General features: G+C 51.5%; 2 protein-coding genes across 4 annotated transcripts in view; one reads left to right on the top strand and one right to left on the bottom strand.

Moving 5' to 3' along the window:
- MAPK8 (mitogen-activated protein kinase 8) overlaps positions 1-83279 on the top strand; it is a 114073-nt gene extending 30794 nt beyond the window's left edge. Inside the window, exons 2-12 of one of the 3 annotated variants that reach the window (XM_062215063.1) lie at positions 38199-38369; positions 42908-43037; positions 48837-48895; positions 48988-49126; positions 62755-62920; positions 66326-66397; positions 67685-67867; positions 68161-68285; positions 68832-68895; positions 72994-73071; positions 83107-83279. In XM_062215063.1, coding sequence (XP_062071047.1) covers positions 38248-38369; positions 42908-43037; positions 48837-48895; positions 48988-49126; positions 62755-62920; positions 66326-66397; positions 67685-67867; positions 68161-68285; positions 68832-68895; positions 72994-73071; positions 83107-83252 — 1284 coding nt within the window. In that variant the 5' untranslated portion in view covers positions 38199-38247 and the 3' untranslated portion in view covers positions 83253-83279. Of the gene's footprint in view, positions 1-38198; positions 38370-42907; positions 43038-48836; positions 48896-48987; positions 49127-62754; positions 62921-65904; positions 65977-66325; positions 66398-67684; positions 67868-68160; positions 68286-68831; positions 68896-72993; positions 73072-83101 lie in introns of all 3 variants that reach the window. The other 2 variants (XM_062215064.1, XM_062215066.1) reach the window with 2 other exon arrangements.
- An 8894-nt stretch (positions 83280-92173) lies between these two features.
- Positions 92174-276892, bottom strand: ARHGAP22 (Rho GTPase activating protein 22). Its single transcript, XM_062214314.1, has 11 exons — positions 276838-276892; positions 273151-273310; positions 208763-208962; positions 187943-188030; positions 119560-119688; positions 100565-100772; positions 97671-97803; positions 96773-96846; positions 96235-96356; positions 94169-95003; positions 92174-92396 (listed from the first exon to the last, which is right to left on the bottom strand). The coding sequence occupies exons 2-11, from the start codon at positions 273200-273202 to the stop codon at positions 92174-92176; spliced, it is 2064 nt and encodes a 687-aa protein (XP_062070298.1). The 5' UTR covers positions 273203-273310; positions 276838-276892.
- Between the last annotated feature and the right edge of the window lie 8688 nt (positions 276893-285580).

Genomic DNA, 285580 nt, shown 5'->3' with positions numbered 1-285580 from the left:
GCAGACAACAACCTCAATAGAAATCAATTCTGTTTGCTTAGCCAAGGACCAGGAAAGGGGTAGCCTAGAAAGAAAAACCACCCCGCTCAGCCAAACAACACACAAAAAATCCCGATGACAAATGCTAGTTGGGGACCCACCTAGCCCTGAGTTTTCAAGCTGTACCAGGCAGCCCTTGTCACTGTAGTCAGTGGAGGCAGTGAGCCACCGTGACCCACTGTGAATTCTCCCTGTCCCTCCCCATTCCTAGTGAGGAACCTGGACTTCCATCTCTATTAGGCAGCTCTTCCACCAGAGCAGTGTCAGAAAATACCTGCTGTGGTAGAATATTTAAATAAGATCCAGAGATTCCTAAAGTAACACCCCAGATATCCAAGTTTCAACATTAAATATCATACTAAGAAACCAGAAAAGTTTCAATTTGAATGGAAAAGATAGTTAATACATGCTGATGTTCAAATAGCACAGATGTTAGAATTATGACGAAGATTTTAAAGCCGCCATCAAGACAATGTTTCAACAGGTAGTTATGAACGTAATTTGAAACAGATGGAAAAATGGAAATTCTCCAATCTCGGCAAATAAATATAAGATAAAAAAAGAAGAGCCATATGGAAATTTTAGAACTGAAAACACAATAACCAAATAAAAAACCTAGTGGACAAAACTGTAACAAAAATGACAAAGAAGAAATGAGACTACACAGCATCAGAATTGATAGAGACATCAGAAGGAAAATAATAGAATGTTGTAAACTTTTTAAAAAAAATATTTATTTGAAACAGTTAAGGAGAGCAAAGCAAGAGAAAGGTCTTCTATCTGCTGGTTCACTCCCTAGATGGCCACAGTGGCCAGAGCTGAGCTGATCTGAAGCCAGGAACAAGGAACTTCTGGGTCTCCCATGTGGGTGAAGGGGCCCAAGGACTTGGGCCATACTCTGCTGCTTTCCCAGGAGCATTAGCAGGGAGCTGGGTAGGAAGTGGAGCAGCTGGGACTCAAACCAGCGCCCATATGGAATGCCAGCACTGCAAACCAGCTGTGCCACGGCTCCAGCCCCCATAAACAACTTTACACAAATAAATTTGACAGTGTTGATGAAATGAACTAGTTGCTTAGAAAGCACAAGCTATCAGAACTCTCCCAACATGACATAGATAATCTATATATGACTATTTTAAAAAATTCAATCTGTAATTTAAAAATAGGCCAAGGATGGAACATGAAGGGAGAGGGGGTTCACTGGAGAATTCTACCAAATACTTATAAAAGACTTAACAGTATTTCTGCAGTTTCTGTCAGAAAATCTAAGATAATTCTTCCTAATTGGTTTTATGAAACCAACATTGTCCTGCCACCAAAATGAGACACTACAGAAGAAGAAAATTATAGACCAGTATATTTCCTAAGTATGCATGTAAAAAATCCTTAAAGTATTAATGTAGCTCAGCAGTATATAAATAAAACTATACACTGTGACCAAGTAGACCTTTATTCCAGGGATGCAAGGTTGATTGAGAATTTGAAAATTTATCAAAGTAATCTGTCAGTGTAACCAGATTATCATAGAAAGTTAAGGAAAAAAATCACACGAGTGTATCATTTGTTAAAGCATTTGACAAAGTTCTATACCATTTAATATGAAAAGTCTTAGAAAAGGTGGAATAGAAGGGAACTTCCTCAACTGAATGGAGAATAGCTCCAGAAAATCTACAATTAGCATCAGACATGAAGAAACATTAACTGCCATCCCTCTGTGGTTGGAAACAGTGTGGCAAGGGTATCCATTCTCAGTGTTGGAGATTATAGCCAGCATAATAGAAGGGGGAATGAAGGCATGCCAATTGGAAAGGGAGAAATAAAACTGTTCCTTTATCTGTATATGATCATCCATATAGAAAATTCCACATCATCTATGAAGTAAAAGCTTGTGGGATGAGTGAGTTTAATAAGATCACAGGATATAAGACAGGTGTACAAAAATCATTGGTATTTCTTTACAAAGCAAAGAATATATGGAAACAAACAATGAATATATGGGAACAAACTAAAAATATAATTGTATTCAAAATTGCTTTTAAAAAAACCAAAAGGGAATTGTATACAAATATAGTAAAACATATGTAGGACTTATGTACTGAAAACTAAAATGTTAATGATGGAAATCAAAGACCTAAATAAATGGAGAGGCATTTGAAGGGACTTCAAAAAGTTCATGGAAATATTTTATGAAAAAACTGCATGGAGGCCAGTGCTGTGGTGCAGCAGGTTAACACCCTGGCCTGAAGTACCGGCATCCCATATGGCCGCCAGTTTGAGACCCGGCTGATCCACTTCCAATCCAGCTCTCTGCTATGGCCTGGGAAAGCAGTGGAAGATGGCCCAAGTCCTTGGGCCTCTGCACTCGAATGGAAGACCCAGAGGAGGCTCCTGGTTCTGGCTTCAGATCGGCGCAGCTCTGGCCGTTGTGGCCAATTGGAGAGTGAATCATCAGATGGAAGACCTCCCTCTCTCTCTCTCTCTCTCTCTCTCTCTCTCTCTCTCTCTCTCTCCCTGCCTCTCCCTGCCTCTCCCTGCCTCTCCTCTGTCTGTGTAACACTGACTTTCAAATAAATAAATTAATCTTTAAAAAAAAAAAAAAACAGCATGAATCTCAAATTTTTTGCACCAAAAATAGGCAACTTTTCAATTTTCCATGCACTTTTGAAGCATTCTTATACTCTCTGTTCATAGATTATAAGACTCAGTATAGTTGTTTATTTTCCGAAAATGTATATACTACTCAAAGTCCCTACTAGAATTCTAGCAAGTTAGACAAAAATTTATATGAAAAATCAAGGGTGGGCTGGCACTGTGGCGTAGTGGGCTAAGCTTCCACCTATGGTACCAGCATCCAGTATCGACACAGCTTCTTGTCCCAGCTGCTCCTCTTCAATTCAGCTCTCTACTATGGCCTGGGGAAGCAGCAGAAGATAGCCCAAGTTCTTGGGCCTCTGCAGTCATATAGGAGACCTGGAAGAATCTCCTGGCTCCTGACTTTGGATTCGTCCAGCTCTGGCCTTTGCTGCCATTAGGGGAGTGACCCATCAGGTGGAAGACCTCTCTCTCTGGCTCTGCCTCTCTGTAACTCTGCCTTTCAAATTAATAAATAAATCCTGAAAAGAAAAGAAAAGAAGAAAAATCAAGGGAACTAGAGTAGCTAAAATAATTTTGAAAAGCAGGAAAAGAAAGTAGGAATTACTCAAGACAGTGGAGTGGAGTATTGGTGGACAGACCTATTTGTCAGTAGAACAGTCTAGAAACTCTGAAATAGCTCCATCACAAGGAAGGCCAGTCAGTTGATTTTTTTTTTAAGGGTATGTAAATTTTTTTTTTTTTTTTTTGACAGGCAGAGTGGACAGTGAGAGAGAGAGAGAGAGAGAGAGAGAGAGAAAGGTCTTCCTTTGCCGTTGGTTCACCCTCCAATGGCCACCGCGGCCAGCGTGCTGCTGCCGGCACACCGCGCTGATCTGAAGGCAGGAGCCAGGTGCTTTTCCTGGTCTCCCATGGGGTGCAGGGCCCAAGCACTTGGGCCATGCTCCACTGTACTCCTGGGCCATAGCAGAGAGCTGACCTGGAAGAGGGGTAACCGGGACAGAATCCGGCGCCCCGACCGGGACTAGAACCCAGTGTGCTGGCGCTGCAAGGCGGAGGATTAGCCTGTTGAGCCACGGCGCTGGCCGAAGGTATGTAATTTTTTTAATTTACATTTTTTAAAACTTCAAATGTAGACATTATATGTATACACATGTTTTTTTTTCTTGAAAACAAAGATTAATATCTCAAGGATTCATGACACAGAGAAAGAAGAGTGTATTGTCACTTATTATGGTATGACTCAGTGAAGCAATGTTTTAACTAAATATCAGTGAAATAGCATCTACACAATTTTTATACTCTTACATGTCAATTTGATTTCTGACAGAGGTGCATGAAGAGACTTCATGGAGGAAGGATGGCCTTCACAACCAAGGATACCAGCACTGTTGGATATTCATGGGCAATAAAATGCACCCTGACCTAAACCTCATACTTCATACAAAAATTCACCCAACAGGGGTCACAGATGTAAATGTAAATCCTGCAGTCATAAAGCTTAAAAGATAATGCCGGAGAAAATCTCTTTAAGACATCTGTGGTGTACCCGTACCATGCAATCCTACTTAGCAATAAAAAAGAAGTGTGATGTATGCGACAATTAAAATCAAGCTGTTAAGGACAGACTGAGTTGAAAAGAGCCCATCTCAAAAAGTCACATAGTGTACATTCCCATTTAGATAATATTCTTGAAATAGCGAAATTAGAGATGGAGAAAACTGATCAGTTCTTGACAGGGATTAGGGAAGACGATGTGACTCTTTGTTCATGGAATAGTTCTACATCCTGGTGGTGGTGGTGGTAGACACACAGATCTATCTGTACATGTCAGGAAGTGATGTAGAGTCATACACATTATACTAAGGTTAACTTTCCTTGTTTGGATTTTATATTATATTCAGTAACCTGTAACTCTTAGGGAAACTAGGAGTCTTTATAAGATTTTACTTCTTTTGACTCTACTTTTTTCAAGATTTAAAAAAATGTGTAATTTTTAAAGACTTATTTATTTATTTGAAAGAATTACGGAGAAGGAGAGGCAGAGAGAGAGATATCTCCTGCCCTCTGGTTCACTCCCAAGATCTGTAATGTGGGTACTTGAACCACTAGGCTAAATACCTGCCTTCCACCCCAATAGTATAGGTTTTTAAAAGGCAAAAAATTCTGCTAGAGGTAAATTGCATTGTTTCACACTGATTAAAAAAAGAACTTCAATTGGAAAATAAAACATTAATAAGTGGTGCATATCTAATAATGACTCCAAAACATTTAAGACAATAATAAAAGGAGGAGATGACAGATCCGCAATCACAGTTGGACAGTTTTCAGGCATGATTCAGTAACTGATAGAACAAGCACACAAAACATTTTGTTTCACATCTGCAGCGTCTGTAGTCATGTCTCTGTTTTTTTGTGTGTGTTCCTCCTTTATTTGTGTTTAGTCTGGACTGGAAGAGGAGCAACCAGGACAGAACCGGCGCCCCAACTGGAATAGAACCCAGAGTGCCGGCGCTGCAAGTGGAGGATTAGCCTAGTGAGCCACGGCAGCGACCTATCAGTCTTATTTTTAAAATTTTTTATTGATAAAATATGAAAATATTTACCATTTGGTATGTTTATAGCATTTTGCATCTATCACAACATGTATTACAGTTCCAGAACATGTTCTTTTTTTTTTTTTTTTTTTTTTGAGATCTATGTATTTATTTGTAAGGCAGAGAGAGAGAGATATTGATTACTTCCATCTGCTGGTTCACTCCCCAAATGGCTAAAACAGCCAGGGGTGGGCCAGGCCAAAGCTAGGACCCAAGAGCTTCTTCCATGACTCCCATTTGGGTTCAAGGGCCCAAGAACTTGGGCCATCTTCTGCTTTCCCAGGTGCATTAGCAGGGAGCTGGATCAGAAGTGCAGCAGCCATGACTTTAACCAGCGCCCATGGGATGCTAACACTGCAGGCGGAGCCTTAAACTATGCCATAGCACGGTCTCCAGTTCCAGAACATGTTCATCACCTGCAGTGGGAACCCTTTACCCACTGAGTAGTCAGTTCTCATTTTGTCTACCCCAGCCCCTGGAAGTCACTAATCTACCGTTTGTCTTAATGAATTTAACTGTTTGGGCGTGTCATATAAATGTACTCAAGCAGTGTGTGTGACTTCAGTTAGTATAGTGTCCTCACGGTTCATCCATGTCGCATATGTCAGGGCTTCATTCATTTTTATGGCTGACTAACATTCTGTTGTATGTATGATAAACATTTGGTTTATCCATTGTTGTTTTTACCTTTGGGATTTTGTGGATAGTGCTGCCGTGAACATTCCTACAGGTTTTTGTTTGAGAATTTTTGTTTGGGGGAAAGGAGGGTTATATATGCAAGATTAGAATTGCTGGGTTATGTGTTAATTCTGTGTTTAATATATTGAAACACTTGCCAAACTGTTGTCAATAACAGTTATGTCATTTTATGTTCCTGCAGTGACGTACAAGGATTCTACCTTCTTCACATTCTGTCTAATGCTGTTTAGGTCGGTCTTTCTTACTATAACCATTCAAGTGGATAAGAGGTTGTATTGTGATTTTGATTTTGATTTTCCTATGATAATGATGCTGAATATCTTTCATGTACTTTCATGTACATGGCCATTTGTATCTTCTTGGAAAAATGTTTTTGCCCTTTTTTTTTTTTTTTTTGACAGGCAGAGTGGATAGTGAGAGAGAGAGAGACAGAAAGATCTTCCTTTTTGCCGTTGGTTCACCCTCCAATGGCCACTGCGGCCAGCGCATCTCACTGATCCGAAGCCAGGAGCCAGGTGCTTCTCCTGGTCTCCCATGCGGGTGCAGGGCCCAAGGACTTGGGCCATCCTCCACTGCACTCCCGGGCCATAGCAGAGAGCTGGCCTGGAAGAGGGGCAACCGGGATAGAATCCGGCGCCCCAACCGGGACTAGAACCCGGTGTGCCGGCGCCGCAAGGCGGAGGATTAGCCTGTTGAGCCATGGCGCCGGCCTGTTTTTGCCCATTTTAAAATTAGCTTGTCTTTCTGTTGAATTGTAAGAATTTTTATATTGTAGATAAAAGACCTATGTTTGGTACATGTGCAGCAAATACAAGTATTTTCGCCTGTGGATTTTACAGTTTGTTGATAATTTCCTTTGATGTCCAACAGTTTTTAATTTTGGTGAAGTCCAGCTCATCTGTTTTTTCTTCAAGGGATCCTATCTAGAAAACCATTGCCAAATCTGGAGTCAGGATTTTTCAGTTGAGTTGTCTCAGTACCCTTGCCTAAAAATCAGTTGACCATTGCTATACAAGTTTATTTGTGATAACAGGTTTCTTCCATTGATCTCTGTGTCTTTCCTTGAGCCAGTGCCACGTGGATTTGGTTGCTCTATGTAGTAAGTTTTGGAATCAAAGTGTGAGACCTCCAACTTAATCTTTTAAAGACCTCAACTTTTGGTTTTACTGATCCTCTGACCCTTTACTTTGTTTCATTGATTTACTTCAGTTTCCATATTTCCTCTTTTACTGTATTAGTTAATTTTATGGCTCCTTTTCTAACTTTACATTTAGTGCATTAATTTTTCCCTTATTTTAAAAGTATGCATTTTAAGGATGTTTCCTTCATTATACTGCATAACTTGTTAGGAAAATGGCGCAGTTTTATCTATAGAGCGATCTACACCCTGACACCATCCTAGGGTCTAGCCCCCGCTGCCATTGCTGGAAGCCAGGTGGCCACATGGGCCAACCGCCATTGTCAAGCTCCACCCGCATCTAATGGGATTCGCTGCCCCTGCTTCCCTGCCCGCCCTCCAGCAAAGGTTCAAAAGGACCTGTTCCTGAACACGTGGCTCGCTCTCTCTTCTCTGCGCGCTCTGCTCTCTCTTCTCTCCTTGCTAGCTCCTGTCTTATACCTTCCTTCTCTCTCTTTTTCCTTCTTTGCCCCTTTTCTCCAGCCTGCTGGATTTTCCCCAATAAACCTTTTCCCTTATTACGGTGTTTGGTGTGTTCTGTGATGGCCTAACATAACTGGCTCCCACAAGTTTCAGTATTTTTTAAAAATTATTTTAATTCTAGCTGCCATTTTTTTTTAATTATTATTATTTGAAAGAGTTACAGAGAGAGGTAGAGACAGAGAGAAAAGTCTTCCATTCCGCTGGTTCATTCTCCAGATAGCCGCAATGGCCGGGGCTGCGCCGATCTGAAGCCAGGAGTCAGCAGTTTCTTCTGGGTCTCCCACATGGGTGCAGGGGCCCAAGGGCTTTGGGCCATCTTCCACTGCTATCCCAGGCCATAGCAGAGAGCTAGATTGGAAGAGGGGCAGCCGGGACTAGAACTGGCACTGATATGGGATGCCGGTGCTTCAGGCCAGGGCTTTAACCCACTGTGCCACAACACCAGCCCCCCCAGCTGCCACTTTTATAATTTTTATAATTTGCTGTTTCAGTTCAGATAGTTTGTCATTTTTTAAAAAAATATTCCACATGATTTTTTTTTTGGACAGGCAGAGTGGATAGTGAGAGAGACAGAGAGGAAGGTCTTCCTTTTTGCCGTTGGTTCACCCTCCAATGGCCGCTGCGGCCGGTGCATTGCGCTGATCCGAAGCCAGGAGCCAGGTACTTCTCCTGGTCTCCCATGCGGGTGCAGGGCCCAAAGACTTGGGCCATCCTCCACTGTCTTCCCGGGCCATAGCAGAGGGCTGGCCTGGAAGAGGGGCAACCTGGATAAAATCTGGCGCCCCAACCGGGACTAGAACCCGGTGTGCCAGCGCTGCAAGGCGGAGGATTAGCCTGTTAAGCCACGGCGCCAGCCTCCACATGATTTTTGTAAAGTTTGATCATTCCAGTGTGTTTTAGTTCCTTGCAGATATCCATTTCTGTGTCCAGTTGCCTGATAGTCACAGAGCTTGCCCTGTCAGATACAAAGACATGTCATAAAATGGAAATAATTATAACACTGTGGGTGGAAAGGACAAGAGTAGACAGAACCATCCATCCCTTGCATGTATGAGCGCTTGCTACTTGACCCAGCTGCTGCACGCCACTTCACTTCATGGTGCTGGGATAATACAGCACTTAAGCATATATATATATTTTTAATTTTCAACTGACTTTATACACATATGACTAACTCTGTTAAGTAAAAACACGTTTTTTTTTTTCCAACACTAAATTAGATACCTTCACGCTGTACAAAAATCAGTTCCAAATTGAATAAAGACCTTTGTGTAAAAGCAACAAGAAAGCTTTAAAGATACAAGAGCCTAACTGCCATGATTTGGTGAAGATTCTTCATACACAGAAAGCACTTAGAATGATGAGAGAATGGTCAGATCAACTACACTGTTTCTGAAAATGCGCCCGAAAACTTCATAAGGGTGTGAAAAGACAAGCAGTCACCAGAGCCCAAATCTGATGCAGGGAAAGAGGTTTATTCAAGAGGGTATCTTTAATCTCCAAGGTGCGTATCCCACTTGGCCAGTTAGCAAGAGCACATTTTAAAGGAGGAGTTGGGGGGTGGGGGCGGTGCTGTGGCTCACTTGGTTAATCCTGCGCCTGTGGTGCTGGCATCCCATATGGGCGCCGGGTTCTAGTCTCGGTAGTTCCTCTTCCAATCCAGCTCTCTCCTGTTGACTGGGAGGGCAGTGGAGGATGGCCCAAGTGCTTGGGCCCCTGCACCCGCATGGGAGATCAGGAAGAAGCACCTACCTCTTGGCTTTGGATTGGCACAGCGCTGGCCATGGCGACCGTTTGGGGAGTGAACGAATGGAGGGAGGACCTTTCTGTCTGTCTCTCTCACTGTCTATAACTTAAAAAAAAAAAAAATTAAAAATAAAGGAGGAGTGGGGAGTTGGTTTAGGGGGATAGTGGGCTCAGTTGCTTGTTAGGGAGCTGTGCTTCTTTAATCTAAGGCTTAACTGTTCAGTGGGTGGTCATAGTTCCAGTCAAGTGGTGGCTGCTTTGGCGTTTGCTTGGTAGTTCCAAATTCCTTCTTTGTCTGAGGTCTTGTGATCCTAGCCATTTCCTTGCAGTCAGTTCCTGGAATTCTTAAGCAAGCATTATTTGTTGAAATAAACATAGACTTGATTAGTTACAAGATCAGTAATTAGCTTTTCTTAAGCAAAATGTGAAAATGGACAAGAAAATGTGTTCACTCCAGCTATGGTTACCATATTTGCAACATAACTGAGAAAGCCCCTATGTAGGAACTTTGACTTCCAAAAAAAGGAAAACTGAAAGATTCATAAAACAGAAAAGATGTACAGTTTAGTTAGTATTTAGAGAAGTGAAAATTAAAATGAAATATTACTAGTTTGCATTAAAAGTCTGTCAATCCCAAGAGTTGATGCTACTGTAACAAATGCATCTATTCACATGGGGTATATCCTAAGGGAGGTGTGAACCTCCTAGGGGAAGGCACTCTGTTGACTTTCATTACTTGGCTGGCCTGGGAGGAGAGCTGGCCAGGTAAAGGCAGGGGGCATCTCTAACAAGAAATTTACAGTTCTGCCTGCAATGTTGCTGACCCTACTTGACCATACCCTCAGCTGCTGTGGTCACTTTGGAAGTCGGGCTGAGTGAAGGGCTTTTCAGCTTAGAGCCAATAAGATCTGTGGCTCTGACCTGGGCATCCTTCGACTCCAGGGCAGGTCCATTTCCAGTGATCCAACTCTTGGCAGAGCTGCCAGGGCTCTTCGCAAGCTGACTTCTGCTGAAGCCCAGGCTTACCACATTGAAAGCCACTGCAGTGGGCTGGCCTGTTGGGTCTCCTTGAGGGCAGATCACTGTACAGATCAGCCATTCATAGGCCTGCCACCCATTGCTTCTGATGCCGAGCTTTCTTTTCCTCCTGGTTTGTGTTAAAGCAGACCAGAGGATGCAAGTCAAGGGAGTGCCCAAGTCCCATCTCTAATCTTCGGTGGCCTGAAGTACAAGTCTATAGTCACAGGCATGTTCTGTAGTAGTTTTTCTAAGGTAGACAATGCCCATGAGGAAAATTATATTCTCACTTTAAAACTTTCTTTCCCTTTGGTCTGAAAGGGAGGTTTTTTCTACTTACTGTATACTTCGCTGATGGCGAAGTGAATCTAGCTATGAGATTATTATTTAAGTTCTTATTTTGGCTATGCTATTGCAGAAAAATGTTAGCCATCTCTTCTATAAGGTCTAAAGATTAAATTGTGTGTCCTACAGATTCCTTTATAATAGAATTAGTTTCCTACCTTGAAGAGAATAGAGAAATGCCTGAAGCCCACCAGATTATTATCAAGCCCCTTCTATCAGGTTCTATTTGCCTCTCAATCAGAAAAATTACTTGTAGCTTAGACAGCACCTTTCTTAGCTCCTCTAATAATGACTCTGTCCTTTGTTCTAGGCCCTGTCTAGTGCACTTGGGCCTCATTCCTTTGTAATCATAACCTCTACTCTACCAGCAATGGCTCTACTCCCAACCTGTGTGTACTGATGATCCTCTTCCCCACTTAATGCTGTATAATTGTTCAAACCTGGTAAATGCCACTGTTAGGATCATTGGTTACTATCCTCACTCTGTCTTTTATGACCTTGTCTAAATATGATCAGAGTCGGTAAACTTGGAAGGCTTCCATAGCCTTGGCAACTCATGATGACAGCCTAGGATGGTTACTGGCGCCATAAACTAGAGTGTCAATTTGTTGGGTCAACAACAGGAGCCACTGTGCACTTGCTCCTCGTGTGGGATCTCTGTCCTTAATGTGCTGTACATTGTGATTTAATGCTATAACTAGTACTCAAACAGAATGTTTCACTTTGTGTTTCTATGTGGGTGCAAACTGTTGAAATCTTTATACTAAATTGATCTTCTGTATATAAAGAGAATTGAAAATGAATCTTGATGCAAATGGAAGGGGAGAGGGAGCGGGAGAGGGGAGGGTTGCGGGTGGGAGGGAAGTTATGGGAGGGGGAAGCCATTGTAATCCATAAGCTGTACACTGGAAATTTATATTCATTAAATAAAAGTTTAAAAAAAATGGGAAAAAAAACGCATCTATTTTAGAAACTAATTTTGTATTACCTAGTAATACTGAATGTATACTTATTCTATGATCAATTCCTGAATGCCCTAGAAAATGGAGTAAAGAACTTAGAAAAGTATAAGCAGATGTTTATGGGAGACATCTAGCTGAATATTCATTGTAGCATTTTCCATCATAGCCCCGTAAGTGGAAACGACCTCTAGATATGCCTCATCAATAGGTTGTGTGAACAGTGATATAGTCAAACAGTGGGATAGCGGTCCACACAGTTCATGAATTAACAGCTCCACTTAGAAAATCAAGGGAGATAAGCAAACCACAGAAGAACATATGTGCTGAAAGCCAGAGTTATAGGTCTTCCATCTGTTGGTTCCCTCTCCAAATGGCCACAACCACCTGGGCTGTGCCAGGCTGAAGCCAGGAGCTAGGAGCTTCATCCGGGTCTCCCACATGTGTGTCTGGGGCAAGCACTTGGCCTTCTCCTGCTGCTTTTCCCACGCCATCATCAGAAAGCTGGATCAGAAGTGAAGCAGCCAGGAATCGAACTGCTGGCGTCTCAGGAGGTGGCTTACCCTCTGTGCCAGAGCACTGGCCCCATGTGCTGATTTCTTTGATTTAAAGTTCAATGAGAAGCAAAACTGAAAAATAAGACTGGGATAAATGCCTAGATTGTAAGCTACAAAGACAAGCATGGGAATAGTTCTCACAAACTTGAGAATAAGTGGCTTCCTCTGTGGGTGAGGCGGGAACCAAAGTTTTTCCGCGATGAATGTCACAGAATGAATTCTTTTTTTCCTTTCCCTTTAATTTATTTTCATTTACTTGAAAGGCAGAGCTATAGGGAAAGAGACAGACAGAGAGAAAAGGAGATCTGTCCACTGGTTCACTCCCCCAGTGACCACAATAGCTGGGGCTGGGCCAAGGCCAGAACCAGGAACTCCCATGTAGGTCTCTCACGTGGGTGGCAGAGGCCCAAGTACTTGAGCCATCCTCTTTTGCCTTCCTAGGCACATTAGGAAGCTGGACTGGGACCAGAGCAGCTGCACTCTGATACGGGGTGCCAGGAATGCCAGCGTTGCCATCAGCAGCTTAACCTGCTGTGCCACATCATTAGCTTATTTCCAGTTAAACAATCTGTAACCCTCGAGGTGAGGGTGGGGGATTGTTTTGATTTTTAACCAAAAGAAAAAATAACCCAAATCCAAATGGCATCAAAAGGAAAAACCTAGATTGGTCGGTATTATGGAAATGGTGTCAGGACAGCTGCTTTTTTTTTTTTTTTTTTTTTTTAGATTTTATTTTATTTTATTTTATTTTATTTTATTTTATTTTATTTTTTTTTTTATTTTTGACAGGCAGAGTGGACAGTGAGAGAGAGAGAGAGAGAGAGACAGAGAAAGGTCTTCCTTTGCCGTTGGTTCACCCTCTAATGGCCGCCGCGGTAGCGCGCTGCCGCCGGTGCACCGTGCTGTTCCGATTTAAACTTTTATTTAGTAAATATAATTTTCCAAAGTACAGTTTATGGATTACAATGGCTTCCCCCCCCATAACTTCCCCTCCCATCTCCCGCTCCCTCTCCCATTCCATTCGCATCAAGATTCATTTTCAATTATCTTTATATACAGAATATCGATTTAGTATATATTAAGTAAAGATTTCATCAGTTTGCACCCACACGGAACATAAAGTGTAAAATACTGTTTCAGTACTAGTTATACATTTACATTGGACAGCACATTAAGGACAGAGATCCCACATAAGGAGTAAGTGTACAATGACTCCTGTTGTTGACTTAACAATTTGACACTCTTGTTTATGGCATCAGGAATCTCCCTAGGCTCTAGTCATGAGTTTCCAAGGCTGTGGAAGCCTCTTGAGTTTGCTGACTTTGATCTTATTTAGGCAAGGTCACAGTCAAAGTGGAAGTTATCTCCTCCCTTCAGAGAAAGGTACCTCCTCCTTTGATGGCCCATTCTTTCTACTGGGATCTCACTCACAGAGACCTTTCATTTAGGGTTTTTTTTTTTTTTTTTTTCCAGAGTGTCTTGGCTTTCCATGCCTAAAATACTTTCATGGGCTCTTCAGCCAGATCCGAGTGCCTTAAGGGCTGATTCTGAGGCCAGAATGCTGTTTAGGACATCTGCCATTCTATGAGTCTGCTGTGTATCCCACTTCCCATGTTGGATCGTTCTCTCTCTTTTTTCTTCTATCAGTTAGCATTCGCAGACACTAGTCTTGTTTGTGTGATCCCTTTGACTCTTAGACCTATCAGTGTGATCAATTGTGAATTGAAATTGATCACTTGGACTAATGAGATGGCATTGGTACATGCCACCTTGATGGGATTGTATTGGAATCCCCTGGCACGTTTCTAACTCCACCATTTGGGGCAAGTCTGATTGAGCATGTCCAAAATGTACAATTTAGGACAGCTGCTTTTATCAGTAAGTCTGTCTAGGAACCTCCTCACTTTTTAGAGCTGCACTTCTGCATTTCTGTAGCTGTTCACATCACCACCTGATCACGTCACCAAGATCTCAAAATGAACAGTTCTGAAGCAGGGTTTTCATCCCTCTGCTTTTCTTTTGTTGCCTGACAGAGTGTGTTCTTGGTTGGGTTCCCTTAGTTGGTTTGTGACACCACTGCATTTACTTTACGATGTTTTCATTTTCCTAATGTTTCCAGCTCTCTTCCCTTCTCTCTTCCCTCAGTCTCGTGTTGCTCCAAAGGACCTTGTGTCTTTTTGTACAAAAAGAGAAGCCACTGAACATAGACTCCTCCGATTTACTTCTCCCTCCCAGGCTGAAGAATTTCCCTGTTCCTTTATAGAACAGTGCTTATTTAAAAACAGGAGATGTATTTTGAGTATCATCACTCTTACATCTTCCAATTTTCAAGCCAGTATAGTTTTTACCCCACTGCAGTTGCTCTTTCTTGGAGTGTTACACTTCTCTAAGTTTTATTTCTTGCCCTCATGGCATTTCTTTCTGCTTTCCTCTCTATCCCTGGTTCTCCTCTTAAAAACAAGACAAAGCAAAAACACACAGAAAAGCTTACATGTAGCTCTTAGCTAAGATACTCTCCTTAACCTGCCAGCATCTTTCCTCCTAGCACTTTATATGTAAAATGAAATGTATATGACATGATATGTTTCCTGTTTGGGTTAATGATATCACTGTCTTTCACATACTAGAATTTCTTGAATTTTAGTGTCTTCCTCATTGCCTGTATATCCAGTTGGTTAGCAGATCCTGTTGATTTTTTCTAATACTTCTCAAGTCTCTCCTTGATGACTAGGTTCCTTTGCATTGCTTAAGGTCCTCAGATGAGGGCAAAGTGTTTGGCGAGAGGTGAAGATACAGGTTAAGAGGGGACACCGGCATCCCTTATCCGAGTACCTGGGCTTAGGTCCTGGCTTTGCTGTGATTCCAGCTTCTTGCTAATGCAGTTGGATCCCTGCCACTCCAATGTGGGAGACCTGGGTTGAGTTCTGTCCTGCTGATTTCAGCGGCCCCAGCCCTGGTTGGGGCATTTGGGAGTGAACAGCAGATGGAAGATCTCTTTTTCTCTGCCTTTCAAGTTAAATAACAATGTGTAAAAAATAAAAATTGGAAGTTCTCAGATGGTTCTTGATGTTGTGTGTTGCAATAAATAAATCCATCCTACCTTGCTGGTGGATCATTCATGAAAACCATGCCCAGCAGAATGGGCTGCAGCTCTTCTTGGCAGTTGATGTTTTGCCTCTGGTCCTCTCTGCTCACTTTCATTCCCTTCACTCACATTCCCCATCCTCTCTGTGTCCTGGCCCTCTCCTACCAGTGAATCTCACAAAGAAAGATACATAAGTAAGGTATCTTTTATAGTCTGAATTCCTAGCCAAAAATACCTCTGTCTCCTTGCATTTGTATCTTTTTGGACCCTGAGTGAAACTTATTTTAACTTAGTTTTCTTTGTTCCTTGGGATTAGGGATTCCTCTTTATGGCCTCTTTTAGAACACTGAACACAGTCTTTTTATGTGAATTCATGGGGAAGACTACCAAAACCACACTTTGTTTTTATTGGCCTCTCTAGTTTTATTGAGAGGAGTGTGTCTAAAACCATTAAGAGTGATTTTACTACTGATTCATTTTAGGGCCATAGGTTTTTGGATTAGAGAAAAATGTCTATGACGTAGCTTACGTGTTATATGTATGGTTTCTGAACATTGTAAATGTGTCGTTTTCTGACTTTTATAAGTAATGCAGTGGTTCGTACTTGGAAGAGTTTTAGTCCTCTTTAGAGGATTTTATTTAAGAGTTCAAGTGGTCTTCATTCTGTCAGTACTCCAGTTTCCACAGTTTGCCTTCAGCCTTATAGGGGAGAACTGGGGTGGTCCCAGCCCTGACTGGATGACTTTTGAGTCCCCAAGAAGAGAAGCAACCTCCTTTTCAACAGTTACTCTGTTTCCATTCTGTTTTTCTTCTTACCAGAGGCTGCCCTCTTGTTTAACTGACTGCACCCCTACTTCAGATCTCTGTAGCTAGTAGAAAATCTTAGGCAATTTCTATAATGTCTTTTACAAACTTCCATATTATCTGATTGCTATATGATTTTAAGAAAAATACCTTGGGACCAACGTTGTGGCATAATGGGTTAAGCTGCCACCTGCGACACTGGCATCCCATATGGGCACTGGTTCCAGCTCTGGCTGCTCCATTTCCGGTCCAGCTCCCTGCTAATGCACCTGGGACAGCTGCAGAGGATGATCCAAGTAGTTGGGTCCCTGTACCCACATGGGAGACCAGAGGAAGCTCCTGGCTTCAGCCTGGCCACTGAGGCCAGTGGGAGAGTGAACCAGTGGATAGAAGATCTCTGTCTTTCCCTCTAAGTCTGCCTCTCAAATAAACAAATATTAAATCTTTTTTTTTTATTTTTTTTAATTTTTTTTTTTTAATTTTTGACAGGCAGAGTGGACAGTGAGAGAGAGACAGAGAGAAAGGTCTTCCTTTTGCCGTTGGTTCACCCTCCAATGACCGCCGCGGCTGGCGCGCTGCGGCCGGCGCACCGCGCTGTTCCGATGGCAGGAGCCAGGTGCTTCTCCTGGCCTCCCATGGGGTGCAGAGCCCAAACACTTGGGCCATCCTCCACTGCACTCCCGAGCCACAGCAGAGAGCTGGCCTGGAAGAGGGGCAACCGGGACAGAATCCGGCGCCCCGACCGGGACTAGAACCCGGTGTGCTGGCGCCGCAAGGCGGAGGATTAGCCTGTTGAGCCACGGCGCCGGCCATCTTTTTTTTTTATAAGTAATTTTTGGACAAGGTATTTTTTTAAAAGATTTATTTATTTATTTGGAAGTCCAAGTTACACAGAGAGAGGAGCAGAGGCCGGGAGGGGGGGGTAGTGTCTTCCATCTGCTGGTTTACTCCTCAACTGGCCGCAATGACCAGAGCTGAGCCGATCACAAGCCAGGAGCCAGGAGCTTCCTCCAGATCTCCCATGTGGGTGCATGGGCCCAAGGACTTGGGCCATCTTGTACTTCCTTCCCAGGTCACAGCAGAGAGCTGGATTGGAAGTAGAGCAGCCTGGACTAGAACCGCCGCCCATATGGAACACCGCCACTGCAGGCGGTGGCCTTACCTGCTACACCACAGCACCAGGCCCACAAATAATAAATCTTAAAAAAAAAAAAAAAAAAGCTTTGATCTTTAGTTTTCATCTATAGCTTTCCATAACGTCCTAATTCTACTCAGATATGTCACTTTATCCTTGATCTTTCCCCAATGCCTACTGCTAAGTTCTCTACCATCTTTTATGGATTGTAATTTACTACTCCCAGAACATATTTTGTTTTACTGTTCACACAGGAAAATGAATCAGGGTGCTGGAACAATTCTCTTACAGTATTACACTTTGTCCCCTCATCCACTAGATGGCTCCAGGATACCACTTAGGCAGCTTAGATTGACAGTTTGCCTGCTTTGCCTCTGACTTCGGCTTTCCAAGTACTGCTTACTTTTCAGTTGTCTGGATTGGCCTTCTCTGGACCTATTCTTCTACTGTTTTACACTTCTGTGATGGTAGACTTCATCATATTTCTGATTATTTACACACCACCTAAAAGGAACTGAAGTGCTTTTCCTGATCACAAGTAAAGACAGCACAGTACCTCACAGTTTTGTGCGCCCCCCCCCCCCCCCCATTTTCAAGAGCTCTTTGGGATGGTATTGAAAAGTGACTTGAATTCAGTGGTCGATTGTGCAAACTTAAGTTTGCTCATACTAGACATACAGTTAATAACTCATCCTTTTCTTCAGGCTCATAGTCATTTTGAGACATTTTCCAGGATATGGTGATACCTTTGATATGTTTGAGGCTCCAAGAGCTGTTGGCATCAGTTCAGTAGTAATGTGAGTATTGAGTATTGATGTGCCTGACACTGTGCTAGGCTAGGCAGCATACCTGGGTGAATAAATGTGACATGTTTCTCAGTAAGGAAACTGCTCTATTTTTCTTTCCTTGAGTTTGACTCCAAATAATGAGTAGAATGAAATGGTTGATGAAGATTAGTTTTGTAATAAACCTGGAGTTTCATTTCTTTTTGACATTATGCCTGTTGATATTGTCTGTAAATACAAACTTTTAAAAACTATTCTTCAGAAATATGTTTCTGGCTGTTGTTTGAGTTGTTAAATACAAATGAAAGGGAACTAGAATTAGTTGAATGCTTATTGCACGCCAGTTTTAAAAAAACATTTACTTCAAAAGCAAAGTGACAGAGTGAGAGAGATCTTCTGTTCATTGGTTCACTCCCCAGATGGCTGTAAACAGGGAGGGTAAAGGTGGGAGAGAATGACTGTGTCAGGCCTAGGTGAGGAGCCTGGAACTCCATCTGGCTTCCCACATGGGTGTCAGGGGCCCAAGCACTTGGGCCATCCTCCACTGCTTTTCCAGGCACATTAGCAGGGAACCGGATTAGAAGCAGAGCAGCCAGGACTTGAACAGGTGCCCATGTGGGATGTCGGCGCTTCATGTGTCAGCTTAACCCACCATGCCACAGTGCCAGCCCTGTTTTGGCACTTATTGATTCAATAAATAGAAGTCACAGTATGTAGTAGTTTCATAGCAGCATGTTAGACATGACAACTTGTAGGATGTCCTTGGTGAGTAAAGAATTATCCATAAGAAATTGAAGACAAATAAAAAAAAATGTAAAGATGTATTTATTTGAAAAACAGAGTAACAGAGAGAGAGAGAGCGTATGATAGCCTCCATCTACTGGTTCACTTCCCAAATGACCACAATGGCTGGAGCTGGGCCGACCCAAACCCAGGGGCCAGAAGCTTCCTCTGGGCTCCCACATGGGTGCAGGGGCCCAAGAACTTGGGCCATCCTCTGCTGTTTTCCCAGGTGCATTAGCAGGGAACTGGATGGGAAGTGGAGCAGCCAGGACTCGAACTTGTGTCCATGTGGGATGCCAGCATTGCAGGCAGCAGCTTAACCCACTGCACCATAGTACCGGCCACAAAACAAATTAAAATTTTTTAGAATTCAATTTACCTAGCTTTTTTCTTTAAATGTCTCACGTGGTAAGAAGAGAATCATAGGTTTATTAGATACTTAGTCTGTAACTTTTTGCTAATTGGAAATAAGGCAGGTTTTTAGAAAATGCATTTTGTGTGTGTGTGTGTGTGTGTGTATAAATAACTTATTTGCCTGTGTCTTTTAGATACCAGTAGTTTGCTATTTTGGCTTTTACTGTGATCTGTAAGGAAAAAGAACCTTTGTTGTGATGCACTACATAGTTGTGAATGTGTATTAAGTAAACATAAGTTTCATTAGGCCGGCGCCGTGGCTTAACAGGCTAATCCTCCGCCTTGCGGCGCGGGCACACCAGGTTCTAGTCCCGGTTGGGGCGCCGGATTCTATCCCGGTTGCCCCTCTTCCAGGCCAGCTCTCTGCTATGGCCCGGGAAGGCAGGGGAGGATGGCCCAAGTGCTTGGGCTCTGCACCTGCATGGGAGACCAGGAGAAGCCTGGCTCCTGGCTTCGGATCAGTGAGATGCGCTGGCCGCAGCGGCCATTGGAGGGTGAACCAACGGCAAAAAGGAAGACCTTTCTCTCTCTGTCTCTCACTATCCACTCTGCCTGTCAAAAAAAAAAAAAAAAAAGTAAACATAAGTTTCACAAATGTTTATCATTACCACATGAACTGTATTCTGATACTCTCTATTGCCTTTTATTAAAAAAATTCTGATCCACCAAATTGATTTCATGATCTGTCAGTGGGTTGGTACTCATAGGCCATAGTAGTTTGAAAAACACTGGTATATAGGATTGAAAGTAAAATTTTTACCTTATGTTATCAAGTTGACTATTCTGAAGGAGTTCGTGTATTGAAACGCTCTAATGTAGTTTAGTAGCTGGCTAAAAAGAGAAGAAAAAAAAAAAACTAAAACTAAAAAAAATGAAATGCAAACCAAAAAAAGAACCTCCTGCTAGGAGGGTAACCAAATGTTATTTAGCTTTTGTTTTCCAGACTTGAAAATTTAATTGATTAGAAGGTATTGAACCAAGAATGGAGGCTACAAACTTTGACAAATGAAAATTTAATATTGAGATATTGTAGCTCAATTACTTCATTTATGTTAAGTTGCCTTATGCATTTTATTTTTGCATAACCAAGAAACTTGACAGTTCTTGATGGATACAAAATTAGTACACCATAAAATATTACATATCATGAAAATATAGAAAAAAAATAAAAAATCAATGAAAGATACCGTTACCAGGCCTCACATAATGGCTTGTATTTGAACACTTGGAAATACTAGAAAAGGGCATTTCACATCAGAGAAACAGATATAGGAAAGCAGAAAAGTTTGCTGTGTTGAAGAAATAAAAGTAGCCCACTTGGATGCACGTTTTCCAGAGACAGTTTTGGAGTAGAGAACTAACATTTCTTGCAGTCACAGATGATAGTAGTATGTATTTGAATGGGATGAAAATAGGTGAATAAGAAATCATTAAAATAGAGAAGAAATGAGCTTGAAGTATGACGGTATCTATGGAAATAGAAAAGGTGATTTGCCAAGACTTTAGAGTAAAATTGACATTTGGCCCCTGATTAGCATTAATTTATTCAAAAGTATACAGCTTTTTGCCGTGCAGTTCTCAGAACACAACTGTGGATAAAACATGTTCTTTGCCCTCACAGAACTTTTAGTCCAGTGGGGAACTCATACACTTCAATTCAGGGCAGTGCATGTGCTGCCCTGGAGGACAGCCAGGCGTGCTGTGGGAGTCAGCACTGAAATAACTTGAGGCCTCACAGATGAGTACTTGACCAGGCACAGTGAATTGCAGGCAAAACAAGAGAAACGCCTGTGTTGGTTTAGAGGTGAGACTGGTACTTTTCAAGCAGTGCTTGTGGCGAGAACCTGGGGTTAGAGAGGGAAGGATCTAGTAAGAGACCAGGGCCAAATGACCCAGAGCTCTGGGATCCTAATGAAGGAGAGCAGAAGGGAACTGGGTTTTGATTTTAAGCAAGGGACACTCTGGATCTAATTTGCATGTTAGAATGATTCTTTCAGATAAGATGTCTGTGACAAACTTAGCAAAAGACAGTGCTCCAGAGAAGTTAAGCAAGTACAGGGGAGGAAGTGCAAGCTGGAGCACACAAGGGTTGGGAGTCAGTAGTGGTTGTCAGCTAATATCAATTGCGACCACGTTCCCTCACACTGCCTGGTGTCTTGTCTCCACTTTTGCTTCTCTGATTACAAAGCTAATGCTCTGAGTTTCTTTCCCACTTCCGAGTCCCTTGGGCAGAGTTTAATTGGTTCCTTAAGTCTCATGTCTAATTAGCTGTGGCTAGAAGAGCAGGGTCATGTAATACAAAGGTTACTGCTTCAGAGCCCACTCTTCTCACAGTTAAGGTGGTTCTGTGAGTCCTGGGCTGGATAGATTCTCAGAAGGAAGCAACTCTGCAGAGTGAAGAAGGGAATTAGAGGCAGGGAGCCCCTTTAGATACAAAATCCAGGCAGTAGATAATGTTGGCCTGTGTTAGGGTGCTAAGAAGAAAACAGATTTGTGGTAGCTTCAGGGTTGCACCTCCAGAGTTTCGTGGTACATTGGATGTGGGAGGATGAGAGTCAGAAGCGTCTCTGTTTCTGACTTGAATACTGCATGAGTGATGATAGTAATCCCTGAGCCGGAAAGAACACAGGGAAGCAAATTTGGTGGGTTTTGAGAGGGCTGGAGGGTTCTTTTCTGCACAAGCACAGTTTTAGGTAGTGTTGTGACATCTAAGTGGAGATAACTAGTAGATATTCAAATTTATTCATCTACAGCAGAGGAAAAACTCCACAGTTTAGGAATTCTTTATAGTTTATAATTGAAACTATGAGAGGGTATCAGATTGCCCTGGGAACATGTAACAAGAGAAGAGGCCAAGATAGCCTTGAAGAGAATCTCATAGGAGAGCTAGTTTGAGGGGTGAGGGGACCTTACAAGGGAGACTTGGAAGGAATGCAAAAGGTCAAGAAAAATCAGAAGTATGCAGTGTTTCAGAAAAGAGAATGTGGTCAGCAGGATCAGGTGCTGCTGGGCAGAAAGAAAAAGTAAAATTCTGTTGAGTTTCAGAACATTGAGCTTGTGGATGACCTTGTTGAGTGAATTTAATGGGACTGGTGAAAATAGAAACAGAATTGAGGACTCTGGGAGGTGAAGAGATCCAAATATTAGCAATACTTAAGCAATTTGGCCATGAGAAGGAGACAGAGGAGCCTGCAGCTAGAAGTGGTTATGCAGTGAAGTAAGCTTAGTAAGTGTGGGTATGTATTTTTTAAAACTGCAGGGTCTTGACTGTACTTGAGTGCTAGGAGAAAGTGTAATAATCAGTTGAGCAAGATCAGGAGAGTTTCATAGCATTGAAATGGCGAAGAATAAAACAGAAGTATATATGGGGTGGCCGGTTTAATGACTCAAAGTTGAGATATTTCCTGACTTATTTTCTCTAAGAATTGGTTGAAATTATCTATACAGGATGGAGAATGTCCAGGCCATACAAAGCCCATCAAAACCATTTGGTCTGGCCCTTCCAAGGCAGCCTCAGGCAGGGCTCGAAATTCAATAAATCTACAGCAGGCTAATCTTTAAGTTGATAATGTTGTAGGGCCCATGAATGATGCTACAGATATACATATGGCCCTTGGTGGGAAATGGTTCCCTGCCCCTGCTCTACAGATAAGGTGGGGTTCAAGATTTAAGGAGGAGGGGAACAATTTGAAACAGATATTGTTGAAATTGAAAAAATAGATGATGAGGAAGTGTGGTGGAATGAGAAGGCCATGCCAAGATGGCCTCTGGCAACAGAAACTGCCTGACAACAGGCTATGATTGGATGGCTTTGGAAACCACATGACAATGGAGCCTGACTGGCAACAGCCTGTGATTGGATGGTTTCAGAAACCACATGACAACAGAGCCTGCCTGGCAACATGCTGTGATTGGATGGCTTTGGAAACTGCCTGGTAACAGGATGTGATTAGTTAGGGCATAGACCACCCCTTGACCGGATTGGCTGCCTTGGCTATATAAGCAGCTGTAGCAACTGAAATAAACGAGTCTGCAGGCTACTTGCCTCAGGCCTGCTTTCACCTGACTCCTGGGGTCTGTGTGGTGACTCCGTGCCTCTTGTCCCCACCACACTCCTCCTCTCACAACGTATAAACGTCAACATCTGCCGTGCCAACCTGACTGAGAGAGAGCGTGTCAAACTCGGCGATGTCCCCCTTTGATTTCGGCAAGTAGGCCCCTCGGTGTTTTGTGTGCTATTCGGTTCTGTGAGGGTGAGCACAGAACCCCCTCCTACACTCCTTTCCTTGTCTTTGTCCTGACTCCAGGTTAGGCACACACCGCCCAGAAGTTAACACCGCTTCTCGGCTCCTCCTTTTACTTTCGGTTCGCCTGGCGGATTCACACAGGGACTGATCATCCCAGAATTCGGAACCAAGTCATCTTCCCTCACTCGAGAGAGGTGACACTCTGGAGACACCGTGTGGGCGTACGGCCTTGACCTAACGAATCAAGGAAGTCCCCCACTAAGCACAGGACATACATACGATCTGATACACCACTGTCTCTTTGTCTTAATGTAGGGAACCCCTGCAGAATGCCATCAGCCGCTGAGGTGCTAGGAATTTGCTTTGTTATGGCAGCAGTGCTGTGCGTGTCTTTCCTTTGGCTAGAGGTGGCATGGCGCGCCGCTCTTAAACATTCAAACATGGGAAAGATACGCCCCTCTCAGAAGCCCACACAGATTACCAAACATAATGAATCTGTGAGTGATAAGAGCCTGTCACTCCAGGTCTCTGCCTCATAGGCAACAGTTGATGACTGAGAGAGAGAGAGAGAGAGAGAGACAGAGGGAGAGAGAGAGAGAGAGAGAGAGAGATCTTCCATCCGCAGCCGGAGCTGTGCCAATCTGGAGCCAGGAGCTTCTTCTGGGTCTCCCACATGGGTGGCAGGGACCCAAGGCTTTGGCCCATCTTCTGCTTTCCCAGGCCATAGCAGAGAGCTGGATTGGAAGAGGAGCAGCTGGGACTAGAACTGGTGCCCATATGGGATGCCAGCACTTCAGGCCAGGGCTTTAACTTGCTGTGCCATGCCGGCCCCAAAGATTTGTTTATTTACTTGAAAGTCAGAGTTACACAAGGAGAGGCAGAGAGAAAGAGAGAGGTCTTCCATCTGCTGGTTTACTCCCCAATTGGCCACAACAGCTGGAGCTGCGCCGATCCAAAGCCAGGAGCTTGTTCCAGGTCTCCTGTGTGGGTGCAAGGTCCCTAGGACTTGAGCCGTCTTCCACTGCTTTCCCAGGCCACAGCAGAGAGCTGGATCAGAAGTGGAGCAGCTGGGACCTGAACCAGCTCTCAAATGGGATGCCGGCACTGCATGCAACGGCTTTACCTGCTATGCCTCAGCGCTGGCCCCAGGATTCATGTATTTCTAAAAAAATCTTATGTTTTTAGTTTTTGGTCTTTGTTACTTTGTTGGTAGTGGAAAAAAGATTTTTATGACTCAGGTTTTATCCTGAGAAGGACAACTTGAAGAAGACATAGAATATAAAATTGAATCTGAGTGGTTGGTATAGGTTGTAGCTGGATAATTGAACTTTCTATTCATTTTCCAGGTCTTCAGCTTAGATTTGTCATATCTGGTTATCACAATCAAATGGAAATGCTGGTTTTCTCCCCGACTTGCTGAGCATTCAGATTGTGAAACAATGTAATTTATTCTAAAATTTGGTGATTTTTTTTTTCCTCTGCTGGGAACAGACACAGTTAATTACCTAAAGCTGTTTGTCACAAAATCATTTTTTCTAACACCTACCTAGCAGTTTTTAAAAATTATGATCATAATTACATTGCTGGCAAGATAAAGTAGAAGTAATTATATGTGGAGTTAATTAATATGAATAAAATTCTTTGTAAGATACATCTGGGACATTTCTCATTTGCTGTTCCTAATTTGTGGCTTTAGGCGGTGTCTGATGGTGGTTGAATGTGATTCTGAGAAACTTATTGGTAAAAGAATTTACAAAAGTTAAATTGTTAGAACATGTTAAGCATTTGAATTTTGCTTAAGGACTGAATTATTTTGTGTGGTCAGTTTTTGGATAGGTGATGATTTAGTTTAGTGTGTAGTACATTGTACAAAGGTACTTTTATTTATTTACTATTTTTATCTATTTGAAAGAGAACTCTCATCCAGTGGTTCACTCCCCAGATGCCTGCAGCTGCTGGAGCTGGGCCAGGACCCACATGGACGCTGGCAACTCCATTCAGGGCTCCATGTGAGCGGCAGGAACCTAGTTACTCGAGCCATCATGGCTGTGTCCCAGGAAGCTGGAGTTAGGGGCGACAGCCAGGTGTCAAACCCCAGGTATTTCCGTATGAGATGCAGGCATCTTGACTTGAATCTTAACCACTAGGCCCCGAAAGTTGTCTTAAAGTGAGGCAATCTTTGCTGTGGAAAACTTGTAAAAATCTTTGTAGAAATGTGTGAGTGTGAGTTTTTCTTATATTTAAAATGAAAATATCTTGAATATTTGGAAAGTTGAGTAATATTACAAATTAGAATAAAAAGTAGCTGTGAAGTATTGAGATGTTTAATAAATAACATGAATATCTGAATGAGGTCTCAAAATGTGCTCTGAGGCTTAGTAATTTTATATAAATGTTACCAGTTAGTTAAATCTGTTATCTTCAAAATACAGAAATTGTCAAGAATCATTTTGTGGTTGGAATGTAGTAAACCTGTAAACTCAGTTAAGAATTAAATCTGCTTTATGACCAGATTTTATAAAACCCAATTGCAGAAGTACAGTCAGGCTTCCTTCTTCCCCTTTGTGGGTGGGGTCAGATTTTCCTAGAAAGGAGGGCAAACTAGATAAAATTGGTGTGCTTTAGTAAAAGGAACTTGAGGGGGTGGGCGGGTGGGGCATGGGGGCAGGTCATTTCTTGGCTGTAATAATTTCTTTCTGCACTCTGGGGCAACTAATGAAACCTGCTAATTATACTGATGTCTAAAGGACTTAGCCTCTATTTTCTTAAAAGGTCTGTGGGTGTAGGACCCCAACCTCTTTGTAAGAGTGTAGTGTAGAGAAGGGAGAAAGGAGAAAGCAGAATTTCAGGGCCTGAGCTGTGGCGCAGCAGGTTAAAGCCCAAGCCTGCAGTACTGGCATCCCATATGGGCACAGGTTCCAGTCCCAGCTGCTCCACTTCCGATCCAGCTCTCTGCTGTGGCCTGGGAAAGCAGTAGAAGGTGGCCCAAGTCCTTGGGCCCCTCCACCCACGTGGCAGACCTGGAAGAAGCTCCTGGCTTCAGATCAGCTCAACTTTGGCCGTTGTGGTCATCTGGTGAGTGAACCAGTAGATGGAAGACCTCCCTCTCTCTCTGGCTCTACCCCTCTCTGTAGCCTTATCTTTCAAATAAATAAAATAAATCTTTAAAAAAAACCCAAAAACTAGAGTCTCAAATTAACAGGGGAATGGGGCTGGTGCTGTGGTGTAGTAGTAAGCCTCTGCCCGCAGCAGTGGTTTCTGTCCCGGCTGCTCCTCTTCCATTCCAGCTCTCTGCTGATGGCTTGGAGAAACAGTGGAAGGTGGCCCAAGTGCTTGGGTTCCTGCACCCACTTGGAAGACCTGGAAGAAGCTCCTGGCTTCAAATCAGCCCAGCTCTGGCCATTGCAGCCATCTGGAGAGTGAACCAGCAGATGAAAGACCTTTCTTTCTGTCTCTCCCTCTCTCTGTCTATAACTTACCTCTCAAATAAATAAATAAAATCTTAAAAAAACTTTACAAGGCATTGTCAGGAAAGAGCTCAGATGAATTAATTTTTATAAAATCCTAACCTTTTTTTTTTTCTTTTTTTTAAATTTTTATTTGACAAGTAGAGTTATAGACAGATAGAAAGGTCTTCCTTCCGTTGGTTCACTCCTCAAATGGCCGCCACAGCTGGCGCTGCGCCGATCCGAAGCCAGGAGCCAGGTGCTTCCTCCTGGTCTCCCATGCAGGTGCAGGGCCCAAGCACTTGGGCCATCCTCCACTGCCTTCCCGGGCCACAGCAGAGAGCTGGACTGGAAGAGGAGCAACCGGGACTAGAAACCGGCACCCATATGGGATGCCAGCGCCGCAGGCAGAGGATTAACTAAGTGAGCCATTGGCGCCAGCCCCATAAAATCCTAACCTTTATCTAGAAGCCTTATTATTTAAATGCTTACTGTATTAACATCACATACATGAATTTAACTTTTGAATATCTATTCATGTCTTACAGACAATTAATAGTTAAAATAGTACAGCTAATTCTGTCCATCCCAGTGAGTTTATGCCCTTGCAGATAGGAATCTGTTTTCTCTTAATTTCTACATGTTTTCCATATGGTAAATGTCCCATTTAGAGTGTCTCTAGTTTAAATAAAACATGTGCCTAAAAGTTACCATAAATTATTGTATGCCAGAAAATTTTAGGGTTATTTTGGATATGCCAGTTTTTTGGATTGAATGGAAGAGCACGTACCGGGTTAGAAGAGTCACTGTGGGACAGGTGTTCTGTCACTGTGGATTAAGCTGCTATTTCGGTCACCAGTGTCCCACATCAGAGTGCTGGCTCCTCCACATCTGACTTAACTTCCTGCTAATGCACCTGGGAAGGCAGCAGGTGATGGCCCTAGTATTTAGGTTCCTGCTCCCTATCTAGGGAGACCTGGATGGAGTTCCTGGCTCCTGACTTCTGCCTGGCCCAGTGCCAACTGTTCTGAGCATTTGGGGAATGAACCAGGGAATAGATGCTTTCTCTGTCTCTCTCTCTCTCTTCCTCCCTCCCTCCCTCCCTCCTCCCCCTTAAATAAATTAATTTAAAAAAAAAAAATCTTTTGTGGCTGATGCTGTGATGTAGCAGGTAAAGTTGCTGCCTATAGTGCCAGCATCCCATAAGGGCGCTGGTTTAAGTCCCAGCTGCCCCATTTCTGATCCAGCTCTCTGCTGTGGCCTGGGAAAGCAGTGGAATACAGCCCAAGTCTTTGGGCCCCTGCCACCCGCACAAGAGACCTGGAGGTAGCTCCTGGCCCCTGGCTTCAGATCGGCGCATCTCTGGCCATTGCAGTCAGTTGGAAAGTGAACCAGTGGATGGAAGACCTCTCTCTCTCCTCTGCCTCTCCTTCTATCTCTGTGTAACTCTGACTTTCAAATAAATAAATAAATCCTAAAAAAAAAAAAAAAAAACCTTTTTAAGGGCCAGTGATGTGCCATAGCAGGTTAAGCCTCTGCCTGCAGCACTGTCATCCCATATGGGCGCCAGTTGAGTCCTTCATGCTCCACTTCAATCCAGCTCCCTGCTAATGTGCCTGGGAAAGCAGCAGGAGGTGGCTAAAATGCTTGGGCCCCTGTACCCACGTGGGAGACCTGGGAATCTCTGGGCTCTTGGCTTTGACTTGGGCTATCCCCTGCCATTGCAGCCATTTGGGGAATGAACCAGCAGGTGTCTGTCTCTCTGTAATTCTGCCTTTCAAATAAATAAATCTTTTAAAAAATCATTTTTAAAAATGAAAGAAAGTGTGTAATGGCACACTTAGAATGGTTGAAGTTTCCTTACCTCACAAAAGTCAGTATAAAATGTTTTGTTTACAAGACACACATACAAACTTCTGAACACTAATCCTTATGTATATTTAAATTGGATCATCACTAAGGTAGATGAAAAATACAGGGCAGGCATTTAACACAGTAAGTCTAATGCAGTTAAGAAGTTGCTTGGGTCATCTGTATTTCATATCAACAAATTGTTTGAGTTCCAGCTCCAGCTCCATCCCTGATTCCAGCTTCCAGCTCATACAGTCCCTGGGAGGCAGTGGTGATGACTCAAGTGATTGGGTCCCTGCCACCCACATGGAGACCTGGATTGGATTCTGAGTTCTGCGCACCTTCTACCCCTTTTCCCCAACCTACCACACTGTGGCTTTGGCCTGGCCCAATCCCACTGATGCAAGCATTTTGGGAGTGAATCAGAGGATGTGAGCTCTGTGTCTTTCTGTCTGTCTTTGAAGTAATATATGTATATATTCCATATACATATAAATATATACACGCACATGCATACACATATACATATATAATGTACATATGAAAAAAATAAAAGGCCAAAAGACAGTAAATAAATATTTGTACTACGTTCATTCAACTTCAGAGATGGTAGATAAGTATTCTAAAAGGTTTATTCCTGCCTACTGGTTTTATATAATTTTGTTTTCATAAGTTTCTAAAACCTTAGTACTTATTCATAGTTTATTTGTTGTGGGGATTATGGGAGCTTTGTGAAAGAGCGTCTGAAGTCAATTGGTTAAATTCTAAGGTTATCCAACTTGGTTGGATATTGCAACTTGGTCTTTTATTAGTTTTCATTATTGCCTTTGATTTTACTTTGGTATTTATTTTAAGGTTTATTTATGTTTTTAAAAGGCAGGGTGAGAGAGAGAGAGAGGAACAGAGAAATCGTTCATCTGGTTCACTTCCTAAATGACTGCAACAGCTAGGGCTGAGACAGGAGGAAACCAGAAGCCAGGAGCTCTACCCTGGTCTCCCACAGGGTGGCAAGAACGTTAGTCCTTGAGCCTTTATCTGCTGCTTCCTGGGTGCATTACCAGTCAGCCCTCTGATATGGGATGTAGCCATCCCAAGAGGTGGCTTAACTTGTGCCAAAATGCTAGCCCTGTGTTTTGGTGTTTTAATTAAGTCATTTTGAGTAGCCTCTTCTCTATTAAAAGGTGCAAAGGAAGAGATTTCATGTCAGCTTCTTAATTGAACTAGTGAGGGAAGAAATCAAAGCAGTATACCCCTCTGGGTGTCTGAGTACAGTGGGAAACATCACTAAGAGAATAAAAATGGGAGGAAGTAACTGGGACGTTACCAACTAGACATTTTCTTTCTAGAGCTCTTTTCTGTCTTACCGTGTTCCCCTCAGTTTTAAGAAGATAACCCTCACTTCATCATCTGTTCAATTACAAGGTTATTAAATAATTTTCCTTTTAATAATATGCATTGAGTAAGAATGGGAGAACAGTCTTGGTTTCTCAAGGAAGCAGTGAGTGAAACATAAAGGCAGTCTCCCTGTGGGCCCCTAGTGTGCTCAGGCCTGGGCTGGCTGCAGTACACCTCCAGTACTTTGCCACAGAACCACAAAGCCCAAGATTGGGCATCACTTTCACATCCCTGAGAAGTCAGTCTCCCAGGGTAGGGAAGGAAGACTAGCATATGTTATGAGAGACTTAAATGGCTATAACATGTTTTGGAAAGGAGAAAGGGTAAGATTATAAATAACATTGAAAATTAAGCTTTGAAAAATTCATGGAACTGAAATAGATGCATTTAGTGATCTGGAGACCAGTTGAGGACTTACAAGGAATGATGCTAAACTTAAGCACATTATACTGGCAGTGAAACAATAACCTGGTTTATTTGTGAGGCCAGGAAACTCAGTGTTTTCTGTAAGAGTCTGGTCAGACTACATTAGTTGGGTCTACCTTCATGGTATCTGTCCTCGGTATACAGAGCTGTCATTTCAAAGGTTGTTATCTGACTGCTGAGGAAGCAGCAATTCCATACCCTGGATAGGTCCAGCAGCATGTGGTTCTACCTCCTGCCCATAACTGATGAGACTGGGGCAGGCCTCTGACCCAAGACTAATGGCATGAAAAGTGGCCAACATGAACACTACAGAAACAAGTCATGGAGATTAATCATTTTGTTTCTCTTTCCTATAAATTACTCCTGGAAAGGAGGAGAATGGCAGGCAGTTCATAATGGGAACTTAAAGTTAGTTAGTTTGTTCTTTTATTCAGTCCACACCTATTTGAATGCCTGTTGTTTGCCAGCTACTATTTTAGGCTCTAGTGATTCATTCATGAAAACAGCAAAGCTCATGCTTTCATGGAACTTTGAATAGAGCAAGTAATAAGCATGTAATAGGATGTCAGAAATGATAAATGCTATGAAAACAATGAAGTACAGTGAGGGGGGAGAGAGTAATTGCAGGGTACCATTTTAGATAGGGTACTTATGTATACACTGTGTGTGTGTGTGTATATATATATATATATATATGTCAGTGACTGTAGCTCTACAGAGAGATTTGTCATAAAGAATTGGCTCACGTGGTTATGGAGACTGATAGGTTCCAAGATCTGCACTTGGCAAGCTGCAGACCCAGCAGAGTTGATGGTGTAGTTGCAGTCTGAGTCCAGAGACCTGAGAACTGGGAGACCAAATGGTGTAGTACTTGAGCCATCATCTGCTGCTTCTTGGGCTGCACGTTAGAAGGAAACTGGTTTGGAAGCAGGACAGCTGGTACTCAAACCAGGCATTCTGAAATGGGATGCAGGCATTCCAAGTGGTGACTGAACCACTGCACCAGACGCTTGCCCCTCAGTCTTTTTACTCTGTTCCAGCCTTCAACTGAGTGGCTGAGGCCAGCCACATTATGCAGGGCAGTCTGCTTGACTCAGTTTATCAGTTTCATTGGTAAAGTCATCCAAAGGGGCCGGCACTATGGCGTAGTAGGTTAAGCCTCTGCCTGTGGTGTGCTGGCATCCCATATTGGTGCTGGTTCTAGTCCTGGCTGCTCCACTTGCAATCCAGCTTTCTGCTTATGGCCTGGGGAAACAGCAGAGGATGGCCCAAGTGCTTGGCCCCTTCACGTGGGAGACCCGGAAAAACTTCTGGCTTTGGATTGGCCCCACTCTGGCGATTGCGGTGTTTGGCAAGTGAACCAGCCAGTGGATGGAAGACCTCTCTGTCTCTCTGTGTCTCCCTCTCCCTCTCTCTGTAGCTCTGCCTCTCCAATAAGTAAATAAATCTTAAAAAAAAAGTCATCTGTATAAAGGGGGGGGGGGCGCTGTGGTGTTGTGGGTAAAGACGCCGCCTGCAGTGCCGGCATCCCATATTGGGCACCAGTTCGAGTCCCGGCTGCTCTACTTCCGATCCAGCTCTCTACTATGGCCTGGGAAAGCAGTAGAAGATGGCCCAAGTCCTTGGGCCCCTGCATCCACGTGGGAGACCAGGAAGAAGCTCCTGGCTCCTGGCTTTGGATCGGCACAGCTCTGACCATTGTGGGAAATTGGAGTGAACCAGAGTGTGGAAGACTCTGTCTCTGCTTCTCTCCCTGTGTAACTCTAACTTTCAAATTAAATAAACACATCTTTAAAAAAAAAAAAAGTCATCCAAAACACCTTCACAAAAACACCCAAAATAATGTCTGATCAAATATCTGGACACAAAATGTACTAGACAAGTTAACTCACAAAAGTAACCATCACAGATGGCGTTTGTTAGTAGCCACAGGAACAGGATAAACTACATCCTGTATCAGAATATGTGATTCAAATCCTGTCTCCTCCATGCTTCCAATCCAGCTTCTAGGTAATGTTCATGGGAGGCAGAGAATTATAGCCCAAGTACTTGGGTTCATGCCACCTACGTGGGAGGCCTGTATGGAATTGATCTGAATGGAGTTCTGGGCTCTTGGTTTCTGCCTGGCCCAACTCTGGCTGCTGGGGACTTTTGTAAGAGTGAATCAGCTAATAGAAGATTGCTGGCTCTCCCTCTCCCTCTCCTTCCCCCTCTCCCCTTCTCCTTCCCTTCACCTTTTTTTTCTTTGAAGATCTTATTTAATTACAGAGAGATGGAGAGACAGTGTAGTCTTTTTTTTTTTTTTTTAAGATTTTATCTATTTATTTGAGAGGTAGAGTTACAGATGGTGAGAGGGAGAGGCAGAGAGAAAGGTCTTCTCTCTGATGGTTCACACCCCAAATGGCCGCAACAGCCGGAGCTGTGCCGATCCAAAGCCAGGAGCTTCTTTCTGGTCTCCCATACAGGTTCAGGGGTCCAAGGACTTGGGCCATCTGCTGCTGCTTTCCCAGGCCACAGCAGAGAGCTGAATTGGAAGAGCAGCCGGGACTAGAACCGGCACCCATATGGGACGCTGGCACTGCCGGTGGAGGATTAACCTCCTGTGCCACAGCACTGGCCCTGAGAGTAAGGTCTTTCATCTGATGGTTTACTCCCCAAATGGCTGCAACAGCCAGAGCCAGGTCCATCTGAACCAGGAGGCAGGAGCTTCTTCCAGATCTCCCACGCCACTGCAGGGGCCCAAGCCCTTCGGCTGTCTTCCACTGCTTTCTCAGGCCATTAGCAGAAGAGGAGCAGCCAGGACTTGAATTGGCCCCCATATGGGATGCCCGCACTACAGGCAAAGGCTTAACCTACTGTGCCACAGCACCAGCTCCGTTCCATCCTTTCAATTGATGAAAATAAACATTTAAAGCAAGATGAGCTCTAAGTCACCTTGACTTACTGCCATCTTTAATTCTGAACCTTGTAGCATTGCCTGAATTACTTCCGGTGCCTGTAATGTTTATATGACTACACTGAACTCATTCTTTTCTCTTTAAGCCCATTATTATTTAGTTTAACTTGTTTGTAAGCTTACCAGATGCCACAGATCATGTAGACATTAAATTGGACAACTGGGAGGAAATGAGCACTTTCCTTGAAAAACAGACTACCAAAGCTCATTTAAGAAGAAGAGTTCTATATCTATAAAAGAAGTTATGCTTACAGTTAAAAATCTTCCCTCAAAAAAACCCAAAATCCTCATGCTAAAAAGTTTCCCTGAGGTTTTCTATAGAACATTTAAGGATGAAACAGTATCAGCTCCATACAGGGCTTTCAGAAAATCATAAAATGCATTGTTAATACTCTTTTATTAAGTCAGTATTATCGTAGTATGATAGAAAACTGCGGACCAATGTCTTCCATGAAAATGATGAAGAACCTTCATTTAGATTTTAATCTGATGAATCAATGTTGAAAGAGAATTATACTTTTTGATGAAGTGGAATTCATCCTAGGAATGCAAAATTGGTTTAACATTTGAAAATCAATGTAATCATATAAACCAACTAAGAGAGAAAACTATGTAATTATCTCAGTAGGTAGAAAAATTTGACAGAATTTAGTGTCAGTATCTGTTAATGATTTTTGAAACTGTCAGTAAAATAAAATTTGAAGGAAACTTTGTCAGCCTGTTAAAGAATAGCTGATAAAATGCTGTGATACACATCGTACTTAGAATTGAAAGACTGAATGCTTTCTCTGTAAGATCAGGAGCAAGAGAATGATGTTTCATCATTTTTATTCAGCATTGTGTGGAAATTCTATTTAGAGCAGTAGGGCAAGAAAAAGAATTCAAAAGCATCCAAATTGGAAATGGGAGTAGAACAGCTTGTTAGTGTAGAAAATCTCATAAAGATCCACAGAAAAGGCTAAGACATACATGAGCTTAGTATAAAGACAATATATACAATCAGTTTTTTAAAGGTTTATATTTATTTGAAAGGCAGAGTCAGAGAGAGAGAGAAAGAGGAGGTCTTCTATATGCTAGTTTACTTCCCACATGGCTGCAATGGCCAGAGCTGGGCCAGTTTGAAGCCAGGAGCCAGGAGCTTCTTTCTGGTCTCCCATGTGGGTGCAGGGACCCAAGGACTTGGGCCATCCTCTGTTGTTCTCCCAGGCACATTAGCAAGGAGCTGGATTGGAAGCGGAACAGCTGATACTTAAACCGGAACCTATATGGAATGCCAGTGCCACAGACAGCTGCTTTACCTGCTAATCCACAGCACCGGCCCCTATACAAGTCAATTTTAGGGACAGGTGTGTAGCCTACCAGTGAAGGCCCCTGTATCTCACATCAGGTTCACAGAGTAGTACATGGGTTAGATTTCTAACTCCTGATTCTCTGTGAGTTCAAAATTATTTCAAGATAAAATGGTCTTCTAAAAAAGATACTGGTAAGAAGATAGACAAGTCACCGAGTAGCAGAAAATAATTGCAAAATTTCTCATAAAAGATGTGTATCCAGAATATATAAATAAATATTATAAGTCAGTAGCAGGAACCATTTTTATAAGTAAAAGAATCAAATAGTTACTTCACCAGAAAGATACATGAGTGTCAGATAAACCCATGACAAGGTTCTCAGAAGCATTAGTTATTGGGAAATGCAAAACACAGTGAAATACCTCTGTACACCCACTAGTACAGATAAGATTAAGTGACAGTCACTGGAATGTGGAGCATCTGGAACTGTCGTATGTTGGTGTAGATGAAAAATTAAATGGAGAGTTTAGCAATTTTTTCTAAAATAAGAGACTCAACAATCCTAGTCCGAGGTATTTACCCAAGATGAATGGGAAAAATAAGTAACTGTGAATATTTATACTAGCATCATTCATGATAGTAACCGCCAAACTGGAAGCAACACAATGTTCAAGTGATACATACACATTGTAGAATACTACTCCTCGGTAAAAAAAAGTGTAATATGAATGTGTCTCAGAAGCATTAAGGGTAGTGAAAGAAGCCAAACAAAAAAAAAAAAAAATTTAAGGTTGATTTATGTGTTTGCTTTATTTATTTATTTGTTTGCTTCAAAGGCAGAATTACAGATGGTGGCCAGGAGCTTCTTTCGGGTCTCTCACGTGGGTGCTGGGGCCCAAGTACTTGGACTATCTTTCTGCTGCTTTCTCAGGCTAATTAGCAAGGAGCTGGATTGGAAATGGAGCATCTGGCACTCAAATTGGTTCCCATGTGGAATGCTGGCACTGCAGGTGGTGGCTTAATCCTCTGCCCCACTGCACAGGCCTCCAAAGATTGATTTATTTGAAAGGCACAGTTGCAGAGACAGAGACAGAGGAAGAGAGAGGCTGGACTCCATCCATGTCTTCCATGTGGGCCACCTTTCGCTGCTTTCTCAGATGCATTAAGGGAGCTGATTTGGAAGTGGAACAGCCATACTCAAACTAGTGCACATGTGGGGTGCTGTTGCTGCGGGCAGTGACTTAACCCACTGTGCTGAATGACATGCTGTGTGGGTTAATTTATATGCAGATTGAGAAAGCTAAGTATTTGAAGGCTACAGGTTGTGGGGGGAGTGTTCAGAGATGGACTATATTGGAAACATTTTGAAGTGATGGAGATGTTCTTTCTCATGATTTTGGTATTGATTGCAGGATTGTATACATGTATCAGAACTCATCAGGTTGTAAGGTTGTTTCTGCTGCCTAGGAAGCTCCCTTCTCTCCCTGCCTGGTTAACTCATACTCAGGGTTCAGATCTTGGGTAAACACCATGTCAGGGGAATCAGTTTGTGAGCCCAGACTAGCATAAAGCTTCTCTGGCTTCTTGCCCCCTTCCTTCGTCACCCTTGTCACAGTGTTAATTGCAGCTGGGCAAGTATTAATGATCCTAAGGTCGCTTTCTCTGGCCTAACTACAGGCTCTGCAGGAGCTGGGTGCTGATTACTGCTAAGTTCACAGTACCCGGCATAAGCTGAGTCAGGTACTCGAGTAAATGTTGTGCGACTGAGTGTAAGCTGGTCAGGTTCTCTGAGCCCTGTGGTTAGAGCAGCCTGCTTAACCCTGGCATCTCTGTACTGCTCCTGGGGAGTTGTGACTATCCATGCTCAGCTGCTCGCCACAGTTCTGTTCAGACTTTGTGTGGACATCGCTGCTCTGTTTTGAGAGTAAAGAGAACCTTTCTTTGCCGTGGTTCTTTGAGCAGAAAGAGAAGTGTATCCTAAACATGCTCTTGACTTACTCACCCTTTTCTTTGGTTCCCAGCAAGGTAAGAAACTAAAAGATAGTTCAAAAAAGTTCGTAAAAATGCATATTAAGAAAACTATGCGGCCGGCGCCGCAGCTCACTAGGCTAATCCTCCGCCTTGCGGCGCCAGCACACCGGGTTCTAGTCCCGGTCGGGGCACCGATCCTGTCCCACTGACTTCCTGAAGTACCCTACTATTGTTGTCTTTAGCATATATTTTTTAAAGATTTATTTATTTATTGAAAGGCAGAGTTACAGAGAGGCAGAAGCAGATATAGAGAGAGGTCTGGCCGGCACCGCGGCTCACTAGGTTAATCCTCCGCCTTGTGGCGCCGGCACACTGGGTTCTAGTCCCGGTCGGGGCGCTGGATTCTGTCCTGGTTGTCCCTCTTCCAGGCCAGCTCTCTGCTGTGGCCAGGGAGTGCAGTGGAGGATGGCCCAAGTGCTTGGGCCCTGCACCTGCATGGGAGACCAGGAGAAGCACCTGGCTCCTGCCATCGGATCAGCGCGGTGCGCCGGCCGCAGCACGCCAACCGCGGCGGCCATTGGAGGGTGAACCAATGGCAAAAGGAAGACCTTTCTCTCTCTCTCTCTCTCACTGTCCACTCTGCCTGTCAAAAAATAAAAAAGAAAAGAAAAGAAAACTATGCATGAATTTCAATTTTTTGCACCAAAATATATTTATTATTTACTTCAATTTTCCATACTTTTTGAAGTACTGGTGCACTGAGCCCTCCTTTCTCTCTTCTTGATCTTGTATTTTCGATCCTGCTTCTTATCTCTTCAACTGTCACAGCCTCAACATAGGCATTACACCAGGAAGTTGTTTTGGAGGTCAGATTGTCTCACAGTGAAAGCACTTTGGTGTCCCCGTCTGTCAGGCAAGAAGAAGGCATGCTAACCAACCTGGGACCTGGCTGTTTGCTGTTCTTTCCACTGGACACGAAGGAAGAATGTTATTCCTGAGGAATGAAAGTTTGTCCGTTTGTCACAGCTCTCTAGCGAACATACAGAAAGGATGGGTTTTTAATATTAAACTCTGGAGGCGACTTTTACATTTAATTGTAATTATTTGCTTTCTTTTTTAATCTTTAGGTGAGTTAAGAGTATTTTAATAATGCCAATGGACTTCTATGTTGGGGAAACTGTTCATGTTAATTAAAGCTTTAAAAAAAACAGTCATTTAAGTATGGTGTATGCTAAGCAAGGCTCAGTAGTGTTCTTCTTTCTCGCTGTGTTTTTCAGTGAAACAGCTCTTCTAACATCTCAGCAGTCTTTGTTACTATCAGTAAACAGAAAGTAAAGACTTAAATTTTAAGATCAAACATTCTTTTTGTTAATGTCACATTTTCTTCCATTTTGCAGCTTCTTGGTGGATATTTGGATGAAGCCATTAAATTAATTGCTTGCCATCATGAGCAGAAGCAAGCGTGACAACAATTTTTATAGTGTAGAGATCGGAGATTCTACATTCACGGTCCTGAAGCGATATCAGAATTTAAAACCTATAGGTTCTGGAGCTCAAGGAATAGTCTGGTAAGTTTTCACTTGCAAAATTAGGCTTTTCTCCTCCTGTAGATACCTTGGTAGATAATTAACTTGCCTCAGCACATTAAATTAAAACTATAAAAATTAAAGCTATAACATGGTAAGTTGTTTTCTTCAGGGATTAATGTTCTTTTTTATTATTCATAAAATATAACTATAAACTAGCACTGACATCTTTAGGTGTAAACTATGGTAAAATACTTGGTCATACACCATGTAGAGACACATCTATGCACCAAGAAAGAGTAAGTGGCATGCTTGTTAATTCCATAGTACATCTATTCCCATAGCTAACTGGTTAAGAAGTCTCACTTCGTCATCACTGTCCTGCTGTAAGGAAACTGAAATTTCCTCCTCCTGGAGAACGTGCTCAGCTAATATCATCTCTCTGAATGTGTTTCAGAACTCACAAGTATCTTTAAAAATGATTTATAAGCTGATTCCTACAAAAGACCCAAGCTTTATGTATCAGTGTAATTCCTTATAAAGTGAAATGTGGAACACTTCTTGGGAGAGTTCTAATGATTCTGAATCATTAAGTTAGAAAATAAACAAGTGTTTGTGGAGGAATTTAAGCCACACACCCAAGCATAATTACATCTTTAATAACCTCCTCTTGACCATGTTTGTTTCAGGATCTATTTAGAAAGTCATGAGTGTTTATGATCTAGTGCATCTGCCAGGTTCTTAAAAAACTCTTGCACATATGCACCAAGAATCATGCATAGAGCTATTCTTTGCTGCACTATTTGTTTATTATAGCAAAAACTGGAAGCAGTACCAGGTCCATCAACAGAATAAAGTTTTGTGATGTAGTAATACAGTGATATACTATGTACCATTTAAAATGAACTGGAGCTATAGATATCAGCAAGGGCTAATTGCAGAGATGTACAGTCGAGTTTAAAAGCAAGCTGCAGATTTAATGTATACATACACACATAAATATACCATTTATAGGTAGTTTAAAACTTGCCAAGCAATGCCATATATTTCTGGATGCATACATAAGAAAAAAAGATGAAAACAGGCATGCAAACCAACTGAGGGTGTTGCTTACTTCTGCTAGAGAAATGGAAGAAGGCTTTGCCTAATTTTAAAAATTCATAGTAATTATGGTAAAATATTAAGATTAACAAATTTGTGTAACAACTACTGGCGTTGCCTTTTCTGTGTTCTTGAAATAATTTATATTTAAAACTACAAAATGAAAGTGATTTTATAAACTGTTGATTGACTGCTTATCATTCTAACTAAACACACTTAACCCACCACAAGTATAATTTTAAAGAGTCTATTATTGTTGGTCCTAGGATTCTGAAAGCCTCTTGGTTTAGATTTTTACTGTGATTTACTAACTTTGTGACTTCTAAGGCCATTTTCTCACTTAATTTACAACGTTCTAAGGATTATGTTACATTATTTAATAAACAGTGAGTAAAAAATACATTAATGTTTCTGTGTCATCATTTATGTTCCAGTACATGCTCCTTGAAAGTTGTTTTCTTTCTTTCTTTTTTTCCCTATTGGTAAGCAAGGTAGCAAGGTTTATTGGGGATAGGGCATCTGTAAGAATGGATGGGCACCTCTCCTGATAGAACCTGAGAGAGAGTGCCCTACCGTTTTCTTTTTTAAAGATTTATTTGAAAAGCAGAATGCCAGAGTGAGAGAGGGGGAGAGGCAGAAAGAGCCTTCTATCCACTGGTTTACTCCCAGATGGCCACAATAGCTGGGCTGGACCAGATTGAAACCAGAAGCCAAGAACTCCATCCAGGTCTCCCATGTGGTGGCAGGGGCCTGTGCACTTGGGCCATGCTCTACTGCTTTCCCAAGCACATTAGCAGGGAGCTGGGTTAGAAGTAGAGGATCCAGGACTTGAACTCATGCTCCTTTGTAGGATGCTGGTGTTGTGTATACAACACCAGCCCCACTTCGTAAGTTTTGTACAATTTTTTTTTAATTGCTGTAGAAGGCACTTAACTCCTTTTAAGAAGCTCCTGTCAGGGCCAGTGCTGTGGTGTATTAGGTTAAACTTCCACCTGCAGTGCTGGCATCCCATATGGACGCCGGTTCTAGTCCCAGCTGCTCCACTTCCAGTCCAGCTCTCTGCTATGACCTGGGAAAGCAGTGGAAGATGGCTGAAGTACTTGGGCCCTTGCACCCACGTGGGAGACCTAGAAGAAGCTCCTGGCTTCTGATTGTCCCAGCTCTGGATTTTTGACCATTTGGGGAGTGAACCAGCAGATGGAAGAGCGATCTCTCTCTCTAACTCTGCCTCTCAAATAAATAAATAAATCTTAAAAAATAAGAAGCCCCTGTCCTAAAGAGTAAATATATATATATATATTTATTTGACAGGCGGAGTTAGACAGTGAGAGAGAGAAACAGAGAGAAAGGTCTTACTTCGTTTGTTCACTCCCCAAATGGCCGCTAATGCCGGCGCACCGCGCCAGTCTGAAGCCAGGAGCCAGGTGCTTCCTCCCAGTCTCCCATGCAGGTGCAGGGGCCCAATGAATTAGGCAATCCTCCATTGCCCTCCTGGGTCATAGCAGAGAGCTGGACTGGAAGAGGAGCAACCGGGACTAGAACCCAGAGCCCATATGGGATGCCGGCGCCACAGGCGGGGATTAACCAAGTGAGCCACGGCGCCAGCCCCAAATATTTTCAAATTTTCCCTAAAAAGTAGTAATTTCCATAAAAGATTATTAAGTAGACAAGTATTTAATGCAAAAATTTTGAAACTCAGTGTTGTGTTCCTATTGCCATCAACTAAACACACAAAACTGTCTTTGGGGCCTCAACACTGAGGTATTTCTTATTTGTGCATATTTAAGAATTAGAAATCTAATTTCCTTGGACACACCATAGTAGAATCTAGTCAAATACTTTTGAACTTTCTGAGTGAAATATTCCTTGGATTAGGCAGATAATTAATAAGAATGAATTTAATGGCTAAAAACAAAACTTGCTTTATCTGAAGACAGTCAAAACTTCTGATTGTTTTTGCATGACCACTAATATGTTTTCTTTTTTTTAATTTGTTAATGTAGCATTTTAAAATAAGGATTATAATATGCATATTTTATGCATGTGCATTCTTGTATTTATATTGGCAGTAGGTATATGGAATACATAGATATGTCTATTTATGCAGTTTGAGTTTTTTGTTGTACACTATATTTGGTGTGATGAGAAAGCTACAAAACAAGTTCAAGTTTTTAGAAAGATGAGAAAATACTAGTAGTAATGAGCTGGCTTTGCAAATATTACATAAATAGGAACAGTCATTTAGTTGTTCAGTATGAAAAGCATGGTGTCATGTCTTAATCTTCCAGTCTCGGCTTTGCTTTTAATTTTCTGGCTAACTTAGGCAAATTACTCAACCATTGACCATGTATTAGGCAGTGGTGAATCTGAGCGATTATTTTTTGTTCATTTGACTGGTTGGTTTATTTATTTATATGAAAGTCAGAGAGAGGAGAGCCAGAGAGAGAGAGGTCTTCCATTTGCTGGTTCACTCCCCAGTTGACCACAATGGCTGGAGCTGCACCCATCCGAAGCCAGGAGTCAGGAGTTTCTTCTGGGTCTCCCATGTAGGTGCAGGGGCCCAAGGACTTGGGCCATCTTCTACTGCTTTCCCAGGCCACAGCAGAGAGCTGGATCAGAAGTGGAGCAGCTGGGACTAGAACCAGCACCCATATGGGATGCCGGCGCGGCAGGCAGCGGTTTTACCCGCTACGCCACAGCGCCGGCCCCTGAGTGATTGTTAAGCTATTTCAGTCATACAGTTCAGTAATCTAAAGACATGCTACTTTATTTGTGCTTCATTTTCTCTGACCTGTTACATGTGAAGGGCGCCATCTGGTCAGTGTTATAGAGTGGAGGAATATATGAAGACTAGTAAGTGTGGTGTTGTATGTCCCAGTTATGGAGCAGCTTCTGATGTCTTGAAATCTAGCATTCATGTTTGTAATAAATACCTTGGATTTATTAGCCAAAATAGATTTTTAAGGACTTTACTTTTTAGGAATTCTAAAGTCTTTTATTCATACCTGTTATTGTACCTTCCTCTTTCTGTATTTATCTTAAGTCCGAAGGATATAAGCATTTTTGTTCAGGCAGAATCCTTCAGTAAACATTTTGGGTAGAGTTCATGACCATGCTTAGATTGCCTTTCCTTGATGTAGGTGCAGGATAAAGGATTCATTTGTACTATCTAGTAGACTTAAATACTCATTTAGTATTTGTACATTGAATGGTCACCGCATGTCAGGTGGGTCTTGTGGACACATGGTAAACAAGCTGGAGCTCTGTCTTCACATTGCATCATTTTCAGAAATAGTTGCTGTATGTTGTTGGAATATGCTGTAATAGGGTTAGAAGTCACATGGTAAGCATCTGGAAAGCAATCTATTTACATTTGTCTTGGGAGAAAGTGGGGAGTCCACTTGAAATGTATAATTTGGTTTTTGCAGATGTTTGCTCACGTTTTTTTGTTGTTGTTGTTTTTGAATTTCTTATTATAGTGCAGCTTATGATGCCATTCTTGAAAGAAATGTTGCCATCAAGAAGCTAAGCCGGCCGTTTCAGAATCAAACTCATGCTAAGAGGGCCTACAGAGAGCTGGTTCTTATGAAATGTGTTAATCACAAAAATGTAAGTGAGCATTTTACATTAAGTACAGGTGATCTAGGTATCAAGATTTATTCATGACTGTCAAAGACTTTAAATAATAGGGCTTCAAATTTTTTTTCTGGATTGAAGCAGTTTAAAAGGCATATAAATATATCTACGACTGTGCTTTTTTCCTCAACATTATTAAATGGTATTAAAAGAAAAATAGTTTCTGAAATATAGGTTGTGCAATTTCCTGACATTTAATTTACAAGAAAAGTTTTAAAGAGGTAAGTTTTAGAAATTATTTTATTGAGGCTGGATTTCACCTTCTGGTTTGTGTTCATCAGACTGACAGTTCAGAAATACTGTAACCTTAGCATGAAGCCTAACGAAGGCCATTTTACTTTGATATTGGGACTTTGTTTAATCCTATCGAACACGAAATTCAAGTCATTTCTCCTTTCCCACGCCCTCTTTAAATGATGACAGTACTCGTCCAGTGCTTGTTATGCAGTATAGAATAAAGTTTTTGAAAAGATTTTAAGGGAATTGGGAAAATATTTCTAATTACATTTCTTAATGATTATAAAGACCTTACATAGAACTTTTATTCTTTTTGAAGATAGTTTTTTTTTTCAACTTAACATTAAGTATATTGATATTTTCATGGTTACATTAGTGGAGTGATTTCTGCAGGCTGAGAGAAAATAAAACTTAAGAGTGAATTAATTGTGCCAGGGACAGTTATATGAAGTACTAAGCTGAAAGCATCTGGAGGGAGTCTGTGTTATTTGTCCAAAGGAGTTTATAAGTACAGCGAGCTGAGTGCTTTCTGACTGCAGATAATACCGTTTACTGCATGTTGAGAATATGTGTCAGCCTCTGTGTGATAGTTACTAACACTGACACGAAGGGAAAACTTCATCAAAGTAAGGAGTAGGTGCTTCCGAAGTTAAAGGGAGGGGCCTTACGATGTTTTAAAGTCAAAAACAGAGTTAAATATCAAACATCACAAAGGGTTAGAAGTTAATTGGCAAATAATAGTGGCTGGGCTTCTTCAGAGAGAGATTTTTATGAACTTTAATAAAGTGGGAAGACTTTGGGGAAGAGTGTGGTCGCATTGGTTTGTTCAACATAAAGAGTAGCCCCAGAAAGGAAGAATGGCATGGCATATCCAAGGCCCAGAGATGGAGGTGAGCGTAAGTGGAGCCTGTGGGGTGCTCGTGTCACATGATTAGCCCTCTAGCAGGGCTGGCGCAGATCATCCAGGCAGTACCCCTCAACACCTGGGAGAGCACCAGGTGCTCAAAACATTTGTTCACTGAAAGAATGTAAAACTGAATATGAGGAAACTAGAAATGTTGACTGAACCTTTTCCACTTCTGATGGATGAATGTTTTTGTAGTGTATTGCCTTTTGAGCAGTTTCATATTCTGCCTAGATCATACCCTCACCCCCTCTTTTTGAGGATTTTTATTTATCTATTTGAGAGGTAGAGTTAGAGAGAGGGAGAGACAAAGAGAAAGGTCTTCCAGGTCTTCCATCTGCTGGTTCACTCCCCAAGTGGCTGCAATGACTGGAGCTGAGCCGATCTGAAGCCAGGAGCTGCTTCTGGGTCTCCCACTTGGGTGCAGGGGCCCAAGCACTTGGGCCATCTTCCACTGCTTTCCCAAGCCATCAGCAGAGAGCTGGATCGGAAGAGGAGCAGCCGGGACAAGAACTGGCACTCATAAGGAATGACGGCGCTGTAGGTAGAGGCTTAGCTTACTGTTCTGCAGTGCTGGCCCCTGGATCATCTCTCTGTTGGTCTAAACAGCTCTGGTTTTTCCCACAGTCTTCATAGATGGTTTTGGGTTTCTTTTGTCAGCGTGGTTGCTTATCTGTGCACGTTGCCACCTCACCTTGTGTAGGGTACTGTGTCTGACAGAATTCTCTGTCAGGAGCCAAGGCAAGGCATCTCCTCTAACCGTGGGCATTCAGGTGTTCGGAAGTCTGACTCATGTTGTCTAAGCAAGTTACTCCTCATCACAGGCTACTAACAGGTCATAGTTAGAGTCTTAATATTTCTTTCAGTTTTGGAGAATTAAGTTACAGTACTTTTTATTTCTTCCTATTGAATTTCAAAGCTGAAATTTTGCTACTCTTCCTATCAGTGATCACTTTTTTGCTTCTTTGTCCTGACTTTATTTGTTGGCTTCATTTCCCAGTTTTGTTAGAAAGTCTTCATAATAGTTGGAGTAGTTCATTAACAGCCTTTCAGCAGATTGCAAAATTAATGTGTCTTTTGGGATTACCCAGCACTCTCTAGTTCTTCATCTTCCCTTTTCAAAAATGCCTTTTTGAAGACTTCACACGTTTTATTTGGTGGTATTTCTCTGATTTATTGCTGTTACTCTTTTTTGTTTTTATTCACAGAAAGAGCAGTGTATCTCAATTTTTACATACTTCTAGGAATTGTTACTTATTTGACGTGGTGGTCATAACCCATTGGTCAGTCCTTGACTCTGACTGGACTGGGTGGCTTGGACAACAGAGATTGAGTTCTCAGTTTTGGGGGCTGTCCAAGATGAAGCTTCCTAGTAAAAGCTCTCTGTCTGACTTGCAGTGGCCATCTTCTCACTTTGTGCTCATGTGGCCTTTGCTTGCTGAGTGCTTATAGAAAAAGAGAAAGATCTCTCTCAGAAGGCCACTAATCCCATTTAGAGGCCTACTTCCATAAACTCATCCAAACATAATCATCTTCAGAGGCCCCATCTCCAGTTACTGTTATGCTGGGAGATAGGACCTCAGTGTAGGAATTTGGGGAAGATAACCCTTCAATCTGACACTGGTGTTAGAGCAATTATGGTATGAACAGTCAAAAGGAGATGTTAGAATCTTCAGCCTGTATGGTAGCCTAGGCAGTGGAAAACGGAGATTGAAATTGAGGCTGATGGTAGAATAAACAGCATTCCTTGGAATATTTGTTATGGTGCGGATACTGAAAAAAGAGTTAAAAATCACCAAGCCTTCTATTATAAAAGAGAGGACACACTGGAAAAGTGAAGGGTTTGAATAGGAATGAGTAAGTTATGTATTTTGTGAGACATCCATGTAAACTAGCAATGTATATCTGGCACTCAGAAGCTAAGCCAAGGGGCAGGCACTGTAATGTAGCAGGTAAAGCCACCACCTGCAGTGCCTGCATCCCATATGGGCCTTGGTGCAAATCCCGGCTGCTCCACTTCTGATCCAGCTCCCTGCTAATGTGCCTGAGAAAGTAGCGGAAGGTGGCCCAAATGCTCAGGCTCCTGCACCCCCATGGAAGACCTGAAAGAAGCTCCAGGCTTCTGATCGGCCCAGCTCCAGCTGTTGCAGCCATTTGGGGAGTGAAACAGTGGATGGAAGACACACCCCTCTCCCTCTCCCTCTGCCTCTGCCTCTGCCTCTCTGTAACTCTGCCTTTCAAATAAATAAATAAATCTTTAAAAAACAAAGCAGCAGCAGCTAAGCAAATACTCCGGATGCATATTCGGGAATTATCCACATGGAGATGTTTGGAGAAAAAGACTTGCAGGGAAAGGGCCCAGACAGAACAGGATTAAAGACAGTAGTCGGGGAGAGTATATGTTAGGATGAACCAGGGAAATAGACCTTGGAACAAAGAAAATGGAGCAAGAACAGTATTATGAGAGCAAGGGGAGGAAAATGCCGAGATTATAGTAGTTCCCTCCATCTGTGGTTTTGCTTTTCACAATTTCAGGCACTCAACAGTCCTTGTGGCCCAAGAATATTATATGGAAAATTCCAGAAATAAAAATTTGCAAGTTTTAAATTGTGTGCTATTCTAAGAACAGTTATGAAATCTCACACTGTCCTGGTGTGTTTGATACCAGACATGAATCCTCCCTTTGTGCATCGTAACTATGCCGTATACCTCTTAGTCATTAAGTAGCCATTTCAGTTGTCCGTTTCGCTGTCATCGTGTCAGTGTTTCTGTTCACTAGGTAGTAGCCTAATACAGTGTCACAGTGCCTGTGTCAGTTTGTTTACTCATCTCATCACATGGGCATTGTACTGTTTCACATCACAAACAGAAAGGTGAGGGGCCGGCACTGTGGCACAGAAAGTTAAGCTGCTGCGTGGAATACCAACCCATATGAGCACTGGTTCCAGTCCCGGCTGCTCCACTTCTGATCCAGCTCCTTGCTAATGTCCCTGGGAAAGCAGTAGAAGACGGCCCAAGTCCTTAGACACTTGCCACCCACATGGAAGACCAGGATGAAGTTCCTGACTCCTGGTTTTGGCTCAGCCCAGACCCAGGCATTGCAGCCATTTGAAAGTGAGCTAGTGGATGGAAGATCTCCCTCTTTCTTTGTCTCTCCCTCTCTCTGTGTCACTCTGTGTCTCAAATGAACAAATTTTTTTTCCTTAAGATTTATTCATTTTATTTGAGAGTGTTACAAACAGAGGGAGAAACAGACAGGTCTTCATTCACTGGTTCACTTCCCAAATGGCCATAAACAGCCAGAGCTGGGCCGATCCGTAGCCAGAAGCCAGAAACTGCCTCTGGATTCTCCACGTGGGTGCAGGGGCCCAAACACTTGAGCCATCTTCCACTGCTTTCCCAGGCTATAGGCAGAGAGCTAGATTGGAAGAGAAGCAGCCAGGACACGAACTGGTGCCCGTATGGGATGCCAGCACCGCAGGCAGTCTTAACCTACTATGCCACAGTGCTGGTCCCAATTAATAAATCTTTGAAAAGAAAAAGACGAGTATAATTCAATAAATATTTTAAGAAACCACACTGACATAAGTGTTTAATATACTTTATTAAATTCCTGGTTCCATTTTATTAATAGTTATTGTTTTAGGCTCTTAGTGTGTCTAATTTGCAAGTTAAGCTTCATGATAGACATGTATAGATAGGAAAAAAAATAGTATAGGGTTCCACACCGTCTGTGACTTCGGATGTACACTGAGGACACAGATCTGCTGATTGAAGAGCTGCAGCAGTTTTTGAAGATTTACTGAAAACTGTGTAGAGGTTTGTGTAGTGTAAGTGCTTGACAGTTGTGTGTTTATAAATGGAATAGGTTATATGAAATTATTTTGTTGATAAGGTTTTTTAAAAAGCATTTTAGAGCAGTTTTAGCTTCACAACAAAATTGAGAAGAACATACAGAGCATTTCCGTGTCTCCCTGCTCCCCAGCATGCACAGTCTCCCGAAGAATCGGCATCCCCCACCAGAGTGGTGTGTTTGTTACAGCTGATCCTCCCTGACATCGTATCAGAGTCTGTAGTTCATGCTAGGGTTCATTCTTGATGGGGTATATTTTATGATTTGAACAAACATAAAATGAGGTATTCACCTTTGTGGCATTGTCTGCCTTTTCATTTCTTCCTTCCCCACTCCCCTCCCCTAGCCATGAATGTTTTAGTGTATATAATGAAAGAAGGGTGGGTGTTGTGGCACAGCAGATTACACTGCCACATGAGACACCCACATCCCATACCAGAGTGCATGGTTTGAGTCTTGGCTATTCTGCCACTCTGCTTCTAATCTGGCTCCCTGCTAATTCACAACCTCAAGTTGCTGAGTCCCAATCACTCACATGGGAGCTTGAGTAGCTCCTGTCTTCAGCCTGACATTTTGGGAGTGAACTAGGGGATCAAATATAGCACTCTCTCTGCCTTTCAAATAAATAAAAATAAATAGGTATTTAAAAATGAAAGATTACTTGAGCTTATAAAATTTTAGTGATTATAGTGGTGGCTTTTTATAAAACTGTATTTGCAGTTTGCAAATGAAAATGTTATGAAGTGGTTTCTAATTTTTCTGTTTGCTTTCACCACAGATAATTGGCCTTTTGAATGTTTTTACACCACAGAAATCTCTAGAAGAATTTCAAGATGTGTAAGTGTGGCAATTAAAATTTTATTGTGTTAGTACATTATTCTTAGATTGATGTTGTACACTTTAGCTGTCATCTTTTTCCACCCATGAAGTTACATAGTCATGGAGCTCATGGATGCGAATCTTTGCCAAGTGATTCAGATGGAACTAGATCATGAAAGAATGTCCTACCTTCTCTATCAGATGCTGTGTGGAATCAAGCACCTTCACTCCGCTGGAATTATTCATCGGGTTAGTAGAAAAAGCTATCATTTTTTTAAATCATTGAGATGAAATTCATTCAACAGAATGAACCAGTTTAAAGTGTGCAGATCAGTAAAACTTAAGTACATTCACAGAGCTGTGTACTGCTCATATAAAATCCTATGCTGTTGTCATTCCCAAAAAGAGAAATCCAGGTCCTCATGCTGCCTTCTCCCCAGTGCCTGGTATCCCTACCAGTCTACTTTTCTGTGTCTGTGGATTTATCTGTTTCAGATATTTCATATAAATGGAATCCTATGTGACCTTTTGTGTCTACCTTATTTCACTTAACATAATAGTATTCAAGTTTTGTTCATATAGCATGCATTAGTAGCTCATTTCTATTTATATGCATATTTTTATATTCTATATAGTACATTTAGTTTATACATTGACCCATTGATGGACATTTGGGTGATTGCTACCTTTCAGCTGTTACAGAGAGTCTGTTTCAGTTCTTCTGGGTATTTTTACATAGTAGGTAACTGGTAAATGTGGTAATTTTATGGCTAATTTTTTGAAAAACCATCAAACTCTTTCCACAACAGCTGCACTATTACGTTCCCAGTAGTAGTGTATAAGGGTTCTAATTTCTCCGCATCTTTGCCAATACCTTTTATCTGACCTTTTGATTCTAGCCATCTTAGTAGATATGAAATGGTATTTTCATTGTGGGTTTGATTTATATTTCTGAAGACTAATATCAAGCGTATTTTCATGCGTCTATTTGCTATTTGTGTGTTTTCTTTTGAAAACTGTTTAAGCCTATGCTTGAATCTCTGTTATTTCCATCTTACTCTGGGAGTAGTTTATTCTTTCTAGTTTCTTAGGATGAATATTTGAGATCTTGTTCATTTTTAATGTAAACTTTTACAGCTGTGAAAATTACCTTTCTGCTTTCTCTGTGTTCTCTAAATTTCTGTATGTTGTATGTTCATTTTCATTGTTGCAAAGTATTTACTGATTTGTGTGATTGATTCTTTGACTCAGTGGTTGTTTTAGGGTATTGTTTCTAAAGTCCACAAACTTGTGAGTGTTTTCATTTTTCTTGACTTCTAGCTTCTTTCCATCATGGTCACAGATGACATCATGTAGTATGATTTCCATCTTTTAAAATTTATGAAGACTGGGCCGGCGCCGTGGCTCAACAGGCTAATCCTCCGCCTTGCGGCGCCGGCACACCGGGTTCTAGTCCCGGTCGGGGCACCGATCCTGTCCCGGTTGCCCCTCTTCCAGGCCAGCTCTCTGCTGTGGCCAGGGAGTGCAGTGGAGGATGGCCCAAGTGTTTGGGCTCTGCACCCCATGGGAGACCAGGAGAAGCACCTGGCTCCTGCCATCGGAACAGCGCGGTGCGCCGGCCGCAGCGCGCTACCGCGGCGGCCATTAGCGGGTGAACCAACGGCAAAGGAAGACCTTTCTCTCTGTCTCTCTCTCACTGTCCACTCTGCCTGTCAAAAAATAAAAATAAAAAAAAAGAAAAGAAAAATTTATGAAGACTTTTACTGTGGCCTAAAATATAGTCTTATCCTGGAGACTGTTCCTTGGGTACTTGAGAAAAATAAGTACTCTGCTGTCTAATTGTTTTATAGTATTCATGTTTTGTGTCTCGTTAGTGATTTTCTAACTGTTCTGTCCATCATGGAAAGTAAGGTCTAGAACTCTTCCACTGCTGTAATGCAGCTGCATGTCCATCCTTTCAGTTCTGTCATTTTGCTTCATGTGTCTTGTGAGTGTGTTTTTAAGTATATGTATGTTTGTAATTGTGTCTCTTCTTGAAGGTTGACTCTTCAGTATGTAATGTCCTCCTTGCCGCTGTAATAGGTTTTTACTTATGTTCAGTTTTGTTTCATACTGTGTACTTCACCTATCTGTTGATTTCTGTTTGCATGAAATATCTTTTCCATTCTTTCACTTTCAGCCTGTTTGTGCCTTTGGATGTAAAGTGAGCCTCTTGTAGATAGCCTACAGTTGGATCGTGTTTCTTTTATACATTTTTCACACTCTCCACCTTTTCTTGGAGAGTTTAATCCATCCATCTACATTTAGAGTAATTATTGATAAGGAAGAAGTCACTTGTTTGTTTCCTAAATATATCTTTTTGTTTCTCAATTACCCCTTGCTTTCTTTTATGTTTAATTGATTTTTTGTAGTAGTGTACCATTTTATTCTTTACTCATTTTCTTTTTTTAGCTATAATCTTGGGGATTACCTTTAACCTCTCAAACTTATAGCAGTCTATTTTGACTTACTACTTACTACCTTTGCTTCAACAGTATTCCAAACTTTACTTCTTGGTAGTCTGCCTTTCCCACTTAACATTGTTATTGTCACAAGTTACATATTTTTATATACCATGTGCCCATTAAGATAGATTTATAATCAGTATTTAGTGCATTTGGATTAACTCATATCTGAAAAAAATAAGACTAAAACCCCAAAACATAATATTTTTGGCCTTTGTAATTACCAAATAGTTATCTTAGCAGTACTTTGACTTCTAAATATGAATTTGAGTTACTATTAGCTGTCCTTTTATTTCTGCCATAAGGACTCCTGTTACCATTTTTGTGGGGAAGTATGCTAGCAGTAGACTTCTTTAGCTTTATTGCACTTTATCGGCACTTGAAATGTGTTGTTCTATTGCCAGTTAGCTTCTATGGTTTCTAGTGAGAAATCATCTATTAAACTAACAGAAATCCCTTGTCCCTTGAAACAACTTACTTCTCTCTGACTGCTTTTGAGATTCTTTTTTGGTCTTTGTCTTTTTCCAATTTGATTATAATATGTCTTGATGCAGATAATTTTTGTGTTAATCCTACTTAAAATTCATTGAGCAAATTAAATGTGTAGATTTGTTTCTCATCAAATTTAGGAAATTTTGTTATTTTTTCAAATATTCTCCTCTGCCTTTTCTTTTTCTTCTGCAACTCTTATTATCCAAGGTTAGTATGCCTGATAGTGTGCTGTGTATTTTTAGTTGCCTTACATGTTTTAAAGAATGCACTCTGTCTAGCCTAGGGCCCCACACAGAGAATGCCACTGCTTTCTCTAAGACTCTGGCCCAGCCAAAAAGAGAGCTGGGGAAAGGACTGTATAAGATGTCACAGTATTCGTAGTTTCACTCAGCTTTTTAAATTGTGGTAAAATACACATAATGTAAAATTTCCCACCTTCATGAATACGTGTGCAGTTCAGTGCTATTAAATACATTCCTAATGTTGTGCAGCCATCAGCACCATCCATCTCCAGATGCTCTATGGCCATGGAAAAGTAACTCCCACTCCTCCCTCCCCCTAATCTCTTGGCAGCCATCTTTCTGTTTTCTGTCTATGGTTTTGATTGTCTCATGTAAGTGATTGGCTTATAAACAGAATGTATACAAGTTTTATACATTTTATAACATATGTATCAGAAATGATACCGTATTTTGTTTGTTCATTCCTTGACAGTGGATACTTGGCTTTCACATTTTAGTTGGTGTGAATAATCTTGCTATGAACATGGGTATATAAATATATCCTGTTATTGTTACAGTCATAAAATTGAGTAGTCACCAGAGTTGTGTTTCCTATATGAGAAGACTTTTAAAAACTCAGGGAAAATGAAATTACGAGATAAGATTACAGGGGCCAGTGTTGTGGCACAATGGATTAAGATACCACATGCAATGTTGGCATCCCATATTAGAGTGCCAGTTTGAGTCCTGGCAGTTCTGCCTTCAACTCTGCTCCCTGCCACTGCATGCAGGAAAGTATTGGATGGTAGTCCAAGTACTTGGGCTCCTGCCACCCATGTGGAAATCCAGATGGCTCCTGGCTTGGCTTCAGCCAGGCCCACTCTCAGTCATTGTAGCCATTTGGAGAATGAACCAGCAGATGGAAAATCCCTCTTTCTCTGTCTCTCTGTGTTTAAAATAAATACATCTTAAAAAATCAAAATTATAAACTATTTCTTAACATTATCAAGTTCAGCATTTTGTAAATGAAGGTACCAGCCATTTAGTCCATCCCTAAAAAACACAGGGTTCTGGGAGTTCATGTCAGTGCAGTCGTTTTTACCTGAAGTAAAATGAGTATTTTCTAAAATTTCTTTAAGATTAAAAAACAAGGAATGAAATAGGACTGTAGGGGCCATTATTGTGGCATGTAGTGGGTAAAGTCGCTGGCATCCCAGTCCTAACAATTTCACTTCCAATCCAGCTGCCTGTTAATGGTCTGGGAAAAGCAGTGGAAGGTGGCCCAACTATTTGGGCTCTTGCCACCTACATGAGATAACTGGGTGAAGGTCTGGCTTCAGCCTTGCCTAGCTCTGGCCATTGCAGCCATCTGGGGAGTGAACCAGTGGGTGGAAGGTGTTTCTCTGTCTCTTTTTTCTCTTTCTCTCTCTGTAACTCTGACTTTCAAATAAATAAATAAATAGATATTGAAAACAAAAAATCAAAAAACCAAATTGGGACTATAGAGGAATGCCTAACAATTTCCCATTGAAACTCTTGTTTGATAAGAGCAGTGAGCAGGAACATCGACCTGACAGAGATGTATTCTCTGGTGAAGGTACATTGTCCTGGTTTGAGGACCCTAAGTGACATGTTCTCAAGTGATTTTTTTGCTAAAGCTTTAACATTCTCCAAATACTGTCATAATAAGCAAGTGTTAGTCTTTGGCTCTCCAGAAAGTCCAAAAGCAAAATGCTTTGCACATCCCAAAAACCTGTTGCCATGACCTTTACTCCTGACTGGTTGACCTGCCTGTACTTTGACTGAACCAGTCCCGCCTCTTGGTAGCCATTGCTTTGATTGTGCTTCATCTTCCTGCTCCTCTGGTCAATCCATGTTCATCTGTTAAAATTCTTTAAAAAATGCTGCAGGAAGTTGATCTCAGTTGTTAAACATTTTCTATTGAAAGCTCAGTTGTTGTCTGCAGCTGATCTGTGTACAGCAGTTTGGGCACCCCTCAAGCAGAAAGATTGCTGTACTTCAATTTTTAGTCAGAATTGTGTGACTTGAACCATCTGAGACGTCTGTGGTGTTGGCCATTGTTTCTGCTGATAATTGTGGGTCCTATTAGGCCATGAAAAAGAATAATTTTTCCTCACAAATTGATCTGGGTGGTCTTCCACTGCAGGCTTCATCATCATCATCATCATTTTTTTTTTCCTAAGATTTATTTGAAAGAGTTACAGAAAGAAAGGGAGAGACAGAGAGATCATCTGGTCCACTCCCCAGGTGGCCACAACTGCCAGGATTGGGCCGGGTCAAAGCCACAAGCCTCTCCAGATTGGCCATGTGGGTAGCAGGTACCTAACCACTTGCACCATCTTGCACTGCTTTTCCCAGACCATTAACAGGGAGCTAGATCAGAAGTAGAGCAGCTGGGACTTGAACCAGCCCCCACGTGGCATGTTGGCATCGCAGGTAGGGGCTTTCCCCAGTACACTACATGCCTGCCTTGTCTTGTGCCTTCTTAAAATAAGTTATCCATGTGTAAATTGCTGATTTCTTTGGGGCATTGTCCCTGTAAACTTTATGTAAAGATGAGTATTTTCGGGGCTGGTGCTGTGGCATATCGTGGAAAGCCGTCAACTGTGTGCCGGCATCCCACATGGGCACCATATGGGTTTGAGATCCGGCTGCCCCACTTCTGCTAATGCACCTGGGGAAGCAGTGGAAGATGGCCCAAGTGTTAAGGCCCCTCTGCTCACGTGGGAGACCTGGAAGAAGCTCCTGGCTCCTAGCTTAGGACTGGCCCAGCCCCAGCTGCGGCCATTTGGGGAGTGGACCAGTGGATGGAAGATAACTCTCCCGCAAACTCACATTTCAAATTAATAATTAATAAATCTTTAAAACAAAATTAGTCATTTCACCGTTTCTCTACCCATGCTTTCACCATCAGCTTGATGTTTGTTCTTATGTCAATTTCAGCAAATTCATGGTGCTCTCATTGAGACTCTCTCCAAGTTGATAATGCTTCCTAGTGCTTCAGACTGCATCCTGCTCAGACATGTTGTAACAAGTTTGTAGAGTTTCTTTTGGTGCAAAATACTTTTGAAATTCATGTGGGGTTTTTTGTAATACACATTTTCATGAGCTTTTTGAAGACTATGTATATTCATAAACATTTTACATTTTGCATTTTAACTGCTTTATTGAAGTATTCATATACCATACAACTTGCCCACTTAAAATATACAATTCAGTGGTTGCCTGTCCGTCACCATAATTTTAGAACATTCATCTCTCTGAAAGAAACTCCACACCCATTCTGTTTCTCATTCATCTCCAGCCCTAACTCTTCCTGCCTTTGTATGTTTGCCTGTTCTGAACATTGCACACAAATGGAATTATATAATATATGGCTGTTTGTGGTTGGCTTTTTTCTTTTTTTTTTTTATCTAGAATGTGTTCTCAAAGTTCAGTTAAGTATGTATCAGTGCTTTGTTATTTTTTTAAAAGATTTTTATTTATTTGAGAGGTAGAGTTACAGATAGAGAGGGAGAGACAGAGAGAACGGTCTCCCTTCCATTGGTTCACTCCCCAAATGGCCAGGGCTGTGCCGATCTGAAACCAGGAGCTTCTTCCTGGTCTCCCCACGTGGGTGCATGGGCCCAAGCACTTGGGCCATCTTCTACTGTTTCCCAGGCCACAGCAGAGAGCCAGATTGGAAGAGGAGCAGCCAGGACTAGAACCGGCGCCCATATGGTATGCTGGCGCTACAGTTGGAGGATTAACCTACTGCGCCACAGTGCTGGCCCTGATGTGCTTTGTTACTCTTGCTAAGTATTTCACGTATGGATGTGTCATTTTTTTATTCGTTTGTCGTTTTATAAACATTTGAGTTGTTTAAATTTTTATACTATTTAAGTAATATGCATACTGACCTGAACATTTCTGTAAAATTGTTTAGATGTATGTTTTTGCATTTTAGTCTTAGTTATGGCTTATTGTTCTTTGAAAAGTATTGCATTGCAGCAGGCATTGTGGTGCAGCAGGTTAAGCTGCCACTTGGGACAACCTTGTCCCATTTCAGAGTGTTTGTTCTAGTTCAGGCTACTCTGCACTTTCAGTCTAGCTTCCTGCTAATGCACCTGTCAGGTGGGAGATGATTGCTCAAATGCTTGGGCGCTTGCCACCTTTCTGGGCTCCTGGTTTTGGCCTGGCCCACCTCCATTTGTTGTAAGCATTTGGGGAGAGAACCAGTGGATGGAAGATCAATCCCTCCCTTCCTGTCTGTCTGTCTCTCTCATGTTCTGCCTTTCAAATAAATAGAAATAAATGGTTCTAAATACTGTTGCATCTAATTTAAGAGGAATTTTTTTGAAAAAAATTATTTGGTTGAGTGGATTGTTATCTTTCTTCTGAGCCATGTTGTGTCAAATAACCTGTCTTATTTAATAAAATACATAGATTTGTGTTCAAAGTATAGGGCAATTATGTCCCTGAGCTATTCAGGCTCACCGTTAATTATCATCTAAGTGAATTCCTTTGTATATTACAAATGCAATGCTCTAGTTTTATGTCTAATATAGTCTTTAAAAAAAAGATTTATTTATTTGAAAGAGTTACACAGAGTAGGAGAGGCAGAGAGAGAGAGAGTTCTTTCATCCGCTGGTTCACTCCCCAGTTGGCCACAATGGCCAGAGCTGTGCCAATCCAAAGCCAGGAGCCAGGAGCTTCTTCCAGGTCTCCCACTAGGGTGCAGGGGCCCAAGGACTTGGGTCATCTTCTACTGCTTTCCCAGGCCATAGGAGAGAGCTGGATCAGAAGTGGAGCAGCCGGGACTCAAACCGGCGCCCACATGGGATGTTGGCACTGCAGACAGCAGCTTTACCTGCTACACCACCGTGCCGGCCCCCTAATGTAGTCTTTAAACAACATAATATAAATTTGTTTAAACAGGAAAGTTATAATTATTTTATCTTCCTGATCCCATACTCATATACTGTGTGAGGTAAAGCAACTGAGTTAAATGTTTGGATTTTGTTTGTTTCCTTTGTCCTGTAAACCAGGATAGTGATCTGCCACCATGGAAGATTGTTTGATTTTAGTGATGTAAAATCTGTCAAATGGAAAGCTTCCACATTAGTGAGGATAGCAGGCAGCTAGACCAGAAAGGTAGAACAAATGGCAGAAGATAGAAAACAAAGGAAACAATAAGAAGCTATCCCCACGTTTGGTGCTGGTTTTGAGGCCACAGTTGGCATTTGTCTCTGCTCTACTGGTCTTAGTTTCACCTCACTCTTAGCTAGTACCTCTCCTGGTCTGAGATTGTTTACTTTGTAAGATAAGCTGGCCTTTCATCTTGTAGGGGCTCCCCGGGGTGACTTTCCCCATAGTGACCCAGAAGCCCCTGCTGACTGAATCACGCTGCACCGTGCAGATAGTTGCTGATCTCCGTGTGAGAGAAAGCTGAGTGGTGTACACTGGCTCTTCCAAGCTTGGGCCTGGAAGTAACACACTTCACTTTTGCGTGGGCTCCGTTGGCAGAACTGGCCGTAAGCGCCTGCCTAATTGTGAAGGAACAAGAAATGTGGGGCGGCAGACAAGAATAGCGGTGACCACCAGGCGTTGACACGTTGTTCCCTCTGGTTATCAGCCAGCTCTTCATTCCATAGCTCCCTAAGAGAGGAGAGCCCAAGTCCTTGTTCACCAAGGCATTTAGTTCCCAGCCATACACAATGGAGTTTACTTTAGGTCTAGACATTGCTGCTTTTGATCCAGGACCCTAGGAAGTGGATTTGGGAAGGACCAAATTATCTGTCCATTCCATTCTCCTCTCTCCCAAATCCATAGATAGGATGGCCAGACAGGGTCAGTGTAACCACAGAAACAATCTCATTTAGAAAACTAAAGAACACACGCGCACACACACACACACACACTGATTGGTTAGTTGTTAGTGCGCTGAAATTGTACTGGGCAGTCGCTGTGAGTGTCCCTGATTGATGGGTGAGAGATCTTCCTTGATTAGGCCCTCAGTCTGCCCGCCGTGAGACGCTGTCCTCTGTGGTACCCGCTACCCTCCTTGAATGCACGTGAAGCGACTCACATACTTGAGGGCTGCTCCGCCTTCTCAGCCTGCTTCCTATTTGTAAAATATCAGAGCCCCAAGTTTCATTATAATGCTCTCTTCCTCATCCTGGCCACTGATGTTTTGGACCAAACACTCTTCGGAGGGGCTGCCCTGGCCACTGATGAAGTGGTCTGCGGCATTCTTGGCTTCTGCCCAGTAAGTGCCAGTGGCGCTCCCCAGTTGTGACAACCAAAAATGTCTCCTGATAGTCCCAGCTACTCACTGGAAGGCAAAATCGCCGTGAACTGGGAACCACTATTTTAAGTGTAGAATGTCACAGAATCGACAGTGTGTTGGTAATACTGCTGGCAATCTCAGAAGCTTAGGAGGCTTCTTATCTTTTCTGTTAATAACTCTTTTCCAAGTGTATTTATTTGTTAACTCTAAGTCCCTGTATTCTTAGAACTAAGGGAGGTTGTCTTGAGTCTGCCTTTAAGCTTTCAGGCTTCTGTTGTCAGGCTGAAGTAGTTTTATTAATTGAAAGATTTTACTGATCTTTGAAAGATTTTACTGATCTTTTTCACATAGAACCCTTTAGAATTGTTATATGAAAAATGATGTATAGAAAGAAACTCAAGATACCAGTAGCGTCGAACATTTATTGTTTGCTCAGGGGTCTGTAAGGTTAGCTGTGTGGCTCTGCTCCAGATCATGGGTCAGGTTCAGGTTCGCCCCATGTTCAGGTTTCAGCATCCCAGGGATGTGGTTTTCTCTTGGTGAGAGACAAAACAGCAAGAGCCAAGCTAAATCGTACACATTAAAAACTTCTCTCCAGTCTGGGAGCCTTATTTCTCTCACACTTCGTTGGCTGAAACAGGTCACACGACTGTGCCTATCAGTAGGGTGAGTGACAGCCACCCTGGGGCAGGTGGGGATATATACTGAACAGTCTGCCATACTTTTATTGAGGGATCTAATAGCATTCAGCTTTTCAAGAACAGCAAAGCTCTGAAATCCCAGTCTGTTTTTCTTTTTATTTATTTATTTATTTATTTATTTATTTATTTTTTCTTTCCCTGACAGAGTGGACAGAGAGAGAGACAGAGAGAAAGGTCTTCCTTTTGCCGTTGGTTCACCCTCCAGTGGCTGCCGCGGCTGGCGCGCTGTGGCCGGCGCACTGCGGCCGGCGCACTGCGCTGATCCGATGGCAGGAGCCAGGTGCTTCTCCTGGTCTCCCATGGGTTGCAGGGCCCAAGCACTTGGGCCATCCTCCACTGCACTCCCAGGCCACAGCAGAGAGCTGGCTTGGAAGAGGGGCAACCGGGACAGAATCCGGCACCCCGACCGGGACTAGAACCTGGTGTGCTGGCGCCGCAGGCGGAGGATTAGCCTATTGAGCCACGGCACAGGCCCTTCCTTTTATTTCTACTTTTACAGTGGCCAGTCCTTTCAGATGCAGCCAGTAGCCACCAATACATGCTGTTGAAAGCTCGGCATTCTAGTTTCTTCTTCTGTGGCACAGGAGTCAACAAACCTTTTCTGTGACAGAGTCAGATGGTCAATATATTATGCTTTGCAGATGGTGCGGTCTGTGTCACAGCTGTTGAACTCTGCCAGTATAAAACAGAGCAGCCGTAGACAAATGTTGTGAGTGAGTGCGACTGTATTCCAGTCAGAGTCTTCAAATAAAAGCAGGCAGGCCTTGATTTGCCAGCTCTTCTTCCACAGCCTCAGTTTCATTATGCAAGCGCTGTGCAGATGAGAGCCTCCTGAAATGTTTTGCTACCATGTAATCTGGAGCACTGTTTTACCTTTGATACTAGCTTCCCTGCTATTCAGCTGCTCAGCCATGATCCTGCGTTTCCCTAATAGTAACACCCTGTTCCTGGCACCAGTTTCAGTGTTAGAATAGACTGGGCCATGCTGACCTCTCGGTGACTTAACATGACAGGTTTATTTCGCACACTACGTTTGCAGGCAGACCATGGTGGGTTGGAGAGTCTGCTTCACACAGATGCTCAGCATCCCAGGGTGCTAGCACATCTGCGCTGGAGATCCCCAATCTCCAAAGCAAGGTTCGATGCTACAGGAGGCGGTGCTGGCCCTCTCTTGTCTCCCTCTCGTCTCGCTGACCAGATCTATTCCTGTGGGCTTTCCTGACTGAGGAACCGGCAAAGAGGCATGGCAGGTGCTTGCAGTACCTCTGCCACTTATGTATAGTTAGTAAATTCCACTTACATAGAGTTAAAAATGTTACTAACATCTGTAGAAGGTACATGCTGATCAACTTGTACAAGGGTGAGTTGCAGTTACTATTTTTGAGACTTTTTAATGATTTTTTTAACAAAAAATGTCTGTTTCTCAAAAAATATATTTTGCTCTTAATCTTCCCAAGATAAAATGTTTATGATTGGGATCTTATTTCTAGGCTGGAATGCACTGGTGTAGAGAACCGGTAGCCTTCAGCCATCACAGTAGACATCGAAATAGTGTCAAAAGTTATAGTATTTATTCTTTAATGTGTAGTGTTACTTTGCTGAGGTGTTATATTTTAGAAATACTAGCAATATTTTTTGTTCACAGAATAGCAATAATGAAAATTTTATCTTCTGTTTCACTATGCTCATTGATATCTTTGTGTATTTATTTCATAAAGTCATTGAATTATATGCTTTCTAAACCCACCTATGAGTACATCAAAATATGGTAAAGGTGGGGCTGATGTTGTGGCGTAGCGGGTAAAGCCCCGGCTGCTCCACTTCCGATCCAGCTATCTGCTATGGCCTGGAAGAGCAGAAGATAGCTAAAGTGCTTGGGCCCCTGCACCCACGTGGGAGACCTGGAAGAAGCTCCTGGCTTCAGATTGGCGCAGCTCCGGCCGTTTCGGCCACTTGGGGAGTAAACCAGCAGATGGAAGACCTCTCTCTCTCTCTCTTTTTTTTTTTTTTTTTTTTTTTTTTAATTTTATTTTTGACAGGCAGAGTGGACAGTGAGAGAGAGAGAGAGAGAGAGAGAAAGGTCTTCCTTTGCCATTGGTTCACCCTCCAATGGCTGCCACGACCGGCACGCCGCGCTGATCTGAAGGCAGGAGCCAGGTGCTTCTCCTGGTCTCCCATGGGGTGCAGGGCCCAAGCACTTGGGCCATCCTCCACTGCCTTCCCGGGCCACAGCAGAGAGCTGGCCTGGAAGAGGGACAACCAGGACAGAATCCAGCGCCCCGGCCGGGACTAGAACCCAGTGTGCCGGCGCCACAAGGCGGAGGATTAACCTAGTGAGCTGCGGTGCCGGCCAGACCTCTCTCTATATCTGCTTCTGCCTCTCTGTAACTCTGCCTTTCAATAAATAAATAAATCTTTAAAAAATATATGCTAAAGACAACAATAGTAGGGTACTTCAGGAAGTCAGTGGGAAAATGGAATTGAAAGGTAAATTTATTTTTGAGTAGAAAATTTTTAAATTCCATGCTTAATTTTTGTAGAGGGTGCATTTTCCATGAACTTTTTGAAGGCCACTCATACATGCTGTGGTAGACATAGACATTATAGAAGTGTTCCTTGTCTTTCAGCCCAGGTCTGTTTCCCTTTAGTGCCTGATGTTTAATATGTACTCCTCATCAGTGTATGTGATGCCGTGTATTCATGTTGAGGATATATGCTTTCTTGATAGAATTCATCAAAGCTAGTGGGAAAAGAGTGTTGAACATGAAACCATAAATGTTTAGGACACTGCCTGCCTTTTGAATGGGGATAGCACAAAATTCCTTCTGATTGGGGTCAGGTGGGAAATTCCTCTTACATTATTTAGGAGTACCAGTAACAAGTAAATTATGGATTAGTGACACTAAGACAATAATGTCCTCTATCTACAGGCAGGCAGAAGTTTTATGAGCAAATGTTTATCATTTCGGGTGGGAGATCAGGGATGAAAAGACTGATAGGGACTTCTGTAGACCATTAAAACTGAGTGTCTCCTGCCATCGGATTGGCACGGTGCGCCGGCCACAGCGCGCCTACTGCGGCGGCCATTGGAGGGTGAACCGGCGGCAGGGGGGAGGACCTTTCTCTCTCTCTCTCTCTCTCTCTCTCTCTCTCTCTCTCACTGTCCACTCTGCCTGTCAAAAAAAAAACACAAAAAAAACAAAAACTGAGTGTCTGCCAGTCTGAAAGGTCGAGCAGCGTTGACTAGGATTGAAGGCATGACCTGTTGTGAATCTGTGATGTCTGTGTAGAGCTTGTTGTTTGACAACATTTAAAGATGTGTGACTTAGTGTGCAGGTGAGTAGAGGTACCCACCTGTGACTTGGCTTAGTGGCTCTTACATGAACTTTGAGAGGCCTTTTCTGTTCTGTTGGACCAAAAGTTTCTAGCTAGTTGTAATTTCTTATGAATAAGGCATTACTAATTTCTCTAATAATGGTATATATTCTTAAGTAAAATATGCCTTTAAGCCGACTTATTGGCTTTGCTTTTTCATGATGAATCTGTATAGTATTATTACAGTGAGGAACATGATTAATATAAGTTATTATACAAGTGACAGGATAACTTTATGAACTGAAAAATCTGTGTATGTCATCTAGTGGTCATTTCTTATTTTTATTTTCTGAAGGACTTAAAGCCCAGTAATATAGTAGTAAAATCAGACTGCACTTTGAAAATCCTTGACTTTGGACTGGCCAGGACTGCAGGAACAAGCTTTATGATGACGCCTTATGTGGTGACTCGCTACTACAGAGCGCCTGAGGTCATCCTGGGCATGGGCTACAAGGAGAACGGTCAGCACTCTGTTTTTATTTGAAATACTCTGCTAAGTTTCTTTGATTCATCAGATTTCTTATTTAAATACTTACACTGAAGTGCATGTAGTTAAATGTGTGTTACTGTTTGAAATGTGTATCACATTTGAAAGTAACTATAAATTTTGTCATAAAATTGGGAGAAGGTGTGAGGGCCTTGTTTATTTAAGACAGATTCATCCCATCAGTACTGCCATTGGATGGAGGATTCGTTGCCATAGCCCCTGTCCTGTGCTTGCCTAAACTTGAAAATGAGCATTGACTTCTGTATGCAGGGCAGTATGTAGTGTTCTTATGGTTTCCTCTTAGTAGTAATCTATGTGCATTAGTGATATTTGCCCATAGTTCTAGCTCTCACAAAGTCAAAGTTAATAGCGGTAGCACTTAGTGTCATCAGGCCATTCTGCAAAGCCGATGAATAAAACTAAAGTGACCTTTTGTAGGAAGCCATGTTTCATCAAAGCCTTGTATCCAGCCATAAGGAAATGGCATACAGTATTATATTTATCAACCTTAACATCAAGGTTGAAGAATATTATCTCTGGGATACAGATAGTGAATTTAAAAAATTCTTATACCTATATTTAGGGGTAAAATTTTGTTGAGCCTTGAAAATTTAGGAGATGGCTAAGTCTGCATGGGGTTCTATTGAATTAATCTGTAACATTTTAAATGTAGTGACTTAATTCAAAATATTCCCTAAAATCAGACCTAGACCTTTTTTTAGAAAGAAAACTAAATCAGGAGTTCACTGAATCAAACTGTATCAAGCCAAACTTTAAAACTTTTTTTTTTGAAAGATACCATTGAATTTAAGATTTAGCTTAATTTCTTTTTCTTTTCCGAGCTAATTAAAAACAATTACTTCAAACATTCATTGTCAATTTTCTCTTAAGTAAACTTGCTATTCTATTTTCCTATTCTCTGCCTAATGTTTAGAGGGTTTTTGTGTGTGTGCGTGACTAATACAGAAATTGCTTTTGCATTTGTTGTGAACTGTTGATTATCACAAGTTATGTAACGTGTCAGTATCCTATAAATGTTACTTGGGATAGCCTCCTGCCAGAAGGTAGCGCCAAGAGAAACTCAGAGCTGACACATACTCCTAGCTAAGAAGTATAAAGATCATCTTACTGCTGCCCTACCCCAGGAAACTTGAGTCAGACGGCGCACTTACTCAGTATAACCCATATTGGCCAGATGTTCTTCAGTGACATCTCCTACCCACACCCAGCTGTTTCAGTAACCTTGTTTTATGTTTCATTGTAAGCTCGCTCAGGGCATTTGGAAGTGTGGGATAAGGGGTTATATTTTAAACTGTCAATAGACTAAGTAGTTCATCCCTTTAAGGCTGGTTTTGTGCATGAATCAGTCTTACTGTGGTCTTAGTCTTCACTGGCCCATAGAATACCTTCTTTTTGTTGAAAAATAGGTTTTAAACATAATATGTTGGCAAAGGTTACTGAAATAGTTGTGTTCTGGCTATTTAACCAAAGTTTGCCATTTTCTATGTAACACATAGGAAAGATTTATTCTAATGCTTGCCCAAAATAAAAACTGGAAAAAAGTTCCATTCTTTGATAGTCTGATTTGTGAATATTAACTGTTCCTCCAAAATTTTGGCCTTGAAAGCTGAGGTGTACTATAACTATAAAAAGATTCATAGACATTTTAAAAGGAAATTTCAGGGAAACTTTAGTTCCGCAGGATTTCCAAAAGTTCCTCCCAGTTTCGCTCCGAAGACTGTTGAGTGCAGGGACTGCCTCCGTGTAGGAGTTTAATGATGGCACACACTGCCTCTCTGAGTGCAGCAGCGGGGGGCGTCTCCTTCCAACCGCATCCCACTGCTTCCCTCTTCAGCCCCCAAGAACTTGGCCTTCATGCTTTAAAGCCAGCTGCAGGGCTCTAAGACTTTCCTTTCAAATCACTCATCCTCCCCCCTTTCCTATACAACTACAAGCACCTACTCTCCTTTCTGATCAGATATTTAAACCCAAGGTCTGTGATTGGTTTTGATATCTAGGTGCAGGTTCCCAAATTGCCTGGTCTGTATCTAGCAGCTTCCTGTCGGCATTGATAAGGACTGCCCTGTAAAGTTGGTGAGGGTCAGTGTGTCTGCAAGGAGACTCTGGAGTTGATAAATCTGTGAAAGTGTCATACTCTGTCCAGCCAAGGCTTAACTTCTTAAACCAAAAGCAGCTTGGTTTAAAAAAAAAAAACCCTTTAGGTAGGGAATATATAAAATACACTTCTGTTATTAGATTTTCTTAATTAATGAGATTGTTCATTCTCCATGCACTTGTTCCTTTTGGCATAGTAAATATAGTGTATTGTTGACGAGAAAATAATTGTCTTTTGATTCAGAATTAAACATAGCTCTTCTCCTATTCTCATTAAATAAATTTGTGAAATCCAGTTTAAAATTTTCTGAAGACTTCTAGATTAACTAGTTATTCATAGAGACATTCTTTCTGTTAAGTATTTTAATCTGCTAAATTATTTCTGCTCATGCTTGTTTCTTTCATTTAACTTAAAGAGAGAGTATAATGCACAGTTGAACTTTAAAGTAGCATGTTTGTTTTTATAGTTTTACTACCTTGTATATATTTTTAGCTTTAGCCTTATTCATAAAGCTTGTGTTTGGGTGTTTGGTTCTATTTTATATTTGATAAACATTCTTAATCACAAAATGTCAGGATTTTTTTTTGTTTATGCAATTTCTGTGCATATCTCTCACTTTAAAATTAGATAATGTAGTTAAAATGCCACACTTTGTTTTCTTTTATGAGCGAAAGCCTTTTGAAAAATACTTTGTTTTAAATTATTCCATTAGCTAAAATTAAAATCACTTTTTTCTTTTTTGTGATGTGTTGCAGTTTTTATATAATGCAGTCATATTATGCTTCTTTGATTTTAATGACCTTTTGCTTTGCTTTTCCTTCTTTTGTGCTGCAAACATATAGTGGATTTATGGTCTGTGGGGTGCATTATGGGAGAAATGGTTTGCCACAAAATCCTCTTTCCAGGAAGGGACTGTATCCTTGTGCTGCTGCAGCAGTTTAGTTAGGTGATAAACTTCCTTCTGTTCTCTAATGAAAATAAGATGCTACATTCATACATACCATTTTTTAAAAAACAGACATAAAGTTTGTGGCTGTTATAGTTCAAAAATTGTTGATAAGAAACAAATATTCATAGGCTGCATCTGGCAGCAGGACATACAGTCTCTGCTGGTAGTCAGAGCACATTCACTGTCACTCATTTTTATTTTATACTGCTTTTTATAATTTGAAAGTATACATGGTGTGCGTGACTTTTTTTTTAATGTTTTTTTTTTATTTTAACCAAAATCTTTATGTTAATGTCATTGCATTTTGTTTTCAGTTGACATTTGGTCAGTTGGGTGCATCATGGGAGAAATGATCAAAGGTGGTGTTTTGTTCCCAGGTACAGATCGTATCCTTATCTTTGGCCTAAAGTGTAGTTTCTGAAGGTCAAAATGTATGACAGCTGGGTCAGGTATACTGCATCTGTCTCTCCCTAATATAAGCATTGTTAAATTACTCTTTCAAAATACCACCTGCTATTGGCATAGACTTCTCCTTTCCCTCATTGATTGTTTCATAAGTTAATACTGAAACCTGCTCAAGTGTAATCACCCATAATTACTGGCTGGCTTCGAGTTGATTTATTGAACTAAATCAAAAGTCATGGCTTGCATTAAAAAAATTTCTAATAATACACTTGAGTAAGTCTAAAAACACCTACAACTTAATGTGAATTTTGGAATTATCTGTTGCATCTGGCCATCCTTCTGTTTTGTCTGTCCCCCCCTCCCCCACTTTTTGTTACTGTGTGTATTTGTGTTTTTTGATTGTTGTCTCATCACTCAACATACTGATTCTTTCATCTGAGAATTTCAGCAGCAGTAGTTTTATGTGGTGGTGATTAAATTTTGATTCATGCTTTTTGTTCATCTGACTGCTTTCCATATTCATATTAACACTGATTTCTTAAGTTTTTGTTAACTGGTAATGCTTAGAATTCTTTAGGGAGGAAGAATGAGAAAGGTCACTTTGAGTTTTAGAACGAGGACTTCAGGGTCTTGGAATTCTGTAAAAGCTAGGAAAAAGGAAAACAGGGAATCCTAACCTTAAAATTTATTGAAATTGCGGATCTGTTTCGTAAGTTTCAGAACTTTATAGAAAATTAACATTGGATAAATAAAGAATGGCAAAGGAAAATGCCGCTTTTATCAAAGCCACAATTTTTATTGCTACTGATTGTTCTTTCTTGATGTAGAAAACTCAAAAAGGCAAAACATTGTAGAAATATTTCTTATTCTCTAGGAAATGCATTCAAATTTTCTGATAATTTAGAAGAAAGTGGCAATTTTGTATGTTAAAATTTAGAATCCCAGTGGGCAGTAATAACCATGAGTTGTTTGAGTTACTTATAATTAATGTTTACAGTTTGTCAGGTTCAGCTTATGCTTTTATGGTAAAATCAGTCTGTACACACACAGACACACACAGTCAACAGGGTTGGCAGAGCTCATTCACTGATCGTTTCTGTCACCTACAGTCAGTGCCTTTTGCAAGGTGGCTGTGAGATACAAAATTTATAACCGCCACATTCTTTCTTGGGATTTTAAAAATTTCCATTTTCTTGTATTTTAATGTGAATATAACTAATGTGTCGAACATTAGATACAGAGTATTTTTCTTAGCTACTTGATATTAGATATTGATCAGTGGAATAAAGTTATTGAACAGCTGGGAACACCATGTCCTGAGTTCATGAAGAAGCTGCAGCCAACAGTAAGGACTTACGTGGAAAACAGACCTAAGTATGCCGGATATAGCTTTGAGAGGCTCTTCCCCGATGTGCTTTTCCCAGCTGACTCGGAACACAACAAGCTTAAAGGTACTTTTTACAAACATGTCGTCCCATTTTGTGTGTGGGGTGTGTGCGTATTCATATTCTTATGGGACATAAACCCAAGGTTATCTGTGGATGGTGGGATGAAGTGAGGTTTTAGTTATTTTTATCTTTAATTTTATATTTCTAATCCTATGTATGACCTGATGCTATAGTAAAATTTATTGTTTTTAAAACATAGGCTTTTAAAATAAAAGATAACATCAGGTTTCTGAAAATTTGTTGATAAATTGAGAACCTTTTTGAGTACAAGCACAGTAACATCATTATTTTTACAGCCAGTCAGGCAAGGGATTTGCTCTCTAAAATGCTGGTGATAGACGCATCTAAGAGGATCTCTGTAGACGAAGCTCTCCAGCACCCGTATATCAATGTCTGGTACGATCCCTCTGAAGCAGAAGCTGTAAGTTCTTTCTTAATGTTTGAAGAATGTGCTGCATTTTTAGAGTTGGCATTAAGTTTCATTTGCAAGAGACGTTTTAATTTTAAGTAAAATGATAGGTATGTTATAATGGTGTTTTCTATTTTTACATGAAGAGTGCCTTAAGCTAAGGTCATGTGCAAGCCACTCCTATACAAAATCAAGTCACCTCATAGTGTTTCTTGCCTTGATACCTGATCAGAAGGACAGAGAGGCTAGGATATTGAATGCTCTGGGGAACGTCTTATCTTAGAAAAAAATTATCTTATCCAAAGCTTTGCAAAGTTCTGTGATATAAATGGGCAACAAAGTCAAAAGCTGGAGCAAAAGATAAGCTTCATTCTTCCTGCAGTGAAGGCATCTTCCCAAACTGGTCTGTGTGTGTATATGAGAAGGTTGTTGACGATTGATCAGTCTTGGTCTAATGGTGCATTTTTACAAGTCTCCTGTCTGATTGATAATTTGAATAATTATAGTTGATAGACTCCCAATAAACTGTCTCCATTATTGTTGCTTTGTGTTTTCTAGCCACCACCAAAGATACCTGACAAACAGTTAGACGAAAGGGAACACACGATAGAAGAATGGAAAGGTAACATTTATCGGATTCTTAGAGAATTGAAAGAGCTTCTGCCTCTTTGAAATGTGATTTGTTCATCATGTTAGGGAAATTAATGCTATTTTTCCATTATTCATAACTGCTATTTATTGATAATATGATACCTAATGTTTTTACAGCAGTGGAAAGTACGTCCCTTTCTCTCGTTGACTAAATTTTAGTTTTGTAAGTTCTCTAGCCAAACACAAATACACATCAGTGTTTCTCTTGAGTTTTCCTTAATCTGTAAAATGCAACTGTATTTGGTGTATGCCCTCTCCCTTCCACACCGTTTGTGAGTCACAGATTGTTGTACATGTGTACTGTGTACACTTGCCTTGTTGCAATAATCAGACATCTTGAAGGTGTTTCTCGGTTCACGTGACTGCCCCATTTGGTTCTGCTCTGTGATGTGTCACGATTTCTATATCCAGCTGCCTCTTGAAGAGCATTTTCGTTGTGTCTAGTCTATTACATTAATAGACAGCTCTACAGTATTCCTGTGCACGTGTGAGAACAGGCCTTTAAGAAACATCCCAGGAGGTGTGCTGTGTCAGATGATATTTTTCAGTTATTTCTAACTCCCACAAAAATTGTAGTTGTATCATATAGCTGAGTGTCAGTGGTTCCCCCCTCTTTTCAACAGAATGCTAACAGATTAAGAAATTAATAGTATAGTAATATTTTTCTGTTGTATGACTATAGTTGATAGTCATGCAAATGTTAATTCTTCTAAAGATTTGGAACATTTGGGCTAGCTAATTTTTAGATCCCATTTACCACGTTATATTGTCATTTGGTGTTTTAACTGCTTTTCTAATTGTGCAACTTAGGGCAAATCACTGTTTTCCACCTTATCTTCAGTGAAGGCAGTAGGCCTATGATTAGGAAATGATTATCCAATGCTGGAAAAGCAAAAGGGACTGGGAGGTGTAAACCTGAACAGGTAATCCATCTGTAAATTTACTTTGGGAAGAATGAATTTGATTCTTTCTTCTAGGAAAAACCAGACGTTAGTGTTCTTTGAGTACGCAGGGTTAGCAGAGACCAGCAGAATGATTTGGGGACAGCCTGCTGCATCTGCATCTGTAATAATAGTGTGAAAGATGTAACTCTGGCGAGAACGTTATTAAAATGTTAGCTTGATATTTTGATGTCCCACTAGCTTAGAACAGACATGTCCAGTATTTCATGGAATCGTAACGGGAAGCACTACCAGCTGTGCTGCACCGTTGCTTACCCGATGTAGCCAATCTCAGAGGTGATGAACTGGAAAACTGCGTCTTAAAATCAAGGAAATAGTTTTTCACTTAAAAGGATATATTTGGGAGTTTTGATTACTTTAGAAATGTTCACCTTTATTCTGCATCTTGTTCTCCTGAACCCGGGTTCATGTCAGTAACCATCTATAAACCACCTTTCTCAAGATTTGCTTAAGAGTTTTAGCTCTCAAGCAGGAAAAAAAGAAGTGTATTGCCAAAGCTGTTAGTTGCAGATTGCTTTCCTAGTCAGTATTACTAATTAACGTTGGTTCTTCTGGGTGAATCTCTTTTCACAAAGGGACACTGTTTTCTCTTTTTGAAAAGTCATTTACTCTGGAGTGTTTATCATTCATTTTTGTTTCTTTAAAGAAAAGCATCTTCTATTATTTTCTTCTATCAAGACTGTTTTTTTCCTGCTAAGCCTACGATTATAATAGCAAGCAAATTCTGGTTCATTCCAGTGTACCCACTTGTTTTACCTTATTAGCAACAGAAAAACCATACTCTGTAATCACAGATTCTGTATCGTGACTTTAATCTTTGGGAGTTACACAGACTCCTTGAAATTCTAAGCATGTTTGTTTGATGCTGTTTTCAAAAGAACCATGACCCAAGGGTGAGGAATAATTGGCATCCACCAGAAGGTTCCTCTTAAGTAGATGCCTAGGCTCACAAGGCACACCACACTTAGCGTCAGTGGGGATCAGAGCAATTTAGTGCAGGAGGCCTGCACCCAGCAAACAGCTTCCGGTGTCCCTCTCAGGACAGTGCTCAGCACCCACAGGAGCACCCGGTGTCCCTCTCAGTGAGGACAGCCCTCAGCACCCCCAGGAGCACCCGGTGTCCCTCTCAGTGAGGACAGCCCTCAGCGCCCACAGGAACACCCGGTGTCCCTCTCAGTGAGGACAGCCCTCAGCGCCCCCAGGAGCACCCGGTGTCCCTCTCAGTGAGGACAGCCCTCAGCGCCCACAGGAGCACCCGGTGTCTCTCAGTGAGGACAGCCCTCAGCGCCCCCAGGAGCACCCGGTGTCCCTCAGTGAGGACAGCCCTCAGCGCCCCCAGGAGCACCCGGTGTCCCTCTCAGTGAGGACAGCCCTCAGCGCCCACAGGAGCACCCGGTGTCTCAGTGAGGACAGCCCTCAGCGCCCCCAGGAGCACCCGGTGTCTCAGTGAGGACAGTCCTCAGTGCCCACAGGAGCACCCGGTGTCTCTCAGTGAGGACAGCGCTCAGCGCCCACAGGAGCACCCGGTGTCTCTCAGTGAGGACAGCCCTCAGCGCCCCCAGGAGCACCCGGTGTCTCAGTGAGGACAGTCCTCAGTGCCCACAGGAGCACCCGGTGTCTCTCAGTGAGGACAGCGCTCAGCGCTCACAGGAGCACCCGGTGTCTCTCAGTGAGGACAGCCCTCAGCGCCCCCAGGAGCACCCGGTGTCTCAGTGAGGACAGCCCTCAGCGCCCCCAGGAGCACCCGGTGTCTCAGTGAGGACAGCCCTCAGCGCCCCCAGGAGCACCTGGTGTCCCTCTCAGTGAGGACAGCCCTCAGCGCCCCCAGGAGCACCCGGTGTCTCTCAGTGAGGACAGTCCTCAGCGCCCACAGGAGCACCCGGTGTCTCAGTGAGGACAGCCCTCAGCGCCCACAGGAGCACCCGGTGTCTCTCAGTGAGGACAGCCCTCAGCGCCCCCAGGAGCACCCGGTGTCTCTCAGTGAGGACAGCCCTCAGCGCCCCCAGGAGCACCCGGTGTCTCTCAGTGAGGACAGTCCTCAGCGCCCACAGGAGCACCCGGTGTCTCAGTGAGGACAGCCCTCAGCGCCCACAGGAGCACCCGGTGTCTCTCAGTGAGGACAGTCCTCAGCGCCCACAGGAGCACCCGGTGTCTCTCAGTGAGGACAGCCCTCAGCGCCCACAGGAGCACCCGGTGTGTCTCAGTGAGGACAGCCCTCAGCGCCCACAGGAGCACCCGGTGTCTCTCAGTGAGGACAGCCCTCAGCGCCCCCAGGAGCACCCGGTGTCTCTCAGTGAGGACAGCCCTCAGCGCCCCCAGGAGCACCCGGTGTCTCTCAGTGAGGACAGCCCTCAGCGCCCCCAGGAGCACCCAGTGTCTCTCAGTGAGGACAGTCCTCAGCGCCCCCAGGAGCACCCGGTGTCCCTCTCAGTGAGGACAGCCCTCAGCGCCCACAGGAGCACCCGGTGTCTCAGTGAGGACAGTCGTCAGCGCCCACAGGAGCACCCGGTGTGTCTCAGAGCAGTCCTCTATGCAGTCTGCCTTCTGTCCTCAAGTCTACTGAGAAAACAAGGGTTCCTGTCACTCTTCACTGCTTTCTCACAAGTGATTGAAGCTACCTGCTGCTTTTCCTTAATAAAATACGTTTATATTCCATCCTGACTGAAGAGGCGTCCACCTGCTGTTTGATTTAATGCTTTTTAAAATATAACTGGTTGAGCACCTACTGTGTGCTTAAGCACTGTGCCAGGGATGAGGAAAGTGAATTTAGGAGATGAATGTAGTTTAAGCCCTTCCTGAGACAGAGTTAACTAAGCTTTTATAATGGCGGAGTAGCGTGTACAATGTGTGTGCAGTGTAGTCAAGTCTGATGTAGCTCTGTCCTTGAACCAACTCAAGACACATTCCAGTGGAGATTTTTAAGTTTCCTTCGTATAATTTATCGTTGAGAATCATGGAATTGTTATCTGTGAATCTTAAATTAACACTTATAGACCCTCTGCCATTGGAGGGACATTGAAGTACTTAATATGTACAAATAATTTGACTTGCAGTCTTGAGATTGGCTCTCAGACTAAAAAATTCATTTTTGTCCACCTCTTTTTCAGAATTGATATACAAGGAAGTGATGGATTTGGAAGAAAGAACCAAGAATGGAGTTATACGAGGGCAGCCCTCTCCTTTAGGTTGGTTACAATATAAGATTGGCTAAGTTTAAAGTTTACTTTTTTTTTTAAAGATTTATTTATTTATTTGAAAGAGTTACACAGAGAGAGGAGAGACAGAAAGAGAGAGAGGTCTTCATCCGATGGTTCACTCCCCAATTGGCTGCAACGGCTGGAGCTGTGCCGATCAGGAGCCAGGAGCTTCTTCCGGGTCTCCCCTGTGGGTGCAGGGGCCCAAGGACTTGGGCCATCTTCCACTGCTTTCCCAGGCCATAGCAAAGAGCTGGATGGGAAGTCGAGCAGGCGGGTCTTGAACCGGTGCCCATATGGGATGCCAGTGCTTCAGACCAGGGTGTTAACCCACTACGCCACAGTGCTGGCCCCTAAAGTTTACTTCTTGTGTTGTAATTTTCAGTAGTCTGAAACCTGCCGTTCTATCCTTATTGACTACCATTTTCAAATTTTCAGAAGTATAAGGAATAAATTTAGGATGTTAAATATGAAAGCATTTTACAGTTGTACCAATGCATAGTACTAATATATTAGTAACTGACTTCATAAAATGCATATCTTTTTCTGATATTCCATTGAAAAACAGATTAAAAACCATTTTTATCTTGGGGCCTGCATTGTGGCGTAGCAAGTAAAGCTGCTGCCTGTGACAGCCACCTCCCATATGAGCGCTGGTTCGACACCCGGCTGCTCCACTTCCGATCCAGCTCTCTGCTATGGCCTGGGAAAGCAGTGGAAGATGGCCCATGTACTTGGGCCCCTGCACCCACAGGGGAGACCCGGAAGAAGCTCCTGGCTTCCATCTGGCTGTTGCTGGGAACTAATAGATCGAAGATCTCTCTCTTTCTGTCTCCCCCTCTCTCTAGTAAATATTTTTAAAAAAGAAGAAATTTCTAAAATTTCAACATTTACCTTTTATGGTTTTAACAGCTTTTTAAAAAGATTTAAAATAATTTTGAAAGTTAGAGTTAGGGAGAGACAGAGATCTTCCATCCGCTGATGGCTGCAGTGGCCAACACTGGGCCAGGCCAATACCAGGAGCCCCGACCTTCATCCAGTTCTTCCATATGGATGGTAGGGGTCCAAACACTGTGCCATCTCCCTCTGCTTTCTCAGGCCATCAGCAGAGAGCTGGATCAGAAGCGGAGCACACAGGACACAATCTGGCACCCATATGGGATGCTGGCATCGCAGGCGGCGGCCTTGCCCACTGCACCACAACACTGACTGCCTTTTAACGGTTTTTACTTTAGATAAATAAAACCTCCCCTGCAGGAATAGGTATGCGCAACACCAAGTTACTGTCCTTGCCTAACTAAGTCAATAACACGAAAACCATTATGAGAATGTGTTCATTTTCTAAAAAGAAAACTGGCTTTCAGGAATTAAAGACATTTTCTTTGATTATAATTTTATATTTTTATAATTTTATATTTGATTTAGTATATGTGAAAGTATAAAGAATTGAGGAAATGGGAGGTAACATGCACATATTAAGTACATAAAACTAGTGATTTATGTTCTTTATTTCACTCATCCTCTGCAGTCCCAGGTCGGAGGTCATTCACATTTTACAGATGAGGAAGTTTAAGATCAGAAAATGGAACATGGAATAACAAATGTTTTACATAGAAAAACTGTTAGAGTTTTTACTTGCACTCGTGTGGTTTTTCCAGCATCCCCTGTTGCCTCTGACTGGTGGCAGAGACTTCTAGCTCCAGAGATTGGTACAGTTTTAACAGAGAGAAAATTGGAGCTGAGCTGTGAAGGCTGAGTAGTATTTCGAGAATAAGTGTTAAGATTTTGAGTAAAATTGTATCCATGAGAGTGGTGTCAACAAGGTCACTGACTGGAGGTGCCCGGTGTGCTTCTACCCACACAAAATGACCAAAACCAAGAAAAGAAAGCAGCTGTCCTACGGGAGTGTTGTGAAGCAGAGTGCTAGCATGCAAAGACCTTGTGGAGCACGGAGACACACAAAGGCATTGTAAAGAAGGGAGCTAAGCAACAGCATCTACCATCTGTTCTCTTCAGAGATCCACCCTGACCCTAGAGGGACTTTGCTCAGTGGGGAAGGGATAAACAGGAAACCCCCAATAGTCACCATTAACGCCACAGACACCTGAAGTGTTTGCTGCTGGAGAAACCTTCAGGCCTGACAGGTCCTGACCCTACATCAGGGTGCTGCTAGGGAGTCCATACTGTTGCATGGCACTGCAGAAAGCCCAGTTGTAATGTGCCCTTTTCTATCCAGGCTCCTGCTGCCCAGCACCACCTTGGGACCCTGGCTGCCTGAGATTCTATGAAATAGTGGCTAACCCTACACAGTAACTCCCATCACCCTAGCCCTGTGTACCAGCTTAGTGGCCCTGGTCACTATCTCACAGCTCTGGAAAGGCAGCCCTCCTTGAGCAGTTTGACCCACCAAGGCCCCAGGAAGCAGGCAGGCAGTCCCATCCTCTCACCATTGATCCTAGGAAGCAGTTGGACAAGCCCGTGCCTGCCCCTGCCCCCAGTAGATTGGTAAATTGAAGGCCCCTTAAGGTATTCATGCATCTCTTTGACACTGATGAGAGCCCTGCCCAAGACTGCTGCTGTAGCCTGGCCCTGACATGGCCCCAGACACTGATGGGCACCCTACTCTCTGCTACCATTATCAGTTGACTCATGGAGACTTAGTGTGATGCCCCCCTCACCTGCATCCTGGTGCACTATTCCCGGAAGAACTGGCGAACCCATTCCACTCGAGAGAGCAGCATCCCAGTGGTAGAGCAATTCTGTGGATCCTGCAACCACTAAGTCACGCACAGCAATCACCCAAAGAAGCTACAAGCATTCTACTGCTGCATCCACTTGGATTCAGAGCCAGTGTGACATACTCAGCCGACATCCTTGGGCACAACTCGAGCGAAAGTCTTTTACTATGAAAGAACCCTGTGAAATTGGTAGAAGGAATTAATCTGCCTTTTGTGCAAATATCAGTTTAGGGTACAAGAAGCATGAAAAAGGAAGGTAAAAGGATGCCTCCAAAGGAACAGAATAACTAGCAACAGACCCCAAGGAAATTGATGAATTGCCTAAAAGAATTCAAAATAGTTTAGATATTTGGTGCAGCAGTTTAAGAAACTGCTTGGGACACCATCATCCTATATTGGAGTTCGGTTTTACTAGCACTTCCTGCTCATGCATCCCCTGGAAGGCAGCAAGTAATGGCCCTGCTAGCTGCCTCTCTGCCACCTGTGTGGGCGCCTTACAGAGAGTCCCCAGCCCAGCTTCAGAGTGGCCCCCCTAGCTGTTGCAGGTGCATGCTCTCTCTTTCACATAAATAAAAATAAGACTTCAGAATGTTTTGAGATCATTATTTAAGTTAGCTAAATGCGGTACAAGAGAACAAAGACAGATAATGCAGTAAAATAAGAGAACAAGTTACGATCTGAATGAGAATTTCAGCAGTAAGATACAAATTAGAAATCTTGGAGCTAAAGATCTCAATAAATGAAATAAGTAGTTGACAAACTAGGTCAGACAAAAGAATTTCTGAGCTTGAAGACATCTTTTGAAATAATCCAATATTCTCAGAGAGAGAGAGAGAATAAAGCAAGCCTGCAAGATCTATGGGATGTCATTAAGTGAACAAATATTTGTATTATGGTTTTTCCAGGAGGAGAAAAGAAACTGTCAAGACAGTGATACAGTTTTAACGATAGTAAGAGGGGGTGGGCATTGTGCTACAGCAAATTAGGCTGCTGCTGGGGATGCCCACTCCATATCAGAGTGCCTGAGACTGAGTGCCACCTTCGCTTCTGATTCAGCTTTCTGTTGATGCATTTGGGAGGCAGCAAACGATGGCCCAAGTTCGTGCACCCACATGGGAGACTCAGGTAGAATTCCCGGCTTTGGCCTGGCCCAACTCCGGCTATTGTAGGTATTTAGTAAGTGAACCAGTAGGTGGAAGATTGATTCTATCTCTCTCTTCCCCCACTCCTCCCTGTGTCACTCTGCCTTTCATATAAGTAAATAAGTTTTTCAGAAGGCAAAAACAACTTCAAGGCCTAAGGCATATATAAGGCTGACATTAGTCTGACAGTAGTCTTCTCAACAGAAACCTTACAGGCCAAGAAGGAATGAGATAGATTCAGAGTCCTGAAAGTAAAACAGTTGTCAGCCATGAATACTATACCCAGTAAAGCTATCCTCATACATGAAGAAGAAACAAAACCTTTCAAGGCAAGCAAAACTGAGGGGAGACTATTGGAAGTCTTAGAGAAGAAGGCAAAGGAAAGAAAGGGCAGTTACCACGTGGGGAAGGAAGAACTCAAGTTATCCCTGTTTGCATATGATAAGGATTTATATGTAGAAAAATCTAATAGCTCCACCAATAACTGGTAAAACTGACCAATTCCGTTAGATTATGAACTATGAAACCAACATACAGTGAACAGCATTTTTAAACACTAGTTATGAACTTGCAGAAAAAGAAGTCAGAAATTTAGTTCATAGTAACTGCCAAACAAAGAAATGAAAAGAGCCTTAGGAATACATTTATCCAAGGAAGTAGATGGCCTCTACAATGAAAATTACAAAATACTGGTGAAAAAAATCAAAGAGAACACCAAAAAATGAAAAAGCATCAAGTAATCGTGGATTGGGAGTTAAAATGTCAATACTGTTCCACACAATGTATAGATTGGGTGTAATCCCTATCAAATGGCATTCTTCACAGAAACAGAAGAATGAATGCTAGAATTCATGTAGAACTACAGAATAACCACAGGTGGTCTTGAGCAAACAGAGTGATGGGGAACGGCATCTCAATCCCTCAGTCTCAGTCAGAACTTGCTACAGAGCTGTAGTCACTAAGCTGGTGTGACACTGTGGACTCAGAGAACCCCAAAATAAATCCAGGCCTTTACAGCCAGCACATCTTCCACAAGGCTGCTGGAACCACACACTGCAGGAAGGACACCCTCCAGTAAATGGTGCTGGGAAAGCCGATATGCAGGAGAGTGACACGATGATCTTACCTCGCAGTATACAGAAATCAGCTGCAAATGGTTAAAGACCTAAATTAAAACCCAAAACTGTGAAACTACTAGAAGAAAACATAAGGTAGACAATACCTCAAGATACCAGTATAAGCAGTGACTCTTTTGGGTAAAATCCCAAAAGCACGGGCAAAAATAAAAAAGCAAAACTAAACAAATAGCATTTTATCCACGGAAGAAGCTCCTGCACATCAAAGGTAACAGCAGGGTGCAGAGACAGCCAGATGAATGGAAGAACATATTTGCAAAGTATTCATCTGATAAGGAGTTAACATCTAAAATACTCATATACAATGAGCTAAAAAAATAATAATAATAATAAAAAAAACCAACAGCCAAATTTTTAAAATCCAATTTAAAAAGAGCAAATCATCCAGACATGGCCAACCAGTGTGGAAAGATGCTGGCCATCACTGATGATTCAGGGGAGTATGAGTCAAAACCACAGTAAGGTGTCTACCCCAGTTAGGACAGCTGTTATCAGAAAGATGCCGCAGTTGTTGGTGAGGATGCAGGGAACGGGGAACTCGTGAACACACACTGGGGGATGTAAAATTTAGTATAGCAGTGTGGAGAGATTTCAGAAAACAAAGTACTGTCTGGTCAGCTACCCTCGTCTGTGTGTGTGTGTGTACACATACACGGAATTTAATCAGTGCACTGCCTGTTTACGGCAGTACTAGTCACAGTAACCAAGATAGAGAATTAACAGAGATGTCCATGAACAGATGAACGGGTAAAGAAAATGGTATATACATGCTGTGATAATCATACATCAAGGAAAATGAAATCCTATCATTTGCAGCATTGTGGATGGATCTTTAGTACCTAGTGTTAAGTATAATAAGCCAGGCACAGAAAGACAAGTACTACTTGTTCTCATTCATTTGTGGAAGCTGAGAACTCTTTTTTTTCATTCAACTAATGGTCACTAGAGGTTAGGAAGTGTAGGATGAAGGATAGAGGGAGCTTTGATAAGTTGTTTAAGAATATGCTTAAAGGGGCTGGCATAGCAGGTAAAGCTGCCACCTGCAGTGCCAGCTTCTCACGTGGGCATCAGTTCGAGTCCTAGCTGCTCCTCTTCTGATGCAGCTCTCTGCTTTGGCCTGGGAAAGCAGTGGAAGATGGTCCGAGTCCTTGGGCCCCTGGACCCGTGTGGGAGACCTGAAAGAAGCTCCAGGCTCTTGGCTTCAGATCAGTGCAGCTATGGCCGTTGTGGCCATCTGGAGAGTGAATCAGTGAATGGAAGACTCTCTCTCTCTCTCTCTCTCTCTCTCTCTTTCTCTCTCTCTGTAACTCTGCCTTTCAGATAAATAAGTAAATATTTAAAAAATATATATATATATATGTATAGCTATATAGGAGGAGTAAGTTCTGATATTCTGTAGCACAGTAGAGTGACTACATTTCACATAAACATAAAGAACTAAAAGAGAGGAGTGTGAAGGTTCCCTTCACAGAGCAATGATGTTTAAGGAGCTGGAGGTGCTTCTTAGCCTGATTTGATCATTATACATTGTATCATCACACTGCAAACCATACATATGAACAATTACTATGTGTTAGTAAAAAATTTTAAGATTATTTTTATTTGAAAGGCAGAGTGATAGGTCTTCTATCCACTGGTTCACTCCCCAATGAGTGCAGTGTCCAGGCTGGGCCAAGCCAAAGCCAGAACCCTGAAGCTCTATCTGGGTCTCCCAAATGGGTGGCAGGAACCAAGGTACCGGGGCCATCATCTGTTGCTTTCCCAGGTGCATTGGCAGGGAGCTGGATTGGAAACAGAACAGCTGGAACTCATTGATGCTCATGTAGGGGATGCCAGGCCTGCAAGCTGCATCTTAACCTGCTGTACCACCAGACCAGCCCCAGTAAAATGTTTTTGATTAAAAAGGTGTCATTTTAATCCCTCTAAAACTCTTCTACATTTTAATAATGGCAGTCACTGGCCGGCGCCGCGGCTCACTAGGCTAATCCTCCACCTGCGGCACCGATTGGGGTGCCGGTTCTGACCCAGTTGCTCCTCTTCCAGTCCAGCTGTCTGCTGTGGCCCGGGAGGGCAGTGGAGGATGGCCCGAGTGCTTGGGCTCTGCACCCCATGGGATACCAGGATAAGCATCTGGTTCCTGCCTTTGGATCAGCGCGGTGCGCTGGCCGCAGCGGCCATTGAGGGGTGAACCAATGGAAGACCTTTCCCTCGGTCTCTCTCTCACTGTCCACTCTGCCTGTAAAATAAACAAACATCTTTTAAAAATAAATGCAAATAGTTAGCTCTTGATTATGTCTGATAACATGGAATAATCTTTAATAAAGCAAAGTGTCAGATAATCGCAATGCTGTTTTCACTTGATTGCAAAAACATTTTTTCCCAGTGGATTGTTTTCCTATCTTTATTTTGGTTTGGCCGATACTAAAATGAGCTTTCTGGGAGGGCCTTGTGTCACCGTGGGTTAAGCCACCACTTGGGATGCCCACATCCCAGGTGCAGTGCCTCGTTGGAATTCTGGCTTCTCCATGCTTCCAGTCCAGCTTCCTCGGATGGCACCTGAGGCAGCACATGGCCCACGTCCTTGGGTTCCTGCCCACCTGGTGGGAGACCAGCTGGAGTTCCTGGTGCCTGGCTTTGACCTGACTACCTCCAGCTGTCGTGGACATCTGGGGAGGAAGCCAGTGGATGGACGATTGCTCTGTCTCTCCCTTTCTGTCACTCTGCCTTTCAAAAAATAAAATCTTCAGCAACAAAACTACTATAGGAAATGAGTATGGGGAGTCATCTGAGAGGAAAACGACCCAGATCCCTGAGGTTAGATTGTCCATGGAGTACTGTTCAGGTGTCTGAAAGTCTACTGTCGTGAGGCACAGTGCAGAGAAAACAAGGGTTTCTCGTAGGTCCTCACACGGAAAAGTTAATTATGATGCATTGAAAAGTGAATTTGATCAGACTAGGCAGTTGAGAGCCGGTTCTTTGGTAGTTTGAGTATTTCAGTGTGAGTCTGAGAAGGTCTCGTGGTTCAGTGTCGGTGGTGTGTGGGCCACATTCAGTCACAGAGGCACACTGTGCGGAGCTTCCTCAGCTGGGGAAGGTGAGGACAGTGTACTCTCGCTCACCTTGCCCGGCGGCCTTTCCTGGGCGTGGTGCTAGGTGTAGCGCCCTCTTCTCTCGGGCAAGCCTGAGATCCTCAGCCTGCTTTCCTTTGCTGGTTCAGCTTCTGCCACATGCTTTCTGCTTTGTGGCTCCATTCCTTTCGGTCTCCCGTTGCCCACTCCCCTAAAGAGTTGCCTGTTCCCCTGTCTGCCTCTTTGCTCCTCGCATTCGAGGGCAAGCTTTTAGAAGCCCTTTAGTATCTTAAGTGTTTATTGCTCATCATTAGACAGTGGAAGGAGAATCTCAAATCTGACATGCTGGTTGTGGAGTGGTGTTTTCAGTTTGTTTGGTTTCAGCCCCAACCTTAAAATTTCTGCTAGTATTCAGTGTGAACGCCATTAATTTTATTCCATAAATGTGTTCTTGAGAGCTTTGTGTAACCTGAATTCTTCACACTTGGAACGCCCCTTGTGTGGTGGTCATGCAGTTCAGAAACACTTACCAGAATGAGAGTGGCCTTTAACATACGCCTGCCCGCAGCATGAGACATCCTTGCCCCTTCCTCACCCAGTCCCCTTGAGGCAATTTCTCTGTTTAGATCAAGTATTCCTGTTAGTTTTTAAAATCTGAGAATTGCTCATTCAGTTAATACTTTGGTTAAAGGGTTTTCCCCTGTTTAACTGTTTGGTAAGTCTGCATAGGTCTGAATCCAGTATTTGTTAGAAGTAAGACCTGAGTTTACCCAGCTAGGCTATTGTGGCTCTGTGAAGTCAGGAAACCTCATGTAAACAGGAGCAGTCGAACTGAGGTCCCTCCCAAATTAAAATGATTTGAGTCTTTGTCTTGGCTTTAGCTCTGAATACCAAACAAAGTATTGTTTGGACTTTTCTTTAGGAGAAAACAGCAACTTTTTAAGAAGATTTTATTTATTTATCTGAAAGGCAGAACATCAGAGATGGAGAAAGAGAGATCTGCCTCCATTGGTTCATGCTTCAGATGGCTGCAACAGCCAGTGCTGAGCTGGGCTATCACCAGGAGCCAGGAATTCCATCTGGGTCTCCAGTGTGGGTGCCAGAGGCCCGAGTGCTTTCCCAGGTGCCTTAGCAGGAAGTTGGATCAGAAGCAGAGCAAGTTGGGACCCAAACCAGAACTTTGATCCAGGGTTCTGGCATCGCAGGCAGTGGCTTTACCTGCTGGGCCACAATGCCAGGCCTCCCCAGTTTTTTATAGTGCAGTAGTTAGCAACTTTTTTTAGTCATATGGCTTATTAAGATTCTTTCCAACAAAGTACATACAGTTTTGCTTGTATTATCAGTATTATTCACAGACACCCTGAAACCAATCCATGGATCCTGCTTTGGTCCTTTAAAAAAAAAAAATACTTATTTGAAAGGTGTAGTTAGAGGAAAAGAGAGAGAGATCTCCATCTTTCACATGCTACTTCACTCCCCAAATGACTGCAATGGCCAGGGCTGAGCCAGGCTGAAGCCAGGAGCCTGGAACTCCATCTGGGTCTCCCACGTGGGTAGCAGGGACCCCAGCACTTGACCCATCTTCTGCAGCTTTCCCAAGCACACATTAGCAGGGAGCCGCTGGGACTCAAACTAATGACCTTGTGGGATGCTGGTGTTGTAGGTGGTGACTTCTGAGCCACAGTGCTGACCCCAGGACCGTTTCTAAATATTGTACAGTTATTTTCTTGAAATGAAGAAGTGGAAAGACTGGGCCTCCAAATCTGGAGTCCTGTCCGGGTGCTTTCAGTATTCTCACTTCCTGATAATGTTTCGAAGTTTGTGTCGTGTTGACTGTCACTTGTGCTTCTGTTTAGTGAGCATTCACTGGCTAGTACAGTGCAAGCAGTGCGTCTGCAACGCTCTCTGCAACTGATTTGCTGTTTTGTTTCTCATAGCACAGGTGCAGCAGTGACCAGTGGCTCTCAGCATCCATCGTCATCGTCGTCTGTCAATGATGTGTCTTCAATGTCAACAGACCCGACTTTGGCCTCGGATACAGACAGCAGTCTGGAAGCCCCAGCTGGGCCTCTGGGCTGCTGTAGATGACTACTTGGGCCTTGGGGGGTGGGAGGGGTGGGGCGTCGGCTAGTCATTCATAGAACTACTTTGAAAACAATTCAGTGGTCTTATTTTTGAGTGATTTTTTTCAAAAAATGTAGAACTCATTTTGTAGTAAAGTAGTTTATTTTTTTTAATTTCAAGTGATGTAATTTAAAACCTAAGTTTTAAAACAGCAACAAAACTGTATTGTATTTTTTGCTGTAATTAACTGTATAATGTAAACCTAATTATTTTATCATGGTTTAAATTTTTTGCATATTTGCTTTATCTTATGCTGCTGATTTTTTTTTTACTGAATTTGTAAGATTTTGTTTATCAAAGCAACTATTATGTGGTGACTTGCCTATATCATGAATTATTTAAGATTTTTATAGTTTTTTTATTAGAATTTATTTCAGATGTTTTGTTCATGATACTATCCTTCAGGGTTATGTACTTATCAATGAAATAACCCCAGAGGAGTGAGGGAAAATAACCTGTAGCCAGTTATATTCAGGAATAACTACTGTACATGATGAACGTGTTGAGAGACCTCCAATATTTGCTACTTGCCAATCCTAATTTAGTCACAACAGTTGGTAGGTAGTCCTACCAAAGTTTTGGCAAAAGCCCATCGTCTAAATGGCAGGATAACTCAGAGCATGTCTTTGAAGATGCCGGGCGTCTGCCGCCACCACCTTCCTGTCTCCCTACCACACCCAGAAGTCACCTAAAGAGAATCTGGTGTATCTGTGGCATGCTCAACACTTAAACCTATCACATAAAATCAAGAGGATACTTCATGAATACTACATTTCAATGCAAATAAACAGATGGTTCACTTGTACAAGCTATGAGCCTGTGTTTGTCTACACTGACTTAAACCTCAGGCTGCAGGTCCCAGCAGTGGTCTAAAGTCTGGTCTTTCCTCTGCCTGCAGCCTCGGGCCCTGGGACCTTTCAGGTTTCCTGTTACATGGAGTGTCAGTCAGCTGAACACCAGTTCTCTTGGTGTTTCTGGCCATTTGATTCTACCTGTAGCATAATCATGTTTAAACCAGCTGTCGGGAGGTTCCAAAGCCTACTTAGACTTGCGTAGGTGATGTATCCAATGAGCAATATACCGTTCATCTGAAAATAGTAGCAACAGCCATATATAGGATACCATTTTCTAAGGACTGTTTCTTCACACTGAGCAGAGCAGGCGTAAGTGGTGGTTATTGAGTCTGAGTCTGGTTTTTTATGTCTGATTTTCACTCTAACACACAATGTGGATGTTGAGTAGTTCAAGAATGGTGCTGCTCCTGACAAGTGTATGGTAACTGTTTACATTTTATATCTGCAGAATTATTTCTCTATAACTGAATTTTTCCTAAGTAAAATGTCATTGACGTTTCATGATTTCTGAAATACTTTGTGATGGCCCCAGGCACCTTGGATCTCTCTGGAACAAGAGGGATGTCTTGTAACGAACAGGGAAACGCATACTGAAGTGAATGGCGAGGTTCTAGGCAGAAAGCACATTGGAATTCATGACCAACAGGAGCGAGAACAGGTGCGAGCGAGCACAGCATGTAGTGGCTGACCGTTTGCTTGGTATTTATTTGTATATTTAGTACCAAATTCCTTCTGAGCAAGGTATTTTAGGTCATTGTTTATGTGCAATATTTAAGGTTAAAATACACTAGCCTCTTTATATACTTTGAAGTAGATAGCTCGATGATTTAAAGTTGTGATTTCCTGCCTCACAGCCTTTTCAGCAGCCCTTTTTGTACTCACAGAACCTGGTGCATTGATTCCATTAGGCGCATTAGGATTTTGAGACTGGAACACCTCTTGAATTACAGAAACACAGAGTAGAGTCACGATGACGGCAGAGATTTGAGCATGAGTGTGTTCTTACTTTATATTAGTTGTCCAGTTGCTTCCCTTTGTTTTGTCTTGGGTAGATGATGTCACTATTGCACTTTAACAGCTGACATGCTTTCAGAAGATTCCCTTAGTTTCTATTCCATTGCTGGTAAGTCATCTCTGGCGATACAGGTTTCAGAAAACCGAGTGTTGTGACTGGATCATGGTTGTAAATGCCAGCTCCCACTTGCCAACCATCGTGTTTCAGTGAAATTCAAAGAAAATGAATTCTATCACTTAATGTAAGTGAGAATACTTAAATTATATCCTAAAAAGCAAGGTCTGTTTGTTAAATGTTGCACGTCCTAGGTTTTTAAAATGCATTCTCTAAATATAGCTTCCCCTCTTAAATCCATTAAGCTAAATATGTATTGGTACTTTTTATTTTAGAACATTTAAAGCATCTTAAATGTTTGTGTGGTTTTTTGTTTTTTTTTTTTTTCTTTTAAATGACAACATTGCTGTTAAGCAGTCCCTGTGTGAAGCCATCTTTCTTGTAGGTTTGGTTTTTCAGTTTTATACGCTTAATAACCAGTTGTCTTACTGTCAAAATTATTTTGACCAAGATGTATTCAACTTTGTAGGTTAGGAAAGAGACACTAACTCTTTGTACATGTGTCTTCCCGGTTGCCAGTCTCTTACCTTGCAATGCATACTGACCGTTTGTTAACCGACTGTGGTGTTGGGATTGCACGCAGGGCGTCTCGACTCTGTGCTGCTTGCTGAACACTTCGCTCTGTTAGGCACCTTCAGCTGCTGACCGGTCCTGGTGTGCACGCTTCCGAGCTGCTAAAGGCGCAGCGTGTTCACACCGGCCTTCCCGAGGGCGAGGCCCACCTCTTGGTGCAGCCCCGTGCTGGAGGCGCTGGAGCGTGTCGGGCAGCACACTTTGCCGTTAGCCTTTCCGTTCCTCTGCTCTGTGCTGGTCCTGCTGGGCTGTCGGAGGAGCTGCAGGTGAAGAGGACATCCGTGTCTTGGTAGTGCGAGCAGCAGCAGGAAGCCAAGTGGCCTCTTTGGTGACAGTTAGGACGTGGTGTACGCCATGAAGACGTAACTCTTCAGTGTTGCCCAGGCACTAGCCTGCACAACATGCTGAGGTAAAAACATAGTCTGTTTTCAACAGCGCTGTCGTAGTTTGTTTGTGAGTGTTGTTCATTAGTCACGCATTAGCTGTGGAGTGGATGCATGGAGCCCCGAGCCCCCAGTAAACTTCTCTTACCAAGGCCACATTCTGTCATTAGCGGCCCTCTTAAATGTCGCCTCTCCTCCCTCTGTTGCATTTTAGTGTGCGTTGTGTTTCTACTGATCTCCCTTAGGTTTTTCCTGAATCAAAGGAAACGCATTTTTCCTTAATAGTGAGAAAGGGGAAGAGGTAAAGGGCATTGAAGCAGAAATGTCTAGTTTGGGGTAAGATTGAAAAACTCATCAGGAGAACAAAAGTCCTAATTAATTTCAAACTAACTGCTCTTAGTTAAGTGCTCTTAAGGAGAGTCTAGTAAGAGTAACACTTTCTGGCCATTTCTGGTTTAGATTCTCTTCATTACTGAAACTTAAGAGAAATATTACCTGTGGATTAGTTTTGCACAATGTTCGAGTCTCACAATGACTTACAAATTAAACTAGGTTTTTATTGAACTACCTCACACTAATTTTCTATGCTTTCCCAAGGAAGCTGTTGCCCTTACTGTTAGATCTTTGCTGAGTGTGAACTATAGATGTGCGTGAAATACCTTATAGCCAATGTTGACACAATCCCAGTTAAGTATGTACAACATCAGTAAGAGACACTCACATGTACAACCTTTCACTGTGTATCTTGGAAATTGTGCTAGCTGTGCTTGTTGACCTTATTACTGTATGTTTTTGTAAGTAGAAACCTGCTCGTGATATCAGTCCATTCTTTACATTTTACAAAAGGAGTAAATCTTAGTAAATTTTACGAAGAAATAAATTACTTTTGTAGGCCCAATATTTGGTATATTTTTGAGAAGCTGTTAATCTTTTAGCCGAGTGATGAAGTTAACTGAAGTAGCTGTCTACCTGGACTGTGACATCTGTTTTCTCATTCGAGTACCCTGTCGCGAAGGTTTTCAGACCTGGAGACCTGAGGATGAAGACTGACGTCTGCTTTCTCCCTGTTGGATGCCATTCCTTGCTCACTCCTCCCCTTCCCGTGGTCCATTCTCCTCTCCTCTAGACAAGCGGATGGGGCACTTTGTAGGGAATGCTGAGATCATGATTGTGGTTTAATCATTCATGCCCTCGTCATTACACATGCCCACTGGAATGTAAACAATGTTATCTAGTATGTCAATTGGTTATAATATTTTAAATAAAAAAGAAAAAAGTGGTATGAAAATGACAAAATGAAGAGTTTTTTTCATTGAAACCAAAATATAAATCTGTGGTGGGAAGTGGTGGGTTTTTTTTGTTTGTTTGTTGTTGTTTTGACAGTTTTAGCCTCTCCTGTGGATTGGGAGAAAGGGGGCACTAGGAGAGCAGGTGATTTTGCACACATCATAAAGAGCTTAACTCCTGACCGTAGTTTTCTGGTTGATCGAGTTCTCTGTCATTTGCTGGAGAGGATTTCAAAAGAATTTAACCAAGTAAGAGCAAGCTGTCGTGGCCTGTCAGACAAGCATTGAAGGCTGGGGTCTGCCTTGGAGCAAGCAGAGGGTCCCAGCTCTGAGTGCCTCCTCTCGGCCCAGATCGGGCGGCCTGCTGTGGGGGCACACAGGGCCCTCCGTGTGTGCCGTCCAGCCTGTACAACACCACTCTGTGTCGATCCACAGCGACCCCTGGATGCCAGCCATGGTGGGGAGAGGACAGCATTGGGACCAGTCTCTTCCCAGAGCACGCCGCTTGGTGAGCCAGGGCTGCTGACCCGGAGTGCCCTCCAGTGAGAGACGGGGCCGCGGAAGCAGACAGCAGAATGTGGAGGTCAACTTTTTACTTTAATGATTTTTAAAATTTCTATCCCGTCATAAAATAACGTCATTCGTCCTTGATAACTTAGACACTGTGTTTTTTAGGATTGTTCCTTAAAAGTCCATTAACTTCATGTGAATGAAGACCGATGTAGCGTGACTGGCCATTTAAAAACTTAATTGTTACAGTGTGTACGCCAGTTCATCTCTGGGCTTTGTTTGGAACTACAAGACACCTCGGCTGTGCTTTGTGAACGTTAGGTTTGTGTCTACCACATATTTCACTTGACGTCATCAGTCCATGGAGGCATGGTTGGTGAAGAGCGGGGGAGGAGGAGAGAGAGAATGGGTGCCAGAGGCAGCCCGATACTGAGGTGGTGGTGTGTAGACGGGCAAGGACCGTTCTGAGCTTTGCTGGGAGGGAGGGAGGGAGGGAGGGAAGGGGAGGGTCTCTGGGTGACGGGGGAGACGGTGGCTTCCAAAGCAGGTGCATGGGACAGGAATGTGGAACGGGGCTGAAAAGTTGAGGGCAGAATTGGGACAGTGAGACGGGGAGGGTCTGAGCTGAGGGCTGCTTCCCTGGTGCTGGGCACTCTGGGTAGTCTAAGGAGAGCAGGGATGGGACAGGCCGTGGTTTCAGGAGGCCCTCACAGCTGGAGCCCGTCCAGGGAGGCTGCAGAGATGGGTGGGCGGGACAGGGAGGGCTCCCTCAGCTGCCCTGCCTCACGCAGGGGCAGTTCCTGAAGGCAGCACCTGGAGCTTGAACCCTGCTGTCGGGACAGCGCCAGAGGCTGCCAGGGAGGCACGTGGAGCACGTCCCAGCCTTCATCCCCATCCCACAGAAGACGCATCGGCCACGTATCAACTCGCCACCTGCGTCAGGTGGGAGGACAGGGACCCTGCCCCGCCCGGAGCCCTGTCCGAAGTCTTCCCTCGTGTCTGCACGGCTTTCCTTGCTGTCACGTTGCAGCTGGGAGCAGAGATGGGGGAGACGCTGCTGTGGGCTGTAACACGTGAGACTTTGCGAGGCCCTGGCCGCGTGGGGATTTGGGTGAGGGCTGAAGCCAGCACGGGAATGTGTGTTGGGAAACTGGGCAGGAAATGGAAAGGCGTGCCTTGAGAGGAGGGGTGGGCTGGGGGAATCAGAACAAGCTAGAAAGAGGAAACTGCAGAGATCGTGCCTGGAGACGGCAGCTACCGAGCGCCAGGGCCTAGGGGAGCCCGAGCTGGGATGCAGAGCTGTGGGCGGGCCGCAGCCTGCTGACCTGGCCGCCCCACCTGCCGCCGTGTGCAGTGCTGAGGGTCACCAGGGGAACTGCCGATCTCAGCCTCGGAAAGGAATGGAAGTGGACTGGGATACCCTGGGATGCTGGAGAGAAGGGGAAGCACCTGTGGTCTGACGTCAGCACAGCGGTGCTCAGACCCCAGGAGTGGCAGAGCCCGTGGTGTCGGTGAGGGTGACTCCTCGTTTGAGAGAAACACCTCACGAGTCACTCCCTACCCCAGCGAACCTCCTCCAAGGTCTCCCCGTGGCGTGTGCTGCTGGTGTCTGCACGTCACCCACATTTTCCATCCTCTGGTTCACTCCCCAGATGGCCCCGATGGCTGGGCAGGAGCCAGGAGCTTCTTCCAGGTCTCCCATGTGTGTGCAGGGACACCAGCACTTGGGCCATCTTCACTGCTTTCCCAGGGAGCTGGGTGGGAAGTGCAGCAGCTGGGACTCAAGCTGATGCCCGTGTGGGATGCGCGGTGGATTAACCTGCTGCACCACCACACCGGCCCCTTGTCTGGCTACTTCTCTATGGGCTCTCCCACTAGAACGGATGTCACAAACGCCTTGGCCCTTGGGCTTGTTCCCTGTATCCCCACATGGACGGGGAGCCTCAGGCAGTGTGGACCTCCTGTCCTCAAGCGTCTCCCACTGCCCGCAGCACCCCGGCCCCTTGGCTCCTTCTGGCCCGTCTTCCTCAGCTGTCTCACCACCATGCCCCCTTTCCATCCTACCTGCTTTACCCAGAGGTTCCTGTTTGCATTACAGAACCGAGCCTGGGTGCTGCACTTCCTGCCCCCGTCCTGACCTGGACGTCTGTGTTCCAGCACCCACTTGGACCCTCGCCCAGAGCACGGCCCATGCTGTCAGCGTCCAGCCTGCATCTCTCCAGGGTGGGCTGGTGGTTAAGAACGAGGCCCTAAGACCAACCTGCCTGCGCTGGAACCCCGACTCCTCCACTGCCTTGTGCCTGGCCGGGAGCTGGAAACGTCTCTGCCTCCATGACTTCAGCTGAAAAGTGCAGAGAACAGTGTCAGCGAGACCCTAAAGGAGTACACGAGAGGCACACAAGGCACTTAGAACTGCCGCAAAGGATTGCACCTGCAATCCAAACATCTGCTAAAAAGACCAGGCGCTTCCTGTTCCCGGGTCTCATAGCAGCGGCAGCCCCCGCCCAAGCCCCGCGTGCCCTGCAGACAGACGTACAGCGGCTTCACAGGATGGAGAGCCATGCGGTACTGAACGTTGCCAGTTAATTTTCACTTGCAGATCCTAGTGTTGCCAGCAGATGGCGGCCATGACTCGCGAGCTGCTATTCCCTAGCAAGGGCTTGGCGTGAAGCTCGCTGGCACTGGAGGCCAGGACCATGGCATCGTGTTGAAGACCCCTGGCTCTTCTCTGCACGTGTGCGTGGCCGGACTCCAGGACTGCCAGAGGCTCTCAGCAGGACCCTGCAGGTACACTGGCCCTCCCACCAGCTTCCCCAAGCCTGTCCCCCTGCACAGGGAGAGCGGCACCCAGTTCCCTGACCCTGAGCTTGCTGTGGCGGAGGGGAGCAGAGGTGGCTCCTGGGAACGCCGCGACAGCAGCCGGCACGGTCGAGGGCCTGGGCAGGCACCCACCCAGTCCACAGCTGGCCAGGTCTTCGCGGTGGCCCCCGGTGTCTCCTGGGAGCACCAAGATCCTGGCATGTACAGCCTGGCCCATTCTAACCGGCCAGGTGTGCCAGTGGATTACGCCCGACTTCCTGATGACTTGGGCAGAGACACGGGTCAGAAACCGGGGGGGTGTGGGGACCACCCGTCCCTCACCAAGCCCCCACAGCTTACTGCTCTGGGGCAGCGAGAGGCTGTATGTAGGGACACTGAGCCGGGGGCAGGGGCAGGATGGTGGCGCTGGCACTGCCGTGCCTGGAGGCCAGCCCCCTCCCCTAGTGCACAGTGGAGGGCCTGGCCTGGCACTGTGGGGTGTGTGAGGAGTTGCCGGCTGCATAGGACCTGGAGGAGAGCGGGTGGCACAGAAGGTTCGGGGCTGACCCTTGCTTACAGGGAGCCTGGGGCTCAGGAGGCGCACAGCTTTGGCCCAGCTCTCCCGCTCCCCCGACCCCGGCTGCTGGGGGGGCAGGGGCGCGGGCACGCAGCTCCCACACTGAGCTCTGACCACAGCCCTGGCGACAGAGTCCAGTGCACAGGCAGAGACCCAGGGGGCTGGGGGGAGAGGTGCCAGAGCAGGGGCCTCGAGCCAAGACCCAGGCCTGTGTGCCAGCAACACGGGTGCCCCACATCCCGCAGTTCTGAACGCGCCCTGCAGGGGGCGCCCCACCACTGAGGAGCAGAGGGCTCACTGGGGCAGGCGCTCAGCACTGTGGGTAAGGCGCCACTGGGGACCCCACATCCCGGATCGGAGCACCTGTGTGCTAATCCTGGCTCCACTTCCAACCCAGCTCCCTGCTCATGTGCACCCAGGAGGCAGCCGGTGACGGCTCAAGGGCTTGGGCCCCCGCCCCCCATGGGGCAGAGACCCAGCCCGAGTTCCAGGCTCCTGGCTTCAGCCTGGCGCGGCGCTGTGGCTGGGAGAGCCGTCGTCCTGCCTTCCAGATACGCAGGAGGAATGAGTCCATCACGCGGCACCGTGCTTTCAGGGCAAATTTAATAAACTGGCGGAGGGCTTCCTGGGGGAGGGGCCTGGGGTGCTCTTGGCACCGGCCCCTCCGCCGCCCACCAGGCCCTGCCTGGATGAGTGGGCGCCGCAGCCCCAGCCCCGAGTGAGCTGCTGCGGTTCCTGGCGGCTCTCCGGCCCGGCCCAGCGGGGCGCTCGCCGTCACTCCTGCTGGGGGGCGTGGGCCCCGGTCAGGCTCCCCAGGGTGGAGAAGAACTCCTCCATCTCGCGCTGCAGCAGCCGGTTGCGGCGCTCGGCGTCCTCGCGGGCGCGCTCCGAGTTGCGCAGCTTGATCTCCAGCATGCTGCGCCGCTTCCTCTCCTGGGCCAGCTCCTCCTCCAGGCGCGCCAGCTGCCGCCTCAGGTCGGCGCTGCCCTCTTCAATCCTGAGGCATCAAGACAGACAGGCTCGGCTTTAGGCTTTGGCTCGCTGGCTTCGCCAAGCCCGCGCCGGGGTGGCCGTGGGGGTCTCCCAGTGGGAGGAAGAGGCCCCTCCCCATGAGCCCGCCAGCCACAAACAAGGCCGCTGTGTCAGCGTGGAAGGCTGGAGGCCCCGCCCTCCCCCACTCCTGAGACCCAAGGCCACTCATCCCACAGCGCAGGCCCTGCAGGAACGGTGCAGGGGACCTGGCTTGGTGGCCAGCCACAGCTCCCCACATCACCTCAGGCTCAGGTGCCCCCCACCCCCGCCTTGGTGACACTTCCTGTGGTCACAGCCGTGCCCTTTGCTGCCCCCACAAGAACCCATAGCACCGCCCCCACGGAGTATCCACTGAGTAGGCTGAGACACCTGTCGGCCTGTGCGGCCAGACCGACCTCCGGCTCCTTCCATCCCATGGGACCCCATACACCGGGACTGAGCGCCAGCCCGGGGACACTGGACACCGTGCAGCGACACCCAGCATCCTCTTCTGAAACCAGTCACCACATGTGTCCCGCACAGCCCCTGGCCAATAGGCGTGGGACAGAACAACCCCGTCCTTCACCTACTGGGCACAGCCTGGAGCTCACACAATCTGCCTTTAAGAACCCGGGCTGGCCTGCAGGACATCCCAGTCTGTTCTGGGGGTGACAGAAGGCAGCCCGGCCCCCTTGGCCACACAGTGCCACTCCCACCACCAGGGCTGCAGACACACAGGGCAGGGGCACGCTCCCCCACAGCACGCGGCTCCAGAGGAGGAGCTAACCCCCCCTAGCCCCCAGGGCCATCCCAGGCACAGAGAACCTCCTCCTCGCTTGAGTCCCTGCCTCCAACCAGGACAGCACAGCCGGGCCGTGTGCCATGAGTACGCTATAGGGGCTGGCGGCTGCAGGCCCGCCGCCTCTGGGAGCCTCGTCCAGCTCAGCACACCGGGCCGCACTTCGCATGGAAGCAGGAGGCGCCCAAGCATCCTGGATGTGCCGGGCGATAGGCGAGCGAGCTGGTGCCCAGAGCGCCTGCGGGGGCACTGAGCCCATCCCCAGCAGGCTGGGACTGCACAAGGCGCGCCTCCAGGGAGGTAGGAGGAGGGTGGCTCACAGCGGATGGAGGAGCACCCGACTCTGACTCCCTGGCCCGGGCCTGCGGTTCTTCTCCGTGAGCTCGTGGGCAGCAGTCACCCTCCACCCGTGTCTCTGGACGGGACCTGCAGGGCCACCTTTGGCTTCCGGCCGGGGGCCGGCGTGGGGCAGCCCTCAGCCTGCAACCTGGGCTGGAGAACTCAGCCATCTGGGAGCCTGTGGTGCCCGCTGCAAGGGGCATAAGACCCTCCTGGCTGGCCCAGCGCGGCGCTGCAGGGTTCCGTGGCAGGGCGGACCCTGGGCCCGTCCGAAAGGTCCCCGGAGAGGATTCAAAAGATGATTGTGTGGCTGAGCGCTGACCGCCTCCCGGGCATGCACCCGTGGGAGCCAGGAGCAGGCAGGGGCTCTGCCCCGGCATGGGGGCGTCCCGCTGTGCCAGACTCCTGCCTCAACTTACCTTCTTGGTCCGCTTTCCACAGCTTTGTAAAGTGGCCCGGCCCAGGCACACCGGCTGGTGGGGCCAGCCCTCGCTTGCTGTGCCTGCAGCAGGCACTTAGGGAACACCGACTGTATGCAGTGCCTGCCAGCTCGTGACGCTTTCCCAGCGACAGGGCACTCCCCCCACCTGCAGTGGGGGTCCTGCGGCGCTCCCCGTTACCTGTGCAGGCTGCTCTCATATTCAGTCCTCTGCCGGCACAGCTCTGCCCTGAGCTCGGAGACCAGGTCCTGGAGAGCCCGGCAGCGGCGGCCATGGTCCTGGGAGGGGCTGCCCGGGTCGCTGGGCTCGCTGCCGGAGACGCCGCCCGTGCCCACCTCGTCCAGGCCGCGGCCCGGCTCCGGGGACCTGCGCTCGTCACTGCTGCTGGGCAGCGGGGACGGCTCGAGGGCCCACTCGGTGTGCAGGGAGCTGCAGGCGGACGAGTCGCTGGCCCTGCAGGCCGTGCAGCTGCTGAGCGAAGCCTCGCGGGAGGACGAGGCCGCGGACCAGGCGGTGCTGGCCTCGCTGGCCGTGCCGGGCAGGGGGCTGGGCGCCGGCACGTTGTCATAGGTGGACAGTCTCTGCGCGGAGCCCGCGTCCTTGAGCCGGTCCCCCGAGGAGGTCCGGCGGTGGCCGCGCAGGGAGGACAGCCCGTTCCTGAGCCAGCCCCCGCCCGAGGGCACGATGGGCACCTCCGGGGCTGAGCTTCCGGGCCGGAGGGAAGCCTTCCAGCCGGGCAGAGCCTGCAGCCGGCTCCCTGGGCCGCCGGCGCCCGCGGCCGACGTCCTGGCCAGCGCAGCAGCCGCGGGCCCGTCCAGGGAGGAGGTCCTGTGCGCTGGCGGGCTGGGGCCGCTGGGCTCCCCCTGGCCGGCCCGCGGGGCCTCCTCGGAGCCCCAGCCCACAGTGCACTGGGAGCCGCCGCGCGGGGAGGCGGGCCCTTCCGGGGCCTTGGCGGCAAAGAGCTGACTGTGCTTACGGATGAGGACGGTCATGAGGTGCTGGACCAGGGACGTGCCTGCCGGAGACAGGGGAGGGATCATGGTGGTGCTCGGAGCCGCAGCCGGGACCCAGGGCCCCTGGCCACACACCCGCCAAGCCCCCCAGGCCTGGGCAGAACCAGGCCCTCATGCCGAGAGCCCACGGCCACTCCACCAGCTGGCCGGGCGGGCAGGCAGAAGCAGGCCTGGTGGCCATCAAGGCTGCCGGGTGAGCAGGTGGCAGTCTGGGGCCGGAGACAGGAGCCCTCACCCCCTGTACCGCTGGTGGGGGCTGGGCCACTCTGCAGGGCACTGGCTTCACACGTGCATGCATGCACAGTCCCACGGGTATGCACACCCAGAATCACGTACCCACACTCCCCGAGATGCAGGCGCCAATCCTGTGCCAGTGCCGGGGGCACCCTGCTATGGAACCAGCCCCTCGCTGCCTCCTGGAACCCACAGCCACAGAGCAGGGCCCAGGGAGGCGGGACAGGTGAGCAGGGAAGCTGAGTCCCATGGCAGGGGGGGCTTTTGTCCCCTCCCCCTGGGAGTCCTGGAAAGAATCAAGTGAGGGGCAAGTAGGCTGGCAGGTGGGGACTTGGTTTTCCTGGCCTCAGGAGGCCGGCTTCACTCTGGGCATGGGAGAGGCAGAACAGTGCCACCCCCTCAGGCCACCCGCCTCTCCCCTGGGGAGCAAGGGCCACAGCCCTCAGTTTGCTCAGAGCCCTGGGTGGCATGGCCCTGGCCAGGGTGTGGGTCTCCGGCCTCTGAGATACACTGACTCCATCCCCACGCCAGCCTACACCTGCGCCCGCGTGCCAGTGGCCTCACGGCTGCTCACTTCTGTAGAACACTCCCACGGCACGGGCTGGGGGCAAGGCTGTGGGGGTGGGGTGCAAAGGGTATGGCAGGTGGCTGCTGGGACATTGGGTTGTTCAGATTTTAATGATTTATCACAGAAGAGAAATTCCCCAGGCCTGGCGCCCAGGACCCCATGACAATCACTTAGTTGTGAAAGGCAAGCAAAACGTCTGTGTGTGTCCAAGGGCAGGCCGCGGGCTCCTCACCTCGCCATGCTAACTGCACCCAGTGACCTCCGGCTGCCACCAGCCACAGGGCCTTTTACAGCTGGAGCTCCTGGGGCTGGGGCAGAGGGAGGCTCAGAGAGGGCCTGGCGCTTGGCTGGGCTGCTCGTGAGGATTTGTCTGTCCTGCACCCAAGTGAGCCCACACCTCGGAAGCCCCTGGAGCCCCCCATCCCCATTACCTTCCATGATGGTCACTGGGTCCTCCACCTGTGGCCGCAGGATGTTGGGTCCAAAGACAGTGGCCAGGTTCTGGACGCTCATCTTGTTGACGTCAGAGTGGGCCTGTACCTCATCTAGAAACCTGCGGGGAAGCCACAGCGGAAGAATGGGACCCCCACAGCCAGTCACTCTGCCCTGGGGCGGTCATGGCATGGCGGCTGGGCACGGCCAGCTGGCCGGCCAGGTTCGTGGGAAGGCAGAGCTGTCCCTAGGGGGGCACAAGACAGCCATGAGAAGCCACGGCCGAGGGAGAGGAGCCCGCTGTCTTCCTGGAAGGAAAAGCAGGCAGAGCCAGGTGCTCTGGGAGAGGACCACCCTGCCTGCACGAGAACCTGGGAGGGGTTGTGGCCGAGGGGCAGACACCAGGGGAGACAGGGCAGCGAAGGTGCCTGGGGGACAGAGGTGCATCTCTGCTGGGATGATCCGCAGGGGCCTGCTCCCATGGGCCTGCAGAGAGGCGGGCGTGGGGGTGTGGCCTGCGCAGGGCAGCGAACTCACCTGCAGATGTACCTGAGCAGGTTGTAGTTGGCCTGCGGAAGGCTGCTCACTTGTTTAGCCAGCTCCAGAGTCCCCTTGGGAATAAGGAGAAAAACACAAAAACACAAACACAGGGTTTTGAACCCAGGGGACAAGGAGCATGGAGGTGGGAGGGGCGAGCAGCTGTGGGGCCACCGAGGAATGTCCCACGCTCAGCTCACTTATCAAGGCACAAATATTTGCTAGATAACAGCCTGAATCTCCCCCACCGACCTAGTGCTGCAGCCGGCACCTGCGGGGCTGGGGGAGGGGCGGGTCATGCCCTGGTCCTGAGCCCCATGGCAGCCCAGGGTGGGAGATGGCTGTGGCCCAGGACCACCCACAGCGTGGCAGCCAAGGCTGGGCGCCGTGGCCCGATGCCATCTGCACAATGACAGAGGTCTTCCATGGGCTGGGTCACTCCGCAAGGGGCTGCAACAGCTGGGACCGGGCCAAGCAGAAACCAGGAGCCAGGAACTCCATCCAGGTCTCCCACAGGGGTGGCGGGGGTCCGAGCCCTTGGGCCATCTTCCACTGCTTTCCCAGGTGCATTAGCAGGGAGCTGGATGGGAAGTGGAGCAGCCAGGACGCGAACCAGAGCTCCGGTACAGGCTGCCAGCAGGGCAGGCAGCAGTGTAACCCACTGTGCCACTGAGCCGGGGCCCAGCCGGGACCTGCTGTAGTCTGGCCTCCCAGGGCCCTGCACGAGGGGTGGAGGGCTGGATACAGCCCCCATACACAGAGCAGGGTGCTCCTGCACCCACCACGGACAGTGTTCCCCAGGAGCCCCCTGCCGCAAACATGAGTTGGGGTCCTGATTCCACGTGCTCTCCGCCCAGCCACCACCGCGCCCCCAGGCCGGGACCCCGGAGCCACTAACCTCCCCCTCATCCTTGGTGAGCAGCTGGGCGCAGCTGAGGAAGTCCTCGTACCTGGCGAAGGGGACCACGGGCTCGGGGAGCTCCCGCAGGTAGAGTTTCAGCAGGGAAGCCACCGTGTGCACGTCCGTCGTGCTGGAGGGGCGGGGGGAGGGGAGGGCCCTTGAGCTGCGGGGGTGACCAGCTCGCCCCCGCCCCCATCTCCCGGGGCCACCTGTCGTCTCACGCCTGTGCAGACCTTTAGCAATGGCTGTCTCTTCTACATCAACCGCGTGGGACTCAAGGGGCCGCCTTGGAGAAATCACAGGTATCGCACGTGACCAGGGCCAGCTCAGAGGCGATGGCAGGGGCCATCCCACGGGGCTCCCCGAGGCTGCCTGAACTTGCTGCTGCCCCTGGGCTTGCCCTTGACCAGAAGGGGATGAGCTGGGTCGGGTACCTGCTGGGTTCCTCCACCAGGAGTCCTGTGCCCTGGCTACCAGGGGCTGAGCAGGTTAGAGGTCAGGCCTCTGGTCACCACCTTTCTCCAGCATTTTCAATGTCCACTCAGGCCGCAGTGTCCTGGTCCCACTCTCGCCCTGGGTCCAGTGTGTGCCCTGGCCAAGCCCTCATTCCAAGCCAGGCCTGGAGCTCAGACAATCCCTCTGCTCTTCAAGGGCTGATTTAATGCCCGGACCCAGGGCAGACACTTGGCCTCCTGGGATGCTCAGAGGCCATGCGGGCATCCCAGAGCTGCAGTGCCAGCTCTGCTCCCCACTCTAGCTTCCTGCTAATGAGCAGGGTGAGGGTTCCTGCTGCTCCTGGGGGAGGGAGACCCGGATGGAGTTCCCAGTTTCAGCCTAGCCCAGCCCTGACTGTTGCTACTTGGGGAGTGAGCCAGAGAAACACAGCGATCCCTCTGTCTCTCTGCCTTTCAGTTATCTGAAAGAGTGCTAGAGGGAGAGAGCGAGGTCCTCCATCAGCTGGCTCGCTCCCCAAGTGGCTGCAGCAGCCAGGTCTGAACCAGGCCGAAGCCCAGGAGCCAAGAACTCCACCTGGGTCTCCTACACGAGTGGCCGACCCAAGCGCTTGGGCCATGGTCCGCTGCCTCCCCAGCTGCACGAGCGGGGAGCCGGAAGGGAATTGGAGCGGTGGCGACTCCAGCGTGAGACGCCAGCATCGCGGGCGCTCTTACCCCCGGCGCCACGAGGCCACCTCTCCCTGTCCATCACTTAAGCCCCAGCCCCGCAATTTCCACACTTGAACACACACACTGGTGTTCCATGTGCCTCTCTGCACCCCAAATCCACACAGCCAGGGCCCCTTCCTGCCTCCAGCCTGACAGCTCTTGGTCTGGTAGGGCCAGCTCCCCCGTCCATATCCATGTCCTCCACTGTGGACCCCTCACGTACCGACAGCTGGGCGGGGGGCAGGGAGGGTCACCAGGCAGCAAAAGCAAAGAGGCATGGCAAGGGCCAGCCCCTAGGGTTCCCCCTTTTCCTGTTGGGGGGGCAGGGGTGCTGCTGTGCCAGGCAAGGTGAGCAACCCCTCCACCTCACCAGCTGCACCCCTGCCGCTCAGCTATGCCCTGCCCTCACCCCCATCCCAGCACCGACTCCCCTAGGGTCCTCCTGCTCACCATCACCATCACTGCAGGAGCCCTGCTGGCTCCAGGCTTTTGCTTGGGACTTATTCCTGAACTCTCTTCCCAGTCAAGTGCATCCCCCCACCACAAATCCCATTCCCCCAGGCCCTAGGGTGGCACCCCAGCAGCCTCTGCGTCTCCCAGCCTGCAGAGTGGGTACCGCAGGACCAATCAGCTGCCCCCTGCCCAGGGCAGCGAGGCGGGTCAGCAGGAGCCGTGTGTCCTCCACCTGCACCGCCCTCCCCATCTCTGCACTCCTGGGAGGGACCCCTTGGCCAGGTCCGCCTCATGCCTGCACCTGGGGGCCTGGCCCACACCTCCCTGCCCCCCCAACACACCTTCAAACATCACCTCAGTGGCCTTCCCAGGACCAGCCTGCACCCTGCGCAGTCCTTCCTGAGGGTGCTTCACCCCCAGCCCCACCCTGGGGCCCCACTGGGCTCCTCCCAGTCAGGGTAAGGACTGGCGCCCCAATATCTCCGCTGTGCCAGCGCTCGCCGTCCCCTTAGCACTGCTGCTGACGCCGGTGCCCCCCACCCCCAGGCCACCTCTGCCTTCCTCAAGGTGCTTCCTCTGCAAAGGGGTGGGTATGCTGTGCTGGGGGGGGGCCCTGAGGGTCCGGCACAGGAAGAGACCCCTCCTCAAGCCTCAGCAACAAGGACACAGAGCCCAGGACCCAGGGGCAGCCTGATGGGAGGGCAGAGGCCTGGGTCTGGAGGGGAGGAGAGGAGGGGACCCTGTGCTGGACGGGGCCAAGGGGCGAAGCTGACACCATGGGCAGGCCAAAGCGAGGTCTCCAGCCCCCGGGGCAGCTGCAGGGCCAGAGGCCGCCAGAGCCCAGGGCTGCAGGGGATGGGCAAGTCCAAGTCCAAGGGCCTCTAGATGCCCTCCTGGGGGGAGCAGCGGGGTGGCCAGAAAGCGAGGAGGCAGATGGGGCAGGCCCAGGGATGGTTTAGGCTGGGCAGGCAGAGGGGACATCCCCTTCCCCCCAGTCTAGGACACCTGAGAAGCAGCAGAGCAGAGCCACTGGTGGAGCCTGGGGCCCAAGCCAGCCAGAGCCAGCCCTGCAGAAAGCGAGGAGTCCCGGACACAGCCTGGACACAGCTACCCCGGCCCAGCAACCAGCAGGGGCCCTGCCTGCCTTCCGTCCACCAGCCCAGGGTGAAGGCCCCTCCGGGAAGCAGCCCATCCACGGCAGGCGTCCATCCCGGGGCAGGCATCCATCCCGGGACGAGACCCCAGGGCCCTGCACCCCGCCCCGCTGCAGCTCACCTATCAAACAGTGGCTTCTCCCCGCAGTCGAAGGAATCCTGCAGGTCCCTCACCAGGTTGGCCTGGCCAGGCATGCGGAAGAGGCCCTCCTCGGAGAGCCCACGTTCCCGGATGAAGTCCACGCACTGCTCCACCAGCAAGGGGGCCAGGCGGGGGCCATACTTCCGCTCGTGGTGGACCGTGTCCTCCAGGCGCTGCCCGAAGATGCCTGGGCACAGAGAGGAGCTGGTCACGCCCTCTGCCACCCAGCTCAGAGGCGGGTGGAGGGCGTGCGGGACCACTGATTGCGCTTTTAGAGGAAGCAACGCAGAAACCGGAGGAGTGCACCCCAAGGAGGCTGGGCCCTGGGCCGGCAGAGATGACAGCAAGAGGGAGCCACGGGGCCAGTGGCCTGAGCGGGCCTGGGAGATCATCCTAGCCGGAGCAAATGGCCCTCAGGGAGCGTGCACGGTACACCTGATGGATGGTTGCAAACAGGAAACCACCCTGCGGCCACCACCAGAAGTTATGAGCAAACAGATGCCCGTGGTTTGCTCCTACTGTGCACAGCACAGCAAGGGGCCCGGAGGAGGCATGGCTCACCGGACAAGACACGCGGTGCTGCGGAAGCCTGTGCAAACCCAAACCACAGGCAGACGCCGCCTCACCCCTGCTAGGCTGGCTAACGTCACGCACAGAGAAAACCAGGAGTGTGGGCGAGGATGGAAATCTGGGAACCCTGGCACACGGTGCGGAGGAATACAGCCTGGGACGCAGCTGTGGAAAACGGTAGGGCAGCTCCTCAAAACGAACCAGCAGAAACGGGGGCCTGGCACAGTGGCTTAAACCGCCACCTGCGATGCCAGCATCACACACTGGCTAAGCAACTGATGGAGCCCCGGCTGCTCCACTTCTGATCCAGCTCCCTGCTAATGCACCTGGGAAGCCAGCAGAGGACAGCCTAAGTGCTTGGGCCCCTGCACCCGCGTGGGAAACCTGGAAGAAGCTCCTGGCTCCGTCCTGATCCAGCCCTGGTCATTACAGCCACCTGGGGAGTTAACCAATGGATGAAAGACCTCTCTCCTCTGTCTTCAAATAAATAAATAAATCTTAAAAAAATAAAAAAGGAAATTCACCGATGGTATGTGCTCCTTGGCGTGCCACAGTTCGGTAACATTTGCCAAAAAAAAAAAGGGGGGGGGGGAACAAGCATGAAAAAAATCAGAGGAAAAACATTTCCTATAGAACGAAATAGCAAATGAGGGAGACAGGCACAGAGGGAGGGGAAGAAGGCAGAGGAACTTGTGACTCAGGAAACACGTGACAATGAAATACACCACTGGGCTTCGAGGTTCCTGGCAACCCAGGCAAAGAGGGGAAGGAGTTGCAACCCACAGACCCCGTGTCCCATGGCAGGGTAACACAGGAAACCTGGCCTTGGCGAGAGCCCCTCCCAGCAGCGTGGCTCCGTGGCACCAATCTGTCCAGGCACGTGGCTTCTCAAGGTCTGGGACGGTGCTACATGGGGACAGGGGGCGATTCGTCCCGATGCCTCCCGTAGCCCCCCCACCCCACGCCGCTCTGAGACACGGAGCCGGCCACACAGCAAGGCGAGGCGGGCAGATGTGGGTGAGGAAGATGGCTCCCTTCTGGAACACACACCCACAGTGGGTGGTCCTGGTGGATGCCAGCGACGTGTGCAGGTCTGTGACCACGTATGTGCACACGTGTGCACACGAGGGGAGCCTTGTGCGCAGGAGGACAGCGTGGAGTGGCGGACACTCAAGGCTACGGTGACGGGTGTTCTGAGCACGTCACACACGGCATGTCACACACAGCATTCAGTTTGATAATTCAGGGACTGTCGTCATCATTACCTTGGCTTTCCAGAGCAACACGCTGACAGAGGGGTTTAAGGCCCTGCCAAGTTCAAGTTCACCCAGCAAGTGGCAGGGGCAAGGTTCAAACCCAGGCAGTCTGGCTCCAGAGGCAATGTTCCTGGCCACCCACGCTGGGGCCTCGACACCCCCAGGCTCTCTGCCCTGTCGGGCTGTCTTTTCTCACCAGCAGGGGCTGAGCCACTGAGGGACTCGGGCCTCCCAGCACACAGCATTGAACACAGTGAGGCTTGACGCTGCTACGACCCCAGCCCGCGGCTTGCTTGGGGCAGTGCTGGGAGAAGCCAGGCCAAGGAGGCCCCAGGCCTACCACTGACAAGGCCCAGAGTGGCCTGGGCTGCTCCTGGGGATACAGGGACCCTGCTGCCTCTCCCTCTGCCCCCCGCCCCCCGCCCCAGCCTCCATCCCCCATGCTTGACAAGGGACCACACGGGTCCAGACGTGCTTGTTTAGCTCATGTGACGCTGGAGGCACTTTACAATGAATTCTCGAGTATCCAAAGACAGGGAGTGGGCATCATGGTGCAGCGAGGTAAGCCCCTGCCGGGCTGCCCACATCCCACACTGCAGTGCGGGGTTCAACTCCCGGCCGCTCGCTCCCTGTCTCCAATCCAGCTTCCTGCTAATGCACCTGGGAAGGCAGCGGGTGACAGCCCGGGGTACTAGGGTCCCTGCCGCCCGCCTGGGGATCTGGACGGAGCCTCTGGGCATCTGGGGAGTGAGCCAGTGAATGGACGATTTCTCTGCCTCTGAGATCAATCAATCTTTTTAGAAAAAGCAAACCAAAGGGCCGGCATCATGGCGCAGCAGGTTAACCGTTGCCTGGGATACCAGTATCCCGTATCAGAGCTGCTCCTTTGCTAACACCCTGGGAAGGTGGCGCAAGATGGGCCCCTGCCACCCACGTGGGAGACCCGGATGGAGTTCCGGGCTCCTGGCTTCAGCCTGGCCCAGCCCTGGACTGTTGTGGACATCTGGGGAGTAAACCAATGGATGGAACTGCTGCACTAAAATAAGATTTTTTAAATTTCATTTTCCAAGAACCTTTTGAAGTCCCGTCCTGTAACTCTCCCCTGGGCCTCCTGCGCTGAAGCCCCTTTGTTGCCCGGCCTTGTGCCTGGGACAGAATCTAAGCGTGGCAGGCGGGCAATGTCCTGCCCTAGCTTCCTCCACCAGCCTGCAGGGTGGGTGCAGGACCTGGGCCACGCCCACTGTTCACACAGCACCACGCCCCCCCAGCTCCCAGATCTCCGAAAGGCCCCTCCCAACCCCAGCATTAATGCCGCCTCTTTCAGGCAGCCCTCCTGACCACTCCAAGACAGGGCTGACAGCCAGGAAAAGGCTGTCCACAGGGCCCTGGCCCCTCTAAACAGGAGAGGGGGTGCCTGCAGGGGGACCCCTGGGACTGGGGGGTGGCGGGAGAGGCTGAGAGCTGGCCAGCAGCCCGCCCTGGCCAGGGCTACAGGTGCCACTCATCCCTCAAGCACTCAGAGACCTTTCAAGTGCTGGGCTTCTGTCTGGCATGGGGGAGGGGCAAGGAGCAGGGGAGGGGACACAGGCAGGCAAGTGATGTTCAAAGGCCAAAGGCCACAGAGATCAAGATTAGGAGGCTGGGGCTGGTGCTATGGCTATGGTGTAGGGGGCTTAGGCCACCACCTGTGGCGCCAGCATCCCACATGGGCACCAGTAGAGTCCTGGCTGCTCCACTTCCGATCCTGCTCTCTGCTATGGCTTGGGAAAGCAGTAGAAGATGGCCCAAGTGCTTTGACCCCTGCACCCATGTGGGAGACCCAGAAAAAGCTCCTGGCTTCTGGCTTCAGCGTGCTCCAGCCCTGGTTGCTGGGGGCCATTTGGGGAGGGAACAAGCGGATGGAAGACCTCTCTCTCTAACTGATTGTCAAATAAACAAATAAGTACTTTTTAAAAAAGATTAGGAGGTTGCACTTGCGCTAGGCACACATCCGGACTCCATGGAGGAGGGGAGTGGTCCCTCTCTGGCCTTTGGTCTCACCATCTGTAAAATGGGATGGTCACACCTGTCTCCAGGGGTGGGGGCGGGGGCGGGGGGCAGGACCACCTGGACCCCAGCCAGGGGCTAGTTTGGACTTCAGGTGTGGGCTGCCCCTCCCCCACGGCCTCCTTTCCCACCCAGCTGCGGCCGGCCAAGCCTGGCTTCCTTCCCCCGAGCCCTGCCCACCCCTCCCCCTCGACAGGGTCTCTCCGGCAGAGCCTGGCAGGACCTGGCCCTGCACGCCCAACTCCCTCAGCCCTCCTGGCAAGTCTCAAGGGGGAGCTTTGCCAGGAACCAGTTCCAGTAGATCTGTCAGATCTGGAAACCCAGCCAGCGGCGGCTTCCTCCAGGCCCCGCACCGACTCCGCCACCCGGGGGCGGCTGGCAGGCTCTCCTGCGTGCCTAGGAACCTGCTGGGCTGGCCTCGCCTTGACAGCTGCTGTCTCTCCCAGGCTCTCCAGGGAATCCCAGGCGGGGCACTCAGCAGGCTCCTTGGGCACGGTCGGTCCCTGCCATTCCCAGGGCTGCGGGCACACGGGGGCAGGTGCGGGAGCACACCCGGCTTTTCTCCCCGTGGCCTTGGGAGCTGGCTCTGCAGGGCCCCCAGCAGGAGAGGAGGCCTCGGGATTCCCTCCTGGAGCTGATCCCGGCCGCGGGCTCGGGTCTCACTCAGCCGAGAGGCTCTGGGAGGAAGAACTCCGAAACTCCTCCAGACAGTCACCAGCTTGGGGTCATCCACGAATTCCCGGCTGTGCTCTTACACTCCTTACTCTCTGGTCCCCTGCCCCCCCCCAGTGCCCATCCCCCCACCCTCCACCCCCTGTGACTATCCACCCAGAGACCCTACAGACAGGAATCCCAGGTTGCAAACTCTCACCCATAAGATCCGGAGAAACCAGCAGACAGAAGCTAACCTAACTCTGGAGGGTCCCTGCCCGGCACAGGCCCGCAGCCCTGCACGCACCCTGCCTGCCTCTCTCGGCAGTGGGGGTTGGGAGGCAATCCCTGCCTTCCCGCCACCCCTACCCCCAGACTCAGTTTCCCATCGCTGCACAAGAGCCACCCCCTCCCAGCAGGACAACGGCGGGGGCACCAGAGCCTCGGCCTCCTCCCTCGGACACGCACACCCCCCCACCCCCTGCCCCACGGCGCCTCTTCCTCCCTGCGACTCCCCAGCTCCCCCGGGAGACGCATGCGCGGCGCCCTCGGGGGGCGCCCGCACCCCGACCCGCCCCTACCTGGGGCGGCGGGCGCACAGCAGGCGGGCAGGCGGCAGGGTTGCCGTGGGCAGGCGCAGCAGCCGGAGAAGGCCCACGCGGCCGGCATCAGGCCCATGGCGCGCCCGGGCGCGGCGGCGGCGGCTGGAATGCCCGGCACGCGCGCAGGTAGCGTCTTGCCCGCCGCCCGCCCGCCCTCCGCGGCCAGCGCCGCCCCGGGTCCCGGACCCTGCGGCGAGGGAGGCCGGTGGCGGGCGGCGTCGGCCAGGGAGCCGGCGGGAGCCTCTGCTCCGAGGCCGGTGGGCACCCGGCAGCGCCCAGGAGTGGCTCCGCGCCGGCCTGGGCCAGGGCAGGTGTTTCAGGTGAGGTCCCCGGGGCTGAGTCACCCAGCCAGCTGCGGCCTTCGGCGTGGGTGCCCTGGGCTCCCGAGCCTGCAAGCTGGGGGGCGGTGGTGTGGGAGAACAGAGGCTGAGACGCTGCCCGATTTGCCTGGAGCCACACAGCTCTGAATCATATTTCTGCAAAGCGTCTCTACCCTTGGGAGGAGACTCTTCAGCACCCACAACCCCACCCCGGGGGACAACGAGGAGTGGGAGGCGCACACGGCACTGGACACACATCAGGAGCCAAGTGGGCAGACACACTCATGGGGGCCGTGGGGCTGGCCCTGAGACACAGCCGGTTAAGCCACTGCTTGGGGAACTGGCACTCGCAACGGGAGCACCGGTTCAAGACCCAGCTGCTCCTCTCCCCATCTAGCTAATGCAACCGGGAAAGCAGCGGGCAACGATCCACATGCTCGGGTCCCTGCCACCCATGTGGGGGGTGCGACTGGAGGTCCTGGCTCCTGGTTTCAGCCTGGCCCAGTCCTGGCGGTTGTGTGACCATTTGGGGGCAGGTGGGGAGTGAACCAGCAGATGGAAGATTCTCTCTCTGTCGCTGTGTTGCTTTGCCTTTCAAATAAATGTTTTGTTTAAGATTTATTTACTTGTTTGAAAGAGTTACAGAGAGAGCGAAGGAGAGGCAGAGAGAGAGAAAGGTCTTCCATCTGCTGGTTCACTCCCCAAGTGGTCACAACAGCTGGAGCTGCGCCAATCTGAAGTCAGGAGCCAGGAGCTTCTTCCAGGTCTCCAACGAGGGTGCAGGGGCCCAAGGACTTGGGCCATCCTCTGCTACTGTCCCAGGCCATAGCAGAGAGCTGGATCAGAAGTGGAGCAGCCGGGACTTGAACCAGTGCCCATATGGGATGCCGGCACTGCAGGCGGCAGCTTTACCCACTATGCCACAGTGCTGGCCCCAAATAAATGGTTTTTAAAGTAGGGACTGTGCTACACCGGCCAGGGCTGAGATAAAGGCCCCTGGGTGGGGGGTGTCTGTGGGCAGAATTCAGAGATGGAGGGCTGGGAGTGGGGAGGAGGTGGGCACATGTCTCAGGCTGGGTGTGGAGGCAGGGCAGGGTCACACCTTGGCCAAGGGCGAGGCACTCTCCACAGGCGCACAACGTAAGGGGTGCCCAACCCCTCAGCAGCCAAGCTCAACACTGCAAAATTTTTCCAAGACTCGAAGTGAATGCCGGAACAACCCCTGACAAGCATAATATCTCGTGTTCACAAAGAACAGCCCTGCCCGTGTGTCTGCACAGAACCCCCTACCCCACTCTAGGCCCTAACCCCACTCACACCTCCCCCCCTGGGTCCCACACGTTGAGATTTTGTTTCTCCTGGGCGCCTTTGGCTGAACAAAGGCCCCCACCCCCACCGCCTCATCGCCATTACCTGACCCAGTAAGAGGGTTAAGGATGGAGCAGGCACACGGCACAGCCACAAGGGTCCCTTAAAAAGATGACAGCAGAGGGAAACAGCCACAGCAGAGCAGCGGAAGAAAGGACAGCAGTGGACTGGGGCGATGGGGCCACAGCCAGGGAATCCCGGGAGAAGACAAGGGACTAGCAGAAAAACCTGCCCTGCCTGCTCTGCACAGCTGCGTGCGGTTTTAAGCACCTAAATTTGTAGCAATTTGTTTCAGCAAGGGCCAGCGTTGTGGCGCTGTGCTTAAGCCACCACTTTGGCACCAGCATCCCACATGGGAACTGGTTCAAATCCCAGCCGCTCCACGTCCAATCCAGCTCCCTGCTAATGCGCCTGGGAAAGCAGGTGACCCAAGTGCTTGGACCCCTGCACCCAGGTGAGAGACCTAGAAGGAGCTCCTGGCTCCTGGCTTTGGCCTGGCCCAGCTCCAGCTGTTGTGGTCATTTGGGGAGTGAACCAGCAGATGGAAGACCTCTCTCTCTGCAACTCTGCCTTTCAAATAAATAAATCTTTAAAGAGAGGGAAGAGGGAGGGAGAAGGAGAGACAGAAGTGCGGGGGGGGGGGGAGAAAGGGGTGTCTCTGGAGAGGATCTGACCTCCCTGGGACAGGTAGGGCCGGCCCTCTAAGCCTCAGTTTCCCTACCTGTGTGCTAAGTTAGACCTGCAGGCCCCAGGCAATCTCGCACACCACCCCCAGGCTCCGAGGCTCTGATGAGCACTGCCAGTGAGCCCAGGCCCTGCCAACACTAGCCGCCGCCGCCACCACGCCCATCTTGGGGGGGTGGTTTTTAGCTGTGGGGCCTGTTGGAGGTGGGTGCCCAGGGAGCTGAGACCCTGAGGGTCTGTCCTCTCTCACAGGTGACCCTTCTGCTCCGATGGCCCTTGTCTGTGAGTGTGACAGGGCCTAGGCTGAGGCTGGGGTCCGGGAGCTCAGGGACCACCTCTGCCTTCAGTCTCAATGTCCCCTCCCCTCCGCAAAGGCAGCTCAGGTCAGGCAGCTACAGCGCTCCGAGGGCTGCCTAGCATCTGTGTCCCCACACAGGCTTGACCTGCTCCCGGCCTCGCTGTGTGCTGCCAGGCAAGTAGCTGAGCCTCTCTGTGCCTCGCTGCCTCTCCAGATTCTACCAGAGCCCAGCGACGGCAGCCCCGCGGCAAGCAGGAGCTCCTCCCCTCTTCCCTCAGGGCCTGCGATGGGCTGAGAGCCAGAGATCCCAACCACAGGGCCCTGGGGCCGCCCCCAGCGAGCGCCTGGCTGCAGTGCCAGCCGCCCACTTACTCTGCGCCGAGTCAGCAGAGGCTGCGGAGGCCCCCTCCTCCGTGGAGCCGGGACACAATAGGACCAGCGAGGGCCACCGGCAGGGGAGGCGGGGCCTGGCCATAGCCAAGCCCCCACTCTGCCCTGCGTCCTGAGCTAAGCACTGGGCAGGAACTGGAGCCTGCGCTCACGGCTGCCACGACCAGAGGCCGACAACAAGGAAGCAGCAAAGTGGTTCACAGTCAGTGCCTTGGGCCCCCGCCACAGCCCCCGTCACAGGGCCTGCAGCTGCCCTGGTGAGGGGCCCCGGTGCCACAGATTAGTGGCCTTCAAGGGGAGGGGACCCAGGATGCTTTGCACCAACGGCTGCAACAAGAGGCCAGACCTGGCCTGTGAGAGCCTGGGTGGGGTGTGAGGCCTGGGAAAGTATCACCTCCACCCACCTCCGGCACCCCCTCCTGGGCCACAGCATCAGGCTCCAGGGTCCCTCCTGCTGGCTGGGTGGGCGACAGTCTTTCCTCTCCCCTTTGGGAAAGGTGGCTGCCCAGGGGCCTGGCGGGCTGAGGTGTGCAACAATCAGAAACGGGGGTCCATCTGCATGACCGAGCCAGAGGCACGGGGTCCGCCAGGAGCTCAGGCGTGGCCCTGGGGCCTGGAGCCAGGGGCCGTTCACTCTGAGCCCAGTGGTGCCTCTGGGGCTGCCATCTGAACGTGCTGATGCAGCCAATGAGGACTGCTCGCGAGCCTGCTTCGTGTCGTGCCGAGACGTCCCAAGGCTGAGACTTCAGCCATGCCTGAGTCCTGCCCTGTGGCCTCTGGGAGATGCCCGTGTCCCCCGCTTCCTTCCTGCCACGCTGGCCCCTGGGGTGCTGAGGGCAGTCTCCAGACTGAGCCACACAACCGGGCTGGGGCGGAACTGGGCGGGGCGGCCCAAGTGACCACCGCAGGCCCCTCTGTGGCACGGTCACCTTCCCCAGACGCCCCCTGTGAGGTCTGCCCCACAGCTGGGGGCTGTGCCTGCCGGTGCCTACTGGCCCAGTGGGGGGCGGGTAGGGGACGTGAGGGGAGGCAGGTACCACGCTGCTGGTTACCCAGCACCAGCCGTGGACTCCTGCATCCGGCTGCCGGCTCAGCGTCTCTGCCTGCGCGTGTGACCACTCATCCGCATCTCAAACTCAGAACGTGTCCAGACACAGCCGCGGTGCCGCCCCAGAGTCTCCCACACCCGCTCCCCGCCCCGTCTGCTCTTTTATTGTGGGCGAGCTGGTCCTTCCAGCTGCTCCGACAGCCTCCTCCTCCTCCGAGTCCACCTTCCGGGCTCCCGTTCTCACATCCCCAGCCCGGCTTTCAGAATCGACTCAAATCGGATCCCTTTCCCCAGCAGCCACGATGGGGGAGAGCGCCCTGCTCCTGCCTGGGTCACTGCCAGCAGCACCGCTCGGGTCTCCTTAGATCACGCCAGCGGTCATGGCACCCCCGGCTCAGCGCCCTCCGACGCTCCCTCCCCGTCTCACTCCAGGGCGGAAGCCCAAGTCCACCTGCCGTCTGCTGTGCCTCACACCTGCTCCTGCTCCTGCCACAGCTTGGAGAACACGGCCCAGGCCCGGCTCCACGGCTGCCAGCTTCCAACAACCTGCTCTGAGCAAGGAGATAGCACTTTGCACCCATCACGGAGGCTGTTAGAAAAACCAGAAGCAGCATTGGCGAGGACCCGGAGAAACAGGCAGCCTTGCACCACGAGCGGGGTGATAAAATGACAGAGCCACGGTGCACACAGGGCCGGTGACTCCACATAAAGCCAAGCACAGGGCGGGCACTGGGCACCGTGGCTAAGGCGCCACTTGGGACGTCCACATGCCATAGCAGGGCTCAAGTGCCCCCCTCCGCTTCCAATCCAGCCTCCTGCTCGGTGCAGCCTGGAAGACCCACAAGTGGGTCCCTGCTACCCGTGTGGGAGTCCCAGATGGAGCGCTGGCCTCCTGGCTTCTGCCTCGCCCAGTCCTTGCTGTCACGGGTAATCTGGGGAGCAAACCAGAGGATGCAAGATCTTTCTGTCTCCCTGCCTTTCAAATAAATAAAATTAAGTATATTTCTAAAAGTAAACAAGGGACCACCATCTGCCCCAGCAATCCCACTTCTGGGTGTGCACCCAGAAGAATGTTAAGCAGAGACTCCCACGAGAGATCTGTACACCGGTGCGGAGAGCACCACTTGTCAGAGCGGTACAAAAGCAGAAGCAACCTCAGCCAGTCACCCGAGCAAAGACACAAAACGAGGGGTGCACACTGGGGAACCGGCCAGCCTCGGAAAGGAAGGGAGTTCTGTCTGTCTGAGGACATCGTGCCGAGGGAAACGACCCAGGCTCAAGGACAACTCTTGTGGGATTCCGCCGCCAGCAGGGACGCGGAGCAGTCGAGCCCAGAGCCTCCCAGGAGCACACGGCAGCTGCCCAGGTGGGAGGGAGGGACACGCGAGGAGCTGCTAAGGGTGGGGACAGATCTGCCGTTAGGGAAGACGCAGGAGACCTGGAGACTGACCGTGGTGACGGCTGCACGGGGCTGTGAGCGAGCTCAGTACACTGCCTGCTGCAGCTGGCACATCCATGTGATGTGTATGTTACCACAATAAAGAAAACCGCAAAGTCTTTAAAATGTGCACCAAAAAAATGTGCGTTGTGGGGGAAAAAAAACCATGCGTGGGACTTAGGCTTTTTTGCCCCCAAAATAAACTCGCCTTTGAGCACCACGTCTCTGTGGAGCGTTTCAAGTGCTCTTGCTCAGAAAGAGCCACTTCTGTTCGGATGCCAGTCTCTCGCTGGGCCTGTCTCCCCACTTCTCCCAGCACAGTGCTCCCCAGAGCCGCCTCCCCAGGCCCTAGTTAGGAATGCAGATTCAGGGGCCGGCAGAACCTTCTGGAGCCAGCAGGTTTGTCCAAGCTCGCTAGCCCTTGAGAAGCACGGCTCTGCCATTCCTCTGCTCGCTGCCCGCTTGGGAGCAGAGTGGACACCTCCCCACGTGCCCGGCCAGTGCTTCCTGAACGAATAAGGCCACTTCTGGCAGGGATGTGGCAGCTTTCTCCTGCCAAGGGCCATTTGCAGGCCACACGCAGCTGTCCGAGGACAAATCAGCCTGCTCGAGATGTATCGAGCACCTGCAGGTGCCTCGGCAGGGCCAGACCTAATGATTCCGCAAGCCACTATGCCCAGCGTACCCCACCCCTGCTTTAGCCAGAGGGCTGAGCACGCCAGGTCCGTTCTTCCTCGGAATTCTCACGTCAGTGCTGCAAAGATGCTATTCTGCCAGACACCGAGAGGGCTGCGTGGTGCGCCCAGAGTCGCTCAGCGAGCACACGGCCGAGCCGGATCACATCCCGATGGGAGGCTGACGTCACCGCCTCTGCTCACTCTGCCCCGCCTCACAGGGTACTGCTCCCAGCTTTGCTAAGCACCTTCCACAGGCCCCCCGGCACCAGCCTCTAAAGGGCTCACATGTGCTCTCCAGATAACCAGGATGCCCAAGCAGCCCCGGGGACGCCGTTGCTGTTCATCACCTTCCCGCTCTCCTTGCTCGGAAGCTGGCAAGACGGGGCTGCCAGGCACATCCCCCCACGTAGGCCTGTCTTCCTCGAACCAGACACAGAGGTGCAGGGATGACTTCCTGGGGGTGCTGTCTTCTACACAGCACCAAGTCCTCAACCAGGACGTTTTCCTGCTTAGCTCCATCAGTGACCAGGGTGTACGTTTGGAGCTTTTTCTGTTAAGTGTGATGCTAGGTGCTGTATTCCTTTGAAGGCTACTGTGAATAAGCTCTTCTCCATTCTATATTTAAGGTTCAGTGACTTGTGTACCGTGCCACCTCACTAAGGGTTATTTGTTCCGACAGTTGTTTAGTGGACTTACTGGGGTTTTTCTCTGTATAAGACCTCACAGCCTCTGCAGAGAGATGCTCCTGCGTGTTGTTTGGTTTCTTTTCTAAGCCCAATCGTGCAGCTGGACTCCCTGGCGCGACGCTGCATGGGAGTGAAGGCAGAGGTCCCTGTCTCATCCCCAGTCTCGGAGGCAGAGCGGCTGGTCTCCCTCTGTCGAGTACGACAGGTTCTGTGGGGTTTCTGACGATGCCTTTATGAAGCACAGTTCATCATTACCATTTAAGGAGGCTGGATTTTATCGGGCGTTGTTCTGAGCCTGCCGATATAATCGTGGGGTTTTTGTCTTTCATGCTGTTGCGGGCTGACATTCACCGATTCTCAGGTGCCAGCCATCCTTGCATTCCTGGGACCAGCCTTGTCAGGCCGTGGCATACTTATTTTTTTTTTAAAAGAATTAATTTATTTACTTGAAAGACAGGGTTACAGAGAGAGACAGAGCCAGAGAGAGAGAGTCTTCCATCTGCTGGTTCACTCCCCAAATCGCCGCAACGACCAGAGTTGAACTGATCTGAAACCAGAAGCCAGGGGCATCCTCCAGGTCTCCCATGCAGGTGCAGGGGCCCAAAGACTTGGGCCATCTTCTATTGCCTTCCCAGGCCATAGCAGAGAGCTGGGTAGCAAGAAGAACAGCCAGGATTTGAACCGGCACCTATATGGGATGCCAGCGTTGCAGGCTGGGGCTTTAACCCGCTGTGCGACAGTGCCAGTCCCAAGGTACCATTGTTCTATATCATTACTGGACTCCATGCGTTAATCTGTCGTGGATGACGTTTGTGTTATTTCTGCTTGTAAGAGAGCTCAGTGCCCAGGTCATCATTCTCTCTCCTGCACCATCGATCTTTTACAATGCTCTTTTGTCTCAACGACCTAAACACACAGAACTCCCTCTCGACTGGACTTCCCCTCAGCTACTGTCCCATTTCTCCTTCCCTTCACAGCGGACTTCCTGAAGGAGGTGGCCGCGCTCACACCCCATTCCCCTGACCTGCGGGCTGTGCTCCCAGCACCCCACCAAAGGCATCCTTGCTCAAGTCCCCAGTGAGCACAGCTACCGGAGCCCTCCCCCGGCTGACCGATCAGCAGCACCGGCCTCAGCTGCGCCTCCTTTCTCCACTCCGCTCAGGGACCCCGCCCACTGCTGGCTTCCCTCCCTCCCTCCCTCCCCGCCAAACCCAGCTCCCCTTCTCAGCTCCCTCCCTGCTGGCTCCTCCACTACTCTGAGTTTTTCTTAATGTTCACTTATTTATTTTCATCTACTTGAAATACAGAGAGAAACAGAACAACCAGGTATTTCATCCACCGATTCACCCCCTTGATGCCTACAACTGGCAGGGCTGAACCAGGCCAGCTCCAGGAGCCAGGCACGCCATCTCGGTCTCCTGTGTGGGCAGCAGGGGTCCAAGCACTTGCATCACTGCCTGCTGCCTCTCAGGGGCGTGAGCAGGAAGCTGGATCAGAAGCAGAGGAGCGGAGACTTGAACTGGGCACCCCCAAGCGGTGGCTTACCCTACTGCGCCGCAGCACCAGCCTGGTCCCTGGCTTCTTGGGAGCACACAGAGCTTGGCCCTATACTTGCTCGGTGGTGCTCACCCAGCCTCGAGGCTCCAAGCCCCTCCTAGGTGCCGAGGACCTCTCTCCAGCTCGGTCGTCTTTCCTGACCTCTAGACTGAGACAGCTCACTGCCCGCTTGACGTGCGAAGTGAAGCATCCCCCAGGTATCTCAAACCAAGTGCCCATCTACCCGGTGTCTCTCATTCACCCTCTTACCCCTTTCACCCATCCCAGAGGGGAAATACCACTGGTTCTACTTCCGAAATAGATCAAGAATTCGGGAGTGGTGTTGTGGCACAGCAGGTAAAGCTGCCTCCTGCTACCCTGGCATCGAGTCCCGGCTGCTCCACTTCCAATCCAGCTCCCTGCTAATGGCCTGCGAAAAGCAGCGGAGGATAGCCTAAGTGTCTGGGCACCTGCGCTCATGTGGGAGACCCGGATGAAGCTCCTGGCTCCTGACTTTGGCTCGGCCCAGCCCTGGCCTCAGTAGCCATCTGGGGAGTGAACCAGAGAATGGAAGATCTCTCTCTCTTTCTCCCTCCTTCCCTCCCTCTCCCCCTCTCTCTGTGTAACTCTGATTTTCAAATAACTAAATAAATCTTTAAAAAGCAAAAAGAACTCAGTGACAGTCATCCCTTTGTAGCCACAGGGGAGGGGTTCCAGGACCCTTTGGGCTATCAAAATTCAAGAATGCTTAATCCCTTCTACGAAAATAGTGTATTATCTGCTTTTAAACTATGCACATTCCGGGACTGGCACTACGGCATAGCAGGTAAAGTCACTGCCTGCAGTGCCAGCATCCTATATGGGTACCGGTTCAAGACCCAGCTGCTCCACTTTCAATCCCACTCTCTACCATAACTTAGGAAAGCAGCAGAAGACGGCCCAAGTCTTTGGGCCCCTGCACCTGTGTAGGAGACCTGGAAGAAGCTCCTGGCTTCAGATTGGCACAGCTCCAGCCGTTGAGGCCAATTGGGGAGTGAACCAATGGATGGAAGATCTCTGTGTGTAAATCTGACTTTCAAATAAAAATAAACAAGTCTTTAACAATGCACATTCTCCCATAGACTGAGTCATCTGCAGATCCCTTAGGATGTCTAAGACAATGTAAATGCTGCAGAAACAGTTCTACATTCTATTGTTTGGAGAGTGGTGATAAGGAAAACATCTTATGTGTTCACTGCCGACACAGTTTTCAAAGTTTCTTCACCCTGCAGCTGTCCCCAAGGAGACAGAGGGACATCTGCACCCTGGGCCACTGCCTTCGCCTCTCTCCTGCACGGCTGGCTGAGGAGCTCCTAGCCGGCCCCCGCCTCCTCCTGGCCTCCGTCCGCTCAGCACAGCAGCCACCGGACCCTGCGAAGAGTCAGGGCCAAGCGCTGCCACTTCTCTGTGCAAAGCGCTGCCTCCGTGCTGACAGGTCCTTGTCCTTCCCCATCGCTCTCCGTCCCTCGCCCCCTCACCCCCTCTGCCCTCTTGCAGGGGCATTCCTGGCCTCTGCCTGCACCATCATTCGCTTTCCAAAGCCACCAAATTCTGTCCCTGTGCCACACACACACACACACCCATCTCCCTCGTGCTCTCCGTCATCTGGCCCATGGTGGCTTTTCCCAGCTCCTGGGCCACCGCCTTCTCTACTTGAACGTGGACTCCTCGAGGCCAGGGCCCTGGTCCGTGTGGCCCCCTGCCACCTCCCCAGCCCCCAGAACACAGTCCGAGGGAAGGGCAGACAGGCACTCCGGACGGCTAGCCTGCCACTGTCTCTGTGGGTACATAAGCTGTAGCAGGAGGCTGTCATTGCCAGAAGCGACATGCCCCAGGGGCTGGGCTCTTGGTGGGGGGGGGACCCATCCGCTAAGCCCCCTCTCCAGGGACCACGGCTGCTTTGCCAGGAAAGCTTCAGGGGCTGTGGGAGCCCCCGCCCCCACCGGCGAGGGCCGCCTGCCTGCCCGGGCATGTCAGACTGGGCTCCCTCTGGGATTTCTGCATTTCCTCAGGAGAGATGCGCCCTAGGGGATGGTTCCTGTTTCACAGCCCACACCGCACGCAGAGAAGGAGGTTAAAGGCCGGGGTGTGGACTAGAGCAGGGGCAGATCTGGGCACACGTGGGAGCCTGCTGAAGGTCCCCATCCGAGCAAGCAGAGATCAAGGGAGGGACGGGGAGGGGGAGGGGGGGCGGGGAGGGGGAGGGGGGAGAGGGGGAGAGGGGCTGGCTTGGCACAGGCAGCACCCAGTGAGCATGCCCTATTCGGGGGCTGCCCCTGGCGGGGCTGCTATGGGGTCAGAACACCCACCCTGCTCTGTTCCCAGACGGTCGGCAGACAAATCACCCCACATCTCGGATGCAAACTCTCCTTTGATCTGTGCTGTGCGTTTTCTGATCTCTCCCCTGGTGAAACACGCACGCCTCCAGGAACTCACTCCAGGTAGAAACGTGCAGGTCTACACATTACCGCAAAATGCATGCCTGCAGAGCCGTGACCCAAGCCGAGCCAGAGAACATTCCAGAGCCTCACGGCCCTCCCCCGCGCCCCCTGCTATCCTGACTGCTGTGGGATTCATCTCTCTGCATTTCTGTACATTTCTGCTGCCTGCCTAGCCATAAACAATAAGAGTTTACTTCCGCCCTGTGCCTCAACTTTACAGCCAGGCAATCACAAAGCAGGTGATTTTTCTGTCGGGCTTCTTCTCTCACACACCACTTTAACACTTCACACTTGTTGGGGGAAGCTGAACTTGATGCCTTCTCACGGCTGTTGAATTTCCCGCTGTAAGAATGGATCACAGCCGGCGCCATGGCTCAATAGGCTAATCCTCCTCCTGCGGCACCAGCACACCGGGTTCTAGTCCTGGTCGGGGCGCCGGTTGCCCCTCTTCCAGGCCAGCCCTCTGCTGTGGCCTGGGAGTGCAGTGGAGGATGGCCCAAGTCCTTGGGCCCTGCACCCGCATGGAAGACCATGAGAAACACCTGGCTCCTGGCTTCTGATCAGTGCGATGCGCCGGCTGCAGCCATTGGAGGGTGAACCAACAGCAAAAAGGAAGACCTTTCTCTCTCTCTCTCTCACTGTCCACTCTGCCTGTCCAAAAAAAAAAAAAAAAAAGAATGGATCACAGGAGCCCGTGGAGCGGCTTAGCAGGTGAAGCCGCCGCCTGCAGTGTCGGCATCCCATGTGGGCGCCGGTTCGAGTACCAGCTGCTCCACTTCTGATCCAGCTCTCTGCTGTGGTGTGGGAAAGCAGAAGATGGCCCAGGTGCTTGGGCCCCTGCACCCATGTGGGAGACCGGAGGAAGCTTCTGACTCCTGGCTTTGGCCTGACCATTGTGGCCATCTGAGGATAGAAGATCTCTCCCTCCCTCCCTCCCTCTCTCCCTCTTTTTCCCTGACCTTCTCCCTCTCCCACTCCCTCTCCAACTCTTTTAAGTAAACAAATCTTTTAAAAAAGAATGGCTCCCAGTTTTTCAGGCATGGCACCATCTCTGGGTGGTGTCAGGCCATCACAAACAAGGCTGCCCTGTTGCTTCCTTTGCGAAGTGCTTGTTCAAGTCTCTTGCCCGCTGGCCTGTCTTGGCCTCACTGGTCTGCAGGAGTTAGGGGAGAAGTCATTTGAGGGTCAGATGTGTGAGACATACAAGGAGAACTTCCACATGTTCATTGGCAACATGGAGTTAACAGGTTTATTTTGTTGCACACAGTGTCTGAAATCCACGCATGGTTTTTACAACACGCTCACGTCTTCTCCACCTGTGGCACATCCTTTTACTCTTCATCTACCTCTTAAACAACAGGTGCACATTCCAGCTCTTCTCCTAAAATACCGATGCTTCTGGAACTTCCTTCAAAATCCTCTAGGAGTCTAGGGTCGTGATCATATGGCGCTCCCAGAGGCCACCTGTGACAAATCCAAGTCTGGCCGTGTGGGGTGTGCTCCCGGGCCGTCTCCTGTTCTGCTGGGTCTCACCCAACAATCCTGCCACAGACCGGGAGGCTGCAGCAGCCTCTTCCCTGGCCATTACATCCGGGCTGGAAGTCAAGTTTGCTGCTGTCGTCTGGGCCGGGAAAGTCGCGGCCAACAGCAGGACGCCACTTATGGGTGCCGTGGTTAATACGACTTGCCACATTGTAGTAACCCTTCTCTCTGGGATGCAAGGTGGCCAGGCAGCCACAGCCAGGGACGGGAGAGGACAGCTGGGCAGGTGCGGAGCAGACGAAAGCAGGGGCTCCGTCAAAGGTGAAAGGGTCTGTCTCTGCCTGGACCACGTGCTCAGGGCCCGGCCAGCCTGATGGCTCCCACTCTCACCATTCAGCAAGGGAGCTGGTGGTCTGGCCTCCGCCCTCTGACCCCCGCCTCGCCCCTTAGCAGAATGATCCCATCATGCGAAGTCTGTACATGCATGCCACCCTGCCGAGACGGCACACAGCTGGGGGCCACCCCTCCTGGCTCCCGCACCCCGTGTCCATCCCGCGGGCACAACCTGGCAGCTGCACCCCAACAGCTCATCTCCTCCACTCCCACGCCAGCAGAGGGAGGCCCCATGGCCCCTGGAGCCCTGAGCATCCCGGCCCACGTGGCCCACAGTGCACTTCTCACAGGGCAGCTCTTTGACAAGCCAGGCCCTGCACGTGTGCTGCTGGGGGCCCTTCCTGGCACCCCACTGCCTCTAGAGCAGACTCCAAAATCCCCACCAGGGCCTCTCGCAGCTCAGGGCCTCCCCACTCCCTCAGGCCTTCCTGATGCACCTGGGTTCCCACAGCGCGCTCCTACCTCAGGACCTTTGCACCTGCCAGGCCCACAGCATGAGCACTCCCCCTGGGCTGCCCCCTCTATCCACGCCCCTCCTCTGGCCTCTCTCTGCCCCACTGCATTTCTCACCACTGCACGGCACAAGACCCGTCACCCCCATCACCCCACTCCAGCTCACCTGCCCTCCCCGCCCACAGACAGAGGAGGTAAGGGGAAGTAAAGGCACGGCCTGCTCAGTTCCAGGGTCCTGGGTGCCAGGCACCCAACGCGTGATTCTGGATCAAGGAGGCAGCCAGTCAGCGGCAACCACCGAGTCCCGGTCAGGCACAGGGTGGGGGTTTGGAGGGCGGACGGGGTCTCCGTGTGGCTGCCCCGCGGCCTGGCGGAGGGGAGGGAAGCAGGAGCCCCGGCCCCTCCTGGCCGCAGCACGCCGGCTGCAGAACAGCCTGTTTCTGAGAAGCGGATCTGCCTTCCTGGCTGGGCGAGCTCGGTGCAGCCCCGGGGGGGTGGCCGGAGGGCACCGGGCCCCTGTGGGCTCAAGGGGCGGGGGCTGTGATTACCTGGAGACAAGGGTGCTAGAGGGTGGGCGCGCGAGCTACGGGCAGTACCTCCGCCAAGCGGGGCCCAGATGACCCGGCGGATGGCCTGCACCCAGTCCTCCATGTCCCGCTGCGAGCTGGCCATGAGCAGCAGCGCCTCGGGGTTGGCCGGCACCTTCTCCCGCTCGCCGGTGCCACCTGCAAGACAGGGAGACACAGGCTTATGTGGGGGCCCGCCCCCGACACCACCGGTGGGCATCACTCCCCGGGCCGGAACCTCCTTCCAGCGACAGCCCTGTTCCCGGTGCTGGCTCGAAGCCGACCTCTTTCACACCCTTGGCGACCCCTCCCACTGTCCTCTTTTTGCCTTTAGTCTTGTGCTGTTATTTTTCCATATCAAAATAGAAGCCATGGAAAGCATGCCCAGAGCAGAGTTAGAAAAGAAGACTCAGACGCTAGGGGGAGATCAGAGAAGTGCAGTAGCCCCAGAGCAGCCTCACCATGTTAGGTTTTGAGTCAACTCCCCCCACCTGACAAGCACAATTCATCATCGCTGTGTCCTGCCCCTACCCCCGCAAAACAATGTGAGAAAGACACAGACAGGCACCCCAATGCCTACAACAGCCTGGCCCCAGGACCCCCATCCAGGCCTCCCATGCGGGTAGCAAGGACCCAACTCCTTGTACCGTCACCTGCTGCCTCCCTGAGCAGGAACCTGGGGTCAGGAGTGGAGCCGGGAGCTGAACCCAGGCGCTCCCACATATGGGATGTGGGTGGGCTGTGTCGCATCAGGGCCCGCTCTGCCCAGCCTGACACCAGATTCTCCGTGTGTGCATCAACATCACGGCCACTGGATATATCCAACCGGGCCAGGCCAGGGCTCAGGGCTCCAGGTCCCCACCCACAGCCGGCCCCTGGAACGGCAGCTAAAGGCGGAAGGGTGGAAAGGCACAGAGCCCCCCACCCCCACCCCCGTAGCGGACCCGCCCTCAGCCCTACGGCAGCCCAGCTGCATGGGAATTCTTCTCCGGGATGCTCACGAAGCTGTTTACGCAGAGCGTCAAGGGATGTAGAAGCACAAGAACCATCTTGAGGTACCCATACCCCACAACACGTAACTGAAGCCCCACTGCCCACACCCAACCAGGACCACCTGCCGGCAGCACCCGTGGAGACCCCAGTTCCCAAGGGGGTGTGGGCTGGCAGTGAGGGACGGCAGCAGGACCCCGGCTGTTCCATGTTGGCTCCTGAGCCCGGGGGCAGACAGCAGACAGAAGGGGCTGGTGTTGGCCGGGAGCTGGGCACACACCCCGTGCTCTTCTGCGAGGGCCTCTCGTGCTCACCAGCACTCAGCCACCAGCCCAGGAGGCGGAGGCCCAGGGTAGGCAAGGAGACCACAGGTAAGGCGTGGTAGAGCAGGATGCCCTCCCCCCCCACACACACACACTAGGGGCTCCTGCCCCCTCCCCTAGAAGTAAGACAACCTGGTGGGCCAGTGCCATGCCACTGGGGAGACAGGAGGCTGCCCCCAAGAGTTGGAGCACAGGGAGGGGTGTGATGTCTTGTGGCGCCACGGGCAAGGCCCGAACACTGGGCAGCAGGGACAGTGGGCTGCAGACCCCGGGCCCAAAGCCCAGGGGTGGGGTGGGCATATGGACCTCCCAGGCCCCTGGGATACAGACAAGCCCTGATCGCTTGGCTCGCACGGCCCTGGGCAGCCCCCAGCTGCTCCAGTGGCTGCGGTGGTCATTTATGGGGGGGAGGGGACACGGCTGCTACCCCCCAGGGAGCAGCTCAGCTGTGGGGACAGTGGCCCTGCACAGCACCTGGGCCTTGCGGGCTGAAGCCCCCCGGGCGGCTTTTGTACAGACACATTTCTGGGAAAGCACCTGCGGACGACTTGGAGAGCCGGGCAGCGCCTCCTCCCTTGTTCCCCCTAAGCTTCCTCCCTTGTCCCCCCTAAGCCGGGAAATTCCTTTTCCATCAGGTAAGTCATATAAGCTCGAGTCACCCTGCTCAGACGCACAGAGACGCCCCCACGCCCAGGGCCCTGCCCCGTGGTGCTCTGGGCCCGTGAGTTTAACTTCGCACAGATTTCTGTACGTAGCCCTGCTACTGGTGTATATTTTCATGCAGGCATAACCTTTCAGGAGGGGCCACAAATCATTTCCCAGAGTGGCTGGGGTTCCGGCCCCCCACATCCTCGCCCATGCTTGATGCCCGAGGTTGGAAAGCCTTTTAAACCTCCAGCCGTCCTCGCAGGACTGCCGGGGTAGAAGGTGCCGCTTGCATTCGCACTTCCCCGGTAACTCACAACACGGGGCACCTCTTCCTCTGGGTATCTTCCCGGGATCTGCTCAAGGTTTCACCGTGTTCCGTTTTCCATTATCGAGGGTTTCTGCATTTGAGTTCTCTCTCAGTTACCTGCTCTGCCAATATTTCTCTCCAGCTGTGCCTTTTGTTCTTCACTCTACAAACAGTGCGTCTTGCGGAGCAGAATTTAATTTTCCAGACTCCGATGTGTCATTCCCTCGGCTGAAGCTTGCTTCCGGTGTTGTACGGAGGAAACCTGAGCTAAACCCCAGCTCGTAAATGCTTTCTCCTAGGTTTTATTTCAGAAGCTTCGTGGGTTTTGGATTTACACTTGGGCCCGCGAGTTCAGTAGTCTACGTTGACAAGGGCTGAACTGAAGTTAATTCTTGTGCCTGTGGCTGCTCCATACCCTTTGTTAAGAAGTACTTTCTCTCCTGCCATGGACTTGCTGGTGCACCTGCTAGCTGCAAAGAGACAGCGCGGCTTCTTCCTTGTCAACCTGAGCACCTTGCACGCCTCTTCTCCGTCTGTCTTACTGCACTGACAGGGCCTCCACTGGGATGCCGAACAGAAGTGGCGAGTGCGAACATCCTTGTCTCACTCCTGATCCTAGGGCCAAGGCGTCCCATTCTTTACCGCTGGGTCTATCTGCTGTGGGGGTTTTGGTAGATGTCCATGGTCAGGCGGAAGAAATTCCCTTCTATTCCTAGTTTGCTGAGGGTTTTTATTTTCACTTTTGTTGTATTTGAAAGGCAAAGAAACAGAGAGAGAGAGAGAGAGGAAGAGAGATCTTCCGTCTGCTGGTTCCCTCCCCAAATCCCATAACTGCCGAGGCTGAGCCACATGGAAGCCAGGAGGTAGGAACTCAGTCCGGGTCTCCCACATGGGTGCAAGGCCCAAGCACTCGGGCCATCTTCTACTGCTCTCCCAGGTGCCTTAGCAAGGAGCTGGATCAGAAGTAGAGCACCCAGGGCTCAAACCTGTGCTGCAACATGGGATGCCAGTGTCACAGGCCTAATCCTCTGTGCCACAACATTGGCCCCTAGAAAACATTTTTTTAAAGGATTAGATGGTAAATATTTTAGGAGTTCGGGCTAAATGGTCTCTGTCACAACTACTTTGATTTTTTTGAAAAGATATTTCAATATTTAAAAAAAATTATTTACAGCTGGCGCCGTGGCTTAACAGGCTAATCCTCTGCCTTGCGGCACCAGCATACCTGGTTCTAGTCCCGGTTGGGGCGCCGGATTCTATCCCGGTTGCCCCTCTTCCAGGCCAGCTCTCTGCTATGGCCCAGGAAGGCAGTGGAGGATGGCCCAAGTGCTTGGGCCCTGCACCCGCATGGGAGACCAGGAGAAGCACCTGGCTCCTGGCTTCGGATCAGCAAGATGCGCCGGCCGCGGTGGCCATTGGAGGGTGAACCAAGGGCAAAAAGGAAGACCTTTCTCTCTCTCTCTCACTATCCACTCTGCCTGTCAAAAAAAATATATATATATATATATATATAAAATTTATTTACTTATTTTCATTGTATTTGAAAGGCAGAGATACACACACACACACACACAGAGAGAGAGAGAGAGAGAGAGAGAGAGAGAGAGAGAGAGAGAGAGAGAATATCTTCTGTCTGCTGATTCACACCCTAAACACTGCGGCAGCCAAGGCTGGGGCAGCCTGCAGCCAGGTTGCCATCTGGGTCTCCCATGTGGACGGCAGGTGCTCAAGTGCTTAAGCCATCATCTGTTCCTCCCAATGCAAGTGAGCAGAAGGCTGGGTCAGAAGCAGCGAAGCCAGGACTTGAACCAGGCACTCTGCTATGGGATGCAGCCATCCTACAGGGCAACAAAAGCCACTGCACCAAGCGCGTGCCCTCTCTCGACAACTTCCAGTCTGCGGTTACAGCATAAAAACAGCCACGGGCAGTACTCGCATGTCAGGGGGAGGGCAGGGCTGTTGGCATAACGCCTTATTTAATAGAAGGCAGGGGGCCAGTCCAGAGGCTGTGGTTTGCCAACCTGGGTTCTTGCTGGTCTCCACGCGTGTGTATTATTCCTTTCTTTCCTCAGTTTATTTTGGGTATAATTTGGTCTTTTTCTTTACAAAAAAAATTTAAATGGAGAGAGAGAGAGAGAGAAACAGAGCTTCCATCTACTATCTGCTAGCTCACTCCCCAAATGCCCATAACAGCCAGGAGAGCTGGGTCAGGCTGAAACCAGGAGCCAGGAACTCAACCTGGGTCTCCCACGAGGGCGGCAGGGAGCCAAGCACTTGGGCCACCCCCTGCTGCCTCTCAGGGCGTGCACCAGCAGGAAGCTGGAGTGGAGGCAGAGCAGGGATTCCGGCCCAAGGACTCCAGTGTGGGATGTGGCGTCTCCGGTGACGGCTTCACCTGCTGTCCCACACGCCCATCCCTGGTTTTTCACGGGGTTCAGTGCTACACAGGCGTCCAAATCTGGGTGTGTTTTCACAACATTTTAGTTCAAAACATCTTCTCATTTTCCTCTGGAGCCCTGGTTTCCAGATCTAAAGCGATCTCCAGAAATCTTTCTAGTACAGATTTCCAACTCCACTGTGTGCGGGGAACGCAGGCCATAAGACTTGATCCTTTCAAATGTACTAAAACTTGGTGTGGGCCCACACACCTCTGCACTGAGAAGAACTACTCTGCCATGGTCGGGCAGGGTGTTCTAGAAACGTGAATGAGGTCTGCTCGGCTGACAAATTTGTCTTCAATATCCTTACTGGTTCCGGGACTACTTGTTCTATCAATGATCGAGACAGGGTTATGAAAACCCGCAACTATAATTTCAGACTTGTCTATTTCTCCTTGCCCTCCGATCGGTCCCCGCTCCCCGTTATTTGAGGGTCTGGCTGTTAGGAGCGCAAACACTGAAGACTTAGATTCTCTTGATGACCTGGCCCCTTTTTCATTACGAAATGACCCCCTCTTGGCTGTGAAATCCGACGGGCAACCACGGTGCTTTCTGCTCACTCGTGTCAGGAGGGTGTGTCTTTTACCACCCTTCTAACTCTGTATTTCACGTGCATTCCTTGTTGGGCACACAGCGGGGTCTTGTCTTCTGTGCAATCTGACAAGCTTCAGTGTGTGTGTGTGTATGTGTGTGTGCGCACACATGCACGCCTTCCCCTCTCCATGATGTAGTGACTGCTTTAGCATCTACAGTATCCGTCTTTAACTTCTCACAATCCACTGCAGCTGACATTACACGCTTTCGTGCTCAGCATAAAGACCTTTGAGGGCCGGCGCCATGGCTCAACAGGCTAATCCTCCGCCTTGCGGTGCCGGCACACCGGGTTCTAGTCCCGGTCGGGGTGCCAGGTTCTGTCCCGGTTGCTCCTCTTCCAGGCCAGCTCTCTGCTGTGGCCCGGGAAGGCAGTGGAGGATGGCCCAAGTGCTTGGGCCCTGCACCCGCATGGGAGACCAGGAGAAGCACCTGGCTCCTGCCATCGGATCAGCGCAGCACGCCGGCTGCGGCGGCCATTGGAGGGTGAACCAATGGCAAAAAGGAAGACCTTTCTCTCTCTCTCTCTCTCACTATCCACTCTGCCTGTCAAAAAAAAAAAAAAAAAAAAAACAACAACAACAACAACAACACCTTTGAAGAGTATATACTTCCATTTCTTGTTTCCTGGCCTCTCGTGCTGTGGTTGTGATACTTTTTTTTTTTTTTTTTTTTTTTTTTTGGACAGGCAGAGTGGATAGTGAAAGAGAGAGAGAGACAGAGAGAAAGGTCTTCCTTTTTGCCATTGGTTCACCCTCCAATGGCCGCCGCGGCCGGCGCATCTTGCTGATCCGAAGCCAGGAGCCAGGTGCTTCTCCTGGTCTCCCATGAGGGTACAGGGCGCAAGCACTTGGGCCATCCTCCACTGCCTTCCCGGGCCACAGCAGAGAGCTGGCCTGAAAGAGGGGCAACCGGGATAGAATCCGGCGCCCCAACCGGGACTAGAACCTGGTGTGCCAGCGCCGCAAAGCGGAGGATTAGCCTGTTGAACCACGGCGCCAGCCGATTGTGATACATTTTACTGTTACACGCTGCTATCCATCTCAAAAGACGTAGTCATTGTTTTAAGTTAAGTGGATACTATCTCCCGCAAAGACTTAAATGTTAAGAAAGGGCCACGCGGTTGCCCCGCAGTCGCTGGTCCCAATTCCCGTGCAGCCTTGTTTTACTGTGGTCTTGCTCTACTTCTGCTTGAAGGTCTTCCTCGAACATGTCTCGTGGCAGGTGATGGCTGGTGAATTCTTTGGGCGTGTGCATGACTTCGTCTTCCTGAACGGTATTCTCACGGGATAAATTCTTCCAGGAGAAAACTGTGCTCACTCGCTCGCACGCTCTCTCTCTCTCACTGCTGCTCCACTGTCTTCCCACTCTCATTGTTTCTCATGAGGAATCTGCAAGAATCTTCGCTTGTGGAGGGGACGTGTCTGTGTCTTTTTGTTTTTTTTCGGTCCCCTTTGTTCCTGATGCATTTATGACGATGTTCTCAGTGCAGTTCTTCATGTTTCCCGCACTTGGGACTCACTGAACTTTGCAGATTTACAGTTCGCAGTTTTCACAAATTTCGGAACACGTTTGGCCGTTATTTCTTCAACCATCTCTTCTTCCCCCTCTTCGGGATTCTGATTACTCGTATTTTACGCAATATGAAGGTCGCCCACAGTTTAAAGATGCTCTGCTAACTTTCTGTCCAGTTCTCTTTTCTCTGTTTCATTTTTGGATGGGAGAATCCTAGACCCCTAACAACATCCACGTCCTGGTCCCCGGAACCTGTGAAGAGGTTGCAGACGGAACCCAAGTTGTGAATCAGCTGGTCTCGGGATGAACCAGCAGGGACCCAATGGCGTCACAAAGGTCATTAAAAACAGGAGACACAGACAGATGAGGACAGGCCAGGAGAAATGTGACTACAGGAGAAGGGGAGACGATGCAGTGGGAGAACTGGACCTGTCGTTGATGAGTCTGAGGCAAGGGGCCAGGAGCTGGAAAGTTCAGCAGCACGGACATCCCCTCCCTGAGCCTCCGGAAGGGAACTTGGCTCCACTGACACCGTTATGCGACACCAGTGGGACTTGTGGCCGACTTCTGCCCTACAGAACCATAGGATAAATTTGTGTTGTTCAAGCCCTTGGATTTATGGTACCCAGTCACAGCACCAACAGAAAACTAATGCAGACCATGTCTACAGCTGTATCTCTGAGCTCCCTAACTTTTCATCCTTGTTAATCCAACATTAACCCCATCCAGTGTGTTTATCATCTCATACATTGGAGGCTTGATCTCTAGGAATCTGATGTGGGCCTTTAAAAAAATGTATACCTTTCATGTGTTTTTGGAACATATGGAACACGTTTAAAAATTCTTTTAATTTTTTTTTTTTTTTTGACAGGCAGAGTGGACAGTGAGAGAGAGAGACAGAGAGAAAGGTCTTCCTTTTTGCCGTTGGTTCACCCTCCAATGGCCGCCGCGGCCGGCGCATCGTGCTGATCTGAAGCCAGGAGCCAGGTGCTTCTCCTGGTCTCCCATGCGGGTGCAGGGCCCAAGCACTTGGGCCATCCTCCACTGCACTCCCTGGCCACAGCAGAGAGCTGGACTGGAAGAGGGGCAACCAGGATAGAATCTGGCGCCCCAACCGGGACTAGAACCCGGTGTGCCGGCGCCGCAAGGCGGAGGATTAGCCTGTTAAGCCACGGCGCCGGCCAATGTCTTTGCTAATTTTACACTCTGTGTCACGTCTGGGTTGGTTTCAACTGAGTTGGTTTCCATCATCATGGATTATCTTTGCTGCTGCTTTGCGTTCTTGGTATTGTTGATGAAGTGTCAGTCACTGTGATTTTAAACGGTTGGGTGCTGGATGCTTTCTGTATACCTATATTCTTTAGATCTTTCCTGGGATGAACTTAAACAATTGCTCCTGGCAATTGTTTGCTGCTTAGAGGTTTTGCTCTTAAGACCTATTGGGGGGTAGGGGGAAGGAGTCAGTGTTGTGGCACAGTGGGTTAGGCCTCTGTCTGTAACACCGGAATCTCAACTGAGAGCCAGTTCAAGTCCCGGCTGCTCCACTTCCAAGCCAGCTTCCCACTCACGTGCCTAGGAAAGCAGCAGAAGAGGGCCTGACTGCTTGGTCCCTGGCCACCTTGTGGGAGACCAGGATGGAATCCTGGCTCCTGCCTTTGGCCTGGCCCAATGGCAGCTGTTGCAGCTACTTGGGGCAGGAGTCAGAGGATGATGATCTCCCTCTCTCTGTGTAACTCTCAAAATGAGACCGATTACATAGACCCAGAGCCTCAGCATGGAGCTCATTATTCCCTTCTGTGTCTCCTACCCTGCGACCCGTGAGTAGGGAACTTTCCGGTCTGGCAGCTAGGACCAGGCGCTACTCCCTGAGCTGTGTCAGGACAGACACGGCTGCCTCGATTCCTCCCTGGTGGTTCTCTCCCCAGCCTTGTGGAGTTGTGTCGTGTGCGTGTAGTGATGGGGACACGGATGACTTCTCAAAGGAGCTTCCTCTCCCTGCAGCTCTTTGGTCTTTGCCATGCCAGCCCAGGAGCTCTATACATTGGTCTCCCTGGACTCTCAGCTCTGTCGCCTCAGCTGGTGGAGGCCGGTGGGCTCCAGTTGGGCATCCCCTTCCTGCAGCCCAGCCTGGAAACGTCCCCCAGGCAGGGCTCTCCTAGTCTGGTTCCCAGCTCTCAGGGGTCACCACGTTTCCCTACCTGACGCCCAGCAGCCTGACAGCACTGTGCTACATGCTTTGCCCTCTTTCTTTGTATTTCGGTTGTTTCAGGACAGAAGGTGAACTATGCCCTATTGCTTCATCTTCTCCAGAAGTGAACGCCCCACGGCCACATTTGAGGACCCACTATATGTGAATTGCTGTGCAAGGCACACAACAAGCCGTCACCGTTAGTCCTCACCGGCACCCTAGGAAAGATCACTGCTGGCCCATTTTACAGATGAGGAAACAGACTCGGGGAAGGTAAGCACTCACTCAAGCCCAGGCTTGCTCACCCATAAACTCACTCTCCTTCCTCAACCAAAAACATCCTCCAAGGCCGTGGAGGGGAATGCTAGGAAGATGAAGTAGGTTGGGCCCAGCATCCCTATTGGCAGTGGTTCGAGTCCCAGCTGCTCCACTTCCAATCCAGCTCCCTGCTAATGCACCTGGGAAAGCAGTGGAGGATGGCCCAAGTGTTTGGGCCCCTGCACCAACACGGGAGACCCAGAAGAACCTCCTGGCTTCTGGCTTTAGACTGGCCCAGCTCCAGCCATTGCAGACATTTGTGGAGTGAACCAGCAGATGGAAAATCTCTCTCTCTCTAACACTGCCTTTCAAATAAATGAAATAAATCTTAAGAAGATGAAGTGGACCATTGAAACAACGTTGGGATTTTCTAAAACATTCAATTGCTTATGTCCGTCTTTTTCTCTATTAGGGAAGGTTAGGATTAGCTTTATTAAAGGAAAAAAATACATCAGTGAGAATTCTTCATGAAAGATGAGTCTGTTATTAGTCCTGTTATTTTTCTTTTCTGCTAAAGATTTCTTTCTTTATTTGAAAAGCGGGGGGGGGGGGGGGGGCCAGAACCATCTGCTGCTTCACTCTACAACGTTTGCAGTGGGGCCAGGCCAAAGCCAGGAGCCCAGAGCTGCAACTGAGTCTCCTCTTAAACAGCCCTTGGCCCCACGACGTGCGACACAGCAACTCACTGCTGACCAGAGCCACGTGCACGGACAAGATGAGGGCAGCTGCCTTCCCCAGAGGATGGACTGGGGTTACTCCCTTAGCACAGCACCTGGGAGCTCCCGTGCACCCTCCAAGTGGTCCCCGTTACCATTACACTCCAGTAAATATGACACAGAGCAAGCTCTCCCTGTCCCAGCCCCACAACGTCCATGGGAGGGCAGGAGGTTGCCTTGTACACAGTAGGATTCTGAGCAGCATCCCTGGCACCTACCTGCTAAGTGCCAGGAGCAACCTCTGCCTTCCTCCCAGGTTATGACAACCAGAGACGTCTCCACTCGTTGCCAAATGGCCCTTGGTGGGGGCAGGGCAGGGACTGCTCCTTGTTGCAAAGCACCAGTAAGGAGCGAGCAGGTCTGCACGTCTAAGCAACTCTACAATTCTGCACATGTGAGACATCCCACAGCACAGCGCAGCCATTGCCAAAACCTAACCCCTACTTCTCTCTCAGACTGGCTCCCGCCTCCTGCATTCCCATCTCAGTGCCGGGCAACCGATGCCCAGGGCAGAGAGGGCTGGGGATCACCTGGGCTCCCGCTGCCCCCTGCCCATGCACTGACCTGCAGTCTGCAGCCCCACCTGGGGGCTCGTCCACTCTCAGGGTTTAAAGGCTCCTTCCAAAGCACTGCTCCCTCTTGGACAAGAATGAACTCATGTGGAAATCTGACACACGTGTGGTCAGCTTCCGCTCTCTCCAGCGCATATCCACTCCTACCAGAGAATGCTCTGGCTCCTCCTTCGAGACACACTCAGCACCGGGTCCCCCACACTGTTCCACCCTGTCCAGTCCTGGCATGACCTGTGGGTTCCTTCTCCGCCCCCATGGGTCTCAAAAGGACAGTGACAGTGACACCAGCTCACCCCACTCCCCCACCACCTTCCAGGTACCCCTGCCCTCTCCTGCTGCGATTCACCTCTCACTGGGTTCGCTGTCATTCTGGGTGCCTGCACCTGCTGCTCCCCCGGCTACTGCTGGAACAAAGATGCTCTCCAGGGTGTCGGCACCACTTGCTCCCTCACTGCCTCAGGTCTTCCCTTGAGGGTCACTTTCCTGGTAAATCTTTCCTAACCACGCTAGGTAAACGACGCCGCACGTGTCACCCGCCACACCTCCTCCCACGGTGAGTCTGTCGGTACTGTACGTGTTCGCACGGATTCCGATCGTTTTCAGCCAACCCCTTCTTTGTTTTGGGGGTCTCTGCAGCACAGCAGGCAGTGACTGGCACGGGAATGGCCCACACAGAGGCTGGGGCAGACACAAGACACGACCCCTAACAAGAGCAGGCATGGAACACGGTGCCTGGCACACACGCAGACCACTGCGAGGTGACACGGTGGTAGTGAACACTCCAAGGGCCTGGACGGCAGCAGTGCCACTGTCCCCACTACAAAGGACAGGAGACGGGGGCCCAGCGGTGCTCAGAGTCACACGCAAGGTGCAGCTGGAACCAGGCGCACAGGCAGGTGGCTCCACCCCGACTCCACGCTGCGCCCACAGCATCGGCTTACGGCTTGTTCCAGGCGCCACGGAGCAGGGGAGTGAGCCGGGAGCCCAGCCCAGCGGTGCCGGCTCCAGCTTAAGGACTTAAACCCCTCCCTCCACCCATCAAAGGGCTCCTGGGAAGGAGGGGCACTCTAAAGTGCACCAGACCCTGGCAGGGGGCCTGGGACAAGCACTGGCTTTCAGCTTTTCTATATGAAAATTGCTTTAAAAAAAAAAAAGAGCAAATAGGGCATACAGGAGCACTTTTGAAAGCCATGCAACCTGCTCCATGTCTTTCAGGTGACAAAGCTGTCATCTTGGTGGAATTAATCAAATTATACTTCTGACCTAGTCCTTTTCTACTGAAGTTCATGGAAAAGGTTAAAGAAAAGCATTGCTTGGGGCCAGCATTGTGGCATAGCAGGTAAAGCCACCACCTGCAGTGCCAGTATCCCATATGGGCACTGGTTCAAGTCCCGGCTGCTCCACTTCCCATCCAGTTCTCTGCTATGGCCTGGGAAAGCAGTGGAAGATGGCCCAAGTTCTTGTGCCCCTGCCACCCACATGGGAGACCCGGAAGAAGCTCCTGGCTCCTGGCTTTGGCCTGGCCCAGTCCTAGCTGCTTGCGGCCATTTAGAGAGTGAACCAGCAGATGGAAGACTTCCTCTCTCTTTCTCTCTCTCTCTCTGTCTCTAACTCTGCCTTTCAAATAAATTAGTTTTTTTAAAAAACGCAATATTTAAAAGTGATAGCATACAAGCACTATGGATAACAGTAGGGAGGTCCCTCAAGATATTAAAAACAGAACTGTCCTACGATGCAGGAATCCCACTCCCGAGAACACAACCAGAGGGCCTGGAATCGCTCTGTCAAGGAGACATCTGCCCTCCCGTGCTCACCACAGCACCATGACAGGAGCCGAGATACAGAACCAACCTCGGTGTCCGCCCACAGACGAAAAGACAAAGAGAATATGGATACCTGTGATGGGTTACTGCCCAGCCACAAAACCAAAGGGGAAAACCCGATCACACGCAACAACATGGATGAACGTGGAGGACACGGTATTTAGGGAAATAACCAGGCACACAGAGACGAGCACCACATGACCTCGCTCATGTGTGGAAGCTAAAAATGTCAAACACCGAAGTAGAGACAGAGCCTGCAGGGGTGAGGGGCACCTGGGTTGGAGCGGTGTTGGTTAAAGGATATGTAGGGGCTGGCACTGTGGCGTAGCAGGTAAAGCCGCCGCCTGCAGAGCCAGCATCTCATATGGGCGCAGGATCGAGTCTCAGCTGCTCCACTTCTGATCCAGCTCTCTGCTGTGGCCTGGGAAAGCAGTGGAAGATGGCCCAAGTGCTTGGGTCCCTGCACCCACGTGGGAGACCCGGAGGAAGCTTTAGATTGGCCCAGCTCCAGCCATTGTGTCCAACTAGCGAGTAAACCAGCGGATAGAAGACCTCTCTATCTCTCTGCCTATGCCTCTCTGACTTTCAAATAAAATAAATAAATCTTTAAAAAATAATTTTAAAAAATCTCACCAACAAAGATGCATGCAGACTGAAAGTGAAAGGATAAAGAATTTCCATGCCACCAGAAACCAAAAAAGAACTGGTGTAGCCATGCTAATATCAGATAAAGTAGATTTTAACACAAAAACTGTTAAAAGAGACAAAGAAAAGCACTTTGGAATCATTCAGGGATCCATTCAACAGAAGATGTGACTTTTTTTTAAGACTTTATTCATTGATTTAAGAGGCAGAGTTACAGAGTGAGAGAGGGGGAGAGAGAGAGAATCTTTCATCAGCTACTTCACTCCCCAAAACGGCCGCAACAGCCAGAGCTGGGCCAGTCCAAAGCCAGGAGCCAGGAGCTTCTTCCATGTCTTCCACATGGGTACAGGAGCTCAAGCACTTGGGCCATCCTCCACTGCTTTCCCAGGCCAACGCAGAGAGCTGGATCAGAAGAGGAGCAGCCAGGACTAGAACTGGTGTCCATATGGGATGCCGGTGCCAGAGGCAGAGGATTAACCTGTGCCACAATGCTGGCCCCAAGATGTGACTATTATAAACGAATGTGCACCTAATTACAGGGTGCCTGGCTATTTAAAATAAATGTAATGGATTGAAAGGGAGACTTGGACTCCAATACAACAGTAATGGGGGATTTCCACACCCCACTCTCAGCAATGGACAGAATAACCAGAGAGAAAATCAGCACGGAAACAGCAGACGTAATCGACACTGCAGGGCAAATGGGCCTAACAACATCTACAGAACTTCGCCCTGCAGATGCAGAATGCACATTCTTCTCGGCATGCATGGAACCTTCTCTGGGGTTGACCACACACTAGGCCATAAAACAGGTCTCAGCAAATTCAGAAAAATCAAGATCATACCATGCAGCTTCTGAACACAGTGGAATGAAGCTGGAAGCCAACAACTCAGGAATCCCTAGAGCATATGCAAGCACATGGAGACTGAACAACATGCTCCTCAATGAACAGTGGGTCACAGAAGAAATCAAAAGATGTATCAAAAATTTCTGGAAACAAATTAAGCTGACAACACAATATATCAAAACCTATGGGATACAGCAAAAGCAGTGTTAAGAGGAAAGTTTATACCAATTGGTGCCTACATCAAAAAATCAGAAATCCACCAAATAAAGAGCTATCAATGCATCTCAAGGATGTAGAAAAACAGCAAACCAAACCCAAAACTAGGAGAAAAAGAGTTAAAATTAGAGAACAAACAAAATTGAAACCAAAAAAAATACAAAAGATCAACAAGATGAAAAGTTTTTTTGAAAAATAAACAAAATTGACACACCACTGGCCCAACTTAAAAAAAACAGAAAGACTCAAATCAATAAAATCAGAGATGAAAAAGAAAATGTAATAACAGATACCACAGAAATAAAAATAATCATCGTTAATTACTTCAAAGAACTATATGCCAATAAACCAGGAAATCTAAAAGAAATTGATAGATTCCTGGACAAATACAACCTACCTAAATTGAGCGACGAAGATATAGAAAACCTAAACAGACCCATAACCAAGACAGAAATTGAATCAGTAATAAAGACCCTCCTAATAAAGAAAAGCCCAGGGCTGAATGGATTCACTGCTGAATTCTACCAGACATTGAAAGAAGAACTAATTTTTCTCGAGCTATAAGCTATTCAAAATAATCAAAAAGGAAGGAATCCTCCCAAACTCCTTCTATCAAGCCAGAATCACCTTAATTCATAAACCTGACAAAGATACAACAGAGAAAGAGAACTACAGACCAATTCCCCTGATGAACACAGATGCAAAAATCCTCAATACTAACCAATCAAATCCAATATCACATCAAAAAGTTCATTCACCTGGACCAAGTGGAATTTATCCCTAGTATGCAAGGATAGTTCAACATTCAAAAATCAATGTGATACATCACATTAACAAATTAAAGAACAAAAACCATATGATTATCTCAATAGATGCAGAGAAAACATCTGATAAAATACAACACCTTTTCATGATGAAAACTTTAAGCAAATTGAGTATAGAAGGAACATTTCTCAACACAATCAAGGCAATTTATGACCAACCCATAGCCAGCGACCTTTTGAATGGGAAAAAGTTAGAAGCATTTCCATGAGATCCAGTACCAGACAAGGATGCCCACTCTCACCATTGCTATTCAATATAGTCCTGGAAGTTTTAGCCAGAGCCATTAGGAAAGAAAAAGCAATTAAAGGGATACAAATTGGGAAGGGGGAAGTCAAACTATTTCCATTTGCAGATGTCATGATTCGATATATAGGGGAGCCAAAAGACTCCACTAAGAGACTATTGGTACTCATAGAAGAGTTTTGGTAAAGTGGCAGAATATAAAATCAACAGCCTTTGTATACACAGACAATGCCACGGCTGAGAAAGAACTTCTAAGACCAATCCCACTCACAACAGCTACAAAAACAATCAAATACCTTGAAATAAATTTGACCAAGGATGTCAGAGATCTTCAGGATGAGAATTATAAAAAAGTAAAGAAAGTAACAGAAGACACAAAAAAATCTTCCATGTTCATGGATTGGAAGAATAAGTATCATCAAAATATCCATACTTCCAAAAACAATTCACAGATTCAATGTAATACCCATCAAAATACCAAGAAAATTCTTCTCAGATATAGAAAACACCGGAGACCTGGAATAGCCAAAGCAATTTTGTACAACAAAAACAAAGCTGGAGGCATCACAATATGAGATTTCAAGACATACTACAAATCAGCAACAGGAGTCACTGTGTACTTACACCCCATGTGGGATCTGTCCCTAATGTGTCGGTTAAAGCGAAGTGATGCTAAAACTAGTACTGAAACAGTATTTTTATACTTTGCGTTTCTGTGTGGGCACAAACTGATGAGGTCTTTACTAATTACATACTGAATTGATCTTCTGTATATAAAGAGAATTGGAAATGAAAAAAAACAACCTGGTGTTAAAATGGAAATGGCATAGAAAATTAATTAATTTGAAAAAAATTATGTAGGATCTCTGTCTTTAATGTGCTGTACATTGCTATTTAATGCTATAATTAGTAATCCAATGGTAGTTTTTTCACTTTATGTTGCTATATGGGCAAAATGTTGAAATCTTTACCTAATATATACTAAACTGATCTTCTGTATATAAAGAGAATTGAAAATGAATCTTGGCCGGCGCCGCGGCTCACTAGGCTAATCCTCCGCCTTGCGGCGCCGGCACACGGGGTTCTAGTCCCGGTCAGGGCACCGATCCTGTCCCGGTTGCCCCTCTTCCAGGCCAGCTCTCTGCTGTGGCCAGGGAGTGCAGTGGAGGATGGCCCAAGTGCTTGGGCCCTGCACCCCATGGGAGACCAGGAGAAGCACCTGGCTCCTGCCATCGGCTCAGCGCGGTGCGCCGGCCGCAGCGCGCTACCGCGGCGGCCATTGGAGGGTGAACCAACGGCAAAGGAAGACCTTTCTCTCTCTCTCTCACTGTCCACTCTGCCTGTCAAAAAAAAAAAAAAAAAAAAAAGAAAGAAAATGAATCTTTACATGAATGGAAGGGGAAAGGGAACGGGAAAGGGGAGGGCTGCGGGCGGGAGGGAAGTTATGGGAGGGGGGAAGCCATTGTAACCCATAAGCTATACTTTGGAAATTTATATTCATTAAATAAAAGTTTAAAAAAAAAAAGACATACTACAAGGCAGTTATACTCAAAACTGCCTGGTACTGGCACAAAAACAGATGGGTAGACCAATGGAACAGAATAGAAACGCCATAATCAACCCACGTATCTACAACCAACTTATCTTTGACAAAGGAGCTAACATCCATCCCTGGAGCAAGGACAGGCTCTTCAACCACTAGCACAGACAGCATGGAGAGCTCGGAAATCTGGACGTAGACCTACCATATGACCCAGCCATCCCACACCTGGGAATCTACCCAAGGAAAATGGAATCAGCATAGGAAAGAGGGATCTGTACTCCACGGTTATTGCAGCTCAACCCACAATAGCAAAGACATGGAATCAACCCAAATGCCCGCCCCCTGAAGACTGGATAAATTATAGGATATGTACACCACAGAATACTACACGGTAAAAAAAAAAAAAAATGAAATCTGTCATTTGCAACAAGATGGGTGAACCTCGACAACATCATACTTAGTGAAGTAAGCTAGTCCCAGAGGGACAAATACCATAGGTTCTCTCTGACCTGCGATAACTCACAGAGCACCTACGGGGAATCTACAGAAGTGAAATTAACACTTCAGATGCAATGACTTTGAGCAGCCCTTGTCTCAACTGTTGAGGAACAGGTTTTTTTTTTTTTTTTCTCATACAATTTGTGGAACTTTACTTAGTATAGAGTGAATTATAAATGTATAATATATAAATTTAATTGAAATAGATCTTAGAAAAAAGAGTGGGAATAGGGGAGGGAGGAGGAGGAGGGGGAGGAGGGCGTACAGTGGGAAGACTCACTATATTCCTAAAGTTGTATCTATGAAAAAAAAAAGAAATTTAAAATTTAGGTTAGACAGCTTCCCCACGTGCCAGCGGCTGACCTGGATCTCGGCCCAGCCCTGCTGACACCACAGCCCAGGACACGACTGCCTTCCAAATGGCCGAAGCTGCAGAATAACCTGTCTACCTGTGAAACATACATAAAGCAGCAGCAGCAACAATGTGTCCTTGCACAGGGCCCACTGCCATTCCCCTGGCTGCCCAGGGATGCAGGGGCCCAGCCCGGGCTCAGCTGCTAAAGGACCCAGGCCTGAGGCCCAGGTGCTGCGGACACAGCCACTTAGGACGGCACAGGCTGATGGAAATACAGCGCGAGCCACACGGACAGCTTTAAACAGTTTTTTAGTGCCTGCCTTTAAAACGAAACAGGTGTAACTATTTTTAATAATGTATCCCAATAGATCCAAACCACAACCATTAATTTCAACACACTGTACTAATGAACAGTTATTGAGATATTTCAAACATATCCGTGCCAAATCTATTTGGCATGGTTCTGCTGGTTCAGCCACACATCCTGCGCTCATAGTCCCTAGGGTCTGGCGGCTACATTATCCGACAGCTTTTAAATGGCATAGACTGGGGAAGGATGTTTGTTCTGCTTACCATAACCCCAAAAGACAGGCCAGACCTGGCACCGTCAGAGCTCCGGAACCAGCTTCCAGCCCTGGGCCATGAGCCAGCGGGGGGCGTCAGTGGGGCACAGCAGGTGATCCAGCGCAGTGCCTCCCCGTCTTCCTTCATTTTCTTTTCTAGCTTGGAGCCAGCACACACCACCAACCCTCCAAGGGTTACTCTGGTCTCCTGCCCTGGTTTCCCCACCGCCTGCCTGTGGCTCTGGCTGCCCACTCACCCCTGGGCACATGCTTGCTCCTCTTCAGATACCTGGCAGGGCAGAAGGGCATGGTGCAGGGACCGCTCAGGCTGGGCTCAGCGGCGCTCTGGGCGGAGGTGCGGCTGCCTGTGAGCTCGGCCTGGGTAGCCGGGTCTGTGCCTTTCGTGTCTCCTGGGGAACTTCTGCATTTCTCAGCGCCCAAGGTTGGGACTGCCCCAGGGCTGGGGACCTGCTGGAATGCCCCCCCCCAGGACACTCCAGCTAGCAGGGGTGGGGACAGCCTGCAAATCATTAAGCAACCCGCAGCTGAGGGCACGTTGCCCTTGCTACATTCTCCAGTCCACATGAGGGCAGGTTCCAGTCCCGGCCGCTCCACTTCTGATCCAGCTCCCTGCTGATGTGCCTGGGAAAGCTGCCGAGGATGGCCCAAGTGCCTAGGCCCCGGCCCCGCATGGGAGACCTAGATGGAGTTCTAGGCTCCTCACTTCAACCTGGCCCAGCCCCAGCCGTTATGGCCATCTGGGGAGTGCACCAGCAGATGAAGATCTCTCTCTCCTCTCTTCTGTAACACCGCCTTTCAAATAAATAAATCTTTAAAAACTAACCAACACAAAGCCCTATATTCATTTATTGAAAAGCAGAGAGAGAAAGAGCTCCGATCCACTGACTTTCTCCCCAAATGCCGGGGGTCGGAGGCAGGAGCCAGAACGCAAGCACCGGAGTCGCCACTGCTGTTTCCAGGGTCCGCGCCACAGGAGGCCGGAGGCGGGAGCCACGGGGTGCGGGCGTCTTCACTGGCACCCGCGCCAAGAGGCCGAATCCCAGCCCCCACAACTGGGGTGTGAACTTAGCTGTTCTGGGTTCCTTCTGTGAAACCGGCTGCCTTCCTCTCTGCTGGGACAAAGGGGCAGGAGTCGGCTCCCTGGCCCTGCCTGGCCTCTTCACCTCAGTGGCGACGCAGTGTCACATACACTGGCACGGCTCTGGATAGCAAGTACACAAAAGAAGTTCTGCCTGGGTGGATGGCACCTGCTTATCTGCTTATCTCCCTCATTGGTCCATCCACCTATCCATCCATCCACCTGTCTATCCACCCATCCCTTCAAAAGGAAAAGCAGCCAGCTAACAGCAGCATCTCTGTTTAACTCTTCAAGGCCCACTGTTCCCAGAACAACAGCCGTACCCTGGGCCAGCGAGGCTGTACCCATAGGTCCCTTGAAGTCCTCTACATCTCTCCCTGTCCCACCCAGCACCTCCGCGCTCTCTCAGGGGTTCCCAATATGGTTCTCCAGCTGTCTGCGTGGACGCCTCCAGCTGCCTCCAGCTTCCTCCAGCCCCCCCCCCACTTCGGGCTTCAGCTCGGATGTCAATTACCAAACCTCACCTGTGTGACAACCGCTGTCAAGGACCTGCCCCCGCCCGCCCGAGTGTCCCCACGCTGTGTTCTCTATAAAGCCTAGCCCAGGAAAGCAGCTTGCTTGTCCGATCGCGTCTCACGAAGGCGGACCCTGCCTCCTTGGGTGTCCACGGTCTCCCAGGGACTGGTCCCATGCCAGGAAGAGGCTGGGAGCCAGTGAGCGGCAGGGATCATGCCAGGGCCCTGGACGGCCCTGTGGACTGACAGCCAATCTCTGTCAACGGACGTGCCCAACTCGGCGCTTTATTTACTCTACAGGCAGAGACAGACACACAGAGACCTCCCATCCGCTGAGGCTGGGGACAGAGCTGGGAGAGGGGAACTCAACCCAGGCCTCTCACATGGGTGGGAGGGACCCAACTATTTGCACCATCACCACTGCCTCCCAGTTTCTACATTGGCAAGAAGCTGGCATGAGGAGCCAGAGCCGGATATCGAACCCAGGCGCTCCAATAGGGGGTGCGGGCAACCCGACCAGCATCCTAGCTACAAGGCCAGCACCTGCTCCTAAGATACCCAACACTTAGCGCTTCCCATATGCTGGCCACCATGCTAAGGCCTTTGCATATTTTAGCTCAATATGCTGGTACAACGATGATACCCATTTTACAGGTGAGCAAAGAGAGGCCACATAATCTCTCTGATGCCACATGAAATTACTCGCCAACTGGTTGAGGACCAAGGATCTGCACCCCCTGGCTGCAGGAGTGGTGGCTCCCGGCTCGGTGCCTGTGGTTGGCAGCCTCTGAGGTGGTCCCCGCCCCTTGGTGCTCACATCCTGGTATCACCGTCCCTCGGGAATGTGAGCTGGATCTAAGAACTCGTTTTTAGTGAGTGGACTTCGGCCAAAAGTGACAGCACGTCACTGAGAGTGGGTTACAAAGACACTGTGGCTTCCACCCTACAGCCCCTCTCTTGCTGTCTCACTGGCTCTGGTGGGGGGGAAGTCAGAGCATCGCTATGAGCTGCCCCACACGGAGTCCCAAGTGGCAAGGAACCCAGAGACACCTATGGTCAACAGCCAGCTAAGGGCTATGGACTCGTGGAACTGCCCCTCACACAGAGCCACACGACTGAGCACCAAGCCCATCCGCCCTTGGTGGAGCTCGAGACCACAGTCTTGGCCAACACCTGCAACAGCCTGAGACAGACCCTGAGGCACAACCTCGGGTCAGGCCCAGATGCCTGGGCCACAGGACTAAGTTCCTACATCGTGGGGCAATCCGTTCTGTAGGAAGACACGAGGGAGCCCACCCCAGCACAGCCCTCCTTCCCTGTGTGCCCGCAAGCTTAGGCGACAGGCCGGTGGCTGCACCTGCCAGCTCCGAGCCAGAGCAGTGCACACACCGTGGCATCGTGTCTCATGAGATTGGTGCTCTGAACCTCATCTTACAGGGAGAGAAACGTGGCTTCAGGGACAGGGACACCTTTGCCCATAGTCAGGTGCTCCCTGTGCAGGTCACCATCTCCACCCAAGCTTCTGGGACCTGACCGCTGTCCCCATGGTCTCACAGGTGCCCTGCCTGCCTTCCTGGTGCCTGGCAGGATCTTTGCAAGAAGACACCCATGGACCCTGGGGAAAGCCACGTGCACGGCAGAGCCAGCGGTGCCACGTGAGGGGCCCTCTCTCCTGGTGCGGTGCAGCAACTTGGGGTTGGCGGAAGACGACACGGAGTGAGGGTGCCTTGCAGGTTAAGCATTCCCCACAAAGTCCATCTGAACGGGGAGGGACGGACGGATCTCCTCTGGAGAAGTGGATCCAGGGGGAGGAGGCTAAGAACCACTAGGGGCTTTGGAGTGAAGCCCAAGACTCCCAGGACCTGGCCACACACCCCCTTCACCTGCCTGTAGGGTCCCCCTGGGGAACTGTAACTTCCAGGTGCAGCTTCTGCCTCTCGTGGCAAGTGCAGGGCCAAGGTCTCAGTAAGTACGCACCCCCACAAACACACACACACCACACCCCAGCGCCAGGGCTGCCTGCAGCTCTGTCCGGTTTGTCCCTGGGGAGGAGCGGCCAGCTTCCTCGTGGTCCCTCCCTGCAGGTCTGGGATGGCTAGAACGCAGAATATCAGGAGCAGACGCGTTGGAAGCCTCAGGTCCCTTAGGGTTACTGGATATACACCCCAAAAAAGGAGATGCAACCCCCAGAGGTTACAGAGCCCCGTGTCACTGACAGTTATCCCGGCCTGCACTCTGAGAAGGAAGCTGAGACCCTGAAGGGGAGGAGGACACTGGCCACAGCAGGTGGGGACACGCAGGGCCCTGCAGTGGCCACCAGGCCAGACCCTACCAGGCACGGTGCAGCCTCATGGGAACCTGGCTGGCCCCTGCCTCCTTGGGTGGCCCCGGCTGAGATCTCCTTGACCTTGAGACAAGCAACGAAGGCCGAAGGCCGTGAACAGAAGCGTGCTGGGCGCGCCCCTACGTGCTCCACAACAACCCTCGACCCTCGCTGGCCTTCCCTCCCTGGGAGACGGTGCCCTGGGACCCCTCTCACACATGCTGGTTGCCAGGGCCGGGGCGGTGCACTGGGCTATGACAGCTGACAGGATCCCGCGTAGCCATAGAAAGCAGAGAACACTCAGCACAGAGCAAAGCCTTTGCAGGACATGGCAACTCATTCTACACTGCAGGCTAGAGACGGAGGCCACTGAGCCAAGGGGAGGCCCCTGGAGGGTCACCACCAAGAAGAGCTCTTGTATCATCAGTGTGTGTGTGGTGGGTCACGTCCCGCCTGTGGGACACGTGCTGGGCACCTCGTGACCGTGCTGGTCACCAAGCAGAGCCAACAAGCCTCGGAGCGCAGAGGGGACCGAAGGGGAGTCCCAGGGTCTGACATTGCTGGGCTCCTGAATCTCTGATCCCAGAACCACCTGCCTTGGTGTGCTTGGGGGGTGGGAACATTACTTTGGTGGAAGCTGGCCGGGCGGGCTTTCCTGCCTCCTGCAGCTGGACACGTGGCCACACGCAGGCCAGGAGCCATGTTTCCAAGTCCTGCACCTGCTGCATGGGAGGCGCCCGCTGGAGAGGCACAGGACACGATTTACACCACTCTGATAACAATTCCCCGTGAAATGGGAGCAGATGGGCCCTCACCCTTCACGGGTGTGCCTGAAGTCGAGGGCCAGGGAGGACGAACAGGCATTTCAAAAAGGTCGCTTAAAAGGTAAGCTCACGGGGGCCAGCGCTGTGGCATAGTAGGCTAAGCCTCGGTCTGCAGTACCAGCATCCCATATGGGCACCAGTCCGAGTCCCGGCTGCTCTACTCCCAATCCAGCTCTCTGTTTATGACCTGGGGAAGCAGTAGAAGATGACTAAAGTGCTTGGGCCCCTGCACCCACGTGGGAGACCTGGAAGAAGCTCCTGGTTCTTGGCTTGGGATCAGTCCAGCTCTGGCTGTTGTGACCATTTGGGGAGCAAACCAGTGTATGAAAGGCCTCTCCCTCTGTCTCTCCCTCTCTCTGTAACTCTCTCAAATAACATTAACAGGGAGCTGAGTGGAGTAACTGGAACTCTAACTGATGGTGGCTTAACCCCCTGTGCCACAACACCCAGCCCACAAGGTGGATCTTTACATCACACCTTACAACAAAATTAAAATTCACGATGGATCCGATTTAAAGATTGAAAATCAAAACCAGGCGCAGGCACTGTGGTGCAGTGCGTTAAGTCGCCACTCGGGACGCCCACATCCCACATCAGAGTGCCGGTTTGAGTCCCGGCTACCACGCTTCCAATCCAACTTCCTGCTCTTGTGTCCCGGGAAGCAGCAGATGGCGGCTCAACTACTTAGGTTCGTGGGAGAAGCAGATGGAATTATGGGCTCCTGGATTCAGCCAGGCCCAGCCCTGCATTTGGGGAGTGAACCAGTGGATTGTTCTCTCTCTCTCTCTCTCTCTCTCTCTCTCGTTCAGCCTTTCAATTAGATGAAAATAAATAACATTTAAGAAAAATCAAAACCATAAAATACCAGACTCAACCATAAGAAAAATTTTTATCTCAAGGGGAGAAGGTCTTTCTTGGTATGACTCAAACATCAGAGACCACAAAAAAAAGCAATAACAAAAAAAACCCAAAAAACTACAAGTGACTACATGAAAGTTAAAAAGATTTGCCTAGCAAAGAAAAGAAAGCAGGAAGGGCGGGGCAGGAGGGAGAGCGCAGTGGCCTCTGGACAGGGAAAGGAAATACGCGGATGAGCAGGTGCCCTGGGCAGGCAGGCGAGGGTGCAGGCAGCTCGGCTTTCCGCCCTGTGATCCTGGCACCGTCCCGTTGTCAATCTTGCAAGCTAAATGAATACAGGATTCAGTGCAAAGAGACAGGGGAGACTAACCTGCAGCGCCGTCCCGGGCTGGGGGGCGTGGGGCGGGCTGCACGATTTACAACTCACAAACTGTTTTGTTTCTGGGCTTTGCCATTGGCTATTTTCCCAGACTGCAGCTGGCTGTGGCCAACGGGACCCCCCAAAAGTGAAGCCGCAGATCGGGAGGCAGGAAGCCGCTGTGCACACAGATGCACGGCTCTGCACGCCAGATCCTGAGAGGACGAGGCTGACCCGAGGACCGGGGCTTACTCCAGGAGCTGGGGTCAGGGTGAGGCAGGAGGGGGGTGGACTTGGGGTCAGGGTGGGGCAGGAGGGGGGTGGACTTCGGCCGGCAGGAAGGACTCTAAAGAGCTTCCTGTGCTGTTTTTCATTCAGGGAGCTGTGGTCTCCATGCCCTACACCTGGGAGTCCTTCTCATTCCGGGGGCGGGGTGGGGTGGGGCTCTCGGCAGCGCCTGGTCCCAGCACAGCAGCTCCGCTGTGGGAATGTGGGGCCGAGGCCTGGGCCTGTCTGGGTTTTCAGGGACTCTCTGCGTGACCTCGCCTCGCCCTGGGGGCAGCACCCGTGGGAGAGCTGGGACCCTGATCTTCTCCCAGGACAATTGCAGAAGTGAGAAACAGCCTGGGGCCAGCCGGGGAATGCCCGGGGGGCTGCCGGAGGAGGAGGGCTGTTTCTGGAAAGCCAGTGGGATCTTCTCTTCCCCAGAGTGCGCCTCATACCGCGGCCTCCCCCGTCCTCAGCACCTGCCATGGTTCACTGCTGCCCGTGGGGGCTGGGAGCCCCCCGCCTCACCTGACACGGCAGGTACCCTGCCTGCTTTCTCGTTCCCAGGCTGCACCGCGCACAGCCATCTCCCTGTCCTCACACAGGCCATGTCTTTGCTACCTGGCCACCTGGTGAACTCCTACTCGCTCAAGACCCAGCTCCCATATGCTCCCCTCCCCCACTTCTCCCTCACCTTCCCCAACCGCCCCCACCTCATCACCCAGTTTCCCTTCCACAAATATTTACGGCAAGAGCTACCACGTGCCGGGCCCCATGCCCTGTGCTGCCGACACAAAGATGTCAGCGTCGAGGAGATTAACGCAGGGCCCCCGGCGACGGCTGCCGTTGCCATGACGACCAGGTCACCAGTGCCACGCTGATAACGCCAGGGCTAAGCCAGCCGGCTGCCAGCAACTCTAAGGAAACAGACACTGTTATCCTGCTGTGGGCCCTGCCATCCCACAGCGAGTGGGTGGCAGAAGCGGAGGGCAGTGGGTCGGGCCGCCCCAGCCCAGCCCAGGGAGTGAAGGATGGATGGATGGAGCCGCATCTTGCATCCGGGGCCCCTGCACCTCCCCTTTGCTCTCTGTTAAATGACGACCAGACAGGGAGCTGCTGGGAAGTGCAGGTAACTGGTGCTAATGGCATGAGACCTGCCCCCCCCCCCCCAGCACCTCTGAGCCACAGGGACGCTGGATGGAGCTGGCCTGGGTTTTCGGGCCTGCCCTGTGCTAAGCATGTCAGAGCTGCCAACCCTGGGATGAAGGGAGGGCAGGTATCCAGGGCTCCTGGCATTCCCTGGCTGAGGGGGGGCTGGGAGCTCTACCTGCTCCCTCCATGGAAGTCTGGACCCGAGCCGGCCAGGCTGGGTGGATGGCGGGGGTGGGGGTGGGGGGCCACTAATCCTGCCTGAGACTCTCTGTGTACCCGGCACTTTGCTGGGCACACAGAAGTGCATGGGGGAGGAAGACGGGCAAGGTCCCGCCCCCTTGGAGCTGCCCCTTGCAGGGGGACAGGGACAAGGACAGGGTGCAGACAAGGTGAGCTCAGGGGGAGGCCAGGCTGTGACAAGATCGGGACAAGCAGGGCGTGGTTTCTGGTGGGGGCAGACCGGCAAAGGCCTCTGGCCAGGCAGAGTCCTGGTGTCCTGCGCGTGGCTTGGTGACCAATAAGGACATGAGGGGCTCAGGAGGCAGACGGGAGGTTCTGGCAGGGGTGCCGGGGAGGTCGAGACAGGCACCCGGACCCAAGACCTGTCCGGATGATGGACTCAGGACTCATTGGTACATCAGAGGGGGAGGCTAGAAAGAGCGTGGCAAGTGAGCAGGAGGGAGGTGGGGGAAGGCAGGCAGAATCCCCCTCCCCCCCCTCCCTGCTGGTGGCAGGAGGGGGCATCCCAAGTCCCACCCCCTGCTGCTTCTGTCTCCAGGAAGCACCTTTAACAGCTGGTTGTGTCTGGTTTAGAGCTTATATGGCTGCCGTCTTCCCACATCAAAGAGCCCAGTTCCATCTCGGGCTCCAGCTTCCGGCTCAGCGCAGCTAGCTCGGGCACTAGAGCCCGGACTGGACCGACACTCTGAGAGACCCAGGAAGAGTTCAGGGACGGGGCGGCCCAGCCTGGGCTGTTGCAAGCGTTTAGGGAGTGAACCAGCAGACGACAGCTCTGCCTCTCCCCCCCTTCAAATAAATAAGGAAGAAGAGAAACTGTACATTTGAAACTAAATGTAATAAAAATCACTCAAACTCTAAGCACCAAATTTTCAGAATGCTGGTGGCGAGCGCTACCTCCTCACCCCATCCCCCACTCCCGACAAGCCCTCACCTCTGGACCATGCCCAGGGAGTCTGAAAAAGCAGATGTGGGGGATCCCAACCCCCGATGTCCTGAGGATGGCCCCAGCCTGGCCTCAGCCGGAACACTGAGCTGTAGCAGGCGCCGAATCCCCTCCACTCCACCCCACCCCGGACGCCAGGCTGAAGGCACTGCCTGTGCCTCGGTTTCTCCCATCACCTTCTGGGAATTGGGACAACACCGTCACCGTCACCGGGTGACTGCTGCAGCCCCCTGGGCCAGGGGTTTGAGGGCCACCGCCCCCGGGGGGATCTTCTGGGTCCTAGCACTGCACCTTCTCTGAGACCTGCCTGGCACTGAGCTCAGCTCTGAACGGAGGACCTCTAACCTCTAAGTGACGCAGGCGCAGACGGGGCCTGGCCCCCAGGGAGCCCAGGGGTGGGGGGGGTTACCTGCAGACCTGGGAGCAGCCGCCTGGAGTGAAATCAACAACAAACACTTCTGCGCTTTACTCTGGGGTCCCCCAGGACAGGGATGGGGAGCTCAGAGCCCCACCCCTGCCCTTCTGCTCTTTATTATGGAGATGGCCCTAGAAGCTTAGCCTTGACTGGGAGCTCTTGGCCCCTGGGCCCTGTTCAGCACCACAAAGCCCCCAGGAGCCAAACTACACCCCCCCTCCGGGGCCCTCTGAGGAGGGGGATTTCCCAGGGTAAACAGGGTTGTTGCCTCCCTCAGAGGCAAGTCTGGCCCCCTACCCTCTAACCCAGAGTAGAGAAGGGGTGGGCCAGGAGGGCTGCCTGGAGGAGGCAGCCCAAAATATAGCCCAAGGCCTGTAAGGAGTGCTGACAGAAGCACTGAGCTGAGACACCAAGGAAAGTGTCTGGCACAGAACCGTGTGGCAGGGGCTGTGGGCCGCCACCAGACACGGCACACCCACCACATGGCCCCAGTTCGGGCGTGCAGACGTTCCTGGGGCCGGCCACAAAACCTGCACTGGGGGTGAGGGTTCGGCCTAGCGCTCACGGAGCTGCTTGGGACACAGCCCCAGGCTCTGCTCCCTACCCCAGCTCCCTGCCAATGCACATCCTGCCTGGCAGCCTCAGGGGGTGGGGGTCCACCACCCCCGCTCGGGAGACTCAAATAGAGTTCCTGGCTCCCGGCTTCCAAGTGGCCCAGCCCTGGCCGCTGGGGACCATTTGGGGAGTGCACAGAGGATGGGCGGGGCGGGGCTGGGCGTTCTCTTGTCTCCAGTGTCTCTGCCTCTCGAATAAACAGAAATTTACAAAGGAAAAACTGGGGGCCGTCATATTGAGGCAGGAAGGCCAGAGAGTGGACCGGCCCACACCAGAGTGCCCCCTAGCCCAGGCAGACCCGAGCTGGCCTGTTAGCTTAGTAGGTGCTCACTTAGCACCCCAAACTGGCACGCCTTGCAGCCCCGCGGCAGGACACAGCGCGTGCGCAGTCGCACGCACCCCCTCGGAATTCCTCCTTGAAGCAAAGCCAAGGACCTGGGTCCCAGGCCGCCCTCCCGGTCCGGCTCCAGTACGGCCACCACAGGCCTCCGGCTAACGCTCCTTCCCTCTGGACAGTGCATACAGAAAGCGGGCCCGCCATCGCCATCCGCAGGTGCGCGCGCAGGCCGGGCTTTAATGCATGCCCCCCCTCCCGCCCCCTCCCTCCCTTTCCACCCCTCCCACACTATCATTCACCCCAGGTTGTTAAGAAAACAACTGGCTCCTTCCTGGAAGCCAACTGCAGAGCTGTGAGCGGAGACTGGAATAGAGCGAGGATCCTGTCCCAGCGGAAGGAGGGAATCCAGGACCTGAGAGAGGGTGACCAGCAGTCCGGACTGCGGCTTAGCAGAGAACACGCCTGCCTCCAGTGTCGCAGAGTGGAGAGTGCGCTCTGATAGGGGTAAGGGGGCCAGCTCCTCCCGTGACCCTCTTCTCCCAGACAGGGTTTCCTGGGTGTGAAATTCCTCCCAAGGCGCTGTTACCCGGGGTGTTACCTGCACTGGTGCAGGGGCAGAGAGGGTTCTCCTGGGAGCTTTCCCTTGGAGGAGGGGCGCTGGGACCACCTGTGAAGTGACTGGGGGTGTGGGCAGGGCTTCGTAGTGTAAAATCTCATCTGGGCTGCTGCCAGGACTGGCACTCTGCTCTCCTTGGGAGCCTTCCACCCCCCCTCCCCAACGGAACCAGACACTGCTCCTGCATCACCTCCTGGCACAACTCCCCGACCGCCCCTTCCAGGCAGCCAACCTCACTTTAGTCTAAACGAACGGCACCCTTTGGGGGCAAACACTTCCCCTTGCGGCTTCTGAACGGTAGCCCCTGGAGTCAGTCCAGAGGTGACCAGGAGGAGAAAGGTCACAGCCAGTCAGTCCCTCGCAGGGGTCTCCTGGCAAGGCGGCCTGGGCCAAGCTTTCAGCCTGGTCTACCTGACTTCACCCCAGGCTGCTCCCTCTGCAGAGTTTACAGCCAGGGGAGCAGAACCCAAGCTCCTGCAGCCTCTTGGGGGTCCCCACCTGGGAAGCGGGGCTCACCCTGACCTTAGCCGTTCTCACTCAAAGATGCCTACCTCGCAGACACAGAAGAGCTGCCGGGTGCAGGCTGACAGCCTGACCCTCCCACCACAGGGCACTCAGCAATACCTGGTGGAGTTGCTAAGTTGTTCACCTGGCCATCTCCCCCAGGGAAGGTACAGGTGAAACCAAGTCCCCACAACAGGCCCTGTCTGAACACAGACACTCGAGGGCTCTAGAGCTCCTGAACCAAGGATGGTGTGTCACAGCAGCCGCACAAGAAGCTAACCCCCAGGCTCCTGAGTTCCTCTGCCTCCCCACCAGAGGACACCTCAGGAGCCAGCTGTCTCCAGGGGTTTCCAGGTCCGGGCGGGAAGTGCTTACCACCTGCATGTAGCCCCACGTGGCCATCATAGACACTCCCTGACCAAAGCCAGGAACTTGGACACGAGCTGCCCGAGGAACCTGGCCAGACAACCCCTGGGACTCCACCCAGCTCGCTCCCATTTTACGTGCATCGCGACCACGTGTGGCTCACGGATGCCATGGTGCACAGCAGAGCAGCGGCGGATAGTGCCAGAAGGAATGGGAGGACTACAGGGGCAGCTGCGGCGACAGCATCAGGAAGCGACGGCTCATGACAAAAGACACAAGAACACCGAGATCGCTTTTAAGCATCACCTGCCGAAAGACTCGGCTGCGGGCCGGCGTTGTGTGGCACTGGGTTCAGTGGCCGCCTGTGACGCCTGCATCCCACACGAGTGCCTGTTCCTGTCCTGGCTGCTCCACCTCCCATCCCGCTCCCTGCTAACGGGGCTGGGAAGGCAGCAGAGGATGGCCCAAGTGCTTGGGCCCCTGCCACCCATGTGGGAGACCTGCAGGGAATTCTAGGCTCCTGGCTTCAGCCTGGCCCAGCCCTGGCTGTTGTGGCTATTTGAGGAGTGAACCAGTAGATGGAAGACCTCTCTCTCTGCAACTCTGCCTTTCCAATAAATAAATCTTAAAAGCAAACAACAACAAAAAAAACTTCAGCTGCCAAACACCTAAGTCTCCCTCCTACCCCAGGTGCCCACAACACAGCAGCTCTTCGGGGAGTCGTCCAAGCACGTGGGGGAGTGCTGGGACAGCAGGGTGACCAGGGTCCACGTGGGGCACTCACAGCCTCCCATGGGGATGTGTACAGGCTAAAGAGACCACGGGAGCACTTGTCCTGAGCTCACTCTGACAGCACCGGTAGGGGGGCCCCCCCTCAGCCGAGCACGGTAACAATGCCAGCTCTTCCGGCCCTCTATGCAGCCCTCCGACTGGGGATCCCCAGGGTTCCCATTTGGCTGACGGGGAAAATCGAGGCATGGAAATGCCAAGTGCATGTCCTGAACAAGCGACGTGGGCCTGCCCGTCCAGGAGGGAACCTGCTTCCCAAGGCAATCACACCCTGATGACTAGGGCTCCAATGCTCAGGGCTCCGCACTGAGGCGGGTTTTGCTGTCTTAAGCAGAGACGCTTCGGGAAGCCCCGAAATATCCCTGGGATGTTGGTCTCCCGCCCGGCCCTGCCCCCAAGGCAGCCAGACAGCCCCCCACCAAGGGCCCACTGAGCCTTGCTGCAGCTGCGGGTATCGGGCCACGCACCGGCCAGGGGTGGCCCTCCTCGTCCTTTGTAAGCGGCCGCTACTAAGGACGGGGCAGGGGCCCGCTGAGGCCGACAGGTCCTGGCCGCCCAGCCACTGCCGCACACCCCGCCAGGCAGTCCCTGGCCTGAGCCACGGCCGGGACCCGCTAAGCCACCTCCTTTGGACGGAACGCCTTTCTACGTCCCAGCTCGTGGGCAGGCTGTCTCCCCACAACCAACATGGCAGGGGCTGGGAGGGAGAAGGCTGGAGACCAGAACTGGGGAGGCATCCAACCCCCGAAGAGAGAAGCACGCTGCTTAGCCAGGCAGCTGTGTGAGGCAGGGCCCCGTGGTATGGGGGTCAGGGCCCAGCCCATGATCCGTTAGCATGTGAAAGGCTCCGAGTGGTCCCACGGGCAGAGAAGACCCTCACGGCTGCCGCTCGGCCTGCCTCTTCCCAGGGACCACGACACGCAGATGCCTACCCACTCACATCCCACGAGCAGGTGCAGGGACCTTTGAGCGTGCCCTGTGGGTACTGTGGGGGTGGGGGGACAGGTGCAGTTGGCAAGGACCCTGTTGTCCATTCAATGAGCACCTGCAAATACCAGACCCAAGCTTCTGATTCTGGACACTAATCAGGTTAAGACCAAGGCTGGATGGCCGGCGCCGTGGCTTAACAGGCTAATCCTCCGCCTTGCGGCGCCAGCACACCGGGTTCTAGGGGCACCGGATTCTATCCCGGTTGCCCCTCTTCCAGGCCAGCTCTCTGCTGTGGCCAGGGAAGGCAGTGGAGGATGGCCCAAGTCCTTGGGCCCTGCACCCGCATGGGAGACCTCCAGGAGAAGCACCTGACTCCTGGCTTCAGATCAGCACGATGCGCCGGCCACAGCAGCCATTGGAGGGTGAACCAACAGCAAAAAGGAAGACCTTTCTCTCTCTCTCTCTCTCTCTCTCTCTCTCACTATCCACTCTGCCTGTCAAAAAAAAGACCAAAGCTGGCACTAAGGTGTAGTGGGCTAAGCCTCGGCCTGCAGTGCCGGCATCCCATATGGGCACTGGTTTGAGTCCCGGCTGTTCCTCTTCCAATCCAGCTCCCTGTTAACAGCCTGGGAAAGCAGTGGAAGATGGCCCTAGCGCTTGGGCCCCTGCACCCATGTGGGAGAAGCCCCTGGCTTCCACTCAGCTCAGCTCTGGCCATTGTGGCCATTTGGGGGCGTGAACCAGTAGATGGAAGACCTCACTACCTCTCCAATAAATAATGATTTATTGCCCTTGTCTGTCCATCCATCTGGCACTGAGCCCTGAGTGAGGCTGCTGTCAGGATAAGGAAGGCCACCGGCCTCAGACAGCCAGCCAGGCCAGCATTAGGAGCTGGAGTCCCTGCTGCACCCTGTGGGGTCTCGGTCAGGAGCTCCCAGCACCCCGTCTGCAAGCCGGACCCTCGGGCGCAGGCCGGAATGGGTGGCAGGCACAGCGGGGCTTTGTCCCGGCCTGCGCCGGAGACGGCTGTGCTGACGCTCTGTGAATGGCCCTGTTGTGGTATTTTAGGAAGAGGCCACAAATAGCACGAAGGCAGGATGGGCCTCGGAGCCAAGCTCATGAGGGCTGCAGCGCGGGCCAGGACAATGGGGCCTCACAGGGAGGCAGGGCAGGATGTGGGGTGCCCCGGCCTCTTCCTCTCCCAGGCTCTCCCGGGCACCCTGCCCAGCCAGCCCCACGCTCGTCAGTGCCCCGCCCCCAGGAGTTTACTGGGGAGGGGCAGATCCCTGGCCCCTGAATAAGGGGAGGGGGGCCTATGGCAGCCTTTCCAGCACCTGCTCCTTGCGTGGATGTCCCACAGGCCATGGAGGCGGGGGCACAGGAAGGAAGCTACCCTCGGGTTTCCAGCGGAGAAACCTCCAGCACCCCGGTCCTCATCAGGGAGGCAACAGGGAGGGGTGAGGTCTGGGGCAAAGTAGAGAGGTCAGTGTGCAGGAGCCGGTCTGGCTCTCAGGGAGTTGGAAATGCACAACAGAGGAAGGACCACCCAAGGAGCAGGTGCCGGGATCCCCCAGCGCACCCTGAGCTGAGCGAGGGCCACGGCTGGGGGCTGCCTGTGCCCACTCGGCTGTCTCAGAGGGGCGTGGAAGAGGGGCTCCCCCCCACCCTCATCCTCGCCGTGACTGTCCCATACACCCCCACGCCCACCCTGTTTAAGAGGAAGGGCAGTGGGATTCTCACTCAGTAAGCGGAATGGAGTCAGGCAGCCTTGTGCACAGCCAAGAACCTGGACTTGGGGCTGCAGGTGCAGTCCCGGCGGGGCTGCCGTGGGGTCTGAGGCAGGCTGTTTCTCTCCCCCCCTCTCCCTCTATCCAAAAACGCATCTGGAAGAAGAGAGAGCTGGGCTGGGGGGTCTCCGAGGAGCGGGCAGCCTGCTCAGCCTGCCGTAAGGCTAAAGGCAGCCAGAGCCCATGGCTGCGGGAGGGAGTGCAGTTTGGAGGGTGAACCAGCTGTGTCCCCAGCCCCTGTCTGGGGCTCTTCGGAGGAGGGGCCCTGCCTGTTCCTCCCACGGCACCGGGGAAAGGGAGCGAGGCAGGTGACTGTGGACATGGCAGCAGGGCCCAGCTCCAGTGCAAGGTGCTGGCATGTGCCAGGGACCCTGATCACCCACTCTCCTGGGGATGCCTGTCCCGCACGAACCCTTGTGTCCCAGGCCCTCGTGCCGCATCGTGGCATCTTGGCAGATGCACTCACTCATGCCAGGAGCTCCCAGGGCCCAGCAGGTGCAAGTGACAGAGTCTGAAACAGAGCCCCGAACCCCAGGCCATTCAAACTGATGCTCCCACCCTGCTGCCTGCACTCCCAAGGAGCTGGGGCTCCCTGTAGACAGTGATCGCAAGCCCCCTCCTCCAAACACAGTCAAAGCTGCAGTCCCGGGAGCTCTGTGCCACCACGAGCTGCCGATGCAGGTGACAGCTCTGTGGGCCCAGGACCCCATCCAAAGGAAACGTTGGATGTTGGACGTGGACAAGGGGGCACCACCTGGTCCTTCTGCTCACAGGGTCACGAGCACAGGGTGCAGGCTGCACTCCTCGGCTCGCTCTGGGAGTCTCCGTGGCTACCGGCCAAAGTGGACGCCTACGGAACAACCTTGCACGTGAGTGTGGATGAGGAGAGTGGGCTCTGGGGGCAGCAGGCCCGGGAGGGCATCCCGCACTGCCCCTCCATGTCCTTATCAAGGGGAGACTGCTAACAGGATCCACTAGAGGATGCAAGGACTTCTCTACCCTACGGCAACTAAGACAGGGCGTGACACACGGGAAGGGTTGTGTGCGCTCTTATTCAAACACACACACAACACTGGGCCCACCAACGCCAAATAACCATTGTTGGGCATTTTCTGTGTGTGAGCAACCTCAGGCACGGAGGCCTATTTATTAGAAAGAGCGGGGGAGGGGGAGGGAGATGGAGAGATCTTCCATCTGCTGGTTCTCTCCCCAATACCCACAACTGTTGGGACTGGGCCAGGCAGAAGGCAGGAGACCAGGACACCATCCAGGCCTCCCATGCAGGAACCCAAAGGCTTGGGCCATCACCTGCTGCCTCTCAGGCGCACTGGCAGGAAGCTGGATGGGAAGGGTGGAGTAGCTGGGACTCGGACCAGGTACTCCCTATGGGATGTGGGAGTCCCAAGCTTAACTCCCGAGTCGCAACGCCCTCCCCACAGAGGCCAATTCAATTCTGCCCTTGACGCAATGTGATGAGGGGGCTGGTATCACGGTTTAGACAAAGCGATCCCCTGTTCGTTCAGAGATACAGTCTGTCACTAGCTGGGGCTGCACAGGCAGTGGGTGGTAGAGCCAGAAGCCAGGGCCCAGTGTGCTCACCTCCAAGCTCCTTGAGGTCCTGATATTTCACACTGCATCCTGGAGCTCAGGCCCTTGGGTACCCTTAGCTCACCTCCGAGTCACCACTTAGCATCCAGGTACACTTAGGCAACAGGGACCAGTTCCCCACCTAGAGAAAACCTGAACACTTGCTTGTGTGCCTTGGTATGAATCAGCTTCTCAAAAAAAAAAAAAAAAAAAAAAAAAAATCCCAACCCTGCAAGACCCTCAACTCCCTGGAAAAGTCCCTGTTACAGAGCTCTGACATCATCTGGCCCAGCCCTGAGCTCACTCTGCAAGGAGGGCCCTGTTTCCAGGCCCTCAGTCACAGATACTCAGCAATGCTTTAACATTACCCAAAGCTATGACACCAACTGGGGCAAAGCACGCAGGGAAGTTGTGTGTGTGTGTGTGGTGGGGGTATTCCTGGAGACCTGAGAGGCCACACAGGTGTGCAGGGCTGGGCCCACACACAGGACACAGCTAAGGGGTCTGCAGTCCCTCAGCTCTGCTAGCACTGAATTCCTGTCCAAGCAGGAAGCAAAGACTAAGGCAGAGTCACAAACTCCCTAAGCAAGGAAGATGTGTGTGTATCCATGTGTGTACATGTGTACGTGTGTGTGTACATACGTGTGTACGTACGTGTGTGTGTATATCCCTCCGTCCCTCTCAGCAGCGGGTACAACACTTACTGATTCAAAGCGCTTACACAAATCCTCAGCTCGCCCTAAATGAACAAGGAGAGACTTCAGCGGCTGCCATCCTACAGGAACACCGATTCTATACAGTCGGTCTGGAGGAATTACCAGACACACAGCTGCAACAATGAAAGCTGGAGAGGTGAAGCTGATTTGCAGAGTTGTACATCATGCACGATGTCCCGTTTTCAACAAAGATTACAATACAAACAGGAAAGTGTGGCCCACACACGGGAAGAAGCCAGAAAACAGAGCTGACCTTGACCCACATGTTAGACTTAGTATCAAAGACTTTAAGGCAGTTACTGTAAATTTGCTCAAAGAATTAAAGAAAACTAGGGCCCATGGATTCAAGGCCCCTAACCTAAAGCTCCATTAGGCTGTGGCTACTCCAGGTTCCTTTGGATTCGTGTTGTTGATAAGAGATGGATAGGCAGGAAGTTAGCTGAGGATTGCTGGGCTGGAAGTCACAAGCCTGCATGTCATTCCGCCTTCCTCATTGCCAATCAAACCACCCCCTTTCCCAGGATGCACCTGCTTCATCTGGGACCTGAGGGGGAAGATGCCATGAAAATACAGATATTGAGCTCCACGTGGGATTTATGGAGGGATCATAAAATTCCCAGGAGGCTTCATGCATGTAGAGGCACCACCCCCACACACACACCTCATAAAAGAGAGCAACAGGGGCTGGCACTGTAGTGCAGCAGGTTAAGTCATGGTCCACAGCACCAGCATCCCATATGAGTGCTGGTTCGAGTCTTGGCTGCTCCACTTCTGATCCAGCTCCCTATTATTGCACCTGGGAAAGCAGTGGAAGATGGCCTAAGTCCCTGGGCCCCTACACCCATGTGGGAGATCCGGAAGAAGCTCCTGGCTCCAGGCATCGGCCCTGGCCATTGTGGCCATTTGGCGGGTGAACCAGTGGATGGAAGACCTCTCTCTCTCTCTCGCTCGCTCTGTAACTCTGCCTTTCAAATAAATAAATAAATCTTAAAAAGAAAGAAAAAAAAAGAGGCCAACCATGGGAAGAGCCTGCTCTTCCTCGGGAGACGCAGGTGCAAGGGGCTGTCAGGGGCCTCCCTGCTTCCCCACCCACATCTCCTTTCTCTTCTGGGCCAATCTTCTGACCCACTGCCCACACATGATGGCCATTTCTCCGTGTGCTCAGGTGTGCGTGTTCACTTCCTCACCTTTTAGATGGAATTTGACATATGTCAGCACTGAGGGTGCTTATCTGACTGCATGACAAGAGCCTGGAATGAAAATTAATATCCCGCTCTGGGGCTGGTGCTGTGGAGTAGCAGGTAAAGCCTCCACCTGCAGTGCCAGCACCCCATATGGGTGCCAGTTCGTGTCCCAGCTGCTCCACTTCTGATCCAGCTCTCTGTTGTGGCCTGGGAAAGCAGTAGAAGATGGCCCAAGGCCTTGGGCCTCTCGCACGTGGGAGACCCAAAAGAATCTCCTGGCTCCTGGCTTCATATCGGCGCAGCTCTGACCATTGCGGCCAACTAGGGAGTGAACCAGCGGATGGAAGCGCTCGTGCTCTCTCGCGCGCGCTCTCTCTCTCTCTCTCTCTCTGCCTCTCCTTCTTTCTGTGTATAACTCTGACTTTCAAATAAATCAATCTTTTAAAAAAAAAATCCCCCTCACCTACATCATCATGACGTATCTGCATAGCTTCATAATTCATCTGTGCCTTCCTATGTATCTTACTTTCAATAAATCTTGCATATCTTAAGAGGACAAATAAAATTGAATATATTTATCATGTAAAGAAAGGAATTAGAGTATGAGAATGATGTTATACCGATTGGAAAATATCTGAAAGACAGAAATTATAAGAAGAACCAAACAGAACTTCTAGATTTTGAAAGTACAATAACTGAAATGAGTAAGTCACTATACAGCCTCAACGACAACTTGAGCTGGTGGAAGGGAAAATAGCCGGTGAACCTGGAGACAGGTTAGCTGAGGGCATCCATTCTAAGGAACAGGATGGAGGAGGGGAGCAAAGACAGCCTCAGAGACTGGCGGGTTCCATCCATGGCCAATACACACATAATGGGAGTCCCAAAAGAAGAGGACAGGCGGAAGGGGTAGAATAGTTATATAAGGGAATGATGCCTGAAAACTTCCCAAATCTGTTCAAAGACATGAAAGAATCTCAATGAGCACACCCTTAAAGACAGTCACATCTACACACAGCAAAAGACAAAAAATCTTGAGATGCAAAAAAAAACCACAAACAAACAAAAAAAAATCATCACATACAAGGACGTCTCAGTAAAGTTAACAGTTGATTTGCAGTCAAAAAGCCACGGAAGCAAGAGGGCAGTAAGATGACAATTTTAAAATACTGAGGGAGGAAAAAAAGACTATTAACTAAAGACTTCAGAATCAGAAAATCCAGCCTTCAACAGTCAAGAAGAAATGAAGACATTTCCCCGATAAGCAAAACAGTTGTTATCCTGCCAAAGATCCCAAGAGCATCCCCTGGGAGGAGCCAACAGCAGTAGGTGGCACTCAGATCCACCGGGAGAAATAACGAGCACTGTACAGTGAGACACGACCGAGGGTACATACACATGCGTTTTCATAGTTTTCTCTATTTCAAAGCTAAGGGCATAAAGCAATACTCCTACAGCAGGATGGTGCCCAAGGAGGTGGCCAGCATAGTAACAGCACAAGGAGGAGCTACACTGGAGAGAAGTCCTGCACACCAGTGACACGACTGTAGTATTGCTCTGAGCTACACTGGTTGCCATCAAGAGGCTAGTTGTAATCCCCAGAACAGCTGAGAAAATGACAACGTCCCCAGAAAACTGGGAAGAAACGACAAGGAAACGTAAGTGGTGCGCTAGGAAAGACGGGTCATCACGAAAAGGAGGCGGCAATGGCAGACACAAACTGCAAGGTGTACAGAAAGAGGGCAAAATCGCGTCCCTTATCAGCAATTACATTAAGTATAAATGACTCAAAAACCTCAACAGAAAGACAAAGATTGGCAAAGGGATTTTTAAAATGCGGAAGCTACCCAGACAAAAGAGACATGTTTAAATTAAAAAAAAAAAAACAGAAGTAGGTGGAATGTGAAATGATGGAAAAAGATATACCATGCAAACAATATCCTAAAGAGAGCTAGACCAGAAACAAGAATATCAGACGGAACAGACTGTAAGACAAGGATCCTTGAGGCCCAGAGGAAGAACTGTAGTCACAAAGCATCAAGTCAGGAGGGAGAGATAACAATTGTATGTGTTATATACGTATATGTAGATACATATGTATTATACGATTATCTGTATATATGTGTGTGTGTGCCCTTAACAACACAGCACCATAACTCATGAAGTAAAAATGGACAGAACTGAAGGAAGACTCAGCAATCATCACTGGAGACTCCAGTACTCAGACTTCAGCAACAGAACTAGGCAGGGACTCAACACGGAAACTAAACTCGCACACACTAGTAACCAGGCACACTCTTGTGCAGGGCACACTTCTCCTCCAGTGCACATGGACCACGTTACAGGATGGCTGCTGGGCTGGGCCCAAAGCAAGCTTTCAAAATGAGAAAGGGAGGCTGAAACAGGCTATGCAGGTATGTTAGCCGACTAGGAGCAATAAGACCGGAATCAATTTAAAAAAAAAAAAAAAAGAAAAAGAAAGTTGGGACAGTCACAGGCATGTGGAAGTTAGCTTACTGCTAAATGGCCAAAGAAGAAATCACAGCAAAAATTAACAAAAATAAGCCAGTGCCACAGCTCAATAGGCTAATCCTCTGCCTGCGGCACCAGCACCCCGGGTTCTAGTCCCAGTTGCTCCTCTTCCAGTCCAGCTCTCTGCTGTGGCCCGGGAGTGCAGTGGAGGATGGCCCAAGTGCCTGGGCCCTGCACCCGCACGGGAAACCAGGAGAAGCACCTGGCTCCTGGCTTCGGATCAGCGCAGTGTGCTGGCCACAGCGCGCCAGCCTCAGCGGCCATTGGGGGTGAACCAATGCAAAAGGAAGACCTTTCTCTGTTTTTCTCTCACTGTCCACTCTGCCTGTCAAAAAAAAAAAATTAACAAAAATAATTGGAGAGACTACGGAACAAAATGACAACATGTCGAAACTTCTGGGATGGAGTGAGAGCTCACTCGGACAGAAGCTTGTAGCCGTCAAAGAGGAAAGATCTCAGATCCATAACCTGACACTTGTGAAACCAGGCAAGGAGCAAACCAGATCTAAGCAAACAGAAAAAAGGTTACTACCACTAGAGTGCGAGTAAAGATGAGAAAAGCAGTGGAAATCAACAACAAACGTGGGTTCTTTGGAAAGTTCACATTCGACAAACTTTGGCTAGACCAAGAAAGAAAAGGAAAAAGACTCAAATGACTAACATCGGGAGAACTTTCTAGAACCTACCAGAATGAAAAGAATTACATGGGAATAATGTGAACAACTGTACGTCTGTATGAAACAAATTCCTGCAAAGACACAAAACTACCACAGCTGCCTCAGGAAGAAATGGAAAATCAAAACAAAAACGATCCACGTCGACAGTCTCAAACTCAGAAATACAGGGCCAGAGGCTTCACTGGTGAACTCTTACAAGACACGGGAAGAATCAATACCTGGTGTTCTTAAACTGTTCCCTTCCCTCTGAAACTCAGAGTCTCCCTGCCTTCAGGGCCAAGGTCAGGGACGCTGGGCTTCCCCAGGACTGCTGCTCCGGGGCCCTAAGAGCCTGCCTGCCCCCATTCCTGGGCCAGTGGTGTTAACCTTGGCTGTGTGCTGACCTCTCCTTGTGCTCCAAGCCCCGCCCTCAGCCCCCCCCCCCCCACTCTCTACCCCCCACTGCATGTCTCCACGCAGGAGGGAGAAGGCGCTGGGTCTTCTAACACCCCTTGCTGGAGCGCTGAGCGGTTCTGAGCTTCCTCAGAGAGCGATGTGAGGCCCAAGCTGCCAGGGATCCTAAACACCATGCAGTCTCGCCCGTTTCCTCCTCCCTGGAAGTCACTGATGTTCCAAGTGGCTACACAGACAGTAAGGGGAGGAGCTAAGGCTGTCCTGGGCTTTCTGAGAATGGGAATGGCATGCCTGTCCCTAATTCCCGAATTATAGGCGAGAATGCAAAGGCTTGGACAGGTGACAACGTAGCCTGGCTAGGAGATGGGACCAAATCCTCTACCTGAGGCTGGGTCCCTTTTTTAGGAAAAAAAAAAAAAAAATCATTTGAAAGGCAGAGTGTCACAGAGAGAGGGGTCTTCCATCCAGTGGTCTGTTCCTAAAATGCCTGCAACAGCCAAGGCTGGGTCAGACCCAAAGCCGAGAGCCTGAACTCCATCCGGGTCTCCCACGTGGGTGTCAGGGACTCAAGCACCTGGGCCATCATCTGCTGCCTTCCCAGGCGTGTGAGCAGGAGCTGGATCGGAAGCAGAGGAACCGGGACTCGAACTGGCGTTCCAACATGGGATGTGGGCATCCAAGCGGTGGCTTAACCTGCTGTGCCACAACGCCCCGGTTCCCTTTCAGAAGAACCCACAGGACTGCTTCCCAGGACACTTGAATGGGGAAGAGGTGACCAAGAGGGACATTTCTCAGAAATGCAGGGGGACTCGGGCCAACGCCGAGCCACCAGCAGGCAGCCTTGGGGCTCCCCCGCCCTGACATTCCCACACTCGCGCCTGTCCACCACAGCCCACGGCCTTCAAGGCCAGGTCGGACAAACGCTGCCACGCTGCTGGGCCCGCAGCAGCTTCACAGCCAGCAGAACGCAGAGCCCATCGCCGCCTTCAGGGAGCTCCCGGCTCACTCGGCGAGGGCTCGGAGTCTGACGCACCTGCACGTTGACCCACGGCAGGAAGTATTTACAGGGAAAACGCAGGCTGGGGACCGAGCGAGCAAGGGCCTCGGCTGTGGTCTGAATGCCGGTCTCCCCCCTCCAAATTCCTACGCTGAACTTCCTCTCTAGTGTGATGCCGTGAGCAGGTGATGACATCACCGGGGTTCTGGCCCCACCGATGGCTGCGCTATGGGCCTGTGTCGCTTATGTAAGGCTGCCACAAAACACAAACACCAGAGGAAGGGTTTATTGGGGGAAACCCGACAGACTGGAGGGAAGGGGCATAGAAGGAAAAAGAGGGAGAAGAGAGTGTAAGAGAGATCAAGAGAGAGTGAGTGAGCAAGCCACGTGTTCATGTTCAGGAGCAGGTCCTGTTAGACCTTTGTGGGGGGGGGGGGGGGAGAGGGCAGGCAGGGAAGTAGGAGCAGGGAATCCCATTAGGATGGGGGCAGAGCTGACATGGGCGGTTGGGCCATGGGGGTCACCTGGCTTCCAGCAATGGGGGCGGGGGTGCTAGAGCCTAGGATGGTGTCCAGGGTGTAGATCACCATAGACAAGACTGCCCATTTTACTAACAGTTTAGTCTTTATCCCAGGTTCTTGCCCTCATAGAGATAAGAGTGCATGAGAGCAGATTTGAGAGAGAGACAGCGAGGTACCTGTGTGGGCTACAGAGCTGCCTTTAAGGGGAGAGGCGGGGGAGGTGCTTGAAGAAGCCAAGGGCAGAAGAAGGACCCCCCACACCCCTTACCAGTCTTTTAGGAGATAGGGGTGGTGCCCTAATTAGATATGTCTGGGGCTTTGTGGGAGCTTCATGGCTGTGCCTCCACATGGGGTTTAACTTCCACACGGCCACCACAACGTCCCCTCCTTCCTGGTCCCGGACGAGGCCCAGGTGCCTCTGGGAAAGTGGGTGTACTGGATTGACAGGTGAGGGGGTGGAGCTGCAATGCAGGGCTAGCAGCCCCCCTTCTCCTACCTAATCTTCCAGCCTCGTTCCCCCACATGGATCTCAGTGCCCTCGGAGGGAGGCTGAAGGCAGCCGGGCTGCCCGGCCACTGTGCAAGGACACACAGGAGGCACCGGCCATGAGAACGGGCACTCGCCAGACGCCCAGTGTTCTCACACCCTGGTCTGGGACTTCCCAGCCTCAGAGCAGGATGTGGGGATGCTCAGGCCCAGGCAAACACTGGGGCGCCCAGGGCCGGAGAAGGGGCAAGGCGACTTCAAGGTGGAGGGAACCCAAGAGGACGAAAGGAAATAAAACCAGGCCATGCAGGTGTGAAGATGAGGAGTGAGGGGAAGCTGAAGACCACACACAGCCACCTGCGGACAGCACCAGGGGTTCACTGTCAAGGTCGCAGGAGGACACAGGGGAGCAGGTGATGCAAACCCGATGCTCTGGCTGCTGGTGCTGCTGGAGGACCGACCCAGCAGGAGGGGTCCCTGTGGGAGGACCTCCCAGGAGGCCGCTGTGGTGAGTGGGTACAGGGGGTGGGGTGGGGGGGCTGAGACCAGAGTGCTGGCATGGAGCAGAGGGACTCACAGGTATCCAGGAAACTGAACTGGCAGGACCTGGTGATGGTGAATGGGAGGGAAAGAGCGAGAGCTGGGACTTAGCCTGGGCCAGTGTGAAGCCCAGGCCACTCTCAGAGCCATCCAGTGGGCCAGAGGGAGGCCTGACCCGGGGAGAGGCCTGGAGGCTGAGTGTGCCAGCCAGAGGGCCGAGAGCTGGGGCAGAAGCAAGGCGGGGGGCTGGGGGGAGGGGGCGCTGGTTTGTGCAGGACCCAGGGCAGGGGCAGTGGCAGAGCTGACCCGAGGACTGCGGCTCCCTGATGGCCTGGCCCTGGCACAGCTCTGTGTGCCTGGAAAGCCCTCGCCTGTTTTACCTGCTGGGCCGACAGTAGCTTGGGCCTCATGGGATCATCCGCAGCCGCAGGGTGGGTGGGACTCCAGGCTGGTGATGCCCCGACCCGCGTCAGCCCCTGGCACCCCAGCTGGCTGCATTTCTCTCAGCCTGCAAGGTTGCTTCTGCTACCTGGGTCGCTGTCAGCCAGGCTGTGAGCATCCTGGGGGCAGGTCCTGTACCCTCCCCAACTCCTCTGCTCCCAGCGCCCAGCACAGGGTCTGCCATAGTCTGGGGACCCAGCAAAGATGAACACCCTGAGGCTGGGATGGCAGCTGCCCATTGGCAAGCGGGGAAGACTTCGCTAACCATGGAACCTTCCAGAACATGGGCTCAGAGACACTTATACAGCATACCGTTCCATCACTTTGACTCAGGGAAAACCACGCCTCCTCCCCTCTGACACAGACAGGGCTACCTCTGTTTAGCCATCTTGCACAGGCCCAGCAACAAGGCTCCTACTTGAGTCCCCTGGCCTCTGAATCCTGGCCATTAGATGCCCAACAAGCCCGTGCCCAGTGGAGCCTATGCTTTGCCCATCAGCAGAGGGGTGCAGGTGCACAGGATCCACCCCTAGCACTTGCTCTCCCACAGCAAGGGATAAACCAAGTGGGCTGAGCTCCCCTACACCAGCAGCCCAGGGGATGCACTGGGTGTCGGGTGAGAGGGACAGGCTGGGCCCAGCCAGCAGGTACACACTGCCCTCTCCCCACTGTCCACGGATCCTGTGCTGGTGCAGGGCACGGCGTGTGCACAGAGCAGAGAGGCTCGAGCTGCTTGCTGGGGGTGGGGGGGATGCAAAGCTAAGAAGCTGGGCCTTTTCTGTAGCAGTGCAGGCCCTTGGGGGCCTACAGGAGGGGCACAGTGTGACTGGCACCACAGGTGGGATGCTGGCTTGGGCAGCAGACTGAGAAAGGGCCAGGGTGAACCTGCGCTGACCAGCTGGGAAGCCAGCAGAGATGACAGCATGCCGCCAGAGGGCACAGGGTGGTAGTGGGGGACAATGGCCTGGGAGTGGGGCGGGGCAGGGCAGGACCGGGAGCCAGGACTCACAAGTTAGCCACTAGACCCCTGGGGCAGAGCGAAGCAGATTTCACAGCATAAAGGGAAGAAGAGCAGGTCCAGCAGACCCAGGCTGGGCAGGGTCAGCCCAGGAGGCAGGAGCTCAGAGTGCCAGGACTGCGCACCTGGCCCAGCACAGGTGGCCTCTGCACAGCCGAAGCTGAAGAGGGTGCTAGGGTGAGTGGGGAAGGACCAGATGGATGGTTCCTGGGGTGCTGGAATGGGGAACTCGAGGGGCAGGGCTTGTGGAGCACATAGGGGAAAGATTCATTTGTTTGCAAGGCAAAGAGACAGAGAAAGAGAGAGCGAGCGATTGAGTGCTTCCATCTACTGGTTCGCTCCCCAAATGGCAGCAACAGAGGATAAGGGCCAGGCCAAAGGAGGAGCCAGGAACCCCACCCAGGTCTCTTATGTGGGTGGCAGGGGCCCAAACCTGGGTCATTTTCTGCTGCCTCCCCAGGCACATTAGCAGGGAGCTGGATTGGAAGCGGAGCAGCCAGGGCTTGAACTGGCACTCCAATACGGGAGGCCAGTGTTGCAAGTGGCAACTTAACCTGCCCCACCACAAGCTGGCCATTTGGTTTTGAAAATACAAAGTCTACGGAGCGATTCCCACCGGTGTCTAGGCCGACAGAAGATGCCCCAGGGAGCAGAAAGGAGGGTGCAAGCGTCGGGAGAGAAGGGGACATGATGTGGGGCAGGATGGGTCCTTATCCTGAGACCCACAGTTAGGGTGTGGAGCCGAGAGACCCAGAGGCACACGAGGAGCAAGTGGCAGCGTGGGATGAGCGTGCCTCAGGGTCTGGGGGGCCCCCAGTCTGCCCTCGCCCCCTCCTTGGCCTAGAACTACAGCTGTCTCTGTGCTGGGCTCCAGCACCGCAGTCCGACCCTGGACAACAACGCGGAGGCAATGAAACACGCTACCCAGTGAGGATAGGGGCCCTCTGCTTTTAGGGGAGCTGGACTCTTCTCCAAACCCCTTGCTGCTCATCAGCCTTCCGGCTTCTCAGGGAGTTCCTGGAACCCACGAATGTGCCACTCGCAAAGCTCCGCCCTGCAGAATGCTGCTCGTGGCTCACCATCAAGCATACCCTCACCAAGGGCCCCAGCCCTGCTCCCAGGCTCGCCACGCCCACACCGGCTCGCCACGCCCACCCCTGGGTGCAGCTTCCCAGCCAGCAGGAAAGCAGGTGGCACCTGGATGAAGAGCCAGGCCCTGCATTTCACGGGCAGGAGGAGGACACGCACGAACGCGATTCCGGTGCCGCCTTCAAGAGCCCACGCGTGACTGGAGCTTTTCCACTTCACCAAGGACAACATGCCACAGTATGGTGTCATCACACTTTGGAAACACCCAAGGATGAAACCAACAAGAATGGCTGTGGCCTTTAACCCAAATGACATCCGTGACCGAGGACCCTCTTCTGGTTTGGAGAGTCGGGCGAGCCTCGGCTCAACGTGCGACACACAGAACCCCTGGGAACAGCCACACCACGATGTCACTGTAGCTGTGACGCCTGAATCACCTCCTGTCTAAAACAGCAAGTCTCAAGTGGTGTCTAAACCTACGCAAGTACTTCCAAAAGCTCCTGGAAATGCGGAATTAAAAGCTAAGTTTATCTTGCTGCAAATGCCCAGGTGCTTTTTAGAGTTGATCTTTATTAAAACGGCAGCGGCACAGATATGGAGAAAGATCTTCCATCTGCAGGTGCACTCCCCCAGTGGCTGTCACAGCCAGGGCTGGGCCAGGCTGAAGCCAGGAGCCCAGAACTCCACCCAGGTCACCCACATGGGTGGCAGGGGCCCTATTCTTGGGCCATCTGCTGCTTTCCCAGGAGCATTAGCAGGGAGCTGGACTGGAAGCAGAATGGGACAGCGGGGACTCGAACCGGTGCTCCGATATGGGATCCCAGTGTCCTGGCAGGAGCCCCCATGCCTGGCTCTTTTCCTGAGAGGCATTTTCCGTGAACTCCTGGAAGCCCCCTCCTAGGCACAGACTTCAAACTTTGTGTCAAAATGAACTTGTCTTCCAATTCCGCTTTCCAGGAGCTTTTCAAAGCGCCCTTGTGTGACGCGTGCTGCGGATGCCCCGTGAAGCCGGCTGCTGGACAAGATTCCAGAACTGCCCCCGCATGAAAAGCCCTGCAGGGACCGCTCTAAGGTTGACAACCAAAGCATCTGCGGTGGGCAGAGGTCCCCGAGCGTCTGCCGCCCAGCCCGACAGCTCCCAGGACCGAACCTGCAATCTCATCTTGTATACACCTGCCTTCCTTGGAAGGGAGACTCTACGGCCTCCTGGGTCCACCCCTCCCTCTCGCCCCAGACCTGGCCAGCTTCGCTCATTTCCAAGGGCTTGCGGAATCCTATTGGCACATCAGACTGGACCCGGCTTCCAGGCCAGGCTGGGGTGGCCCGCTGTCCCCTGGGGGACACCCGCCCCAGACCAGGCCTGTTGCTCACCTGCTGGGTGTAGCCAGCAGTGGGCCCCAGGAGACAAAGCTCCCCCTGGGAGAAGATGTCTCTGGCTCCCTCCTGGGAGCTGCTTAACCTCCCTAGCCAAGGTCTCATAGCAGGGCTTTTGCTTCTGGGACAAAGGTTACACTCCCTGCCTTGTTTACTGCCCAGGGGTCAGGAAAGACCAAAGCCTCCGGTGACATCCCTCCAGCTGTGGGCTCAGGCCGCCTGGTGGGGGCGGGGGAGCAAGCTTGCACCAGCCCCACTGTAGCCCTGGCTGCTGCAGCCACAGGCCGGCTCCCAGCCCTGCCCCTCCAAGCCTGAACCTCCACGTGGGGGGTTAATTTTTCCCCCCTCTTTAAAATGAAGCCACTAAGAACCCTGCAACCCTTCGCACCCCACTTTGGGTTTTGGCTGTAAGGCGGCTGGACCACAGATGAACAGATGAACCGGGCATCTCTTGACTCGGCTCCCCAGGCTCCTGGTTAGAGCCATTTAATTATTCCGCAGGTGGAACGCTACCTGGAACCCTACGTGAAAGGAACCTGCCCATCACTCACACCTGCACAAGACTCCGCCCAGCCTCTCGGCACATTCCAGAATAGATTCTGCGAAGACGGACCGACGCCGGAGCAGGTCGGCGCAGAGCCCCAAGCCTGCGCCTTTAGGACGCGGCGGGCAGCAGAGCATTGGGGGCGCGCTGCAAGCTGCCGGCGCTCCGCAAGGCTCGGCACGGTGCGTCAGGGGTTAAGTGGGGCCGGCCCCAGCCCGGAGGGAGGCCGGACCGCAGGCGGCCGCCCACGTCCAGAGCGTGCTGCCGGGCTTTGGGCCCTCTCCAAGCCTACTGCATTCCACAGCAGCTCCGCGCGCGGAGTTTTGGAAAACTCTTGAGTCAGGGCCCCTCCGTCCAAGTCCGTGCCAGAGGCGGCAGAGGTGAATGAACGGCCTCTCTCCGGGCGGTTAAGCCGCAGAGGCGGCGCGGGGCTCCCCCGCCCCAGCCGTGGACCTGGCCGACCTGCAGCCGCGTCTCCCCCCACGCCACCCCCACGTCCTCTCCGGGCCCCACAGGGCGGGTGCTGCCCTCGCGCCTCCGTCCCTGCCGCCCCAAGGCCAGCCCCCGCGCCCAGCGCCCGGGAAACGCCACCCCTCCGAAGTTGGGAGTGGGGGACTCCGGTGAGCCGCAGCCACACCTGAGCGCTTCCCACGCGGATGCAGGTGCGGCGGGGCTGGCGGGCAGCCCGGGGGAGCCCGGCGAGCGCTCCCGAGCCGCGGCGCACGTGCGCGTCCGAGTTACCTTTGGGCGCTCGCAGGTGTCCCCTCCAGTCCTTGCAGCAGCACAGCCCCATGGCAGCCGCGCGCGGCTCCGCACCCGGGGTCCCGCCTGCGGGCAATGCCCGGCCGGGAGCGGGACCGCCGCGCTCCCCGGCACTCACGCTCCGCAGCCGCCGCCGCCGCCGCCCCGCGCCGCGGACATCGCGGCCTCCGGGCAGACCCTGCTAATCAATAGGAGAACGCGCAGATCGCGCCGGCCGCGCCGCCTGCCCGCTTTTATCTCGGCGCGCCGGGGCGGCCCCGCGCCGGCTCCCTGCCCTCACGGGCGCCCTCCCCGCGGCCCGTTAGCCTCGGGGCGCCGAGCCGCGCGTTCGCCCGGGTGCCCGCCAGGGGGCGCTGCGCGGGCCGGAGCGGCCGGCTTCTCGCCCCGGGGGCCCGCCGCGGGGTGCGGGTGCGCGCAGGGAAGCCGAGGGGGCCCCCGAGAGAGAGAGAGCGCCGCACTCCCGCCGCCGGGGCACCGCAGGAGCCGTCCCCTCCCGGCTGCCCAGCCGGCGCGGCCCTGAGCCAAGCAGGAGCAGGAAAAGAGGGTGCTTACTGGGAGGCCCCCCAAACCTGGCTGGGACTTTGGGGGGAAATCGCTTCTCCCCCCTCGGGGGGGCTGTTTGAGCTCTCCAGAAGTAAGGGCAGTGTCGCCATGTCCGATGACACCCAGTACACATGGACGGTTTGGGGCCATGAAGTTATGGGGACCCCCTGCCTCAGTTTCCCCATGCATGCTACAGAGTGATAGAACCCGCTTAATTGGCTCCTTGTGAGTGGAAGGCAGCGAAAAGCAGCCGGTGTGTGTTGCTAAGGGTTCTGCAGGTGGGTATCATTACCATCAGCATCACCTGTGTCGGGTGTTGGGGAAGATTGGGGTGAAGCGCGCTCTCAGCCTGAGGGTGTGCGGAGCACTCTGGCTTTGGAAGGTCCCAGGAAAGCTGCCTGATGCAAACTAGAACTGCTAAGCCCTGGGGATTCCCTGTTGGAGTGTGCACCCCAATCCATTTCCCAGCTTGCACCTGCCAACCGCTGGAACCCGCCTCCCACCCCCCACCCCGGGATGCTCACCAAATATCAGACCTCTGCCCTCCAAAGGAGGGAGACGGAAAAGGCGGGAGCTAGGAAACCAGGTGTGATCTGTGATCGCCTCTGGGGAGGGCAGGTTCAGGTAGGCATGTTCGTGTGTGTGCACACGCATGTGCATGTGTGAAGAATGGAGTCGAGGGAGTACCAAGAGACTCTTGGCTTTCTTCGTAGCACATAGGAAGGCATATGGGAGTTACCATTGTGTAACTGAAGGGAGCAATCAAATGAGAGCGGTTGGATTCAGAAGCATCTGGCACACAGTAGGGTTCTTAATGCAAGGTTCTTTCCCTTCCCTGCGGGTCCTAGGATCTGTTCTGGCTCCCAGGCAGGACGGTGGGCAACCTCTGACTGCCTTGGCTTGGCTGGGTTTTTTCTCCCCTTGTCCCGGTCCCCAGCACCACCCCCCACCACCACTGTTGGGGAACAGAGGGGCCAAGGCGGGAAGGCAGAGGCTGCCCCAGGCTCCTTGGGGCTGAGCTCCAGAGAGGAGCTAAACCCGGGGGAGGGGGGGGTGTCGCAGGGAGAGGGGTTAGGAAAGAATGGCTCAGAGCCGGGAAGAGGTTTTCCCAGGAGTTAAGTCTTCGTTCAAAGGAGAGATTAACAACAGCCGGGCAGCTTTTTTGCCTCCCTCTCCTTTAACTCCCCAGACAGACCAGGGTGAGGCTCCTCCGGGAGAAACGGGCTGTCCAGCAGCCACTGCCGACTGCCGACCGGCAAAAGAAAGATGTTTTCCCTTTCTGATGAAAGAGAGAGAGAGAGAGAGAGAGAGAGAGAGAGAGAGAGAGAGAGAGAGAGAGAGAGAGAGAGGAGCCAGGGAGACCTGACTTCTGCCTGCCGCCAAGTCATTGTAAACAGCGTTAGCACCAGGCAAGGCCACTCCGTCACAGCAGGCTTAATGAGGCCCCAGGAATTCCAGGCTGGAGCTCAGCTGCATTCAGGGAGAGCATCGGCGGGGAGCGAGCCCCCGGGGGATTGTCCAACAGCCAAGTCCTACATTTGGAAAGCAAGATTTAAAAGAAAGCAGCGCAGCGGCCATTGTGGGCGCTTGTTTATCTTGCTAAGAGGAAGTAGCAAGGCAGGACGGTTTCAAACGAGCCTATTATAGAGGGTCAGCGTCCCCATTGAACCGTTCAAATATATTTTTGGGATACTCGACTTTTCAAAGTCGCTGTAAATGTCAGCTCCCGGGGCAGCTCGGCAGACAAATGGGAAGGCAAGAGCTGCTGGTGCGGTCTGCTGGTGCGGTCGCCTTTGGTTCTGCACACTTTTAATTCCTGATGACACGCTGTCCTCTTGGAGTGTTCTAGCGGTGGGTTTCATCCTCAGGGAGGGAGGAAGATGACACTTGCTAGGTGCTTCCCACCACGAGCTGGGCTACTCACTGGTTATTACCTCAGTTACTCACAGGGCAAGCCTGGGGAGAGATGCCATTGGACTTCATCCACAGAGGGAGAATCCAGTTCGGGGATGTAGAGAGACTTGCCCAACACCAATGAGGTGAAAGCAGAGCCAAAGAGGGGTGGGTGGATGGATGAACGGACAGGTGGGAGGATGGGTACATGGGTGGGTAAGTAGCTGTGATACGGGGGATCTAAGTGGGGAGTTCAGTAGGACTAAATGAGCTCAGAGATTTCCCCAGAATTTCTGTCTCAACTCCACCCCTTTGCATGTCCATCCAGTGCTCCCACATTCCCATGATGCACCTGCATCTCTCCCAGGACTGGGAAGGAGGAGACACCACGATGGACGCATGGAAGTTGAACTCCATCCACGTGGAGATGTCATCAAACTCCCATGAAACCACAGACACACTAGACCCTCGCAAATCCCAGCCCTCTGTATATTCAGTTAGGATAGTATCCCAACCCCATACCTGGACAGCTGCATGTGGGAATAGCCTTTTATTGCCCCCTTTGGCTCCTTATCTTGCTTTCTCCCAGGCTCCATCTCCTTGTGGGCAACTTTCTGGCCCTCTCACAGGGAGCTTTTCTCCAGGTGGGGTTACCTGCACTCACACTTAAATGTCACTCTGTCTCTTTAAATAAATCCTGTTCTTACTCATGCACCTTACTCCTGTCTCTGCTTTGAATTCTTACCTCACTTGAGGGCAAGAACTTGGAATAAAATCCAGGAAGCATATTCCTGTAACAATTGGCTAGACAGATGGACGAACGAATAGATTGAAGGATGGATAGATGGGTCGGTGTATGGAGAAGTGAACTGATAGGTAGTTGGACAAATGGATGGGTGGGTGGACATATGGAGAAGTGGATGGATGGATTGATGGGTGGATGGATGGATGGATGGTTGGTTGGATGGATGGACGGACGGATGGATGGATGGATAGATGGATGGATAGATGGATGGACAGAGAGATGGGGGATGGATGGATGGATGGATGGATGGATGGCTGGGTGGATGGACGGATGGATAGACGTGTGGATAAGCAAATGGATGGATGGATGGACGTGTGGACAGGTGAATACAGGACTGCAGGGTTGGTGGTTGAAAAGTTGGGTAGGTAGAGGGATGGCTGGATTTTTGCAGGAGACTCAGGGTCTGACCTACAGAGCCCCTCTGCAGGAGTCTGGATTGTGGTCTCAAGGTGTGAACTCAGCCCTGGGTAGCTCAGGAAAAAGGCAGGAAATGGGCCGTCCCATCTTAGCCACAGGTGTAGCCTCGGGGAGCTAGTCTTGCCTGCCTCATTTATCTACTCATCATGTACAGACAACAGTGGAACACAACAAACACCCGATGGTCCAGGGGCCGAGCTCTGGGGAGACTGGGAGGGTGCCCTGGGAGCTGAGGGCAGACAGGAACCCCATCTGTTGAGAGTGAAAAGGAGAGCTCTGTGGATGACAGGACTTTGAGATGAGAGCGCCCGAGAGGCTATGAAGCTGGCTGTCCTATGACATGCTTCCCCCGCATCAAGTAGCAGGAGTGACCCTGGGCCAGCTCTGAGGCCCAAAAAGGCAGGCAGCTTCTGTGTCTGCCTTCAGCGGAAGCCACCCCCTTGTGAACGGTGTGACCACCCTGCAGGAGCCACGGGGAGACGGAGGGCCAGGTCAGCAAGTGCATGGAGGAAGGCGGTCCCCCAGGCGGAGAGGAGCCGCCCCTGCTGAGCCCAGTCCACCAAGGCACAAACGAATGGGCGTGGTTCTGTCCCAACAAACCCTTATGTGCACAAGCAGATGTGGCCTACAGACCACACACGCAGTGTCTCCCAAGAATCCCAGAGCGTCTGGGAAGCTGTTTCCTCAGAAGTGGGGAAGCACTTGGCTCAGAGAAACAGGAGATGAGAATTCTGAGCGAGATGTCTGGGTGACAGCCTGCGCGGCCAGCAGCTGTGTCAGCCTGGGCAGTGTGACCCTCCCGTGGGAGCAGGCTGGGAGGGTAGTGCCCACTCCTCAGGGAGGGGCGCGGGGGCAGGGCCCCAGGGCTGCCCGGCCTGGGCCCAGGGCCCCTCAGCTTCAGTGGATGCTGTTCAGGGAGGAATGTGTCTGCAGCTCCAAATTCCCACAGAGAGAGACAAGGGGAATCGTTGCAGAGAAATTCCTGGGCCACATTTTTCTGGCCGTTCATGTGGCCTGAAGCCATTGAACTTGGCCAGACTGCCGGGGGAGGACTTTACAGAGTCCATTGTCCACCCCCCCCAGGCCGCCCCATCCCTACCCCCACCTGCTCTCTCTGCCTTTCTTTCTTTCTTTCCTCCCCACCCCCAGGAGAAGTGCAGCCTGGGAAGGAACAGGTGGAACAGCTCCACAAGGAGGCAGGGCACTTGCTAGCAGGGGTGAGGAGTGGGCGGGGTCTTGGCTGCCTGAAGGAGTCACCTGGTAAAGAGAGCAACACACACTGAGCACCTACTATGCGCTGAGCATTCTACATATACAAACTCAGAATCCCTCCAAGAACCCTAACATAATCCCATTTTACGGATCGGGAAGACTAAGGCACTGAGTGGTTCGGTGACGTTGGTGGTGAACCATCATGGGGAAGTGGCAGCCACAGGCTTGGATGGGATTGGTCCAGGGTGCCTCTCATCTTCAGTCCATGTGCTCCTGTCGGCGCAGCATCTTGTTCGGGGAGATCTGCCGAGGTGCCATTGCTCTGCGGTTATAGCAAATTTCACCCTGCGCACCTGTGACAGCTCCCAGTGAACCCAACACCACAGGAGAGGAGCCCGTTCCCCTCCAGCCAGGCCCACCTGCTGCTTTGTCTGCAGAGCTGAGGACACGGCACTGCAAACTGGGGGCCCACTGGTGCTCCGGGAGCTGCCACCGTAGCTGCCGGCACTGCCAGCCGCCCAGCCAGCCTTTGCAGTGTGCCAGGCCCCGAGTGGTGGTGTGTGACCCACAGGACACATCACTGACAGGGACAACCCCGAGACTGGCGAGACGGCACGTGAGAGGTAGCAAACTGACGCCTGCTGCTCCAACACCCCCCCACCCCCCCCCACCCCCCCCACCCCCCCCCCCCACCCCCCCCGATCTCAGTGGCTGCGCCCTGTAGGGATGCTTCCTTACTTAGGCGGCAACCAGTACAGGCCAGCATGAAAGGGGGATGGAGGGCTGCTCCTGTGGTCCCTCCGGGCCCGGGCTCCTCCTAGCTCCTCTGGCTCCTCTGCATCGGCTGAGATGTAGGAGGAAGGAGCAGGGCATGTGATGCCTTCGCCTTTCTTAGCAGAGCCACAGCCAGGCATGTCAGGGGCTGGAGGGGTCCACTGCGGGAGAGACTGGAGCGCCTGCGCTCGCTGCTGCCACCCAGCGGCGCAAGGAGAAAGACGCACGACAGCCCGGTGTAGGTGTCCGGGTGAAAGCCATTCCCTCCCGATGTCCTTATCTGTAAGCATGGCAGGCATGGGATGGCTCCCCCCTCCCAGCCCGTTTTTTTAATAAAGACTTTTAAATTTCTTTTTAATTTTAATGGAGAGAGAGAGAGCCCATCTGCAGGTTCACTCCACAGATACCTTGCAACAGCCAGGTGTGCCGAGGCCAGGAGCCAGGCACCTCAGCAGGAACCTGGGTCATTGTAGCTGGGATTTGACCTGGCACTCCAGTATGGGATGCTGGCTTTGCAAGTGCCAGCTTAACCTGCCGAGCCACAAGCAGAGCGCCTCCCCTGGGGAGGGAGAGGGCTGCCACAGCTCCCCAGGTCCTCAGCCACAAGATCCCTTGTGCTGGGGGGTAAGTCTGCCAGCTCCTCAGCCTCCCACACCCCCATCTCCAGGGCTGAGTTGGCCACAGATGGTCGGGTCAGATGCAGTTCTAATGCCGCATAGCTCCTGAGACCGCCAGGGCCCCCTCCCACTGCCACGGGCACTCCCTCAGCCCCCTGAGGCCGCTGTACTTCCTGCAGCCAGGCATGGTCCGGCCGACAGACTGCTGAGCTCAAAGTCCCAAGGCTGTGGACTCTCGCAACCCAGGGAGGGCCCTGGAAAACAGTTCTGAAGGCCTCGGCCAGAATGGTAAAGGTAGGGTAGAACCGCATGGACTAGAACACGCCAGAAGGGAAGCCTTGCTACAGCAGGTGCCTGGGCCCCCGGCGGCGACACAATGTTAATTTCTTATTACACTGCCTCTGTGGAGCCCTCTCGCCTCCTCTGCAACACTTGAGTCTCCCTCCTAAATCCGCCCTCTCCTCCTCCCCCAACTTCCCAGCCCATCGCCTCTCTTCTGCAAGCCCCAAGAGCGTGCAATCTTAGCCAAACCACTCAAAAACACAGAAATAAAGCCCACCACCCCGGGGCCACAAAAGGCCCTGTTCTGCACTAACCCCAGGCCTCCGGCTGCTCCCCAGGCATGCATTTGCATATCCAAGACAGCCACTTAAGTGGCCCTTCACAGGACAAAGATCAGCTTCTGTCACTGAAGGACTCCGGTCTCCACATTCCTCCAGCGCCAGGCTTGCTGGCGGCTGCGGTGGGGGCTGCTGGCGGCTGCGGTGGGGGCTGGTCTCACAGCCCCGGAACACAGTGGGCGGGGCTTTCTCTGCCCCTCCCCCCGGGCATTGTGATGCCTTCAACAATCACCTGTGCACTTTCTCTCCCCATGCCACGCAGGGAAAATGGGCCAGAGCCCCCTGCCCGGCAGCTCCCTGCCCTGCACAGAGCTGTGAGCGCGTGCAGAGGGCTGGTCGTTCCCACGTGAGGAAGTTTCCCCTGTTCCCCACGTGTTTCTGCCCTGCCCCAAGCCCGGCAGGAAAGGCCGAGCTCCCCAGGACACTGGGCAGAGCAGCTTGCCCAAATCGGGGAGAAGAAACAGTTTCTTAGGTAGGAAGCCACTCGGTGGGTGGGAGTTTGTGCCGGCAGCTCCGGCAAATCCACACCTGTCCCGGAGTTCAGAGATGTTTGCAAACTGGTGGCCCCACTCGCACTGACCTGACCTTGGGAGTCAAGGCCAGACCCTCAAGCTGGATCAGAAGTGGAGCAGCTGGGACAGTCACCCGGCTGGCCAGCGATGTGGCACAGCGGGTTAAGCTACTGCCTGTGATGCTGGCTCCCTGCCAACGCACCCAGGCGAGCAACAGAAGATGGCCCAGGTGGTTGGGCCTGTGCACCCACATGAGAGACCTCGGTGAAGCTCCTGGCTCCTGGCTTTGGACTGGCCCAGCGCTGACCACTGAAGCCATCTGGGGAGTGAACAAACGGATGGAAGATCTGTCTCTCTCCATCTCTCCCTCTTTCTGTAACTCTTTCAAATAAATGAATAAATGTGTTTTAAAAATAGGAATGTAGAGAATAATTACCTGCTTTTTTTTTAAAGATTTATTTATTTATTTATTTGAAAGGCACAGTTACAGAGATGTAGAGGCAGAGAGAGAGAGAGAGATTTTCCATCAGCTGGTTCACTCCCCAAATGGCTGCAATGGCCAGAGCAGGGCTGATCTGAAGTCGAAAGCCAAAAGGCTCTCTGGGCCTCCCATGCAGGTTCAGGGGCCCAAGGACTTGGGCCATTTTCTACTGCTTTCCCAGGCCACAGCAGAGAGCTGGATGGGAAGTGGAGCGGCCAGGACTCGAACCAGTGCCCATATGGGATGCTGGCACTGCAGGCGGCAGCTCTACCTGCTACGCCACAGCGCCAGCCCCAACACCCGCCCTCTCACACGGTATTGTGCTTGGGCGTGCTGCATCTACGGATGCCACACCATCACTAGAGGGAGTGCTCACCGAGCCAGGTACTGGCTTAACCGGCTGTGCTGTGCCCCTTCTACAGAAGAGGAGGCTGAGGTTTAGGGGCTGTGTGACTCACTCTGGACCCCACACCTGGGAAGAGGCTGGGCCAGAGCCAAGCACCTCACCCTTGACCATGACCCTGCGTGTCAGATGACAGGGTGTGTGTGTGTGTGTGTGTGACAAGATGTGGCAAACACACAGTAACCATCCTTTCCTGGGCACCTTGGTCTTTGAGGGTTTTTTAAAAACCGACTCATATGAGGACCCTATAGAGAGCAGGTGGCTAAGAGGAAGAGAGAGAGAGCAGGATGAGAGGGGAGAGCAATCAGGAGTGACAGGGATGCTGACCAATTGGAGAGCTCTCAAGTTCTGTTTGCAGAGAGCAGCGGTAATTTAGCTCCTGCCAATTAATTGTATGGAGAAAGCAGGCCCAAATTTACCATCCAGAAATCTGCCCTTTTTTGAGGGGAGGGGGTAAAATCTTTTGCTTTTAAAAATAGATCACAGCCAAACAAAATATATTTGTGGGCTGGAACCCCCCGGGGACAGTCGGCCCGGGTCGGCCCGGGTTTGCCACCCAGCTTGCAGCCTGAGCAGTAGACGCCTCTCCTTGCCACCACTCTCACTCTCAGCACTCCTGGCTGGCTGCACCTGCCAAGCCCACCGGGAGGGCCGGGCACCAGGCTGTGAGTACACAAACGCCATTCCCCTTTCGGGAGCCTGGATGTCACTCTGCTCTCAGGGAGGCACTGCTTCTCAAGGTCTCCTGTGCACACACATCAGCCAGTTCCCATGGCTGCAGCCCAGATTCTGTCTCAGGTGCTCTGGGGGGGTACCCTGGGGCTGGCATCCCCGACAACCCCCACCGCCGCCGCCGCCACAGGGGATGCTGATGCGGCTGCCCCAGGACCACACCAGGGCATAGAAAGATCCCTGTGTCTAAGGGAGGTCCTGGAGTGCAGGTTCTCTGACGCAGGGGCCTCTGGACTTGGGCTGGGTTTCCCAGACGTGTGCTGGGTCATTCCACCCCCACCTACTAATCCCCTGCCACATTCCTCCCCGCATCCCAATTTATGTAGGGATTTGGTCTCGCTGAGATCACACGTAAAGAATTTTATCTACATCTTTGTTCTGAGCTGGGCCCCAGCTTTGCCTCCTCCCGCACACCCCCTCTGTGCCGTCTGGCACTCTCACTGCCAGGGATTTCTGTCTGTAGCTCCGCCCCCTCCTTCCCAGGTCTCAGAGTCACAGTGCCCAGTGCCAGCCGGGCTTCTGTTGGCTGCTTGCTAAGAGGTGAGCTCCTGCAGTGACACTCACGGGGTCACACGGGGACCCTACCTCGGGCTGCTCGGGTGTCTTTGGGCAGGTGACGTCTGCGTGCCTCGGTTTACGCATTCACAGAAGAGGCAGGGGTGTGGTACCCCGCACGCCACAGGGCACTCCCTTCTCCCTAGCCAGAGATGGTGTACTTTAAGAATATCCGATTGCAATCCAGGGATCTCACTGCCCCAGTGGCAGCACCAGCTGTGCTGGCTAGCAGGCCGCCTTTCACTTTGTCATCTGTGAGCATACGGCCAGATCCCGTCCTGGTGGGTGCGTGGGGGGGCCGGACAAACAGGTGGTGCCTGCAGAGTCAGCTTATGTAAAATAAACACAGCGCACCTGCCAAATTCTGCAACGCTAGCTCCCTGTGTTTTCAGGTGAGCTCCTCTAAGAAACAACAGACCCCAGGCGTCAATGAAGAAATGCACAAAAAAGTCACAAAACTCGCAAGCAGGAGATCACGCTACACAACTGGATCCTTCGCTTAGAAGGCAGAGGCATTGTATCTGAGCAGGTGTTCAGTGCTTGAAGAGACACACACCAAGCATATTCTTTAAGAGCAAGTTTAGGGGCCGGTACTGTGGCCCAGTGAGCTAAGCCGCCGTCTGCAGCGCCAGCATCCCATGTTGGGAGCGCCGGTTCGAGTCCTGGCCGCTCCACTTCCGATCCAGCTCCCTGCTAATGGGCCTGGGAAGGCCGCAGAGGGTGGTCCAAGTGCTTGAGCCCCTGCCACTCCTGGACCAGCCCCAGTGGCAGTGCCCACTTGGGGAGTGAACCAGTGGAAGGAAGATCTTTCTCTGTCTCTCAATCACTCCGCCTTTCAAATAAGCAAATAAATAGATAGTAAGAAGGTAGGGGTCAAGTCCAGAAAGCCTCCTGGAGTAACTGATTGTTGAACTTGGCCTGGAAGGGACCTTGGCCTGGGGCAGGAAAGAGGGCTGCCCCACAGAAGTGAGTCCAGACCCCCCAGCTGCTCCCTGGCTTCCGTGACCTCATGGCAATCCTGCTGTCTTTATCTCCAGGTGGCCTTGCTCTGCGTTTTGTCCAGCCACCCGGCAGTCACCCTGGAGCTCACCTCTCCAGATCCGACCTCTCGCCCCTGTCACCACCCTGTGGCTGGCTCTCTGTTAGTGTGGGCCTCCACGTGGCTCCCGGGGGCCCCTCATGGCCCCCCATCCATCCTGCCTCCTCCTTCTCGCTAAACGCGCTCCTACCTTTCTCCAGCACAGGAGTCTCAAGGGTTCCTCACGGTCCCTGACAGCCAATGCCTGAGCCTGACATAGGCCTGTGGGGATCTGACCCTGGCTGACCCTTCCAGCCACCCAGACGTATCCGCCTTCCACCTGACACCCCAAGTCCAGCACCACACCAGAAGCTTCCGGGTTCGTGCCCCAGGATATTTGCACATCCCTGGGCATCTCTTCCTGTGTTCCTTATTCAGGCCAGCCAATGAGCTTCGGGCTAAAGTCCCGGATATGAATTAGATGTGGACTCTGCCTGCGAGGACCCCGAAGTCTGCAACTGGCAAATAAAATAAATCAACAACTAGGAGGGGCAGGCATTTGACCCAGTGGTTAAGACATGATGGTCAGGGTCAGCGTCGTGGCACAACAGTTTAATCACTTATGGGCACCGGTTCATGTCCCGGCTGCTCCACTTCCGACCCAGCTCTCTGCTGTGGCCTGGGAAAGCAGTAGAAGATGGCCCAAGTCCTTGGGCCCCTGCACCCACTTGGGAGACCCAGAAGAAGCTCCTGGCTCCTGGCTTCAGATCAGCTCAGCTCCAGCCATTGCAGCCCTTTGGAGAGTGAACCAGCAGATAGAAGACTTCTCTCTCCATCTCTCCCTCTGTCTGCCTCTCAAATAAATAAATAAAATCTTAAAAAAAAAAAAAAGGAATGCAGATTCTCAGGTCCCCAGCCCAGACCTCTGGAATCAGTAGTGTGAGCTGGGCCAGCAGCCCCGGCTCTTAAGAAACCCTCCAGGGTCTCTGAGGGGCGAGAAGCATGAGGACCATTGTGGTAGAGGGATGATGAGTTGTGTGTGTGTGTGTGTTGTGTTGTGTTTTTAAGCAACAGAACTAAAGAGCCTGGAAAGCTATTTGAAGCATGTTTGTATATGGCAGCTACAAGAAGAATCGAAGGGAAGAGAAAGAAGAGGGGTGGTGGGGACCGTTCTGTCCACTCCCCCAGCTGCACTCCACGGTCACAGCCGTCTTGCCTTGGAGGCGGTTTCCTTTCTAGGATCAGATGATGAAACTGAGACTCAGAGAATTGAAGGCACTGGTCCAAGTTTCCTCGGTCTATGAGGGGCAGAGCCACAAGGGCACCTTGAAAGGTTTGCTGCAGTGGGTCAAGCCTCTGCCTGTGATGCCGGCATCCCATATCGAGTGGTGGTTTGAGTCCCAGCTGCTCCGCTTCTGATTCAGCGCCCTGCTAATGCGCCTGAGGAGCAGTGGACGACTGTTCCAGTCCTTGGGCCCCTGCACCCATGTGGCAGACCCGGATGGAGTCCTGGGCTCCTGGTTTCAGCCTGAGCCAGGCCCAGATGTTGTGGCCATTTGGGGAATGAACCAGCAGTTAGAAGATATCTCTCGGGGACTCTCTGTGCCATAGAAGGTTAAACTGCTGCCTGCAGCGCCGGCATCCCATATGGGTGCCAGTTCAAGTCCCGGCTGCTCCACTTCCGATCCAGCTCTCTGCTATGGCCTGGGAAAGCAGCAGAAGATGGCCCAAGTCCTTGGGCTCCAGCACCTGCATGGGAGACCTGGAGGAGGCTCCTGGCTCCTGGCTTTAGATCAGCTCAGCTCTGGCTGTTGTGGCCATTTGGGGAGTGAACCAGCAGATGGAAGACCTTCCTCTCTGTTTTTCCCTCTCTCTGTCTGTAACTCTACCTCTCAGATAAATAAATAAAATCTTAAGAAAAAAGTTTGAAACCGATACACAGTTTTCTCATCTAATACAGACTACATTATTCCATTGGGAACTGAGTGTCTGAGACAATGCATCCTCTAAGTGTAGAAAATTCATCAGGGATTGGAAGCAGAAAATGAATGTAAAATATTTCACCAATGTTTATCATCATTACATGTTCAAATATTGAATCTAGTAATTAAAGATTAATTAATTTCACCTATTTTCTTTCTTTCTTTCTTTCTTTTTTTTTTTTAAAGATCTGATTTGTTTATTTGAAAGGCAGAGTGACAGAGAGACGGAGGGCGGCACCAGGGCTGGAGCCAGGGACTCCATCTGGGCTGCAGGGAGCCAGGCACTTGGACCATCTTCTATTGCTTTCCCACGCTCATTAGCAGGCAGCAGGACTGGAAGTGGAGCACCTGGGACTTGAACTAGAACCTTGATATGGGATGCTGGTGTTGTAGGCTCCTTTTGTCACAACACCATTACTCCCCCACCTGGCCTGTTTTCTTTGTAAAATAATTTTATTTGAAAGGCGGGGGGTGGTGGTGGGGGCTGGGAAGGGAAAGACAGAGAGAGAGAGAGAGAGAGAGAGAGAGAGAGAGAGAGAGAGAAATCGATCGAGCTCCCATTTGCTGGTTCACTCTCGGAATGCCCACAACAACCAGAGCTGAGAATGAGATTCAGGTCTCCCAAGTGGTGGGGGGCGGGCGGAAACCCAGCGACTTGAACCCTGGTGGCTGCCTCCCAGGGTGAGCATTAGCAGGAAGCTGGAGTGGGAACTGAAGCTGGGACTGGAAGCCGGGCACTCTGCTCCCGGGCGCGGGCGTCTCCCCGCTGTCCTCACTGCCACGCCCGGCGCTCTTGGTCTTCAGCCCCCTTTTACCGTGACTACTTCCCTGGCCCTTGGCAAGTACATGTGCAGCTTGCACTCGGAGTCCCTCGAGAGCCACTCTAGAACATGATGGCCGAAGGTGTCGGCTGCAGGCTCCTTCCCAAGGACGTCTTTTCCAAGGACTGGGAGTTGCCCACACCTGGTCCTGTGTTTAGAGGAGGGGCGTACATGGCCAGCCTGGGGAGCGGATGCAGCCACTCTGAGATCTGCTGATCCTCCCTGTCTCGGGAGTGGGGGTTGTTTGGGAAGGCCCCTGTTCGTTTCGTTCCAGGTCATTACCTGGCGCCTGGCACCCAGGGATGCTCTGGGCACGTCAGGCGCACGGCATCCGTCTATTTCGCCGGCTCCCTTTCAAGGTCATGCCTTAGGGAGAGCCAGCAGCCAGCCGATGTCCTCTTATCTGGTCCGGCTGCAGGCTGGATAAGGACAGGCAGCTGCAAGCTCAGAGCCCCAAGGGGAGGGCTGAGAGCCTGCAGATTCCAACTCCCCAGCACACAGCTCCCAGCTGAGCGTGGCTCTGAGCAGCCCTGCGGCCCATCCCTTCCCCACACAGCTCCCCGGCTTCCTGTTTACCCCGTGCAGCCCTGTGGCCTTCAGTTCAATGCCCTCTTGGCTGGAGCACACCAGAGCTGGATTCTGCTACCTGCCATGGGGGGCCCTTGTGAGGCATAACCAGCTGGGAGCAGACAAGACTGCCCAGAATTAGAAAAACTTGGAGCTCTGGTCTGAGTCGTGCCATCAACCCACCTGCCTCCCTTTGGTGGCATTGAGCTGACGCTGCAAGAGGGACACTGGCAAGAAGCTCGGGTGCTTTTTTAAAAAATATTTTGTTTATTTATTTATTTGAGAGGGAGACTTATAGTCAGAGGGAGGAAGACACAGAAAGAGAGAGAAGTCTTCCAACCACTGGTTCACTCCCCAAATGGGTGCAGTGAATGGAGCTGGGTCAATCTGAAGCCAGGAGCTTCTTCCAGGTCTCCCACATGGGTGCAGGGGTCCAAGCACTTGGACCATCTTCTACTGCTTTGCCAGGCCATAGCAGAGAGCTGGATTGGAAGTGGAGCAGCCAGGACTCGAACCAGTGCCCATATGGGATGCTGGCACTGCAGGCAGAAGCTTAGTCTACTATGCCACAGTGCCAGCCCCAAGGTGCTTTATTTTTAAAAGGTTATTCACTTCAACGACAGAGAGAGGAAGAGCAAGAGTGAGAGACAGAATGATGGAGAGGGAGCTCCCATCTGCCGGTTCACTCCCCCAGTGCCTGCCACAATCGGGGCTGGGCCAGCCTGCAGCCAGGAGCCAGGAATTCCATCCAGGTCTCCCACCAGGGTGGCAGCCACCCAAGAAGAGCATCAGCACTGCCTCTGAGGGTCCACATTAGCAGGAAGCTGGAGTCAGGAGCTGGGGCTGGGACTCGAACCCAGGCCCTCTGATGGGGGGTGTGGGAGTCTCACGGGGACTGGCCTGGTCTGCACTCTCAGCAGGAGGCCAAAGCCGGTGTCCCCACTCCGTGCCCCCGATTTGGAAGGAGGCCTAAGCCTGGCTAGCGGCGGGATGTCCACATTGCCAGGAAGTGCATGGGCCTGAGAGGCCCACAGGTTCAAGTTCACCTGGGGTAAGACGGCTTTCAAAGGGCCGGGAGGAGCAGGGTTTGCCAAACCAGCACCTGGGCGAGGGTGCAGCCTGGGGTCCCAGCCCCTTCCAGGGGCCCAGCCTCAGAGCACCGAGGAGGAACAGCCCTGCGGTGACTGCTGGCTGAAGGGCAACTGTGCCCCTCTTGGCGAGGTGCCCATCCGTGAAATGGGGAGGAGCCCAGTGAGGGGGATGTGGTGGCACAGCCTGGGTCCTTGGAGGCCACTCAACAAATGCTCAGCCCTCTGACAGCCACGCACCTGCTGGTTTACCTCCACAGGAAGTCGACAAATGTCTCCTTTAGTGTCAAGAGATCTCTGTGCCCTCAGCTCCCAGGCTGGCACGAGTTTAGTCCCAAGCACTACTGGGACTACAAGGGCTCCCCTTCTCTGTGGTCAGAGGACAGTGGGATATTCTTGGTCCCTCACGGCCACGCGCTGTCCCTCCACCTGTCACTGGGGGCTGGGGTCTTGGTCTCTCCACAGAGTGTCTGCAGGGTCACAACCCTGATGCTCTGGGCCAGCTTCCCATGGCACATGGCCAGAGCCTGGGCTTTGTCATTCCTGGGGCACTGGGGGATGGGGCGGGCAGCGAGGTCATCTCGGCTTCTGCACCTGGGCCATCACTGAGCCAAGGGAGGGGCTTGGCTGCCGGCTCCCAGCTTTGAGGTGAGACAGGGCTGTGACACGAAGCGCAAGCCAGCACCTCCGTGTGTCACCCTGGAACACAGCACAAGCCAGCAGAGGAGCTGTCCTGCCCTTCTCCTCTGATAATCAGTGTTGTTATCCAAACACTGGCCATGGCCTTGCCTGCCCCTGCTTCACCCAGACCTCCCCTCCCCCTCCCCCCACGAGCCCCACCTCCTCTCCCCTGGGGTGCTCTAAGTGCCCTGCTCATCTCTACACAAAGGCACCTCTGCCCCCACCAACTGCTCAGCAATCAGTGCTGCTGTTTGCAGGGACACAAAGCAGTTACTCCCCCCGCCCCCCACTCTCCATGTATTGACTGTGTGGGGTAGGGGAGCCACCGGCCACAGCCTCAGGACACAGGGGGAAGACCACCGCACTGATGCCCCATGTAACACAGTTCAGATGCTTGGCTGGAAGGTTGGGGGTGGTCCCAGGGTCCACCTGGCCTGGTCTGACATAGAAAGGGTGGAATGAGCAGCTCTCTCCACTAGGTGGCACCCACGGCACCGTTTTTCCATCTTGAAAGCTTGTCACTTTTCACACCGTGATGTAAAATGTAGGAAGGCCCTACCTGAGTTCTGTGGCATTTGTAGGAGCTGCCAAGTTGCCCCTCCCTTTAGAGGTCGTGCTGGGTAGGGGGAGAGGGACCTGTTGCAGTGTTGGGGGGTGTGCCCCGCCTGGCCTCCCCCGAGGCCTGCACACTGCATCCCACCCAGGCGGTAAGACCTCCCCCCTCCTCCTGTCCTCCTGCTGATTCCCGGGGCCCCAGGCCTGCACCCTGGGCTTCGGCTGTCAGGTTTCCTTCTGTTCCTTTGGTTCACTGTTCCTGGTGCCTCTCACTCCAGGAGCCTTGGGATTGGAGGAGGAGCCCCTCAGGTCCGCTGGCTGCACGGCGCACCCCTCCCCCACCCAGCTCCTGGTTCAGCTTGGCCTGTGCACATCTCCCCAGTGCAGGGAGATACCCGCATGGCCCCTCGGTGCCTTTCTTACTTCTGTCCTGGGTCATTTAAAAAGAGATTTATCTATTTATTTGAAAGGCAGAGAGAGAGAGAGAGAGAGAGAATCTTCCATCTGCTGGTTCACTCCCCCCAGATGGCCACAACACCTGGGTCTGTGCCAGGCTGAAGCCAGGAGCCAGGAACTCTATCTGGGTCTCCCACCTGGGTGGCAGGGACCCAGGCACTTGGGCCATCCTCTGCTGCCTTCCCTGGAGCATGCGCAGGGAGCTGGATTAGAAGTGGAGCAGCCGGGACTCAGGCCAGTGCCTCCGTATGGGATGTGGGTGTCCCAAGGGGCAGCTTATTCTGCTGTGCCACAAGGCCCGGCCCCGCGCCCCAGGTCGTTGTCCTCAAGCTAGGACCCAGCTGTTGGCCTCGTCTGGAGCAAGGCAAACATTCCCTGACTCCTTACGGGCAGAGCCCTGCCCTGCTGGCCTCAGGGTCCCTCAAGGCAGCTCGACGTGACGTGCTGGCGGTTTACTGCGTTGCTGGTGAGAAGGCTCCCTTCTTCCTACGATTGAATGTTGCTGGGATTTACGGTGGGACCCACCTCAGCCTCAGTGAGGCCCACGGCTGGGGTTCGGTCACAAACTGCTCTAACGGAAAGCCACTGTCCTGACGTCGGGAGAGTCACCTTGACCTCTCTGGGGCAGCCACTGCCTCCTGGGCCAGGAGGGGAGGGCAGCTGCACCAGCTGCAGCTGGAACCAGACATTAGCCTCAGGTGCCCTTGACCGGGCTGATAGGAAGCATCTAGAATCTGGAGCCCCTGGAGGGAGGGGATAGAGTCGGCCCTGCACTCCTCGGAGGCGGCCAGACTCCTCCCTGACCACCGCCGGCCTGTTCTCCCTGGGCAGCTGCAGGCCCTGCCCTGTGACCCTCAGGGGCGGCTTCGTGTGGGAACGGGAGGGCAGAGGTGGGCAGCCCCGGGGCCTTGCAGGAACCTGGCACTTCGCCAGGCCACAAGTGCTGTGTTTGGGGCGAGGCGGGGCCTTGAGAGCTTTCCTTCCTGGAGCCAAGCCCTGGGACCGCCCCAGCAGGGTGGGAAAGATGCTACAATGGGCCGCAGGCATGGGGGCTGCTGGGTTGCACCTGCTGTGGTGCAATGTCCCCGTCAAGACTCAGCGTGAAACGTCACCCTCATGGCGAGGTACTTGGAGGCCAGCGGCCCTTGAAGGCTCCGCTTTTGGAGCCTTTTGGGTTCATGGGTCATCCCGAGGGCGGTGGGTCTGTTCCCAAAGCGAGGCTGGCTGTCTCCTGGCTGTGCCCCTCTCACTGTGTGGCGCCCTGCAGGACAGAGTTCCTACCTACAAGAAGGCCTTCCCCAGATGCAGTCCCCCAGCCTTGGCCTTCCCAGCCTCTGGAAATGGCCAGCCGAATAAAACGTCCAACAGTGGGATTCGGTGACCACGATGGAAGGCGGACTAAGACAAGGAGGGAGCGCCATCCCCGCCCAGCTGTTTGTTCCCCAGCAAGGAGCTTATTCTGAATCCCCAGTGTCTGTGTTTTAAAACGGGTGAGAACATATAGCCTACCTTAGAGGGATGTTGGAGCATGGGGCAGGCACATGATGGCCCACAAGGGTGTCCCCAACAGCATCCGGGAACCTATGAACACGTTAGCGGCTACGTCTCCCCTTCCCCGCCCCCAGAGTCAGAGACATCCCTGTAGAAGTGCTGCTCCAGGTACTGAGCATGTGCAGGGGTGATGGTCCCTGTCCTTGGGGCACAGGCTCACTATGCCCCGGAACCTAAGGCTGGGTGCGTGGTGGCCTCCATCTTCCGGTTCCAACCTGGCCTCACCAACCCCTCCCCTCGTACCCCAGCCCCCTCCTCCCGTAGACAACAAGGGCCCTGCCTACCCTGCTTTCCTTCATTTCTTCTTCTTCTCTACAGATTTATTTATTTGAAAGGCAGAGTGACAAATAGAGAGGGTGAGAGAGAGAGAGAGAGAGAGAGAGTCCATCTGGTTCACTCCCCAAAGAACTGCAATAGCCAGGGCCAGGATGGAACCAGGAACCTGGAACTCCAGCTTTGTCTCCTACATGGGTGGCAGAGGCCCAGGCACTTGGGCCATCTTCTGCTGCCTTTTGAGACACATTAGCAGATTGAAAGTGGAGCCAGCCCAGGGCCAGTGCTGTGGCGTAGCGGGTAAAGGTGCTGCCTGCAACGCCAGCATCCCACATGGGCGTTGGTTCGAGCCCTGGCTGCTCCACTTCCAATCCAGCTCCCTGCTAACATCCTGGGAAAGCAGCAGAAGATGGCCCAAGTCCTTGGGCCCCTTCAACCACATGAGAGACCTGGATGAAGCTCCTGGCTCCTGGCTTTGGCCTGGCCTATCTGGGGAGTAAACAAACAAATGGAAGATCTCTCTCTCTCTCTCTCTCTCTGGCTCTCCCTCTCTCTCTCTCTGTAACTCTTCAAATAAGTAAATAAATCTTAACCAAAAAAAAGAAAAGAAGTGGAGCAGTCTGGTCTTGAACCCATGCCCATGTGGGATGCTGACACTGCAGACTGTCCTCTCCACATATAAAGGAAGACCTGAGTGAGATCCCAGGGGCATGCAGCTGGGGAGTGTGCTCCTGCCTCCCCTTCAGCCTGTGCCTTCTGGAATGTCCATCACGGACAGGGCACAGACAGGGCAAGGCGGGCTAGGCCCCGCCCCAGGCCTGGACTCTCTCACTGCTGCTCCCAACAGCCTGGCTTGCTGCCCCATGCATTGGTGGTCAGCACGGAAGTGGTGGCCACACTGCTCTGTCCGGGAAGGCCCTAGCACATGTGGTTCCCAGCTGCTGCCCCCACCCTGCCCGGACGCCCTGGCCACTGGCTGCTAGACCTCCTCTTTGGCATGTGCAGCCGTCCCTGAAGGCCTTCTCTGCCCTCGGGGAGTTTGGTCCGTGTGCCAGGCAGGCCAGACATGCCAGAGTTACCTCTCCAGGGAGTGGCTTTCAGTGGCTGGCTGGTGGGCATTGAGGAGTCCACCCCCAGACCCCCCAACTCCTCTGCTGAGACCACGGGGGCCTGCACTGTCTCAGCAGCGCCCCTTGGAGCTGAACCTGGGCACCCACGCCTTAGTTTGCTCGCTAGCACCCCCTGCTGGTGGGCTCCCCACCCTGTGCCCGTCCCCATGGTTTCCAGATCTTCCACTAAGCAGCCCAGATTCCTGCCTCAGGCTCCGCTTCCGGGGCCACCAAGCTAAATGACACCTGCCTGGCTGCGGGATGGGGCCCCGCTGTAGGTGTGTGGGCTCACCTGCAGCACACTTCAACTCCAGTTCAGCAGCCACCACGGGGGAGCTCAGAACTTTAAAGAATTGCTTCGGAGCTGCCAACAGGATCGCACTTCCCTGGGCTAAATGACTTCCCTTCCTCCCCCACATCCTAACTGTCTGGGACTCGCCATCCGCCCACTTCAGCGTTCTGCATCGGCGCTGGTGTTTTTCTCGGGACTTGGGAGTGCTTCCAGCTGCTGTTTGGTTAATACGTCTGCTTTTCTCCTGTGCTTACTGTGATTTTAGAAAATCCAGGTTTTCCTCGCAACCACAAGTGAATTATCCAGGCGACCAGTTTTTAAAAGCACCCCCATCTCCCAATTTTCCGTATCCGCCAAGCTTGGCCCCCGTTTCTGGGTTGTGCCTGGAGCCAGCACGGGCACTCCTGCAGGGCAGAAGACAGCCACACGCCCACCAGCCCCCACCCCCAACCTCCACCCCCCAGCACAGAGCTCAAAGGTGCTCACTCCTACCTGGGCTGATCGCGAAGAGGTGTTTTCCTGGGTCCTCGGGGCCAGGGAGAAGTTCCGTCACCTGGGTCCCTTGTAGGGAAATAAATCCCTGGAATGGAAGCAGACGTGCACACAGTGGGCGTGAGGCGGCTGGGGCAGGGCCCCCGCACGGCAGAGGGGCAGGCTCCCAGGTGCAGTGGGGCAGGCACACAGCAGGCCAGGACTGTCCGGCATAAGGCACGGAAGGCAAGTCCTGCCCGGCCTGGGGGGTCCGCCTGCCTTCCCTCTGGCCAGAGTGTTGGGGGACAGAGGGGTGACCTGGGGACCCGTGTGTCACGGACGTGTGAGTCTGGCCCTTCTAGACAGAGTCAGCAGCCATGCATGAGGTGCCAGCCTGGACAGCGACACACACCAGGGGTGGATCCCAGGACCCCAGCCCCACACCCCAGGCCCTGAGGATACACAATCCAAGGGTGCTCCGGTCTCTTCTACAAACTGCTGGGGTATTTGCAGGTAACCTAAGCACATCTCCCAGAGGCTTTAAATCACCTCCAGGCTACTTGCAATACTTGATACAATGCGAACAGTTAACCATGTTGTTTAGGGAGTAATGACAAGAAAAATGTCCACCTAGGTCTGCTGCAATGAAGAGTGTGGGGGTGTGGATGGGCCTGAGTCCCTGGCCTGCACTTCGGGGACCCCAGTTGCTATGGCCGTACAAGGGGACAGTAACTCTCGCTTCCCGGGAGGGCCACGAGCCTGGCTTCCAGCCGGTGTTACTCACGACTGCCTTGCTGGCCCATAGTCCAGGCAGGACTTCCTCTGTCCCCTCCTCCGTCTGCACAGTCCTGACTCTGACCTCTGCTTGGCCTTGCTCCAATTCCTTCAGGCTCAGCTTTGCTCAACTTAGACTGCGGATGGCTTGACTACTCATTTTGGTTCCCGCCAAAGGAAGCCCGTTATTTTTAAAAAAGGTTTATTTATTTGAAGACCAGAGTGACAGAGAGTGAGAGAGAACAGGAGAGAGAGAGAGAGAGAGAGAGCAGGAGAGAGAGAGAGATCTTCTATCCTCTGGTTCACTCCATGAATGGCTGCAACAGTGGGGACTGGGCCAGGCTGAAGCCAGGAGCCAGGAGCTCCATCCGAGTCGCCCACATGGGTGGCAGGGACCCACCCTTGAGCCATCATCTGCTGTCTCCCAGGCTCATTAGCAGGGAACTGAATTGGAAGTGGAGCAGCTGGGACCAGAACCAGTGCTCCATCATGAGCAGCTTAACCCACTGCTCCACAATGCCTACCCTAGGAAGCCTGTCATAAACTCCATCCCAGCAGCCAATGGCCTGGGTTCAAATCCTGGTTCAGCTATAGGTAAATCACTTAATTCAACAGTATTCCATTTCCTTATCTGTGAAACAGAAAGAATAATAGTATTCTATGGGGCTTTTTTTTTTTTATTATTTGACAGGTAGAGTTATAGACAGTGAGAGAGAGACAGAGAAAAAGGTCTTCCTTCCATTAGTTCACTCCCCTAATAGCCACTACAGCCAGCCCTGCGCTGATCCGAAGCCAGGAGTCGGGTGCTTCCTCCCATGTGGGTGCAGGGACCCAAGCACTCAGGCCATCCTCTGCTGCCCTTCCGGGGCCACAGCAAAGATCTGGACTGGAAGAGGAGCAACCAGGACTAGAACCTGGGGTGCCGGTGCCACAGGTGGAGGATTAGCCAAGTGAACCACAGCGCCGGCCTTCTGTGGGGCTTTTACAAGCACTATAAAAATTGGTACTTGCGGGGTTGGCATTGTAGCAAAGTGGATAAAGCTGCTGCCTGCATTGCTAGCAGCCCACACGGGTGCCAGTTCAAGTCCCAGCTGCTCCATTTCCAATCCAGCTTCCTGCTTTCCCTGCTAATGTGCCTGGCAAAAAAACAGTGGAAGGTGGCCCAAGTGCTTGGGTCCCTGCACTCTCGTGGGAGACCTGGAAGATTCTCTCTCTCTCCCTATTGGTCTCTTCCTCTCTCTCTGTAACTCAAATAAATACATCTTTAAAGAAAATAAAAGAAAAGAATTAGTGCTTGGGAAGTAGCGAGAGCAGGGCTTGGGGCAGAGAGAGAACTGTGTGCTAAGCACCCCTCTGCGATGACTGTGTCAGGGCTCCACCCAGTGAGGCGCACATCTGTGTCTGCAATTACCCATGTGAGAGCCCAGGCACCTGCTTCAGCCAGGCTGCCTCCAGCCCCCACCCCTGTGTGCTCACAGCAGTGCTCCTCTCCCCACACTCCCATGGGGGCTGCCGGAGCCACACGGAGATGCCTTTGTCCACTGGAGCTACGTGAAGGCCGGATAACATGTTTACCTTGCGATGCTGGCTTTACGAGAAATGACAGCCATAAAGCAGACAGCCAGCTGGTAACTGTCATAACTGGATTAACGCGTACTTCCTTGCTAGGGAACCTGCAGTTCCCAGGCATGAATTAGGCCTGCAGCCCTCGGAGGTGGGAGCATGTGGGTGGGGTCCATCCCTGGCTACGGGGATAGGTTGCAAGTGCTTGCTGTCTCAGCAGCTACTTTGCTTCCTCCTGGGCCTCAAGGTCTGTCTTCCCTACAATGGGAGTAATAGCATTGGCACTGACACTGCTTTCTACTCCAGCTACCCAGGATAGCTCCTGCTTGCCGACCTGGTACTGTGTTCCTGGCTCTTAGCCTCATTTGGAATCAATCCAGAGGTCACCCAGGGCAGGCACTGCTACTCCCATCTTCCTGGAACAGCTGATGGGAGGTGAGTGGCTCCTGGGCCGCATGGCTGGCTCAGGCTGGCTCAGGTATGGGCCCAGGAATCTGATGCTGGAGCCCTCTGCTGCCCCTGTGCGTCCCCACATTGGTGATGGCAGCCACCAGCTAACAGTGTTTGCAAAGAGCTCCAGTCCAGAGTCAGGCTGTGGCTTTGCAGCCTCCGCCCACCTCTTGGGTGAATCCCATGTGGCTCCCCACCACTGCCAAGGGGTTTCTGGTACTGGTCCTCGGCTGCCTGGGTTCCCCCACACACACACACCTCCCACAGGTCAAGGGTATGGCTTTGATCCCAGAGGCTCCATGCCGAGCCTTGCCCTGGAGTATCAGATTTCCAGTCAATTTTCTGATGCTGTAGGCCCAAGGGAAGACACTTCGAGAGGTCTGGGGGCACTGAGAGGAGGCAGCCCAGGGAGGTACCTTTTTCATGAGCCTACAACCTCAGTTTTCTCATCTGTAGAATGGGGGAGCTACTCCACGGGCCAACCGTGAGTGTGAAATCAGTCTGCCCCAGTGGCCTGGGGGTCTTGGCTGAGATCCTGTGTTTCGGACAAAGGCAGGTCACAGGGCACTGAGTGCCTGCTTCTAGCTCCTCAAACGGTGCCTTGACGGGGGGCCAGCATTGTGACAAAGCTGGCATTCCACATGAGCAGCGGTTCGAGCCCCCGCTGCTCTACTTCTGATCCAGCTCCCTGCTAAAGCACGTGGGAAAGCAGCAGATGATGGCCCAAGTCACCCTCACAGGAGACCTGGATGAAGTTCTTGGCTTCTGGCTTTAGTCTGGCCCAGCCCCAGCCATTGAGGCCAGATCTCTATCTTTCCTAAGCTCGTGCTATCTCTCTCTCTCTCTCTCTCTGTAACTCCACCTTCAAGTAAATAAGTAAATACATAAATAAGTAAATAATTTTGTAAATACCAGTGCCTTGGCCATAGGGATCCTGGGATTTCCCTGGAGATACCAAAGTGAGTGTCTGTACCATGCAGGGGGCCGGCCTTCTCACTGTGGTGCCAGTCCAGGGCTTGAGGGTCTGCGACCTGGGAAGGGACCAGGCACACAGCTGGCCAACAGGTATCCGTGAACAGAAAGGGTCTGTAGACTTCAGGCCCCTGACAGGTTCTCAGAGAGGCCAGGTCCCTTCCCCCTGCCCCATCAACTGAGTTCCTGCACATTTGCTCTGTTTGGGGATTTGCTCAGTGCTGCATAGCTAAGCTTTTTGGAAGTGGCTGGAGCTGACTTAATTCATCTCTGGCTCCGAACCAATGCAACTCATCGGTGTCAGTGACTAAGGGGCAGAGCACGCGCCTGTCCGTGCCCAGCAGGGCTCACTCTCTGGGATGCTGCAGTCCCCACTATAGCTCTCTGCCCAATTTTTGTGAGCGTGCCCATCTGAGCTCCCCAAGGAGACCTGTGGGCAGTAGGTAGAACCCTGGACCACAAGCTCCATAAAATCCTTTGCTCACAGAACCAATCTCTTGGGAATAGGTGGGACACTGCCCGGGTCGATTTTCTGTTGCTATAACAAAATACCTGAGGCTGGGCACTTTATCAAGAAAAGAGGTCTACGTAGCCCGCAGTTCTGCAGATTCAAGTTCATGGCCCCAGCATCCACATGGCTCTGTTAAGAGACCTTCCTGCCCTTGGTTACATCACAACGTGGCAGATGGCATCACAGTGGGAACACAGACAAGAAGGAGAAATTACAGGTAGGGGTAGGAAGCTGGGGGCACTAGGGGGTTGGTCACACTTTATAACCACTGGCTTTCATGCGAATGAACTCTGCGAGAGCAGCATCAATCCCTCCTAGAGCAGCGCCCAGTGATGCAGTGAGCTCCTGGGAGGCTCTGCCTCTGAAATCCCCCCCCCCCCCCAGCATCACCACACCGGGGACTGGGCTTCCAGTACGTGACCCTTTGGTGGACAAATCGTACCCAACCATATCCAAGCCGTAGCAGGAATGCCCAGAAGAGGAGCTTCAGGGACAGAGTGTGTCTTATATATATATATTTGTAGTGAATTAGAAGGCTCATTCATTTCTATAGCATCTTTTTTTTTTGACAGGCAGAGTTAGACAGTGAGAGAGAGAGACAGAGAGAAAGGTCTTCCTTCTGTTGGTTCACCCCCCCAAATTGCCGCTATGGCCGGCGCGCTGCGCCAATCCGAAGCCAAGAGTCAGGTGCTTCCTCCTGGTCTCCCATGTAGGTGCAGGGCCCAAGCACTTGGGCCATCCTCCACTGCCTTCCCGGGCTACAGCATAGAGCTGGACTGGAAGAGGAGCAACCAGGACAGAACCGGCGCCCCAACCGGGACTAGAACCCGGGGTGCTGGCGCCACAGGTGGAGGATTAGCCTAGTGAGCCATGGCACTGGCCTCTATAGCATCTTAAAGACAAACTCCAAGAACCCATAGGCAGGAGGGAAACTGCCTAGAGATTAGTGCTTGCTCTGTTTCATCTAAGTCTAGCAATGGGGAACCTGGGAGGCAGTGCAAGCCTTGGGAGCTTGTGAGAATGCCCTGATTTCACAAATTCTACTATGTCAGCTTCTGTGCATACTGGTTACCTACTGTGAAATGACAGCAGCTCAAAACTCAGCAGCTTAAAACAAAAGCAAACATTATTTATCTTGCAATGCTTCTGTCTATCGGGAATTCAGGGCCGGGGGATTAGCTGCATAGTCCTTAATTGGGGTCTTTCAGGAGGTAGCAATCAAGACCCCTGGAACCAGAAGATGTGCTTCCAAGGAGACGCACCCCATGGAAGACACAAAAAAAGCTCAAGGTCCCAGAAGCGAGGAATGCAATGTGTGAATGAAAAAACATGGTGGCCGGGATTTCCTGGCCAGAAACAAGACAAGGAAAACAAGTCAGTGGAGCAGAGGGGCCTTTAGCCCAGCGGCCAACAAGTCTGCAAACCACATCAGAGTGCCTGGGTTCAATTCCCAACTCCAGATCCTTGCTCCAGCTTCCTGTTAATGCGGTCTCTGGGTGGCAGCAGTGATGGCTCAAGTCATTGGCTTCTGTCAGCCACGTGGGAGACCTGGATTGAGTTCCTGGCTCCCAGCTTCAGCCCTGGCCAAGCCATCTCTCTGCCTTTCAAAGAAATAAATACAATTTACCAAAAAAAAAAAAAAGTTAATGGGGGCTGGCGCTGTGGAATAGTAGGTTAAGCCCCCGCCTGCAGCACCGGCATCCCATGTGGGCACCAGTTTGAGTCCCCGCTGTTCCACTTCTGATCCAGCTCCTTTTTAATGCACCTGGGAAAGCAGTAGAAGATGGCCCTAGTGCTTGGGACCCTACACCTGCGTGGGAGACCTGGAGGAGGCTCCTGGCTCCTGGCTTCAGATCAGCCCAGCTCCAGCCGTTGCAGCCATTTGGGGAGTGAACCAGCAAATGGAAGACCTCTCTCTCTCTCTCTCTGTAATTCTGCCTTTAAAAAATAAGTTAATGGAGTAAAATCTTTAAAGTATTAAAGAAAAAAAGAGGCCAGACTAGTATTCCAAATTAAGGGGAAAATCCTTCAAAATGAAGGCTAAGGAAAGAGCTTTTTAGCTATACAGAAGCTGACAGAACTCGTCACCAGTAGGTTCACATTAAGAGAATTATAAGAGATAACCAGTCAGAAGGAAAGATGAGGGGGCTGGCGCTGTGGCGTAGTGGGTGAAGCCGCCATCTGCGGTGCTGTCATCCCATATGGGTGCCGGTTCCAGTGCAGGCTGCTCCACTTCCGATCCAGCTCTCTATTAAGGCCTAGGAAAGCAGTAGAAGATGGCCCAAGTCCTTCAGCCCCTGCACCTGCGTGGGAGACCCAGAAGAAGCTCCTGGCACCTGCCTTCGGATTGGTGCAGCTCTGGCCATTGCAGCCAACTCGAGGAGTGAACCAGCGGATAGAAGACCTCTCTCTCTCTCTCTGCCTCTGCCTCTCTGTAGCTCTGCCTTTCAAATAAATACAATAAATCTTTTAAAAAAGGAAAGATGATGTTGGATGAAATTGAGGGTCTATCCAAAGAAATAAAGGTTATAGGAAATGGTAACTATATGAATAAGTATATAAGGTTTTTAAGTTATTTAAGTCTTCAAAAATAACTAAGTGGAAAGGATAGGAGGCTGGAGTGAGACCTAAAGTGCAGATAAAAGCAATATATTTGCTGACAATAGAACAAAGGAACACTAAAATGAAAAGAAAATTGTTAAGTTCGTTACGCCATACAGGAGCTAACATAATATCATTTGATGATATCACTTATCACACTGGCTGTCATCAAATCATGAGGCTTATATCTAAGAAACTTTTATTTTAGTAGTAACGGCCCCAAACTGCTAACTTTTAGTCATACTTGTTCTATTTGAACATTAGCTGTTGTTAAATTCTTACGGTTCCTAATTTGTAAATTAAACTTTATCATCAGTATGTGTGCATAGGAGAGAAATGCAGTCTGTGGCTTCAGGCGTCCAGTGGGGGTCTTGCCACATGTGCCCTGTAGACGAAGACTGTGCCCTGTTCCTCTGACTGGACGCTAGGAAGCAATGGCCACCAGGGGTCAGCCACCTACCTGCCATATGCACGTGGGGACCTGGGCTGATGGGAGGGATGCTGTCTCGCTCTGAGGGGCAGAGGTGCCAAGTAGCCTGGCTGGGGAACTGGTTCTGGCCTCTAATCCGATGGCCCCTCAGTGCCCTCTGCTGCCTGACCTGATGGATTAGCTCACTGGACGGAGCCTGGCAAGCACCGCCTTAGGTCGCAGTCCGAGGTGCGGCGTGGCCTCCGTGCCCAGCCCCGGCCCCAGGCCCAGCCTGTGAAGGACCTGCCCTGTGCAGTGTGAGGTCTTGGGAGAGTGAAAATTACCCCCTGCCTCCGTGGCTCCCTGGTCCAGGAGGTGAGCCAGTTGCCTGGTGTTCCACGTGGAGGGGTTAAGGGGGAGACACAGATGAGCCTAACCCCTCTGATATTTGGTGGCTGCAGCCAACCCTGCAGTTGAGGCTGCTGTGGGAACCAGGAGGGAAGCAGCCATCAGAGGGCTGCCCCAAGCTTCCCTGGAAAGGAACAACCCCTTCTGGCATTTTCTCTGATCCAGGACTTGAATGGACGTTGGTGTGGATTTCTGCCCCGCCTCAGTGCTCACCCTGCCCTCGGCGCTTCAGACCCCACCTGACGGGCCTGGAACAACCTGCAGCTCCTTCAGAACTGGGAGCCCTGGGCAGGGGCTGCCCGGACCCAGCCCCGTGCCTTGAGATGTCAGCGGGGACACAAGGTCTCTCCACTGCCCTGGGCTGGAGCACCGGGCCTGCTCTTCCGTGCTGTGGTCCCTGCCATGTTTTCTGGGCTGCCAGTGTTTCCAGCCGCTCGCCTCCAGCAGAGAATGTTCTGGCCTGGGGGCAGACCGGCCTGTGCAGACCCAGAAGGCTTCTTTTTGCTCAGCATAGGGCAAGACACTTGGAAAAATCCGTGACCATGCAATGAAATGAATGAGTTTATTTTGGTGCAAGACACCTGCATCCCACATCGAACTGCCTGGGTTTGACCGCCGGCTCTTATCCCTGATTCCAGCTTCCCGTTAATGCAGACCCTGGGAGGCAGCGGTGACAGCTCAAGTGACTGCTTCCTGCCACCCTGGTGGGGGACCTGGCATGAGTTCTTGGCTTCCAGCTCAGCCATGGCCCATCCCGGGCCATTGCAGGCATTTGGGGTGTGAAGCAGTGAATGCTTGCGCACTCTCTCTCTCCATCATGCATACATACATACATAAAATAAATAGTTCTAAAAATCTGAAATCCATGCATTATTTTTATAAGCATTTTCCATGTATTCTGAAAATTTTTTTTTGCATGAAAAACGAAAACTCATACTTTGCAGGCCATTTTCTCACAAACTTTTTGAAATACCCTTGTACCTTTGGAGAAGGCCTCCCTTGGCTGAAAGTAGCCTGGTTCTGTCATTTCTGTGAGACCCTGCAATGCTCTGGGGTTCACAGTGCCTCTGGGGAAGGCTGTTGTGCTATTTAAGTTGAGAAAGGGCAAGGTTGGGAGACATGAAACAGATGCTTTTGCAAAAATGGCCGTGCCAGGCTGACCCGCCGTGCACCTGCTGCATTTGCTGAGGATGCACATCTCCATCCCCGTCTTTTCCAAAGGCTGCAGTCCATTCAGGAAATGTCCCCGTCACCCTGGGGGGCCCTGGCCAGGCAGCAGTCCCGCAGCAGGCCATCCGAGTGAGTTTCATTATGCTGATAAACTGTCACTCAGAATTCTACCAGTGCATTAAGGATCTAGAATGCATACCCAGGACATAATGAAAAGTAAGCTATGCTCTTCTCAACAATGAATAAAATATGTTTCCTATGCTGCCTTCATGTCCTCTGATTCATTTTTCTGCCTGGTAATTGACAAAACTCGTAACTTACCAGTCAGTCCACCAGCTAGCACTGAATATTAACTGGGCTCGACTGAAAGCTGCAGGATTGATTTATAATAAGTGGGAGACACTTAAGTCCTGTAAGCTAATACCAGATCTGACTTAAATGAGCAGACCCAGAGAGAAGCTCATGACATTTGCACAAACGACCGGAGACTATGGAGGAAGCTCAGAAGTCGTTTTTAGAAGGTAGCCGTGAACTACTTGGTGGCAGTGCGCTCTGGATGAGTGCAAAAGAATTCAGGTGGCGGGGGCAGCACTGTGGTGCCGCAGGTTAAAGCCACCATCTGCAACACAGGCCCCCGGTATCTGAGCCCCGGTTCAAATCCTGGCTGTTCCACTTCCAATCCAGCTCCCTGCTAATGCACCTGGGAAAGCAGTGGAGGATGGCTCACCTGCTTTGGTCCCTGTCACCTATGTGGGAGACCAAGGATGGCGTTGGTGGCTCCTGGCCTTGGCCTGGCCTAGCTCTAGCTGATACAGCCATTTGGGGAGTAAACCACGGGGTGGAATCGTCCTCTCTCTTGCTCTCGCTCTCTCACTCTGTCATTCTGCCTTTTTGGATTTTGGCCCTAGCACTTATCAGCTCCTGGTGATCTCAGGCAAGTCCCTTGCCCTCTCTGTGCCTCGGTCTCCTAACTGGAAGGTGGTGAGCACACGTATTGCTAAACTGTCTGTCAGCTACTGCTGCATGACGAAGCCCAGAACTCAGTGCTTACAAAGCTGTCAGTTCTCAGCGATCCTGCAGCAGGGCTCAGCGGGCAGGTCCGCCCCACACAGCTGTCACTCACACAGCTGCATTCCTTGGCAGCTGGGCTGGGCTGGGAGGTCCAAGAAGGCCTAACTCGTGTGTCTGGGACACGTGGTCTCTCTGCTCCCCTACCCCCACCATTACATGCTTCCTTATCACTCTGTGGCCCGCCCCAGCATCCTGGTAGCCCGACAGCAGCTGTCCAGAGCTGCTGCTCCATGTCTCAGGAGCTGATGGAACTGTACAACTGCTGTCTCGTCCTGGTGCTCAGAAGCGTGGCTCCGACTCAAGAGGAAGGAAAACAGACTCCACTTGTCGGGAGAAGGACTGCGTGTGCAGAGAGGGGAGGAGTGGGTGGGTCTCCTCTTTGGAGACCATCTACCACGTGCTGCTGTGAGAATGAAAACAAATTAATGCGTGCAAAGCACTTAGAACAGAGCCTGGCTCCTAATGCACAGCGGGTAACTTTCATGTGTATTCAAGCTGTCAATCAACCCCAGGAAGGCCAGGTCAGAGCCATGCTGCCTGCGCTAGACTTCTCGGATGCACCTGCTCAGAATTCTCTGGGCGCAGTTCCACTCAGGTACGGTTGTTCTCATCTTGCAAGAAGGGAATGTGGCTCAGAGCGTGAAACATCTTCTCTGACAGCTAGCTAGCAAGCAGGAAGAGGCCAGAGGCCAGAAATCTGCCAGGTTTTTCCCATAATGCAGGACTCTGCAAAACGTCTTGTGGAGGTTCAGGCACCAGGCTGGCCCCCGGATTTGATTAGGTCTGTTTTTTTTTTTTTTTTTTTTGACAGGCAGAGTGGACAGTGAGAGAGAGGGAGACAGAGAGAAAGGTCTTCCTTTGCCATTGGTTCACCCTCCAATGGCCGCTGTGGCTGGCGCACTGCGCTAATCCGAAGCCAGGAGCCAGGTGCTTCTCCTGGTCTCCCATGCGGGTGCAGGGCCCAGGCACTTGGGCCATCCTCCACTGCACTCCCAGGCCACAGCAGAGAGCTGGACTGGAAGAGGAGCAACCGGGACAGAATCCGGTGCCCCGACCGGGACTAGAACCTGGGGTGCCGGCACTGCAGGCGGAGGATTAGCCTATTGAGCCGCGGCGCCAGCCTAGGTCTGGGGTTCTAATGAGAAAAGGTGATGGGGACGTGTAGTGGAATGAGAAGGCCATGCCAAGGTGGCCACTGGCAAGCGAGCGTCAGTTAGTCAGGAATGGTTTTGAAACTGCCTAGCAACAGGCTGTGATTGGATGGCTCTGGAAACTGCCTGGCGACAGGCTGTGATTGGATGGATTTGAAACTGCCTGGCGACAGGCTGTGATTGGATGGCTCTGGAAACTGCCTGGCGACAGGCTGTGATTGGATGGATTTGAAACTGCCTGGCGACAGGCTGTGATTGGATGGCTGTGGAAACTGCCTGGCAACAGGCTGTGATTGGTTGGGGTATGGACCGCCCCTTGACCAGATTGGCTGGTCTTGGCTATATAAGCTGTTGTACCAACTGTAATAAACGAGTCTGCAGGCTGCTCGCCTCAAGCCTGCTCTCACCGGACTCCCGGGGTCTGTGTGTTGACTCCGCGCCTCTTGCCCCCACCACGCTGCTCTTCTCAGAAACGAACCCACTGCAACATTGTGGAGAAATCAACAACAACAGGGACGCTCTGCGGGGCTGGCCTCAGGGCTTCGCATGTTTTGTGACAGAAGTTTTCTCTTGCTTCTCGGAGGTCTTCATTTCAAAGCCTGTCCTAAGGGTCGCAGGAATCTTGTCTCTGAGTGCTTAGGTGGCGCTGACAACATCACCGACCACAGCAGCTCCCATGAGTCTGATGCTTAGTGTGGCTGGAGCGCCAGAGCATCACAGAGCTCACCGCCCGCATCTACAGCCTGTAGATCCAAATGGGGACAGATGGGACTTAGCCCAGGCGCTCCGATACTTCCCACAGCAGCCTGCAGGCTGTACACCTTTCTGGGCTTCATTTTTCCACCTGTACAATGGGAATTCAATGCACCTGCCTTTGTCGGGGAGCTATGAGGCTCAAAGGTAATCGCAAATGCTCATTCAACAAGTGTTTGTTGAGCATCTGTGACAAGTCAGGCGTTGTCCCGGACACTGAGACACAGAGATCAACGAAACAGACAAAATCCTGACCTTGAGGAGCTTACACTGTGATGGGGAAGGCAGCCCTCAGGCACTTTACACGCACAAATGCTCTTCTCCCAAGGATCCAGCACAAGGCTGGCTCAGGGCACCCACTCATTCATTCTGTTCAATGACTTCTTCACTCATTCAATTATTCATGTAAGCATCACACACCACTGGGCATCTGTCTGTGTCGGGCACTGTGCCAGCAGCAGGGAGAAGAGAAGTGAGGAGACAGACAGCAGCCCCGCCTGAATGAAGCTTACAGTCTAGAATGGAACAGACGCTTCACGCAGCAGCGTTATGAAGTAGCAATAGCAGAACGGCAACAATCGTAGCTGCTTTGAGGAGCAGTTTACAATTCATGGGGGGTGCTCTGCGTGTGCACGAGCAACGTGAGTGGAATTTGGCAAGCCTGGAAGGGAAGGTGGCCTGCTGGCTGGGCTGCCCTGGGAGCTGTGAGCCCTGGATGACAGTGTCGGAACTGCACGCCAGCGAGTGCAGCGAGGGCCGTGGGGGATAGAGCCCAGCACGGCGAACGCCAGGACAGGCCGCGTCCTGGCACACAGCTGCTTCCTGGCGGGCCCGCTGGACTCGGCGTCTGTGTTCTGGTGCTATCAGAGGGAACCCATTAGCTGCGGCCTGACAGCAGGTAGCCCCTTACCTAGTTCCCTCATCCAAAAACTGGGGACAATCCAGGCATCTCTACCATAGCAAGGACCCAAGGGATAGCACAACAGGGCCTTTGTGGGCGTGCTGGTCTGATGAACACCGGGCCCAGGAAAACAGAATTGGTTGATCTGGAACATTCTCTGGGACCTTCACGCTGTGGGGTCAAATGGCCTCCCTTCTTCCCCTGGGCTGAGCTCGTTTTCAAGATCTCTGATTTCTGGTTGCCCAGTGTTCATGTTCCATCCCAGAAGTGCATCTGCTTTCCCATCCATCTCATCGCCCCCCCTCCCAGTCCCAAGCTTTTACTCTAAATTAAATCAAACTTTAAATCAATTCCCCATTGCTTCTCAGAGCTGGGCTTCCCATCACTCATTATCTCGGGAGGCAAAAATGATAAACAACAGAAGCCCAGCCTGCTCTCAACGTGATGTTCCAATGTCCTCTGCTATCACCTGCGGCTGCACCAGCCAGCCGGGCAGGGAGTCCGATCACAAGACTCCGCCCCCCACGCGCTCTCCAAGGTCTCCACCCCCTTGCCCTAGTTCGGTGGCATTGTCTTGGTCTCATCTGATGTCAGGACAAGAGCCCATCCAAACGCTCCTTCTGTCTCCCACTCCCGCCTGTGCTGTTGCACAGTGATTTCCCTCTCAGAGCTCTGATGGCCAAGTCTTCAGCACTCCAACCTTCACGGACCGCCCCACCGCCCCAACACTGCCATCCGAATAAGGATCCAAGATGCTCCACGTCCACTACTGCCTACGGATGAGCCTCGCCCTCTACTTCAGAGACACGGGCTCCTCCTTGCCGGCTGCCGGACACTGTCTACGGCCCTCCCGCTGCATCCCTGGGTTCCTCTCAAACCCATTTCCTAAGCAGGTCCACCGTGCCAAGGTCCGCCCCGCAGAGGCCAGCAGCCCTGCTCAGAAGAGGGAGCTTTTATCAGAACCCATCCCACCCCTTTTCTGTTCTCGGAAGAAGGCTTTATGGTTGTGGCTCGGTCATATTCTGTTTTTGATTTTAGCTTTTCCTTTGCTGTTGAAACTTTGAAACGAATCTGAAGTATGGACTTAAATAAATACAGACGCCTTCCTGAACCTCCCTGGTAACTGTGGTTATATCAGTCAGTTCCCATTCTGGGAAACCCAGTTGGAGGATTTCTCTAAGGACCCCTTCCCCTTCATTTCTGTTTCCTCTTTCTAGAACTCCTGCTATTCAGACACTGGGTTGTTTCACTCTGCGCTGTTTTTCTCCCCCCGGAAGTGTCAGCTTTTCCATCTTCTTTCCAGGTATACATTGAGTGCCTCCCCGCGCCCCCCAGGGCCTACGCTGGACTGCTAGGGCCAGGGATCAAATGTGGACACAGACCAAGGAGGCTACATAAATGGTCCACACACCAACTTAGACCTCACCTTCCTGTTTGCAGTGGGGGTCTCCCACCAAGACCCGGGCCAGGCTTCCTGGTGTGAAATGCCTCTCTGTGGTCCTTCCTAGAGCACAAGACTCCACTGCTCTCGACTGAGTAGGGATGGCAGTTGCCTATCAGCGTGGGCTGCTCAGGAGATCTGAGATCTAACTGTCTTTAGAAAAATAACTATTTAGGGGGCTGGTGCTGTGGCATAGTAGGCTAAGCCTCCGCCTGTGGCGCTGGCATCCTATATGGGCACCAATTCATGTCTTGGCTGCTCCTCTTCTGATCCAGCTCTCTGCTGATGTGCAACAGAGGATGGCCCAAGTCCTTGGGCCCCTACATCCGCATGGGAGATCTGGAAGAAGCTCCTGGCTCCTGGTTTCAGATCGGCCCAGATCTGGTCGTTGCAGCCATTTGGGGAGTGAACCAGAGGATGGAAGACCTCTCTCTTTCTCTTTCTCTCTCTCTATAACTGCCTCAAGTAAATAAATACATAAATAGATAAATCTTTTGTTAAAAAAAGAACTATTTATATATGTGAGAAGGGAAAGGGAGAGAGAGAGAGATAAAGTGCCCCCACCCAGCGAATGACTCCCCAGTTGTCTGCACTGGCTGGGGAGACCAAAGCTGGGAGGCAGGAACTCAATCCTGGTCTCTCACATGGATGGCAGGAACCCAACTACTTGAACCGTCACTGGCACCGCCCAGGGGTCTGCATTAGTAGGAAGCTGTAGTCAGGAGCCAAGTCAGGCATCAGAAACAGGCACTCGGAGATGGGATATGAGCATCTTAACCAGCATCCTTCTGAAGATTTATTTATGTGGGTAAAAGACAGAGAGACAGACAGAGGTGTAGAGAGACACAGAAAGAGAGAGAGAGAGAGAGCCACTGGCTTACTCTCCCAATGGCTGCAACAGGGGCTGGGCCAGGCCCAGGAACTCCACCCTGATCTCCTACGTGGGTGGCAGGGGCCCAAGTACTCAAGCCACCTTTGCTGCTTTCCCAGGTGCATTAGCCAGAAGCTGGAGGGGAAGCAGAGCAGCTGGGGCTGGACCGGGCGCTCCAATGCGGAATGTTGGCATTGTAAGCAAGGGCTTAAGCTCTATGCCACAATGCCAGGTCTTAACCAGCGTCTTAACCATCAGGCCAAACGTCTGCCCCTCCAAATGCTTTTTTTTAAAAAAAAAAAGATTTTATTTATTGATTTGAGAGGCAGAGTTACAGAGAGAGGGAGACAGAGATCCATCTGCTGGTTCACTCCCCAGATGGCTGCAACAGCTGACTAGTGCTCAGTGTGGGATGCCGATGCCGCAGGTGGAGGCTTAGCCCACTACACCACCACGTCGCCTCCCCACCAGTGCATCTACTTTGGGCTCTTCTTTTGCCCTCATTTCCAGAGACGTCTGGGCCTCCCAGCCCCATAGCCTTCGGGAAGTTCTGCCTTGCAAAGCGGACAGACTCTGTGGCCTCCTTCACACTGGTCCAGAAGTTAGCCCGCGGGTCGGCTCCACGAATCAGCTGCCTCTCGCCCACCTGCTTTGCAGAACCCATGAGGCTGTCCCCCTTCCTGACAGCCAGGTCTGTTTTCACCTTTAAGGGCCTGCGTTTAGTGCTGTCTCCGGGAGTCTGGGATGCGGAGGAACCTAGTGTGATTTCTAAATGTGTCATCCTGCACTGGAAGGTTGAATTTGGGTTTGATTTTCTCATTAACTAGGAAGGTAGGAAGTATACGTGTTTGATTCCATGTTTGTAGATCTTGCTCTTCCTCGTACGTACACTGTCATTTGATGTCTTTTTACTAATAATTTCTGTCTCGTCTCTTTTGTACTAATGTCAGTGAATGTGTCACTGTGTTGTTTTTTTTTTTTTTTTTGAAGATCTACTTGTTTGAAAGGAAGAGTTACAGAGAGGCAAAAGCAAAGGCAGAGAGGGAGAGGTCTTCCATCTGTTGGTCACTCCCCAAATGACCGCACTGGCTGCAGCTGAGCTGATCCAAAATCAGGAGCCAGGAGCTTCTTCCGGGTCTCTGACACAGGTGCAGGGGTCCAAGGACTTGGGCCATTTTCCACTGCTTTCCCAGGCCAGAGCAGAGAGCTGGATCAGAAGTGGAGCAGCCGAGACTCAAACCAGCACCTACATGGGATACAGGCACTACAGGTGGTGGCTTTACCTGCTACACCACAGCGCTGGCCCCCTTATGGTTTCAATTTGTTTAAAGATTCTTTTTTAAAGCCAGAACCAGTCTTCTTTGCTTCTTTGTTTTTACATTCTTCAGAGCTATGTTACTAGGAGCATGAGTGCTCAGAACTGCTCGACTCTCTCAGCAGGCTGTTACCCCCATTATGTGCTATATCTGTTTCCTTCTGTTCTTTCTTTAATTTTTTTTTTTTTTTGCCAGAGTTAGACAGTGAGAGAGAGAGAGAGAGAGAGAAAGGTCTTCCTTCTGTTGGTTCACCCCGCAATGGCCACTATGGCCGGCGCTGCGCCGATCTGAAGCCAGGAGCCAGGAGCCAGGTGCTTCCTCCTGGTCTCCCACGATGGTGCAGGGGCCCAAGCACTTGGGCCATCCTCCACTGCCCTCCCGGGCCACAGCAGAGAGCTGGACTGGAAGAGGAGCAACCGGGACTAGTACCCAGCACCCCAACCGGGACTAGAACCCGGGGTGCTGGCGCCACAGGCGGAGGATTAGCCAAGTGAGCCATGGTGCCGGCCACCTCCTTCTGTTCTTTTCACTTCAAATCCTTACCCTCATCTTCTCCCCGTTTGTTGGGTTGGTCACATTTAATCTGTTACATTTTCTTACGTGGCATTTTGGAAATTATTCTTTGCATTTCCATTCCATTCCACTTGCACCCAAAGCTGAGAAACTCACAGGTAAGGGATGGAGGAAAACCAGACTTCTGTGAGTCCTCAGACTGCGGACATGGGCGGGCTGGTCAGCAAAGCACCTGGCAGAGCTCCCATGGCTCAAGAAACACGAAGGGGAAGCCTTGGGCGCACTCTCAGGTCCTGGCGCCAAGTGCCTGGGCCGTCTTTCCAGCTGAGCTCATGCAAGCCACTCCCTCCCTCTCCAACTTGAGCCCTTCTCATCACCGTGTTCTCTCTGCTCGAAACCCTCCTGCCTGGGGGGAGGGGAGCAGGGAAGAGGTGAGGGCACACGGAGGTGACCCAGGGCGAGGCTTGGCCTGCGCTGTGAGCTCTGGGCAGTCTCGGGACGGTGGACAGCCCTTTTCCTGACAGTTACATCACTGACGGGAAGGGCGCCCTGTCACGGCAGACAGCGAGCAGGGCATGCTTTTCCAGGAACCAGATCCTGAGAATTAGCCCATTACCCGCAGTTCATGCAATTAAGCAGAAGTGCATGGAGCCCCTTTGCTACTGCACAGCATGGGCCAACTGAGTCACTGGATCCACAGGCAACCGTGCAGTGGGGCTGCATTCAGGAGGCAGGCTTGTTGGGGAGGGGGAGCTGGGGAACAGTCATAATGTCCCATAAGGCCTTTGGAGTGCCAGCCAGGCCCAGGAGGCCACAGGAGCCCTGGGCAGAAGCTGGCATCAGCTGGCTACTTGCACAGATCCAATGTGCCCATCATGGGGAATGCTCTGGTGAATGCCAATGCCTCTACTCTATTGGCTGCCTCCAGAAGCTGTTCAGGTCTAGGAAAAGCAGCAAGGGAGGGAGACGAGAGTCCAGGTCAGGAATTCAGGGGGACGGAAGCTCTTTATGGCGCTAGCTGATGGGAATGCTTGTGGAAGAGGAGGCTCCTTCCATGCGCAGTCTGGGTGCCCTCAGGGTCATTAGCTCCTGGTCTCACACAGCGTGATGATGCTGTGGGCTGGGCCAGGAGCGGGGTCTACAGCAGGGGTCCCTGGCACCTTTGGTCACAATCATCAGAGTGACTGGCCACCAGCTGGTCAGCCAGGAAAGCCAACACACCACGGAGGGGTCAAGGCTGGTCTTTAACACAACACACAGAGGCTGGAAGGAAATTGGTGGTGCCTGGCCTGGGGAGCTGGTCTCAGGGGTAGGGCTGAGGGCGAGTGGCATCAAAGGGAGGGGCAGGGCTGGGGGAACACACGGGCTCAGATCTAAGTGTCCAGGTGCTAGGATTTGCCCTCAGTTATGCAAACGATACCTGGTTCAGTCCCTGGCGCATCCCTGTAAGGGGCGGTCAGAAAGGGGGACTTTTAAGAAGCTCATCGAGGCTGGCACCGCAGCTCACTAGGCTAATCCTCTGCCTGTGGCGCCGGTACTCCGGGTTCTAGTCCCGGTTGGGGCGCCGGTTCTGTCCTGGTTGCTTCTCTTCCAGTCTAGCTCTCTGCTGTGGCCCGGGAGTGCAGTGGAGGATGGCCCAAGTGCTTGGGTCCTGCACCCCATGGGAGACCAGGAGGAAGCACCTGGCTCCTAGTTTCCGATCCGCGCAGCACGCCGGCTGTAGCGGCCATTTGGGGAGTGAACCAACGGAAAGAAGACCTTTCTCTCTGTCTGTCTCTCTCACTGTCTAACTCTGCCTGTCAAAAAAAATAAAAACTAAAAAGAAGTTCATCAAAACTGGGGTGAAAGGTCATGCATATTTTCCAAGGCCGGTTCTGTTTCATCTTACGAATGATAAAATCTAAAGTGAAAAGCGGTTCAGTGAGTGCAGGGAATCAGGCTGCTGCGTGCGGGAGCGAAGGCAGCCGTGTCTGACCCCCAAGTCCCTGTCTGCTCTGCTCTTGGAGCCGCTCTGGGTGCCCTTTCCTTCCTCAGGGCCCCTGTGCTGCGGATCCGCCCTCCCTGGCTCTGGATCTTAGATCAGGGCCGTCTTCACGGTGTCTGCCCTGCCCACCTTTCGTTTGCGAAGGTTTCCCTGCAGCACTTTCCCCTCTCGTTTCTCTGTTTATGTTTTATTGTGGCAAATTCTACGGAGCATAGAGTTCACCATTTTCACCAGTTTCTGGCAGATTTAAGTTCAGTTAGTTCCCATTGCTGTGAAGCACTTTTTGGTTTTCACTTGGATATGTCTTATTTTATTATTATTTAAAAATTTTATTTGAGAAGCAGAAAGAGAGAGAGAGAGAGAGAGAGAGAGAGAGAGAGAGAGAGGTCCCCATCTGCTGGTTCATTCCCCAAATGCCTGCCTGCAATGGCTGGGGCTGGGCTGGTCTGAAGCCAAGAGCCGGGCGCTCAGTCTAGGTCTCTCCTGTGGGTGTTAGGGACCCGCGTACCCTTGAGCTATGACCACTGCCTCCCGGGGTCTGCACTGGTCGGGAGCTGGAGTCAGGAGCCACAGCCAGGACTTGAACTCAGGCTTTCTGACATGGGAGGTTTGTCTGAACTGGAATCTTAACTGCTAGGCCAAGCGTCGGCCTCCTAGATCCATCCTGTAAAGGCTAGCTTGACGTCACCGTCAGGAGCGGAACAGACGTACTCTGTGTAAACAGAGGTGACCTTTAGGATAAACACAACACTGGCAGCCAGCTCCTGTGGGAGCAGCAGCTGGCGAGGCAGTTGGCTGTCCACCCCTCTCCACCCCTCCCCCGTCCCCATAAAGGGAGGGGAGCAAGTGCTGGAGAAGCGCTCAGCCCAGACGCACGCTGCACCTCGACCTACTTAGAGGGACGGAGGGAGGCAGAACAGGCGCTTCCCCACATCTTACCCGCCACGGAGGCCCCCTCTCTGCCCCCACATCACGGGGGCTGCAGACCCCCCCATGCCGAGCTCTGTGGCTCCCAACGAGGAGCATCCTTTGGGACAAACCTTTGCAGATCCCATCCACGGTTTTCCCAAGGAGACCCTGTCCTTCCCCCAGCGACCACGATTTAGTTCTAGGAGTCCCACAGACAGCAGAAACCATGGCCGAGCAAATCCCTTCACGGGATCTGTTCTATGCGCTGGCATAGAACCCGTGCACATCCCCCAGTACGATTTAAACCATTGCTAGACAACTTATACCATCTGATGCAGTGCAGGCGTCAGGCAAATAGTTGTTACGCTGCATCTGTTTAGGGACTAAGCAGTAGTTCACAAAGAAAAAAGTGTTTGCTCAATATTGATGCTCTTCTTCCTTTTTTTTTTTTTTTTTAAGAATAAATTGCGGCCGGCGCCATGGCTTAACAGGCTAATCCTCCACCTTGCGGCGCTGGCACACCGGGTTCTAGTCCCGGTTGGGGCGCCAGATTCTGTCCCGGTTGCCCCTCTTCCAGGCCAGCTCTCTGCTATGGCCCGGGTAAGGCAGTGGAGGATGGCCCAAGTCCTTGGGCCTTGTACCCGCATGGGAGACCAGGAGAAACACCTGGCTCCTGGCTTCGGATCAGCACGATGCGCCAGCCGCAGCGGCCATTGGAGGGTGAACCAAGGGCAAAAAGGAAGTCCTTTCTCTCTCTCTCTCTCTCACTATCCACTCTGCCTGTCAAAAAAAAAAAAAAAAAAAAAAAAAGGAATAAATTGCATCTGAGGTTAGTTGCATCTAAGCGACTAAGGTGGGCTTTCCACCAGCACCTGAAGGAATAATTTTTGTTACAGAAGCTGGGGGTGTGCGAAGCAGGCTATGAGGCCAGGAACAGGGGTGGGGCCAAACGTCACCATGAGCGGCTCAGTGCTGGTGGGCAGTGGTCCGGAGGGAGGGTCTCTGAGCCTCCCCCTCCTGGGTGCAGTTCACCGTCCCATGACACCCCCAGGACATGGGACACGTCCTCTCACCTGGGGCTTGGTCTCATCTTTGTCCTTGTAGTAGAAAAGGTGGTCCCCGCGCAGCACAAACCAGCGCTGCTGCCAGTTCTTCATGATGCTCCTCTGCTTCTTCAGCCAGCCCGCCTTCAGCACAGGGCCCGACTTGTGGGGGCACGGCGGGCGCCCGGGGCTCCGGCTCTGTTCCCCCATCACCAGGCTTTTGGAGCGGGCTGGAAGCCAAGAACACACACAGGGAGCATGAGGCCTGGCACACTAAGGTCAGTCCCCGGCCCACCCCAGCACCCCAGCTGCCCTGTCACCTGGCATGGGAGCCAAGGCCAGCAGGGTTGAGCTCCTGGGCCCTACTTCCCACTGGGTTCTGTAGCGCACGTGCTGGAGCAACTCAGCAGCAGCTGCCCAAGGTTCTCCCCTATGGCAGGTGTAGCCAGCCTGCCTAATCAGTTTCTCTTCCCCACTGGGTTCCTAGCTTCTCCATTTCTCCAGGTTTGCTCATCCATCCATCCATCCACCCATCCGTCCATCCATGCATCTGTCCGTCCATCCACGCATCCATCCGTCCATCCTACTTGCATTCCTTCACCCACCCATCTATCCATACACCATCCGTCCATCCATCCATCCATGTACTCAATCTCCCACTGATTCATTCAACAATGCATTCATGTACACATCCAGTCACTATTTATTGAATGCCTGCTATGTGCCAGGAACTGTTGCAATTACTGGTGATAAAGCAGCTCATGTTTTAGTCGGGCTCCTGTTACCGAGGCCCGGTGAGGTCTGGGCCCACTTGCACCTGCCTCTGCTTTCTGCCTGGCTGCCTACCTCTGGGAGAGTCACGCCTGAGCCCCACCACCCAGAACCTCCCACAGCGACCCTGCCACTTCCCGGGTGGGACCATGGCTGGTAATCCTGCCGGGTGGGTCTACACAGTGAGGTCTCTTGCTTTAGCTGCTTGTGTGACTCACTGGGGGCCTCCCACCTGGACAAAGGGGCCATCGCGCCTAATTCAGGGGCCTCTGCATGCCCGGAGCCCTGCAGGGCCCCGTTTCCACAGGTGACATCACTGGCCAGTGCTCTGCCAGGGTCAGTGCCCCCGTCACAGTGGTGACTGAGTTCTCGTCCCCTCCATCCCCACCCTGTCAGCTCTCGCTCCTGCTCTTGCCTCTGTCTGCAGGGGAAGTCCTCTCTGTGGCCAGGATCGGGGATACTGCTGCAGGGGTCAGTGCAGGAGCTGTCCTGGACTTCAGAGGCACAGTTCCGAGTCTGCGTGTAATCGCACTTGTGAGTGTGAGCCCAGGGATCCTCACCACTGACTGGAACACACAACCCCTGTGGCTCCTCGTTCTCGCACTGTACCTCCGTGTGTGTGTGTGTGTGTGTGTGCGCATGCGCACATCTAAGCTCCTTCTGCCACATGAGTGACTGCGATTCCCTAAGATGACCGCTCTTTCTCATTCTTCAAGATCCGTTCAGGCGATTCCTCCTCCAAGGAATCTTCCTTCCGAATCTCCTCCAGACAGTCCTTGTCTCCCTGGCCGGGGCACGCGCTCCGCGGCTGGTAATCACGTGTGTAGTTGCCTTTCTGCCCTTCTAGACTGGGTGGTGGAGGGGGAAGCCCTGAAGCCTTCCCCAGTTCTGCACCTGTGGCCCCCATCATTGTGCAGGGCAGGGCCTGGACACGAGTCACAGTGGTCAAACATCTCAGGACACTTAGAGCTTCCTATCGCTAGGTCTGCATTTTAACAAAACTAATCAACGCAACGTGAGAGCTGGTGTCTGGAGACAACATGCAGCCTGGTGGTCTCCAGCCTTGTCCTAAGTCACACGGAGAATCCCGAATCTAATACTTGAATATAAGCAAAGCACAGTGGGCACCTGCTCCCCGCCGGGCCGGCTCACTGAGCGCAGTAGGAGTAACTGAGCTCTGAGCCGCACAGATCGGCAGGGCGGGCCGTTCAGGCCTGGTCCACCCCGCAGGGACTCCCCACTGCCATCCCTCGGCTGTTGCTGAGGTTGCTGTTGAATGTGCCAGCGTTGCCCTGGCCGCGTTTTAGCCCCCCAAGAAAGGGGGCTGGAGGGGATGGGTGATTTCTGGCGGGCGGCGGGCTTTGTCCAGCGATGACAGGGAAGAGAAAGCAGGGGGCTTAAGGGTGGACTGCTTGGCCCAGCTCCTCTTGGGGAAACAGCCCTCTGCTCTCAAGCCAGGCGGCACCCTGCACCTGTGGTTGAGCTTCGCTTGTGTGTGCATTTGGACTGATGGGATGTGCACCAGGGCTCCAGCTCTCTGCTGGCCTGGCGGAATGTGAACTCGCGTGTGGTGCCCCCTTCAGTTCTGGTAGCTGTGTCCTGTCCCTGCACGGGCATAGCTGTACCATCATGTTACCTACGGATTCCCACATCGTCCAGCGCTGGCATTTTCTCCAAAGTTGGTTTCTTAATTAAGGAGACAGTGAGGCCCAGCAGAAGAAACACAGGCTCTGGACAGAGGTCGGTTCTGTGAGCTCTCTGTGCCTCTGTCTGCTGATCGGCAAACTGGGCCCGTGTGGGATGGCCACACCTCAGCCTGCAGGGTGAGTTGGAGGAGGGGAGAGAGAGCCACGTCTGGCGAGAGTAAAGGGCCAAGTAACTGGTTACCATGGCAACAATGATGATGATGATGGAAATGGTGCAGTGGACGGATTTATGAACTTGCTTTCCTGAAGCTGGGTTTATAACAGTGGGCTCCTGAGCAGAAGATTGTGGATCTTTTTTTAAGACAAGATTTATTTATTTGAAAAGCAGGGTGACAGACACAGAGAGACAGAGAAGGAGATCTTCAATCTGTTGATTCATTCCCCAGATGCCTGCAACAGTTAGGGCTGGGCCAGGCTGGAGCTAGGAGCTAGAAACTCCATCCAGGTCTCCCAAAAGGGAGGCAGGGATCCAAGCACCTGGGTCATCTTCCGCTGCCTTCCCAGGAGCATCAGCAGGGGCTTGGATCAGAAGCAGGGCTTCTGGGATGCTGGCGTTGTAAGTGGTGAGTTAACCTTTTGCACCACAACGCCAGCCCCTGACTTCTGGCCGTTTAGGTGCTGTGACCCACTGCCTTCTAAAAATGGTGTGTGGATATATGAGGGAATGTCAATGAGTTTATGGAAAAGTGGAATTAAAAGATAAGTTTATTTTGGTACAAAAATTTTTGAAGTCCATGCATAGCTTTTTGATACCACACATTTTCTGTGAACTTTTGGAAGACTTTATAATGCACCACACAGATAGACAGTGGAGCACTTTATCCGTAACCACCCAGAGTAAGCCTAATTTAAAGAGTTCTGCTTCAGGGCCAGAGTGGGCAAAGCCGCCACCTGCAAAACCCGCATCCCCTATGAGTGCTGGTTCGAGTCCCGGCTGCCCCACTTCCGATCCAGCTCTCTGCTAACGTGCCTGGAAAGGCAGTGGAAGATGGCCCAAGTGCTTGGGCCCCTGTACCCACATGGGAGACCTGGAAGAAGCTCCTGGCTCCTGGCTTTGGACTGGGTCAGCCCTGGCTGTTGTGGTCATCTGGGGAGCAAAGCAGTAGGTGGAAGACCTGTCTCTATCCCTCTCTCTGTAACTCAGACTTTCAAATAAATAAATGAATCTTAAAAAAAAAGAGTTCTGCTCTGTAACTTAGCAGGTAACAGATGGCACATGGTTATTGTCCCTGTCCACTCTGTGTTTGAATTGTCAGTCAAGTGAGACCCCTTGGCACAGCGCGCTACTCACCACAAGAACCCTGTGCCCACCCCTTTGCCCACTTGGCCAGTGGCCCCTGGAGGAGGAGCTTCTGGGCTCCCCAAGGTCCACACTCACTGGGCCCTGTGCTGCTCGCCGCATGAGCTTCTGCCCTCCCCCACAAGTCTTCAGCAGCCCTGGGAAGGCTGGCCTTCTGTTTATAGGCATCCACAACACTCTGCCCAGCCCAGTGTGTGCGATGCACAGCCCTGGCGGCTCTGCAAGCAGCCAGACTCAGAGGAAACGCCCTGGCCTGTGAGGCTGGGCTGAACCACAGACAGGCAGGTGGCGGCTGTGGGGCCTTCCTGCTTCCCAGGCTGCACCTCACCTGCCTCTCTGGGCCTCCTCCCATCGCAAGGCTGCAAGGGGCTGGAGCAGGCGGGATCTGGCAGACACTTGCAGATCCTTCTCCAAGACCAGGGGCATGTGGAGAGGATGCATGTGGGGGGCAAGTGTTACCACGGCCCCAGTGTCCCAGCGGGTCTCACAGTGGACCACAGAGGGAGCATGGACAGGTGTGCACTCTGGTTACGAGTTTTCTTCTCTGGGTCTCGAGTTCCTCCAATGGGTCAAGAATCACTGGTAAGATCAAGTCGCCAGCACCCGGCCTTTTGTCTTTTAATGGCCAGGGATTTCTAACTGGACACCTGGCAGACTGTGCTGCCTCTGGGTGTGGATTTTCTGGAGCCGAAAGGTGGGTGCAGTGCTCTGCTTTCCCTTTCTCCTTTTCCCCTTCTTGGGGGAGCCTGCAGGACCGCTTAGTGCCCTCCGTCCGCCTCCAGGTTTCTTCAGAGTGCTCTCTGGGGTCTCCAATGGAAACTAAAATCCAATCCTCGGAATATTTTAGGGCCTCCTCCCTGGTTCTGTCTCTCATCTTCTATTACAACAGGGCTCATGCCACGAGACCACACGCTGTTACAACCCTGAGTGCACCTGCCCTTCCTTCCTCACCCACGCGACACCTTGTGCAGGGCCAGCATGTAGTAGGAGATCAATAATCTTGGTGACAGTAGAGCTCCACTCCCTGGAGCTTTGCTGAGCCTCTGCCCAAGGCTGAACAGTGTCTGCAGGGGGCGTCCTCGATCCAGGGCTGAGCTTTCTGGGCACAGGACTGTGGACACAGAGAGAGAGCAAGAGTCCAGCAAATTGTGCAAAACCTGACTGTGAGGCTGACCGGCTGACCACAGGGCTGGCCCATGGTTTCTGCAAAATGACAAGACACAGAAAGAGGGGGAGTATTCTGTGCCACGAACCCCAAGCCCTGGGCACCTGCTCTCCTGAGGGCTCAGGTAGACAGAGAGAACAGGCACAGGGAGCTGCAGTCACCTGGGCAAGGGGGCCCACCGCCTGCAGGCAGGAGGCTGGAGCTGATCTCCTTGTCTCCATTTCTGCAGATGCTGAGGGCTGCACCTGCTCTATGCCCTGTCCGCCCCGCCCCCACTCTCCCCAGGTCTGCTGGAAAGGCTGGCCAAGTCCCAGGTTCACCAGGGAGCCACTTCCTGCAGATGCGCCCTAAGCTGCCACACCAGCCCAGCTGATCCCTCAACGCCGTTATTACTGACTGAGCTTCTGCAAAGGAAAACAAGGATTATGATTTATTCATCACCACTGTTCCCGTCCTCAGCACTTCTTTGAATCCACTGACTTGGTTCTGTAAACACTTGAGCCAGATTTCAAGTTGAACATCGTAGACATTCAAAGGCCCCAGGAGCAGGTTCAGGGTGGGCTGTGACCTGGGGGGCAGGAGGGTGACCTTCGCCCTCCTCAACATTGGGGCTCTTCGGCTCACCAGCATGTCATCCACTCGCTCATTCATTCATGCCAAGTCTGTGGCAAACAGCACCACCTCGGGGATGAGAGTCACAGGGTACCTGAGGGATAGCAAAGGCAGCAGCTGCTGGGATGAAGGTGTGGACTTTCCAAACTCAGAGCCCTGCAGAGCCCCGGGAGGTGGGAGCACCTGGCTGGGCAGTGGAGGAGGACCGGATGTGGGCTGACCTCGGGAGAGGGGGCGCTGAGCACTAATGTGGCACTAGCTACCCCTTGCCTCACCCCTGCGAGTGGCTGGAGGCTGTCCTTCCCTCCTCTCTCTGACAGGCATGCTGGGGGAGGCGGCCTGTCTCTCCCAGACCTGCTCTTCCTCCCTTTCTTATCCAGGGCCCCATCACCAACCAGCCCTGACAGCAAAGCCCTCCCTTCCAGCCCTGCCATCAATCTGTCTCCAAGAAGTCACCTTCTTTGCTCTCTCCTCTGTTTCCACTCCTCTGACCGTGCCAGTGCAAATACAGCCGTCTCTTGTTGGTCTACCTCCTTGTGCCCTCCACAGGGGTCTCCAAAGCACATATGCACCTGCCAGTGCACCTGCCAAGGAAGGGCTCTTTGTGAGACCCTTGTCTATCAGGACAATAGGTGCTGGTACCTCTGCCTTCCAGATGTGCAAGTGGAGGCTTTTGGAGGCTGAAACAGTTGCCTGAGACCATACCATGTAGCAGGTGGCATCACCTGTTTTTGGAACCTGAGTTTGCTTAACTTTCGGAGCCTGCTCATTTAACCTCTTTATGAAATTGCCTTGGTTTCCAAACACAGGTCTAAGCATATTGCCCATTTTCTCAAAGGTGGCAATAGTATTTCCTATGCACGCAGCAAACCCCACCTCCAGGCTGGCAGCACCCTTTCCTAGGACAGCACCAGGCAATGTAACCATGCACGTCCATGCATGCTTTGGGTGAATGTGTGTGCATGCATGGATATATGAGTATGTATGTGCATGTGTGTGCACACGTTGGACGTCTGGGGTCTCCATCCAGGTGGTCAGTTCCCAGAGGAGGGAACCCCCAGGTGACAGCCCTGAGACCTGTGGAGGGGTTGGTGACCGTGCTATGCTCAGGATGAGGTGCTGGGACAGAGAAGTCAAGGAAGAGAGCAGGGCAGCAATGAATTCCACTGGAACAACTAGGCATTCATTGTCCAAGAAGATGTGTCCAGTAGGAAGTCAGAGGTGACCTTGAGTGTGCCAGAGAGTGGGGCTCAAGAGTGGCAGCTGCAGGCCAGGGTGTAAAGGCAGGAGGCGCTCAGCTAACGTGTGCTGAATGATAATTACCATGGTGACAACAGCTGCTATTCCCTGAGTGCTCAGACACACGCTGGATGCACGGGCCCAATGCTCTATGGGAATGATTCCATCTGCTCCTGACAAGTGGTACTACCTCCATTTTACTGACATGCAAGCTGAGATTTGCAGATCTGGGGACAGTTCTCAAGGCCAGGCCGCTGTCAGGTGGCACTGCTTGTGTGTGGGGTTGAGTTTAGCTGACTTCAGGGCTTCATTATGGAACTGCCATAGGCACCCAGGAGACCTCCCAGGAGGCCTGCACAGAGTGGGGCTGGGAGGAGAACCCTGAGGCACTTGGCACAGAGGATGGGATGAGCAGCTGGAAGAAGAGCAACCAGAGGCTCCCGAGGACCGCCAGAGTGAGACCACTGTAGAAGACCCCAAGAGGGTCGTCGACAGGGGCTAACGCAGGGGCTAAGAGGAAGGCTGTGGCACTGCAAGAGCCATTGTACGAAGACAAGTCAGGGAGGGACCTTCCCAGGAGACACCAGGATGTGCAGCCTGGAGTCAGACGGAGGGAGCAGCCCGGGACAGCAAGATGCCATCGTGGGCCATGGCAGGAGGCTGGGAGATATGCGCACATGGAGGCAGGGGTCCCGCAGCAGCGAGATGGATGGGAGGGCCCACCTGGGCAAGCCCCCTCGTTCCACGGTGCTGTCTGTGTTCGGAGCTGACGGCGGCCCTCCACACCCACTCCCCAGCCCCTCTATATTGCGGCCGCCTGGAGCTGCACCCGGCTCAGAACGTGCTGACGAGCAAGGGCACGGGCCGTGAGCTTTCCCAGTCATGGGCTGTTAGCAGGTCATCTCTCACTGCAGTAGCTCTGGCCTGGCCTTCCTGGAAAAGCTGGACAGAGCGAGGAGGGTTTCCTCCCTGGGCCTGGAATGAATGGACAGGGCTGGGGCGGGTGGTGGCTGACGTGAGTCATTCCACTTATTCCAGGGTCACTGATTGCTCAGAGGTCTGCTCTGGGACTCAGAGGAGAGGGATGGCTGACAACGCTGTTGGGCCGTGGCTAAGCCGGGAGTCCAAGCTGGGGCCTGGTCTCTAGGGATGCTGAGATTCTTCCCAAGTAGGACGGAGCCAGAGCAGCCCCTGAGTGCTCCAGACCCAAGGAAAAGAGGGGGAAAAGGAAGTCTCAAAGGCGAGGTTTTAACAGTCGCAACAGGGACAGGACGGCTGTATCCCCTCGGCCAAGGACTGCGTGGGATGGGACCACATGTCACTCAAACTCAAGGGGTCAAAACCTGGGGTGTAGGCAAATGGAATTCAAGTACCAGGGGTGGGTCCATTAGGAGAGGAGGGCACAAGGGCTGGGCGGCCAGGGCGTTGCTATGGCAACACCAGGCCAGTCTCCGGCCCTGTCCTACCAAGGCAGTGGGGGCTCTGTCGCCCGCCAGCGTAGAAGAAAGAAAGGAAGAGACAAGGCAGGCGCAGAAGAGGCAGGCTGAGTGCCCAAGAGAGGTGTGTACGGCTGTGAGCTTCAGGAGTGACGGGGAAAAGTAGACTACAGCTCCTGTGAATCCTGCAGCAAGGGGGATTTGTACAGGCTTGGTGGTAACACGTGGGGAGGTTATGAGAAATCTGGGGCAATTGGGTTGTATTCATTAGCATTAAAGATCTATATCCTGTCACCCAGCTATTCTGCTTCTCACCTCTGTGTTCCAGACAGAAGCCCAAATGCACAGGTGGTCAACATCCCAGGATCATCCAAGGATGACCTAGAAATCCAAGGATTGATCTAGAAATGCAACCCCCGCTCCTGCTGTCAAATAAAAAAATAAAAAGTCTGTGGGACCAGTGGTGCTGTGTTACAGTGGGTAAAGCGCCACCTCCAGCACTGGCATCCCATATGGGCACCGGTTCGAGTCCCGGCTGCTCCACTTCCGATCCATCTCTCTGCTGTGGCCTGGAAAGCAGTAGAAGATGACCCAGGACCTTGGGCCCCTGCACCAGCATGGGAGACCTGGAAGAAGCTCCTGGCTCCTGGCTTCAGATCGGCACAGCCCTGGCTGTCGCAGCCATTTGTGGAGTGAACAGCGGATGGAAGACCTCTCTCTCTCTGCCTCTACCTCTTTGTAATTCTGCCTTTCAAATAAATAAATAAATCTTTTTTTTTTTTAAAGTGTGTTTGTGGTGGGGGGGAAGCATGGATGTTTGGCCTAAGTTGCTGTTTAGGAAACTCCCACATCCCAGGGCCTGTGTTTGATTCCTGGCTCCAGCTCCTGACTCCAGCTTCCTGCTAATGTGGACCCTGGGAATGGACGGCTCAAGTAACTGGGTCCCTGCCAACCACACAGAGATCCAGAGTGAGATCTCAGCTCCTAGCTTCCCCCCATTCCTGGACACTGAGGGCATTTGGGGAATCAGTCAGTAGTGAGCTCTCTTTCTCTCTCTCATAAGTAACTAAATAACCAAAAAATGACAATAAGCATGCCAAAATGTGAATGTCCACCGGTAGGAAAACAGCCAGCTAAATTGTACTAAATTCCCATTACGAAGGTTCTACAGACGTTTACGAGAATGAGATAAAGTATGCAGGTTATGAAGGTTGAAAACCCTTATCCAAAATGCTTGGGACCAGCACTTTAGATTTGGAATTTTTCCAAATATTTCATGGAATATTGGCACACACGAAATGAGATATCGTGGGGGTGAGACCCACGTCTAAACTTGAAATTCAGGTGTTTGTTTCACATATACCTTATGTACCTGGTCTGAATGCATTGTTATATGGTATTTTAAAAATAAGGTTGTGCATGCAACGAGGTTTCACGGCATGGGATTTTACACTTGTGGTGTCACCTTGGCCAGCACTCACAAAGTTTCTGATTTGGAACATTTCAGATTTCCTGTTTAGCAATGGTCAACTTTGTAAGTGAACACGGTTAGCGTCCCCTTTTAATCAACTCCTTAGAAGTGACTTCTCTCCTGTCTCCAATACCTGCCCTGTTCCCTTTTGAACTCACGGTAGCTGGTTTCTCCTGCCTCTGTGCCACCCAGACCACGCTCATCTAGGTCACCAAGGACCCTCTCATTGCCCAGTCCTCTGACTCCTGGGCTGCACACAGCCCCTGGCCCCACTGACACCCACCGCCCCCTTCCCAGCCACATCCTGCCATTGGATTCCAGCATCACACTCTCCCGCCTTTTCTCTACTGTCTCACCTCCCCCACCTCTCAGTTTGAGTGCCCAGCGGCTAGGCCTTGGGCCCCATGTCCATCCGTGTGCACTGTCTCATGGATTTAAACAGCATCAACGTGCAGAAGCCCTCTGGGCGGCCCCGCCCTGGACTCGAGACCATGAGTCACACTGCTCTTCTGACACCTCCCACTTCACAAGTCCAAAGCTGAACTTCCGGTTTCCCCTGCCCTGGAACCTGCCCCTCCCACAGTGTCCACATCCTTGGGCCTGCCTTGTCCCCGGTCTCTGGAGTTACTGCCACAGCCTCTCTGCTCCGCCGTCCTCCTGAGAGGGTTTGCAGACAGCAGCAAATCAAGTGGCTTCCTATGAAGACCCTGAAGGATCCTCAAGATCACACAGAGTAAAAGTTACAGCCATCACTGTCGCCTACAAGGGACCTCGGGACCCAGTCACGTAACCTCTTGGCCCCACCCTGGCCTCTCCTGCCATGGCCACACTGGCCCCTATTGCTCCTGGCCAGACACGTGCCCAGCCTCTGGCTCTGTACCCGATCCCTGTAGCACCTCCTCTCTGTCCTAACACCATCTCCCCAATACTGCCTCTCCTGATCACCCTTTAAAAAACGGATCCCCCACTCCTTCCAGCTCCCTTCTTCTGCCTTAACAGTGACGTCAATGCTCTTACAGACCTGGAAGAAAGCCAAGTTGCAGGGCAATGCATGGTACATAACGCTCGATAAAAAGGGAAGAAAAACCCTGACTCCAAGCCAAAGACACGGTGACGTGTTTCGGTCGGGTGCAGGTATCTGCACAGTGTAAGGTCTTGGGAAGGAGCCTCAGCTGACTGAAAGACAGCACGGAGCTGTAACGCTGCACGTTTCACGCAGGGAATGCATTTGTGTGTGGCTCACGTAAATGACCATGAACAGTGTTAAATGAAGGAGCTCTTTTGCAATGGAGCTGGATCCCCTTGGTCCACCCAAACTGGCTATGAAAGCGATCACCAATACGACCAGTGTTCGTGATTATTAGCTGTGACCAGAATCACACTAGGATCTTGACCACCACAACAAAGTAGAAAGACAGCCTCTGCCTGTGGGGTTCCCAGGTGAGGGACCCAACGAATCAGGACACAAGGGATGGACGATGCTCGGGAGGAAGCCCCTTTAGTGGGTCCACAGTTAGGGGGTGGGGGTGGCTGCAGGTGGGCACACCTGTTCCACTCTGCAGGGGCACTGCTCTGGCGCACCTGGGCCAGCTCCACTCTTTCCTCCATCTCCTCTCACACTAAGTAATCTGGGCTCAGTGAAGGTGAGCACTGCTCATACTACCAGTGGATCTCTCACACCTCCAGTGGATCTCTCAGATCCCCACTGGATCAGTCACACCCCCCAGATCTCCCCTACCCCAAGTGGATCTCAAATGCCCTAAGTAATCCAGTGGATTACTCACACCCCACTGGGTCTCTCAGACTCTCAGCAGGGTACTCACACACTCATTGGATCACTCATGCTCCCAAGGTACTCTAAGACCCCCAGAAGCTCACTCACACCCCCACTGGATCTCCCATACCCCACTGGATCTCTCAGACGACCCCCAGCAGATCACACACCCCCTAATGGATCTCTCACTCTCCCCCTGGATCACACACACATCCCCACTGGATCTCTCGGAGCCCCAGCAGCTCACTCACACCCCCAGCATTGCAGCAATAAGAGCTGGTGCACAGACATTGTTCTGAGAACGCATCCAGCAATACCTTGACAATGGCTCACATCAGAGTCTGGCCCAAACCCTCTTGGATCCTTTTCCTTATGCTTAAGCCCCTCCCCAACCTCGTGCATCCTTTCCAGTGGCCTGCCCTGGGGAGCTGGTTTCTCAGGATGTGGCTTGCTTGGGAAGATTGCCCCTGGGCTACTGGAGCCTGTTTGTCCGGCCCCGAGAGAACTGAGAGTGCCCAGGAAGTTCTCATCTTCCAAGGACAGCTCTTGGCCGAGGAATTCTCAGTGTGTGAATCTGAAAGCACTGGAAACCTGTTTCTTTCTGGGTAAAGAGGTGCGTTACAGGGCAGGCACTGTGGCACAGCAGGTTAAGCTGCTGCTCGCGACGCGACCAGCATCCCATATCAGGCTAAGTGGCTGGAGTCCCAGGCACTTGGCTTCCAATCCAGCTCCCTACAAATGCAGCTAAGGAGGCAGCAGGAGATGGCTCAAGTACTTGGGCCCCTGCTATCCACATGGGAGACCAGGATGGAGTTCCCGGCTCCTGGCTTCAGTCTGGCCTAGCCCTGCCTGCTGTGGCCATCTGGGGAGTGAACCAGCAGATGGGAGATCTCTCTCTCTTCCCTCATCCCCATCACTCTGCCTTTTGGTGCACTTCACCCTTGGAGCGCCCTTGGGGCTCCACTCAGACCTCCCTGTGTGGAGCGGTGCCCCTCATTTGCACTTGGCTCCTAGCTTTCCTCTTTCCTGTCCTGCTCCCTACCTCTCAGTGGCCCCCTAGCTCCCAGAGGGCACCTCGTTCATAAATTACCACGGGTGATTCCTCCTCTTAGGATCTACTTTGGAGACCCCACTGATTTTCAGGACCTTTTGGGGGAGGTTTATGGCAGCCTTGGCCTTGGGCAGCTGCTGGGACCTCTTGGCCATGGAGGGCCCGCAGAGAAGCATGGGAGATGACTTGCAGTGGGGGCCCGCAGGAGTGTTCATGTGCCCGCAGCTCTGCACATGGAACAGCGAGAAGCGGCTGCAGCAGCAAAAGCACAATTGATTTACACATGTCGATGGGATCTGAAAGCCGAGCTGAGCACACAGCGAGATGGATCTCAGCTGAATTGATGGCCAGGGAGAGTATCGAGGCTGAGAGATTGATGGAGGAGAGGGGAGTGAGGTAATGGACGGGGCCCTCTGGAAGGGCCCAGATGAGATAGCCTCCCGAAGTTAATGCAATCGGCAGCCAGGGGCGAGGGCCTCCGTGGGGGTCCCATGCTGCCCTGGGAATACTGCACTAGCTTCTGATGATTTATTACCCTGTGGCTCCTGAGTGCCCTACTTTTTTTTTTTTTTTTTAACTTGTTTACTTAGCTTTCTTCCTGGGCTCTGTATGGCCATCTGCTCTTCCCTAGGTGCCCCCACTGAGGGCTCCAGAGAGCCTGAGGGGTTCTCCTAATGGGCCTTGCTTCAGGGCCTGTAGGACTACAGACAAGGAGGGGGCACAGACCTCACTCCTCCCACCCCTCTCCAGCCACCACCTCCATGGACGAAAAGCACTGATTTTTTAAAAGAGCTGTGAGGTGGCTGAGGAAGTTTGCAAATTGTTCATAATGAGCATTTTAATGATTTCAAAAAATCAATATACAAGATCACACTCTTCAAAGTTACTCTTTTTTTAAAAAAAAAGTTTATTCATGTACTTGAAAGCCAGAGCAATGAGGGGGAGGGAGGGAGGGAGGGAGGGAGGAAGGGAGGGAGGGAGAGAGAGAGAGAGAGAGAGAGAGAATGAATCTTCCATCTGCTAGCTCACTTCCTAAATACCCAGAGTGGCCAGGGCACGGTCGGGCCGAAGCCAGGAGCTCAGAACTCCGTTTGGGCCTCCCACCTGGGTGGCAGGGACCCAAGCACTTGAGCCATCATCTGCTGTCTCCCAGGATGCATTTGTAGGGATCTGACTCAGAAGCAGAGCAGTCAGGATTTGAACACACTTTCTGATATGGGATGATGGTGTCACAAGTGGTGGCTTAACCCTCTGTACCACAACACCTACGCCCTTAAAGGTTTTTCTTTCATTTTATTTTTAGGATTTACTTGTTTCTCTGAAAGGCAGAGTTACAGAGAGAGGAGAGAGGGAGAGAGATCTTTTCCAACCACTGATTCACTCCTCAAATGGCCACAATAGCCAGGTCTGGGCCAGGCCAAAGCCAGCAGTCAGGAACTTCCTCCAGGTCCCCCACGTGGGTCGCAGGGGCCCAAGTCCTTGACCCATCTTCCAGTGCCTTCCCAGGTGCATTAATAGGAAGCTGGATCGGAAAGGGAGCTGCCAGGGCCTGAGCCGGCGCTCATGTGGGATGCCCTTAAATGTTATTCATATTGCTCTTCCTCTGACCTGGCTGGGCTGCTCTTTGACAACACAGTGGGGAGGGCTGGGGACACCTGGACTGCCTGTTCTTCACTTGCACTCAGGGCTCACCCCCAGGTTCAGCTGCATCCAGCATTCTTTTACCTGTCCTTCGAGTTTACGGGGCCTCCCACCTGTGCTCCTGGGGCATGGAAGTGAAAGGGCGCCCACCCGTCTTGGCAGAGCTAAAGGGGGAACAGACACCCAAACTCCAGGTCTCACTGTCGTCACAGCACACAGGAGTCTAAAGCAGGGAGGGGGTGTGAAGGCATGGCGAGGAGGTCGGACGGGGAGGAAGGTGTGGGAGGAGGTGAGGCTGACACTGGGTGGAGGAAGGGGTGAGCCTTGTATGGAAGGCTGGGGTGCTGGGGGGCAAGGGTGTGCGTACAGCAGGGGAACAGGAAGACACAGAGGGTGTGGGGTCCTACTCAGGAAGTCTGTCTCTCAGGACCTACATCCCCACAGCCTGAGACCTGGCAGACTCCCGACAGCCCCTCCTCGGGACACAGTGGGCAGCCTCTGAGATCCCTCACCTTGTATCCCAGGCTGATCTCCGTCCCTCTCATCCCACCCTGGGGCCCCCTCGCTCTGGCTGTATCCCTTTCTCGGGAGGGGGACAGCTTCACCACCTCCTCGGCCATCAGTGACATGGGTGTGACGTTGGTAGGGCGTTCAAGGCCCCCGGTGGTGCTCAGCTCAGCCTCTCCAAACCAACCAGCAGTCCCACGTGGGCCACTTCACTCCGCAACTGTGTCTGCACCTGTGTCTGCACCTGGCCTGCCTCACTCTGCTTGCCGGCCTGATGAACCCTCGCTCATTTTGTAAATTAGCCAATTTATTTGAGAGGCACAGAGATGAAGAGAGATGGGCATAGATAGACAGACAGAGCTCCTGTCCTCTGATTCACTCCCCAAATGCCCACAAGAGCTAGCACTGGGCCGAGTCACAGCCAGGAGCCAGGAACTCCATCCAGGTCTCCCACGAGGGTGGCAGGGACTCAGTTATTTGAGCCATCATCACTGCCTCCCAGGGTCTGCATTAGCCGGGGGCTGGAGCCTGGACTCACACCTGGGTACCCTGATGTCGGGCTAGGGGGTCTTAACCACTAGGCTAACCAGCCTGCTCCCTGACTCACTCTTGAGGCATCAGGGCAGTTGCTTCCCATGACATGAAAACCTCTCAAGAAGAGGAGAAACAGATGAAACCCAGAGGAGTGGACACTGTGGTGCAGCAGAGTCAGCTTGGGACGCCCACATCCCGTATCTATCAGACTGCCGGTTCGAGTCCCTGCTCCTCCACTTCCAATCCGGTTTCCTGTTTAATTGCGCCTGGGAAAGCAGCAGCTGCCCAAGTCCTTGGGCCCCTGCCACCCACATGGGAGACGTGGATGGAGTTCCTGGCTTCAGCCTGGCGTAGCCCTGGCTGTTGGCGGGGTGGATTTTGGGGAATGAACCCACAGGCGGAAGATCTCCATCTCTCCCTCTCTGTTACTCCACCTTTCAAATAAAATAAATAAATAAATAAATAAATAAAATAAAATAAATAAAATCCCAGAGACCTCACGTTCCTGTATGTAGTCTGGGATTGGTTTCCCTGCCCATGGCCCGTTTCCACTCAGTGTGGCAAACAAGACACTGCAACAGGGGGGCTGCACTTTTCCTACATCTCCCCTCGGGGTGATGGGTGTGGAGAGGCCGTGTGAGCACGGAGAAGGAGCACAGGGTTTGGAGTCCTGAGGCCTGGGGCCCTCTCGGAGCCCCGAGGTGTCCACTTAGAAGATGGGGACAGACACACTTCCTGGGCTGTGGTGGGGATGAGCCGGGTGAACACTGTGGAAGTGCTTTGTGAATGGGGGTTGGCATTGATTCTTGCGAACACAGTCCAAGCCTTTCGGACGCCTCTCTCCCCTTCTTCTGGACCCCATCTGGGAGCCACTGGCCTGGGACCTCCCAGTCCTTGCTGCTCCCTCTCCTGTTCAGACTAGACAGGCATTCATGAGGAGCCTGGGGTGGGTGAGCCCATGTCGTTCACTCAACTATAAATCTCGACTGTGCCCACCTAGGAGCTGTCTGCTTAGATCGTCGCATCCCCACCCTGGCTTAAGTCATTACGGAGGCTGCTGGGATTCCAGCAGGGCCAGGGCAGGGTCCCTGGCTGCCTGGGTTAGGGAGTTCAAGGTGGCCTCCCAGCCCTGGTCTAACCCAGCTCAGGCCATCTTCAGACAGCAAGATCACGGCCAAGGTTTCAGCTGTCCAGGGCCGCAAGGCCAGCCTGAGCTCCTCCAGCCCGGCCCCTGGCGGCACCTCCTGTCCTGAGCATCTAAGAACGCTGCTGGGGTGGCTCCCTTAGTGGGGCTTCTTTGGAGACAGAGGAGCTGGGTTTCCCTGTCAGCTAGCAGGAGGTCTCTGGGAAGAAAAGGCAGGGGCGGGAAGGAGGCTGCAGCTTGAGATGTCCGCTCCTCTGGGCACCAAAGCCGCCTTCATCTCTGGGCATGAGGGCTTTGGGTGGCTGTGGGGGCGGGCAGCGGCTGGCAGCATCTGTTCTCAGCCTGAATTCTTGACTCCCCGGTTCTTCTTCTTCTTCTTCTTCTTCTTTTTTTTTTAAAGGGTTATTTATTTGAGAGGCAGAGTTATAGACAGAGAGAGGGAGAGATAGAGAAAAGATCTTCCATTCACTGGTTCACTCCCCAGATGTTTGCAACAGCCAGAGCTGTGCCGATCAGAAGCCAGGAGCCAGGAGCTTCTTCCAGATCTCCCACGTGGGTGCAGGGGCCCAAGCACTTGGGCCATCTTCTACTTCTTTCCAAGGCCATGGCAGAGAGCAGGATTGGAAGTAGAGCAGTTGGGACTCGAACTGGCGTCCATATGGGATGCCAGCAATGCAGGCGGTGGCTTTCCCTGCTACACCACAGTGCCGGCCCCATACCCCTGGTTCTTACAAATTACTGGGGGATGGTAGGTGGTGTCTCCACCACCCAGCCCTGCCCCTGCTACCTGGGAGAGAGTGTCAGGAAGCAGAGGAGACTCTCAGTCCCTCTCCCCGACGCCCACTGCAGGTGGCCCATGGGAAACACCACTGCTCCCACAGCCGGATGTCCCCTCTCCCTGCCCTCTGGGCCACCCTCTGTGGACCCCTGTCTACACTGCAGTCTGCCACATCCCTCACCTGTTTAAATGTGGGATGGGTCCAGTGCCCGGTGGCATCACCTTCCTGCAAGGCAGCCGCCCACAGCTTGGCCCGGACCCAGGCCTCTGGGCCTCAGCACGTGAGATTTTCTCTGCCAGGGTCAGCTTTCCTCTCGTGATGCCTGGATCTGGGACTGGTGTGTAAGGATGTGAGCCCATACATGACATTCACGCACCCAGGGGCTGAATCCCGGCACTCCCGCTTCCAGGCCGGAAAGCCTTCCCGTCTGGCATGTCCTGTATCCTTGCTGGGACTCAGTTTTCTCATCTGAAAAATGGGGCTGCGGCGGCCTCTTTCTCAGTAGGGGTCTCTGAGGATGGAAGGTGGTTATGTACAGTGCCCGCACAGGGCAGGTGTAACAGGACTTCAGGATGGGAGTTCCAACACAGCACCATGAAACACAAGATGTGACATCTGCCAGTGAGGGCCACACCAAGGAGCACACTCCTGGAGAGGCAGGTCAAGGTCAGCTAGGCAGTCCCGGGATGGACGTGGGAATGCTGGCCAGGTCTTCTAAGCCACTTCATTTGCAAGAGTGCGCAGTACTGACATGGGGCCTGCCAGGCAGGGACAGGGGGAGGCCTGGCTTCCGGGGTGGTAGAGGGCACTGTGACGTCACTGCATGAGCTGTGCTCGCTCCACAGCTCATGGTTATCCAAGTTTGGGGGACATTGGTGGTGGGTGTCGCTGTTGCTACATCCTGACCCAGTGCATGACGTAATGCACTAACAGTGAGAGAAGAGGGGGCGTTGGCACAGTGCTTACGATGCTTGCTGAGACACCCACGTCCCACACCAGTTCCTGGCCCTGGATCCCAATCCTTGCTTCTTGCTATAGGGCACACTGGAACACAGGTAGCCATGGTTCAAACAGCTGGGTCTCTGCTACCCACACGGGAGACCTGGATGGAGCTCCTGGCTCCTAGCTTCAGTCTGGCCCAGCCCTGGCTGTTGCAGCCATTTGGGGAAGTGAATTAGTGGATGTCTATCTGTCTGTATCTGTCTCTTTGCCTCTCAACTGAATGAAAAGAAATAGTGAGAGAGTGATGCCTGTGATGCCACTTATATGAAGTGGAGAACAGGGCAAACCTCTCCATGGTGAAAGAGACCAGAAGAGTGTCACCCGGGGCAGACATGGGTGGGAGCTTTTTGGGGTTAAGGGAAACGATCGGCACTTTAGATTTGTGCATTTTACTGTGCAACAGTGCCCCTTCCCCACAGAGAATATGTTCTAAGATCCCCAGTGGATGCTGGAAATCACAGAGAGTAACAACCCCTGCAGAAGTAGGCCTTTTCCTACATACACACAGCTCTCATAAAGCAAGAAACGCTCACCTTTTCACTTCAAGGAAGCACTTTCCAGCTTCTCTTTGGTGAATCTGAGTTGCCAGCATCAACACTCTTGCACTTTGGGGCCATTATTAAGTAGAATAAGGGTTTATTGACTGCACGCACTGTGGTCCTTGGCAGTTAATGTGATACTTCCCATGTGGGCACTGGTTTGTGTCCTGGATGCTCTGCTTCCAATCCAGCTCCCTGCTAATGTGCCTGGGAAGGCAGCAGAAGACAGCCTAAGCTTTTGGGCCTCTGCACCCACATGGGAGACCTGGATGAAGCTCCTGGCTGCTGACTTTGGCCTGGCCCAGCCCTGGCTGTTGTGGACATTTGGGGAGTGATTCAGCAGATGAAAGAAATCTCTGTGTGTGTGTGTATCTTTCCCTCTCTCTGTGTAACTCTGCCTTTCAAATAAATAAATAAATCTTTAAAAACTAATTTGTGAACTGTTTCTTTCTGGAATTTTCCATTGAATAATTTTGGACTGCTGTTGACTGTGGGGGTAAGCAAAACTATGGAAATCCAAACTGTGAATAGGGCGAGACCACTGTATGGAAATTATGAGTCAATAGACACAGATCAAAAGAATCTTTTAAAAATCCTAGAACAAAGAGTGTTCAAAAAAAAAAAAAAATCAAGCCACAATGTGCTTTGAGGCTGCTATTGTTCAAAGATCCCCAAATCAGGAATTTTAATTTTCTCCTATTAGGTTCTGGGACCTGTCTTGGCCCTTGCTGACCCGAGGCTCTCTGCAATGTTCTTTCAGTTCTGAGCAAACTCTTGGAAGGTAGAGGAAGGCGGGCAAGAGCTTCAAGTCTGCATGGGATGCAGGACCTGGCCAAGTGGAGCATCCAGGCTTGGGCGTCTCAGCCACTGGGGTGGGCAGAAGCTCAGTGGTGCTAGGGCTGATCTGGAAGTGAGGGGGCTGCAGCCCTCTCTCTCCTGTCCACGAGGCCTCCGCGTCCAGGCTGAGCTCTGGCAGGAACCCCGGTTCTATGCCTCCATGACCAGTTCTCATATACCTGCTCCTTGGCATAACTTCCTGACCCCTCTGTGAGTCCTGGGTCCTCCTTCTGACTCAGGAAAACCCAGACGCCGTGTCACTTAGTTAGGTTACCACCCCTTCCCGGCTCCACTCACGGGGCCGTGAGTGATCTCTTTTAGGGGGCTCTCAGGGATCTCTACCCTAAGCCTGGGCAGGAGGCAGCACGAGGTCACCCTGGCATAGTTAGGGAAGCGACAAGATTCAGAAGTAAGCAGTCAGAGGAGACCTGGGAATGCCAGGACCTCCCCTGAGGAGCAGAACAATTCCCGGAGTCTGAGCTGGGGTGAGGTCAGGTGACTTCTGGGCTATCATTTCCCAAACACAGCTCAAGTAAGGCTATAAGGCCTGGGGCAAAGCCCAGCAGGCTCCTCTCCTTTCGCTTTCATCAGCCATTCCCTGGAGGCAACCACACTGGCCTTGGTAGTCCTCCTTCTGTATGGACCTGAGCAGTATTCATTTATCTCACTTCCTGATTCTTTGAAGAGTCATCTAGTGACTTCTCAGGATAAAGGGAGATTTTACTTCTTTCACTCCCCTGCCTCCACTCCATCCTCCTCTAGGGTCATATTGGAATTTTGGTTAGATCCATATACAGAATTTCCACTGTCAGTACTGTGTAAGTGCTAGTTCCATTTGAGCCAAATAATTTGTCCTTTCATGCATCAGTTTTTGTTTTCCTGGAGGTCATGAGAGCTTTGTGTTTTCATTTGCTTAGTTTTCTATTAGGTATCATCATTCAATCTTAAACATTCCACTAGCCATCTAAATTTAAGATCCAGGTGTTCAGATGCAGTGGGCCCTTCTTTTTTTTTTTTTTTAACTTTTATTTAATGAATATAAATTTCCAAAGTACAGCTTATGGATTACAATGGCTTCCCCCCCCAATAACTTCCCTCCCACCCACAACCCTCCCCTTTCCTGCTCCCTCTCCCCTTCCATTCACATCAAGAATCATTTTCAATTCTCTTTATATACAGAAGATCAGTTTAGTATATATTAAGTAAAGATTTCAACAGTTTGCCCCGACATGGCAACACAAAGTGAAAAATACTGTTGGAGTACTAGTTATAGCATTAAATCACAATGTACAGCACATTAAGGACAGAGATCCTACATATTTTTAAAAAATTGATTAATTTTCTATGCAATTTCTAATTTAACACCAAGTTTTTTTTTTTTCATTTTCAATTATCTTTATATACAGAAGATTGAAGAAGGGGGTACCTTTCTCTGAAGGGAGGAGAGAACTTCTGCTTTGACTATGACCCTATCGGAATAAGATCAAAGTCGGTGACCCATAAAGGCTTCCATAGCCTTGGCAACTCATGACTAGAGCCTAGGGAGATTACTGATGCCATAAACAAGAGTGTCAAATTGTTAAATCAACAACAGGAGTCACTGTGTGCTTATGTCTCATGTGGGATCTGTCCTTAATGTGTTGTCCAATATGAAGTAATGCTATAACTAGTACTAAAACAGTATTTTTACACTTTGTGTTTCTGTGTGGGTGCAAATTGATGAAATCTTTACTTAGTGGGCCCTTCTTAAAGTTATCATTCCATTTTATTTCTCAAATTATCTAAGGGCCGACATTGTGGCACAATGGGTTAAGCCACTGCCTGTGATGCAGCAATCTGTTGGAGCCCTGGTTTGAGTCCGGCTGCTCTGCTCTGACCCAGTTCCCTGAGGATGCACCTGGGAAAGCAGCAAAAGATGGCCCAAGTGCTGGGGTCCCTGCCACTCACATGGGAGACCTGGATGGAGTTCCAGGCTCCTGGCTTCCAGCTAGCCTAGCCCTGGATGTTGAAGCCATTCAGGGAGTAAACCAGTGGATGGAAAATCTCTTTCTCTCTCTGTCTCTCCTCTCTCTCTGTCACTCTGCCTTCCAAATAAAAAAATAAATATCAAGGAAAAAAATTCAGAAAAAGTTGCACTTGTATGGAACATGTATAAGGCTTTTTCCTCATCCTTATTCCCTAAACAACACAGCTTGACAACCATTTATATGGCATTTGCACTGTATGATATATTGTAGGTAATCTAGAGATGACTTAAAGCATGTGGGACGATGTGTATAGGTTATAGATGGGACTCAAACAAGTGCAGGATGGCCTCCGCAGGGAGCTCAGACCAGTCTCCCAAGACACTGAGGGGCAACTGTGCTTCCCCACAAGTGTGCACTTTCTCCCCCTTCCCCAACACAGTATTGGCCAGGGGCGGCGGGTCCCTCACCCTCCCAGTTACTGATACTCCTACCATGGCTCTGCCTGTCAGTCTATGATTGCCTCTAAAAGGAGCCTCCTTAATAGAAAAATCAATTTTACTTTGAAATATTCCAAACAAAGGCAGAAACTCTGAAAGAAAATGTTGAGATATTGGTGACCTAAAAATGAAAAATGTAGATATATTTGGGGGAAGAAAAATCCCTCCAATATAAGCATAAAGGGAAAGCAAAATATTGGGGACCAAGTAAGCTGGTTAAGGGAGTGGCTGCCTTTCCTAAGAACCCAGCCAGTGAGGGCAGAGACAACGTCACAGCCTCCCAGACTACTGCTGTTTCCAGTATTCAACTATTTCATTGATTGATTGGTTCACTCATTCATTCAAAAAACATGTGGCGAGTGTCTAGCACTGGGGATATAGGAGGGCCTGTCAAAAAGTTCATGAAAAATTGAATTAATAGATGAGTTTATTTTGGTGCAAATGAGGGGTCTTCAAAAGTTCATGGAAACACATATTTTGAAAAAAACTACATACGGATTTCAAGACATTTTTGCACAAAAACAAATGGGTTTTTCAATTTCATTTCCCCAGAAATTTTTTGAAATACTCTAAGGACGTGGAAAAATAGAAATGGCCCCTGCCCTCTTGGGGCTCACAGTCCAGGGCACGTGGCAGTCACCGAGGAGTGCATGAGGAGCCTGAAAGGCAAGCTGGAACCACTTGCAGTGTAAGAGACGATTTGAGGAGCTGGTGCTGTGACATAGCAGTTTGAGCCTCCACCTGCTGCACCAACATCCCATATGGGCACAGGTTTGTGTCCTGGCTGCTCCTCTTCCCATCCAGCTCTCTGCTAATGGCCTAGGAAAGCAATGGAAGATGGTCCAAGTGTTTGGGCCCCTGCACCCACATGGGAGACCCAAAAGAAGCTCCTGGCTCCTGACTTTGGGTTGGCCCACCTCCGGCCATTGTGGCCATTTGGGGAGTGAACCAGTGGATGGAAGACTTTTCTCTGTCTCTTCCTCTCTCCATCTATAATTGCCTCTCAAATAAATAAATAAATCTTTTTTTTTTTTAAAAGGGAGAGAGATGTGCTTGAGCTGGTTTAAACTAATGATATGAAAGTACTAGGGGTGCCGGCGCTATGGCACAGTAGGTTAATCCTCCACCTGCAGCACCAGCATCCCATATGGGTGCCAGTTCTAGTCCCGGCTGCTCCTCTTCCAGTCCAGCTCTCTGCTGTGGCCTGGGAAAGCAGTAGAAGACGGCCCAAGTCCCTGCACCTGCATGGGAGACCAGGAAGAAGCACCTGGCTCCTGGCTTTGGATCGGCGCAGCTCCAGCCGTTGTGGCTATTTGGGGAGTCAGCCAGCGGAAGGAAGACCTTTCTTACTGTCTGTAACTCTACCTGTCAAATAAATAAAAAATAAAAAAGAAAATGTGTTAAAAAAAAAGAAAGTACTTCCAAAAATTTGTGTAAAAATGTAATTATAAGATGCTTATTTTGGGGGCCGGTGCTGTGGTATAGTGAGTAAAGCCACTGCCTGCATTGGTGGCATCCCATACGGGTGCCAGTTTGAGTCCTGGCTGCTCCACTTCTTTTTTTTTTTTTTGACAGGCAAAGTGGACAGTGAGAGAGAGAGAGAGAGAGAAAGGTCTTCCTTTTGCCATTGGTTCACCCTCCAATGGCCGCCGCGGTAGGCGCGCTGCAGCCGGCGCACCGCGCTGATCCGATGGCAGGAGCCAGCAAGGTGCTTCTCCTGGTCTCCCATGGGGTGCAGGGCCCAAGCACTTGGGCCATCCTCCACTGCACTCCCTGGCCACAGCAGAGAGCTGGCCTGGAAGAGGGGCAACCGGGACAGGATCGGTGCCCCGACCGGGACTAGAACCCGGTGTGCCGGCGCCGCAAGGCGGAGGATTAGCCTACTGAGCCGCGACGCCGGCCTGCTCCACTTCTGATCTAACTCTCTGCTGTGGCCTGGGAAAGCAGTGAAAGATGGGCCAAGTCCTTGAGTCCCTGCAGTGGCATGGGAGACACAGAAGAAGCTCCTGGCTCCTGGCTTCAGATTGGCCCAGCTCCAGCTGTTGCAGCCATTTGTGGAGTGAACAGCGGATGGAAGACCTCGCTCTCTTTCTCTGTTTCTGCCTGTCTGTAACTCTGCCTTTCAAATAAATTAATTAATTAATCTTTTTTTAAAAGATGCTTATTTTGGTGCAAAAATTTTGGAATTCCTGCAAATTTTTTTTAATAAGACCCATTTCCTAGGAAACTTAAGAAGACCCACTGTATGCACTGGTTTGGACCAGTGTGGACCATTTGCCAAAATCAGCCCAGATCCTGCGATGTCTTGAAAACCACACATGCTGTTAGGATTACTGGCCTGTTCTGAGCCATGTGGAGGTGGTTTGGGTACTCCCTTTCTCTTCTGTGTTCTTATTGTCTTCTTGCACGTGTGTGGGTCTGCGAGTGTGTGGACAACACCTGCCTCCAACTTCCTGGACGCTAAACTCAGCCAGGGCAGGGCAGTTGCCCACACTTGTTTCTTGCTATAGTTTGACTATGGTTTGCTCCACTGGCAGTCATGTGAGGCTGGGGTTTCATTTCTCCATGTGATAGTGCTGGGAGGCAGTGGGACCTTTAAGAGGAATTAGGTCCTGGGAGCGCCACTGTTAGAGTGGGGTTACTGTGGTGCCCATGAGAGTGGGTTGTAATAAAGTGAGTCTGGGACCCCCAGTGGGTCTGTCTCACACACGAGTTCTTCCACGTGTGCCCATGGCCCTCTTCTGCTTTCCACAAACAGGCCCTCACCAGAAGCCTAGCAGGTGCCAGCGCCAAGCCCCTGGATGCCTGCAACAGTTATCCCAATAGACCTCTTTTCCCTATAACTCATCCAGCCCCAAGTGTTCTTGGATATTTATGGCATCATTCATGGGGCACGCAAGATTATCAACTTAAAAATTAGCCTGCTATGGATGTATTAAACTTGGAGTCTCACCTGTGGCTGCCTTGGGAGAGCCAGCCCAAATGATTTTGCTGGCCTTATATGGCTGGACATTCCCCACCCCAGCAGCAGAACACAGAATGAGACAGTTCTGCAGGCAGGTCACCGACAGTCAGTTTGTTCCTGGAAGGTTCTCGACTCTGATATCTCTTCCTCTGGTGGAAGGGGACACGAGGATGTCCTTTGGGGTTATGGAAACCTTCGGTCACTCACTGAGGGCTGGCCTGGATGGGAAACTGCCAGGAAGTTAACAGCCAACGACACCCGAGGAAGGGCCCCTGGTAGGCCCAGGTGTCTCCGTCACATACAGGGCCCCAAGGGCAGCTGAGCCTACTGACTGGATCTAATTTTACTACCTGTCCTAGAGGCCGCCCCTGGCCTTTTCCATGCAGTCCAGAGTACCTGTGTAATAAAGCCGGCTGGAATTGTGTCCGCAGTAGGCGTAGTCTGCAATGGTCTAGACCAGACAGTATCTGAATACCATGGGCAGCTATGGCCTGCTGCTCAAGTATCCCATGTACTTGAGCCTGGTTCCCGCAATGTTTGAATTTTGATGAAATTTTTGGTTCCTGGTTCTCCAAAAATGTCCCCAGGGAGAGTTTTTCCTTAATGGGCCACAGGCGACTCTGGTTCCTGGCCTGGCTCCAGCCTCATACTGTGCACGCTGCCTCTGCCTGCTCCCAGCTTCAGCCTCACTGGTCCTGGGCTCCCCTGCTCCCACCCCTGGCACCTGCATGAGCCGCTCGTCCCACCTGGGCCCTGGTCTCCTTCCTCCCCAGCCCCCAGCCCCCAGCCCCCTGACCTGGTTGGCTCCCTGTCCTGCAGCTCACTGTTCCAGAATCACTTACTTCCCCTGGAAGCTTCCTGGTGCCCTGTGCCAGGCACTTTCATCTGTAATTCGTGCTCCTAGCCTGTCTCTGGTCACGGTTTACAATCAGACATTTTTGTGGGTGATTATCTTATTAATGTCTGAAAAACAGCACCATCAACTTAATCTTTTCGTGTGTCCAACCAGATAGTATCATCCAGTAGAGGGTTTTGTCCTTGGCACCAGGCGCTGTTGACATGTGAGGCTGGGTGAGTGTCTGTGCTGGGGCCTGCCCTGTGCACTGCAGGCTGTTAACTAGCACGCTCGGCCTCTCCTCACCAGATGCCAGGAGCCCTCTTCAGTGAGAACTACCAGAAATGTCTCCGGACTGGGTCAAAACTCACCGGGGAGCGGGGTGCAAAGTCACCTCTGGTTTGGAGATTCTGACTTAAATGCCTACAAGCCCCTCTGCTGAAGCACCAGTCTCTTTCTTGCTTAGTCCTGTCCAACAGAAATAGGTTTGCAAAGTACAATAGGAGCCACAATCTCCCAGCTGCAGCATCTATGTTATTTAACTTAACATATACCCCAAAGCATGTGATCAATATACAATCATTATTAATCAGATTTTTTACATTCATTTTAGGTTCCAAGTTATTAAAATCTGGTGTGTATTTTTCTCAGTCTGGACTAGTCACATGTCACACGCTCAGTAGCCACACAGGCCAGTGGCTGGCTGGTGACACAAGAGTGGGAGGGTAGAACTGAGCCTGGCCTGGCCCACCACTTGGGTCACCACCAGACTGCGCCTCAACCCTCATCAGAGCCATGCAAGGTTCTCCTTTGCCCACTGGGCACCACAGGTTACAGCAGGTGCCCTAACACCCCACAGAGTGAACACACTGGAGGGCAGGTCCCGCTCAGGACAGCTATCCGGGTTGCATAAGGCGTGCCATTGAGATCGAGTGCCTATTAGGGGTCTGCAGGAAGCTGGAGGGTCCCTGCTGCAAAGACCTGACAAGACACACACTGTTTCCCAGCACCCACCACCATGAAAGACCCCTCCTCATCTTCACGGCTCACAAGGGAGACTTAGCCCTCCCGACCCCAGCCACCTGAAAAGACATATTCTATTTCCCTAACAGCAATGCACTCCTCTAAAAGGACTCTTGCCTTGGGCTGAGTTGCTGTCCAGGAAGGTGATGTCCCCAGCCCTGTGCGGGCCTCAGACCTGGGCCACCCTGCTGGGACAAAGGCAGCTGGCACGGTGCTGGAACTCCCCCTGGGTCTCTGACTGTCTCCTGCATCCGCCCCTCGCTGGCTCCAGGTTTTCTAGTTTCCAGGGCCTTCTCGGCAGAAATGCCTGCGTGCCCCCACCCCCGCCCCAGCTTGCCTGGGGGACCCTCCCCAGACACTGCTCCCCAGCTGCAGAATAAAGCCACCCCCTAAGGACCACTCCGGTAGTGGCCGCTGCGGTGATCTGGGGGCACTTCCTCGACCTGAAAGAAGCCAAGTTTCCCGGGAGCTGCCACCTGATCACCTGCAGCAGCCCAGGCCTCGGGGAAACTTGCAGGGCGAGACAGCCACCGCCCTTCTGCAGCCTCAGCTTGAGCCCCACACAGCCCCCGGTCTCCCTGAGAGCTCCCCAGTCCTGAGGATGCTCGCTCACTCTTCGGCAGCCCAGCCGTGGCCGGCACGCCCGCCCCAGGGGACACCCGGCGGGACAGTGCGCTCGCGCCTTTGCCAGGGGGGCACATGCGATGCCCGGAGAAACCCCGGGAAGTTGGACTTACCCCTCCGGGCCTGCCTGATCTTTGGGCTCAGCATGTTTCTGCAACCGCCTGGCCGGACTCGCGGGGCCAATCATGCTGTCATGCACTCGCCTTTCTCTTCCTCTCACCCGGGCGCCCCTCGCGCCCGGCGCGCTCGGCTCCCTCTCCTGGCTCCGGACGGACGGCTTGCTTCGGACTACGCACAGCTTGATACATTATTTATCCATCACAGAATTAATTCCCATCCAAGCGGACCATGAAAGCCTAGGGAGTCACTGCCGATCAATCACTGAGCCAGGGCGGGGCCGGCCGGCAGCCGCTCCGCCCAGCAGGGGCGCACGCGGCGCGGTCGGTTCGGCGCTGAGCCGGGCGTGCAGGGGCGGGGCCGAGAGGGAGCCGAGGGCAGTGGTCCCTGTCCCGGGCTGTCCTCAGGCTCGAGTCGTGTGGGGAGAGCCTGTTTCGGGGAGTGTAAGCCGGCTTGGAGAATTCTGGAGGCCAGAGGCGCCCAGCCCTGCGCCCTGCCAAGTCCCCAGTGGGAGAGCGCTCTTGGTGGGGGGTGGGGGGGGGGAGGGTTGTGCTCACTGTCTAAGTGTTGAAAGACAGGTGTGTCAGAAGGCCCAGCAGGCGCTGGATCCTCAGGGCAGGGGCCCAGCGGGAAGATGCCTGTTAGGAATATTCACTGTTTATGCCTCCTTAGTGAGAAGACAGCAGGAACAGTGTGAAGCACTTCAGGACCCTGCGCACAGTAGGATCTCAAAACCCATTCCCCGCCTTGGATAGCGAACCTCCCGATTGACACGGAGCTGTTTCACACAAGCATGATTCTCAGGGGTGTATACGGGGGCTTTTGTAGGGTCCGGCAGTAAGAGCCTAAAACTTGCCCGACGCATGCAGCCTCAGTGTCTACCACTTAGGAGGCACCCACTGTGTGTGTCCGGCGCTGCGGTTGCTGCTTCGCAGCCCATAGCTCACGGAAGCCTCCGACTTCTGTGGCAGGTGCTGTCGGGATGACTTTCCCAGTGGGGAATCCGAGGCACAGCACTGCTGAATCACTTGCCCTCAGTTACCTGTCACTGGGTGGCATCTGAACAGGTGTGGCTCTTGCTTTTCTGTGGTGCCAGGTTCTCAAAAGGCTCGGTTCTGAGCACTCCATGTTAACAGCCCCTGGCCCGAGAGCTCCCGGTGGACCTGGACGGTGCCCCCCTACCACCACTGTGCCTCTCGTGGCCACCCGAGTGCTCCCTTAGGCATCTGAGGCCAGGGCGGGTTGCTTGGGCCTAACTACTAGGGGCCCCTCTTAGCAGCTGGCAGAGAGGGGCTCGAGCGAACACCTCCCTGCTCTGAGTGGCCTCCTGCTAGCCCTCTGCGACCCTCAGAATGTCCCCCATCCTCTGGTTCCCGCCAGGCCCTGCAGGGGATGAGAGGCCCCAGGCAGAGCTCAGCAGCAGCCTTGTTGGGAATGAGAGTCTTGGGGGGGGGGGGGGGTAAGGAGGATGTGGTGAGCCCCATGGCCAGGTTGATGGGAAAACACACAGGAGGCAAAGCTTACTCAACTTCTTCTGGCCCTCAGCTACTCCCCAGGGGGATGAGTGGGTACCATGATGCAGCATTCAAGTCCTTGCATGGTCCCACCCGTGCCTTCCCCTCTGACCCGTCTCACACGACCATCAGCAGCCTGTGCCCCCGTGTGCCTCAGGGACTTTGCACATGCAGCCTCTGTTCCTGCTCCTGTGGGTCCCTGTGCCTTTGCCTCTGCAGCCTGTGCCCCGTGTGTCTCAGTGCATTTGTGCTGCAGCCCAGCAGCAGGAGTTGCTGGCACTTCCCCTCAGCCCTGAACTGTATCGCTTAGGCAGCCCCCTCTAGCGCTCCCAGCCCTGAGCCCAGGCTGTCGAAGGCCGAGAGAAATCCAGGCTCCACCGGCAGCTCCAAGAAACACCACTGAGTGACAGGCTGATCCCCTTCTCCTTTAGGGCCAGGTGCAGGCCCGGTCAGCCTGGGACAGAGGCTACCCAGGAGTGGGAAGACAGTGAGCCGGAGAGCCTCATGTGGACAGCAGGTCACAGGGTGAGTCCCGTGGCCTGGGACGGCTTCTTGAGCAATCAGAGAGCCATCTGTGAGTGATGTAGCCAGGACCACTTTCTCCAAGTCAGAGAGTGCCCCGGGCCCTTAGCCTGGGTCCACTCCTGCTTGTTTGGGTTGAGAAACCACCCCCGGGCTCTTTTCCTGTGCAGCTGTTTCCCCTGAGGACATGAAGTCACTGCACTCTCTTGCCTGCTTTCTGGGGATCACAGTTGGAGCTGAACAAAACCACAGGCTCCGGGCTCAGACCCAGAAGCCAAGCTGGGGAGAGGGCAGCGGCTAATCCTGAGTCCGCCCTGGAGCAGGGTGGGGCCGGGGGTGGCTGGGCAAACTTGCTCTTCCCCACACCGTGCCCCAGTACTGCACAGGGCCCAGCTGCACAGGCCACCAGAGCCCCCTGCATCCTAGGGGCTCCCCTAGATCCCTCGGGGACTGCTGGAGGGAGGCTGAGGGTGGGAACGAGAGCAGGATGATGCCTGCACAGGCTCTTATTTGAGGAAGCAGCATGACCCCCGCACTTAGAAGTGGGACACCAAGACCCAGGAGGGGAGGTACAGGTCTCGGGGAGCTGGAGAGACAGAGACGGCCCCTTCCCCACCGCCTCGGCTTCTCCAGCTGTGGTCCTGGGGCTGCCTTCGGTTTCCTGCCTCGAATCATTCAGCATTTTCAGGCTGGGGCAGGCTCCAAAGGCTGTGGGGGAGGGGAAGACCCCTCCTGAGGGCATTTGCTGATGCCACCCACCCAAACCAGCTGGCCCCAACCAGGATGCCTGCAGCACAGTGGTTCTCAACTTTGGCTGTACTTTAGGGAGCCTTGCCAATGAAAGCGTGGCCATCCCGCGAGGCTTGGATTCACTGCTCTGGGTGGGCAGCAGTTATGAACACTCATCTGGGGCCTGGATGTTTAGCCTGCATCCCACACTGGAGTGCTTGGGTTGGACGGCTCTGGCTCCTAGCTCCAGCTCCCCAACAGTGCCAGCACCAGGAGGCAGCAGTGACGGCTCAGGTAGCTGGGATCCTGTCACCCACCTGGGAGACCTGGACTGCATTCCCAGCTCTTGGTTCCCTCCCCGGCTCAGACCCAGCCCTTGCAGGCATTTGGGGAGTGAACCAGTGCATGGCAGTGCTCGCTGTTTCTCTCTTGCTCTCTCTCTCTCCCTCCGCCGCTCTGTTTCTCCTTCTCTCAAATTAATAAATTAAAAAATAAAAAGGAAAGGCCGGCACTGTGGTATAGAAGGTTAAGCCTCTGTCTGCAGTGCCGGCTCTCTGCTAATGGCCTGGGAAAGCAGCAGAGGATGGCCCAAATGCTTGGGCCCCTCTACACATGTGGGAGACCTGGGAGAAGCTCCTGGCTCCTGGCTTTGGATTGCTCCAGCTCCAGCCACTGCAGCTATCTAGGGAGCGAACTAGTGGCTGGAAGATTCTCTCTCTCTCTCTTCCCCTTTCAAAAAAATAGATAAATAAATCTTTAAAAAATAAAATAAAATAGCCCTCTGGTGACCCAGTGTGTGGCCAGGTTGGAGAGCCACTGCTTTGGGAGACGGCGGTACTTCCCTGGGCCCAGAGTCTCCAGAGGTGGCCTTTGCCACCGCCACCCTGAGGGAGCCTTGTCAGTGAGTGGCACGTCTGATAATTAGCCTCCCAGTCAGAGAGAACGTTAGCCCAAGCCCCAGTGGGAGACACCTCCATTCCACACAGAGCCCCCGGTGCTGTTGTTCAGTCTGTGCACTGCCCAAAGGTGTCCAGAAGAGGGAGTGGGGGGATTGGGTTTGGCCTCTACTGGTAAAGCCAGGCTTTCTAGCAGGGAGAGGTGGGTAGGGGATCTGCAGCCAGCAGGGCCAGCTTTTTCTCTAATTTGCACAGAGCTGCCGGGAGATAACGGAGCCCTGCCTCTCTGTTCTGAAGCTACAGGGAGGGTTGGAGCAGGCTTCCCTGAGGGTAAAGGGGAAACACGCTGGTACCTGGCCGTGCTAGGCCTGCCCAGGGGTCACTGACACCAGTGTCCCCTGCCTGCCAGCACGCCACTGCCCAGACCCCTAGCAGGTTGCCCACAGTCTCCAGGGCAGCTCCCCGCCCTGCAGTTTCTCCTGCTGCCCTTCCCAGCGGCTGCTGGTCCAGCTAGCTGGGGCCTGTTGCCTTCAGAGCTGGCTGTTAAATTGTTAGGAATTTTGCAATATCAGACCAATGATCCAGCACCCTGCTAATGCACCTGGGAAGGCAGTGCAAAATGGCCCATGTACTTGGACCCCTGCCACTCACGTGGGAGACCCGGATGGAGTTCCAGGTTCCTGGCTTTGGCCTGGCCCAGCCCCAGCCGTTGTGGACATTTTGGGGAGTGAATCAGTGGATGTAAGATCTTTCTCTCTCTTTCAAAGAAATAACTCTTAAAAAAAAAAAAAAAAGCAACAACAGCAACAAAAAGACAGGGCAGGTCATTTGGCCTTGAGGTTAAGAGCCTGGGTAAGACATCTGTGTCCCGTAGCCACATGCCTGGATTTGAGCATTTTCCTGCTAATTCGCCCATTGAGAGAAAACAGTAATGGCTTAAGTAGTTGGGTCCCTGCCACCGACATGGGAGACCTGGATTGAGTTCCAGGTTTCTGGTTTCAGCCTTGGCCCAACCCTGGCCATTGCAGGCATTTGGATAGTGAATAATAACAATAATAATAATAAAGATTTAAATGATGTAAATTTGTGATTAAATTTATGTTTAAAACAAAGGCAATGGAGCTGGTGTTGTTGGCAAAGCTGGTTAAGCCATCTGCTGAGACACTGGCATCCAATATTGTAGAGTTCTGGTTGCTCTGCTTATGATCCAGCCCCCTGCTGATGCTCCTGGAAAAGCAGTGGGAGACGGCCCCCGAGTGCTTGGGCCTTTGCCATCCATGCAGGAGACCAGGATGAGGTTCAGGCTCCTGGCTTTAGCCTGGCCCAGTCCCAGCCGTTGTGGCCACTGGGGGAGTGAATCAGTGAATGGAAAATCTGTGTATGTGTGTGTGTGTGTGTGTCTGTCTCTTGGTCTCAAGCACTCTGCCTTTCAAATAAAATAAAGCAAGCCTTTAAAAAAAATAAAGGAAGAAAACAAAGGCAATGCAGACTCAAAACTCATCCCTTCCCCATCATTTCGCTCCATCGTGGGGATTAAGGTGACTGGCGCCTGTCGTGTCGACACGGTGAACACTGGGCTGTCCCAGCACAGCTCCTCCCTGTGCACATTTTGTGGGGCCGTGCTGGCTGTGGTACAACACACGGAAACTGGAAATGCTGTAAGTCAGCGCTTCAAGATTTCTTCCTTTCCAGGAGCCTGTTTTTGGGCATTTCTTGGCCCATTCTCGCCACGTTTGTGCCCTGGTCACTGCTGACTCTGTGCTCTGGGCAGGCAATGTTCACTCTCCCCTTCTTGCTGGGAATGCACACATACCCTACACGTCCTGCCTTCGCGCAGTGTGTTGTGACTGCACCAGCCACTGTGCAAGAGCAGAAGTGACATGGCCACTTCTAGGCTAGGCCCGCAGGACTCTGGCTTCTGACGCCCACTGCGAGCTCACTTCCCTTTTCTGGTGAACTGAGGTGGGCCTGCCTCGGAAGTCCCACGGAGGAGATGGTGAAGTGCCCGCAGGCTGAGCCCTCATGGTGAACCTGGACACGTCGTGCTGCATGGAGGGAGAAGCAGAAGTCCACAGTGCTGAGCCGTCACACATTGGTTCTCTTTGTCTCTACAGACAAAGAGACCAGGGCAGGCCTTGTGACCTTCCTTTCTGTTTTTTAAAGATTTATTTTATTTATTTGAGAGAGAGAGAGAGATACAGACATAGAGACACAGAGAGGGAGAGACAAAAAAGAGAGGTCTTCCATCTGCTGGTTCACTCCCCAGATAGCCACAATGGTCGGAGCTGCACCGATCCAAAGCCAGGAGCCAGGAGCTTCTTCTGTGTCTCCCATGGGGGTGCAGGGGCCCAAGCACTTGGGCCATCTTCTGCTGCTTTCCCAGGCTATTAGCAGAGAGCTGGATAGGAACTGGAGCAGCCTGGACTCAAACCGGCACCCAAATGGGATGCTGGTGTTGCAGGCAGAGATTTAACCTACTATGCCACAGTGCCAGCCCCTACAGGTTGACCATTCCACTGGACATGCTGGCTCCCTCTGTCAGCTGCGGACTGGTCTGCTCCAGTGAGCAGGTCCCTCTCCTGCTTACTATCCCCAGCCTCAGTGCTGGTGCTGTGGGCCTAAAGTTTGTCTCCTCCCTTGAGCTACCACTGCTGTGTCCCAGGGTATGCATTAGCAGGAAGCATGAACCAGGAGCAGAGCTGGAAACAGAATGGAGACACTGATATGGGATGCAGGCATCCCAAGAGGTGTGTTAACCCCTGTGCAAAAGGCCCTTCTCTCCCCTCACTTTTAATTTCAATTCTGTCCACACACTGCAGTCCATGGAACACTCTCTTACCCAAAAGAGATCCGGAGCCCTGGATTCCCACTTTTTTGTGGTCTTTAGTGTGTTGGGCTCCTGGGCAGAAGGAAAAAGATGCAGACTCCAGAATTAGGCACTGGAAACCACTCAGATGCAAGAGAGTTTGTTTGCAAAGCCCCGTGGTTGTGACCTGTGTCCTTGGGTGTGAGTGCCAGAGACCTGAGGCCCTGGGCTGGGGGAAGAGGTGGCTTAGAGGCACTGAGCTGGCTCAGACACCATAATCATAAGCTTCCATTCCAACCTCCATGAGCTGACAGTCACAGCTGATGTCCTGGCGGTGTTTTGTGTGTGCTGAGTAGAGAAAAGAGTGGTGTTCCGGCTGGGTTCTGGGGACTGATACTGAGAGAGCTTGGTTAGAGATTCCCACCTGTTCCCGAAAGGGAGGGGACGCTGGGGCAGGGAGGGGAGCGTCAGAACACCCTGCAAACCTGCAGCACCTCTGCCAGCCCCCTGGGGGCTCTGAGCGCATGACCCATTGGAAGGAACTTGCTGTGGGGGCAGGAGGTCAGGCCTGGGAACTGTGGCCTTGCTCAGCTCACTGACTGGGAGCCTCCCCAAAAGACCGTGACCTTGGCCACCACCATCTTGCACAATCCTTGGCCTGCAGCCTTCTCAGGATGAGCTTGACCTTGGCTGCCACTATCTTGCGTAGCCACTGGCTGGGGTCCACCCAAGAAGAATGTGAAGTTGGCTGGGAAGCTGAGGCTCACCCTGAAAGAGTGGACAGCTGGAGGCGGCCCGCTGACCCCGCTCCTGCAGCTGGGCACTGAGTCTTTTCTCGACGGGGGTTTGAAGCAGCCCAGCTCCGCTCCTGGGTGCTAGACAGCTGGTGGCCCTCATCTGAAGCCTCTGCTCACCTGGGAACTTCTGCTCCACTCAGACGACTGCTGGATTCTGCACTGAGTTGAGTGGCTTATGAGAAAAGATTTTTCAGCTGCAAAGCCTTGCAGCAGGTTTCTCAGCAAGGGAGCTTGTGTTAGACTGTGCGTGGAGCCCACGGAGGCACAGACCCTGCCTGAGCATGTGGCCTTCCCACGGGGTGCCTGGGGCTGAGACCCCGGCCTCACCAGAAAAGCAGTCCTGTTTCTGGGCCCTGGGAACATGCTGCTCTGAGGCTCCAAGGAGCTGTCACCTTCCTGGAAGCAGGGGTGAGGAGTGGGAGGAGAAGGGGGCATGCCAGCTTCAGCTACCCCGCCTCACTGGCCACCCCTGCCCCGCCAGGGTCCAACCAAGAAGAGGGTTTCCAGTGACTTCCTTCCCTGAAACCCTGACAAAGACCAGATTCAGCAAGTGATAAATCACGCTTTGGGTTAGATGCACACAGTTGAGAAACAAGGCTTCTCCCCTGTGAGAACACCTGCTGGGTGGGAAAGGCAGGGCTGGGAACAGATGGGAAAGTGGAAATTTCCCAGGCGCCTTTCCTCACCGTCACGCTTCCTCCCCGCTCCTCCCATCCTGGTGGCCCAGCCCCTCCTGACACCTCCAGCTGCTCCTCCCTCCCCCCCCCCCCCAGTTTTCTCAAGGTGACCTGCTCCTTTACTTGACCTCCTCTGAAGACTGCGCCGCCCCGCACCGCACCTGCCATGGTGGAATGGGACAGGGCACTGACTGGCTGTCCAAGGTCTGCCCCTCCCTGTTTGGGAGGAGTTCTCCCTCTCCCTCCCCCTCCCCCTCCCCCTCTCTGGAACAGCATTGCTATGTCCCCTGCAGGCACTTGTGGCCACGTGACTGAGGCTCAACCCATCAGGTGTCCCTGCCTGGGTTTCAGCACAGACAAGTGTCCTCCAGCATGGAGAGGCAACCTCAAGGGTGTCCTGAACACGCTCTTCCTGCCAGGAGAGTCTCCTCTCCTCTCCTCTCCTCTCCTCTCCTCTCCTCTCCTCTCCTCTCCTCCCCTCCCCTCCCCTCCCCTCCCCTCCCCTCTCCTCTCCTCTCCTCTCCTCTCCTCCCCTCCCCACCACCTTCCTTTCTTTTTTTCTTTCTTCTTCTTCTTTTTAAAGATTTAGTTATTTATTTATAAACATGGAGCAGAGACACACACACACACACAGAGAGAGAGATCTTCCATTTGCTGGTTCACTCCCCAGATGGCTGCAAGGAGCCAGGAGCTTCTTCAGGGTCTCCCACATGGGTGGCTGGGCCCCAGACACTTGGGCCATCTTCTGCTGCTTTTCCCAGGCCATTAGCAGGGAGCTGGTTTGGACATGGAGTAGCTGGGACACAAACCAGCACCCACATAGGATGCTGGTATTGCAGGTGGTGGCTTTACCGTTATGCCACAATGCCAGCCCCAATCCTTTGGTTTTCATTTGAGAGACAGAGAGAGTGAGGCATATTGAGACACAGACACACACAGAGAGACAGAGAGCTCTCCAGTTAACTCTCCAGATGCCTACAAGAGCAAGGGCTGGTCCAGGCTGAAACTGGTGGCCTAGAAACTCAATCTAAGTCGCCCACACATGTGGCAGGAATCGAATCACTTGAGCCATCACCATTGTCTACCAGGCTCTGCATTAGTGGGACGCTGCACTGATATAAGACGTGGGTGTGTCAGCCAGAGGCATAACCACTAGACCCAGTGCCCACCCTTGCTTGTAGGCCCTCTGGAGCCACTGCCATTCCTGTCTGGTTCCTGAGCCTGGTTCTCCACTCCCAAAGGGTTTTGTGAACCTCCATCGATTCCCTTTCCATGTGTGCTGCTTTAGGTGCCTGTCTGTGCCTTGCAACCCCGATTCTCCCTGAGGCCCACATCACGCGCCTCCGCCCATGCCCCTCAGGCCCCGCCTCTCCCCTCTCACTTCCTAAATCCACACAGATGGCACTGCCTCCCACTTTGCCACACTGCTACCAGTGGGCGTTTTCTTCTCCATTACCCCATTTTTGCCACCAACCTAATCATTGCATGTCTCAGACTGGAACCCGCAGCCCACCCTTCCAGTCCCTGGCACCAGCCTCCGCAGCCTGGTATTGTAATTCCCGGGAGGGAGGCGCTGCAGCCAGGCCTGCAAGTCATCTCCGCTCACCCACACGGTGACCTCTGACCCACGCTTCTTCCTTCCCAACCTTTAGTTCATCCTCATCTGTTTCAAAATCCAGTGCCTGTCTGGCTGTACAACTCTGGTCGTTGTGCGTGTCGCAGGCTTATGTAATGCCTGTCCCCAGTGACTTCTCCTAGTGCTCTCCTGCCTGCCCCAGGCTGGCTTCTCAATGGGCCACTCTATGCTCATTCTGAGGCAGTCTGTGTGGCCACATCCACCATCACGGGACTGAAACTGTGCGTCAGGGTTGCCGGCGAGCACCTGCTTGGCCAGTCCTTTGATGCTCAGTACCCACGTGCATCTGTTAACAAGACAGACAACCATGGACTTCGTGGTGCTGGACTTGGGTGTCTCTCCCCAAACTCATGTTGAAAGGAAATCCTGGCTGGCGCCGCGGCTCACTAGGCTAATCCTCCTCCTGTGGTGCCGGCACCCCAGGTTCTAGTCCCAGTCGGGGCACTGGATTCTGTCCCGGTTGCTCCTCTTCCAAGCCAGCTCTCTGCTGTGGCCCGGGAGTGCAGTGGAGGATGGCCCAAGTGCTTGGGCCCTGCACTCGCATGAGAGACCAGGAGGAAGCACCCAGCTCCTGGCTTTGGATCAGTGCAGCGTGCTGGCCATAGCAGCCATTTGGGGAGGTGAACCAATGGAAGGAAGACCTTTCTCATCCTCCCTGTGAGCTATTAAAAGGCTGGAAACCAAACCCAGTGAGGGCAGGTGGAGGTGGGTGTTTTGGGGGGTGATTAAGGTTAAATGGGGCTATGAGAATGGGCCTTTGATCCAACAGGACTGTGGCTTTATAAGAAGAGAAGCAGCCTGAGCTAGGATGCTTGCTTAGTGGCTGTGGGAGGCCCTGTGCCATGTGAAGTTTCCACCATGAAGGACTTTGCCTGGTCTCCATTGCTCCAGCCTCCAGAACCATGGACCAAATAAACATTTTGTCTTTATAAATTGCTCAGTCTGTGGTACTGGATTATAGCAACAGAAAGTGGGCTGAGGCAACAGTCCAGCAGGAACATGGTAAACTCTAGCTCTGAATGTCTCGGGCCATGCAGAGTTCTGCATTTACTGTAGCAGCTCGCTGCATCAGTTGCTTCTCTTATTTTTGGGAGCAGTAGTGGAGCTAAAGAGAGATAATTTAAGCCAAATCCAAGTTGCCAGTCTTGCTCATCCTTAAATCCTCAAGCGCCCAGGTCTGGTCTTGCCCTCTGAAGAATCCCAAAATTGACTCTCGAAATAAAATGATTTTATAGGTAAGATTTTTTCATTTCAAGGAGAGTCATGGCTAGGGATATAACTATGATAAGATCACTCAAAAGAATGTAAATTGGGATAAGAAATGTCAGAGGCCAAGACCAAACTCTGAGAATTTCCAACATCTAACAAACTATGGGCAGACAGGTGGGAGAAAACCCCGGGGAGTATGGTGTCGAGGAAGCCCAGTCTGGCAGTGTTTCGGCTATTATCAGTATCTCAATTTTTATTCCAAATTTTTGTCCCCACAGAGGTAAGAATTCGAATCAGGGGCATAAATACAGTGCAGGAGTGACAGCAAGGTTTATTTAAAAGCGAGAGTGAATATATGTTCATGCATGAGCGTGGGCCGCCCCACAGGGTTGCCAATGAGGAGAGAGAGGGAGAGCAGGCCAGAGAAGGACCTATAGGTGAGGTTCAGAAGCCAAGAGCAAGAAGAAGGGCAATTTCACACGTATCAGCCACTTTTCTGAGTAGGGGTGGAGTTTGGTATGTGAGGCTTTCTAGAAATTTCATGGAGCCTCCATGTGGAGCTCAACTCCCACACAGTCATCATGGCAGCTCCTCCTTCCTGGTCCTGGATGAGGCACAGGTGCACCACGGGAAAGTGGGCCTACTGGACTGATGTATTCTTCCAGCTTGTTTTATTCTTGCCTCACTCCCTGCCTAGTTCCTCATACCATTTTCACAAGGTGGTGGCTCACTCCATCAAACACCAGGGAGCAGGTGAGAGTTGAAAAGAGGACAGCATTCATAGGGTTTGGACAAGAGGTTGGTTTATGACCTTGGCAAGAGTAGATTCACCACAGGGTGGAATAGGACTTCACAGTGAGAAGACAAAAAAAACAACTGGTGAATTCAAAACCCCAGCAATGTCTTGGACTACATAAAAAAAACACAAAAAACAAGCAAAACTCACAATGAAAACTGCTGAATAGAATATACAAAATTCACATTTTAACATAAATATCTAAGGAATGATGTCAGAGAAAATAGCAGATTAAGGAAATGTAAAAGTTATCCCCCATTATAGCAACAGAAAGTACTGGCAAGGCAACATTTTGGAGCTCTGGAAAAGAACCCAAAGCTTGCATCAAGCAGGGAAATGTTTAGCCAGGATAAACGTTGAGCCAGATAGCAATTCAAGTCCATATGGAGCAATTCAGAGAAGTAGTTAAGGAAATTAGATAAGCAAACATGTAAGATCATTAATATACTTTTCTTCTGAAATTTCCCTTTTTACAATATGATTTCATAGACAACTGTGTTAAACAGTAATTTTAAATACATGTTGATAGGCTCCCAATCTATAAAGATGGAACTGGTGATTAACAACAACATATGTTTGATTTATAGGGGGAACAAAGGCACATAGAAGAAAGGTTTTGGTATGGGCCATTGGCATGGTGGTTAAGATGCCCCCATCCCATATCAGAGTGCCTAGGTTCGAGTCCTAACTCCACTTCTGATTCCAGCTTCCTACTAATGCATACACTAGAGGTAGCAGATGACAACTCAAGTAGCTGGGTCCCTGCCATCCATATGGGAGACCTGGATTGAGTTCTGGGCTCCTGGCTACAGCCTGGCCCAGCCCTGGCTGTTCCAGGCTTTTGGGGAGTGAATCAATGGATAGAAGATCTGTCTGTCTCTCTGCCTCTCTCTTTCTGTCTTGCCACCTTTTAAACAAAAATAAAGTTTTTGTGTAGTATTGATATCAAGTTGATATTAATCCAAACTAGATTGTTATAAATTATGATGGTATCTCCAAGGCAATCACAAAGAAAACAATCCAAAAATATGCAGTAAAAGCAAAAAGGAAAAGATAAGTAGAAGTAAATCATTCTATATCAGTAATTACCTTAAATGTTAAGTGGATTAAAATATCCGATTAAAAGTCAGGGTTGGGCAGGGTAGGCTAGAAAATCACACAAAAATAAAGAGGCTCCTTTACTTTGGATTGGTTATACCCCCAATTAAACCCATCATAAGTTGAAAATGCACTGAGTACACCTGGCCTATGTAACATACAGCTTAGCTTAGTCTACCTTGCACATGCTTAGAACATATTACATTTGCCTGCAATTGGGCAAATATTTAGCACAGAACCTAAGAAAAAAGTGTTAAATATTGTATGATACTTATTGACTACTGTAGTGAAAGTGAAAAACAGACTAGTTGGGTGGATTAGCTTTTGTAAATAAAGTTGTAAGATTGCAAATCAAACCACTGTAAGTTGGGGACAACCTGTATGCTGTCTAGCAAGACTTATTTCAGATTCAAAGACACTAATATATTGACAGTGAATGGATGGGAAGAGATACTCCTTGTAAAAAGTAGCCAAAAGAGACCTAGGGTAGTTATACTAAAATCAGACAAAGTCAATTTTAAGGCAAAAATCATTTCAATAGAAACATACCATATATAATTATTCTGCCAAGATGACATAACACTTACAAATGTATGTATTTATCCAAGAATAGAACACTGAAGTATATGAAGCAAAAACAATCAGACTAGAAGAGAGAAACAGATGGTACAACAATAGTGACTGGAAGCTTCAGTAAACCACTTTCAGTAATGGATAGAGTAAGTAGACAGAGGTCACCAAAGAAATATGACTTAAATAACAGTATACATCACCAAGACATAACGGGTGTCTACAGAGCACTCTGTGCAACAAGAGTGGGCTCTACATTCTTCTCAAGTGCATGCGGAACACACCCCAGGACAGACCAGATGCTAGGCCATAACACATCTCAGCAAACCCAGAAGGGTTTCACCTCTTCTTGTGAATATTATACTGGTTCTAGCCAGAGCAATTATTCAATAAGAATGAAAAGAATTCACATTGGAAAGGACTAGATAAAATTTTTATTTACAGATGACATGACCTTATAGTAGAAAAATTTAAAAGAACCCATTAGAAAGACCATTAGAGTTACCAAATTAATAAACTAATTAGCTTAACGGGTAAAAGATCAATAAACCAAAATCAATTGTATTTTTTAACACTTGCAATGAACCATCTGAAAATGTCTCCTTCTCTAAAAGAAACCATTCCATTTTCTCAATCATATCAGTTGGCATAAAATGCATGAGAATAAACTTTACAAAATGCAAAATGGATATTCTGAAACCTACAAAGCATTGTTTTAAGAATTAAAGATCTAAATAAACAGAAAAACACCCCGTGTTCATAGATCTAAAGACTAAACTGATCTCCGTATTCAGTGCAATCCCTGGTAGAATCCCAGATTATTCTTAGTAGAAATTGACAAGCTGGCGCTGTGCTGTGGTGTGTGGGTAAAGCCACCACATGCAATGCTGGCATCCCACATGGGCGCCAGTTCTTGTCCAGGCCTCTCCTTTTCTGATCCAGCTCTCTGCTATGGCCTGAGAAAGCACAGAAGACAGCCCAAGTGCTTGGGCCCCTGCACCCTCATGGGAGACCAAGAAGAGCTCCTGGCTCCTGGCTTTGAGTCGGCCCAGCTCTGCTCATTGCGGCCATTTGGGGAGTGAACTAGCAGATGGAAGACCTCTCTCTCTGCCTCTGCCTTTCTTTAATTCTGTCTTTCAAATAAATAAATAAATAGATAAATAAATCTTAGAGAAAAAAATAAACAAGCTGATTAAGAATAGGCAAAGCAATCCTGACAAAGAAGAACTAGGAAGGAGGATGTTTTACTACAATGAAATAGCTGAGAGGAGCTAACTGTAAAACGAGAAGAGGTTTACTTATCTCAGTTTTGGAAGTTCAAGTCCGGGACTGGGTAGCCTCACTGGTTGGGTATCTGATGAGGGTAGTGTTTGGCAATGGTGGAGCATGTAGAAGAAGGTATGGGCCCAACTTGGCCTTTACAACCGACTCTCTTGAGAGAACTATCTTCTGAGGACACACATCCAGTGTCCGGAGGGGCTTTCAGTAGGTCTACCTCCCAAACACTGCACCTGGATTAAGTTTTCATGCTCTTACTATCATTAAATTATTTCTCCTGCATGATCCCAGGAGCACATCCTATTCATCCTGCCCCTGGCTCCCTGAAACTCAAGCCTTTCTCACATATGGCCTGCAATCACTCCATACCCTACATTCTGCCTTAAGTCAACCCAGAATTAATTCAAAACTCTCAAGTCTGCAGCTTCATCTGAGACACAAGGCAGCTCTTTCAGCTGTGAGCCTAAAAACTGCAAGCTACGTACTTCCAATACAAGGGTGGGACAAGCATAGGGTATACATTTCCGTTACAAAAGCAACAGGCAAGCAAAGTCAGACTGAAAGCCTGCAGGACAAACATTAAATCCTACAGTTCCATGTGTAGCATCCAGGGCACTGGGACAAGGGCTGGTGCAGCTCCGCTCCCATGGCTTTGCTAGTCACAGTCCAAGCTCAGTTTGCACAGGCTGGAGTCTCCTCTCTGCAGCTCCACTGGGTGTTGTCCCAGGGGGACTCTGTTGCTGCAGCTCTGACCATATTTATGGTTGGCAGTGCCCTGTGAGGTACCTCTGCAGTGTCCAGGCCTGGACACCAGGCTGCCTGAGACACCCATTGACATCCAGATGGAGGCTTCCATGCTGGCCTCTGCCTCCAAGGGTGCTCTCTGAGGTTACTTTTGCCCATGGATGTCTACAGCTTCCCAAGGCTTGGGGGATGTCCTGCTCGCAGCCTCTCCGGTACGTCACACTGCTGGTACCTCCGACTTTCCCAGGTCTCCACTACGGCTTCACTCCCACAGCTCCACCGAGCATAAGCCATCAGGAGCTCTGTGCAGGACCTACAATCCTCTGGCACAAGTGTCTGGCCCCTAGGTTTTCCTTTGAAATCTTGGTGGAAGCCACCATGACCTCATAACTCTTGCCTTCTGAGTGTATGCAAAAGCCCAGAGTCAGGTGGCTAAGGCCAAGGTCTACCACCAGCCCAAGCTGTACCAGGCAGGGTCCACATTGGCTTCCCTGCAGGAACCCCAGTTCAGCCAGGACCTGTGATGGGAGGGGCAGCCTCTGAGGCCGGATTCCCATTGTCTTGCCGATCACCACAGGGCCCCCTTTTACCTGCACTAACCTTAGTTCTGGCACACATGAACATGCTTTTTCTTCACTTCTCTGCCCAGGCTGCGAATCTTGCCACGCTCTTTGCTCTGCTCCTTTTGGCTCTTGATTCTAACTGTAAAACTGATCACCAGAGCATCCAATAATACCCACGCCACAGCCTGAATGCTTTGCTGGGGTGGGTGTTTGGCCTAGCAAGGAAGATGCCAGTTAAGACACCCGTGTCTCACATCAGAGGACCTGGGAACAACTGGCTCTGGCTCCCAACTCCAACTTCCTGCTACCCTGGGAGACAGTAGTGGTAACTCAAGTAGTTAGACCTGTCAATCATCTAGACATGGATTGATTCCCAGCTCTGTGCTTCAGCTGGCCCAGACTCAACCACGGAGGACATCTGGGGAGTGAATCAGTGGATGGGTGCTTGGTCTGTCTCTATATCTCTGATTAAAAAAAAAAAAAAAAATTCCTCCACCAAGTAAACTTAAGTCCCAGGACATGCCTGCGGTAAAGCCAGGTTCTTTGCCACAATGTCACAAGGGTGGACTCTGGTCCATTTCCCAATGGACTCCTCATTCTCATAGAATCCTCATCGCGGTCTTTACTATCCACATTCCTATCAGCAGGTTGGTCACAACTGCGCAGCCAGTTAAAAAGTTCCAGCTCTGTCCTGGTTTCCTCGTCTTCTGAGCCTTCGCCAGACTTTCTCTAAGTTCTCTGCGTATAGCACCCTGGGCTTTTCTTAGCCTGACCCTCCAAACCCTTCGGAACCAATTCCAAAGGCCCCTCCACATCTTCAGGAGTTATAGTGATGACCCCACCCTGCGGTCCCAACGTTTTCTGTCTGGCAGCTTTTCATTGCTTCAGTGGAAGACCTGACGCAGGTCACTTATGAGGGACAGAGCTCTGTTTTGGCGTTCAAGGCTAGATCGGGCAGACCCCATGGTTTGGCCCCAGGTGAAGACGGCAACGGTGGAGCAGGTTGTGTGTGCTGCCGGAGGATCACATGGAGAGCCAGGAAGGGGAGAAGGAGGCTGGGCCGGACTCAAGCTCTTATAACCGACACTCCCCTGAGAAATACCTGCCCAGGACGTGCCGCCAGCAATCCGAGGACCTCTCTCCAGGCCCACGTCTCAACACCATGATTAGGTTAAGTTTCTACCCCTAGTACATGAAGTGATGACTGAGGTTTGGAGATCTGCATGAATTCAGGGGACAAATCACATCCAAACCATAGCAGAGGACTTCAACGTAGGTGTAAAGGTTTAGTTTTTTTTCCCACATACTTTAATAAACATTAGTGCACATACATATGCAACGACAAAACGCACAAGGAGATAAGGCTGTTTATGTTGGAGTCAGCAGAAATAAAATTAGAATCACAAAAACATCATGTATAGAAATAATCAAATATAGTACATGTATCAACCATGTTTGTTATAATTAAACAAATAAAAAATCTAAAGTAAAACTGAGGAATAAGAGAGTACCAAACATGACACAGAAGGCTGCATTTGGCCTAGCAGCTGGGTCACTGGTTGGAACACTCACATCTCATATTGGACTGCCTTAGTTTGAGCCCTGTTTCTACTCCTAGTCCTAGCTTCCAACTGATACGCACTGTGGGAAGCAGTGGTAATGACTCAAGTTCTTAAGTCCATGCCACCTACAGGGAGACCTGGATTGGGTGCTGGGTCCTGGCTTTGGCACCAGCTCTGGCCAGTGTGGGCATGTGGGGAGTGAAGCAGAGGATGGGAGTTTCTCTCTCTCTCTCTCTCTCCTCTCTCTCTGCCTTTCTGCTTCCAAAATAAATTAATTAAATTAAAATTTTTAAAATGACTAGGAAAATTTGGGAAAGGAATAGAATAGGACTTCTGGAGGTAAAACAAATACAACAATAAAAAAATTACTGCAATGAGAAGATAAACCGGCAAACTAGACAAATCGGAATGAGAAGTCTGAACGAATGCAGTAGCGAGAAACACTGAGGGGAAAATGTGAGATTTAGAGATTTGGTGGAAAGCTCTTACACAAGTTGAATTTGCTTTGCTGAAGGAGACAATTAGAAGCACTCAGAAATTAAAAAGAATTTCTCAGGATCAAGGGAAGACAGCAATTTTCACAGGCAAGAAGCCCAACAAATTCTTAGTAGGATTAAAAGAAATCCAAACCCAGGCACTTTGAAGTTTAACTAAAGACCACTATAGATGAAGAGGAGATCTTGAAAGCAGCCAGAAGAGAACAACAGAGAAGAATACAAATGTGGAAACTTCTACAAAGGAGTTGTATTTCAATCAACAGCCCATTTTTAAACAGCAAAATTCAAAAGCAATAGACCAGGAACAATCACTTCAAAGAGAGAGAACGGAAAATGTCAATGTAGCTGTCCTCTAGGAATGATGGCAAAATAAAATTTTCAAACAAAAATTCTAAGGCCTGAGAACAGACTAACAGACTCCCACTGTGGAAATTCTGCAGGGTATATGGCAAGAGGAAGGAAGGTGGCCCCAGAAGTAAGATCGTGAGAAAGAGCGTGGCGTGGAGAGAGAGCAGGCACGCGTGTGGGGATCTCGAGACAGCCACTGTGCCAGGTGGAGAAATGGGCCCCCGAGCTGTCCCTGTCCTAATTCCCAGAACCTGTGACCACGTCACCTTATGTGGTAAAAGGGACTTTGCCGAGGAGAAGGAATCAACTACACGGTCCTCTGCATCTGCAAGTTGCTGGTTCCAGACACTAAAGCCTGCAGAGGCTTAAGTCCCATATAGAAACCAGCTTAGTGGGACCAGTGCTGTGGTGTAGTGGGTAAATCTGCCACCTGCAGGGCCGGCATCCCATATGGGCGCCAGTTCTAGTCCCAGCAGCTCCACTTCCGATCCAGCTCTCTGCTATGGCCTGGGAAAGCAGTAGATGATGGCCCAAGTGTTTGGGTCCCTGCACCTATGTGGGAGATTTGAAGGAAACTCTTGGCTTCGGGTTGGCACAGCTCTGGCTGTTGCGGGCAATTGGTTAGTGAACCAGTGGATGGAAGACCCTCTCTCTCTCTGCCTCTCTCTCTCTGCCTCTGCTTCTCTCTGTGTAACTTTGATTTTCAAATAAATAAAAAAAAAAAGGCATAGTGTTTACATCCTGTATACTTTTTTTAAAAAAAGATTTATTTATTGTATTTGAAAGGCAGAGTTACAGAGAGGCTGAGGCAGAATGAGAGAGAGAGAGAGAGGTCTTTCATCCACTGGTACACTCCCCAGTTGGCCACAAGGCCGGAACTGAGCTGATCTGAAGCCAGGGGCCAGGTACTTCTTCCAGGTCTCCCACATGGGTGCAGGGGCCCAAGGACTTGGGCCATCATCTACTGCTTTCCCAGGCCATAGCAGAGAGCTGGATCAGAAGTGGATCAGCCAAGACTCAAATTGGTCCCCATATGAGATGCCGGCACTACAGGCGGTGGCGGCGGCTTTACCTGCTAAGCCACGGTGCCAGCCCCCCTCCTATATACATTTAATCAACTGCAGATTAAGTGAGATCCCCAATGCAAATGCTAGGTAAATGAGTGTTTTGCTGTATTATTTAGGGAATAAGGACAGAAAGTCTGTATGTGTTAAGTACAGACTAATTCATTTTAAAATATTTTTGATCTATGATTGTTTGAATTTATGGCTATGGAACAACTTGTGTCTTTTCTTAAAAAGATTTTATTTATTTATTTTATTTGAGAGGTCAAGTTGCAGACAAGAGAGAGGGAGAGACAGAGAGAGAGGTCTTCCATCCGCTGGTTCATTCTACAAATGGCTGCAATGCCTGGCATTGGGCTGATCCAAAGCCAGGATCCAGAAGTTGTTTGTTTTTTTTTTTAAGCTTTATTTTATTTATTTGAAAGACAAAGTTACAATGAGAGGTAGAGACAGAGAGAGAGGCCTTCCATCTGCTGGTTCACTCCCCAGATGGCCGCAACAGCCGGAGCTGTGCCAATCTGAAGCCAGGAGCCAGGAGCTTCTTCTGTGTCTCCCATGGGGGTGCAGGGGCCCAAGGACTTGGGCCATCTTCTACTGCTTTCCCAGGCCATAGCAGAGAGCTGGATTGGAAGAGGAGCAGCTGGGTCTCAAACTGGTGCCCATATGGGATGCCGGTACTTCAGGCCAGGGCTTTAATCTGCTGTGCCACAGCGCCAACCCCGTATCCAGGAGTTTCTTCCAGGTCTCCCACATGGGTGAAGGGACCCAAGCACTTGGATTATCTTCCACTGTTTTCCCAGGCCACAGCACAGAGCTGGATTGGAAGAGGAGCAGCCTGGACTAGAACCAGCACCCATAAGGGATTCTGGCGCTTAGCCTACTATACCACAGCACCGCCCCCTAACTGTGTCTTGAGAGATGGAACATTCCCTGCATTTTCTGGGTGGGGTCCAGGTCATCACAAGGGTCTTTATCAGAGGGAGATGGAAAGGTTACAGGGAGAGAAGGCTTAGTGTCATTGGCAGGAGGAAGGGAAACAGGAAAGGAGGGAAGGAGAGGGAGAGACTGATTGAGATGTGAAGATGTTGGAAGGGGCCACAACCCAAGGAATGCAGGCCAAGGCAAGGCAGTGGATTCCCCACCTCTGGAGCCAGGGCTGGGAATCTGGGCAGGCTGTAATCTCTGGGGGTGAGTATGCTTAGGAGGACGTTAGGATAAACATGGGTGGGATCTATACTTTTCTTCTTTTAAACAATCTGCCGCACCTGAACCCTCCACCCTTCTGAGCGTGCAATAGTAAGCCATCCACATACACTTTCTGAACATGAACCTAAACTAGAGAGTTCTGCATGTAACTGAACACTCATCACAATTTGAATTGCATAGGAAGTTGGATACAGAAGATACTATTAGAAACAGTCCTGGAAAGTATTGCAACTGAAGACTCTCTAGCTTGACACCCAAAATGCTTTAAAAACCTGAAAACTCGGGGCTAACACTGTGGTGTAGTAGGCTAAGCCTCTGCCTTCGGCGCCAGCATCCCACATGGGCACCGATTCGTGTTTCTGCCAATCCAGCTTTCTACTTATGGCCTGGGAAAGCAGTGGAGGAAGGCTCCCTGCACGCGCATCGGAGACCTGGAAGAAACTCCTGGCTTCAGATTGGCCCAGCTCCTGCTGTTGCAGCCATTTGGGGAGTGAACTAGCAGATGGAAGACCTCTCTCTCTGTAACTCTACCTCTCAAATAAATAAATAAATCTTAAAAATCTGAAAACTTTTGGGTGCCTATATGGTGTCAAAGTAGAAAATTCCATACCGGCTGGCACCGTGGCTCACTAGGCTAATCCTCTGCCTGCAGCGCTGGCACCCTGGGTTCTAGTGACGGTTGGGGTGCCAGATTCTGCCTCAGTTGCTCCTCTTCCAGTCCAGCTCTCTGCTGTGGCCTGGGAGGGCAGTGGAGGATGGCCCAGGTGCTTGGGCCCTGCACCCGCATGGGAGACCAGGAGGAAGCACCTGGCTCCTGGCTTCGGATCAGCACAGTGCACCGGCTGTAGTGGCCATTTGAGGGGTGAACCAATAGAAAAGGAAGACCTTTCTGTCTCTCTCTCACTGTCTAACTGCTTGTCAAAAAAAAAAAAAAAAAAGAAAGAAAGAAAGAAAAGAAAATTCCATACCAAGAAGCTGTGTCATGCACAAAATTATTAAAAATAGTATATAGAATTACCTCCCTCTGGGGCCAGTGCTGTGGCTCACTTGGTTAATCCTCCACCTGCGGCGCCAGCATCCCATGTGGGCACCATGTTCTAGTCCCGGCTGCTCCTCTTCCAGTCCAGCTCTCTGCTGTGGCCCAGGAGTGCAGTGGAGGATGGCCCAAGTGCTTGGGCCCTGCACCTGCATGGGAGACCAGGAGGAAGCACCTGGCTCCTGGCTTCGGATTGGTGCAGCGCCGGCCATAGCGGCCATTTGGGGAGTGAACCAACAGAAGGAAGACCTTTCTCTCTGTCTCTCTCTCTCACTGTCTATTACTCTACCTTTCAAAAAAAAAAAAAAAAAAAGAATCACCTTCCTCCATTGCTTGCAGGCATTATATGCCACTTTCCCATGCACTGAAAGCGTCTTAAGCACAGGTGTGTAGGAGTAGCCTGGGTGAGTGAGCACAGGGACCTTGCAAGCGCTTTCTGGGAGGAGCGTCAGAAGCACTGTCAGATGCACACCATCCTCACCAGCTGCCTCACCATGCATCCTTCGCTTCACTCCGCAAGTGGTCTCCCTGCCCCAGAGGAGCACCACACATCTGTGACTGACATCGTGTACCCTTCCCCGAGGGAGGTGGGGCAGCAAGGCGGTGGGTTCTGGTCTTCAAGCCCAGTGCAGTAGCGATTTTAGCCAGAGCATGGGAGGTGCCTCATCCTGGATTTGCTCACCAAACAGACCCTCTCCCCACCACTACCTTTGGGCTCACTCAGAATCCAGCCCATACCTTGAATGGCACCTGGGTCACCGTGTAAGATGGCTTTTTCAGGGATCCTGGGAGGCTGAGAATTGAGCAGGAAGATTGGGCTGGTCTAGGCCAGGGATGATCAAAGCCCCAGCTGCATCCACATGGAGGGGCTGGTACTGTGGTGCAGTGGGTGAAATCACTGCCTATGACTCTGGCACCCTATCACTGAGTGGGTCTGGAATGCTCCCCTTCCAATCCAGCTCCATGCTAACAGGCCTGGGAAAGCAGTAGATGATGGCCCCTGCCACCCATGTGGGAGAACTGGGTAGAGTTTCTGGCTCCTGGTTTTGGCCTGGCCCAGTCCTGGCTGTTGTGGCCATTTGGGGAGTGAACCAGAGGATGGAAGATCTCTCTCTCTCTCTCTCTAGGTTGCTCTTCCTTTCAAATAAATAAATACATCTTAAAAAAAAAAACCAAAAAAACAAAACAGCAGGCTGGAAACGGTTTCCACAGTCGAGTCGGAGCAGCCTGGTGTCATTGCACAGAGGGAGCCAGGAGATCTGGGAGTGACTCCTGCCTCCACCACTCTTGACCTGTGTGACCTTGGCCAAGTCCCCTAACATCTCTGAAGCTGCTTTTCCATGCATCAAATGGAGGCTGTAATTCCTGCTCCACTTGTTCCAGCTGGGCGATGTTGAGACAGGAAGGCTAGGTATGGGAGAATTCTTTGCAAGTTGTTATACAACATACAAGGTCATGGGTAAGAATTCACACATGTACAAACATACAGCCCCACGGTTCAGCCCTTTCCAGTGGCTTTGAGTCACGTGTTCTGGGCGATACTTTCATGCCTTTACCACTTCGCATGGCTCACCAGGCAGGGGCTAGGCGTGGACAGGGTGGGGAACAGAAGGGCTAGACGTGGCTTCAGAGGAACTGAGACCAAGGGCCTCTCAAGTGCCAACAGCTTGGAAGGGGAGGCAGCATTTACAGCTCAGAATGTACCACATATCAGTGCCCAGGGCTCCCAGCTCCCCTCAGCCCCCTGGGGACCCACATTCCTCTCAGCTTCCATACCCAACTGAGTGTTCTCATCCTTGGATTCTCTTCCTTGTACTACGAGAGACGGTGTGGTATTACAGGCAGAGCCTGGACTTGGGAATTAATCCTGGGATCAAAATCAAAATCTGGCAAAGTGGACTGCACAAGCCATTTCATGTTGCTGCCTCCATTTTCTGAGCTGTAAAATGGGGGTAGCAATCAGCACCTCCCAGGACTGCTGTAGAGATTACATGAGACCAAGAATTTACAGCATGCTAGCAAGCTGCGTGGCCCTCCCCAAATGACAGGTGTGTGGCTTCCTTCACCCTGGTTCCTGGACGGGGAGCGGGAGCCGCCAGGTCTAGTGCTTATTCTCAACAGCCTGGGATGCAGTGAGAGAAGGGAGCCGGCTACATGGGCAGAGCTGACCAGAGGGTGAGCTCCTCCATACCCCCTGCTCTTCCCCGTGCTCAGTACTTATACTCAGAACATTTTACTTAATACCAAGGTCGACATTTTAGCCTCCAGTTTAAAAGAGCAAGAGCCGTAGGTCCTAAGGTGACTGCCCACAAAGCATGCCTCTGTGACTCAGCTGCTGACATAGCCCACTCGCCTCTGGGGACTGTCTAGCCTTGACTTATTTTCCGGCCATGTGCTTGGCATACACCTCCTGCCTTCAACCAGCCTGCCCTGGGCTGCTCAGAGGTGGAGGTCAGCCTTAGAAGCGTCCACTGCTCTCTGCTGCCCCCAGCTGGTCAGCCTGCACTTGCCAGAGCAGCCTGGGTGCTCTGAATGGGAGCAGGAGGACTGGTCATGGCAGCCACTGGGGAGTAAATCACTCTGTCACTCTGCTTTTCAAATAAATACATCTTTAAAAAAGAAAGCTCTTTTAAAGGAAAAAAGAAACTTGGTCCTGTTCTCCAGATCCTGGCCAAGGGGAGTCTCTGTCCAGTCTCTGGGGTGGGCCTGGAGTGGACACGGAAGTCGCCACAGGGAGAATGTTTTCAGGAGAGCACCCCAAAAGAGGAACCAGCCCCGAGGGTCCCCGAGACGCATGTGGCCTCACATCTCTTAAGAGGAAGTCAGACTGGTCACCACATCTCACTTCCTGGAGCTCCCGGAGGTTGCAGCGTCTATTTTCCTCCGTATGACATACAATGCCCTCATCTCAGGGTGTGTGGGGGTGTATTTTTCAGTTGCTCTTCTGGATTAGCCTCTGCAGTCACATCTGGCTTCCGACACCGGCTCAGCCATGGAGGAGCGTGGCTGGAGCAGGAGGAAGCCCTGCATCTGCTCCCAGCCTCTGTGTCCTTTTCTGGACCTGGACGCATGAGCGCTGTCCAGCAGGGACTGGTGAGACCATTCAGCACGAGCAAATATGCACGTCAGCTTTCAGGAGACAGCAGGCATTCCCACAGAGCCCCTGGCCTTAGGTTCCCATCATCATAGCGTTTCCCCTCAGTGGATCTGTTTTCTCTTTGGAAAATGTGGGAATTGGGCTAGATAACTCCAACGGCATCTTTCAGATCCACAAGGATATGACTGGGTCAGCAGGAAGAGTTATATGGAGGCAACTCTGAGAAAACCCAAGTTCTCACGTCGCTGGCGAAGCAGCACAGGTTAGAGGACAGCTGGCTCAGGGCAGGGTTCAACCCTAACAACAGCTGTGGCCTCTCTGAAAATAACCATGATTCTCTGGCTACAGAGTCCGGTAAAGAGCGGGCAGCATTGCAACAGGAGGGAGGTGGTGATGCTGGTGGCGTACCCTTCTCTAGGCTCTAGTGGTGGAAGGACTCTTAGAAAGCGTTGCCCAGGGAAGTGCAGAAAGTGACTCAGGAGAGGTGAATTCAAATCCCCTGCCTGCCCAAGGCAGCTATGTGAACTTGGCTGGTCACCGGCCAGGGCTTCCTCCTATGTAACACAGGGACACCACAGGGCTCCCAGGACTGTGAGGTCATGGAGGAAGTCGCTGGTAGTCAACTCCTTTTCCTGCCTCTTCCCTTAGCAGCAAGGGGTAATATTCGCATTATTAAAGCACACACTTGCCATTTGCAAGTGCTCAAGTTAAGGGCCATGCCTTCCAGGGCTATCATTTTGCTCATCCACTGTGAAGTGTGGGTGGTCCCAGCTTTCTTTTGGTTTAAAGATGTGGATTCTAGCAGGAACTAGACCCGATGGGGCAGGGCCTCCCCCAGGACCCACACTCAACATCTTTCCTTCTGGCTGGAGCCAAACTTGGGGGAAGGAAGATCTTAGCTTGGCTCTAAGGGGGTGGTCTCTGCTCCACACTCAGCCACCCTAGTACTGAGCATGCCCTTGGCACGCACAGCAGGTAGCCCTACAACACCATGGTCGCCCATAGCACAAAGTGCCTTCCCAAATGCTGAGCTCACAGCAGGAAGTCCAGCCCAAGAGAGACGTGGGCAAATGTGTCTCCTGGTTCTTGCAAGTCACCGTGTCCATCCCCTCTGTGCAGGAAAGGTTTAAGGGAGGCTGTTACTTTGGACTAAGCTCTGCATTAAGCCCCCACAGACCAGGCTACAGATCACAATGGGGTCAGCACACTGAAGTTCCCCATCTCCAAGCTGAAGCTAAATTGTTATCTGACCTCCCAAACATCAGCATTATTGAGACACCAGTGAAATTTCCCAAATAGGCCAGTTTCAAGATCACAAAGTCCCTCTGTCCTAACCCTTACACACAAAAGCCAAGCAGAGGAGGACCCTGACGTTAACCGAGCCATTGTTTTTCTCTCTCCCTATCCCCACCTTATGATGAAAGTTACTTTACAACGGCCAATCTGTTCTCTGTTTCTGCTTTCTTCCCCTCTTTTCTGTCCACAAAACCAACCTCCTCTGCTCAACTCATTGGAACTCTCATCCTGTTTTATGTTAGGGAGTGATGTCCAATGCTAGAACCAGAAAGTCAAGTCAGCTACGATCTTTAAACTGATGTCACTTTGTCCTTTGACATTTCCTTGGCAGATTCATTGCAAAAAAGTCTCCCAACCTGCTCACCCCTGTCTGCATGCACAAGAGACAGTGAGCCCAGCAGTCCCATTTTTATCCTTGCAAATGTGGGCGAGGCCACCCGCACCTGCCATCCCCTAGCAGACGGGTGCTCAGGGGAGCTTGACTCATGGGCCCAGCAGCAAGAATAACACTTTCTGCTCAACTCCCTACATTTTAAAAATATTTATTCATTCATTTAAAAGGCAGAGTTACAGAGGGGGGTGGGGAGAGAGAGAGAGAGAGAGTCTTCCATCTACTGATTCACTCTCCAAATGGCCACAATGGCCAAGGTTGGGCCAGGCTGAAGCCAGGAGTCAGAAACTTGCATCCGGGTCTCCCATGTGGGTGCAGGGGACCAAGTGCTTGGGCCATCTTTCATTGTTTTCCCAGGCACATTAGCAGGGAGCTGGATCAGAAGTGGAGCAACCAGGACTTGAACTGGTGCCTATATGGGATGCCGGCATCACAGGCAGTGGCTTAGCTCACTGCGCCACAGCACCAGCCCCAGCTCCCCATGTTTTCTGCTTGTTTGTTTTGCTGCAATAGCTCACCCTCTCCAACCCCTAAATTGGATTTAGTGATCATAGATATTCACCCTGATTCCAGGAGCCCAGCATAGTGAAAGGACAGGGTATTGGGTTTGAATTCTGAATTCCTAGGGTGTTAAACTCTCAGAGGGGGCTGGCATTGTCACAGTGGGTTAAGCCACAGCCTGAGACCCCTGCATCCCATATACAAAAACCTGTTTGAGTCCTGGCTGCTGTGCTTACGATCCAGCTCCCTACTTATGTGCCTGGCAGGAAATGGAAGATGGACCAAGTGCTTGGGCCCCTACCCTTGACGTGGGAGATCCAGACAGAGTTCTGGTCTTCTGGTTTCAGCCTAGACCAGCCTCGGCCACTGTGGCCATTGAGGCCATTTCGGGGAGTAAACCAGTGGATGGGAAATCTTTCTCGCTGTCTCTTCCTCTCTCCTTGTCACGCTGCCTTTCAAATAAATACATCTTTATAAAAAATCAAACAAACAACCTCTCAGAGCCTCATCAGGACTATTGATACTGCTGGGGATCAGAAAACAACTCCCCAGGGGACACCTTGGTGGCATAGCCCAGACTTGGGGCCCATCCTGTGTGTTGCCTGCAGTCTGCCTTAAGACAAAGACAGAATCATAGTGCCCTGGGCCTGCAAGAAAGGCCACAGCTGGCAGCAGTGGGGCAGGCCTTTAGCCTCTTTCTCTTCCTGGCAGTGGGCAAATGAATCAGTCTTAGGGGTCCCTGGAGTGCCTGCCGGCCCACCTCCGTGTTCAAGGTGACTGTGCCCTCCCAGCTGTGTGCACCTGCATGGCCTGAGAGGCAGCCCCAGTGGGACCAGGAGCACACGGTGCATGGGGAAGAGCCTACCCTTAGTGCAGGGGCCATGGCTGTAATTCCAGCAGCTTCCATTCCCTGAGCTGGCCCTGCGATCCTGCTCCACATGTCGGGGGCCGCCCTAGGATAGCTGGTTCCTTCCTGTTTTCAGAAGAAAGTTAGTTTCAGAGGGTGTGAGCAGCATGTGTGGGTCACCGGCTTGGAGGAGGCTAAGCTGGCTTGACAGCACCAGTCCGCTGGGCTGGGCAGTGCGAGGTGGGCCCTGCCCATTTCTGTGCAAGCATGCAGGCACAGGCGTCTACCGTGTGCCACCTGAGTGAGGAGCTGACTGCGTTCTGTAGGCTCCGTCTCCCCACCCCTGAGGCCCAAATTCTGCTTTCAATGCATCTGTCTCCTCCTGGTGACCTTGCTCAGCAAAATGAAAGGATAAGGACCTTTTGAAAGTCATGGAGCCGTGGCCTCAGCAAAATATGCTAAAGCACGTTCATAACCAAAATGACATTCTTTACAAAATTAGAAAATAAAATCTTAAAATTCATATGGACTCACAAAAGATTCAGAATAGCCAAGGTGATCTCGGGCAAGAAAAACTGAGCTGCAAGCATCAAAAGAGCTGACTTCAAAGCATACTACAAAGCTATAGTCTGGGCTGGCACCGTGGCTCACTTGGTTAATCCTCCGCCTGCAGTGCCGGCATCCCATATGGGTACCGGGTTCTAGTCCCGATTGCTCCTCTTCCAGTCCAGCTCTCTGCTGTGGCCCGGGAGTGCAGTGGAGGATGGCCCAAGTGCTTGGGCCCTGCACTCGCATGAGAGACCAGGAAGAAGCACCTGGCTCCTGGCTTCGGATCGGCGCAGCACCGGCTGTAGTGGCCATTTGGGGAGTAAATCAATGGAAGAAAGACCTTTCTCTCTGTCTCTCTCACTGTCTATAACTCTACCTGTCTCTCTCTCTCTCTCTCTCTCTCTCTCTCTATATATATATATATATATATATATATATATATAAACAAAAAACCACAAAGCTATGGTAATTAAAACAGTATGGTACTGGTCTAAAATGGACACAGATCAATGGAACAGAATAGAGAAAATTAATCCACTTACATACAGCCAACTGATTTTGACTTAAGTGCTCAGCCCATACAGGGGAGTAAGGATAAACTCTTCAACACATGGTGCTGGCAAAATGGGATGTGTATATATAGAATGAAGTTAGATCCATACCTTTCACCATATACAAAAACCAACTCAAGATAGATCAAAGACCTAAACGTTAAATCTGAGACTATGAAGTTGCTGAAAGAAAGCATAGGGGAAACACTCCAGGACACTGGCATAGGAGACAACTTCTTGGATAAGACCCCCCAAAGCACAGGCTACAAAAGCAAAACTAAATAATGGGACTCTATCAAACTCAGAAGCTTCCGCATAGCAAAGGAAACAACCAATAGAGCAAAGAGACATAAAATAGGATGGGGAAAAAATATTTGCGAGCTACCTATCTGGCAAAGGGTTAATATCCTCAATGGACAGTTCTCAAAGGAAGAAATACAAATGGCCAATACGTGAAAAAATGCTCAATATCACTAGCCATCAGAGAAATGCAAATAAAACCATGATGAAATATCACCTCGCTGCTGTCAGAATAGCTAAAAATCCAAAAGACAGAGAGTAACAAAAGCTGGCAAGGGAGTGGAGAAAGGGGCACATACACACTGTTAGTGGGAATGTAAATTAGTGCAGCCAGCGTGGAAAACACTATGCATATTGCTTTTAAAAAAAACTAGCAATAGACCTGCCATATGATCCAGCACTCCCACTTCTGGGTAAAGACCCAAAAGACTAGCACACGATGTATCAAAGAGATACCTGTGCCACCATGTTCAGAGCAGCACTGTTCACAACAGCCGAAATTTGGGATCAGCCAAGGCGTCCACCATCAGAGGAATGGATAGAGAAAATGTTGTGTGTGTGTGTGTGTATATATATATATATGTATACATATATATATGTATGTATACATATATATATATATATACACACACACACACACACACACATATATATATATATATATATATAGACCGTGAGATATTCTTCAACTATAAGAAAAGAATGGAATTCTGTCATTTGCAGCAAAATGGAAGAACCTGGAGGACATCATGCTGAATGAACTAAGCTGGACACAGAAAGACAAGTACAGGTCCTCCCTTTGATATGGGAGCTAAGATAAAGGAAAAAATTCAAAAAACAGAAACAAAAAAAGAAAGAAATGACAATGTGTATATCAGTATTGTTGTAAATATAGCTTTGTAAAACCTTGTTTTATACTTTTGTTGAACAAGTAGTTAAGGATGTTATGCTACTATAATTTTAATGATCTGTGATTATTTCAAAATTTACTGTATATGGGTGAAATGATCATTTTTCCATTCAGTTATTGTGTATAGTCGCTGTCTATATTCCCATTAAACCAGGATCTTTTTGCTTTCTGCTTGTTAAACTTCTTGCTGAATAACTCATTAAGCCTTTTTACTTTAATGTAAATTTAATATGTTGTCTCAAAAACTGGGAAAAGAAAGAAAGTGAGAGAGATAGCAGGAGGAAGGGAATATTACTATATTCTTAAATGTGTATCTACGAACTATATTGAATCTGTTAACAATTAATTAAAAAAATAATAATTAAAAAAAAAACAAAAACGAAGGACAAGGGCCAGCATTGTGGTGCAGTGGGTTAAGCTGCCACCTGTAACACTGGCATCCCATCTGAGCACTGGTTTGTAACCTAGCTGCTCTGCTTCCAATCTAGCTCCCTGCTAATGCACCTGGGAAAGCAGCAGATGACAGGCCAAGTGCTTGGCCCCTGTCACCCACACACAGAACTAGATAGAATTCCTGGCTCCTGGCTTTGGGCTGGCTCAACTCTGGCCATGGCGGCCATTTGGGGAATGAACCAGTGGATGGAAGACCTCTCTCTCTCTCTCTCTCTCTCTCTCTCTCTCTGTCTCTATCTCTGTCTCTCCCTCTCTGTGGCTCTGCCTTTCAAATAAATGAATATATCTTTTAAAAAGTTTCTCTTTTTAAGAAGAGAAAATGGCTGTTAATAGGAAGTCAGGAGAAAGCAGATGAGGGTGAGTGTCCGGAGGACAGGGAACCCTAGTTTGCTGTAGGCAGGAATGCAGGTGGCTGTGCCATCATGGAAGATGATACGGAGATTCTCAAAGAAATTACAAATAGAAGTCTGGACGAGCCAGCAATCCCTCTTCTGGGTGTACGCCCAAAAGAGATGACATCACCACCTCAGAAAGGTATCCAGAGCCCCTGTTTTTTTTTTTTTTTTTTTAAGAATTATTTTATTTATTTGAAAGACAGAGTTACAGAGAGAGGGAGAGACAGAGAGAGAGAGAGAGAGAGAGAGAGAGGTCTTCCATTCCGCTAGTTCACTCCTCAGATGACTGCAACGGCCAGAGCTGAGCTGATCCAAAGCCAGGAGCCAGGAGCTTCTTTCAGGTCTCCCATGCGGGTACAGGGGCCCAAGGACTTGGGCCATCTTCTACTGCTTTCCCAGACCATAGCAGAGAGCTGGTTCGGAAGAGGAGCAGCCAGGACTCGAACCAGCACACATATGGGATGCCGGCGCAGCAGGCTGGAGCTTTAACCCACTGCGCCACAGCACTGGCCCCCCAGATCCTCTTTGGATGGCAGAACTCTTCACAATAGCCAAGGTGTGAAAACAATCTAAGTGCTGATCAACACATGAACAGCCGGTTCGGACCTGGCACTGTGGCATAGTGGGCTAAGCTGCTGTCTGTGGTGCTGGCTACCCATATGGGCACTGGTTCAAATCCGGGTTTCTCCTCTTCCCATCCAGCTCTCTGCTATGGCCTTGGAAAGCAGTTGATGATGGCCCAAACGCTTGGGCCATAAGCACTCACATGGGAGATATGGAAGAAGCTCCTGGCTCCTGGCTTCAGATCAGCCCAGCTCCGACCATTGCAGCCATTTGAGAAGTGAACCAGTGGATGGAAGTCCTCTCTCTCTCCCTCTCTATGTCTGTAACTCTATTCTCAAATAAGTTAATAAAATCTTTGGGAAAAAATAAATCACGGTTGATACACACAATGGAACACTATTCAGCCCTGATATAGGAAACGATCCTGGCATCTGCTTCAGCGTGGAGGGGCGTTACCCTCCGTGAGATAAGTCAGACACAGCAAGGAAAATATTACATGGTCTCACATATATGTGAAAAATAAATGGTAAGAAAAGCTCAGATACAAAGTGATAGAGAATAAAACTTCTTAAAAATTGAACACACACTCACCACAAGACCCGGCAGGAGAGATGAAAGCATGCATTCATGGGCAAACACGTGTGGGAGTGTTCATAGCCGTGTTATTCACTGGTAATCCTGGCCTGGACACAGCCCCCCAGTCCATCAGCTGGCGAGCAGGTAAGCCAATGTGTACGCACGCTACAGGGGATGTCACCGATGTGCACGAGGGCACAGACGAGCCTCAGACACCTTACACGGGATGAAGAAAACGCAACGCAAAAGGCTGCGTACAGCATTGAGTCTGACGCCCTTTATGTACACTGTGCAGGGAAAGCCACTACGAGGACAGAAGGCAGCTCATCGGCTCCTCGGCTGGGACTGGGAGTGGGGACTAGGAAGCCACTTCAACAAGTTTTGGGAAATGGAATGCAAAGATAAGCTTATTTCGGTGCAAAAGAAGCTGAAGTCCAACAGCCTGCTAAGGCACCTGGGAAAGCAGCAGAAGATGGCCCAAGTCCCTGGGCTCCTGCACCCACAGAGGAGACCTGGATGAAACTCCTGGCTTCAACCTGGCCCAGCCCTGGCTGTTGTAGCCATTTGGGGAGTGAACCAGTGGATGGAAGATTCTCTCTCTCTGACTCTGAGTTTCAAATACATAAAACTTAATTTAAAAAATGGGTAAATTTTATTCACTGGAACTTATATATCAGTATGATGATGATGACAAATGCTATGAAGAAACCACAGGAGGCGCCTGGCCTCATGGCTGAGCCACCCACGTCCCACACCAGCACCAGCTCCTGACTCCAGCTTCCTGCCAGTGCAGACCCTGGGGGCAGCAGTGCGGGCCTCAGGAACTGGACTCCTGCTGTCCACGTGGGAGACCAGGATCACGGTCCAGCTTCCGGCTTTTGCCCCAGCCCAGCTCTGGTGGCTGTGGGCATCTGAGGAATGAACCGGTAGACGGTAGCTCTCTCTGTCTCTGTCTCTTTACCCATGTGTGTCTGTATGTTAAATTGAAACAATTAAAGGAAATGAGGAGAGGAGTATGGGGTGTCGGATGGGGCTCTAGTGAGTGTGGGCTCTGTGTCTAGGTGTGGGGTACTGCAGACTTGATCCATGGGGGTGGCTGGGCCAGTGACGAGCAAGAGTGGAGTATGGCACATGTCACGTCCAGGCTGAGGGTTTACTTGCTGTCATGAAACCCTCCAAGATCTCGCCCTCTCTTGGCCCTGTGGCCTGGGGACTGGCAGCATCCAAGACCAGAGCTGTGCCTTCTGCCTGGGTCCTTGAGTCACATCTGGGGCAGGACACTGTACCTCACCCTCCCAGAGACCACATCAGCTCTCCATCCTGACTGTGGCAGGTGATCAGGGGAGGCCTCGGGGGGTGAGGCTTGGGTAAAAGTCAGAGGTGGGGAGCGTATGACCCAGGTGGCCGTGTAGGGGGAATAATGGTCCAGAGAGCGGCCAGGGCACAGGCCAAGGTCTGGCCCATCTGGGGATGGGTGAGGAGGCTGGCCCTGCCAGTGCCCAGCGAGGAGGAGACACGGCAGGTGCTGATGGGAAGGGCCGTGGCAGGCTGGATGGAGGCGGGCCTGGTGGGCTAACAGTGAGTGACATGGGACCCTGCTGGGACAAGTGCGGCGAGTGACAGATCTTACTGAGAAGAGAGAGACGGGCCAAGCGCAGACACAACAGGGAGGCCCTGGTCAGAATGAGGCGAGAGCTGACCTCACCCCGCTACAACAGCGTGCTTTCTGACAGTTCTCATGGGAGCATCAGGCCTCTACTTACAGCCTTCTCCCTGTGGCCCAGGAGAAACAGCCCGGCTTCCTCAAACGACATCCACCTGCCTTTCCTCTCTTATCAGCCCCTGCTCCTATTCAGTTCTCCTCTCCCTGAGGGTCGTCCTCTCCCAGAACATAGTCTTGCCTCCCTACTCAGGTTTCTGGGGTCCTCTGGAATCCCTGCCATTCTACATCAGGGAGCATTTCTGAGGAAGGCCAAGGTGAGCCAAGCCACAGTCCGTGGAGGCTGGGGGAGGGGTGCAATGGGGAATCCTCATCAAGCCGCCCCTGGCCTTGGTCCTGAACTTGGCCTGTGGCCAGGGAGCTGGGGCCTGGTAGGGCTGGTGGGACTCACCCCCTTCTTTCTGGATGCATTGGCTGGGTAGGGCAGGAGCTGTCGCCTTTCTCACCCCACAATTCAGGCATGTAGTGGCGCCTTGTGCGCCGGATGGCCAGCTCCAGGGAGAAGCCACCAGTCCTGGGGAGGGAGAGAACCAGGCAGAGCAACAAGCAGAAGTTTGGGGAGTTGGTGAGAAAAGAGGCCTTGGCTGCTCTGAGGCAGCAGGAGAGACCCCCGGGAAAAGCTGAGGGCTACGAGTGCTGGAACCATGGCCGGGGCCCACTGCTGGGTGGGAGGGAGTTTTAGCACACGAGACACCAAGACCAGCACTGTGTGGCCTCTGCCATCTGCTGATATGGTTCTGGCGGGTCGTCAGCCAGGAGACATGAGTTGTATGGCAGCACAATTTAACCCTGGGAACTTTCCATTTGCCCAGGCCCATGAGAAGGTCCCTAAAAGCAGACACCAGTTGCCTGATGTTAGGGTTTGGTATTAGTCAGGCGTTCCCTAAAGGCCCGCGTGCTGAAGGCTTGGTCCTCAAAGTCTCACGTTAATCGCTCATGGGTTGGGGGTGGAACTTACCCCAGGGGCCGTGTCTGAAGGTGAGGCCTTGGGAAGTGGTCAGACTGCATTAGGTTGGCAGGGCGGAGCTCAGGGTCAGCGCACAGCGGCTTGACAAGGGGAGGGCACAGACCTGCTCCCTGCTTCTTGGCTCTCAGTGTGCTCCCTGCTCCACTCACGAACTTCATTGCCAATCTTCCTGCCTCACCAGACACGTGTCCGGTGCTTGCAGCCCACCCAAGCTGGGACTGAGAACCTCCAAAACCATGAACCCAAACGAACTTCCTTCGTAAGGAGCTTGTTTGAAGTATGTTGCAGCCATGAAAAGATGACTGGTACAGCCAACAATCTCGGATAGGTAGAGCTAGAAATCGACTCCTGTATTTCCTGAAATCTTCCAGGAACTGCCAATCTATTCTTACAAAGCTGTGAAGATGTAGGCAGTTTGGGCTAAGCTGCTGCCCGTGATACCAGCATCCCCTATCAGCGCCCCTGGCTGCTTCACTTCCCATCCAGATCCCTGCTACTGCACCTGGGAAAGCAGTGGAAGATGGCCAAGTGCTTGGGCCCCTGCACCCACGGTGGGAGACCTGGATGGAGTTCCAGCCTCCTGGCTTCAGCCTGGCCCAGCCCTGGACATCGGAGCCATTTGGGGAGTGAACCAGCAAATGGAAGTTCTCTCTCTCTCTCTCTCTCTCTCTCTCTCTCTCTCATAAATACATTTTAAAAGGCTGTCAAAGTGCTTGAGGTTAACTCATCACATATAACTTCATCCAATCAAAAGCTATGTAGCACTGGTGTGTGCTACAACATAGATGAGCGTTGACAAAAATGTTTCCAACTCAGAATAGCACACAGAGACGGGACACAGGAGGGCGGCTGCCAGGGACTGGGGTGCAAAGGAGGAAGCCACTGGCTTCCTGGATACAGGGTAAGGAAAGTGCTTTCACAACTAGACAGACAGGGTTGCACAACATCGTGAATATACGAACTGCTTGTGCATTTTACACCGCAAAGTGATAATTTTACTTTGTACGAGCCGCACCTTAAGGAAAATATTAATTCAATGCAGTTCACTGAATGCAGGCATCTGGTGAGATACCTCATCGGTCCCTTTCTCAAAGGATTTTGAGAAAGGATCTCTTCTACTTCTTCATGGAAATCTAGTGGCTGCAACTAGGAATGGGCTTTTCCTGTCACGTCAGACAATGCTGCAACCCCAGCCCTGAGAGAATACCTGAGATTTTTACCCCTCAGTGCGTTGGGATCAGAACTAAAGGCTGCTGCTCCCCTCTCCTACTCACCTTCACAAAGCAAGACCCAGTGATGTGAGCATGAGAAGCATTCACGGCACGCGGCCAACCCAGAGAGAGGTCCAGGCATCCCTGTGTCCCGGCTCACCCAGCTCTTAGTGGGCACACAGATTTCGTCCTTATCCCTACCCCCACACACCCAGACCCCAGCCAAGGCGGCTGAGCGCTTCCTCAGCTCAGTTCTCCGCCTCCTCACCCTGGCTGCACACAGCATCCATCTGAGACTTAAAAAACAAGCTGACGCCGAGCCCCCCTCCACCTCCCCCGCCAAGACCAGTGACACTCACACCCATGGAGGAGTTTTCCAAGCTCTCGCGGCCACTGCCCTGTGGCCCGGCTTGGGGGCCCCTGAGTGCACTGCCTCTGAAATTTCAGGGTGCTCAGGTCCTGATGAGCAGACAACATCGTAACAAACTGCCCTGCGCAGCTCTCACACACCACCCAGCTCACACCTTCACAGCTCACTTAACAGCATCTACACAGCTGTCCTCTCCAGCCAGCACCTGCCCACGGTCCACACATTACTGACGGCTACCGAGGCATCCTCACTGCCTCCCGCCGCCCTCACTGGCTGGCCTCCAAGCCAGGATCTGGAGCAGCCTCAGGCTGCTCACAGGGCGGTCCCAGACTCTGAGTGCTATTAGAGCCGCCAGCTGGCGAGGCCGAGGCCCCCTGACCATCACAGTCGTGCCGAAGGCCCTGTTTGCAGGCAGGCATGGGGCCGCTGCCCGGCTTCAGGGGGCAGCAGCGCTGGGCCATCGGTCAGTGCCCAGGAGCCGAGGGAGGGCAGGACCCCAACTGCAGATTCAGCTAAGTGCTCTCAGCCCACAAGCCTCACGCGGTGGCCTTGGTGGCCTTGGGTGACCCCGGCCCGGAAGCAAGCAATCAGGAGCGAAGGCAAAGCCCCCCGACCGGAGCAGCACAAAGTTCTTACTGAGGTATCTGGCTGCGAAGGCTCTCCTCTTGCTGGCAGCTGTGGGCAGCATCACGAAGCCGGCAGTGGGCACAGATCCCCTCTGAGTCCTTTCGATAGAGAACCCACCGCATCCTCAGGCAGGCAGGCTAATTCCTGCTTTCCAGTACCAGATCAGCATCTGTAGGAAAGAAACAAATTTAGAATGCCCTTTATCTGGTGCTTGCTGGGATTCCAGACGAGAAGCGCGAGCGGTTGGTCCCCGCTCCCCGAGTGTACCCAGGGATCTCAGCATGGCCTTGGGGGAAGTCCTGGGGTCTCTGGGTATCGGTTCCCCAAATCTGTAAAACGGGAAGTCACGACCCCGCCTCCTGGAGGTGATGGGGGGTGAAGCAGACAGTGCAAGTGAGAGGCTTCATGAATCTCAAAACTCTAAAACACATGTCTTAGATAATTAGCTGGGAGCTGTGTTTCCCAGGCAGCCTTGAATGCACACTGCAAAGGTGCAGGGCAGCTCCCAGAAGGCACAAATGAGACCCTCCCTTCCACCCCACACAACCCCCACCTCACCGCCCTGCTCCGCCCCCAGCCTGCAGCCATTGTGAATCCCCTTAGTGGGGCTCTGGAGGAGCCGGTCCCCACCCACAGGCCAGACAGCATGGGTCCCCACCCACAGGCCAGACAGCATGGCTTCCCCATTTCATCTTGGGAAATTGAGCCTCTGTCTGGCAGCATTCACAGCTGTGGACAATTGGAAGGCGCACTGGGCACGGAGGCAGCCCCAGGCTGTTTGCGTGCTCAGCCACTGCCATCACTGACGGTGGTCAAGGTAGGCCCCCAGGCAGTGTTTAAACACACCAGGGGTTTCTGCAGCCAGAGGAGCAGCTTTGGCTCCAGAATTCTAGAACATTCTTCCCCGCACCCTCCTTGTCTCTTTGCTCTGCTGAATTGAGCTGGCAGAGTTGTAATTAGAAAAGCAATCCCATTTAGGGAGGTGAGGCAGGCACAGCCAGCACTTACTGCGCTGAGGGCAGGCAGCTCCTTCCCACCCCGGGGGAGCCTGGGAAGCAGGAGCTGGGGCTGTCACAGCACAGAGTGCGGGTGGAGGTGGACCTGGGGCTGGGTTGTCTCAGCGCATGCCTCAGGGATGGGGATCCCTGGGCAGCCCCTCGAGAGGAGCCCCGAGACAGCACAAAGAGGCCAGGCTGTGCTGTTGGCAACGACTCAGGGCAGCGGGAGCGGCCAGGGCCAGCAGGTAAGCACTCGGGTGCCTGCATGTTCTCAGTCCCCAGGGGGCAGTGAGTGGCCTGCTGGGCAAAGCTGAGAAGACAGAGCAGGGCAGAGGCAGGGAGGAGCCAGAGGCAGGGAGCTGGGTGGGGTGGGGTGGGTGGAGCTGGGCAGGCCTTGGCGACCCTCTGAGAACAGGGTGACATTTTCCTACAGGCATGGGACTGTGGGCAGGGGGTGACGGGGAGAACTGGGGAGTGAGAGGGAGAAACCCACCCCATGACCTGGAGTAGCAGGGGCTTTCCACTTAGCACTCGACACCCAAGGCCGAGTTTCCCTGTCTCCAGCGGTGTGGGCTGGAACACAAGCCAGGCGGGGTAAATACAAACCCAGGCGCCAGCTGCAGGAGAAGCAAGTTCCAAACACGGCCTGGGACCCGGTGACTGCTAATCGGGGGTTCACTGCTGATCTGACACCCCGGGCTGTTGTTATACCTGGCCTCTGTACACCTTCCCAGTCGTCATTTTCTCTTTGGGGCGAAAGGGGACACTAATACTATGAAGTAAGAAGCTTCAGGCTCAGGGAGCAAAAAGCACGCCCTGTTGCCTTTAAAAATAAGGGTGTGAGAGGGGGACTCACTAGGAGCTACCTTTGTATCCCCACCTTTGTATTTGAGATGCAGGGGGGGGGGGGGGAGAGCTTCCATCTACTGGTTCACTCCCCAGGGGCTGGCAACAGCGAGAAGTGGGCCAGGTGCACACCAGGAGCTGGGATTTAAATCCGGGACCTCCACGTGAGTGGCAGGAACCCGAACCTACAGAGCGTATGCACGGGAAGCTAGAATTGGGAGTCGAGCCGGGACTTGAACACCGACCCTCCGCTTTGGGATGCGGGTGTCCCACGCTCGGCTTGAGCTCCAGGCCAAGCGCTCTCCCCAGACAGCCCCCGTCTGGCAACGGGCTTCAGGCACGGCTGGAGCCTGGGTCTCCCGTCAGTCTTCCTGTTTGCTTCCAGGGCCGCGGCCAGCAAAGCTCCCTCATAAAAAATGTCCGAACGAGCTTCAGGCGCCAACAGGAAGAAAGGGCGCTTCCCAGGAGGCTCTCCGCGGCCCCTCCCTCTTCCCCCAGATAGCCCCTCTCTGGCCCAGGCCCTGATTGGGTCGCCCGTCCATCCCTGAGCCAATCCAAACCAATGAGATGCGCTGATTGGCCATAGCCGCTGGCTGTCATCCCAGGAGCCCGGTGGGGCCGCTTTCCCACAGGCATTGGGCTGGTATAAGAAAGAGCCGCCGCTAGCGAAGCTGACAGGTGCCACGGGGAGAGGGGACAGGGCTCCGGAAACCAGGGGCCGCTGAGGGACAAGGACTCGGGGGGCAGAGGGGCCGCTCTCCAGGCACCCACCCCAGCCCTGGCCTCCCCTGGGGCACCTGCAAAGGCAGTGGGGCGGCCACGCTGGCCCTGGCCATCCGGCCCACCCGCTGGCTGCTGGGGACTTCGGCCATAGTTTCTCAGCACCGAGTGTCAGTACCCCAGGTGGGATTCGCAGGGCCGCGGCTGCGGACTGAGGCCTGGACACAGGCCTGGCTGAACCGCGAGCGCAGGGTCCTGGGCTCCGCACCCCGCCCTCCAGCATCGGGAACCTGGGCTTCGCTGTCCCCCTGTGCTCACCTGGAGCTCTGGCCGTGCAGAGGAGCCCCTGCCTGGGGGCCTGGGGAGCCTTCCCCGCGGCTCGGCCTCCCAGCCCCCCTCTCCCTCGCCTGGGCGGCCTGGCCTTGGCCCCGGCCCCCACGGGCAGGGCCGCGGACATCTGCGCGGGCTGAGCATCCTCGGGCCGGATCCCGGCTCCTCGGGCCTCTGGGGCTCAGGCTGGGACGCGGACCCCCGGCCTGCACCAGCAGGCTCGGGAAACGCTCCGGGGTGAGGCTGACCTCCGCCGGGCAGGGACGCGCGCCAGAGGCGGGTCTGGCTTTGCCCGGGTGCAGAGCGCCCCCTGGCGGCCTCCAGCTGGCGCTGCCGCCCTAATTCTGCACCATGGCCTCCCTCGCCCATTTCACATCCCTTGTGGTGCCCAAGCTCAGGGGCGCCCGCTGTCCCCTGCAACCTCACCTTCCCCTGAGCCGCGGTGCTGCTGGCAGGGCATGCGGGACTCCCAGGGCTTTATATACCGCAGCTGGCTAGTCTGTCCTGCGTCTTCCCTGTGGGGAAGAAGTTGGGGCCCCAGGAGGCACGAGCCAGGGAGCAGCAGCCCCCGGGTCTGAGCCACTTCCCAAGGCTCCCTGACCACCCAGATGGCCCCACTTTACAGATAGGGAAACCGAGGCCAGACAGGTTTAGGGCTGACCCCCAAGGCTCCAGAGAGCTGCAGGCAGCATCAGTGCCATTTGGTAACCAAGTGGCCCTCTCTGACCTGGCCTCCCCATGGGGGCCGGGGGGGGGGAGGAGACAGCCCCCGTCTCTCGGTGTGGGCCAGCCTCCCACTCACCTGGGCTCCGCAGAGCCACTGCACTCTTGTTCCTGCTGACCAGGGCAGTGGTGGCTGCCCAGGGACTGGCAGGCAGCCTGGGAGAGTCTGATTGGGCGTCTGGGTGGTGATGTCAGAAACGGGGGGGGGGGGGGGAGTGTGAGGCAGGCTGGCATCCGCCCTGAGCACTGTGGCAACCTCCTGCCTCCCCCTGCAGGCCTCTCGGAGCGGGGCAGGTGTCATGGTGGAGCAGGGAGCCACAGGACCACAGGAGAAAGGGGATATAACTCCCACCCCCAGGCCAGGGCTCAGGACCCATAAGCAGCAAGCTGGGGGTGGCTGTTCTGGGCCTTTCCAGCCCCCACAGCCACTGGGAACTCCACTGGAAGCTGTGTGCCAGGCCCGGTGAGAGGTCTCCCCCCACTCCAGGCTTTCTGGGGGAGGTAGACGGGCTGTGGGAAGAAGGCAGAGTCAAAGCAGGTGGGACAGGAACCTCTTTCACTGGGTCACTGGGTGCGTGAGGGTTTGTTTGTTTTGTTTTTAGATTTATTTAGTTATTTGAAAGGCCGAGTTATAGACAGAGAGAGGGAGATCTTCCACCTGCAGGTTCACTCCCCAGATGGCCATAACAGTCGGAGCTGGGCCATTAGGAAGCCAGGAGCCAGGAGCTTCCTCTGAGTCTCCCACGTGGCTGCAGGGGCCCAAGCACTTGGGCCATCTTCCACTGCTTTCCCAGGTGCATTAGGGAGCTGGATTGAAAGTGGAGCAGGCGGGACTCGAACCAGAGCCCACATGGGATGGCAGCATCGCAGGCAGAGGCTATACCCACCACGCCACGGCGCCAGACCCTACAAAGGGCCCCAGCTTGCAGGAAGTGCTCCCGGCTCAGCCCCTGGGCAGACCGCTTTACTTGACCCTCAAACACTCCCCGTGCCCTGGACCCTGGTGAAGTGGGGCTTCTGGGAAGCAACGGCCGATTGTGGCTGTGTCTCAGGCGCTTTCTGGGGCCTCCCAGGTGGCTGGCTGGGAACTCCCAACCCTAGCCAGGACCTGGAACCTGGCCCCATCTGTCTCCGTGGGTCAGAGCATGGGAGTTTTGGAAGCACACAGAAATCAAGGCGACCACGAAGGTTGTCTCAAGCGTCTGGTCGATGAGTTATTAGACCCCAGTGGTAACAAGCTCTCTGCCAGCCCACACCATATTTCTTTAACTTTGGGGGGATTTTTGTTTTCACAGCCACTAAAAGAATTGGAAAGGAAGGTGCTGTTTTATGTGCGCACAAATTTAGGTTAAGTCGGGGACGTGGGGATGGTCTCAGTGTTCTTTTTGAAAAGGACTTCTTGTTCCAGGTCGCAGAAAAACCGAATTAACTCTTACGGCGACTGGACAGTCCTGGCTGTAATTGGCAGTTATGGCCAGGAGATGGCACTCGCAGCACACGGCTGACGGTCGGGTCGGGTGTTTCCGGGTCCGAGCAGGTCCTGGGCTGGGGACGGTGGTGGGGCGCGCGGGGCAGGTGCAGCCGCAGCTCCGGGGGCAGGGGGAGTCTGGGAGCGCACGCCCCCTCGCCGGCTGGCCGCTGCAGGAGGGAGAGGGTGGGAGCGGGAGTGGGACCAGGTGTGGAGCGTAGGGAGGACCGGGGATACCTTAGGGTGAGGATGGAACGCGTCGGGCCGGGATGGGGTGCCCAGTTCAGCGCGGAGCTCAAGGCCCGACGGGCCGGAGCTGGGGACTGGCCGGGACCGGCGAGGGCATCCGGTCGCCTCCAGCCGAGACAGGAGCACCCGGTGCAGGAGTGCGAACCTCCCGGGGGCCCGCGTCTGCAGCTAAGCTCATAGGTGGCCTGGGTCGGGAGTGCAGAACCCACGCAGGGTGCCAGGACACCACACCACGCGCTAGCACGTGCGAAGATGGGAATGTGCACAGACTTCTTGGCCTCAAGGCAATTAAATAGAATCAAAGATCCCATCGCCCAGGGGATCCTGTTTCATGCGGGGGGGGGGGGGGACAGAGAGAGCACCCATCCGGTTTATTCCCCCAGTTTGCTATGGCCTGCACCCGGCTGAGGCTGAAGCTGGGAGCCAGGGACTCGACCTGGGTTCCTCTGTGTGCCCGGTAGGGACCTGCTGGCTGAAGCTGGCGTTGGGAACAGAGTTGGGAGTCGAACCCAGATCCTCTTATGTGGGTCACCAGCAGCATAACCACAAGGCTGCACGCCTGCCCCACGTGATCCAGTTCTCAAGGTTTACTGCCCACACGTTGCTGGTGACCCAGTTTTATCAGACAACGCAGCAGGAGATGGTCAGAAGTCAAGTATTGAGATTAAAAATGTAGGAGTAACAACTAAAGGGCAGAAGTAGAATTTATAACTCAGCCCAGCAGAGGATAAAAGACAAAAAAAAAAGGCAAGAAAACATAGTTCTCTCAAAGGAAGAGAGAAAAAACATATAAAAGAAAAATCAGGTAAAATAGATATGAGTACATCAGTAATCATTGTAATGTAAAATCATTAGGCTTATATTTAAAAATATAGATGTTTACAGAAACACACCTAAAAATAAGAATAGAAATATAGGGGATGGTGCTGTTAAGTAGAAAGTTAAGACTCCACCTGCAGCTCTGGCATCCCATATGGGCACCGGTTCGGGTCCCTGCTGCTCCACTTCCGATCCAGTTCTCTGCTGTGGCCTGGGAAAGCAGTAGAAGATGACCTAGATCCTTTGGCCCCTGCATCCGCATGGGAGACCTGGAGGAAGCTCCTGGCTCCTGGCTTCGGTTCAGCGTAGCTCTGGCCGTTGTGGCCAATTGGGGAGTGAACCAGCGGATGGAAGACCTCTCTCTGTCTTTCTCTGACTCTCCTCTGTGTAACTCTGACTTTCAAATAAATATCTTTTTTTTTTTTAAAAAGAAAAGGATCAGAGAAAAGGGTTGTCCTTGTGGTAACTAGACAATTTCCAACTGTTGGGGGTTCTCAGGTCTTGAGCCTGGGTCTGTTCCCTCTTGTACACTTTCCTAAGTAATCATCCCCATTTTTATGGTCTCCAAATACCATCTGCTCTGGCTCAGCAGGTTAAGCCACCTACAAACCTGGCAGCCCATATGAGTGCTGGTTCGAATCCTAGCAGCGCCACTTCCCATCCAGCTTCCTGTTAATGCACCTGGGAGAGCCGCAGAAGCTGGCCCAGGTGCTTGGGCCCCTGTTCCCCACGTGGAAAACAGGGGTGGAATTCCAGGCTCCTGGCTTTGGCCTAACCCAGACCCAGCCCCAGCCATGGCGGCCATTTGGGGAGTGAACCAATGGATGGAAGATCTCTCTTTCTCCCTGTCTCTCCACCTCTCTCAGCCACTCTGCCTTTCAGATAAATAAGTCTTTAAAGCCAAACATCACGTGCCATGTGGCGTCCCAAGGCCTCTCAAATCTGACATGTTCAGATCCTGCGGCTGCCCACTCTGTCCCGAGCTGGGTTTTCCTCTCCGTGACGGTAAATGTTGTCGCTCTTACACACCGGCCAGAAGTACAGGCAGAAACAACCTGCAGCTCACAGCTGGCATCAGCCCGGGCGGCTGTGGGGACGCAGCCCTTCACCTGGGAGACTGAGACAACCTCCCGGGAGACGGTGACGGTGTCAGAGCTGAACTTGGCTGGCGTCCACGGCTGCAGCACTGCCACCCCCTCCCCCCAACAGCTGGTGTCAGCAGCTTGTTTGGAGAGTACAGAAGCTGGGAGTGAGTCGGCTTCTCCTGTATTAACTCAGCGGGTCACAGGCACAGTCCTACACCCAGTACTGCAGCTGGGACCAAGACGACAACTCCCCTGTGGGACTCCCGTCGTGGGTCCACCCCACTGCTGACCCCAACACACCTGGAGAGTGGCCCTATTTGTAACCTTCCCAGACCAGAAATAGAACAGTGACGCAGGTGAGTGGGTTAACAGCCTGCAGGGCATCCATATGCCGCGGACCCAGCTGTAGTAGAGAGCCCGAGCCTGGATGAGTTATAACCAACAGACGTGTTTTGCACAGCTCTGGAGGCTGGAAAGTGGAAGATGAAGGCCCCAGCAGGTGCAGGCTCAAGGTGGGGGCCCCGTCTCTGCTTCCAAGATGATACCTTGTTGCTACGGGTAACAGAGGCGGTAGCTGCTGCATGGTAGCCTGGCGGAAGGAAGGGAAGGGCAAGAGAGGGCTGAGCCAGCTCCCTCCAGCTCCTCTAGTTGTTATTTTATTGAGAGAGAGAGAGAGAGCACGCGCCCTCCCATCTGCTGGTTCATTTCCCAGATGCCCACAATGGCTGGGGCTGGCCTGGGAGCCAGGGACTGCGTCCAGGTATCCCAGCTAATTCAGCCATCACTGCTGCCTCCCGAGTCTGCCCTGGCGGGACACTGGAGTCAGGAGCAGGAGCTGAGAGTTGAAGCCAGGTACTCTGAGGTGGCCCATGGGCATCTTAGACCACACCCTCAGTTCCTTTACAAGGCACTCCAGAGATGCCCTCCCCCCCACCCCGAGCCCTCCTGGCCTAAACACCTGCCCAAGGCCCCACATCTCAGACTATTGCCTGGGGGGATCAGTTCCCACGTGGATCTTGCAGGGGACGGAGCCATTTTAACCCCAGCAGAGGAGGGAGTGACTGGCGCAGGTCCCTACTCTGATGGAGCTCAAAGATTCCATACTGCCTGGTTCCGTTTCTAGAACGTTGTCAAAACGGCAGGCTTACAGAGGTGCAGGTCAGGGGTGGTCTAAGGCTAGGAACAGCAGGAGGCAGCTCTGTGTGGGTGAATCTACAGCTGTGATGAAATAGGACAGCCTGCAGAAGGTCAAGGTCAAGGTCAGCTTCCTGGCTCTGACGTTGCACTTCGGTCATGTACCATGTAGCCAGTGGCAGAAACTGAGTGGGGAGTGCCTCAGATCTCTCTGCACTGTTTTTGCAGCGTGCTGTGTTTCTGTCTTCATTTCAAGATCTAAAATTTCAAAGCGGCCAGCGCCGCAACTCACTAGGCTAATCCTCTGCCTGCGGCACCGGCACCCTGGGTTCTAGTCCCGGTTGCCCCTCTCCCAGTCCAGCTCTCTGCTGTGGCCCGGGAGTGCAGTGGAGGATGGCCCAAGTGCTTGGGCCCTGCACCCCATGGGAGACCAGGAGGAAGCACCTGGCTCCTGGCTTCGGATCAGCGCAGTGTGCCGGCCGCAGTGGCCATTGGAGGGTGAACCAACTCTGTCTCTCTCTCTCACTGTCCACTCTGCCCGTCAAAAAAAAAAAAAAGTTCAAAGCAATGCAAAACGATGTTACTCGCTAGTAGCAAGCATGTCCACTCCTAATCTATTATGCATAGAAATCACAGGTTAGGATGTTAAAAAGACATTAATATGTATTATTTTTATTGTGTTTTTAGAGATTTCTTTAAAACATCAAAAGAAAATACTTTGGAGATTATTAATGAATATGGAAAAACAAAATGGAATGAAATTCAATTTTTTATTGTGATTTTACAAACGTAAAATTGATGTAAGGGGCCGGGGCTGTAGCTTATTGGGTGAAGCCACCTCCTCCATTGCCGGCATCCCATATGGGCGCCGGTTCTAGTCCCAGCTGCTGCACTTCCAATCTAGCTCTCTGCTATGGCCTGGGAAAGCAGTAGAAGATGGCCCAAGTGCTTGGGCCCCTGCAACCTGCATGGGAGACACAGAAGAAGCTCCTGGCTCCTGGCTTCGGATCTGCCTAGCTCTGGCTGTTGTGGCCATTTGGGGAGTGAGCCAGCGGGTGGAAGACTTCTCTCTCTCTCTCTCTCTGCCTCTGCCTTTCAAATAAATAAATATTTTTTAAAAATTAAAAAATCAATGTAAACGTTAAACTGTGGGCAATTCTGGTGTTCATTTTCTATCCATCCAGTGGCCAGCCGGAAGGTTTTTGTCCCGCTGCATGTGTGTGGGTTTGCAGGTGCAGACCTGCCTGCACATAAGCCTTTCAGAGTAAGTATGTAGAACCACCGTGAATACACGGAGCTTCAGCGAGCCCCTGGAAAATAGGATTAAAAGATAAATTTATTTTGGTGCAGCAGAAGTTTGAAATCTGTGCTGTGTGGGACCACTTCATCTGCATATCGGAGTCACTGGTTCAATTCCCAGCTCCTCCTCTTCTGACCCAGAGTCCTGCTAATGCTTACCCTGGGAGGGAGCGGAGGATGGCTCAAGTGCTTGGATCCCTGCCACCCATGTGGGAGACCCAGAATGAGTACCAAGCTCCTGGCTTCAAGTTGGCTCAACCCTGGCTGTGGACATTTGCGGAGTGAACCAGCAGGTAGAAGATCTCTCCTCTTCTCTGTTTATCAAATGTATAAAGAAAATCTTTTTTATTTAAAGATTTTTTAATTTGAGAAGTACAGTTACAGAGAGAGAGAGAGAGAGAGAGAGAGAGAGAGGTTTTCCATCTGTTGGTTCACTCGCCAAATGGCTGCAACAGCTGGAGCTGGGGTGATCTGAAACCAGGAGCCAGGAGCTTCTTCCGGGTCTCCCATGTAGGTACAGGGGCCCAGGGACTTGAGCCATCTTCCATTGCTTTCCCAGGTCATAGCAGAGAGCTGGATCAGAAGCATCTATATAGGATGCTGGTGCTGCAGGCAGAGACAGCCTGCTATGCTACAGCACCAGCCCCTCGAAAATCCTTTTTTTAGAAAAAGAAATACATGCATATGAGGTTGAAATTAAAAAAACTCTTGGAAAATATGTATCTGGAAAAAGACCATTCATTGATTTCAAAATTTTTGCACCAAAATAAATTCATCTCTTCAAAATGTTATTGATTTATTATTCATTTATTTGTATTTGAAAGGCAGAGAGAGAGAGAGAGATTGAGCACCTGCTGTGCTTGGGGCTGAGCTACAGAGAGGACCAAGAAACACTGCGTAACTCGAGAGCCCCCACCACCACCCCACCACCCCACCGCCAAGCAGGCAAAGAGGCAGCTGTTAGAAAGCTGTTTGCAGAATGACTGAGTAGGTGAGGAAGTGTGGGTTACCGCAGGGGATGGGAAGGAGAGACCCTGATCCCAAAGGGCAGGACCGAGGGGAAGCCATCTCCCCGATTCCACCACCCAGCAACTGCTGCTGGGGGCAGCTGCTTCCAGTCCCCACCGGCGTTTTCTCTATGGATTGATTTTGTCACAGATACCCTTGACGGCAGTGTGAATTTGGTGTGAATTTGCCATTACCTTCCTCACTACTGCCCGTGAAGAAGGGTGTTGTGCCCATTGTGCTGACGTGGAAGCTGAGGCTTAGGGCCAGGCAGCTGATGGGGACAGAGATGGGACTCGAACCCACGTGCTCTGACTCCACACTGGTGCTCACAGCCAAGACCCCAGACTGCTCTTTGCTTTCTAATATTTTTTTTTAAAAAGATTAATTTATTTATTTGAGGGACAGAGTTCTAGGGTGGGGTAGGGGGCAGAAAGAGAGATCTTCCATCCACTGATTCACTCCCCAAATGGCTGCAACAGCTGGAGCTGGGCCTATCCGAAGCCAGGAGCCAGGAGCTTCTTCTGGGTCTCCCACATGGGTGCAGAGCCCCAAGCACTTGGGCCATCTTTTACTGCTTTCCCAGGCCATAGTAGAGAGCTGGATCAGAAGTGGAGCAGCCAGGACTTGAACTGGTACCCATATGGGATGCTGGCCCTGCAAATGGCGGCTTTACCTACTACGCCACAGCGCCAGCTCCTATAGTATTATTTTTAAAGTCTCCTAAAATTGGGACCTGTGTTGTGGTAGAGTTGGTTAGTCAGTTGCTTATGACGTCAGCATTTCATATCAAAGTGCTGACCCACTTGCTCTACTTCCGATCCAGCTCACTGCTAACGTGCCTGGGAAAGCAGCAGAGGGTGGCCCAAGTGCTTGGGGCCCTGCACCCATGTAGGAAACCTGGATGGAGTTCCTGGCTCCTGGCTTTAGCCTGGACCAACCCTGGCTTTTGCAGCCACTGGGGCTGAACCAGTAGTTGAAAGATCTCGCTCCCTTTCTCTCTCTCTGTAACTCTGCTTTTCAAATAAATAAATTAATCTTAAAAAACCAGAATGTCCTTCTTTAAAAAGAAAAGTGTCTGAAAATTGGACATTCTGGATTCTTCCTGATGTGCAGAGGGTTTGCTATTACGTTCCTTCGTGTCCGTACGTTTCGCCCTATCACTTTAAGAAGCACGGGAGGCAGGTCTACAACAGCCCCTCCAGCTTGGGTCCTCGGTTTCCCGGTGGACTCACAGGAGGGTGAGATAAGCATTCGAGGTGTGGGCGTTCTGCTACAGCGTGACACAGATGTGTGGTCACATCCGCCCGTGTTCCCAGCCCTTGTCCCTGTGGGTCACGCTTTCCCCGGAAGCACAGGAGGTTGCTTGTGCAGGGGACCGAGCCAGCTATAGTGAGACTGCCTGTAAAATTCCCCCCCAAACTTGAAGTGAGCTGCGGCTGAGGTCGCAGAGTTCAAGTGGGCTCCCGGGGCTGGTGCCCCAGCGGATCTGGCCGGAAAGCAGAAGTGGTCTCGCCTCGCTGCCCCTTCCCCTCCTTCAGAATGCGGCAGCCCCTGCAGTGGCACCGGGTGGGTGGGTGGGGGGGCTGGCAGCTTCCTGGTGGGGGTGGGAGCTCTGGGCCAGCCCCTCCCTGGGTGGGTGGCCCAGCGCAGTCTGAGCCCTGTGTTGTGTTGGGATTGACGGCAGGGATGGGGACCCCTCCCACGAGCAGCAGCGGGGATGGCCGCTGTCCTTGCCTTCCGCTGGGCCCCTGCAGCCTCGC

Source organism: Lepus europaeus, chromosome 17 (assembly GCF_033115175.1).
Source record: "Lepus europaeus isolate LE1 chromosome 17, mLepTim1.pri, whole genome shotgun sequence".
Taxonomy (NCBI): Eukaryota; Metazoa; Chordata; class Mammalia; order Lagomorpha; family Leporidae; genus Lepus; species Lepus europaeus.
The sequence above is the reverse complement of the archived record's forward strand: the minus strand, read 5'-3'. Positions and strand labels throughout refer to the sequence as shown.

Coding starts and splice junctions, on each gene's coding strand:
- ARHGAP22 (XM_062214314.1), bottom strand. CDS start 273,202: ATGCTGCCCACAGCTGCCAGCAAGAGGAGAGCCTTCGCAGCCAGATAC. Junction 188,031..208,762: donor AAGATGAGACCAAGCCCCAG/GTGAGAGGACGT, acceptor CTTCCATTCCAG/GGATTTATTTCCCTACAAGG. Junction 95,004..96,234: donor CCCAGTGACCATCATGGAAG/GTAATGGGGATG, acceptor TGTCTCCGGCAG/GCACGTCCCTGGTCCAGCAC.